Genomic DNA, 232227 nt, shown 5'->3' on the forward strand with positions numbered 1-232227 from the left:
CCTTAATTCCTCTTCCCATAGTTGGGGAACCGTTTGAGAGGATAGCTGTTGATATTGTGGGACCCCTTGCTATTCCCAGTAGTTCAGGCAAGCAGTATATTCTAACCGTAGTAGATTATGCCACTCGCTACCCAGAGGCTGTAGCGCTGTCGTCTATCAGGGCTGACAAGGTGGCCGATGCTCTGTTAGGCATATTCTCCCGTGTGGGATTTCCCAGAGAAATGCTGACCGATCAGGGCCCCCAGTTCACCTCTGATCTGATGCAGTCTCTCTGTAAGAGGGTGCAAGTAGAGCATTTAATGACCAGCCCCTACCACCCCCAGACGAATGGCTTGTGTGAAAGGTTTAATGGGACCCTAAAACAGATGCTGAGGACATTTGTAGAGTCACAGGGGAGGGATTGGGAGCGATACCTGCCACATCTCCTGTTTGCTTATAGGGAGGTGCCGCAGGAATCCACAGGCTTTTCCCCATTTGAGCTCCTCTATGGACGTAGAGTGCGCGGTCCCCTAGCTCTGATTCGCGAGGGATGGGAAGGAGACTTGGGGGCCCCAACGACGTCTGTTGTGGACTACGTAATGCGGTTTAGGGAAAAAATGCAGACCTTAATGGGGGAGGTGTGTGAGAATCTGAGGGTTGCCCAATCCAAGCAGAAGCACTGGTATGATCGTAATGCCAGAGAAAGAGCGTATGAAGTGGGGCAAAAGGTGCTTGTGTTGATACCCACGAGGCAGAACAAGTTGCAGGCGGCATGGGAAGGTCCGTTTACTGTGCTACAGCGGGTCAATGATGTAAACTATGTGGTGTCTTTGGATGAGAGGGGGAAAAGGAAAAAGGTATACCACGTAAACATGATGAAAGCATATTATGACCGGGAGCCTACTGTGTTAACTGTATGTAGTTTGCCTGCGGATGAGCAAGAACCTGACCCCCTTGTGGATTTGTTGGCTTCAACCAGGGATTTAGAGGGCATTGAGATAGCCAAGGTTAATACCCACTTAACAGAGACTCAGAGAGGTCAGCTACATGAGGCACTTAGACCTTACCATAAGGTCTTCACGGGGAAGCCTGGCAGGACACACCTAGTGACACATCATGTTGACACTGGGGATCACAACCCCCTCAGACAGGCTGCCTACAGAGTATCCTTGGAGGTGAAGGCTGACATTAGGAGGGAGATCGAGGAAATGCTGGAGCTGGGTGTAATTCGGAAGTCTCACAGCCCCTGGGCGTCCCCAGTAGTATTAGTCCCCAAGAAGGATAAGACCACAAGATTCTGTGTGGACTACCGGCGGTTGAATCTGGTAACTGCCTTTGATGCTTATCCTATGCCTCGCATTGATGCGTTATTAGACCAACTAGCTGGGGCCAAATTCCTGAGTATTATGGATCTCAGCCGCGGGTACTGGCAGATCCCGCTGACCCCTGAAGCCAAAGAGAGGTCTGCCTTTATCACCCCTTTCGGGTTATATGAGTTCCAGGTGATGCCCTTTGGGATGAAAAATGCCCCTGCCACATTTCAGCGGCTCGTTAATCACCTGCTAGAGGGGCAGGAGGGGCATGCGGTAGCATATCTGGATGATATTGCGGTGTTCAGTGATACTTGGGAGGAACATTTGATTCATTTAACAAAGGTTCTAGACCACATAGCAGTGGCTGGGCTCACTATAAAACCAGATAAGTGCCAGCTGGGCATGGCAGAAGTTCAGTACCTGGGGCACAGAGTAGGAGGAGGGACCCTACGCCCGGAGCCCAGTAAAATAGAGGCTATAATGGCCTGGCCTGTCCCACAGACTAAAAAGCAGGTGATGTCATTCCTGGGTACTGCAGGATATTACAGGAAATTCGTACCACATTATAGTACCCTGGCCAAACCCCTAACTGATCTCACTAAGAAGGCACCTCCTCGAGTGATTAAGTGGACCCCGGAGTGTGAAGGGGCCTTCAATGCCTTAAAACAGGTCCTTACCGACTCCCCTATACTACAGGCCCCTAATTTTCACAGACGGTTCCTAGTACAGACGGATGCCTCTAATTATGGGCTGGGAGCTGTGTTGAGTCAGGTAGATGAGAAGGGGGATGAGCACCCTGTGGTTTATCTCAGTAGGAAGCTGCTGCCAAGGGAAGTGGCCTATGCCACCGTAGAAAAGGAGTGTCTTGCTATCGTTTGGGCCTTGCAAAAACTACAGCCATACCTATATGGACGCCAGTTTACTGTGATTACTGATCATAACCCCCTACACTGGTTACACAGGGTGGCTGGGACAAATGGGAAACTTCTCAGATGGAGTCTAGTTCTCCAGCAATATGAGTTTACAATACAGCACAAAAAGGGGAGTACACATGGCAACGCCGATGGTCTGTCACGCCAAGGAGAGGATCCCACCTAATACGCAAGGTAGAGGCATGTGAGCCTCCTCCCACTGCGTCTCTTATTTGGGGGAGGTGTCACACCAACCGGTGTAGTACGTACATGGACTGGCTACCCGGTAGAGATGGCACAGCCAATTTCAGTATGTGAGGGGTTAATTCGATTGTATAGGCATATGGCGCCAAAAGGTCTTTTTAGATAAATTGGTCTTTTGAAGCTGGGACTCCAACCAAGGCCCTCTGCAAGGTGTGAAATTTCACGGGGAGGCGGTGCCTTTAAGTCTGCTAGCCGAGTCATTCACCATATGCCTGTATCCCCTCATATATAATGGATTCTTTGATATGCTAAGTGACCACTAGCAGTCAGGAAAACCATTTTATATCCAGGTCATATCCAACACATATCAATAATAACTCATATATTCATTATCATACCTCCTTGTGTGCATACCTAGAACGGGGAAAGCGCACCCTACAAAAAGAGTACAAACATGGTGGCGCCACTTAACCAGTTTGGAAGGAATTGTGAAGTCTATGATGTCTAGTCATAAGTAGCAAGTGTGACATATCTATGGACTTCACAATTTACAGGAAATTCATAAATGCACGAATTATGGCTGTGGCGAGCACAGGAGGGACGGTAAAATGAAAATAAGTTATTTGGACTGATATGTTTCCACCACACAAGGGGGAGGTCACTTATGGTACCCCTTCCCCTCCGCTTATACCACCTCTGGGCCGGCTTGGAAACTCGAGATGAACTGGGAAAGAGTATAAAGTTAGTGAAAGAAGATTGGTCAGTGTGCTTACTAGGGGCCAAGATCTAATTTTGAGTAAGTCGCCATCTTTCCTTGCCGGAGCCCTACGGACAGAAAAACTGTTACTTGACCATTCAGTGAGTAGTTAGGTTTTCTGCAATTTTCTCCTTTTTATTTTATCTGTTGGTGTAAATAATCTGTTTATCATCTTTTTTGTATGCACTGTGATTTTTTTATTCATAATAAATATTCGTTTATTAAGTTCTGCCTTTGTCTGGTAAAGACTCACGTTACCTGAAGAGACCGTTTTATTGGTAATTTTAAATCACATAATTATTGTGTTAAAATATACTGTGTGGGTTTTTTTAGTCTGATTCGTTTGGGGTACCAAGGCACCCCATTTCTAAATTGTCTTGGTGGTGGCAGCGTTATTTTGATATTTGTTATATCATTATAGTTAATTGCGGGTGGTATTAAGGGTGGATATTTGTATTTTTATCACTATTTTCGGTCTAGGGCAGACAGATAGTGAATTTTAACCCTTTTACCACCAGAACCAAGTCACGCGCACGCTTGGAGTAGAGTGCGTTCGTGACACTGAGGACCAGTTCTTTGTTTGGCCTTGCTTTCTTTATGGAGAATAGACTCAAGCCAATCCATGCTAAATATAAAATGTAAGAGGGATAAGGCCATTAGTAATAACGGTGGCAGTGGAGATATCCACTGCGACAATATTGTTCGCTTATCTACAGCTGAGAGAATGAGTAGAAGGGTTCTCCTGCCGTGTTGTAAATAGACCAAAAATTGCCCACTCCACTGTGATACGGAAATGTATACCCAGAGTGTTGGAGATATATATTTTAATGTGTGTTTTGCTGGATATATCCAGTCGTCTGTATCTAAAATAAATCAGTTCTCCTCTTGTATCTAAAGACTAGTCTTGCCTGGTTATTTAGGTACTGGATAGCGATATCCCTTTACTTTGCTTGGGGATATTGCAGACGTATTGTGGTGGTTTGTCATCCTAGCGGGAAAAGTCGCTCTTGGTGGAGAGGGACAACCTGAGATCCCTGGTCGGTCCATCACACCGTGCAAGAGCGGAGACACAGGACCAGATGCAGGGTAACCACACTTCCCTGAGTGTTGGGCCATCAGGATTGTGTGGCTACATACCAGGATGCTGAAATAGCAGCGGGAGGTATCCTGTACAGATAACAGGATATAGAGATATCTTGCAGCTAAGGACAGAAAAGGCAGAACAGAGCCAAAGGAGTAGAAGCAGGTTGCAGAATCAGGAATACAGGTTACAGGGACAGGCTACACACAAGATGTGACATAAATAGGACAGGAAACCCCTCTACCGGGGCACAGGACACCCTCGACCAGGGCACAAGACAGGACTACAGAGTACAGGGCTGACAAGACTGACCAGGTTATACATGACAAGACTATACATAAATAACAGGACTAAACAGGATAGACTAGGCATGAACATGAATAGAACCCCTTTCTTAGATAATAAGATTGGAGATTCCATCACATATGGCCATAGCATGCTTAGCCCACCACTACTCCTAACACTAAACCCTGCCTACTGAATTACTAATAAACTGAAACTAAACATTAAATCTAAAAACATATCAGAAAGACATACCTTTAGACTGCTGGAAAATCAGTTTTCCAAGATGTGACACCGGCTACCTATTTATCCCATTCCAGAGTGAGCCTAGCAAGATTATAAATTGTGGCCATTTTAAGCGTTTTAGATGGAGATAACACCATCAATCAAATGGATTATTGATGTTAAATCCAGAAAGGCTATGAAGGATTTAATTGTCATAATTATGAAGTTGAAGAAAATGAATAGGGTGTATAACAATGGGGGAATACTTAGACTGTATTTGTGCAAAAGTTAACAATTTGCCCCAATTTTGGTCTATTAAATCATTGATCATACGACCACCACCCTGGGCCAAACGTCTGAAGACAACATCCTCCCTGCCATGCTGGAACTGCGGGTTACGAACCAGGGGGAGGAACCTAGAACAGTGAACTTCCAGGCCCAAACGGCGTCTGTTATGCTCCCACGCCATTGAAGTATGATATAGCAATGGGTTAGAAGTAAGATCGGTTCTAGAGAGATGCAGGAGAAGGCCAAAAGAAGTTCTCCATTTGATGCAATAATGGAGTAACATTTCATTTATAAAGTTGAGCTAAATTCGTTGAAGTTGTGAGGCCCAGAAGTAGGAGAGTGGGTTCACTTAAAACGGGAACATCCCCTTCCAATCTTGTTTTGCTTGTGGAAAAAGTGCTTAGATTTTAAGTTGGTTAATTAAGATCCCCTGTGATTTGTGAAATTGGTTGAATAAATGAAGAAGATGGGGCATCGCTACCTTGAGGTTGAAAAAGAATAACAAAAGGTCATCTGCAAAGGCAGCAATTTTAAGATCAACATCTCCCACCTTTATTCCCTCAAATTCAACAGAGTGTTCAATAATACGTATTAGAGGCTCAATTAGAGGCTCAATAGCTAAATTGAAAAGTAAAGAAGACAGTGGACCTCCCTGGAGTGCACCCCTACCCAAAGAAAACCAGTTGGAATTCACATTATTCACAGTGACTTGCGCCATAGGGGAATGTATAGCGCTCTAAATATATGTATAAAAGGTAGACCAAAATGATGGAACTTAAAAAAATGTAATAAGATAAGACAAGGAGATTCTATCAAAGGCTTTATCGGCATCACAGCAACTACGATAGAGTCCCTGCTGTCTGCTAGCTTGGAAGTGATAATAGCTAAGATCAGATTCCTAATATTTTGCGAGGAATGGCGTCCCTTGACGAAGCCTGTTTGAGAAGGGGAAGTGAGTTTCATCTGGATAGGCTGCAACCGAAAAGCCATAAACTTAGCAGATAATTTTAGATCTTGGTGTAACAGGGAAATAGGACGATAAGAAAAGAGCATGGTATGGTCCCTGTGTGGTTTGGGAAGGACTATGTTACACAAGAGGCTGTAAACTCTTTAGGGGGAACCCCTCCAGTCAAGAAACCATTATAGACGTCAGCAAGGCGCGCCGGTAAATACATAGAGGGGAGTTTGTAGAACTCAGCTCTTAGCCCATCTGGGCCTGGAGCCTTACCATTCGGGAGAGATTTAACGGTAAAGGAAATTCCTAAAGGCGTTATTGGTGCAGCAAGTTGCTCACAATCCTCAGGGGAAAGTTTAGGATGTTAGCTTTTAAAAAAAAATCTGAAGCATTATGTCTGGGTCAGTTGATTCCGTTGAATAGAAGTTTTCAAAATATTTAGCAAAAAGCTAATACTATTGGGTTCGGATATCACAGACTGACAGGTATCCTTGTCTTGGACTACGTTATACCGCTTGGCCTTGGAGTGCTTAATTAAATTGGCTAAGAGCTTACCAGAACGGTTCCTCCATCTAAAAAAAATTGCATTTTGCGCATAATTATAAGAAAGCTGTGCTTTCTCAGTAACCCAAGCATCATAGCAGGATTTGATTTCTTTGTAGGTTTTCACCGTATGCGGCCTGTTGAAGGTTTTATGATTTATTATGCGTGAGGTCTTCTTATACGCTTCCAGGATCTTGACCTTGTCGTTGTAGTTTAAGACTCGAAAGATCACCGCTGAGTAGGGCTCCTGCCCTACTCGATGTACTCTTTCAATCACCAGCTCTGGATATCCCTGTTTCAAGGACTTAGGAAGCCATTCTGTGACCAGATTGTGTAACGCTGCAGCTTTGACCCCCTCAGGCAGTCCGATTTAAGATTATTACGTCTACTGCAGTTTTCGAGATCGTCTACGTGTTCCTGCAAGGTCACAATCAACATTTCTTGATATCAAATTGACGCAGCCGTAGAAAAATTTCCAACTTCAATATCACTCTTTATTCTAGGGTATTAATCCTCTGCCCCTGTGAAACGAGTTCAGTGAGGACAGTATTAATGGATTCAGATAGTGTTTCCAACTTAGAATCTAATAGTGGAGAGATGATATTGATGAGGTCTTGAGCTGTCAGTGGGTATTTTGAAGAAGCATCTGGTGTAGAGATTACGTCTCCCACAGTAGATGGAGTAGAGCTGGGAAGAGGAACAGAAGAGCCACTGCGGACTTATCCCTGGCTTTGCCCTGTCTAGTGGATGCTTTAGCCAGGGGGTCCATGTATTTTCTATGCGTAGGCGGCCTCTCCCCCAAAAGTAGTGAAGAAAAGGGCACCTCAAGAAGGTATAGGGTGGAAAAAGAAAAGGCAAGAAGAAGCTGTACCAAGACCTTGCACCCTCTGACAGGATATGACACCGATGTGCATAGACAGTTACAATTACACCTTCCAAGTATTAAGGCATATGATACGTCAGGAGAGTAATATGAATGATAAAAATATAATGCAATACCCAAGAAAGAAAATTAAAAAGCAAACCCGCACCCCCTCCCCACCTGACTAGAGCCCACTCCCCCACCTACTACCTAATCCATGACACTAGATGAATCAGTAGTTAGAACACGTGGAAAGTCAGTATCCAATGGCCTGGAGTTCCTCAAAATATGGTAAGACAAGGTATTTTTCTCTCTTTTCTTTTTTTCCTCCCTTCCTTCTTTTTTATTCGTTTTTTCCCTTAAAACCCTTACCCGGTCCCGCACCAAAACCACCCAACCTGACTACAGTCCACCCGTAATCTAACTAATAGCTCATAGTAAGGACTGAAATGAGATCAACTTAATAAGCAAGCGTTACAGCCAAAAGCTCAGGTTCATGTGTGTAAGAAAAAAAAACAAGTGTATGTAGCAAGTTCCCTGTTGGTCTTGTTGAACGCAGAGGGGAAAGGTGGGAGGATATTTTGCCCCTGTGGAAATAATCCAGTGGATGCCCTGGTATTTTAACACTTTCTATGCACTAATTCCATCACCGGCCTTTTCAAAGATTGTGGTAGTAATTTAATAACACAGAAAGATGTGCATGACTTGTGCACGGAAACCAAATGTATTATGTATTTTCTTTTTGCATTTATGGCATTCATGGTCATAACAATCTACTTTTGCTCAGATAATAGTAGGCAAGGCAAAAATCAGAATGCTTTGTAGTTAAAAAGGATTTCTTGCACCCCTTTGAGCAAATCCTGCATAAAAGTCACTTAGCAGGTTTGGCATAAGGCATTGTCACCAAATTTCCATACCTGGGAACGTCCTAAATATAGTGGTTTGTAAGTTTATCCCTTTGTTATTTATGATGCTAACAAAATTTGGAAATGAAGAGTTATTTTGGCTAACATAGAAAATGAAGAATAGGTTGCCAATAAGAACAGATAATCTATCAAAAATATAAATACATTAATGGCAAAACAAATTTACATTTTTTATCATCCGTATATACCAATGAAGAACTGATACTTGCATGTTTGCTAATGAACTTTATAAAGAGTTTACAGAATATGTGATTGGCTGACACAGGACAAAGTTCTAAAATGATTAAAGTAAAGCTAGATAAAGCACTAGCGGCAGAACGTATATATATCCTCCGCTACTTAATGAATTTAGAATAGGAATAACCAGACTAGTGTTTTGGATCTTCAAAGATAATCTCATTTGACATAATGCCAAGAGATTAAAGTAAATCAGAAGTAGCCCCTACATCCAAGGAGGGATCATAATCTGTTAGCTCATTACTGATTTGTGTGTTTGACAACTACTATGGTAAAATTATTTGGATGTTCATTAAGAACAATATCATTTTAGCATTAGGAGACAGCATGGCTTTATAAGCAACGCAACTCCCCCGCAACCTTTCCTGCCAAATCTCCCTTTTACGGAATAGACCCTTGTATATCTTCCGGTCCAATGTGACAGGACTGGAAAATGCTAACATTTTCACATCAAATATCAAATCACCTATTCACATCAAATATTTGGCATGCTACAATATTGTGGCACACAAAATTATCATCCACCAACATGGTTTCAAGAGATATCTTGCTAAAAAAAAATAGATATAGACTATTTATAGTCTGATAACATATTTTATACAGTATCCCAGGAACGGCTACCCTTGAAACTTAAAGCTAATAACAGTTTTAGATTCATGGAAACTTGGTTAAAATATCAGAAGCTGAGAGATGTTACAAAAAAGGATATAATTGGTGCTTGAAATAATTTTTGGTGAAAACAGCTTCAACATTGATGAATGTAAAATAATGGATTTAGAAGGACTCACTCTAATTATGAGGTAAGTTAGGTCACATTTAATCAGTATTATTGTATGTCAAGTACCATGTAGTATTAACACTTTCAGTGGCAGGGTCAGGGCACATTCTTCCTCTTGGGAGACACAGACAATTTTTGCAGTTAGCACAAGATAATGCATATGATAGCTGTGTGACCCCTTTCAATATTCATGCTGTCCCATCTGGCGAACCCCCTATATTCATTTGACCTTTTCCTCACCTACCCCAGCTATATGCCGTGCTGTCACTTTATGCCAACCGCTAGCATAATTTTCCATGGTAGAAAGCAGCCATATCTGGCTGTCTGTTCAATGGGCGGATTGTGGCTTTTTGGTTAATTTTTCTCTTTATTTGTTTTGGAGAATGGGTATATGGGTCTATAAGTAATATGCATCTTTCAAGAGGAAACCACCACGTTTAACTTTAAAACACTAACCCGGAGTTCACCCCCGGGTTGCGTAATCCTCTTGTACGATCCCTGCTCCCGGCTGGGTCTGGAGTGCTCCGGATGGCTCACGTGCTGACTAATGGAGGTGTTAGGCCTCTCGCCGATATATTACGCACTCAAACCCCCCCGACACTCCTGTTTTTTTTTACCGTCAGATGCAACACTTCCTCGCTAAACGTGTCTCTAATCCTCTTTTCCATAGACCGCTCATGGCCCTCGAGCAGCTATGCGACACTGGTTCGGAGCCGGCCCACCTCCTCTCCAGACTGTATGCCATAGTGGTTTCGTCACGCCTTCCTGATAAGCCGTATTATTTCAAGCTTTGGGAACACGATCTGGGCAGGTCATTCTCGTCAGAGGACTGGGACTCCATGGTCCTTCTGACTCACAGGGGTTCCATCTCAAGTAAAACGCAGGAAACTGCTTTTAAGCTCTTGTCTAGATGGTACAGGCTCCCCGTGGATTTGTTTCGCTTCATCCCCCAAGTATCCCCATTGTGTTGGAGATGTGGTTTAGATCGTGGCACATATCTCCACATCTGGTGGGCCTGCACACTATTGCGTCCTTTTTGGGGTAAGATAGGGGAGGTCATTGGGGAGATCGTAGACCCGGAGTTCCGCCTCACCCCTGAACTAATCCTGCTACATCACACCCCCATGTCCTTTGGCACATATAAACGAACACTTACCTTTCAATTCCTTAATGCGGCTAGAACTGTTATCCCTAGATTTTGGCGCTCTGACAAGCCTCCGTCTCTCGACGCTTGGTTGAAACAGGTTATGTACATATGTAATATGGAAGATTTAATCGCGACCGCCCACGGTCGGGGCTATAAGAATGATCTTAAATGGCTACCTTGGCACCAATTTCTCTCCTCTCCTAGGTTCACAGCCATTTTTCAGTCTCCACCCCCATCCACCTGTTGATCCCCATGCTCGGCCTCCACGCACGTACAGCCTCCGAGCCGGAGGGGTCCTTTGTTACCCGGACTCACCTTATTCAGTTTAGGCCACTGTCGTTCTTTTTACGTGTTGCCTCGTCAAACATCTCTCATGCCACTTTGTGTCTGTCCGTGTCGCCTGCCAGGTGGGGGAGACCTCATCTTTTCTTCCCTCCTTTCCTTTGTTTTTTGTTTACTATATCCAGCGTATGTTTGGGATCCCCGCTTCGTCGCTCTGTTGTCCGGCGTTGCGGTGGTGCCTACAACTGTTATTTGGACTCCTACCGCTCCATGGGAATTTTTCTCTTCCTCCGTTATTTCATTGATACGGGGTCCTGTTTGTTTTACTGTGTCGTTGTTATTTCTGATTGTACGGTTCATTTTGTCACTTTTATTCGAGCAATGTCATACTTTATTTTGGGATAACGGAGTTATTCTGCTGCAGTATGTATCCTTTTCCTGTACATTTCTCCCCTCGCTCAGAGGTGTTGTACGTTGGAATTTCACTGACACTTACCTGTATGTCTATCTTATACTGCTGTGATTACACTTCGCTGCTCTTTTTTTTTATAAATAAAGGTGACTTGATTATAACTTTAAAACACTTTCTTCTGAAACAGAACTAGTGCAAGTCTTCCTGTGGAGGTAAGATGGCTGCCATTTGATTTAGAAGCTGAAAAGCAGCCTCCACAACGCCATAGAAATGGCTTCTCCGAAATAACTAGGAGCGACAAGTAGACCCTAGACTCTAGGGCCTACAGCAACACCGTGTATACAATATGGTTGGCTCCCAAGATCCACTTTGGAAACTATGTATCACAAATGTAGTTGGCATTGAACGGGTACATTTAATTTTTGCCAATGTACAAAGTATTAGTAAGATCTCAGTTAAAATAAGCAACTAAGATTAGTTCACCATTTTCAAAAGAAAAAAATAAATAATAAGGGAAAAAGAGGATTTCAGTTATGTAGAAGGTTTAGGTATAAAAATAAAAATGTACTTACACCAGAAAAAAGGAACCTAACAGGTGACCCCATCACAATACACACATATATGTAAAGTCTACATACAGAGGAGAAAGTCTGGGACCCATGGCCAAAGATGTTTAGGGTTGCTTTACATTACGATGTAGACACATAGAGGTGACAAGGCTGCTTGGGGAAGAGTATTTACTATTTTTTTTTTGTTATTATTTTAGCATTTCTGTCAATGTTTAGAAATGATTTGTAACATGCACAGGGTGGAGTGCACTGAAACAATGCAATGTAACTGTATAGGGTCAATACTAGAATGACGCTCTGCTGTTACCAAAAAACAAAAGCAAACAAAGTTATATAAAATGTGTATGTTATATAAAATGGGTATGCATTTGAATGTAAAAAATTAACGGAAAACAATTCAAACTTCCTTTAAGGTCAAACTAATTTAGGCTAAAATTATTTTCTACTCATTGAAAATATATTGACTCCCCCTCCTCAAACATACTATGTAATTATAACTAGGGAGCATGGGGTTAAAAAAAAAATCAGTTGAGTGTGTAATGTATGGAATACTTATGCCCCCCCCCAGCGTCCGAACGAAACTCTATAGGGACCACACAGCTATCATATGCATTAATGTACTGGATGTCATTGTATTCTATTAGTAGACCCCGAAAATTTAACGAATCTTATCGTGATAATCTTTTCCTCCTCAAAAGTAATGGTTTTCATGATGATCGTTATTGGAACGACTGTATATTTCGTTGCCCATGATTATCAAGCCAGTAGCACAGAACCTCTGTGGTAGTCTATGAAAGGGTTAATATTTGTTTTTAAGCAATGTACAGGGTGAGCAGCGATCTGTAATTATATAACATCCATATATCACAATATATATAACAATTAATAATGGCCCTTCTATAAAGCGGCGCAGTTACCAAACCGGCTCCACAACATTCATTCAGCAGGCAGTTTATCGTTATTCATGTGGCGTGAGTGAGGTACTATCTGATAACCAATCAACACGCGCTACACAACGGCCAATCCAGGAACAAAAACAAACCCTCCAATCCGAAAGATGCTTTTATCTGACAGGAAGTACAGAGTTAGTTGAGAGTGCCTTATCTTCCTTCTACTGCAAGTAGCGGTACTCAGGACAGGTGGAGCGGGGAGTGTTTGCAGATAATAGGGTTTTTATATCAGAGGTTATTTCTTTATTTTGTATTTGTAATTATATAAGAGTTATATTCCAAGCCAAGAAATGGACTTATTCTACGCAACATTGAATGCTTGTCTATTGCTGCTGGTTGGGCTGGGGGTTATACAGGTAGGGTTCATATATGAATCAAACAGGTGCAGCATGACATACATGTTTGAATATCCAGAATTTCAGGTAAGAGATTTTTTTTCTTTCTTTGCTTGAACGTATCTGGACTCTAAAGTGTGAATTTGCTATCTTTACAGCTTTAAAAGAGTTAATTAGGAATTCTGCTAATATTAAAATGAAGCTGAAGACACTAATGTATTTCGTTTTTCTATTTATAATACTGGAGAGTAGCTGCAGCGATGCATTAGTATAAATTTAGGGTACATTATTAAAAAAAAATAGTCCCCATCATGTTCTGTAGTGCTGTATAATGGTAGACAACTTAGAAACAGGTGAAGAGGGCCCTGCTCAAGAGAGCGTACAATCTATAGGGAGTAAAAGGTTTTGTTTTTTTTTTGTTTTTTTTTTTTATTGTTTGTTTTACATACACGTTTACTGTAATATTTATTTATATGTATTTTTGTGTGTGATGTAGTTAGTCATGCCCCCCTCCCCTGTGGTTTTGGATTGTTTCAGTCTTATGTGCAGGTACAATCACTAGATGCGTTTAAAAATACATATTTGTAGTACCATTTTAATAAATACTAATGTCAGGGAGCCAACCAGGTCTGATTGGATGACACCTTGTTATATCTCCTGTTGTTTTCTCAGTCAAACTTGTCATTGCAGACATTCTAAGAGACTTTGAGATCATAACAATTACTTTACCCCCCTTGAGTCTTTCATCTTATGCCAGGCTAGTGCAATATCTGCAATTAAGTTGTATACACCTCCTATACTAAAGATATACTTATGATAAATGTTTGATCCTCATTCTATTACAAAGATGCAACTACCTCTTTAAAGCACCCACCTGCCATTTGTTCATAAGTACTATCTATGCAGTACCCATTGTTCATTCTACAGCATGCTTTACATTGGCTTTTATTAAAAAAACAAAAATAGCTTTATCTGTAATGTGCAATTAGATGCAGCATCCTAAGCATTGGTCTTTTTTTTTTTTTTTTTTTACTACATAGAAAATAAAGCTTCCAAAGAAAGTGTCCAGGCTTTTCCCAGCATATGAGCTCTACCTGTACGGAGAAGGCGTGTATGCTGAAGCAAACAAAAATCTCACGTTAAGTGGAATCCCGGTTTTGTTCCTCCCTGGAAACGCTGGAAGTTACAAACAAGGTATGTGATGAAAAATATTTGTAAGCGCCTGCTTTCTTTTTTTTTTTTTTCTTTCTGTTTTTTAGGGATGAGTCATTTTTCTTCACAATTATCCAGTGGGAGCATACATTATATTATCTTTCATTGCTCTGCGTTTCTAGTATCATTGTGTCGGTAAACGGGATTAAGCAGGACACAAGGTCCGGATGTCCAAGCCAAAGGATCATACCAAAACAGACAATCTAGTAGGCATAGGATAAGCTACTGATAAAGTTCAAGGATCAGGTGCAGGTTCAAGTAACTGATGACAAGTCATGGCAGGGTATGCTAAGGCAACTGAGCACCTCAAGGAATGTGCACGTTTAAATAGACAAAGTACAATCCTTTGTAGACGCTGAAATAATTTGTAGTAGTGAAAGCTGATTGCATGGATGCTAGATGAATGCTACCGTTTAATGCATAATTCAATGTGTCAGGAGACTTTGGAGTAGTCACACTGATTTAAATATGCATTATACAGAGCAAACACAACTTCTCCTGCAGCAGAAGCTCACTGAGGTATGAACTGTATGATGTATAGTGGAATTAAGGAGTTGAAAGCATTTACCCACAAACTCTCTTGACTGATCTTACTTTAGTAAATGGATGCCAAAGTGTAGATAAAGGCTAATAATTCAGCTTGGCATAAGAGACTGAATGCAAAATGTAAATGCAAGTATATGTTAGAAGTCCCCATGCTATGAATACAATCACAGCAACCATGTTAACACATCATCTATAAGGGCATCATGAGGCATCTATTATCTTTTCCTTTGTTTGAATACGTCTTCTCTTTGTTGAAAGCTTGCTTTGGATGAGGAGAAGGGACAGAGTTTGATTTGTCAACTTTAGCCAAATATCGCGATACCGGTAAAGATGGCTTTTAAAATAGAGGACTATTCTATCTATAGTTATTCTTTTTATTATGTCTCTATCTATGAATAGCTGCTTTTTTAATAATGTGAAATTATCCATATGTTATGAACATTTTTGTTTTTGTTAGAAAATCTGTGATTACCCTGACAACACTTTAGTTTTTGTTTTCTTGGGGAACCTGAAAAACGTATTCTATTTGTGTGTATGGAACGGCATTTGATTTAAATGAATTGGATGATTTTTTATTGTTTCATTTTCAAAAGTATGCATGTGTTAATAACTAGGAAAAACAGCTCATAAATGACAGCTATTATACTTTGTGAGGAAATATATATGTGTGTGTGTGTGTGTGTATATATATATATATATATATATATATATATATATATATACACAATATATATCTCACACAAACCTACATTGTGATTTTTTGGAATTTTTTTTTTCTCGTTTATTTTTAGCTCGCTCTATTGGTTCTATTGCTCTTCGAAAAGCAGAGAATATTGAGAATGTATATCACTTTAATGTATTCACTGTCAATTTCAATGAGGAATTAGTAGCACTTTATGGAGGCAGTTTACGAAGACAGACCAAGTTTGTACATGTTTGCATTAAAGCAATACTACAGATTTATAAGGTAAGAGCTAAAATGTATTGTTTATCAAATTAGTGCTTTTTTTTTAAATTTATTTATAAATTTAAATAAATACTTTCTTACTCTTTATTTGAACAATCTTTTAAAACATATTGGGAATGAACTCTAAAATATTTTGTCTTTGTTTTTATTATGGGTGTATGTTCATTATATGTTGTCCATATAGTTGTTCTCTCCTTTATGGTGCATATTTGGAAACAGTTCTCTGGCAAAATAGTACTTTGGCCTCTCTTTGTAGAGATTGCAGTGTCTACACATTTCTATACTGACATTCAGGCTATGGGGTTCTGCCCTCCAAGGATGTGTCAAAACCAGGGTAACCTCAGTTTGAAGATGTCGGCACTAATAGCCGGGAGGCCTGTGAGTGCTTAATACGATAGGTGTTGGTTAACCTTTGGAACTTTGCCTTACTGTTTTTATGGTTGTTACGGCTAACAATGCTCCTTCCCTTTACTAGTATCTTAAACTCTCATGAACAATGCTAACTGAAAACTAAGATGACCTACACTACAGCTTATAAGTGTTTACTGCCCCCCCTCCCTTGGTTCAGCACTTTGTTTGTAACTAATTTTGTTGAGCTTTTTCCATTGCAAACTAAAATATCAACATATTTAAAAGCAGGACAAAATCCAATGCAAAAGTGCAAAAAAAACATAGCAATATGTCGATAATAGAAATTTGTATATCAAGGAAAAGTAATAGATGCATTATGTCTTGTACAGAGTAACATATGTAATTTAGTCTGAGCATTTAGTTGAGCCAATTGAAATGAACAAGCAAGCACTATGCTCATGAAGTATACGAAAAGGCAAGAAGAGTTAAAAGTATTCACCAATTTTGAGGCAAGACTCCTAAATATCCTTTGGTGCAAACAACTGCTGACTCAAATTTAGTGAAATAGAGGCAACCAATGTGTAATTAAATTGAGACAACAATCATACCCAGATGCTCGGCAAATCACTTGGGTAGAGTCTTTTACTGAAAAGTATAATCTTATAGATTTTGCAAAGTGTAAAAACGCTGGAGGACTTGCCCGAGTGACTCACAGTTCTATTGTTTGTCAGAGGCGTTTCAACCAGCTATTGATCTTGTTGGGTGAAGGGGTCAATACTGAGTTTTTGGTTTCTTTTTAACTTGCAATGGAAAAAAAATCTTGTTCCATCATTATTTGCCTCCTTATTATATATTGTATAACTTTTGTTTTTGTGCCTTCTATTTATTTAAGTGACAATGTCTAATCCCCAAATTGTTTTTAATGCATTTTGGAATCAATCTTACATGGTCTGTGGTGTATTCTTTAGTTATTGGAGTTAAAGGAAACGGAAGTCTAATTTTCTAACACCTCTTCCTGGGCATGCTCTGTAGTGTCCCACTGAAAATGATGGGAGTAGCTGCAGCCAGTATGTATAATAACTTCAGTGCTTTGCTAGCATACGTGCAATCAGTTACTGCTACTCTTGTCGACTAAAATGTGACTGCTGAAGAGCAAGTGCAAGAAGCCAACAAATAGGCTCCGTTCTTTCAGTAGATAAAAGGTTTTAAGCAGACCTGTCGGCCACAAGCACGTTGATGACAATAAACTATGTACAGCAGGCATATTATGTATACATTTTGTTAACTCAAATATAAAAATATAGTTATCCCTACCAAAATGATGGCAGTGCTGGTCCCAGATATGACTGTTTGGGTACTGTGTGCTCCCCTATGCTACCTTCTGTTCAATCTCGGAAAGCTTTACACCTAATGGAGCATGTCGATGGTTTAAACGTTATATCTTTTCACCTCTACATTTCCTAGTTAATTGGCTAGCACAATGTATAGGTGAAAAGTTACCCCCTACAATGACAGGTGTTTTTTCAACCTGCTTAGCCTACAGTAAGAACTAACTGAAATGAAAGCAACAGTCGATTCTTTTAACGGTTATTAATTAAATAATTATTTTTATTATAGAATAGTTCTTTAAATAAACTTTTTTTTTTGTTTGTTTCTTAGAACCAAATATTCTCTCCACAAAACGTTCTGATTATTGGACATTCTATGGGAGGCCTTGTTGCTAGAGCCTTACTCACGCTAAAGAATTTTAACCCTGAACTTATAAACCTCATCATTACACAAGCCACACCTCATGTATTACCAGTTTTGCCTGTAGATAGCTATCTCACAGGTAAGTATCTTGTTCTGTACATTTTGTAGATAAACATTTTTATGCTTAGTTTGTTTTGCTTTTGCCACGATGTGATTGAAAGAAAAGTAAAGAAGCTAGCATTGCTAAATACTGCCCTAAAATATTTGTAATTTTAGCGGCAGTTATGTCCAACGTGTCATGGAGCAGTAAAATGAACTGTCTGCTTCGCTGCTCTTGTGTTTCAGCAAGATGAGCAGCACTTTAACCCCTTATCGACCATTGATGTGCTACACATATTAACAAATGCTTTCTTCTCTCAAACAGTGTTGCTGCAATGCCTCCGTATTGAGGCACTCAGCGCCCCCCCCCAAAAAAAAGTTGCAGGGGCCCGGTGTGATTGCTCTCAGGAACGATCACATTCACTAGTCCTAAAACTGGCACGGCTTCTTCCCAAAAATGTTGGCGTGGAAAGTTTTACAATGCCAGCATTTGAAATACTCGTTTTGAAAAATATACGGTTTAATGAAGTAAATTGGATTGGCCACTTTTAATGGTGTCCCAAAGAGAACATAGGAACGGAATAACCCGATGTCAAAATTCCAAGTTGAAAACCTGAATTGCACATGTCCCAAATGTGGCCTTTACCCCCCCCCCCCCAAAAAAAACAACCTGACAAACGGTGCATGGGTGGTATCAATGTACTTGGGACTTGTTGCTGAACACATGTTGGGATGTTATTTGGAACTGGCGTATACCACTAAACCCAGGACAGATAGAATCTATTTAGCATGACTTTACACTAGGTTTGGTAGATGAATAATTTTCAAATAAAAGTTAGAAAAGGTGTTTGTTTGTTTTTTTTGTTTTTTGTCATGAAATTTTTCTCCATATTTTTTTTTTATTATAATTAGATAATATAATCGAAATCATGGTATCTAAAGAAAGCCCTTCATCAATGTATAACTTGTGTAAATATACACTAAATGAGACAGAAGAAAATTATAGACAAACACCACAGAAAAGTTGAAACAGCCTTGGTCAAGAAGGGTGTAAAGTTTAAAAAACAAACAAAAAAAAAAAACCAGCAGAGTCTTTAAGTGGTTTAATTGTTAGCTTGGTTTTCTGGCTGTAAATAGCTTTGAACTGTTTTATGTTGGGAATTTTATTTTTTATGTTGCGCTTTAATGCATGAGATTGTTCCTTTTAAAGTTTCGTGTTGTCCATTTTGCAAATGCATGGGGGGAGCTTTTTGCAGAATTCCCCCAACTATTTGGGAGATGTGTTCTACCTCCAGATCTGGCTTTGGTGAGATCTGTGTACAGGAGTAAATTCAGACATCTGTGTACATATGTGGAAGGTCTTCCTATTGAAGGCAGGAATGTCTAGCTCAAATGCTGTACATCCTATGGTTTTTGCACGGACAGGGCCCAGGAGATCGGCGAACTTTGTGATCACCAGCAATAAGGATCTAAGTGAAAAGAGGGTAAAACAGTGTTTCTTAAAAAAAAAAAAAATATTCAAAAATTAAATATTTTAAAAATGGCAAAAAGTAAAAAATATAAAAAAAATTAACTGCAGTGGTGTCACCATGACATCATAATGTGTACCATACAGTTCCGAGAGAGATCATTGGGATCACAGCCCAAAAAAATAAGAAATGGAGAAATAGGTAGCCAAACACCTTGTCCCCCCCACCAGAAATAGACATTTAAAAAAATCCTTTTTTGCCCCAATATTTAAAATAAGAAAAACAGTGTAAGGACACATGAGGTATTCTATTTAGGGGATGTTGTTGAACATAAATCGGGGTGGATGTAATCTGCAAAATCTGAAGTAAAATTGCCAAAAATGTCGTAATTTTTACTGTTTTTGACATTATTTATTACAAATGACATGCTATACAGAAAGTATAAAGAGAGAGCCCTCACTTTACAATTTTATTGTTTGGGTAAACTAAACATGGAAAAAGGCAATCCTGGTTGAAGACTATTTATCTCATACATTGTATTTGAAACCTTATTTTCCAGATTTTTATGCCATGGTTAACAACTACTGGATCTTGAATGCTCGTGAACTCCAAAATATAACTACCCTTTCTGTGGCCGGTGGATTTAGGGATTACCAGGTTCGTTCTGGATTAGCCTTCCTGTCGGGCTCAGACCTTGAAAAAAGTGCCTTATCTGTTGTGGTAAGATATTTGAATTTTTATTATCGAAAGTATTTATTAATATCAGATATTTTGTGTTAATATACAGTTTATACTGTATATTACTATGTTGGCCCACTTAAAGGGAAACGCCAACCATCATACAGTATGCATTTTAATGCATATAAAAACTGAGTTGCCTTTAAAATTTCCGTTCTGTCCATTTCGTGGAAGGTTATTGCAGAATCCCCCATTTTGCTCCTTTGCCCGTCAACGGCTATTTTCCATGGAGTAGATTTGTTCATCCTTAACATATCAAACTTACTGCCAGCAGTTCTAGCACTGGCTCAGTGAATGCTACAGATGGGTGGCCCTTGAGACCCCCATGAGCATGTGTGAAAAGCACAAGAGTTATTGATCAGTCAGCTATTTATTAGGTTAAAATCTGTAATAAAATAAATATTCTAAGTTCCGTAAGTGACCAGATCAAGAATCGGTGATCTAAAATGTCATTAATACATAGACTTCTGCATTAGGATTCAGATGAATTTACGTTTTAATGAAATTTGCCAAATTCATATTTCCAAAATTGGGACCCTCAATGGGAAAAAACCAATGAATTTCATTGTTTTTTTTCCCCCCTCACTCTCTGATGCTCTCACACTTCATTACTCACAAATTACCACAGTGTGCATGAACATGAGATATCAGCCAAGAGATAAGATTACCATATTTGCTCCATTATATTTTATTTTCTCAGAGCTGCTCCTCTCTGGCAGCCGGTGAACATCCGTGTGGGGCATATAGGGGGGTATAGGGCATATCAGGGGGAGGCAAATGTGCATAACTGGGGGAATAAAAGGAAATAAAAACAAAACATGCATTTTTCTCAATCATAGTTTTCTATTTTTTTTAAATATAAAACAGTTTACGTGTGAATTAATTTTTACTAATAACTTATTTTCTTATCGGGTATATTCAGGCTTTTTTTTTCTTTTTTTTTTTCTTTTTCTAAACTGATATTCAAATTTTGGGGGGTAGTCTTAGAATCAAGCAAATACGGTACCTTTTTCTTTAAGGTCTGTGCTGTTGAAGACATATTGTACTTGGGTATAACATACACCCTCCCTTTCAGGATTCTTGAAAAAGGGATAAATTGTGTGTATTATACCTGAGCTTATAGGGTTGTACTGATTAATTTATATTTATAGGAGTTATTTGTATATTTTTCAGTATCATCCATCTTCCTAATCTTCAACACTATCTCTCTGTAGAGTTCAGCAGTTCCATTGGCGTGGGCTTCAACAGACCATCTTTCTATAGTATGGTATGTGTTTGTTCAGTGTTTGTTTCTCTATTATCATGGTGCCATAATATTCCGCAGCACTGTACAAAGTTGACAAAAAATCATAATTGTTAGGTTAATACAGCTATGAATGTGTTATATCATACAAAACAAATTTGAGGCACGTAACTAAGATCGGACGGTCATTTACGTATCGGTCTGATCCTGCCCCAAAGGGAAGTCCAGAAATTAACCCCTTCATTCCCCTATGGACGTCCCGGTACGTCCAGCCCTTCGTGCAGCGTCAGGGACACATCCCTGCCGCTGCACGGGAGACCAGGCTGACAGCCTGGCAGCAGAAGCCGGCATCGCCCGATCTCCCGTAACAGCTTCCCTTCCGGGTTGCGTCACTGCTGACGTAACCCGGAAGGTCATCGGAGGACAGGATATCCCCTGCGGGGATATCCTGCCCTCCGATGAGGCACAGAGACGCTGCGATCTGAGATGCAGGGGGATCGCGGGGAGGGCAGTGAGAAACCATCTCTCTCACTCCCCCTCCCGTCCTGAAAGAGAAAAGCAGAAAAAAAAAGTTAATTCATTTAAAAAATATTAAATAAATCATTAAAATAATATAAATAATACAAAATAAATTATGTGAGCTGTGATGTCAAAAAAATGTAAATAAAAAAAAATATATATATAAAAAAAGATGATAAAAAAATTATTAAAAAAAACCTTACTTCCCATTGCCCTAGCATAACATCTAGCCAGTATAACCCTCCTGCCCCCGTTCACAACCCCCAAACCCGTTAAGCCATAGGCATAAAAATTATATAAAATTGTACACCTAATAGTATGCTCCCTGGTGCTGGAAAAGTCTGGAAAATCTATATAAATTAGGTATTTCTGAAATCAGGACACCTGAATTGATAAACTTGGAGGGGATTTTCCATCACTTTACTTAATTTTGTGAAAATTCAGAGGGAAAATGTAAAAAAAAAATGTTTCTTTTTCTAATCTTCGCTAGTTTTTACTAAATTTCTCATTCTAAATTTTCAGCTAATCATCCAACTATGGTATCAAACGAAAGCTCTATCTCTCCTTGAAAAAACAATATATAGTTTACATGGGTACACTATTCACAGGAAAAGAGAATCATCGCTAAACCGACATACCCCAAAAATGGCAAAATTGCTCTGGGCTTTGAGGTACCAAAAACCCCTGGGATTGAAGGGGTTAAATGTTAGGCAAATTTTCCCAACATGAGGGAAACGACAATCACAGTTTTCGTTTGCACACGTTTCGGCCTTCATTGGCCTTGCCAGTGAATGTGTTAGCACTTAATCCCCAAGGTGGTTTTCCAATTGAAATTTTTATTATTATAACTAAACAAGACATTGTTCCCAGTACTGTTGAATACCCTGGATTTCCATAGAAATAATTACTGAAATAATTTAATCACGTAAAAATGTTCCTCTTTCAAACTTTTACTGACTAAAGTAATTTATAGAAAATGAACACCAGTGTTTGTGTCGAAGTGAAGGTGGAGAAAAATATAGAGAATCAAAACAATAATAATACTCTCCTTTCTTTATTGGTATGTACAGCAGCAGCCCTACACAACACTCTCCAAACTGTTGAAATACAAAACACGCAATCAACTTAGGGGCGCTCCCCTAAGTAGATTGTGTGTTTTTAAACTTTTACTAACAGTTAATGATCACATACATGCAAGCACTAGTTGAAGTCATATAATCTGTAAAATGCTTCTAAAGTTTTTATTGTTTTAAAGTGATTAAACCTTCAGTGGAAAGATCAGAATGATAACTATGCCAAGGTTTATTTACTTAGCATACTAGAGAGGTAATTTAATGTTTTTTCGCGTGAAACACTTGACCTAAAAGCAGTCAGTTTTGTAATTCATTTTGAACATATTCAGTTGAATGTCTTTTGTATTTTATTTACTGTAGGTGTAAAGAGTTAATTTTAGCTACAACAAGAGCTTTGCTTGATCTTATCGATGAAGATACAAGACAGGTTTGTTAGTCTGTTTCCTGCAATTGTTTGTGTGAGGAGAAAACTAGTTCTGTTTGAATTAATAATCTTAGATATACACTTTATGCATAAAAGTATTGGGGCATCTGACCATTACAACAACAGGGACTTGCATAATGACATTGCATTCTAAATACATAGATATTAATGTGTAGTCCCCTTTTGCAACTATAACCGCTTTCACTCTTCTGGGAAGGCTTTCCATTTCCACAGTATTTTGGAGTATTTCTGGGGGAATTGTTGCCCATTCATCCAGTATAGCATTTGTGAGGTCAGGCACTGAAGTTGGACAAGAAGGCCTGGCTCTCAATCTCCATTCCCGTTCCTCCCAAAGGTGTTTGATGGGGTTGAGGTCAGGGATCTGCGCGGGCCAGATGCATCCAACAATGTCTTTGTGGCCCTTGCTTTGTACACTGGGGCATAGTTATGCTGGAATAGAAAAGGGCCTTCCTCAAGCTCTTCCTACAAAGTTGGAAGCGTAGCATTGTTCAAAGTAAATCTTATCTCTTGTATAATATAATATTTACCTGGCCCCAGTTTTATATTTTTGTTTTATATTGATATTGTATGTTAACAAAATATTATGCTTTTTAATATGCAGTGACGGCTGGGGAGATTTGTGGCAGTTTTTGTGATGTACCACACATTTGTGTATTTTACTTAGATCTCTCTGACTCTGTCCTTTTCTTTATAGATCACTAGCAATGTAAAAAAAAAAATATCTGTTTTGAGACATCACTTTGTAAAACATCCAGGAAAATCATTTGAATTCAATTATGAAACGACTTTCAGTGTGCAAGGTGTGTAAGTCATTCCATTATTTTATTCCTAATGAAAGAAAGGTCCACACCAAATATCAGCAGTACCAGCCTAGCCAATATAATGTTGGACTACTGATTCCATGGCAGTTGTGTGATTAGCCAGCTTGCAGAAGATAAAAATAATTGAACCAGCCTGAGTGTACTTTGCTGAACTCTGGAACAAATTGGGCATGCATGGCTATTTAAAATATGATTTTAAATAGCAAAATATGAGTTGAATATTCCTTGCTTGTGTGTGTGTGTAAAAAATAAAAAAGGTAATAATGTGCATTTAATATCTGGGTTTCATTTGATTTTAGGCTTTGCCTTAAGGTCTTTAGTTGAAGGCTCAACATGGCAACATAGAGTTATAAACGTAAGTTGTTGGGTTTTTTTTTCTGTGCATATTAAAAATCTTCAGACGAAAAAACTTTTGGAATTATATATTTTGCCACAGACAAATCTATGTAGCACTTAGAACCCAGACAAGAAATGTTAATTTGGGCATTTGTGTTTGCCTATTTTGTGAGTTCATACGAATCAACGATAACAAGGGAAATCTCCGACGAAACTGACAAAATTTCTGACAATTTGTCATGATTCATCCATTTGTCAAAACGTGTAGCCACCATTACAAGCCATGTTGGTGCCCCTTGCTGAGGTAAAGTGGGAGGGACAGTTTGTAGCACAGTACATATCAATGACTGATAGGTGTAGATGTAGCCAAAAATTGGGGGAGGGGTTGGTTTCATTGGTGGTATTAGTTGTAATGCTCTACTACTGCTGCTCCACCACCTCTTTGGCTGTCCTTAATCTAGGGGGACCTTTTAATAAAAAAAAATGAATAAAAAAAAATCTATAATATTGTGTTGGAAAATCAATCCTGCCAGTATCTGCCTGCCCAGGCCTAGTGTCCTGCTGCAGCTCTTGGAAGTTTTTATTTTACATTTCGACAATGAAAAGTGAGTCCAGAAGGTGTCCTTTGGAAATGCCCCTGAATGTCATTCTGGATAAAAAGAGGCCCCAGAATTTCATCCCAGCCGAGTGGCTGGGAAACTGCATTTGTTGCCAGAAAACGAATGCGATTAAAACAAAACGAAAACTTCAGTGATTTTGCTCACCGTGTACATGTCTGTAAAATAGCATAAAAAGTTAGGCACCGGAAGTAGACATTTAGGAGCCGCTTCTGCAGTTTTTATATACATCCTTTAATATATTTTATTTAACCCCTAATGTCGATGCACTTAAACCATTTCTGTTAAGTAAAATATAAGCATTGTATTTTGTTAGTCTTAGAACAATTAAATAACAGTTTCCTTACAATTAATGATTTAAGTTAATTGTTAAAATATTATATGGGTACCCTTTCCAGATGCTCCAATGTATATTTGTTCTAATATTAACAGGAATCCAACCAAAAACTATTTGAGTTTCCGCTTACAGAAAAAAGAAACTTGTATAGCCATTTCCACTGTTTGAGCACATCCCTGGTAAGGCTGTCTTAATGTTTTGTTAATTTCATAAGACTTTTGTCATTTTCTATTTTATGTGGTTTAATAATTTTTTTATTTTTTTTCTCGTATTGAAATGTTTTTTTGACAAAAAACTTAAGAGGATCGTAAATACAAAATAGTGGCATAGACTGCACAGATAAGGCTAGAGGGGTGGAGAGAAAGGCAACGGGTAAGCATGTAGACTAACTGAACCAATATTTTAAAACCCTTTTTGTTAAAAACACTAAGAGCTTCATACAAGACACCACTGACTTTCTTCACAAACTCAGTCAAATTACAAACTTGCCTGCTAATTCCATACTTTTAACAATGGATGTGGACTCTCTATATACTAACATCCCACACAAAGATGGAATTGAGGCCTCAAACCATTACTAAACTCATAGTACTCAGTGTTTTAACACTGTATATCTACAAACCATGGGGACAAGGATGGCACCACAATATGCCAATCTATTTATGGCTGTCCTAGAACAACGATTCTTGGACATACAACTTCACAAACCCTACAAATATCGCTACATTGATGATATTTTCATTGTTTGGACAGAAGGAAAAGAAAACCTAAGAAAGTTCCGTAATGCACTTAATACATTTCACCCATCTATCAAACTCAAAATGGACATCTCCACAGAAAGTGTAAACTTCTTGGACACAACTGTCACAATAAACAGACATACATCTCTATACAGAAAACCCACAGACCGATCCAACTATCTGCACAAATTCAGCTTCCATCCATCCCTCTGCAATCTGCACAGATACTCCATCAACCATCATGATGAAGAAAACTATTGCACTCCAGTTGGACACCATTTTACCCAAACCGGTCACTCCATACATGACCTTAAAATCAAAACATTTGAAGCCAATTTTTTTATGATTGCAATAACAGAGGACTTAATGTGGATTTGAGCTTCTTAGCACATTATCAAAGCTTCCTATAACCTGTACCTATTACAAGATTATGCAACATCCTGTTATTTTGCATTCTTATACGTTGAACTAATACGGCTACTCCAAACTACAGTAGACTTCTATCAGAAATACTCCAAACACATAACCCATTACCACTAGTAACTTTTTCTGGATTGTTCATTATTTCAGGACAGTAATCCGGATGCTGAAAACATTAACTATGTTATTCACCTATCCATACTGAACAAGGTGAAATATACGTAGCAAGATGGAGTATTGTGAGCAGTCAGTTGCCATTGAATGGATTAGTGGGAGTGCACCTGACTTCTTCTGGAACCAATATGTAGACATGCCATTGGAGAGCAATATTATTTTTAATGATCCATAAATATGTTAATTTGTGTTGATAAGGCTAAGCATTTATTGGGGAAAAACAGATGTCACCACTGAGTATTAATCTGGATCATCCAGGGTTATAACCAGAGATTGTCTATGAACATACGGTCAATAAGTAGTTGCCAAAAGATATTTCATCTTGCATTTGCCCAGAAGATATACGTGTCCAAATATGATAAAAACCTTTCTAGACTATGTTGGAGATGCGGAAAGTAAGAAGGTACAATTTATCACATGTGGTGGAAATGTGAGGGAGTGAGGACAATATTAAAGACTATTTTTAAAGTGATCAATGAGTTAGTTGGATGTAATATTGAGCCATCTCCCCAAGTATTTTTCATATGGGGCTTTCTAAATTCCATAAAATACAGAGAAGTCTGGTAGTTCAATTAATATTAGCTTGTAAACTTGTTATAGCAAGAAATTTGGAAAAAGACAGGTAAAATATCCTGGGATGAGATATATGCTCAAACCCAATTTCAATATAAAATGGAAAAAGGTTATTATGCAAGTATAGCTAAATGTAAAAAACATAAGGACATCTGGAAACCATGGATAACCCATGCACACTTAGAGACTGAGACAACAAAGGAATAAATTGATAAAGTCCCATAACAATTCAGGAGACACCTATTCACCATTATTATAGAGATAAATGACTGTTTAAGTGTAGGAATGGCAAAGTGTTTAGTCATGATCTTGTATATCTCCCTCGTAAATAAATCTTAATAATTCATTTTGGAGGATTATGAAGAAAGGGAATTAATATAAATAATATACCATTCCTTTGAATGTTTGTATTTGTATTATATATGTAATTTTCTATGTATAAGTACGTATGTATGTATATTTATGTGTTTCTATATCTATTTATGTTTATACAAAAAAAATGTGCTGTCAAGACAAAAAATTTAAAGTTTCTACTATAATTTATGTATTGAAATTTTTTGTTGATATAGCATTTATTAGATAATTGTTAAAATATTTCCATGTCCATTATTTTCATATTCCAGTTAAGTAGCAGTTGGATTTTTGGATGCAATAAGACTGTTTCGCCTGGCTGGTAAGTATTTTAATGACTTATAGGCTTTTAGTTTTAAATTGTATTGATGTATACATAAGCTGCTTTAAATTTGTCTACAGACATGATGCAGGTATTTTAGTCAGGCCCAGAGGCTTGATATCTGACAAAATTGTGTAAAGAGATATTTCTTTGATAACTTTGTTATCCAGTATGACTTCAGAGATAATTTGGTGTATTCTGCTTTGTTAAAAGCGTTATTTCTCATTGATGCTAAAATATGTTTATCGAGGAACTGTCATAAACTTATACCCCTTCACGATGAGGGTTTATCATAACCTAGTGACCAGAGATTTTAGTTTTTGCCAGATATTTGTTCAACTATAACTTCCACTTTTTCCTTTAGTGTACTAGCACAAGTTATATATTGCCTTCTTGAGGACAGATAGGGCTTGGTTTTAATGTGTATATTCGTCCTAACACAGTTGACCACCTGCGCAAAATCCTTAGGATTTACCATTACGACCTACTGGTCATTTGGGACATTTTGGTTTTTAAAATGTAAATATTACATCTTGAGATCATTAAAGGGACAGCTGCACCAAAAATGGATATTTAAAAATAAAAATACCTAAAGACGAAGCTGCAAGAATAGGACCCTCCTCCTCTGTGGTCCTATTCTTTGATGAAAGGGAGTGCTTTTCCTTCATGTGCACTATGGGCCTTTTAGACCCCACCCCACACAATGTTCTGCGAGGCCTGCACTGGGGCTGCCTGGCAATAAGTATATCATATGGCGGGATTTATGTGTGGCCGAAACACCTCTACTGAAAATATCATGGGTGAGGTGGGCAAAATGGCAAATACCTATGAGAGGTTTTTATACAACCCACCATGCATTTGTATTTAAAGGGCCCTTTAGTTAGAATATTCATTAGAGTACTGTCCCTGCTTCTCAAAATACATAAAAATGTAAAATTGTGATAAAATATATATTTCTCAAAAACCCACCTTATGTGTATACCATCTGAATATTGGGATATGCATGATTATTTCTTGCCATTTTGTTATCTCTTACCTATTTGCTAATTGTTGGGTTCCCCTAGCTGTTGTAAAGGTACACTTGTAGAAGGGAGAGGACTTCGGAACAGGAAACTGATTAGATAATGTTGGTCTTGCCTCTGACACACAGCTTCCTAAAAGCAAACTTTTTAGTTAACTATCTACACTGATGGCTCACAGATTATAGGTAGTTTTTCATTAATGTGTTTAGGTATGATAAAAATTGTGGCAGGGACATTCCCTGGAATCAGCCAATATTTTAAAGAAAAGAGCTTGAGTAAAATACAGAGGGACAACAGAGTTCCTAGATAGTTCTAGTATGGTGGTATCCTTATAGTGAAGTGACCATCCACTGCCTTATGTCCTGTGGTCTCCACATCTTCAGGCAACTAGTAAATGTAACTAGAGCTAAAATATTTCCTTAAGACCTTTCACCCCTCTTAATAAAATTATTTAATATATGCTTTCGCACATAGAGGTAGGTTGAGCGTGCACACAGCCCATGTAGATTGTAGGTTAAGCACATACACAAAGGTGTTATAGTCTATAATTGTGCTAAATATACAAAATGTAGAACAGAAATACACATGGCACCCATTTTGGCATTGATATTCTGGTTGAGAGCAATGAGAGCTATAGTTCACCTCTGTGGGTAAGGGTCAGGAGTTTACAAGGTATTCAGAATGGATGTTAAAAGGCGGAAGAGAGGTGACAACCTAAAATCTGTTGTAGTAAGATACTTTTCAACTGAAGGTGGTAGGATTTGATGAGTGACTTCATGAGGGGTGAAAGAGAGAGTGGAGTCAAGTGTCTAAATGTATGGAACTGCAAAATGTAGATTTTGGGGCACACGAGCGTGAATTCCGTGCCTTCTAAATATGGAAAAGCTTTATTCTATCCACCATTAAAGGCATGTTCACAAATCTACCCATTTTATTTTTTGTAACAATAGCAATGAGATTGAAGATTTATCATGGAAAGCAGAGTTGCTGCCTGGAGCAAAGGTAAGACCATTTTTATACTTAGTGAGTGTGGGTACATATTGTGTAGCACTTTTGTATTCAGCGAGCTACAGACTTTTCATTTTAGGGTGTGGGAGTTGCCTAAGAAAATAAGAGGTTTAAACTTTACTAGGCAGAAGTAATTTATTCCACCCCCTAAGTGGAAATGTCCAAATTGGGCCCAATTAGCCATTTCCCCTCCCCAGTGTCATGTGACTTATTAGTGTTACAAGGTCTCAGGCGTGAATGGGGAGCAGGTATGTTAAATTTGGTGTTATCGCTCTCACACTCTCTCATACTGGTCACTGTAAATTCAACATGGCACTTCATGGCAAAGAACTCTCTGAGGATCTGAAAAAAAAGAATTGTTCCTCTACAAAATTGTTGCCCTGAAACTGAGCTGCAGCACGGTGGCCAAGACCATACAGCAGTTTCACAGGACAGGTTCCACTTAGAACAGGCCTTGCCATGGTCGACCAAAGAAGTTGAGTGCACATGCTCGGCGTCATATCCAGAGGTTGTCTTTGAGAAATAGACGTATGAGTGCTGCCAGCATTGTTGCAGAGGTTGAAGGGGTGAGGGGTCAGCCTATCAGTGCTCAGACTGTAAGCCGCACACTGCATATGCATGGCTGTCATCCCAGAAGGAAGCCTCTTCTAAAGATGATACACAAGAAAGCCCGCAAACAGTTTGCTGAAGACAAGCAAACTAAGGACATGGATTACTGGAACCATGTCCTGTGGTCCGATGAGACCAAGATAAACTTATTTGGTTCAGATGGTGTCAAGTGTGTGTGGCGGCCACCAGGTGAGGAGTACAATGACAAGGGTGTCTTGCCTACAGTCAAGCATGGTGGTGGGAGTGTCATGGTCTGGGCCTGCATGAATGCTGCCGGTACTGGGGAGCTACAGTTCATTGAGGGAGCCAACATGTACCGTGACATACTGAAGCAGAGCATGATCCCCTCCCTTCAGAGACTGGGCCGCAGGGCAGAATTCCAATATGATAACGACCCCAAACATACCAAGATGACCACTGCCTTGCTAAAGAAGCTGAGGGTAAAGGTGATGGACTGGCCAAGCATGTCTCCAGACCTAAACCCTATTGAGCATCTGTGGGGCATCCTCAAACGGAAGGTGGGGTAGCGCAAGGTCTCTAACATCCACCAGCTCCGTGATATCATGGAGAAGAGGAAGAGTGGCAACCTGTGAAACTCCATGCCCAAGAGGGTTAAGGCAGTGCTGGAGAATAATGATGGCCACACAAAATATTGACACTTTGGGCCCAATTTGGACATTTCCACTTAGGGGTGTACTCACTTTTGTTGCCAAGGTGTTCGACATTAATGGCTGTGTTGAGTTATTTTGAGGGGACAGCAAATTTACTGTTATACAGGCTGTACACTCACTACTTAACACTGAAGAAATGACACTCTGCTACAATGTGATCACATGGAAAGATAAAATATTTACAAAAATGTGAGGGGTGTACTCGCATTTGAGATACTGTATATGTGTCTTCAAAATAAGGACTGATACAGTCACCTTGGTTGCCACACATAGACATGCCTGCGAATTATAGGCATGTCTGCTCAAAAACAATGTTGTACAAGTATTTTGTTTAACCTTTCTGCTAAGAATTATAACTGATAAGAATGGGAATTAAAAACAAAAAAAACAAACAAAAAACCGGCACAGCTTTTGGGCCAGTTCCCAAAAAGCAGTGTATATATTAAGGACAAAAACAACGTGCGCTATTAAACAGCAAATAAAATAAGGCAATGATGATTGTATTTTAATTCTGGAATTGTGAGATAACCTTCAAGAATATTGGTGAGCAATCAGCCATGTCTAGCCCCCTTCTAATTAATTGATTGAAGGAAAAGGAGAGCTAAACAAGTCAATCGATTAATTATTTACCCACTTGGTAGCCTCATAATCTGAGACATATAGCTGTGCACTGTATAACTATAATGTTGTAATGGTATTCTTACAGTAGTTCCCTTTTCAATATTTTCCCTGAGATGCAAAATGTAACTTCGATAGAGCAGCAGATCTCATTTTTTTTTTGCGACCACATTTCTTGGTTAATGTATTCAAACAGGATTATACCAAAACAAATAAAACCATCTGATTTTTACTTACTGAGAATTAAAAATGGAAACTTAATTAAAATATTTCCTTGTGTGCTTTCCTTAATGTTTGTCCTTTAATATATTTACAATGATGCTGCATTTTCACAATCCTAAATATTTACTGTTGTAAATACGCATCTACTACGTGATGGTGATGTAGATATAGCTTTTGTTTGCTTATGTTTTGCTTTCTAGGCTAGAACCTAGAATTGTATTTTTATTTTGAATGCATGTTGGAAGACATTGTACTTTTTCTTGTGTGCTAATTAGAACACACATGGTTTAGTTATTGGAGTTGACAAGTTAGACTTCTGTCTCATCTTCTGCCATCGCTAGCTGCCTGTACAGGAACCAGGGAAGAGTATGAACGCTTTAAGTCACCAATGCAGCGGCCAGTTACATGTATATAGCACACATGTGATTGGCTGCTGCTACTAGTTAATGTTAATGGAGTCTGAGCACCTATTGACTAGAGTAGTAGTTCTACTGAACATGCATACTGAGGTACTCATCGTGTTTTCGTTAGACGCGACTGTAGGAGGGGTTAAATAGGACAGAAGTTTTGTTTTCCAACTGTAGTAACTAAGGAATATCTGCATTGATTTGCATACCCAAAAATGCATTAGCACCCATGCAAAATGAACCTCTGTAGGCGTTTAAGGTAAATACTGGGCTGGAGGGTGCTTTAAAGCCTGTACATGTACGGGCTCAAAATGCATTGTTTTCAATGGGTTTTGGGACCACCCATTGTCCTTAAGGGATTAAATAGACTTAAAATCGCATTTTGAAAATGCTGTTTAATTTGGTTTTGTACACATTTAACAAAAGTATTGCTTCCACTTAGACTTCTTCTTTTTAATTTAGGTTGTTACATTAAAACTGCAGGACCATCCTAATTTATCACATTTTATACTGTTTATTCCGAAGACAAACAACACTAAGGTAATCTGTTTTGTACAAGAAGTTTTTTTTTGTTTTGTTTTGTTTTTATCATGTCAGTACCTACTAAACATGTGTTGGATATGTTTAAGGAAGTGGGCTGAACTTCAAAAATAAGTGTTCCTTATTCATGGAAAAGTGAGTTTTCTGGAGAGTTCCTGTGCAGATTGAACTGTTTTATGAACAATAAAAACCGGTACTGAGTTTGTTATACAGTGTGCCAGCCGGCCCTGCATAATTAAATTAACTTCTGTCACTTCAAGACAGGTCAGACTACAAAGACAATTGCAGTGACTGATTTTATTCTTAGCAGCAATTGCTGGCAAGTTAAGTGCTTTGTAAATTGGAACATTGTTTCAATGAGCAAATTTCAGCTTGTCATTTTGAGGCCAGAGACCAATAGACCTTCCCAAAACTAAAATATGTACTGTATAGTTTGGGAAAAAAATATCCATGCCAGCAGCACCATCTGCAGTACCATCTGTGGCATAATTAATCAAGGCTTTTGAATCCTCAACATTGTCAAGTGGAAAGTACTGCCTGGTATATTAACATCCAACTCATTAGAGAGATAAAGTGGAAGTGAGCGTTGCTTTATCTTTAATACTGGTTTGTTGCAATTACTGGTGTGAAGGGGGGGGTTATTACCACTTTTCACTGACAAGAGCCATGAAGGCCAAACTTCCATCTGTGGCTCTTGGTTCCCTCAAAATGTGCCTCTTTTTGTTTTAGCCTTGCTTATAGGTGGGATTTCTTATACTGATTGCATAATAAGAGTTAAAATGTGATGGTCAAAAGCAGCGTCATAGAGCTGTGCAAGCTATTTCATCTTCTACGCTCTCATCTGAGCTTGTCTCACAGTTATTTCTATTTTAACTTACATTTAGGTGTTCTGATGTTTAAACACTTCATGCAGGGGCTGATATAACAAGACCAAAAAAATCTTAATTTTTGTTGCGTTTAAAAAAAAAAATTGTTGTTCCAAAATGTTGTTTTACAGTATTCATTGGCATGTGAATTCTTAAATATGGAGTCAAGAACTGTACAACAAGCGGTTCCACATGTATTATCATTTGGTATGTATAATTCTGAATAACGTTAGTCTTTTTACATATAAACTTGACAAGATTTTCCGTTAAGCTTGTAAAACAATCCGATACCTAGACACAGCAAACTGACGTTACAGTTTTGGAAAATATATATGACTGGGAACGCGGCTTGTCAAATTGTGGCTTTTTTTTGTTTATGCATTCATTTTTTTTTTAAAATATGATGTCTAACACCTAAACAAAACATTTTAGATTACTAATATGATGGTATGCCCTGTACCCCAACTGGGTACACCCGTCAGCTGTTAGTTGCTTCCTCCCGGAACCGCAAGGGTTAATCGCTTCCAGCGCCAGGCGATACTGCGAGGAAGGGATCAGTAACCGGCTCTGTATCCTCGCTGTAGTAGCACCGTAGCCCGCCGAAATGTAGCAAAAATACGGTGCTCTAGTTGTCCTGAAAAGGACAATGAGTGATATAGCGGGTCCCTGAAGCATTAGATGAGACTAATGTCCAGGTGAACAAGAACAACAGTTTATTGAGAAACACACACCCTTTTATACACCACTCTAACAATGAAAGGGACATAATCACATTAGCACAACAATACCCTGCCCAGACAGCCTGGTGCTATACTCAGGCCACCAAGCTCCGAAATGTCCGTATAACCCCAACTGCTGTTTTCGGGGTGATCCTGAGGGAGCGGTGGCAATCCCAGGGTACCGATGGATAGCTTGGGATCCCTAGAATATTCTTTCCAAAAAGCGACAGGATCCGCTGTTGGGACCCCAAGCGGTAGCAGTTTAACGTTTCCTCAGGAAGGACCACCATACAGCCGTGCATGCGCTCCTTGACCGCGCCGGCTGAACCCCGCTCTCCTGGAAGTCAAAGAAACTGGCTACATAGGAGGTTCCCCTCTCCAAACCACCCCTTGTCTGTACTCCACCACCTGTGGGTTAACTCTACAAAAGAGCTCCCTGGTGGTGTCGATGGAACCACATAACCAGGGCCGGCCTTAGGGGTGTGCGACCGCACAGGGCGGCATGGTTGCAGGGGCGCCTGACCGGGACTTAGATTAAAGCATTGTTTCATTTTTTGTTTGGGTGTGTAGTTTGAAGGGGCAGAGGGGGGGGGTGTAGTTTGAAGGGGCAGAGGGGGGGGGTGTAGTTTGGAGGGGCAGAGGGGGGGGGTGTAGTTTGGAGGGGCAGAGGGGGGGTGTGTAGTTTGAAGGGGCAGAGGGGGGGTGTGTAGTTTGAAGGGGCAGAGGGGGGGTGTGTAGTTTGAAGGGGCAGAGGGGGGGGTGTGTAGTTTGAAGGGGCAGAGGGGGGGGTGTGTAGTTTGAAGGGGCAGAGGGGGGGTGTAGTTTGAAGGGGCAGAGGGGGGGGTGTAGTTTGAAGGGGCAGAGAGGGGGGGCACCAGAGGAGGAGTCCGCACAGGGCGCCACAATGCCTAAGGCCGGCTCTGCACATAACAATAAGTAAAAGCAAACGGATCTTGGCAACCCAGGGTTGTGACATCTAAGATAAAGGAAAATTTACATCAATGGGAATGCTTTCTACACATGCGTGTTGGGGGTCCGAACAGACCCCCTGCCTGCAGTGATTAGCAAGCCAGTGCTGGATTTGACTGTCGGTAAGTATGTTACATGCAGTGAAATGTATTCAGGGAAATACATCTCCTGCATGGCATTTGGCTTGATCGGTTGGAATGGGGCAAGTGGATATGGGGGGGGGGGATCCTGTGTTAGATTATCATGTGCCTTTTAAGCACATGGTAATCTAACGCCTGTCTTCTGCATTTCAGTATTGCAAATGGCCAGAAAAGGACACTTTGTTTTTAGTGGAGGTCAATGATTTACTGAGAGGACTTTGTTGATAACCGTTATGTAACCGAGATTAATAGTATTTTGGCATATACTGATACACTTCAGAATCTGGGGATAGCCTTCCCAGAAGAGTGGAGGTTGTTATAAATGCATGGTTTTGGAATATGATATCCATGAAGATCATATAGGTATGATGGTCAGGTGTCCACATACTTTCTTATATAGTGTATATTCTCAGTGGGGAGCACCATTGGATTTTTAAAATGTGCCAGAATAGACAGACCTGATGTGCACTTTTCCATCTTAAAACCAAGCTCAAAGTGTTACTAGCTGCTGTTTACATAGGTGAATGCCCTGTTTACAGCTGAATTATAGGCTGATTTATTTCGGCACTTAAACACATGTACTAATGTACTGCAGCTTCTTTGCAGGATTGTCATCAAGTATTATAAAGCTAAATTCTACTGGACTTCTTCATTTTGTGCAGCTTGAGGAATTCAATAGAGTAAGTATTCACAGTTGATAACAATGGGTAAGGATTTGTTGAGCTTTCATTATGTAATTGCTATAATTTTGTTTTCACACAGATATACCAAGCATATGACATTGTTGTTAAGAGGAACTGTACAGGATCTTCTGGTAAAGTATATTGGATATAATCAGAGCCCTAACAGTGTATTCAGATGGAACCCACTCCATATCTTCCACTCCCTATCTAAAACCCAGCAATGTAGCCGTATCTGGGAATTCCCATGGTGGGCTACCTGGAGTTCCCCCTTTCTTGAGTGGTTCATACAAGGATAGCTTTAAGTACACGGCAGTAGGAAGGGGAATGGGAGTGCTCAAACACAGCTTCACTGCTTTAAGAATGAATAATTGTCACCTTGCATACATAAGTAACTGGCTGATGTAATGACCTTCAACCTCTCTCATTATAAGTGGTAAAGACACAACCAGAAACAGTGGACTAGTATGAGATCCATGAGATCTTCTACTGGGCTAAATGGGCAGTTGCCAATGTCTTACCAGATTTAGTGCGCTCAGAAAGCTCTGTTAGGTCTTAGTGCTATTTTAGGGGCTTAAGGGGTATATGTTTTATCCATAAGTGTTATAGAAGCTGTTGCAGTATAGTTGGCATGGATTTTCTTAGGTTTAGACATTTAACATTATCTTCTTTTTACAGAAAAAGAATTCAGTATTTACAGGTTTCATGTGCCTTGGTCATATGAGGATTTTTATAGAATATCCAGGTACTGTATCCTATTTTCTCATATAACAAGTTGTTTAGTGTATATCATTTGTCTAGCCAATGCTAGTGGATAGGAAACTCCAATGGTACATGTTCATAAATTGGAACAGTTAAGATTTTTAATGTATTTCCAAAAGGTGTGAGATTATTCTGAATCCTTTGCTATTATTCTTAGAGTGATGTTAAGGCTTTATTGTATATTCTCTTAATGACCATTGTGAACATGGTTTAACAATTCTGTACAGTAAAGCTTATATAGAGTTTTCATACATTGTGTGGGGTTTTTTTTCCCCATGGCTAAATCATATTTGGCCAGCATTTGTGAAGAACCAAGGTGTTGCATTTTTAAAAGATCAGATATTTAAAACATGTTTTTTTTCTTTATAGTAATAACAGTCCTTTAGTAATCTCTGCCAAGCTCCATACTGTGCAACCACAAAGTAATCATAATGCAGCAGTGTTACTACTCTACGCAACAGCGGGGTGCCCTCATGAGGTAAGAAAAATATGTACATATTAGCATTATATACACTGTAGTTTACATGTTTGTGCCAAATAAAAATGTAATGTTGCTAGGACAAAGGCTTTGGAGATTTTTTATAAAAGCTGTTTGCTCCTTGTATCGGGGCTACAAAGTCTCAACAGCGATGTACGTGGGAGAAACAGGCCAAGCATTACACAAACAGTTTAATTCCCACAGACATACCATCAAACAGAAAAAAAAAAATAGATACTCCTGTTGCAGAACATTTCTATCAGCCTGGACACAGCATTCTGAATGTGAAGCTGTCAGTACTGATGGGATTGTTCCACACCCAGAGAGAGAGAAAAATAATATACCTATAACTAATATACCCTACTCACTGGCCTCAATAGAGACAGATAATTAACCCCTTAAGGACCGGGCTCTTTTTTCTTTTTGTACCCTGTGGGACCGAGGCTGTTTTAATACTTTTGTGGTGCTTGTGTTCAGCTGTAATTTTCTCCTCACCCATTTAGTGTACCCACATAAGTTATATATTGTTTTTTTCAGGACAAGATGGGCTTTCTTCAGATACCATTATTTTGATCGTATCATCTTATTTACTATAAAAAAAAAAATGGTGAAAAATTGAAAAAAAACAAACATTTTATGACTTTTATGACTCACCTAAAAAAGCAAGTAAAAAAACTAGCTAAATAGATTCTACTACTTGTCCTGAGTTTAGAAATACCCAATGTTTTTATGTTTTTTTGCTGTTTTTTGTAAGTTATAGGGCAATAAGTACAAGCAGCGTTTTATGATTTCCAAATCTTTTTTAACAAATCTGGTCAGTCTGCCTCCATCTCCTCTTTGGAACATCTTTGAAGCCGGTTAACTCAATTTAACCCATTCAAACCATATATTTTTGAAAACTAGACACCCCAGGGTATTCCAAATGCTGTTATTTTAACCCTTTCCATGCACCAATTATACAACTACACTTTGTCAAACTTTGTAATAGTAATTTTTTTTTTTTTTTTTCCACACAAATTGTACTTTAGTTATAGATATACAGGTCCTGGTATATGCCACTGTCAAACAACACCCCAATGTGTGTGCAGGAACATCTCCTGAGTGCAGTGATACCCCACATGCATGGGTTTGTCAGATTGTTTGGCTGGTAAAGGGCTACTTTTGGGGCATGCGTAATTCAGGTAGTCATTTGGTCATTCTGCCTCCATCTCCTCTTTGGAATATCTTTGAAGCCGGTTAACTCAATTTAACCCCGTCAAACCATATATTTTTGAAAACTAGACACCCCAGGGTATTCAAATTGCTGTTATTTTAACCCTTTCCATGCACCAATTATACAACTACACTTTGTCAAACTTTGTAATAGTAATTTGTTTTATTTATTTTTTTCACACAAATTGTCCTTTAGTTATAGATATACAGGTTCTGGTATATGTCACTGTCAAACAACCCCCCAATGTGTGTTCAGGAACATCTCCTGAGTGCAGTGATACCCGACATGCATGGATTTGTCGTGTTGTTTGAGATTTAAAATGCCACATTTGGGAAGTGCGCTTTTTTCTCCATTTTGGTCAGTCTGTACCTATGCCCTATCTTTGAGCTCGGCCACTCCAATTTACCCCATCAGCCATTTTTTTTTTATATTAGACACCCCTTGGGTATTTGAAGTGCTTTTATTTTAACTCTTTGTTGATATTTTTGAGAAATCTTAGCACTTGCTCAAAATAATAAACTTTATTTTTTTATTTTTTTAATACTTTTTTTTTATATTTTTTTTACACATTTTGCTGGTACTGGATGGTTCATCTAGTGACATCACTGCATAATTATTTTTAAATGTTAGCACCTTTTTTTTTTTTCCCCATTTTTTTTTCCCATTTTTTTAATATTTTACTAATCACATTGTGATTAGAAAGCTGGGCTCCATTGACTTGCATGGTTGAATGCAGTACCTGTATTCAACCTGCAAGTGGAGCCAGAGTTCTCTAGAGGGTCAGGAGACCGTCTAGCGAACTCTTTCATCTTTATTGTTTTTTTTCCCGGGCCGCCGCCATCTTGCTGATGGCAAAGATCACCGGCAGCTGCGGATGTGACCGCTCTCCGGAGCGGTCACAGCCCATCCAGAGGTAAGTGTTTGGTGTCGCTGGATGCCTCCTGATCGAGGCATTCCAGCGACACCATTTAAGTTTAGGAGGCGATCGTTGATCTTAAAACTGTTGACGCCCCGGGGAGGGGCCAGACATGGCCCCCGATGCCGATCTCGGCCTTGCTGAATGCCTCGACATCGAGGCATTACAGTAACGCCGTTTAAGCGAAGAAAGTGATCGTTGATCACTTTCTAAGCTTATTTAATTTTTTGACGGTTCAGGACCGTCAAAGGTCGTTAAGCGACCGTTTTTCCATGACGGTCCTGAACCGGCAAAGGTCATTAAGGGGTTAATATCCCATTATAACATTACAAACCATTAATCCTCTCACAATTCGAATTAACTACAAACTACTTATTTCTGGGAACATTTGACACCTTCATGGATCTGGCATCTGTCAAATGGTTTTATGGCCCCTCTAACCAGGGAGTAAACTGACCAAGGATGCTTTGATTGAACCATATCTGTCCATTGGACCTCTGCCAGTCCAGCTAATTTACTGCTGAACAAATTCCCCAATACCTCTGTGTTTATCATTTTGATATTTTTTATAAGCACCCCAACACTGAGCTTGAAATGAGCTCCTCCCTTCAATCCTGTGAATACACAGTAGAAAAGAAAAAAAATCTGAAGCAGCGACATAAAGAGTGTACTTAAACCTAGTTTGAAAAAGAGCAGGAGTGAGATAGTGTGAGTAAGAATGTGAGAGAACATGAATGAGAGAGACAGAATGAAAGTAATGGAACGTGAGAGTGTAAGACAGTGTGAGTGAATGTGTGAACGAGAGAGTGTGAGAGTATGAATAAATGAGTGAGTGATTGTGTGTGAGAGGACAGCGTGAATAACAGTGAGTGAGACTGTTGGCATGCTAGCATGAGTGACAGTGTGAGAGTGCAGTTAAAGACCATGAATACGAGTGAGAGAATGTGAGAGAGCCTGAATAAGAGTAAGAGTACGTGTGAGAGAACAGCATGAAAAAGGAACAAAATGCAAACGAAAATGCACCGCTGTCAATGGATGGCTCGGTATATAGCGATGGGAGTTATGGTGTACCACCATCTGTCTGGCTTGTTATATAATAGAAGTTGTACTGTACCACCATCTGTGTCTGACTCCATAGATAGTGATGGGAGTTATGGCGTACCACCATCCGTACCTGGCTCCGTGTATAGTGATGGGAGATATGCTGTACCACCGTCTGTGTCTGGCTCACTCTATAGTGATGTGAGTTGTGGTATACCACCTGCTGGCTCAGTATATAATGATAGGCGTTATGCTGTACCATTGTCTGTGTGGCTTACTATACACCGATCAGCTGTAATATTATGACCACCTGCAGGTGTGCTGTGGTATCTGGCACCAAGACCAGACATAGACCTAGATACCAAGGGCCTTCATGGATCCGACTTGTTTGTCTAGCACATCCCACAAATGCTCAATTGGATTGAAATCTGGGAACTTGGAGGCCAAGACAACACCTGTCAGGACTCGGGTGATCAGGTCAGGTAGGAGCCCATGCGCAGGGGATACTTGGGGTTCAGTATGTAACCCACCGTGCATGATTATGCAAACAAAGACACCACAAACAGAAATCCAGGTAATGCAGTGTATTTCATGTATCTAAACAGGACCAGCAAATAAGGGTAATATAGTCTAAGCAAGTAACCGGACGTATGGCAAAATAAAATACAGGTAATAAGTCTTTTGGCAGGGAGCCCGCTTGGAAGGGCACGACAGGCAGGGAGCCCACTTGGAAGGGCACGACAGACAGAGAGCCCGCTTGGAAGGGCACGACAGACAGAGAGCCCGCTTGGAAGGGCACGACAGACAGAGAGCCCGCTTGGAAGGGCACGACAGACAGAGAGCCCGCTTGGAAGGGCACGACAGACAGAGAGCCCGCTTGGAAGGGCACGACAGACAGAGAGCCCGCTTGGAAGGGCGCAAAAGGCACACAGCCCGCTTGGAAGGACGCAAAGCAGGGAGTCCACTTGGAAGGACGCAAAGCAGGGAGTCCACTTGGAAGGACGCAAAGCAGGGAGTCCACTTGGAAGGACGCAAAGCAGGGAGTCCACTTGGAAGGACGCAAAGCAGGGAGTCCACTTGGAAGGACGCAAAGCAGGGAGTCCACTTGGAAGTACGCAAAGCAGGGAGTCCACTTGGAAGGACGCAAAGCAGGGAGTCCACTTGGAAGGACGCAAAGCAGGGAGTCCACTTGGAAGGACGCAAAGCAGGGAGTCCACTTGGAAGGACACAAAGCAGGGAGTCCACTTGGAAGGACACAAAGCAGGGAGTCCACTTGGAAGGACACAAAGCAGGGAATCCGGAACAATACAGGTGCAGAGCCACAGCAGGAAGGTCCATAGACTTCAATACAAAGGCCCTGACTGAAGGGCAGGGCAGGTTCATAAAGGCAGGGTAATCCAGATAACAAGGCCCAGCTGGATGTAGACTAGGGCTCAACCCAGGTAACAAGGCACACCTGAGTTCTGAGTGTTCCAGAGGGCAGAGGGTGGCCACTAGTGGTCGCAGATGTAAACGCCACAGGTATAAAAAAGCCATGGTTCAGGTAGCGAAAAATTGGTTCCTGACAACACCTTAAATTTGTTCCTCAAACCATTCCTGAACCGTTTTTGCTTTGTGGCATGGCACATTATCCTGCTTATGCCACCACGGAATACCCTGTCCATGAAAGGGTATACATGGTCTGTAACAATGCTTGCGTGGGACGTGTCAACATTCACATAAATGGCAGGACCCAAGGATTCTAAGCAGGACATTGCCCACAGCATCACACTCCCTGCTTGCCTTCTTCCAATATTGCATCCTGGTGCCATGTCTTGAGTGTGTCGGTTGAGCAGAGTGGGCAGAGCTTTTATGTAGTGGCTGTGGTAAATTTTCAAGCTGTGCTGCAGTGTCCCTGCCCTTTCTTTCCTCTCTCCTTACCTCTCATGTCTTTAGCTTCCTCCCCTGTATTTCTCTCTTGTAGTGCATTATCATCAGACTGAGCTACCAATAGTTTCCAGGGAACATTCCCTAGGGGCTTTGGAATTTCTGCCTTTGGTCCTTTGGGAGACTTTCGAATGTACATGTTGCATTTTGTGTAGCCGCATTTGCTTCCGTTAAGTCGAGGAGCAACATGTTGCTGTTTGGTTGTATAAATATGGAAATATTTCCAAGATCTAATGTAATGTTAAACTTTTTAATGTATAAGTTTGGTGAGTTGAAATTCACCTGCATTCTCCCACTTTAGGCTTTTATTTCTGATTCCTGTATTTCACCATGGCTTTTTTTCCATCTCATTCTGCTGTTTCCAGGAATAGTCACTACTTAAAACATTTTACCAATTTATTTACACACAGGTGACAATTTCTGCTTCAGTCTTGCAACATATTGGACAGGTGAGTACATATTTTTTTGTCTATTTTATACCTTGTGTTTTATTTGATAAGCATCAGAATTAATTCAATATAAAACATTGCAAAGCTTATGGGCACAAAGAAAAAAAGATATTTGATTTTCTTATTTCTTATCTAAATGTGACTATTTTTTGAAACCGGTAGCTTGTGAAATATTTGAAATACTTTTCATAAATAAGAATACCACTATGCAATTGTACATTTGTTTTTTGAGCCTTATAAATGTGAAATGGTAACATAACATAGTTCATAAGGTTGAAAAAAGACCAGTCCATCAAGTTCAACCTATATACATATTGTGTCCCTACTGTGTTGATCCAGAGGAAGGCAAAAAACCCTTATGAAGCAGATGCCAATTGCCCCATACCAGGGGGAAAATTCCTTCCCGACTCCAATCGGGAATCTGGCAATCGGAATAAATCCCTGGATCAACGTTCTGTCCCTATTAATCTAATATCCATAACTTGTAATATTATTGCTTTCAAGAAACACGTCCAGGCTCCTTTTGAACTCTTTTACCATTACCACTTCCTCTGGCAGAGAGTTCCATAATCTCACCGCTCTTACTGTAAAGAATCTGTGCTGGTGTAGAAAACTTCTTTCCTCCAGCTGTAGAGGATGTCCCCTTGTTATAGATACAGTCCTGGGTATAAATAGGTCCTGGGAATGATCTCTGTACTGCCCCCTTATATATTTATACATAGTTATTAAGTCCCCCCTAAGCTGTCTTTTTTCCAAACTAAATAACCCTAATTCTGATAATCTTTCTGGGTACTGTAGTCCTCCCATTCCCCTTATTACTCTGGTTGCCCGTTTTTGAACCCTCTCCAGCTCCACCATATCTTTCTTGTACACTGGTGCCCAGTACTGTACACAGTATTCCATGTGTGGTCTGACTAGTGACTTGTACAGTGGTAGAATTATTTCCTTGTCGTGGGCATCTATGCCACTTTTGATGCACCCCATGATTTTATTTGCTTTAGCAGCAGCTGCCTGACACTGGTCGCTACAGGTAAATTTACTGTTAACTAAAACTCCTAAGTCCTTTTCCATGTCAGTCGTCCCCAGTGTTTTCCCATTTAATACATATTCGCAGCCTGGATTTTTCTTCCCCATTTGCATAACCTTACATTTATCTGTGTTGAACCTCATCTGCCACATTCCAGCCCAAGCCTCCAACCTATGCAGATCCATTTGTAATCGTGAACTGTCCTCTATTGTGTTAACCACGTTACAGAGCTTAGTATCGTCTGCAAAGATTGATACTTTACTATACAATCCCTCTACAAGGTCATTAATTAATATATTAAAAAGAATAGGACCCAAAACTGACCCCTGTGGTACCCCACTAGCAACAGTCACCCACTCAGAGTATGTACCATTAATAACCACCCTCTGTTTCCTATCACTGAGCCAGTTACTTACCCACATACACACATTCTCCCCCAGCCCAAGCATTCTCATTTTATGTACCAGCCTTTTATGTGGCACCGTATCAAATATACCGTATCAAGAGATACAACATCCAGCGATTCACCCCGATCCAGTCTTGAGCTCACCTCCTCATAAAAGCTGATCAGGTTAGTTTGACAGGACCGATCCCTTGTAAACCCATGCTGATATGGAGTCATACATTTATTTTCATTGAGATACTCCAAAATAGCATCTCTTAGGAAACCCTCAAACAGTTTACACACAACAGAAGTTAAACTAACAGGCCTATAATTCCCCGGGTCACTTTTTGTCCCCTTTTTGAATATTGGCACAACATTTGCTATGCGCCAGTCCTGGGGAACAGACACTGTCACTATAGAGTCCTTGAATATTAGAAATAGGGGTCTGTCTATTACATTACTTAACTCCCTTGGAACGCGGGGGTGAATGCCATCTGGACCTGGTGATTTGTCTATTTTGATTTTTTTTTTAGGCGGCACTGCACTTCTTCCTGGGTTAGACAGGCGACATGTACTGGGGCATTTATCTCATCCTGCTGTATATTACCTGGCATTTCATTTTCCTCTGTGAATACAGCAGAGAAGAATATATTTAATAGATTAGCTTTTTCCTGATCCCCGTCTATTACTTCTCCCTCATTATTTTTAAGGGGCCAACGCTTTCATTTTTAACCTTTTTACTATTTATATAGTTAAAGAACATTTTGGGGTTTGTTTTACTCTCTTTGGCAATGAGTCTTTCTGTCTCCAATTTTGCTGCTTTTATCTGATTTTTACATATTTTATTTTTTTCCCTATAGCTTTTTAGTGCTTCCTCACTGCCTTCCTGTTTTAGTAGCTTAAATGCCTTTTTTTTGCCATTTATTGCCCGCTTTACATTTTTATTTATCCACATTGGTTTTCTCTTGTTCCTGACTCTTTTATTCCCATACGGTATGTACCTTTCACAGTGAGAATTTAAGATATTCTTAAAAATCTCCCATTGAGTGTCTGTACTCTTGTTTTTGAGGACATTTTTCCAATTTACAGTGTTAAGGGCTTCTCTTAGTTGATCAAACTTTGCCTTCTTAAAGTTCATAGTTCTTGTGGCTCCTCTAAGAGTTCCCTTATTGAAGGACAAGTTATAATGTATCACATTGTGATCACTAATTTCCTAGATGCCCCCTGTTCCTGCACATTAGTTAGTCTGTCAGGTCTGTTGGTTAATATTAAGTCCAGTAGGGCGCCCCCTCTGGTCGGGTCCTATACCATTTGGGACAGATAATTATCCTTACTTATAGTCAGGAACCGATTTCCTTTATGAGATTCACAGGTCTCTGTTTCCCAGTTTATGTCGGGATAGTTAAAGTCCCCCATAATAACCACCTCATTGTGATTTGCTGCCTTGTTTATTTGCTTTAATAATTGATCTTCTGCTGCTTCCATTATATTTGGTGGCTTATAGCAAACCCCGATCAGCATTTTATTATTTTTCTTTCCATATATTTCTACCCATAATGACTCCACATTATCATTTCCCTCACATATATTCTCCCGCAGTGTGGCATTTAGGCTGGACTTCACATAAAGGCAAACTCCTCCCCCTTTTTGTTTTTTCCGATCCTTCCTGAATAGACTATACCCCTGTATGTTAACCGCCCAGTCATAGCTATCATCCAACCATGTCTCTGTCATACCCACTATGTCATAATTTTCTTCAGACATTATTAACTCCAGTTCGTCAGTTTTATTGGTCAGACTTCTGGCATTAGTAAGCATACAATTTAGAGGTGTATGGTTTTTTTTTTTTCCCTATGAAGCCTATCCCTATTAACTATTCTAACCCCTCCCTCCGCTCCACCCCCAGGTACATTTATAAGCCCCAGCTCTCTATCTACACTATCTTCCCCTTCTATATTGTAGTTTCCCTCCCCCCCCTTTCCCTAGTTTAAACACTCCTCCACCCTTCTGGCCATCTTCTCCCCTAGCACAGCTGCACCCTCCCCATTGAGGTGCAGCCCGTCCCTACCGTAGAGCCTGTATCCGACCGAGAAGTCGGCCCAGTTCTCCATGAACCCAAACCCCTCCTTCCTACACCAGCTTCTGAGACACTTTTTTAGCTCCCTAATATCCCGCTGCCTCTCTGGTGTGGCACGTGGTACAGGTAATATTTCAGAAAATACTACCTTGGAGGTCCTTGCCTTAAGCTTGCTACCTAAGTCCCTGAAATCATTTTTAAGGACACTCCGCCTATCTCTCACTTTGTCATTGGTGCCAATGTGCACCATGACTGCTGGGTCTTCCCCAGCCCCTCCCAGTAATCTGTCAACCCGATCCGCGATGTGCCGAACTTGAGCGCCAGGCAGATAACACACTGTTCGGCAATCCCGGTCTTTGTGACAGATCGCCCTGTCTGTCCCTCTAATAATTGAGTCCCCCACTACCAGCACCTGTCTGGCCTGCCCTGCGCTCCTCCTTCCCTCCTTACTGGAGCAGACACCCCTCTGGTGGTCAGAGGCAGTGACTTGCTGCAGTACTGCTAACTCTGAACTAACATCCCCCTCATCTGCCAACCGGGCAAACTTGTTGGGGTGTGCTAGATCAGGACTAGCCTCCCTGGCGCTTTTCCCCCTACCCCGCCTTCTAACTGTAACCCAGCTAGCTGCCTGACTGTCCTGTACCTCCATCCCACTATCCTCCCCCACCTCTACCCGCGAGAGAGCTTGCTCAGTGAGCAGCAGACTCCTCTCCAAGTTGTCAATAGATCTCAGTGTTGCCATTTGCTCCTCTAGACTCAGGATTTGTGCTTCCAAATGAGCAACCCGCACACATCTCGCACAGCAATATCAGCGCTGATCAAGGATTGCATACATTGAGCAAGATGTACACCTGACCGCATTGTCAAACATGGAGGACATCTTGGCAATGGGGATAGCTCAAATAACTGGCAAAAACAGACAGTAAGGCGCAAAATATATATAAATATATTATATGGAATCACAAGGATTTATACTTTACCCTCCTTCTTGCTTTTTAACTCCTTCTTTGCTTGTAACTCCTCACTTAGAGATGTCACTTAGGAGATTCGCCCCAGCTCAGGATTCGCTTGTGTGTCCAAGCTAAATGCAACTGCAAACTGGTTTGTTATTGTGGCGTTTTTGGAATATGCTAGCTCTGTTTAAAAACTTGGAGCTGTACGTAGGTACTCTGGGGCCTCCTCTCCTGAATCGCAGAAGTAACATTTCTTTAGTGTAGGGGAGGTTGAAATAAAGAAGGTTGTGTACTATTGGATCTTCCGTTTGTTTTGCGATACTCCAATGGGAGATACAAACAAATGAAAGATCTTGTATGTAATGTTTCTGGAAAACTTACTGTGAAATCAACTGGAACCAACTGAGTTTATTTGATTTTAGTTTTTTATGTAATTATACATCAGAGGTCGACAAATTTGGTTTGGATCTAGGAGCTAGCCATAAAAGTTAGGACCCAGCTTTTTTTCCTCAATCATATTTTTATTTTCCTGGTGCCCAGGGTTTGTCGAGTCCTGCCATATGCCGTGTGACATTTACACACTTTTAACACCGTACAGTAACAAATGCTAACATCTTATCCTCCCAAACACGAACACCATACAGTAACATACATGCTAACACTATACACTAATACACTCTAACACTATATGTTGACATACACACTTATACCATACTGTAACAAACAGCACCACACTCTTATACACATGCGAGCCCATACATACTGGCTAACACTACACATATATAAATTTAGACACTAACATTATAGACACAAACACACCGAATAAGGCACTACAATACAGTAGACATACTGACTCTACCACTATACGTTGACACACACTGATTATAGTTCTATAGATATACACAGTATACGCACACAATACATATACATGCTGACTGATACTACGGTATAGACGCACTCACATTCACTACTCCCCCTCTCATCTTGTTGAGATTAGCCATGTTGCTGCTTATCTTCAGCCATCATGAATCCAGCACCCTATGTTTTCCTGTGAGGGGCACGGTGAGGCGTGTGCTGGGAGACACCCAGTATGGTCGCGTGACACGCATTACAGGACCACTCTGGGTGCTAGCATCTGGGGGTTTGTCGAACCCTGTTATACATCATACTAATTCTCTACTTCAATAATTAATCCAACAAAAGAAAATCATGAGCAAACTGTATTAAACATATACTGTCAAAAAAACCGGTGGATCAGTTCAACAGAAGCTAGTTTAGATTAGTGAGGAAGGCCTGAAAACTTTTAATTCTAACAGCGCAGGTTTCTATACAATTCTAGCACTTTTGGTTATTTTGATGAATTATTACTTTGTGATAACATCTTATTTAAACTATAGGGGTCTGATACAATGTTCAGTAATTCCAAACAACATAGTCATTCTAATACTAACCAAAGTTGTCACTGTTGTGTGTCTGTCTGGTTTTCTCCCCTTTCTTTCAGATTTTGCGATTCTATGGTCCTTGTCTTCCAGTGTATAGCATGTCGTATTTACTCTTTGCCTATAGGGTGCAACTGTATAATCTTCTTAGGACTGGTATGTCACATTGTGGTCGTGTGTGTATATGTGTATGATATATATATATATATATAATATGTATGTATATAATTATGTAGTGTGTGAGTAAATTGTGAACTTGGAACTTTTTATTTTTTTTTTTTTTGCTGCTCTGTTATTGTATTGATTTAAATATCAGATTTTTTCAGGGAATTATTTTCTATTACAAATTTCTCTTTCATTGTGTAATGAATTGAAAGCTGCACAAAAAGTCTATAGGGGAATACATTATAGTCTTATAAGTATGAGCCACTGTTCCCAACTAACTTTTTCCACTTAACAATACTCCTAGTTTAGAGTGTGAACATTGTGTCACTAGTCATGGTGGGAATTGGCTTGCCGTATCAGCGACTTAAATGAGGACACCTATGAATTCTGTGTGCTCCAGGTCAGTCTTTGGCAAGCAGCAACCTGGCGCCTGTGCAATTCATACACTGGTAATATTATGTAAATGTACATTGAATTCTACACCGTTCTGGGAAATGCTTGTTCTGTAGTATGAATTATTTAATAGGGTCCTCTTAAATGAACAGTATTGCAACTCAGGAAAGTATTATTCTATTAATGTTAATTAAACATTATTAGTGATCCCCACTGCGGCAGAACACTGCAAGGCAAAACCCATTCATTTTGGTAGCCTGAAGAGATAACTGTAAATTGCTAGTGTCATGGTAAGATTTCTTTTAGAAACACAAGATAATTGTATACATGTTTTACAGGACACTGTTTAGAGTTTTATTCAGCATTGGATGAAGCAGTAAACCCGTTTAGCGTGTATCCCTTTTTATATATATGCAGATTTCTACTGAGGTAAGCTCAGATTGAGTGTGTTCTTACATTTAAATCTAGTCTCTTATGGCTATAATAGTTTTATTTCAGCATATACCTGAAAAAGTGCTACAAATTGTAAAACCGTAATGTAAGAAAAATACACATGTACTCTGGTCCCATAATGGTTAAGCCCTATTCTTCGGTCTGCCTTACTGTTAAGCTATGCTGTGCAGCTAGATTTAAGACTTATGATAAACTAATTTATAGATCTAACAAGGTCGAAGTTAGGTCTAACAGAACTCTGTACAAATTATACATTTTTAATTACAGCAAAGTGTAAATCTGATGTTTAAAACCTTTTTGGGTCTATACAAAGAATGTGCAATGTATATTTGTATGTATTTATTCTTCATTCTTTTATAAGAAACATCAATAAAATATTTATAACAAAGACTAATGTGAAGAGTAAAAAATTTTACCGTTTTGGACATTGTTGATTCAATTATTGAAAAACTGTTAAGGCCAGAATATGCAGATGGAGAACCAAGCAGTATTCATGCAGTGGTTTCCTCCCATGTTGTGACCCTGCAGTTCTAATAACAGTATGTCTATAGAAAAACCAAATAAACGCTTGCGTCGCACAAACGGGAAATGGGTTACTATACAAATCATTTGAGAAAAAAGTGGAAATCTTGTTGTACCCATCCTTTCCAAGCCCATTGAGTTGGTTTATGCTTGTTTTGTTGACACTCCATTAGTCATAAAATAAGTCCTCGATAATGGCGTCATATAACGCTTCTGCTTTTTTTTTTTTTTTATATATATATACAGATATGAATGGTTTGAATATGTATGGGATGGATTACTCCTGCCAGAACTGGATGCCATCCGGTTAGAGTCTATGGGATTATCCTTTGTTCTGGATCATCTGATTCTCTTCATGCTTGGTACCTGTATAGCATACTGGAGTGGAATATTTTTTAAATTCTCACTTAGAATATTGTCATCACTCTGGATGAAATTGAAAAGGTTTGGATATGATTGAAAAACGTTTGTAACTAGATCATCACTTGATGCCTTAGCTCTTTTATTTCATATACTGTCTTTACATATTGTGATTTTGGCCTGGTTTTTTTTTTATCCTACTTTATGTAAAACTCTAATTTAAAAGAGTGCCAGCTGTACCCATATACCACTCTCTCCCTGTAACAAATCTTATTGGGAGAACCCTTTGTTTTACAGGCAAAGACCTAATTTTATTTTTTTCATGATTAGGGACATTTCATGTAGTCCTTGCAGTGCATTATTTTTTTCTCTATATCCATCTCTCCCTGAAGTATATCGCCAAACAAAAATAAGCAAAAGTATTTGGTTTTCTTGCAGACCCTTAGAATCCTTTGATGAAAGCAGATTAATAACATGCAGGTTATTTGCGAATGCGATATTTTTTGCCATAATTGGTTGGTGGACATGTGGAGCCTTTTCAATTTTACTTGTTTTCCTCCGGTACTTGTTCAAGGTAAGAAACACAAAAAGATGGAAAATCTGTACACAATACTCAAGTGAGGTCTCACCAGTGCTCTATACAATGGCATGAGCACTTCCCTCTTTCTACTGCTAATACCTCTCCCTATACAACCAACCATTCTGCTAGCATTACCTGCTGCTCGCATTGTCTACCTACCTTTAAATCCTCTGACATAATTACCCCTAAATCCTTTTTCCTTAGGCTTATGGCTGTATCAAATTGTATATACTCTGCCCTTGGGTTTTTATGCTCTAGGGTCATTATCTTGCACCTATCCACAGTAAACGTCAGTTGCCACAGCTCTGATAGTTTTTCCAGTTTACCTTTATTATTTACCATTTGGCTTATCCCTCGAGGAATATCAACCCTATTCCAAATATTTGTTTCATCAGCAAAAATACAAACCTTACCATCAAGACCTTCTGCAATATCACTTGCATGTAAACATTAAAAAATAATGGGTCCTGAGGTACCCCACTGGTTGCCGCGAATATACTCCATTGACTACCCTGAAGTAAACCCATGTTTCTGATCTTGAAATTAATGAAATGTTAGTCCTATCCTTTAACATAGTTACCGTTAATTTCCCCATTACTGATTGTCTCAGATGCACCCTACTTCAAGCATGTTCTGTCTACCCTAGACCGGAAATAATGATTTAATGCCCCCCGTGATACTACCCACACTTGATTATAATGGCATAATCAAAATCATAACACAGCCACCAGAGGATTTAGAAATGGAGTGCCTTGGTCCCCCAAGCAAATTAGACTAACACCACAAAATATGCTTTAACTACTCACTTGGAGGGTGAAGTCAGTTTTTCTGTCCGTAGGGCTCGGGCAAGGAAAGATGTCGACTTACTCAGTTAGATCTTGCCCCCCCCCGACCAAGCACACCTGACCATTTCCTATCATTAAATTTATACTTTTTCAGTTCATCTAGAGTTTCTAAGTCAGCCCAGAGGTGGTATAGGCAGAGGTAAGGCATACCTACAGGAACTATAAGTGACCTCCACCTTGTGTTGTGGAACCATACCAGTCCAAATAGAGAATTTTGGTTTTATTCTCTCTCCTGTGCTCGACACAGAGATAATTCTAGCATCTATTTTTTTTTTGCAATTTATGAAGTCCATATATATGTCAAACTTGCTGCTTATGACTCAGTATCTCGGACTTCACAATTCTTTCCAAATGGTTTAGGTTGTGCTATATATATATATATATATATATATATATATATATATATATATATATATATATATATATATATATATATATATATATATATAATTTATTTATTTCTTTTTTTAAACCACTGACTGATTATTAGATCCCAAACTCTCACCTACAGTAATATCTTACACCAAATCTGTTTAACACTAAATCCTATATGACCGCCCTACACATTGGCTCCTCAACCATTTTTAACCCCTTCTTTACCAATGGATGTACATCTATGTTCTAAAAAGCTCTGCTTAGCAGCCATTTAGGATGTTCTTGTACAGCTTCAGGGTCATCATTTGACAGCCTGGACTCCTTTTTGTCAGCAAAAGATAATTTGTAATGGGTGCTGGTGCAAGCACCTGTAAGTTGTTGCCTAAATGTCCGATCGTTCGATTGGAGACTTGCTTGGTGATATCACAGCTCCATAGGTTCAAAACTTGGCTTGCTTGCCATCAAGCACTGCTTACTAATATTCTGATCTGTAATACTAGAGGGAAATATTTCAGATCAATGTGTATTTTATACTGTATATTTTTTTCGTTACAGGTTGTGAAGTTATATTCTTTAGTAAGGGAATCTTCAAGTCTCAAAGTAAGTGATGTTGGTAAATGAAGTCTTGAAAGTTCTGAGTATCTAAGATTACAAAATAGCCATTGAGGCTGAGACTGTAAATACAATGTACATAAATGAGATAGAATGACATGAAGACAAGAAGGAGCTGGAACTATACAAGGTTTCATTTACTGGGTCATTATCTCTTTTCCAAATTTGCTTCCAATTATATAATGGAGATGGAGAACGTAATATTTAGAGCTTTTAAAGACGGCATTCACTAATGCATATTAGACATAGAATCTAAAAGGCAAACCTTTTGCATATTGGGAGTTTTTTGTCTGCAGATGAATACATAAATGATTAACTTTGGCAACATTGGATTCGATGTCTGTAATGAATAGTTAAAGGGACAGTATACCACTCACCATACATGAATGCGTAATAAAGAAAAAAAACAAATAGACAAAAAAGACTTGGTGAGCAGGATATGTATTCAGTTAAAGGGATACATTATAAGGCCTCCATTCTTGTTGACTCCTCTACAAATTGTTTAAAAGGACACTTCAGCCATCATATACACTTTAATGTGTGTAATAGTTGCTTGGTCCCTTTACATGCATGGAATGATTCTGCAGAGTAATTTAATATGCATTCTGGGTCATTAAACTGCCCCTTTAAAATAAAATTTCTGAAAAGAACTTAGGTTCTCTGTGCTACTGGCTGAACCAGCTACTTTGGTGTTCCAGTACACATCAGGTAGATTAACCCCTTCGTGACAATGGCCGTTTTAACATTTCTGCGCTGCTCGTGTTTAGCTGTAATTTTCTTCTTCCCCCGTTTACTGAACCCACACACATTAGATACTGTTTTTTTCAGGATGACATTTGTTTCTAACTTTTAGTTGAAAAATCTTTTACTCATCTATAAAAGGTAATGAAAAAACCTGCTAAATAGATTCTACTATTTGTTCTGAGTTTAGAAATACCCAATGTTTTTATGTTTTTTTGCTTTTTTCTACACATTATGGGGCAATAAGTACAGGTAGCGTTTTGCTATTTCAAAGCCATTTTTTCCAAATCTGGTAATTCTTCCCCCCATGTGCCATTTCGGGTATATTTGAAGCCGGCCCACGCAATTTACCCCATCAAATCATATATTTTTGAAAACTAGACAGCCCAGGGTATTCCAAATGCTAGTATTTTAACCCTTTCCAAGCACTAATTCTACCATCAGCCTTTGTCAAACTTTATTGTAGTAATTTTTTTTGCATTTGTTTTTTCACACACATTTTACTTCAGGTATGAATAAACAGGTTCTGGTATATGTCACAATCATAAAACACCCCAATATGTGTTTAGCAACATCTCCTGGGTACAGCGATACCCCACATGAATAATTTTGCCTGGCTGTTTGGGGGCAAAAGGGCCACATTTGGGGCATGCGCATTTTTCAATGTTGAATTTTGGCATTTGGGGATCCACTGCCCATGCCCTATTTGGTACATCTTTGAGCCGGGCCATTTCAGTGTGCCCAACAAATATTTTTGAAAACTAGACACCCCAGGGTATTTTAAGTGCTGGTATTTTAACTCTTTGCATGCACACATTTTACCACCAGAATTTTTTCAAAGTTTGCAGTAGTATTTTTTTGTGTGTATTTTTCCCCCACACACCTACTTTATGTATAAATTTACAGCTCCTGGTTTATGTCACATGAGACCCCAATATGTGTTCAGCAACATCTCCTGAGTACAGTGATACCCCACATGCATGGGTTTGTCATTTTTTGGGGGAACTAAAAGGCCACATTTGGTATGTGTGCATTTTTCTAATTGGAAATTAGATGTGTGGCCATCCTTCCCCCCGTGTTATTTGGGACATTGTTGAACCCGGCCAATTCATTTTACCCCATCAAATCATACATTTTTTTTAAGTAGACACCCCATGGGCATTTAATATGCCAGTATTTTAACTCTTTCCATGCGAGAATTGTTTTAAGCTAAAATGCTAATTTTAGGACTTGCTCACAAAAATATATTTTTTATATATATATTTTATTTTTTTTGCCTTTTTTAAGAACATTTACATTTTTTTTTCAATTTGAAGGTTCCCCTGATAGTGACATCATTTTTTTACAATTTTTTTCTAATTATTATTAATTTTTTATTTTTTAATTTATTTTTACTAATCACACTGTGATTAGAAAGCTGGGCTCCATTGACTTGCATGGTTGCAAGTGGAGCCAGAGTTCTCTAGAGGGTCTGGAGACCATCTAGCGAACTTTTTCGTCTTTGTTTTTTTTCCCGGGCCGCCGCCATCTTGCGGATGGTGAAGCTCTCCGGAGCGGTCACAGTCCATCCAGAGGTAAGTGTTTGGTGTCGCTGGATGCCTCCTGTTCGAGGCATTCCAGCGACACCATTTAAGTTTAGGAGGTGATCGTTGATCGTCTCCTAAACGCTTTTAAAACGGGCGTCCGCCACCATACAATGTATGGTTGATGTTGACGCCCCGGGGAGGGGCCAGAGATGGCCCCGAGTGCCGATCGTGGCGTTGCTGAATGCCTCGAGGTCGAGGCATTACAGCAACGCCGTTTGGGTGCAGAAAGCAAAAGTAGATCGCTTTCTGCACCCGTTTAAAGACGTGCTGGTCCTGGCACGTCAATTGTCGTTAACGACTTGATTTTCCGTGACGTGCCCGGACCGGCAATTGTCATCAAGGGGTTAAAGTCCTCCATACTGACCTCACCTTTCATTAGTTACCATGTTTCTTCAGCCAGAAATCAAGTTCCTGAGGCATATGGTTTCATGCCAGAACTGGATACTTATTACATTTTCAACTGCATAAAATTCAGTCTGTAGTAAAAAGGGGGGGTATTTTTGTTTGGTCTTTGGCTTCTGCTACATCGGTATTCAAAGCAGCTCATCCTTCACTCCAAATGCTCCACCTCAGGTACCCAAAATACACAATGTATTAACCCCTTTGTGACTGACGTCGCAAAATATAGTAAAAGATCTTAGCTGTGTGCTTGTTTCCGCAAACCTGAATTTAATTAAAGATAGCTACACACCACAACAAATAGAGCAAATTTGAAAATTGAAAATATACAATAAACAAACAAAACGGCTTTCACCTGTACATAGATCTTAACAAAAGCCCAAATTATTAGTGAAGAATAATTCCTACAGTTATCCCCGTAAGAGGCTTCCTTTGCCTCGCATTTCAGTTCTGGACTGTCCTTTTGTGACAGGATCAGACTTGATTTTTTAAAGGAGATTTTTCCCCTGTAATGAAACTTTAGATGCTTCCAAGAGGAACGCACTGTAGGACAGCTTATGAAGCAGCTGTCCGTTCATGGTGGGCATCTCAAACTTGTTTTGTGTGGTATAAATAAGTGTTGGGAACCTCAGCTAAATGGGGTTTGTCACAATATAATATACACAGGCTTTTAATCACTGTTTGTTATAACCACCTGTCAAGCTAGTACATGTTCAAGATCAGGACACACTGCCCTTCTTGGTGTCCATTGTATATTGATAACGTATTATTCATGTTTTATATATACCGTATTTGCTCGATTTATAAGACGACCCCCCCCAATTTGAATATTAATTTAGAAAAAAAAAGAAAAAGCCTGACTATAAGACTACCCTATAAGAAAAGTTGTATTAGTAAATATGAATTCACATGTAAACTGTTTTCATATTTAATAAAATCTAGTTTTAACCCTTTTTTCACAGATAACAAAAGATAATGCTGATAATAAAGCAAAATATGTTCCTTCACATAAGAACCCTACTTTGACTGCAAATTCTTCTGACTTAAGTACATCAAAGCATTTAACGGCTGGCAAGCTAATTTCTAATTTAAGAATTGATCCTGCAGCGGACAACCTCGAAATGCATATAACAGTTGTGAACTTACTTCTGTGGGTTACTCTGCTAACCATGCCTTCCTTTTTTTACTGGTTACATAATCTCAGGTATGTTTGGTTTTATCATTATTATCATTAAGTACATGCATGACGTTCAAAGATTTAATTACACATTCTTAATCCACCGTACCCTGAAGGCTCAGCACTTATGCAACCAGGTTATTGTGAGTTGTTTTTTTTTTAAATTGTTGTTTTTTCCCCTCAAAGATTTCAGCTTGTTTTGCAATTGAATTGTTCACGTTATAGGTCACATAAAAGGTGGAAAAAGTTCTGACAGGATTTATCTTTGTCTCATTCTTTAACATCACAAGAACCTGATGTTTCAACAGGGCTGTGTATACTTTTTGTATTATATAGGCACGCACGCACCGGACTATTGGGTACACCTTGCTAGTGTACTAGGTTGGACCCTCTTTTTGCCTTGAAATACTGGCACATGGGATGTCTAGTTTTACATAATTTGACAGTGACATATACCAGGAGTGGTAAATTCATACCTGAATATGTGTGAAAAAAACATGCAAAATAATGCTATCACAAAATTTCACAATGGCTTGTTGTAGAATGCGCATGGAAAGAGTTGAATCACCATCATTTAAAATACCTAGTCTTCAAACATATATGGTTTGATGGGGGTAAGAACTCACTGGCATCAAAGATGTCCCAAATAGGATATGGGGGCTGTATGACCAGATTGGGAAAATAGCAATTTTCTACTTCTAGTATTTACTGCCCCATAACGTATATATAATATATATTATATATGTGTGTGTGTGTGTGTAGTGTAGTGTGTATTATATATATTAGTAAATTATGTGATCAAAATAATGGTATCTAAAGAAAGCACTGGAAAAAAAGACTATATACAACTTGTATGGGTTCAGTAAATGAGAGAAGAAAATTACAGCTAAGCATGATCCCCTGCTAAGAAGGGGTACAAAAAATAAAAAGCAGCTCTGTCCTTAAAGGGTTAATATTTGTTCAGCAAACATAATCCGGTAGTATGCATGCATATTGATGTCATCGCTTTTTTCCTTTAAATATTTTAGGTATGCCATACAACTGGATCTTGACCCATATAGGTCACTGGCTGTAATACTTGTTTTTACACTGGAAATTCTGATGAACTCAAGTACATCCATGATAAGATCCAGGTATGTAAAGTTTAATAGTATATACATATGAAGGCTATCTTTAATGAGATATGAGACCAGAAGCATTCAAAAATGTTTTAGACTGTGCATTGCTGGATGAAAGGCTTGCCCTAGACTATCCGTTGCCACCTTTTACATGCGCTTGCTTACATAAGAAGAATCTTGCGGTTGTGCCCCAGGCAGCTGCCTAGTTTGCTTATATTGTAGTAGTAGGGCAGCCCTGACAGTGTCCAATAAAATAAAATATAGCATTCTGGACGTAAAAGCAAGAAAACTGCAACAGTAATTTCAGTTTCAGTCATGTATATATTTAATGGTCCTAATTGACTTTTGGTAATGGTCTTCTAATTATTTATTTGTTTATTGCAGTTCATGGTTGAAAACAGCAGCTCAAATTCAACATCCTTTTTCGTTTCTGATTGTGGCCTTTGGAGCTTTACATTTATACAGAGCACCTTATTTTATTACCTTTTCTCTTTTTATACATGTACTGTGCTGTTTTATATAGCAATATACATTATAGGGTAAAATGTGTAAATATGCAGCTCATGGTTAACCTTAACTTTGTCTTGTAAGCTCCAGCGTTAAACAAGAACAATAGAACATAGTTAACTGAAGAAATCTAATTCATTTTGAATTTCTACATGTATACGACTAATGTTAAGTATTGTTCTCAAATTTGGGACCTTACTGTAACAGAAATGGCTTATTCAATGCCATAAAACCACTATGGGTTATTTTTACATTATATTATGACAAAGTGATTTCCATGACGTGTATTAAAAAGGAGAATATATGCAAGCTTGCCAGATTTTTCTCCTAGGAGCCATGGCTGATTATATAGGTAGCTGCTCACTCAATTAAAGCCGCTCATTCTTTAGTCCACCATAATCTATCAGTCTGTATTTCTCAGATCCAAACATGAGGGAGATCTAATTCTGCTGTAATTGGTTCAAATGAAAACTGTTTTGTGTTGTAGTATTACATACAGACTGTATCCAAGCTAAATATTCAAAGATGGAAGGGGCTACTGTACAGCGCTACAAACTATGAAGTCACTATATAAATAATAATTGGTATACAAATACCCAATTAATAGAGCTTAATGATTCATCAGGACATACCTTTCAAAATGTGTGACTAAAGGTAACAGAACAATAAGTGTACAGTATGAGTATAAGGTTTGACGGCCTTGAAGCTGCCAAACAATTGCTCTGTGATTAAGCATCCTCTTTCTAGAAAGCTGCAAAAGCCGGAATATCTGCAAGACCTGAGCAGAGACAGTAGTGTGACAAGGATAAGTATGATTGTATGAGATTTGTATTATTTTCAGACAATGTGTTCACAAAGGCTTGCTTGAAAAATTGATAGTTCATCATCTTAGGATATTTACTAACTAAAGTTACTACCATTTTTAACCACATAACAGTATTGGCCATTAAATAACTTGGTCAACAAGCATAGCTTCTGTGACCGTTGATGCATACCTGGACCATGTGAGCTAGCCATCCTGAAGTTCCATTGACATTCGTATTTGAAGAAGAAACCAGAATTATGACACCTTCTGTATAATACCTCTAGTGGTATTGGAGCCTAAGAGAAAATGTATTAAAAGCTTTCCCTACCACTGGATTAACATTTCAGCTTTCTTGACACATCGTCTGGTCTTAGCTTGAGGTACATTTTTGTGGGAAAACAACTTCGGAACTACCTTATTAAACTGATGCATTTTACTCTGGTCCTTTGGACCTTGTCTATAAATAAGTGATCGTTGAAGGTTCTTCATCCTTTTGTTTGCAAATTTTTCAACTAGGAGAAATGTAAAAAAAAAAAAATATATAATAATAAAAAAAAAAAAAACACATCAGAGCACAAAACCAATGCACAATGTAGTTGATCCCTTCGAGTCGCTGAGAATAACTATTGTTTAGAAAACATCACTGCTGGTCTTTTAAAATAAATACTGTGGACAATCTTGCTGCTCTGAGCTGGATCTATATGCCTGCTGCTTTGCTGTTAAGATTCTGAACATGAACTTTGATCAGTAACAGACGGTGCTACCTAAAGGATTCAGTCTCAAACTTTGCTCTGAAAGGGCTTGTATGAGATTTAAGTGTTCATTGCTCCATCAACCACAGAGTGCATCAATTATAGTGGAATAAAGCGATAGTGGAAAGTGCCCATGATGACCTTTTATCAGAAATGCTAGTCACATGGCGAAACACAAACACATACACAACCATCAAATGGTCTGTTCAGTAAAAAGACTGATGGCTGCAAAGAGGAGGTATTTGATACAGCCTTTGTTTTAGTTTTGTTTGGATAATATCCCAACTTAAACATGCAGACATCCTAAAGAAGTGTTCCCATACAAATTCATGCGTTTGAGAGAATAATAAAAAGAAAATCCTCCCTATCGTGTAACGATGCTTTTGTTCAGTTTTTGGCTAAATTGAGGCTCTATCCTCTAGTTTTAAATCCTTTCAAACAGAAAATGTATCAAGGGGGAGGGGGGAGAGATGCTTATTTCCCCATAAAGCCCTTTGGGCAAGCTGCTGTAGGCTGAACCCAAGTTGCTTTGGAGCTTGCCAATTCTTTCCCATTTTTTTTTATCCTCACCTGTGTCCAAGAGAAGATTCTTCTGCATAACGAAGTCCCTGTGTATTCTGGTGTGTGGACAATCTGACCTATGCGATCCACACTATAAGCTTGAATCCTTGTGTCACGGTCAGGACTACTTGCCAAGCCGTGACTGTGTGGAGGGCGTGGGCATGAAGGGGTTAATAGCACCAGGCCTCTGGATTTACTAACTTGACCCCTTAACAAGGCATAAGCTATACCAAATTAACCCCCAAATCCTGCCTGTATCCCCCCAGGTAGTCTGCCACCACTCACGATTTTGATACCGGATTCGTGAGAAATCCGAATTAGAACCTTTATCTCTATATATATATATATCAACCCACCCCAGGCAACTAACATATATATATATATCCTGTAAAACTTAATAACAATATGGTAACGTGTTATCCTCTCTTAGGGTTTGTGGATATCGATACTAGAGCCCAAAGACAGACTTGGATTATGAATATTTTAATAACAAAAAGACAAAGATTACACAGTGCCAGAATTACAAAAACAAGACATACAAAAGAAAAATAAAACAGCAAACAGTTCTTAAAAACAAAGGACTTAAACACAGGACCCTCACTCACGAGTTTCTCCAATAAGTAGGCCTGTGGGAACTCCTTAAGTCCAGATGGTTTCTTACGATGTTGTTCCGATCAGAGTATATCATGGAGTTCTCTTTTGAGGTCGCTGCATTGTCCCTAAATCAGACTTTTGCAAGCAAAACGCCCCTCTGACCACATGACTGATTATATGACACCATCCCCAAGAATCGGGTCCCATCTTTGATGTGCCAATAAGTTATGGTGGGGTATAGGTGATGGAAACCCCTCCACTTAAGATAGGAATGGAATTCCTATAACTCAGGGTCCTTATCAGTTAGGCCATGAATCACCACAGGGGTCCTTTGGGAAGATGACACCTCTAGCCAGAACAGATACAGAGGGCATTCACAAAAACACATTTACATCAACCTCAGATTAACTCATTGAATGCCTAAACAAAGAAACTAACCACCTCTGCTGGGTTACCCTTCCATGCATCCACTACGTTATATGAGTTCATCATGACACCTTCCCCCCTTTAAGATGGTGGACAGAGGAGGTCAGCACACGCTGATCTACTATGTCTGCCTAAATCCTAGTCTCCCCCTGACAAGACAAACTGTCAGCACGGGACTCCATCTGAGCAACTTGCTAAACTTCCCATCTACTCTATCTGCCTGAAGAGAAGGGTTGTGATAGATTATAACAGTGAAGTCACAACCATACAAGCATGGCCGTAACTCCTGCAAAGCACACACCATAGCTAAGCACTCTCTGCCAACCCTTGAATAAGCCTCTTCCTTTGGCGATAACTTACTCGGATGTTTTAAGGCCTCATCCATTTGTTTCTCTGCCCTGCTTAGGATAGCTAAACGCTGCCCATTCCCAAGCAAGACAGCAAACGGGTGTCCATTGTCCTGGGCTTCCTGTGTGGATCCCAGGCTCTGCGCTTCACCTACACTCACAGGGCTAAGGGTTTCTTGCTGACTGGTCAATGTAGCTGTCTTTTCATCAACCTTTACTATATTATCCTCTGTAGCTGTTGCCCCAGCATCTTGCTGGTATGCCACTACAGCTACAGGGGAAATATTCTGCCCCTCACACTGCCCACTCAGTGAACACACAAAAGGGATATCAAGATGTGAATTTTCCTCCCCCTCCTCCTTATCTCCAGACTGTACAGCTTTAGGGGTCTTAGGCACCGTGGAGAAACTACCCCCTTCCTGCTTCTTAACCTCCAGCACTTTAAGAGTTAAATGAAGCATTTCCTCTGGAGCATGAAAGCAGGGTTTTGGCTGTTGACACACAGATACATCACATTCCATATATCTCTTGTTTTCCCTTTGAGGAAAGTCAGTAACATGAATATCCGCAGACACCCCTATATCATGTATACTTTCTCCTGCACCCAAACCTAAATACTCAGGTGCTGTAGGCACGGTTGGCCACACATCCCCAGTCCCCTTTAGTTTTTCAGGGATAATACCTTCTGGGCATACAACTTCTGAAGACACTTTGGCCGAAGTATCCCCAGCATGCCCGAATCCCTTGGCTACCTGATCACCCATAGTAACACTATGCTTTTCCGTATCAGGGGGCATTGAACCAGAAGAGCCACTACAGACTCCCTGTTCCTGAAACTCTGCCCCTCCAAAGGTCAAACCACACTTTTCCCCTAGAGCTTGCTCGCTAGGTGTGGTCCCTTGGTGCACATCCCCCTTCATCCCTTCAGGAGACAGGATCCTGGGTGCTGGTTCAGACAGGCATACCTCTACCTTCTGGGCTCCCTCCCAGCTACCCACTACTCCCAAAGTTTCAGACAGTACCTTAGGTTGGACAGGGCTCTCTACCAGCCCTCCAGGTTTGCAGGTTTCCTCAACTGGTGCATACTGGCAAACAAGTCGACCCAGATCCTTGCCCAGCAAAACATTAACAGGAATATCCTCGGATATCCCCACCTCCCGCAAACCCTTGCCCACACCCCAATCAAGGTACACACATGCCACTGGCACTGCAGGGCGCACCCCGCCAATTCCATGGATGGACATGGTCTTCCCAGGGATAAGATCCTCCAACTTTACCATCTCAGGCCGCACCAGAGTGCAAGCAGCCCCCGTATCCCTGAGTCCCATAGTCACAAGGCCACCTACAGTTACTCTTTGTAGGTTCTCTTCTTCATTCCCCTGAAACCTGGAAACAAACAAGACAGCTGGGTGTTCCCCAACTGTTACACACTGCAAATTGTCTCCTTGTGCCTCCTTTGGTCTAGCCACAAATAAAACAAGTGCAGCTCCCCCAGCTGTACCTCCATTTCCATTTGTCCATGGAGATGGTCTCTTAGAAGGGCAGGTGGCACTCAAGTGCCCAATCTGGTTACACCGATAATACTGGCGGGTATCCCCCTGGCCCGATGTGGCCCCTGCTCTGTTGGCTAGAAAAGGTGTGGGTGATGGTCTCCCTGCTGGCTTAGGAGTTGGTGGCTGGTAGGCTGCTCCTTTCCAGGTAGATGGTCCTTGTGATGCTTGTACCCGCTTGGTTGTTGGAGTACGGTTGTTGGCATAATCGTTAGCCAGATCTGCCGCCTCTGCCGTGGTTTTAGGTTTTCTGTCCAGAATCCACTCTCGGGCCTCCGGACTTCGTGTCCTCAAGAACTGCTCCAAAATCATCAGATCCTCCAGGGCCTCATATGTAGTAACTTGTAGGCCTCCAGTCCATTGCCGGAAAATAGTCCGAAGCTGTCCCGCATATTCGGTGCAACTGTCCGATGTAGCTTGCTGCATCTCTCGAAACTTTTTTCTGTAGAATTCAGGGGTGATTTTAAAACTTTTTAACAAGGCAGATTTTATGGCCTCATAGTCCTGATCAACTTCCATTGGTAAGGAAGCAAACACATCCAGGGCTTTCCCCTTCAGACGTGGGGTTAAATACTTTCCCCACTCTTCCTTGGGCAGCTGGTACTGCCGGCACACTTTCTCAAATCCTCTCAAAAACACATCCAAGTCAGTGTCCTTTTCCAGCATTGGAAAGTGTTCCAGGCGAGGTCGGTTAGCATATCCATCTCCGTTAACTATGCTTTGGGGAGACGGACTATATTGCTTTAACCGTAGAAGTTCCAGCTGGTACCTCCGCTCAGCTTCTCGTTCAGCAGCTGCCCGCTCCGCAGCTCTCTCAGCAGCCTCCCTCTCTCTCTCTCTTTCCACAGCCTCCCTCTCTCTCTCTCTTTCCGCAGCCTCCCTCTCTCTCTCCTTGTACTGCAGAATCAGGTTGAACTTTAGCTGAGGATCCACGCTCCCCAGATCTTTTAGTGCCACTTGTAACTCAGAGTCCATTACACTCAAGGCGTTAACTTTATCAGGAAAACATCCTTGATCCACAGGCTCTTCCAAAATCACATCTGCTCCAATGGCCTGCTCTGCACAGAGTTTATCATATTCCAGGAGATCCAAAATCAGCTGCTCTTTGCTTTTGCCAAAAATTTGTATATTCCTTTCTTGACAAACCAGCTCCAGAGATTCTTTTGGCTGTCGTCGATATGCCTCCATAATGCAGTATGGTAGAGAAAAATAAAAGGGAGAGGAACGAACTGTTTTGAACTGTATGTCTGTAATTAGGCACTGAGTAATGTCTTTGGGAAATTACACAAAACCCATGTAATTTCTTCTGGTACTAAAATCACCAAACCGGGCAATATAAATAGCACTAAAAAACTCTAGATATCCCACCTAGCTGCCACCAAGTTTGTCACGGTCAGGACTACTTGCCAAGCCGTGACTGTGTGGAGGGCGTGGGCATGAAGGGGTTAATAGCACCAGGCCTCTGGATTTACTAACTTGACCCCTTAACAAGGCATAAGCTATACCAAATTAACCCCCAAATCCTGCCTGTATCCCCCCAGGTAGTCTGCCACCACTCACGATTTTGATACCGGATTCGTGAGAAATCCGAATTAGAACCTTTATCTCTATATATATATATCAACCCACCCCAGGCAACTAACATATATATATATATCCTGTAAAACTTAATAACAATATGGTAACGTGTTATCCTCTCTTAGGGTTTGTGGATATCGATACTAGAGCCCAAAGACAGACTTGGATTATGAATATTTTAATAACAAAAAGACAAAGATTACACAGTGCCAGAATTACAAAAACAAGACATACAAAAGAAAAATAAAACAGCAAACAGTTCTTAAAAACAAAGGACTTAAACACAGGACCCTCACTCACGAGTTTCTCCAATAAGTAGGCCTGTGGGAACTCCTTAAGTCCAGATGGTTTCTTACGATGTTGTTCCGATCAGAGTATATCATGGAGTTCTCTTTTGAGGTCGCTGCATTGTCCCTAAATCAGACTTTTGCAAGCAAAACGCCCCTCTGACCACATGACTGATTATATGACACCATCCCCAAGAATCGGGTCCCATCTTTGATGTGCCAATAAGTTATGGTGGGGTAAAGGTGATGGAAACCCCTCCACTTAAGATAGGAATGGAATTCCTATAACTCAGGGTCCTTATCAGTTAGGCCATGAATCACCACAGGGGTCCTTTGGGAAGATGACACCTCTAGCCAGAACAGATACAGAGGGCATTCACAAAAACACATTTACATCAACCTCAGATTAACTCATTGAATGCCTAAACAAAGAAACTAACCACCTCTGCTGGGTTACCCTTCCATGCATCCACTACGTTATATGAGTTAATCATGACACCTTGTTGGTCTCTTCTGGGCTACTCCCTCACCTAATCTTGAAAAAAAATCACCTTGGGAAGGGGTGAATAACACAACCCATTTTCAGCTTGATTACAGCCATCTTAATTAAGATACAAAAAAAACTACTTGTCTCGAGGCAAAAATATAAATAATTCCTGAAAATTGACATAATGTCCTAAGGTTCATCATTCAAATAAATGGACAAAACCAAGCTCTGTCAAACAAGACAAAATGCTTGTGTTTGATGTATTAACCTGTAAGTGTTTAATTTTCAAGAACAGCCTATATTTTATAAGTAAATAAACTAAGAAAAAAAAAACAACAATTTTACATTTAAGTAGACGACTTCAAAGTCATGTATTTTGTATTGCTTTCTGTAATCTATACAATTCTAAAATGAATGCCTTTATGGAGGTGGCTCTAGATATCGTTTTACAGTACTACAGGTTCACTATTCCCTAGGTCAGAACCAGAATTTTTGTAATCACTGATTGTAATAAGTTAGTAAAGTAACTGGGAACTTGGGGTGTAATGTGAATTTTACATAGTGGTGTTTTTTATGCTGGCTTTTTTATGCTTTTTGTGCCTTATTTGTACCTTTTTATTTTATGATGTCACTGCATTCATGTGCTAGTGTTTACAGATTGAGCCATAGACAGTGGAGAGTTGAAACACAGCTTTAGGAGCAAGGTGTATACAAATACTGTATAAATTTTAAATTGAAAATATATATTTTTTAAAATATTTCTTATCCCTAAAATCACCATTATGTTTTTTATGGTTTTACTGTGTTCTTTTTAGTTGTGCTATGTTCTGTAAATCTATAGAACGGCAATGATTTTTTAATAACTATTCAGTTTTATGTGTCCACAGATGGTGAGGTTATATGATCTGTACATTGCATATTTCTTATGTTAGGTGCGGTGATCAGTTCTGGATTACACCATATGACGGGCATGTGATAGATGACATGAATTCTAACACTTTTAGGACGACACAAGTTCACATGTGTTTTGCAGTGACACCTGTTGGTATAATTGGTTTATATCTATGCTGCTAGACATATTTGTTTACACTGCGTTTTGTGGATTGATGTTATTGTAAAGCCTATGGTGCAGGACAATCTGAAAATAGACATGCAATAGAAAAACATTAGTTGCATATCCAAAATATCTATTTTTCTTATGTGTAATGATTTCCATACTGGAGCAGAGAAGTTTGTTTTTGATGCATTCTGAATCGTGTTAAAAAATAATAAAGAAAATACTAATTTTGCATTGGGTCTGCTTTTCTTTTCATAGCTTTCCACTGCATTGGTTCACAAAAAAAAAAAAAGTACCCAAGACCTTGCAAATCTTTCTACTAAAAATTAAAAAAAAAACGCTGTACAAAGAGTCTGTTAAAGGGACACTTTTACTCCCAAAAACTAGCAAAAATTTTTTTTTCCCCTCCAAGTATCAATTCAGGTGATCTGATTTCAGAAATACCTCTTTATATATAATTTTCATACTTTCCCAGCACTCATAGGGAACATACTATAAGGTGTACATTATTCTTTACAAAGGCATAGAATTTTTACATTGGATATGATGGGATTTTAACTCTAATTTTAAACAAATAAACCAAAAATACCTGCAAAAGTACATAGTCTGAGTTGTCTGCTTTACAGAAATATCATATCAAGTATTAGATGTTAGGTCAATGGGATAAGGGTTTTTTTCTCTTTTTATTTAATTTGTATTTTAAGACTTTTTTTTTTTTTTTTTTGGTTTTGTGTTTAAGCTTTTGAGAAGAGTGAGAAACATGGTTCCTCACTCTCCTCCCTGCGATCCCCCTGCACCATCGACTTGCATAGAGATCAGTGTCTGTGATCAGTGCCTTATCGGAGCGATCAGATAGGGGATATCCTGTCCTCAGGTGACCTTCCAAAGGGTTGTCAGCAGTGACGCGACCCAGAAGGGAATGTGATTGGGCATTTAAAACTGCAACAGTTTTCCGGCGCTCGCGCCAGCAGCTATTACAGGAGACCAAGAAGCAGAAAGCCAGCGATGCTAGCTTCTGCTAACAGAGGGGAACCCAGGCTGCCAAACGACAGCCTTATCTCCCATGTAGCTGCAGGGATGTGTCCCTGCTGCTGCAAGGTCAGGATGTATTGGTACGTCCAGAAGGGTTTCTTGAGATGCGTTTTATGGATGTACCGGTATATCCATAAGGGACTGAAGGGGTTAAATTACTCTAATACGTGACCATGTCATCTGACATTCTTTAGAAATAGGATAAAAACAAACTTACATGTGGTAGAACCTGCTGCATTGCAGCTGTCCTGGTCGGACGATTCTGCTTTAAGAATCTGATCAAAGACAGGAAAGCGTTCCCAGTGAAAATAATTGGAGTGCTTTCCACACAGGTAGCAGACTAGAAGTGAGTATAGCACGTGCAGGGATATGTTCAGCTGAACACGCCTGATGCACAGCAAATAGCTATAGAAAAGATAAATGCACGTTGGGGACTTGGCCTTGCCGAATACATAGTGTGAGATAGTAACTTCAGTTTTCCTTTCATAATGTCTTGAAACATCACACAGTTGAAATGTTTAATTGTTCTGCAAGCTTCCTCTTTATTAAAAAGGCCCATCTGTGACTATTTAAATGACAATGAAATAATCTGCCAGCCTTTGAAATAAACAGATTGCCTTTCACAAAGAGTAAAAAAAATCATGAAATAATTTGCATTAAAGAAGATTGCCTGAAATAAGCATGGGTTTATCTCATAATAGGTGTTTATTTTCAAACCGTTCCTGAAAATAATAAAATTAGTAATAAATCCGAAACATATGTTGTTTTTTTTTAAGTATTATACATTTAACCAGCAGAAACAAAACTATACAAATAATAATGGATTTTTATTTCTTCAAAATCACTGCTTTAGCTCGGTATAGCTTCTCTGTTGTCGACGTATCAGTTGCTGTGCATTTGGATAGCACCATATTCATTTCATTCTCATTTTTATGCTCAATTGCAGCTTCTGCAGCTTGGTCCAGCTCTCTGAATACAATATATAACTATTATTAGTAAAGACTGCATTGGCAGAATTATATCATAGATAAAATAATTATAATCCAATTAGACTGACAAAACGCAACACAAATAATCCAGTCACATCATTGGTTAAGGGCATCACCTTAAAATATTTAGCGCACATTTGCTGTTGAGTTGACTATTTTTCAGTACCATGATCCTATCATAGCAAGCTTCTCCTGGTGGTGCCAAGGGCAGGTTAACTGGGCGTATAGTTTATAAACATGCTTTTATTAATGATGTACGATTGATTGCCTCTTACCCAATTAAAAGCAAAGCTTTCACCCTCTGCTCAGGGCTCACACGTGCAATGTACTTTTTTGCTTCAAATTTATTTTGATGTTTCATGCAGATCTCAACAAATGGCTGCAAAAAATGTAAGACACATTCCATATTAGGATGCTAAATATAATAATGGATAATGATTCGGTTCATTAATATTTTCTTACATTTTTGCCAATTACTTTTGCTACATTTATTTCACCATAATCTGAGAAACTCCAAAATGAAGTTTCCCGTACCATTCCTCATCAATACCTAGAAAAAAACAGATCCTTTAAAACCTCCCCAAGGAAAACCCTGCCCCAGCAATTCTAACCGCTTCTCCAATATTCCAAATGTGGCTCATCATTGCAGACTGTATTTCAATACAATCCACTGTAACCCTAAATTAGACGTGTATACTATATGGTAAGCATATTTTCTATGCATCATTATGTGTTCTTACCTGGGAATTCCTTTTCCTTGTCCATTTCCAAGGTGGCACATGAGAAGAGAAGGCTCCGCCTACCAGGTAGGGCAGGAAACACTATAAAAAAAGGAGACCTCCCCCTTCCTCCCCAGTGTGGTTAAAAAGAAAGACTCAGACAAATAATAGCCAAACAAAAGTAAATTAAATGGGTGGGAGAAAAAGTGTGCCACCTTGGAAATGGACAAGGAAAAGGAATTCCCAGGTAAGAATTCTTTCTTTCCTTGCCATTCCAGGTGGCACATGAGAAGAATTAGCAAGATGGGGAGGGAAGGATTCCAGTCTGCAGGACACGACGACCAAATTGAGACTCGTCTGAGAGATGAAGATTCAGCCTGTAGTGCCTTACGAACGTATGAATCGACCTCCAGGTTGCTGCCTTGCAAATGAGAGATGGAGTCACCCCGGAGAGTTCAGATCCGTCTCGACTTCCTGGGCTGGTCGAGTGTGCCTTCAGGCCGGAGGGAGGTACTCTTCCCGCGGAGATGTAACATAAAGAGATTGCGTCCTTAAGCCACCGGCCCACGGAAGCCCTGGATACTGATCTGCCCTTGCGGGTCCCCGCAAAGGACAGAAAGAGCGAATTGGATTTCTTCCAGGCAGACGTACGTGAGAGATAAGACAGGATACACCTCCGCAGGTCTAGCGAGTGGAGTTCCAGCTCTTTGGGATTCTTGGGATCCGGACAGAAAGTAGGCAGGACGATCTCCTGATCCGAGTGGAAAGGAGAGACGACTTTAGGGAGAAACTCTGGTGGCAAACGAAGGATAATGCAGTCCGGCAGGATCCTGAGAAAAGGTTCCACTCTGGAGAGAGCCTGGAGCTCGCTCACCCTCCTAGCGGAGGTGAGGGCTACTAGGAGGACAACCTTGTAGGTGAGCAGCTTTAGAGAGGTATCCTCTAGAGGCTCAAAAGGAGACGTGGTGAGTTGGTGCAACACGAGGTTAAGGTCCCAAGGAGGAACCGACGGACGGAGCCTAGGGCGAAGTCTACACATCCCCTTAGAAAATCTGGAGATCCAGGGATGGGAAGCCAGATTGGAGTCCAAGAAGTTGCTCAGTGCCGAAATCTGGACCTTGATAGTAGCAGGTTGTAATCCTTTATCAAAGCCGTCTTGAAAAAAATGCAGCACCTCACGGATGGATGGAGAGGATACTTCGTGCACATTGCACCAGGTGATGAACGTTTCCCAAACCTTCTGGTACTTAGCAGCCGTAGTATTTTTGCGGCTGGAGAGAATAGTGTTCACCACTGATGAAGCTAATCCTTTAGAGGTCAGGATCTCCCTTTCAGAAGCCATGCTGAGAGGTTGAACCGGGAGGGATCTGGGTGGAGAACAGGACCTTGAACGAGAATATCCTTCACCTGAGGAAGAAGCATGGGCTTGTCTATGGACAAGTTGGTAAGGTCCGAGAACCAGATTCTTCGAGGCCAGAAAGGAACCACCAGGATGACTTTTTGAGGGTTTTCCCGAATTTTCCGGAGCACTCTGGAGATAAGGGGAAGCGGAGGAAAAACCTATGCGAGATCGAAATCCCAGGTCTGCGAGAGTGCTTCCAGGGCTCGGGGACGGCCGACTGGTGAAAGAGAAAAAAACTCCTTTACCTGTGTGTTCAGATGCGTGGCCATCAGGTCTATCTGAGGAGTACCCCATTTGCTCGTGATGAAGGCGAAGACCCTTTTGTTTAAGGACCATTCTCCCGGAGATACCGAGTTCCTGCTGAGGTAATCCGCCTCCTGATTCAGTGAACCCTTGATATGAACCGCGGAGAGAGTGCAGTGACTGAACTCCGCCCATCGGCAGATCTGAGCAATCAGGGTCTGCAGGCATCTGCTTCTGGTGCCACCTTGCTTGGAAAGGTAGGCCACCACGGTAACATTGTCCGAAAGGATCCTGATGGACTTGTGCCGCAGGATTGGAGACCAGAACCTTAGAGCCCTCCAGACCGCTAGCAGTTCTAGAAGATTGACGTGCAGGCGTGATTCTTGAGGAGACCAGGTTCCCTGGGTAATATAGCTTCCCATGACAGCACCCCAGCCTGTCAAACTGGCGTCGGTGGAGATTACCACCCAATCTTTTGTCTGCCAAGAGAGTCCCTGTGAAAGATTCTTGGCTGACAGCCACCAACGGAGAGACTCCCGAACGAAGGGAGAAAGCCGGACCTTCTTGTGTAGGGACGTCCTGGAGCGATCCCAGTGATCCAGTAAGAACTGTTGGAGAGGTCTTGCGTGAGCCAGTGCCCAGGGAACCGCCGAGATAGAGGAGGTCATTAGACCGAGCAATGACATGATGGATCTGAGGGACACTGACTTGTCCTGTAGGACCGTGTGCGTGAATTCCCTTAATCTTAGGATCTTGTCCCGCGGGAGAAAAGTCTTCTGTAGTTGTGAATCGAGGATCATTCCCAGAAAGGTCCGACGTCTGTTTGGAAGTAACTGTGACTTTAGTAAGTTTACTAGCCATCCTAGGTTGTGGAGGGTCCTGAGGGAAAACTCTAGATGGGATTGGAGCAATGATGCCGAGGCCGCTATCAGGAGCCAATCGTCGAGATATGGGACCACCTTTATGCCTTTTTGCCTCAGGAAGGCCACGACCACTGACATGAGCTTCGTGAAGATCCGTGGTGCCGAAGCAATTCCAAAGGGAAGAGCCCGAAACTGAAGATGCCGAACACCTTGAGGCAATGGAACGGCCAGACGGAGGAATCTTTGGTGGTCCTCCCTGACGAGGACATGTAGATAGGCATCCCGCAGGTCTATAGTGACCATGAAGTCCCCCGATGAAATAATCTCTGTGGCGGACTTCAGGGATTCCATCCGGAACCTGTTGTATCTTATACAGGCGTTTACCAACTGTAGGTTGCTGCCGAAGAGGTGGTTCCCCTGGAACGGAATGCTGCACAGCTTGTGTTTTGAGGCATTATCTGCAGACCACGACTTAAGCCAGAGAGCTCGTCTAGAAACCGCTGAAAGCGCCGTAGCTTTAGCAGATGCACGGACAGATTCAAAGGAGGCATCGGAGATGAAGTCAATTGCTAAGCAGGTGTCGGACAGGTTTCTTGCGACCTGCTCAGTCCCTGGAATAGCTGCAAGGTCTTCCACCGCCTGTTGGAGCCAGATTTTAATGGCTCTAGAAGTTGACGCCATCGCAATAGCTGGACGAAAGTTCGCCGCTGCTGCTTCAAAAGCCCTTTTGGCGGCATTCTCAGCCCGCCGGTCCATGGGGTCTTTGAAATGGGACGCGTCCTCCAACGGAATGGCTGTTTTTTTCGTAGCCTTGGCTACTGCGGTGTCCACTTTCGGGACTTCCCAGGCATCAGAATTCTTACTATCGAAAGGAAACAGTTTTTTGATTCTGGAAGACGTGAAGAATCTCCGGTCAGGATATCTCCACTGCTCCGTGATCATGGCAGAAAGTGAATCGTGAACTGGAAAAGTCTGCGGTTTCCTAGAGTGACCCTGAAAAGGATCTGGTTTTGAGACTGGTATGTCATCCTGTAGATTCAAAGTAGATCTGACTGCAGAGATGAGCTTCCCTGTTTCTTCGATTGGGAAGAAAAAGGTTTCCTCTTTAATTTCCCCGTCCTCATCCGAAGACTGGGGGTCATTCGACTGGTAGTCGTATTCAGAAAAAGGAGCCGAATAATCTTCCAGGGTATCTGGAAGAACATTTGGTGGACCCTGCTGGTAAGGTTGATGCTGAGGCACCGGCGCCTGAGTGGAGCTTGCCATGGCTCGAAAACAGTCAAAGGTAGAATGAAGTTCCCCCTTCAACCAGGAGGTAAATTCTGTTGTGGAAACTTCTTTAGGCCGAGAGCAGGAGCTGCACATTTTGGCCGTAGGGTCGTGTAGGGTCTTTTTACAGGATGAGCAGGCTTTGTGTTTCGTTTTTCCCACAGACTTCCTATGTGGGGAGGCCTCAGGAGCGATGTCTGGATTTTTGTCTGACATGACTGAGGAGAAAAAACACAAAGATGTAACCACAGACAGAAATGGAATAGGAAATCGAAATCTCCCTTCAAACCAAGAGGGAAACACCTACTTGAAACAGCAATATACAAACCTCAGGCACAGGCAGGCACAATAGAGGAGTAGAAAATCCAATAATATAGCACAGGAACGAAGAGCAAGGAAAGATCTTACCCATTCTGGCGTTTTTATAGAGGCATTTAGGCGCCCAGGCCCGGAAACATCATATCCGGAAATTCCCCGTCAATTGACCTCTCGTGACCCCGGACGCAGTGCCGGAAGTGATACGGAGAGGAGATTATGAAAACGGCTACCGTGAAACCGGCACAGCCGGCTATGGAATCCTGCTCATAGCGCCTGTTATCCGGAGCACTCTCCTGCCATGCCTCACGCTGAGGAATCCCCGGGACGGAGAGAACCGGAGCCCGGGGACGCACATCCCAGTGGGCAGCGTTTAACGAGGGCTGAGCCTCGTGTTGCCGCGATGACCGCGGAGTTACAGCCTCCGAGGCTGCCGCATAACCCTGGATCCACCGGGACCACTACCGGGTATCGGAGAGAGGACGCCCCCCCGGGGCTCCGAGAAAACAAAAAAGAAAGAGAAGGTAAGCTTCAGCCTAACCGCTACCTGAGTAGGGCAGGAAACAACACTGGGGAGGAAGGGGGAGGTCTCCTTTTTTTATAGTGTTTCCTGCCCTACCTGGTAGGCGGAGCCTTCTCTTCTCATGTGCCACCTGGAATGGCAAGGAAATTAGAACTACTACTTTAGAGTATTCACAGAAATATCACAGTACATGTAATATTTACTGTATTTTTTAGGTTACACTGGAATAACACTACACTCTAGTTTTAGGTATAATTATTTTTTCAAGCCTAGAGTCTTATAAGGGGTAGTATTTATAATGTACATTTAGGAAACCAAAAATAAAACCATCTAAAAAATAATTACCAAGTAGCCAATTGCAGATTTTTTACTTTTAGAAATTTTTTCCAACTCCTCCCAGTCTTCTTTTTCTGCCAAAGCCGAAATCTTTAGCCACCAGTACCTAAAAAAGAAAGTGTTTGGTGTTTCTTTTATTTCAGTACTAGTATCTATCTACCTTCTATAATCTTTAACAGATCATACATGGGGTGTATATATATATATATATATATATATATATTTATTTATTTATTAAGCCCAAACTAGACTATTTTATAGTGAGAAAACACTGTTGCCATAGTACTTTTCATTTTAAAAACACAATAAATTGCCCCATTACCTTTTCTCTGGAATTTTAAACTCTTTATAAAGCTGCTCTGCCCTCTTATGCATTCCATCAAGTAGTAGGTTGTAAACCGTATCATGTAAGGAGTAATCTAGATAAGGTTTATCCAATTTGTCTTGCAATACGCGCTGTGCTCTTAGTAATTTAATCTGATCCTCTGTAGCCTATAAAACACAACCAAATTTCAAGAAATGAAGAAACTTTTCAGTTCTCTGAGTAGGACAGAGTATAATGGAAAAAGATACGCCCAGCACACTGTAAGAGAGAATAAAAAAAAAATAGCACAAATAATAAAAACACTCACCTTAGCAGCCAGCTCGTTTTTGGATTTGCTGTATTCATCTACAGCATTCTGAAGCTCAGCAACTCTGCCTTCAACACTCTAATAATAAAAATGGGACATTTTTAATTTTCAAAAATACATAGAAATTATATGTAAAACTATACATTATATTATATATATAATCTTACAATTAAAACAATGCCTGTGTGGGGGCGGTGACTTGAAAAGAAAATGCTTTAAAGCAAGTCTTTTTTAAACACCATATTGGTATGCATAAACAAGATGGAAATGTCTATGCTCACCCTATCCTCATGGTTTGAGACTGTTACAGTTACTATCACTTTATTTTTTAGTTTACAGAAGTACAAAAATACATAACACTAATTGCACTACCACTTTAACCATCCATAACCAGGTGATTATGCAGTGTCTTATAGAAATTGGGGATTTGGGCTGAATAAACGTTTTATGGGATCTTTCAATTAAAAACTTATTGTAAGTACATTAATTCAACTTTTCTGCAGCAAAATTGTATACTCATATTACCTTTTCTGTAGAATAACTGGAGCGAACATGAAAGTTCCCAAGTTCCTGGTGATTGTCATCTTGGTTGTACAGATCTTTCAGAGTCTCAGGTTCTTGATGTTTGCAATACTGATAAAGAATACACTTATTTTCATACACAGATACAAAGAAATAATTTTATTTTTATTTCTTTGGCACAGATATTTTAATGCACCAACCAAAGCAGATTTGTAATTTCAGCATTTTTTAACATCATGCATTTAAAAAAGTGTCAAATACTATGTAATTTTAAAAAAAACATAATACGGGGGGGAAAGTGAAATATACCCCCCTTTAAATGGACATGGCACAAAACACCGGCTGCCACTTTACTCGCCTCTAGAACTATATGCACAGAGCTGTCTAAATAAACTTCTATACAATTATAGGATCTATGCCAGTTAGATAACCATGTGACTGCTGGAAAGCCACGGTTTGGTTGGGGTTTTCTCTTTTTATGACAAATTTTAACACCCTATAGCACTGGACAGGTGTGGAGGGGACATGAATTGTAATTATTTTCAATACTAACAATATTTGACCATTACAGGTTAAAATATGCTTTGTTGATATAATTTTACCTGGCGATACAGGCTCAATGCTACAGGATGACTCTGTAACGTCATGAAGAAGTCTCCCCGATTATATTCATGTTTCATATAGGAAACCACAGTATACACTGGAAAGAAAAGAAAATCTGTAGCTGGATTTCTATAATTGTCTGAGAATATAGTTCGTAATGGTGTACAATACAGATGGCATTAGATCCATTATTATAAACTGCAGTTAAACAGATACTTTTTGCTAGCTGTAGTCACAGCATTGCATTTACTATCCTATTGTCTGACGGTCATTATATTTGTAGACTAGTCTATGTCATGTATACAGTGGCATAGTCTAGCCTAGACCTGGGGTGTCAAGGGTGGCCACTACCTGTCTGCTGCATAACTGGGAGCCATTCACTCTACTGGGTGATCAAGGGTTCATGTAGCATCACTGCTCAGTGGACTGGTTAAAAGGGAGATCATGGATTTTCCCAGATGGCCCATTAACAGTCCCAAGGGCAGTGCCAAGTTGACAGAATCTATAGTTTCTGTCCAAAAAATAGTTGAACAGTAAGGATGGTAGCAGCTGGTAGTGCTGGCCTGGGTTAGGCTGAATATAAATACACCATTGTTTGTCTAAGCACACACAGGGTTATTGATAAAGTTTTAAGCCTACAGTAGCATAAGTCTAGCCATCACATCTCAATGTAAAGGGCCAACTGTGAGGAGTGGCATACTGTACAAGTAGTACAGTTCTACCCTTGCTTTACCTCACCGAAATGTACGTGCTGTACCATATTTAAGCGAATAGGCCTGAACGGAAAAAATAAAATAAAAAGACCCTTACCAAGATCAGTATCTCCACTGTCAATAGCTTTGCTGAGGGCAAGATTGCTTCTCTTCATCTTTAGCAGCAAAGGCACTTGGTCCTCTGACTTTGGCTCATATTCTAAGAGCTGAAATTGTAAATTATGGAGTGGGAAAATATTAAGCAAAATGATAGGCCAATATTGTATCACTAATCAACTTACTTGAACGTCACTTAATTTGATCATAAAAAAAAAAAATAGAGCACGTGGACACCATAATCACATCAAACTTACACACCAAGAACTGACGTGAGGGCTTCGTATTTACCCGGTCAGATGCAACATAATGACTCTTATCTAACCCTTTTCTAATTGTATTTTATATTCCTACAAGGTGAGTTATCTCACTTTATTATTATTAAAAGTGCCACAGTAGGCCCAGATCCCAGAAGCATGAAACACGTAAGGTGTGTTGAAGAAAGCACCACCACAGACCGCAGTCCTCCCCCCACACGCCCTTCTAAAGGCACAAGGTCCAATTAAACAGACTACAGTACCCAAATACCGGCCCTGAGGATACACGTATACACCCCAGAAACAAACACACTTACTTTTATTGCCAACTCTGTTCTCCCACAATCACAGGCTTTAGCAGCTATTTCTGAATAGGAAATTCCAGGAGTGTCACCAAGTTTTTGGTTAATGGCCTGAGCTACTTCTTCATCTGATTTTTCTTTCTGTTGAACCTGTAAATAAACTTATTTATGTTAGTTATACGGAAAAAAGACAACTATTGTAAAAAAAAGGGTAAACAACTTTTTTTTACCTTGTAACAAGCCCAATGAGCTAAAATCCGGCTCACACCTTGAATGTCTGACAGCTTTAGGTACTCGCAGATTTTAACAGCAAGAGGATAAAGCCTTCTTAAAACTAACCTACGGAAAAAAAAAAAAAAAAAAAAAAAAAAAAGTCACAAAAAGAATGAGGCTTTTATATCAGACTGACAGAACCAAAATCCTATATTCCCACAGGATATGTGAAAATAAGAGGGACATTACCAACTATTTCATTAAAAAAAGAATGTACTTTTATAGATTAGGAAATGAGTTCTCAGCTTCTTCATCTCACATCCCCTTTAGATAAAAAAAAATGCAACACCCAGGGTCCTCCAGACCAATTGCCCCTGAATATTTTAATATACCATTGTTTGTACTTGTTCTGGGAAAGATTTACATTCAGGGTACTAGGCTAATAGCATTGGTAGCAAAAGGTATTAGGCCTGAAAGGTATAGACATACTGGACTTAAAGATTTAATTCAGGAAATATACTGTTGAGACTGGATACACCTTAGAACCTAAATCCAATCTTTTCCAAATAAGATGGCGTAAGTGACGTATCACTTACACCAAAAATATAGAAGACTGAGGATTAAGATCAGTTTTGTGTTGATGGTGCCAAGCAGCTATGATCAATGTTAGTCTCAGCACGCACCACTGCAGTACTAAAGGATAGGCCATGCAGCTAAAAGATACGCCATACGGCAGATACCTGGTAAGGTACCTAGTTTTAGGCAAAGAGGTAGGACAGGGGTCCAGTTTCCTTAAGAGCTCTAGAAGTTTTAGTCAGGAGGGTATGTGGAGCTGAAGGAAGGTCTAGTAGAGAAGGACAGCAGATGACGAACAATAGAAGACTACTCCGGCAAAGGTAAAGAATAAACTAAAATAAACTTTACCTATCCAAAAGAACTTTAATGGTGAGTTGTTTGTATCTTGATTACAGTCAAGGACACAACTGAATTTTGGGAAAGATTTACCATACCTCATCCTGTATAAGTCATGTTAAAGCCCCTCACATTATTGTACATTTGTATGAAGCCCCTCAAACTTCTATTAATTCATATTTCTTATATGGAAAGGAACGCCTCGCTATAAACACAATATATATCCAAAAATATGCAGTGATGCCAGTGTGTCCTTAACAACCAAAAATATGCAAAATTCTAGATTAAGGCATAAAATAGTACTCAAATATACTAGTCACAGACATTCAGGATGGCCATGAGGCCAAAATATGTACTTATTTTATATTCAAACATTATACAGGCATCAATAGCCGACGCGTAGCGATTAGGGAGCACGGAAGCCGAGGTCTGAAGTGCCAGACCTCGAGCTCCCTAATGTTGGGCTAGTTAGAGGGAGGTCATGATCTCCCCAACCAGCCCTGCTCATCGGGCGCCCGCTGATCAGGGCTAGTTGGGGAGATCACGATCTTGCACCTACCTCGGCGCGACCCTGAAGACCGGCCCAGGGGAGGCGGCTTCTCCGCTCACCCCTCCCCTAGAGATACGTGGCTTCGTGGGGAATCGTGATTCTCCGGCTCGGTAAGTTTCAGTACCCGGCGTGTAAGACGACCCCCGACTTTTGAGAAGATTTTCACGGGTTAAAAAGTCGTCTTATATGTCGGAAAATACAGTATATGTTCATAAAATGGGATTTATACATTATACAGGTTGCAGATACTACAAGTTACTTTCCATTTCCATATTAGAATTACTACAGTGAGGAAAGTTGTATGTGACAAACCAATTTACAAGGTAGCCAGCGCTAAACAACATAACCAGTCATCTGTGTTATCTTTTAATCTGTTTTTTTTACTTTATGGAAAGTTGATAAACTATCATCAACTTGAAAGAGAATAAAAAAAAAAAAAAAAAGCTAAATACATAGTAAAAAGTGACAAATTTATGGGCAAACAATTAGGCTGATGCATGAACATTATTTAAAAGGATACTGGGTGATACTTAATGGGATTCCAATTTGGTAATCATGAATAGCGTTCAGGACACGAAGATCATGACACATCTTTACAAAGTCTGAAGGAGAATATTTGTCAAGAAAACATTTTCCAAAAGAAGCAGCCTGCAATAAAAACACAAAAATGACAATTTTCCATCCACCAACATTGTTAACATGAATTATAAAATTAATAGAGGCTCTTACGCAACTAGCAGATATCAACGTGGTTTCAAAGACTAACCATACACGCGTTACAAAATCACAAAGAACAAAGTATATCAAAGAATATGTTTTTTAACATTAATAGGGCTAGAAAGTCCCACTGTTTCAACACAGCGAGAAGAAATAAAGATACATTTGGTTTGCACCCAGTGGCGGAACTAACGGGGTCGCAGCGGTCGCGACTGCGACCGGGCCCTGGAGTTCTGCCAGTCAGGGGGGCCCAAGGGGTGCCGAGCGGTTGCTGAAAACGACCGCTTGGCACCTCTTGGGCCCCCCTGACTGACAGAAATCCAGGACTCCTCTGCTCCCCGCCGCCTGCCTCAGCGCTGCCCAGAGTGCAGTGTTGGGAGTGTGAGGCGTTTGTCTCGGGTGCCGGCGCTTCACGCTTCAGCAGTGAAGCGCCGGCACCCGAGACAAACGCCTCACGTTCCCAACACAAGAGTTGACGGTAAGTCACCTACAAAGGGGGGTAGGGAGGGAGTGGGTAGATAGTTGAGAAAGGGATAGATGGGTTGGGGTTGGGGTTGGGCCTTAACAGATTCTCGCACCGGGGCCATGAGGTTTCTAGTTACGCCCCTGTTTGCACCTACAATTGCAGGGACTAGAAACGTTTTCTCCTAATCAGCGAAACCTTCTGAGAAAGATACATACATTGGTAGACATATTTTCCTGACATTATTTACATTAATTAATACGGCAGTATAATGATACATCGAACAGGAAGGTTTTTTTGTCAACCAGATATAGTGAGTAGAAAGTTATAGGAGAGTAGTACCCTTTTCCCACACACGCTTTATAAAAAAAAGTGTAATAAAGGAGAGAAGATTTACCAGCACAACTATTACAAGTAGGACAAGTATCACTAATCATCTTCTCCCAACTCACTGCACATCATTCTGGGGCCACTGAATGCCAGAGGCAGTGGCTTACTGCTATTTATTATTTCATATGGCCTGTATCAGTGCATTTGAATTACAATGAACAAAACACAAAGGAACACGGGCGCAACTGGAAACAACAGGGTCCTGGTGCGCAATTTTTCCTGGGCCACCCTCCCAACATGTCCCACAGTGTCACCATTGCCCTAAATAGCTGTGAGCGCCAACTTTGCCCCAAACGCATTGCAAGTCCCATCCATGCTCTCTCACACACACATCCACCCACCCATCCATGCTCTCTCACACACACTAGGAATTTGTCTGCAAATAAAAAAAAAAATATATATATTTCACTTAAACCAGGACTGGGCCAGTTTAAGCCTGAAGGGCTGGAGCCGGCTCAGTCCAGGTTATCCAGATGCTCAGCAATGGAACTTACCCTTAGCAATGATTTCTGCATTTCTGGTGCATGCTCATAACCTGCTGCCTCTATGCATTTCTCCACTGCAATGGAAAGTAGGTTCTGATCCTTTATCTCACGGAGATAGTCATCAGCTTTCTGGCTTTCTTTCTGCACAGGAAATAATAAGCCGACAGAAAACCCAGTTATCACATTCTTTTAGGGCTCCACTGCAAAAGATGGCCAGTTAAATTTGGATGTTGTCTGTGGTACAAAGCATAGTAGCCAGGACCTGTGATGCTATAAGCAGATGGAGAAGTTACCTTTATGTACATTGATTGATGTTTTACTGAAGGCCTCTTACACAAGTTACTTTGCTTAGAAGCTGGAAACCAATTGTTAATAGTATAGTTTGTATGCATATGAATCAATACAAAAAAGTGTAGCAGTTTATAATCTATAAATGTACAGTACATACATATTAGAGATTAACAAATATGTTTTAATTGTAAAGAGAAAAAATATATTACTAATCTGTTTTGGAAAGAGCAAAAGGTACAATAGGATTCAAGACAACAACCCTTGTACAAACCTTCTGAATGGAGACAGAAAGCATGTATGCTTCACCTTAAATATTATTTAAGTCAATATTGTGAGTTTAAAATTAATTTGTGATTAACCTAAAATACTTTTCTAAAGATTGAGAAATCTAATAGCAATGACAATGAGCCCAAAGCCACCAGGTTTATTTTAGACACGTTATACCAGTATATGTCTACAAGTACATTTAACACAGATCATGACATTTTGGAGAAAAGCTACACAACAAAGTGTGTTTTGTTGTTACCACATTTGCATGCATATAAGCAAATCCTCTAAAGTAACCCCCATTATTTTTGAGGTCTGACTATAAGACTAAGATCCCCTGCAGTGCTTCCGCCAAGGCTTCTATGACAGAGTGCTGGCGTGACATGACCTTGCGGCACCCCATCATAGAATCCCTGGCGGAAGTGCCGGACATAAGGTGTGCATAACTGGGGTCAGATGTGCATAACTTGGGGGTAGGTTGGCAAATAAAAGGGAAATAAAAACAAGAAATGCATTTTCTCATAGTTTTTATTAAATATGAAAAAAATAGTTCACATGTGAATATTTACTAGTAAAACTTTTTTCCCAAACCAATATTCAAATTTATGGGGGTCGTCTTATAATTGAGCAAATACGGTATTTCTCACACTTACCTCATATTCTTTCTGTGCCACCAGCAGCAAGGCTCCAGGGGCCATAGACGCAATCTTAAAAATCTCTTCAGTTGCCTCTATAGAAATGCAGACAGAGAACAAGCAGGTATCTGTTTAGATGTATTTTATTGCATAACACATTGGTACCATGTTATATACAATTCATTAACCTAGAACCACGTTGAAATTTTAAAATATGTTTTGGATACAGCACATCTTTTTCAAATAAACAGGATTCCCTTCCCACTGCTAATGTTTTTCTCTACTCAGTACTACAAAGCCATTGGTAACTAGTATCACGTAGGAGACATAAATAGAATACATACGGAAGCTTTCATTGCGCAAAGTACAAACCAAATAAATCTGACAACGCACATTAAAAATATATAATACTTACTTGGAATTTCGTGTAGAAATTCATGTGTGGATTGAGAGAATATTCTGACTCCATCAAGTTCTGACACCATAAAAGAGTCCTCATCCAAATGGAATTTGCATAAATGTCAAGGACTTTCAGTGATTAGAGAAGTTTGAAAAATGAAAAAAAAACTAATATAAACGGCTCATACACGAGTGTTTTGAAGTAGTTTACCCCATATGTTTCTCTCTCTTTGGCAAAGATAAAGATGCTGTTCCACCTACATTGTTGAATTTAACACTTCTTTAACTATATCCATTAAAAGGGACACTTCAGCCATTATATGCACTTAAATGCATATGAAATCTATGTGTTTCCTTTAATTATCATGGCACTGATTTGGCAAATGCTTGGTGTGGGGGGGGGTTCTATTCAGACCCATGAGCAGTGGCGTCTCCAGGTTTCATATACACACACACGTTAGACGTGCATTTTTAACTACATAATATGTACTTATCTCTTTGAAGTAAAGACCGTGATTAAAATATGATTTCAAAATAACAGCTAAAGTGACAGTTATTTTTCATTATTTAATATTATCCCCTGCTGACAATATATATAAATATTAGACCCTGCTGCAGATATATAGAAATATTACATCCTGCTTCCGATATATATTAATATTAACCCCTGCTGCGGATATATATTAATATTAGCCCCTGCTGCGGATACATACTTATATTATACCCTGCTGCCGATATACATAGAAATTATACCCTGCTGCCAACATATATTAATATTAGCCCCTACTGCCGATATATAGTATTAGTCCCTGCAGCCAATATATATAAATATTAGCCCCTGCAGCCAATATTTATTGATAATAGGCCCTGCAGCCAATATATATTAATATTAGCCCCTGTTGCCGATATATATAAACATTAGTCCCAGCTTCCGATATATATTAATATTAGCCCCTGCAGCCAATATATTTGCCACACTGACTGCAGATCAGGGGAAGACAGTGAGAGTCAGTGCAGTGTTCCCTCCTTCTGACTGCACCGTGACATTGAGAGGTCCTCTCCCCTGTAATCATCCCCAGAGTCCCTTTGTCCCCTCATTCACTAAACCATAGCGCTCTTTTACTTACACCCTGTAGTTCAGGTATAGATCAAATAAACAACACATGGAAACAGCACATGCAACTGAATGAGATTAAAAAAAAACTTGTATTTGCAGGTATACATAAATAATGTATGGAAACATAGCATTGCAGGTATAAACCAACAGAACACACAAACCCAGCATTGCAGGTATAGATCAACTGGAAATCACATGAACACTCAGCACTGAAGGTTTAGATCAAATAATCAACACATGGAAACAGCACTCCAGGTATTGATCAGCTGAATAAGACCTGCAAATCCTATATTTGCAGGTAAACATTAATAATGTATGGAAATATAGCCGATACAGATGAACAGAATGACACAAAACCCAGCTTTGCAGATATAAATCAATTGGAAATTACATATAAACTCTGCATTAAAGGTATAGATAAAACCCCCTAAATTACAGGCATAGATCACTGGTCACACACCCCAAAGCCAACCCTGGTGTCCACACTGCCCACATAGAACCTGACCAGCACCTAAGTTACACATTATGTCAACTTTGTCCCCAAACAGCTGAACGTACACCGTTTTTGTCCCATAAAGACCTCTCCCTCCCAATCTATCCTATCTACCCCCTCTCCCTCCCAATCTATCCTATCTACCCCCTCTCCCTCCCTATCTACCACAACTGCCTCTCTATCTACCACATCTGCCTCCCAATCTATCCTATGTACCCCCCTCTCCCTCCCAATCTATCCTATGTACCCCCCTCTCCCTCCCAATCTATCCTATCTACCCCCTCTCCCTCCCAATCAATCCTAACTATCCCCTCTCCCTCCCAATGTATCCCATCCACCCCCATCTCCCTCCCAATCTACCCCCTCTCCCTCCCAATCTATCCTATCTACCCCCTCTCCCTCCCAATCTATCCTTATCTACCCCTTCTCACTTCTTATCTACCTCTTCTGACTCTCTAACCCCCTCCTAACTTTCTAACCCCCCCTTTGAAGTTCACTTACCTTGGGCTTGTCCAGCGGTGAGATCGCGAGGTCTCTGTATCCCTGGTTCTGCCGGCTTCACTGCTGGGCGCCGGATATGACGACATATACCGGCGCTCGGCTTGAAATGCCGGCACTGTGAACCAGGAAGAGGCCTCGCGGTCGCGGAGAAGAGTGAGAGGCGCCGAACGGTTGCTGAGAACTTATTCCTCAGCAACCGCTCGGCGCCTCTCACTCTCTCCTCCGGGTCTATTAAAAAAACAAAAGCCGGCGTTTCAATTGGGGGGGCACACCGGGGGGCACAGCATGATGTAGGGGGGGCCATGGCCCCCTCTGGCCCCCCCCTGCCGACGCCACTGCCCATGAGTGCATCCGTGAGAAGGTTCAATGGGAGCACTTTCCTGCCACTGACTGGATGCTTAAAACAGCCAATCAGCAGCAAGAAATGATGGACTACACAAAGGAGGACAGTTGCAGTAACATGGCTGCGGCTACTTTTTTGTTTGTTTTGAAGAGTGTATATTATAGTACACAGAGTACTTTTAACACACATGCGTCTTTAATGTGTGTATCAGGGACATTAAACTGTCCCTTTGATCATGTAATACTTTGTCTCACTTATCTTAGCTAGGGACACTTACTTACTATATCTCATGAAAGCACCGATTTTTGCCCTTAAAACGGATAAAGCTTCTTTGTCTAGAATCATGCTCAAAAATGTTGTCTTGTGTAGAAAAGAGTAGCTACAGAGCTTCTAATTCCCTCTTTTTCTTGCCTTGATACCCTGGTCTGGGTACCAGCATCCCATGCCAGCAGCATGAAGAGCGCTATAGGACTCAGGCTTGCCGTGAGCCAAAAAGGAATATTTTAACATGTGCCCTGTGTCACAAACAGGAATAGGTAAGTGAGCATGTTCAATAGCCTTACTAAAGACCGATAAACTGTCAGGAAGCACTTGGGGAGTAAACCAACAAGCAGTGTTTTTTCTTTTCTTCCTATGAATTTTAAGGGCCCAAGGATTGATAATCAGCTTTGCTGATCTCTTAACGAAATAAGAAAGACTAAACTTTTTTTCTCTTCAGAAAACAATCTACTTACATTAAAAGAGGTTTGATTCAGTAAATTGTACTACTATGTAATGCTTCTGATAATAATTGTTTAGGGCCTACTTTTAAAATAAGTAAGGTTTGCTTAAGTGTTTTCTCAAGAGTTGGGGAGGGCAGGTTTACAGGTTTTTTTATACCATATTTGCTCGATTATAAAAGACAAGGTTTTGTTTTCCAGAGTAAATGCTGTTAAAAATAACCAATGTCTTATATTCAAGGTCATCTTCTAATCAGACCTCAAATAGAGGTCTGACTACAAGACTAAGATCCAGATCCCCTGCAGCGCTGCAAGGGACCCAGATCCTCCTCTCTGGCAGCCAGTTAATGTCTGCGCAATGAGCGCAGACAACCTCCGCTGCTGGCGGCACTTCCGCTGGGGCTTCTATGACGGAATGCCAGCATCACATGACCTTCCGGTGCTCATTTATAGAAGCCCCGGCAGAAGCGCCGGCAGCAGCAGACTTCCACCGGCTGCCCCACTAGACACCGAGGAATGTGAAGCACAAGTCTAGGGAAGCACTGGTATGTCAGGGGAGGGTAAGAGTGGCATATAGGGGGGTCGAGAAGCATATCAGGGAGGCAGAGTGGCATATAAGGGGGTATAAGGCATTTCTGTGGGGGCAGGTTGGCAAATAAAAGGAAATAAAAACAAAAAAATGCATTTTTCTCAATCATAGGTTTTTATTAAATAAAAAAAAAAGGTAGTCTTATATTCAGGATTTTTCGTTTTTTTCCTAAAATTAATATTCAAATTTTGGGTGGGTTGTCTTATAATCGAGCAAATACGGTATGTATCCCTTCCTTTATATAGTTTTTTCACTCCTTGGCAATTAATGAAATTACTCACATTTACATAAAGGATATTGAATGCCTTCTTTTGCGTTCCCAGCCACAAGTAGTAGTCTGTCCCACATTATAGCAACTGCAATCTGCTTACTGCGTGGCCGTGTGCACCTAACACATACAACATACTAATTAATAAATCCTTATTGAGGTAGATATCATTAAATTAGATCACTATGTAACTTGATTACTTACATATTGGATAATGTTGTGTATAACATTTATTACACAATCTAGAATGTTTTAAATCTACAATAGAAGTAACAAGCATAATTTACATTTTAAGAGATTCAAGGTTTGGGTGTCAAAAGAATCATGCAACACACCACAAAGCAATAAACACACTTTTGGTACATACAGTGTTCACCTGGGTTCCTTTTATTGCCACAAAGAGAATGTCGTCAAATACAGGCAACTGATGTTAAACAAACTAATTATTTATACTCTATACCATATAGTGGTACAGCGCTACAGAATTTTATGGCGCTATATAAAGCAATAAATAATAATAAATAAGATTTTTTTAAGAATCAAAATCAAATGTTTTGTTAAATGGAATCACCAAAAGTAAAAGTTAAATATCACACAATGTAGATAATGGTATTCTATTGTTACTGAGTGAACTGGTAATGAGTAATAAGACTGGCATCTTATCAGAACTGAAGGAACCTTACAGTTCTTACAGTCATAAGATACAGTTATGGACCATTTACTATAGTGATTTGACTGACATAGCCTTGAATTATTACACTCTACACACAAAAAAATATAAATAAATAAATAAATAATATAATAAATAAATAAATAAGAGACATGCATGTTTACCAGGCCATTTGTTTTGGAACTATCCGAATATCTGAAGTAAAATCACCTAGTTTCTCCTAAAAAAGATAAAAAAATACATTTGTTTATTGTATTAATTAATACAGATATCAAATGGAAACTATACAGATTGCCCACACTACAGGCCGGGTTGACTGCACTAACCGGAACGCAAGTAAACTAAGAAAATGTATATGTTAACCTTCTTTAAAATAAATAAATGGTCCACAGAGGAGGAGCGTGCCTGTAGCTTCAGAGCCGCAGCCTCTGTCTAAACATATTAAAAAAAAACAAAAAACAATAATATATATGGAAGTACTCAGAGTACTTTACTAGGTATGGAACTCTCATCTTTGGATTTTAAATTTAGTGACATTTATGTAAATTATATCTATGATATTATGAAATATCAATTAGCCTATCAGAATTTAGTTTTCCTGTCAAATGTGAAAGGTTTTTTTTTCTTCTGCGCTCCCTTCCACTCAGTTGCTTTCTCTAAAAAAGCAGAACAATCAAGTCTCAAAACCATTACATATGGATCTGAACATTTCAATATGGGTATTGTACATCTAGGATGCTTTAGTCTCTTTACTAATAATAGTTCTCTGCATATAGACATACCTTTAGTGAAGATTTACCCATCCACATATACCCAGTGTCTGTGAAGAGTGAAATGTATTTATAATGAAAAGACACTGACATCTGCAGATAGGCTCCCGCCATGGGGCTCATTCCAGGAAGGGTCTGGAAGAAAATGATTAAGATTATGTCAAATTGTTAAAAAGTAAACAAAAAATTTTTCTATTTAAAATTATCTGTAGATTGTACTTTTGCTTGGCAGTCAGTTTAGTTTATGTTTTGCTATAGAGTTTTACATTTTATCTCATGGAAGTAGACTTCTGTGTCTCGGTGTGACAGAACTTGGTGAGGACAGGACGTTAGGAGGTCTGCTCCCATGGGATGGGATTCCCCAAGGTGGAATTACAAAAACACATTGCCAATTTTTATCAAACACAATTACCTAGGTTTATTTATTTTTTATGTTTCATTGACTTGTGCATATTTATTCATTTATCATGTACAGAGCTGAAACACAAAATTGTAAACTTCCAGATAGTTACCTTTCTGTGTTCACATTAGGCCACTGCTAATCTCATCTAAAACCATACAATTAATCATAACCTGCATATACCACTGTTCACAAGGTTTGAATATTGAGAAAAGGGGCACACGGTAAAGGTGTTTGATTTAATAGTTTGAAATAAACTCTCCGTTATCATAAAGTTTATACCAGTACCCTTATATTTGCCATATCTGGCATTTGTATTAATTCTACCTGTTGAAACAAATAGTAGTGTTAGACCTGATTAATCTTGTTTTTTGGTTTTGTTTTTTTTACTCACCAATGGAGAGCAAGATGTAGTGTCTAGGAGGTACAAGTCTTTGCCAACAGCAACTAAAACTAGAGCTGTTCTATCCTGAAAAAGAACAGTCCAACACGAAGGTGGAATTTTGGGACCTGAAATGGAAAGAAGCAAATGAATAAAAAAAATGAAACATAACACTATAGCATAAGGATATTCCACTTCATGTTGACATAATACCTGGGATTTCTGGCATTCTGCGTAGTTTGAAGTCATCAAGGTTTGATGCAAGTGTAAATTTTAATGCACCAGTTAATACGGCAACACCAGTTCTATATTCAGAGTGAAAAATCTTTGCTTCCAGAACCTGGTTCTGCTTTAATTCCTGGGATAAACAGTTGTTATAGTTATTTACACAAGTTCCAATAATTACAAGTTCTAAGATCCTACAAACAGCTTGGTATACAATAATGTACACTACATCTGTTAATGGGGCAGATAAAAGCATTGAAATATTTCTGCAAGCTGATCACAGAGGGACTATTTACCCATGTGCTAGACAGGCTTCTGTCAGGTAATGGAAAGGGAAAGGCTTACCTGCTGATAGCATGTACCCCACAAGCACCACTTAAGGCACAGTGGATTTTAGTTTATTAATATATCGTAAATCAGTCAGATAATACAAATGTTAAACGTTTAATATTACTCCTAATTTATCTACAACAAATGAAAATTAGTGTTTGAATACATCTGTACTTACACTCCCCATGCTGAAATGACGTTTAAATATACAAAAGATGTCATATATTAACACAGTTCCATCTTCCTGGATGCAGATAAGGTCCTCAGTGACTGTCCATCCTAAATGAACCACTTGTCCACTTTTCCACTTAATAGAAAAAAAACATGTTTATATGCTCTTGCAAATTATTACATTTTACACACTAAAATTACACATACTGTTTAAAAAAAGTAATCCAAAACACAGAGAGCTGAACATGACATCCCTAGATGCAATTATTTTAACACAGAAGCACTTGAACACACATTCTCTGTTACATTTCTATAGTAAGGGGCACTATCATAGCAAAAGTAGCAGTCTCAATTCTTTCACATTGTTGCAAGTCTGTACAAATCAAAATGCTTACATACTTCAGAACAGCCTTATAATAGTGATTAAATAGTAATTTGAGCAAGACCCATTTATTGTTAACACACTTTTGCCATTCAAACCAAGGGTATTTTGATTTGTATCCCTATATCTCAACAAGTAACCACAAGTCTTCTCCATCTGACCTTTTTCACTTCTCAGTGGGTTCCCTGTACTTCAAGAAGTGCGAAGGAGGATTACACAAACAGCCTTCCAATGTTTCAAAAGGCCAAAGAGGAACATTTGTTTTAGAGGGAATGGTGTGAGTATGGTACCCATTTATATCTATTGATTTGAAGAGGCCATTTAGAACAGCATATTTTATTTACTCAATGTAATTTATAAACACATTTTCAGCTGATTTAATATACATTATTGTGGCTTTCTTGGGTATAGTTCACTGTGGATTTTATATACAGGCGAATACTGTATATTTTACATTGTATATATATACTGTATTTAATACATTGTAAGTACTACCTAAGCTGTTCTAGTCCACAGAACCAGGTGGCACAGTGTTATGCATTATGTGTAATTTCGAAGGCTCTCAATGGAGCTTAACTCTCTCCACAATTCTCTTTCTGCATTCCTTATTATTCAATTTAACAATTGAGTATGGATACACATTCTGGGTACTAAAAATACCACATTGTTTTGATATTATTAACACTTACTGGAATAGAAGATAAAAGCATGCCAGAAGCAGAATAAACCTCCAAAATGGGTCGTGAGACGCTAGACTTCTCCTTTGTCAAATAGTTCTTCATTAATGCTGTAAAAAAGGTAACAAAGCAAAGAGAAATGTATCTAGTGGAGCACTAGAGATGAAAAAGATAATCGGACTTACAAAAAACTGCTGCTTTCTAAAGAGTATTTGTTAAACAGAAAGAAAACCTTGTACCGTATTTGCTCGATTATAAGACGAGGTTTTTTCCAGAGCCAATGCTCTGAAAAATACCCCTCGTCTTATAATCGGGGTCGTCTTATACACGCTGCCCGGACTGATGCAGGGGACCTGGATCCTCCTGTGTTATTCTCCCCCCCCCCCCAACTTACCGGGGACTCAGAAGCACTGGTAAGTTTGGAGGAGGGAGGGGGAGGAAGTGTTAAATGGGGGGGGGGCATAAGGCATTTCTGGAGGCAGAGTGCTCTGTGAAATGCCTTTTAACCCCCTTAATGCCACTCTGCCTCCTACCTCCCTATATGCCACTCTGCCCCATAATATGCCTTTTAACCCCCTAAATGCCAAAGTGGCATATAGGGGTATAAGGCAATTCTGGAGGCAGAGGGGCACATATGGGGTCAAAAGGCATATCATGGGGCATAGTGGCATATAGAGGGTTAAAAGGCGTATCATGGGGCACAGTGGCATATAGGGGGTATAAGGCATTTCTGGGGGAGAGTGGCAAGCGTGGGGGCAGGTGTGCATAACTGTGGGGGCAGGTTGTAAAAAAAAAGGAAATAAAAACAAAATATTTTTCTCAATCATAGCTTTTATTAACAAACAATTGTTCACATAGTTTACATGAATTAACATTTACTGTTTTTTTTTTCCTATAGGGTCCTCTTATATTCAAGCTTTTTCTTTTTTTCCTAAATTAATATTCAGATTTTGGGAGGTCGTCTTATAATTGAGCAAATACGGTATTAGGGTATTTTAGTTTTGCTAAGGAATCAAGGATGTGATGCATTTAGTAAGGAGTAATAATTGTGCTTAATAGCACCAAAAACATTAGCAAATATGGTTAGAAGTCCTTAACACACATTTTGTTCAGGAGAAGCTCAGTGGTGTTGACATTCATAATGTACAATTCAGTTGTTGAGTTTAAACTGGAACCTACTGAAAACTATTTGTTTATGTATAAATTTGTTCAACTCGAGCGGGAGTCTTACCTGGAAGATGAGCCCATGATGCATTGTTAAAAAAGTGATGTTTACTTTCCCGGAAAGCACACTAGGGGCTGCTTTTTCTAAAGCATGGCGAGGTAAAGGCGGTGAACTCACTTGCAACTTCAGCCTTGGAGTGTTAGCTAGTCTGAAATAAGATGTTGCTGGAACGTGTACATACTGAATGGATACACAGCAGATGGATCCGTATACAGCATTTAGGACCAAAAGGAATATTGCCTGATTTACTGGAGATTTTTGTTTCTGGCACAAGATGTTGTAGAGCTACAACCCAAATTATATTTAGCAAGTCAAAAGGTTAGAAGAGCCTCAATGCAGCTGTACTTTAACAACAACTAAATTGGGATTTGTTACCTAGCCCTGTTGTCACAGACTAGTTCTCCATGTTTTGCATTGTCTTGTACATAACCGTTAATTTATTGAAAAAGGGACACTGGAGTCCCCATTTTTATTGCATAGTGGAGCCTACTTTGCAGACTCAAATGCATACAAAATAAGTGCATCCATTATCTTTAGAAAGTCAGAAGACAAGACTTGCATCTTCCGAAACAAGAAGAGAGCCTATGTGAAATCATTGGTAATTCTAGTTGAAACACGTTGTGCAGCAATGAATTGCACTTGTTCCACCTGCATACATGTAATGCATACATGTATGCTGAACTGCCGTTCATTTCAGTGCATGTGCTAAAAGTGTACTTAAGTATGCTGCCTGCTTCAGTTGAAGGGGCAGGAAAGGAGAAGACCGAAGTCTGATTTTCTAACTCCTAAAAAAAGGTAGTAAAATGGAAAAGTGACTGCAATATAAATTCTATATTGGGCTGGGATGTTTCTTTAAACAAAAAAAAAAAAAGAAGTATTATGTCTGGCCTTTATTAAAGTTTTACTAACATTACTATAAAAAGAAAAACAAATTAAATTACACACCTATTGATCCTCCATATGGCCCAACAGCCACCAGGCAATCTTTAAGATCTTCTTTAAAGTTCCATTCCATTCGGTAAAAATCAAATTTCCTGTAAGTTAAAATTTGTATTTTTAAATGTTAAAGCATACAGTTTTAACATTACCTAATGTTTTATACTATTTATCAAACATGCTTGGCATAGAACTTGTGGGAAGACATTAAAAAGCAAGGTTTTTGACGCTGGACGTGAATTAGTGTACATGGCTCCCTTCTGTAGTCTGAAATGCTGTGATGATGGGAGCTGCATTATTTGAGGCATATTTTATAAGATATCAACTGACATATTTCCCATATGGCATTTAATATATATGATCATTAATTCTCAGACACTTATGGATTTGCAGATATGTTTATGCATGCAGACATAAAGGGACACCCCCTAAACAACTTTGCAAGTACTTTTATAAGCACTGTTTAATGCTAAAATAATAATTGCCAATCAGGGGCAGGAGAGCACTCCTACTGAATAAATAGGAGCACTTGAAGTAGCACCCCAACAGACTTTCAACCAAAGCATTCATTGAGCCAGCTCTGTAACTGATGGCAGAAAGCGAATTATATCCAAAGAGATCTCCTGCGCAGAAAATAGCGGGGGCCAGCAACGAGACAAATGCATTGGCAAGGGGGACACAACCTCTAAGCTATAATATGCATACAATGGCTGGAGAGTTCCTTACAAAAGGCTGGAGAGTTCCTTACAAAAGGAAATAAATACAGAGTATAAATCTGTAACCATTCTGTGACATCCCACATATCACAGATTTTCTACAGCCCAAAATCTATTAAAGCCACACAAGAAAGTGGCAACAGAGGAACCAAATACCCTACAGGTGCGATATAAAATTTTAGCCATCAGTTATGAAAGCAGGCAAGTCTATTTGATTACTAGTCATGCATGACTCCTGATTATTGTGTAATTTAACGTGACCAGTGATCACCCGTTTGGTGCTTAAATATTCTAAATACTGCAGATTAATGACAACAAAGCAGCTGTCACAGTCATAATGATAGCAATTATCGTAGCTAATTAAACATGAGAGGGCGACAAGATATATAAATCTAAAGTTTTCATTGCAAGCGGGTGATGGACTCACCTGTAATAAACATTCCCTAAAGGATACCAGTTAGCGGTGTAAAAATCCATGTCGGTTGCCGATGCTGTCACTGTATCCACCAATCTTCCGTACAAAACACAAGCGAAGACGTCTAGGCTTCAGGTATCACATGACACAAACATGTCATTCATAACACTTCCGCCAGAAGCAGACAATATAATGTACTTCCGCTACTCAAAGGTCGTATTCCAGCGATTTAAACTCACGCATTTACTACCCTGCTGCAGTACGACAACAATAGGTCACGTGATTCGTAAGCGAGAGAGAGCGTGTAGGGAAAATGTGGCTAAGCGCGGGAAGCAGTGGTACTAGGGTGGGATTTATGAGGGGATATGCTGTCTGAGGTAGTGCCATTTCAGCGCCCTGGGCGGGGGCATGCATTTTTAACCCCTTCAATCCCAGGGGTTTTTGGTACCTCAAGTCCTGGAGCAATTTTGCCATTTTTGCGCGGTTCAGCGATTATTCTCTTTTCTTGTGAATAGTGTACCCATGTAAACTATATATTGTTTTTTCAAGGAGAGATAGAGCTTTCTTTTGATACCATAGTTAGACGATTAGCTGAACATTTAGAATGAGAAATTTAGTAAAAACTGGCGAAAATTAGAAAAAACACCTATTTTTTTTTAATTTTCCCTCTGAATCCTCACAAAATTAGTGATGGAAAATCCCCTCCAAGTTTATCAATTTCGGATGTCCTGATTTCAGAAATACCATAAATTATATAGATTTTCCATACTTTTCCAGTACTTATAGGGAACATACTATAAGGTGTATATTATTCGTAGAATTTTTATGCTTATGGGTTTGGGGGTTGTGAACGGGGGCAGGAGGGTTATACCAGGTAGATGTTGTATTAGGGCAGTGGGATGTAAGGGTTTTTTCTTCTTTTTTTATATATTTTTATTTTTTGCATTTTTTTACATATCTATATTTTTTTAAATGGTTAGAGGTCCTCTTAGGGACCTCTTGAACATGTTATTAATGCCAGTGATGTCACAATGACATCACTTAGCTCACTTTTTTTAATTATTTATTTCAAGATCTTTTTTATTGTCAAAAAATCCACATATCAAATAACATAGGCATATATGTCATGAAATGCATGTTGCAACATAGGTATATCACTCTGTAAAGTATACAGAAAAGCAAAAACATTGATCAAAGTGCCGTACATCCCTTGGTGATGTACCTTTAAATTATTATTTATTGTATTATTTTAGTGAATTTTTTTTTTCTCCGTTTAGTTTTTCAGCATGGTTTCTCACTCTCCTCCCTGTGATCCCCCTGCACTAATCACACTGTGATCTCTATCAAGTCCCCGCAGACTTACATAGAGATCACAGTGTCTGTGCCTCATTGGAACGACCGGATATCCCTGCAGGTCCTCCAATGACCTTCCGGGGGACGTCAGCAGTGACGCAACCTGGAAGGGAATGCGCGAACGGCATTTAAAAATGTAAGTTTTCTGGCTTTCGTTCCCGGAAGCTGTTACATCAGATTGGGCAGCAGAAAGTCGGCGAGGGGGGAGTCCAGGCTGTCAAGCGACAGACTGATCTGTGCAGCAGCAGGGGCCCATGATGCCAATCTCAGTGTTGCTGAATGCCTCGACATCAAGGCATTACAGCAACACCGTTTAAGCGAAGAAAGTGATCGTCAGTGGCGGAACTACAGGGGTCGCAACTGCGACCGGGCCCTGGAGTTCTGCCACTCAGGGGGGCCCAAGCAGGGCCAGACTGGCCCACCGGGAAATTTCCCGGCGGCTGGCTGAGCGGGATTGGAAGGAGCGGGCCGGGCAGGGGGACAATTGCCGAAATCTAATCTAAACGACCACTGCGTGCCGATGCGGCCGAATCGGCTTGCCATATTAAACTTAAACAAAAGAAAGTATTAAAGTAGCGCCGGCCGCATCAGCACCCAGCGGCCGTGTGCGATGGCCGCCTAGTGATGGGAGCAGCGTGAGGGGTGAAAGCTCCGCCCCCTCGCACGGACCTTTCACCCCTCACGCTGCTCCCATCACTATGCGGCCATCAGATTGCTGGAAATCTAATCTAAACGGCCGACGCGTGCTGGTGCCGCTGGCCGGAGCTACTCTAATACTTTATTTATTTATTTTTAATATGGCAAGCCTATCCGGCATATTAAATAAATAAAAAAAGGATTAAAGTAGCTCTGGCCGGCGGCATCAGCACGCATCGGCCATTTAGATTTACATTTCCAGCAATCTGATGACCGCCTAGTGATGATGAGAGTGAGACTGAGAGCAAGGTGAGGGGTGAAAGCTCTGTCATGTCAGCGACATCCTGTCAGCAGAGAGAACAGTGTGCAGCTACCAGAGGACGGAGGACAAGATGAAAAAGCCCCAAAGTGGAAGAAGTAGAAGGTCAGTAAACTGTATAATATTTTTTGTATTTTTTAAAAACAAAAACAATCAGTATGTGTGTGTATGTAAGTGTGTTCGTGGGGGACAAACAACATAATGCTTTTTTAAATTATTATTTTTAAATGATTAAACAAAAAAAAATCTCTGTGCCTGTATGTGTTCACAAGTTCTGCTCCCCAGTGCCACCTCTGTCCCCTTTCAGCCCCCCATGTAATCTCTGTCCCCAATGCGCCCCTCCCAGTGTCCCCATTCAGCTCCCCAGTGTCACCCTGTCCCCATTCAGCTCCCCAGTGTCACCTCTGTCCCCATTCAGGTGGCAGAGTGCCCCATGATATGCCTTTTAACCCCCTTTATGCCACTCTGTCTCCAGAAATGCCTTTTAACCCCCTATATGCCAGAGTGGCGTATAGGGGTATAAGGCATTTCTGGAGGCAGAGGGGCATATAGGGGGTTAAAAGGCATATCAGGGGGCAGAGTGGCAAGCCTGGGGCAGATGTGCATAACTGGGGGGGCAGGTTGGCAAATAAAAGGAAATAAAACCAAAAATGTAGCCTGAGAAGGGGGGGAGGGGGTAGATGGTGTGAGAGGAGGGTAGATTGTGTTAGGGGGGCCCTTAACAGATTCTCGCACCGGGGCCCTGAGGCTTCTAGTTACGCCCCTGGTGATCATAGATCACTTTCTAAGCTTGTTTAATGAAATGAGGTGTCAGGAACGTCATAGGTCGTTAAGTGACCGTATTTTCGTGAGGTGCCTGACCTGTCAATGGACGTTAGGGGTTAAAAATCTGGCTTGTTTACTTTTGGAAATACATACATAGCTGGCCATGGTCCTTAACTTACCAGGACTGGCATCGGCTTTTTACCAGCACATAGAGCAGGGGTGGAGAACCTTTTTTCTGCCAAGGGCAATTTGGATATTTATAACATCATTTGTGGGCCATACAAAATTATCAACTAATAAATTAGCCTCTCTTTGTATATTTATTCCACAGACAGCTGTTGATATTGATTTGTGTGGTGCCTCCAGCAAGTCCTCCTTGTGAATTAATGCTCCATTGACCCCCACAACCTTGTGTATTGCCCCCAGCCAGCTCCAAATTGTATGTGTATCCTACCACCCAGCCTCCTTTTAGTATTGATTTATGTGGTGACCCCAGCCAGCACCCCCTTGTAAATTAATGCCCCACACCCTTGCATGTTGCCTCCACCCAGACAGGAAGCATAGGACTAGCCATCTTTAACCCCAAACAATTTAACTCTTTCCATGCACTTATTCTACCACCAGTCATTGTCAAATGTTGTGGTAGTAATTTGTTTGTGTTTTTTCCACGCACATTGTACTACGTGTGAGTTTACAGCTCCTGGTATATGTAACAACATCCCAATATGTGTTCAAAAAGACCTCCTGAATACTCAGATACCACCCATGCATTGGTTTGTTGGGTTGTTTAGGGGCTAAAAGGCCATATCTGGGAGATGAGCAATTCAGTTTTCCAACATGGAATTTTGACATGTGGTTATCCTACCCCCAAGTCCTATTTGAGACATCTTTGGACCCGGCCAAACCATATATTTTGAAAACTATTCACCCCAGGGTATTTAAAATATTAGTATTGTAATTGTTTCCGTGTACTAATTCTACCACAAGCCTTTGTCAAATTTTTGTGGTAGTCATTTTCTGTCTGTGCGCTGTTAAAAAATAAATAGTTGTGTGTGTGTGTGCGCTTTTAACACACATTGTAATTGAATTTATGACTCCTGGTAAATGTCACAGCCAAACAATACCAGAATATGTTGTCGGCAACATCTTTTGAGTACACTGATGCCACCCATGTATAGGTTTGTTGGGTTGTTTGAGGGCGACATTTGGGAGGTGTTAATTTGGGGGGGGGGGGGCTGTTGACAGCTGGTGAGCATGCTCCCATGTCCTATAGTACATCAAACCATATACTTTTGAAAACTAGACAACACAGGGTATTTTAACTCTTTCCATGCTGTGATTTTGGGAAGATACAGCACCAATTTAAGGATTTGTTTAATAAAATAAACATTTATTTTTTAAAAGAAATTTCTTTTTTTTAACATTTTGTTTAGAACTGGATGGTTCCCCCTATGGTGACATCATTAGAAAATGATTTTTACATGTTACTACGTTTTTATGTATTCATTATTTTTATTTTCTTATTCTGATACATATATTTTACTAATCACATAGTGATTAGTTGTAACCAGCTGTAGATAGGCTGGACCGGCAGCAAGGTAGATCCACGGTGCAGAGCCAGGACACGACCCAGACACAGGCAACAGAGGTAGGACAAACTCCAAAACAGGTAGTGTAGTCAGAGACGAGCGGAGGTCAGGAGCAGGCTGGATAAACATAAACAAGCCGAAGATCAAAACCACAGAATCAAATACAACGGATAACCGAGCCCAGAGTACTAAGAAAGAACTCTTTGATAGGCAATGGGAGGTAAGCTAATGTGTCCTTAAATAGCCCCAGAATAAAAAAAAAAACAACACTTTCAGGTAATCACTAGGGTGGGCAGAATTAAAGCAGAATCTCTTTAATTCGCGGAGTACGCATGTGCAGTCCACCGCATGTTGTACTGGTCAGCCATCTTAACTGAGGTTTGCTCATACACAATCCGTGGTTTGTTTCCGATCGGCCATTCTAGATGTGGCGTGCGCATGTGTAGTGGATAGCAAAAGATGGCGGTCGTGGCTCGGCAAGAAGTGGAGCCTCTGATCTGACAGTCATCTTTGTGGTGCCAAAGAAGAGACTGCTACATCTGTAGCAGCAGCAAGAAAGCGGGTTACATTAATAAGCTGGACTCCATTGATTGCATGTTGAATGCAGCGTTCTCAGGATTATGTAATATTGGGTGATATATAAAGGATCCATGTGACACTCTATTAAAATATATACCATATTTGCTCGATTATAAGACGACCCTGATTATAAGACGACCCCCCAAATCTTAATATTAATTTAGGAAAAAAAGAAAAAGCCTGAATATAAGAAGACCCTATATGAAAAAAGTTTTACCAGTAAATGTTAATTCATTTAAACAATTTTTTTAATAAAAGCTATGATTGAGAAAAATATTTTGGTTTTATTTCCTTTTTTTCTCAACCTGCCCCCCAGTTATCCACATCTGCCCCAGAAATGCCTTATACCCCCAATATGCCACTGTGCCCCATGATATGCCTTTTAACCCTCTAAATGCTACTGTGCCCCATGATATGCCTTTTAACCCTATATGCCACTGTGCCCCATGATATGCCTTTTAACCCTATATGCCACTCTGGCACTTAGAGGGTTAAAAGGCATATTATGGGGAAGAGTGGCATATAGGGAGGTTTAAGGCATTTCAGGAGGCAGAGTGGCATATAGAGGGTTAAAAAGGCATTTCTGGAGGCAGAGTGGCATTAAGGGGGTTAAAAGGCATTTCACAGAGCACCCTGCCTCCAGAAATGCCTTATGCCCCCATTTAACACTCCCCCCCCCACCCCACTTACCGGTACTTCTGAGTCTCCTGCCATGTAGCTGGGGCAGCGTGTAGACTCACGCTGCAGCTGGAAGGAGGTGTGGCTAGCAGCGGGGGTTGTCTGCGTGCATCGCGTAGACATTCCCCGGCTGTCAGAGATCAGAGTTCTCGGCACCGGCACCGGTGCGGGGAACTCTGATCTTTGACAGCCAGGGAATGTCTGCGCGATGCACGCAGACAACCCCCGCTGCTAGCCACGCCTCCTTCCGGCTGCAGCTTGAGTCTACATGCTGCCCCAGCTACATGACAGCTGCACACCAGGGACTCTGAAGTACCGGTAAGTGGGGCGGGGGGGTTGAGACAGGAGGATCCAGATCCCCTGCAGCTGCGGGGGATCTGGATCTTAGTCGTCTCATAGTCAGACTTTGAGGTCTGATTATAAGACGACCCCGATTATAAGACGAGGGGTATTTTTCAGAGCATTTGCTCTGAAAAAAACCTTGTCTTATAATCAAGCAAATACGGTATATGGTGTATGACTGCAATCAGATTGAAAGTAAAGAAGCAGAGACTCAGCACTCAAATGGTAAAGGGTAAAATAAACTCACCTTACCATTTGCGTTCTGAGCCTCTGCTTCTTTATTTTGGATTTATTGAAGTACTTGGTGGTACCCTAGCTCGTTCATCATCTCACAACTGAGTGCTGTATTCCAACCTTTGTTTCTGTGTATACAATCAGATTGGGTCATTGTTTAGCTGTGACACCTACAGTATAGAAGAAATTTGCAAAAAGCTTTATTTTCTTATCTATTTTAGTAAAGGTTTTTATCTATTATCACTAATAATTATTGTGTTTTATGTATTTATCTAATTTTAATTGAAGGACCTACTTATCTTGAATCAAACAAGGTTTAATTTGCAGTTTCATCAAATATCTAAAAAAGGGAAATCATGGTTTAACAAACATAGAGTAAAAACATCTGGTCCTTAGGTTATGAAAATCCCTGGGCCTGGAGGGGATAATTCTGAGGAAAGGAAGTTAAGAGTTCCCCAAAGGCATGTAAATCCTTGTGTGGAAGAAGTTAAAATACTAGCATTTGAAAGATGGGCGCAAACAGATCAGATGTCAAAATGAAAAGAAAGAAATGTGCACCTCCCGATGTGAACTTTTAGCCCCCAAAAAACCCAACAAACCTATGAATGGGTGGCATCATTGTACTCGGGAGATGTTGGTGAACACATATGTTGTTTGATAGTTATATATACCAGGAGCTATAAATCCATACCTAAGTACAATGTGTGTGGGAAAAACAACACACAAAAAATGAAATTTGACAGGCTGGTGGTAGAATTAGTACATGTAAAAAGTTAAAATACCATCATTTGCAATACCCTTGGGATTTTAGTTTTCAAAAATATGTGGTTTCATTTGGGTAAACTGAATTGGCTGGGTTCAAAGATGTCCCAATTAGGGCAGGCACAGGATCACCAAATGTGCGTGTTCCACATTGAAAAATGTGCACCTCCCAAATGTGGCCCTTTGGCCCCGAAACAGCCAGGCAAACCTCACTGTATGTTGCTAAACATATATTAGAGCGTTGTTTGACAGTGACGCATATCAGAAGCTATAAATTTATACCTGAACTACATTGTGTGTTAAATAAAACACACAAAAAAAATACTACCACAAAATTTGACAAAGGCTGGTTGTAGAATTAGTGCATAGAAAGAATTAAAATACCACCATTTGAAATACCCTGGGGTGTCTAGTTTTGAAAAAGATATGTTTTAATGGGGTAAATGGATTTGGACGGCTTCAAAGATGTCCCAAGTAGGACTCAGGGGGCAGGATGACCAGATGGTAAAATTCTAAATTGAAAAATGCTCACCTCCAAATGTGGCCTTTTAGCCCCTAAACAACACAACAAACCTATGCATGGGTGGTATCACTGTACTCAGGAGATGTTGCTGAACACATATTGTGGTGTTGTTTGACATTGACATATACCTGGAGCTATACATTTATACCTAAAGTACAATTTGTGTGAAAAAAACACAAAACAATACTACCACAAACTTGACAAAGGCTGGTGATAGAATCAGTGCATGGAAGTAAAAAAACCAAAAAAACTAGCATTTGAAATATCCTGGGGTAAATTGAAGTGGCCAGCTGCAAAGATGTCCCAAATAGGATGTATGGATAGGATTACCAGACTTGAGGAAAAAAAGTGGTTTTGAAATAACAAAACAAAAGCTACTTGTACTTGTTGACCCATAACTTGCAAAAAAAACATAAAAAGACTGGGTATTTTCTAAATTTAAACTTTTCTTCCAAAAAAAACCAATGACAATGGGTGCAAAAAGCAATCTACGTCCAAACGACGTTGAGGCATTCAGCAACACCGCAATCGGCATCAGGGGGTGTGTCTGGCGGCGGACGCCCATTTTAAGAGCGTTTAGGAGGCGATCAACCCCAGGACGCGCTGTGACCGCTCCGGAGAGCCCTCATTTCCCAGTTTGCTGCCACCTGCCTGTTTCTCCCTTTGTCTGCTGTATTCCTTTGTAGAGGCAGAGTAGGCTAATATAAGTATGTTATTTTTTTTCAGATTTCTAGTTTTTTTCCCCCCAGTTGACATACAGTGTATAGATTTGTGAAATAAATATTCTTGCCAACATTTTTTTCTTTTTGGGGGGGGGTGGGGGGTTAGCAAAATATTGCGTTGTCCACAAACTAGAGGTTTGGCTAGTAGTGTAAATAGACAACTGTCATAATCAACTAAACTCTACTCAGGAACAGAACAGTGTCTTACAGTCAAATGCCTAATTTTGTCACAAATATTTTTTTTGTGTTGAGCATTAAAATAAATTGGGGGGAAATGTCTGATGCAGACCCTGTACGTAGTATACACTACAGCCACCCAACACCAGTACATTTTCTACACTAAAATAAACCATTACTTTACTTTATAAGTAATGAGCATCAATCTCGGCATCTGCTAAGCTAACTGTCCCTGTCTCACACACCAACTCTCATCACTCTGTAACTGCTGCTACTGACAAGTTAAAATAGTGTCAACACACTTATATTTTTGGCACTTTAGCAATTCGTTTTCGGCAGTTTCATCAGGCATCCCACTTGTTTTTGGAGATTTGTACGAATGCAATTTTCTCTTTAAAAAAAGTTTGTACAAATCCGAATCCACTCTACTACCCTATTGAAGCCTGCCTATCACTACCAATATGTTGTCACCTGCTTGTTCCCCGTCTGCTATCTGCCTCTTCTCCTGCCCAGTCTGCTACCGCTTTCCTGTTCTCCCCAAGTCTACTGCCTGCCTTTTTCCTCCCTATATGCTCCCTGCCTATTCCCTAGTCTGCTTTTGCTTGACTGTTCTACCAAGTCTGTTGCAGACTGCCAGTTCTCTGTGCCTCTTTACTATGCTGCCTACCTGCCCCCCCCTAGTCTGCTACCTGTCACCCCCTCCAGTTTGCTGCCTGCCTATTCCTGCCTTCCTTTGCCCCTCCTAGTCTGCTGCTGTATGCCTCTCCCCTCCCAGTTCACTTTGCTGCCTGTTTTCTGCCTGCTTATTCCTTCTTGTATGTCCACCCCCAGTCTGTTGCCTGCCTCCCATTTTCCATCTTTGTTGGCTACTCTCTATTCCTATTCCTCTCAGTCTGTTGTTACTGGCTTGTTTCCCCCATCTACGCTGCCTCACTATTCTGTTCTGCATTTCCCATCCAGTTTGCTGTCTGCCTATTTCCACTTTTCTGTTCCTCTCCTAGTCTGCTGCCTCATGCCTTCCCCTCCCATTCTGCTGCTATCTCTTACCTCATCTTCCCATTCACCCCCAAGGCTCCTGCCACAAGCCTTGTCCTCAATTCTCAGCTGCCATTGCCTGCCTTTTACCACTTTTCTGTTGCCCTCAGTATGATGCCGCCTTCTTAATCCACTTCCCATCTGCTGCATTTCTGTTTTGTCCTTCTTCCACTTCTGACTCTTCCCACCTGCCTGGCACACCAGTCTGCTGCCGTCTTTTCTGTTCCTCCCACAGTCTGCTGTCTCCCGCCTGCACCCCCCAAGTCTTCTGACACCTGCCTGTTCTCCCCTAGTCTGCTTTTGCATGCTTGTTCCTCCAATCTATTGCCACCTGCAAACACCTGCCTGTTCTCCTTCCCAGTCTGCTGCAGCCTGCCTGTTTCACCCTCCCAGTGTGCTGCCTTTTCTCCTCCCTTTACTCTCTTGCCTGTCTGTTACTTCCTGTATGTTCCTCCATAGTCTGCGTTCTGCCTATTCTCACCTTCCTTTTGCCCAACTAGTCCTCCACACAGTCTGCTGTTGCCTGCTTGTTCTCCTAGAATGATCCTGGATGCCAGTTGACCCTTAGTCTGCTGAAGCCTGTCTGTGCCCCCATACCTAGTATGTTGCCACTTGCATATTCCCCTACTAAGTCTGCTGCTGGCTGCATCCCCTCCGCCCAGTGTGCTTGTTCTCCCTCAATCTGCTGCCAGCCTGTTTCCACCTAGCTGTTCCCCCTAGTATACTACCACCTGCCCGCTCCCTCCCTTCCTGCTGCTACTCCCTGACTGTTCCCCTCAGATCTGTTACCATCTTTTTCTTCATGCCTGTTCTTCATTTGACTGCCTGTCCCACATCTGATCCCACCTGCCTGTTTCTGCCTGTCTCCCCCACAGCTGCTGCTTGCTTTTTTACCCTCCCAGTCTATGCCTGCCTGTTTATCTACCTGTATGCTTCCTTCCTATTCCCACCATCCATTTCTCCTCTTAATCTGCTGCTGCCTGGCTGTTGAAGTGAAGCGTGAAGTGAGAACAAAGTCAGTAGACTGGGGTAAAGAACAGGCAGGCGGAAGACTGTGAGGCTGAAGAGGCAGGTGGCAGTAGATGAGTGGAACAGTTAGGCAGCAGAGGAGGTAAGTGGCAGCAGAGTGGAGAAGAAACAAGCAAGCGACAGCAGAATAAGTAGAGGAAAAGGCAGGTGGCAACAGACTCGAAGGAAAGGCAGGAGTCAGCAAATTGGAAAGGAGAACAAATAGTCGATACCGCCAGAAAGAGATGGTACAGACAGAAGGCGGTACACTATGGGGGGGAAAAAGAGGGGCTAAAACAGATATTGGGGAAGTATACCGGGTGGGGAACAGGCAGACAGCAGCAGACTAGGAGGGGAAAAGAAAGATTAGGCAGTCAGGCAGGTAGCAGGAGACGAGAAGAGAACAGGCAGGTGGCAAAATGGTGGTGGGCAGGGGCAGGCCCCAGACTGGGAGGGAAACAGAGGAATAGATAGTCAACCAGCAGACCAGGGGAAATAAGCAGACAGCCCAGTAAATGGAGTATATGCAGCTGGCACCAGACTGTGGGAAGAGGCAGACAGGGTAGAAGAGTCAGGTGGCAGCAGATTGAAAAGGACAACAGGCAGGCAGTAACAGCAGACAAGTAGGGAACAGGCAGGAGTCAGTACACTGACAGCAGAGTGGAAGGAACAGGAAGTAAGCAGCAATGATTGGAAAAGGATGGCAAGAACAGGCAGGCAGCTTAGTGGAAAGGAAAAGGCCAGGAGACAACAGGGGTGTTTGATGGGGTTGAGGTAAAGGCTCTGTGTGGGCCAGTCAACTTCTTCCACACCATACAGACCATGTCTTTATCGACCTTGCTTTGTGCACTGGGACACAGTCATGCTGGAATAGAAAGGGCCTTCCCCAAACTGTTGCCACAAAGTTGGAAGCATAGCGTTGTCCAAAATGTTTTGGTATGTCCTCTTCAACATACCTCAGCAGACCTCACAATTGCTCTACTGGATGAATAGGCAGAAATTCCCACAAACAGTCCAACATTTTGTGGAAAGCCTGCCGACGAGAGTGGAAGCCGTTGTAGCTGCAAAGAAGGTGGTGGCAGGAGAGTGTTAAAAACTCCACTAGAACCTCACAGCCATAGCTATTTACAAGCAATGTTGAACAGTTCCTGTGACAGAATTACATTGCTGGCCAGACAGACCCTCCCCCCCCCCCAGAACTATGCAATCTCGTGGGCACTTGACCACATTCAGCCTGGGCATTTGAGCCATGGTTCCTCCTGTGGGGGAAGTGCGGGGGGTCACTGGAATAATGCAGGTTGAAATGTACAAAGACTATCTGCCCACACCATGGGAATCCCTTTTCATAATCATTGTTTCCTTGCACCTTAAGTTAGTTTTTAAATTGTTCTGGGTAAGTCTTGTTAATCTTGTGTGATGTAATTCAATTATGTTCTTATGTAATTGAGCCCTTTTGTTCCGTTGTTTAAAACCTGGTTGTTGTCTTTATGTTTCTGTGGATAAATATGCTATATTCTGTTCAATAAAATGTTCATTCTTGCTGTACTCAATTGAAGGTACTTATTGGGTACACATGGCAGGGTTCCAAGGTGTGCATGCTGACTGGTGCTGGAAGTGATTTTGAGGACAACAGGAGGATACATCTGGGTCATCTCAGTTACTTTTTAGGATAACAAATATTTTTCTTACAATATTTCTTATTTCAAAATCTGTGTCCTAAAACTTGGTTTCCTGAGTATATAAACTATATATTAGTGTACATTTATTTATTTTATTTATTATTACATTTAATTCAGTTTGATTCTATTAGCTCTTACCAAGTCTATTCATTGAAACAGTGACCTGTGAAAAATCCTTTTTAGAGCTCAATGAAACAAAAAAAAATTGTTAGAATGAAAAAATATGGTGAAGTCTTACAAATTGAATTTGTCTTCCATCATTGTATGCGAAGTTACCGAATAAGTCTGTATCATGGCTGAGGCTCTTTTTTAATGAACGTATTTCGCCTATAAGAAAATATACAACATAAAAATCTTAGTCTTTGAGAGGGGTTAATACAACATAACATTTAACTCATGTTTAATACTACATTTCATGTTGGTCTCGTTAATGCTGACATCACTAACGTTCAAGCTCTTTGAAGACACACCCACAACTCGCTTCCTTTTTTGCAACCTACATGTAGTTTTCTAAACTCAGCTGTAGAATTATCAGAATGACTTAAAATATACAATCCTATATGCACTACGTGCAAATAATTGAATGCAATTCTTTCATAAAGATGTGTTTAATTTTTTTTAAAATAAAGAAAAAAAAGTGCAAACAATTAAAAGTAAACGATGTCGCCAATTTGTAACCTCAATCGAGGAAAAATAAAACTTCACAGTTATTACGCCACATTTTCATTTGTAATATGCCAAACTATTTTGCATATTTTATTTAAAGTGTACAAAATGCAGACAGTAAGTATATAATTTTCTTTAGTGTTTATACTTTGACCTTCAAAATGTTTAAAAAATGTTTTTGTACCAATTTGCTGTATCATTTATAAACAAATTATATAAAAAAAAAAATAGGAAAAATATTTCATTTTGTAGCATCCCTTCTTAATGTGAATTAACCCCAGCACTAAGGGCGCTTGCTCTACGTAACATTATAGGGAAGCTGGTGGTAGTGACTCCCCTAACCTTAATTTTAGTCTTAAGGTGAAGGACCTGCTGAAAAAGAATGATCACAGACCATAGTTCACAAAAACATGGAGCTATATTAGAGCAGATTTATATAGGGGCCATGTAACAGACAAAGGAACTTGTCCCCTTTGACAAATCATTGGTTTACAAATGCGTACATAAAATTGGTCTAGATTATCCAGCAATCTGTTTAGCAATATCAGATGGTTGAACAAGGCTGTCCAGTTGATGTCTGTTTTCGGTGTTCTTTAACCATTCATTGAACTCATGTTCGACAAGAGCCTGGAACTGTCTCCTCTGTTCTCTGTAATTTAAAGAGAGTCGTTTCAATGTTCAAGTCATATGATTCCTTAGAAGTGGTTAATCTCAAATATTACATTTGGGAGTTTAATACAATAACCATACCTGTGTAATGTTTTTTACAGATTAAAATGCAAATACAAACTGTTATTTGAATTTGCACAATCACTGCTCTACTTTAAGATATTTCTCTTTCTGAATATTGCCGCTCCTCAAATTATTACTAATATCAATTCGTTTTTACATAACATTTTAGACAAGTGCACAGTAGTAATTTTTATGTGTTCTAACCCTGAACCTAATCTACTAGACAAAACACCCCAATTGCATATCATAAGACCTTGTGGGATGCAATGGCATGGCTTAGTCTTAATCACCCAGACACTGACTAATGAAAGTCTATGGAGGAAATGATTTCATTAGACATCTTTACCAGCATGAATCAACTCAATAGGGTGCCTGATCATGGAAGGTAAACCAAAACATCACACATATTAACTTCCAATAAGATCAAACCTTGTTTTTTCGTACTAAACTTCATAATTGTACATAGCACTGTATTTTCATGTTTTTCTCTTTTTTTGTGTGCCTACTTAACCAAAAACAAGAAGGGCTTTCTTAAGATATCAACTTTTTATCATATCACCTAATTTCCTATAAAAAAAAAAAGTGTTGGATTAAAAAACCCTCACTTTTATTTGAAAAAAATGTTACTCGTCTACAAAAGCAAATGAAAAAAGCTGCTAAATAGTTTCTACTATTTGTCATGAGTTTAGAAATATCCAATGTTTTTATGCTTTTTTGCATGTTATAGGGCAAAAAGTAGTGTTTTGCTACTTCAAAAGAGTTTTCCCCAAATCTGGTAATTGTGTCCCTGTGTCCTATCTGGGACATCTTTGAACCCAGCCAATTCAATTTAGTCCCATGAAATCATATATTTTTTTAAACTAGACCCCCAGAGGAATTTCAAATGCTGGTATTTTAACTCTTTTCATGAACTAACTACTACCATCCTTTCTCAAACTTTGTGTAATGTACTTTGTGGGTTTTTCCCCCACACAAATTGTACTTCAGGTTTTAAATTGGCAGCTCTTGGTATATGTGACTTCATAACACCTCAATATGCGTTCAGCAACATCTCCTCAGTACAGGGATACCACCCATGCACAGGTTTGTCAGGTAACAATTGGAATTTTCACATCTGGTCCTTCAGCCAGCCGATTTACCATCAAACCCATACATTTCTTTAATGGGCGACACCATCTTGCGAGAGGCAAATGCTGAATGCCTCGCTATCAAGGCATTTCAGCGACACCATTTGAAGTGGAGTGTTGAACTCCTCCTAAGCCCTGTTAAATCAGGCCTCCGCCCCCATATTATATATGGCAGATGTTGATGACTGGGGGAGGGGCCACTGCTGCAGATTACGGCTTTTTAATACTTCTGGAATAAAGGGTTTGGGGGATAGTAAACGGGGGGAGGGGTTATAATTTTTACATGTGGTGGTAGGGACAGGGGATGCAAGGACTTTCCTTTTTCTTAACTTTCTATCAATACAATTTGAATAGAGATCCCTTTACAGGATCTCTCTCAAGTGTATACCAGTAATCTCACAATGGCATCACTTAGCTCACTGTATTGGTTATGTTTATTTTTAATACTTTGAAGAAGAAACTGATCATTAAGCAAGTCTACATACACCTGCATGTGATCGGCCAGCATAGGAAAGGGGGGTTCAATCAGATATGCCAGCAGGATCTAAACAGACCCTGCAAGGAATTTCCTTTGCTTCAGTGACCTTCTGCTTGAGGCCAGCACCGACATCTCTCAGTAGGGAATGCAAGATCACGCAAGCACTGTTACAAAATGATCGGCAGGCATGCAAGCAGGCTTCTGCTGACATGGGGAATGCAGGCTGTCAACCGAGGAAAACACAGGATGTACAAGTATTTCCTAAGGGTAATCTTGACACACTTTTTTGAGGACTTAGCTGTACGTCCATAGGGTAAGGTAGGAGTTAAATGTGCATGCAGTCCATTTTGCTAGTGCATGTATTTAGTTCAGGAACATAATTTAGATGAATTCTGAATTTACTAAAATATCTATTTCAGACAGTGGCAGACTTGAGTGCAGTGAGTTAATCTTTGATATATTTTCATATTTTTTTGAAAAGCGTTCTCAGGAGGGTCTGGTGAGACCACTTGCAGGTTGCATACAGGTACTGCATTCAACCATCAATGGAGCCGAGCTTTCTAATCACAATGTGATTAGTAAAATAAAATAGTAAAATGTAAAGTAATTTCCCACTGATGTTAGGGGAACCCTCAAGTTCCAAATTAAAAAAAAAAAAAATAGGCAAAAAAAAAATAATTATATAATATAGAATTTTATGAGCAAGTCCTAAAATTAGCTCTTTAGCTTAAAACAATTCTCGCATGGAAAGAGTTAAAATTCTGGCACGTTAAATGCCATTGGGGTGTCTACTTTTTAAAAAAAATGTATGATTTGATGGGGTAAATTAAATTGGCCAGGTTCAACAATGTCCCATATAACACCGGGGGAAGGATGACCAGGAGCTGTAAATTCATACCTAGAGTACCGTGTGTGTGGGGGGGAATACACACCAAAAAATAGCACATGGGGGGAAAATTACCAGATTTGGAAAAAATTGCAAAACGCTACAAGTAAGTGCAGAACAAAGCAAAAAAAAACACATGAAAACATAGTTTTCTCAGAACTCAGAACAAATAGTAGAATCTATTTAGCAGGTTTTTTCCATTAACTTTTATAGACGAGTAAAAGATTTTTTCGAGTAAAAATAAAATTTCTACATTTTTCACATGCATGCCTCTAATTGTTAACCATATTTGCATGCGCCTACCCAGAATCCCTTGTGGTTGTCAAAGCATCATGAGATTTCTGAGGGAAAAACAAGCCTTCTGGCTTGTCTGGTGTCTGTAGATGAGTGTTTAATAATACTTCTACTACCCCTTAAATTTAATTGGAAGGGTTTCCATCACCTTTTACCCACCATAACTTATATAATGGTAAATTTTTCACTATATTTTATACTTATTTTTATAGTAAATAATATGATAAACAAAACAACGACATCTAAAGAAAGCCCTTCTTGTCCTGAAAACAATATAACACCTGTGTGGGTTCAGTAAACGGGATATAGAATAAAATTGCAGCTCAACACGAGCAGCACAGAAATGTTAACGAAGGGTACAAAAAATGAAATCAGCCATTGTCACGAAGGGGTTAAATATAGGAGGCAGCGCTGAAAGAAAGCATAGAAGGCAGCAGCAGAAAATTAGCCGGGGCTCTGAAAACTACAATAATGTGCATTGAAAACATAACATGTTATGTTCTAAAATCAATGGTACATTTTCAGCTTGGGGTTTATCCTGGTGAAGTAATTAAGTAACACTCAATCTTCACTCACACTAAACAAAGGCTACAGACTCAATGACAGCATCAAACATTAAGACTATTATACCTCGGTAGCAATTGGGGTAAAATTTCAGTACTGCAGTAGAAGTTCAACAACATTTGAGGTGCAATGTTTTGCCCTGTCCTGTACTAGACTAGGCTCCTTTTTAATTACATTTTCATATGAAAGAATACATTTTGTAGACCAGGAGCTGATATCTAAACCACTAACCAATCATATCTTCTCACCAACATGGCCCCCTTCTGGTGTAATCATGACGTGTTGTCCTCCCTTTGCACCTCCTGCCTTACAAGTTTTTTCCTCCCTATTTTACACACAAACTGGATGGATCTTAATTACCAAGTGGGCACATATACCAAACAGCCAGTCTCCTAGAATCCTTTTCACCTTTTTTGTATCTTGTGCGTCACCTGTTATTCTTCTAGATGGGTACTGGCATGGAAATCTATGCCTGCTGTATTAGGTTGTCAGTATCTGACTTGAGTTTCTTAAACATATTACACACATTTTACTTAGTTTAAAGGAACCCCTTTAAAACAAGGACTTAATTTACCTTGTTAATCCAGCTTCTTTAACAGCTTTCTGCCACATGTGCACCTTTTGTTCTCTTTGCAGAATAGATTTAAGAAAAGCTGGAGGGAGGCCTCCAGGAATTTCAGTTGTGTCACCTTCCATTTCAAAAGGTACAACAAACGTATAAAATTCTCGTGATGAAAGCAGTCTCCAGGTTTTTTCGTCACTGTTATCCGCACAAAGGCAAAGAGGCCTGTCCCAATAATTAGGCAATGTAGCTAACCCGGTCTGTCCCATATGATCTTCAAGCATTGGATAATGTGTATGATATGGAGCAAATATCACACCCTGATTGCCAGAGAAGATTAGAGGTCTAGTGGGAGTCAGTATATGAAAAGTACAATTGGTGGTGGACAAGAGAGACAGACGGTGACAAACGGCAATGACCTTCAAATTTTCACACATTTGTACATGAAGAGAGCACTGAACTGGGCCCAAGATGATCGTACTGTTATGGCATTTCTCAATTGTTACCGATCTGCAAAAATTTAAAACAAGATGCAAAATGTTAAAAACAGAGTTCTGTCGAGCCTTGTTACCCAATTTCATTAGGGATTATTCCACAAACAATACGCAAAATGAAGTGTTGCACATGCCTATAGAATCTTCAAAAGTGTTGGATATTTTCAAGTGACTGTTATAAAACGAGTACAGGATTCATGGAAGACACACAGTATAAAATATTAAAGTATCACTGCTTGGTCTTAAGAATGCTGCGTTACCTAACAAACATCTCAGTAATCAAAACTGTTATATTATGCATAATACATCTGATGGCAGTTTTGAATATATTTGCAGTAAGTTATTTCAGTCTACCTGATGTGAGCCTCTGTTCACTTACTCAGATGTATCATATTCCCTCACATTCCCTGTATTCTGCAGCAGTGAAAGCATTGTTTATAAAAGGTGTTATATGAGCGGCAAACCAGGGGGTAGCTAGGAAAGAGGAGACAGTATATAGAGGTGTAAATCTAATAGTTGAGATCTTGCAAGCTTGTCATAGTGTGTATATGGCAAGCTTTCAAGATCTCAACTGGAAGAGATTTACACCTCTATATACTGTGTCTATCCTATGTCGTAGCTAAACCCTTCCTTTTTATGCTCAGGTACGCCCTGGCCAAAACATAGCTTGCTCATTCAAAATTTTAAAACTGGCATATTTCCATTGCCTAGAAACAATCTGCTGGGTAGGCAGATGTTTGGAGCGGACAGTATTCAACTAAAGCTACAGAGGGACAATATTGTTTCAGAAACAACATTCTTAATGGGTTATTTTGACATTGTCAGCATTAATAGTAAACGCTTATCTTCATAGACTACCTGCAGTGTACATTATTAGCTTTTACTAGTACATCTTTTTATGTGTGTATGTATATGACGTTTAGAAATGAAATGAACAGGCTTACCTCAGTGGAGAAAGTAGGTATATGTAGGATTCATTGCAGCGGTGAATTTTAACACGAGAATCCACTAGCGTTTCTGAACTTTTAGCCAAGGTTTGTTTATAGATCTGACTCATAATAACCATACGATAGCTATGAGGAACCTTGTATGTGTTGCAGGCGACTTTTACCCTTTTATTTGATCCTTCAACTGAAATATAATAAATATGGTATAGTTTACAACATCTTATTTTACTTCCTCTACAACAAAAACGTATGCAGTTTCTTGAAAGTCTACCAGACCCCAACAGTGATGGATTTATATTTAATTTTATATTTATAGTAGAATACGCTAATAGAGATTGTATTTAATACATGTAAATACAATGTTCTAGAATCCCACCCAATCTAGAAAGAAGACAATCACCCAAGGGCTTCAGATCTATAAAAAATATAAGTTAATCACAAACACTAATCAAAAAAAATATAATATTTATTAAACCACAGAAGACAGCTTTTAAAGGTAAGTACTGTTTTAAGTGGTCTATATAATGTATGTGTGCGTACATATTTATATGTATATGCTTTTAGGCAAGGATAGCACTTTTACTTCTAGTAGAGATATTCCTGTGAGCTACCTACGATCTTAAGAATACGGCTGCTGAGTATACTCCAAACAATCTCCGTCAGCAGGGGAAATATGTTAATTGCTCTTACCTTGATATGCCCATGCCAGCTTTCTTCCAGATTTGATACATGCCGACATCCCAAATGGGTTCACTATAAGACACTCCTTTATCCATGCTTGCAGTTTTTGCAGTAAAAAGGTATTGGAGGTCCGTGAGTATCCACTTCTATGTTGCATTGGTTGCCAGATAGCCAAATCCAGAAAAGGATGGATAGTTCTGTTCTTATCCACTGTTCCCTCAATAAGGAAGCCTATGGCTTGGACAGCTTCAAGGGACACCAAGCTACAATGGCTGGACTGGGATGATTTAGTAAGTTGCTCAGGTTCCAAGAGTAACTCAAGGAGACTGGATATATGATTTTGCATGAACGTATGGTGACTATAATCATCCCAGTTCTGTTAAAAGAAAGTAAACAAAACAAACAAAAAAACCTATTAGCTCACCCCTCCGAAGTAGACACATCGTGAATAATGAAGAAAAATTTTTTTTTTCATGTTAAAACAAAAGCATATGTCCCCAAAATTCTTGAATAATCTTGTTTGGTCATTAAATGGGCCATTTCCCAGTTTCACAGAAACCTAAGATAGTACCTTGTTGTGGAAACCTGACTGACCAGCAAAATCAGGAGCTGGGGATCGGGGTCTCGGGCTGGGCCATTCCTCTCCAATTAATGAAGTTCGCAAAGAGACTTTATTTATCTGCTGAATGTACAGGAAAAGCAGAAACTGCAAAGTATCAACGGAGAGCTGTTAAAAAAAAAGAAAGAAAAACAAGGGTTTTCATGAAGTAGTTGCTTACAAAAACCCAGAGCAATATTTAGTACATATTTTGTATAACTTCCTACTAGAATTCAAGGGAATATTTACAATATAGCAAAAGGGGCTTCACTTGCAGCCTACTTGCTGTTTCATGTATACATCTGCATGCACTGTACATCAGGAACACAATGTTTACAATGATAGGTGAGGAACCCTACACTACAGCTAAAGTATTTGCATAGACACAAATGATGTATGAACATTGATGTGTAATTTTACAGAATCAGCAAGAAGCTTATTTTATAGAAGCTGTGTGGCTCTCCACTTGTATATAAAAGAGGAGGGTCAGAGTTCTTTGCCAACAGCCTACTATCATAGTAGCTAAGAAACTTTGTACAGGTAGGCACTGTGATGCTCGTGCATATATGGACAATATGTTTAACCCCTTCGCGACCTTTGCCGGTTCAGGACCGTCATGACATGAAGGTCACTAAATGACCTTTGACGGTCCTGAACCGTCAAAAAGTAAAATAAGCTTAGAAAGTGATCAACGATCACTTTCTTCGCTTAAACGGCGTTACTGTAATGCCTCGATGTCGAGGCATTCAGTAACGCCGAGATCGGCATCGGGGGCCATGTCTGGCCCCTCCCCGAGGCGTCAACAGCCGCCATACATTGTATGGCGGCGGACGCCCGTTTTAAAAGCGTTTAGGAGGCGATCAACGATCGCCTCTTAAACTTAAATGGTGTCGCTGGAATGCCTCGATCAGGAGGCATCCAGCGACACCAAACACTTACCTCTGGGTGGGCTGTGACCACTCCGGAGAGCGGTCACAGCCGCAGCTGCCGGTGTTCTTCGCCATCAACAAGATGGCGGCCGCCCTGTAAAAGAAACAACCAAGTTTTTAAAGTTCGCTAGATGGTCTAGAGAACTCTGGCTCCACTTGCAGGTTGAATACAGGTACTGCATTCAACCATGCAAGTCAATGGAGCCCAGCTTTCTAATCACAATGTGATTAGTAAAATATTAAAAAAAAAAAAAAAAAAAATATGGAAAAAATTAAAAGTGCTAACATTTAAAAATAATTATGCAGTGATGTCACTAGATGAACCATCCAGCAAAATGTGTAAAAAAATATATAAAAAAAAAAAAAGTATTAAAAAAATAAAATAAAAAAAATAAAGTTTATTATTTTGAGCAAGTGCTAAAATTTCTCAAAAATCTCAACAAAGAGTTAAAATAAAAGCACTTCAAATACCCAAGGGGTGTCTAATATATAAAAAAATGGCTGATGGGGTAAATTGGAGTGGCTGAGCTCAAAGATAGGGCATAGGTACAGACTTTCCAAAATGGACAAAAAAAGCGCACTTCCCAAATGTGGCATTTTAAATCTCAAACAACCCGACAAACCCATGCATGTCGGGTATCACTGCACTCAGGAGATGTTCCTGAACACATATTGGGGGGTTGTTTGACAGTGGCATATACCAGGACCTGTATATCTATAACTAAAGTACAATTTGTGTGAAAAAAAAAATTACCATTACAAAGTTTGACAAAGTGTAGTTGTATAATTGGTGCATGGAAAGGGTTAAAATAACAGCATTTGGAATACCCTGGGGTGTCTAGTTTTCAAAAATATATGGTTTGAATGGGTTAAATTGAGTTAACCGGCTTCAAAGATGTTCCAAAGAGGAGATGGAGGCAGAATGACCAGATTTGTTAAAAAAGATTTGGAAATCATAAAACGCTGCTTGTACTTATTGCCCTATAACTTACAAAAAACAGCAAAAAAACATAAAAACATTGGGTATTTCTAAACTCAGGACAAGTAGTAGAATCTATTTAGCTAGTTTTTTTACTTGCTTTTTTAGGTGAGTAAAAGATTTTTCAAATAAAAGTCATAACGTGGTTTTTTTCAATTTTTCACCATGTTTTTTTTATAGTAAATAAGATGATACGATCAAAATAATATCTGAAGAAAGTCCATCTTGTCCTGAAAAAAACAATATATAACTTATGTGGGTACACTAAATGGGTGAGGAGAAAATTACAGCTGAACACAAGCACCACAAAAGTGTCAAAACAGCCTCGGTCCCACAGGGTACAAAATGAAAAATGAGCCCGGTCCTTAAGGGGTTAAATATATGTAGCTGCCGTCCCCCCCCCCCCCCCCCCCCCCCCCGCAGCTATAATAGCTTTCACTCTTCTCTTCTGGGAAGCCTTTCCAAAAGATTATGGAGCGTTTCTGTGGGAATTTTTGCCCATTCATCCAGTAGAGCATTTGTGAGGTCCAAAGGTGGGGACCAATGACATATCAATGTCTTTGTATTTAGAATGCAATGTAAATATAAAAGAATAAAAGTCAGTGTTGGTGTCCCAATATTTTTGTCCATATAGTGCATGTGGGAATGTCTCTGATTTTTTTGTGGTTGTGCCTCTAAACCCTTTAAGTTGTGATAGTCAGGGCATAACTTCCCATCCACGGACCGGGCCAATTTCCTGAGTTTTGCTACATTTTCATTTAGGTGAAAAACCTATACACAGTTTACACTTTAACTAAGGAGACCTATACAATGTTTTTCTCCCAGACATGTGAATATATTTTGATAGCTAGTTTAGGGTAATCCATCCACCCTATCACATGATATAGAACTAAAAAAACAGGGGAGGGGGGACAGCTTTCCCCCCCATTATCATTAAACCGTAAATTTCACTTAAACTGATTAAGAGCCACCACCCCTGTAGTGAACACATCTAAACTGCATATGCAGCCCTCAGTAGCCAATCAACAGCCTCCAATATCAGAGAAATATATTGCAACTGTAGCATGTAGTTGCCAATCAAGCCCATTTGGAGTAACTATGTACCCCATAAGTAACTGGCTTTATCTGATAAATACTAGGTTATTTCCGGACAGTCAGCTAGATAACTTTTATTTAGCTTTGCGGGAGCAAAAGCTTTCTTTCCGTAACAGTTTCCCTAGATTTGTATATGTTCCCCTTCAATATGATGCCTTGGATTGCAACAGACCGGATTTTAAGGCTAAATTGAGGTTTGACTGTCTCTTCTGTGTTCCAGACTTTTAGAAATGAAGTCATCCCACCGAGTGGCCAAGAGCTTCCTAATGTGCTCCAGCACTAAAATTTACATTAGATCTTCTTCTGTTAAGCAGGGCAATTATCATTGGGTCCAACATCCAGATACTGCAAGTACAATACTCAGATACAACAGGTCCCATCCCAATATCCTGCTATCATAATACACTCTGCATACCTTCCATCGGCTTCTTCTTGATGCAGACATAATGGTATCTCCAGTAGATATTCCACATCACTTGCATTCTCTACATGCCATTTCTGGCTTTTAAATTAAAGGATCACTTGGAAAGATAGAGGTTTTACTACATTATTGCTGTTCTAAGTGTTCCCTAAGATTATTTATTAATGGAATTGCCCATTTTACAAACTCACAATGATTCCTTCCTGAAGATTTAATAATGTAAAACAACAATCAAAGCTTTTTTCATTTCTGTGGAATTATTTCCACTAGCCAGAGCTGCACCATTTGAAGCATAATGTAACTTATAGAGATCATTGAAATATAGCACATATAATGGGTACGTGCAATAAACTTTTACAAGCCTTGTTTACACGGTTCCTTGGATCAATCCTGCTTGGTAGATTTTAAGCGTACAGAATTATAATACGTTAAAAAAACGTAGTGAAATCAAATTAGCAGTGTGCTGCGGACACTGAGTTCCCAGCCAAGTACAGGGGCTAAATAACATTGACTACTACATGGTATGACTAGCTGCTACAATCTGGTCCTTGTACTGGTCTCTATTATTATTATTATTATTATTATATTATTCTTGCCTCCTAGCCAAATAAATGATGCTGGTCCCTAAAATGTTATTTTTGGCTCCTAAGCAGTACCCAGGTCTAGCCAGCACTGTGCATATCACCTTGCTCCTTGCTTTCTCATACTCTTCCACAGAGGTGCAGCTGGAGGCGACTTCAGCCCACTCCAGACTCTTAGGTGCACTGCGCTCCGACAAGTTATGAAACACCTCAAAGTAAAGCCAGGCCGTCTCTTCCACCAGCTGCAGTTTGCCACACGCAATATGTCGCCACATACTCCAGCAAAGCCTGGGATAGCATCCTTCTCCGGACCGGGTACGAACATAGGTAGCCATCTTCCGTAGGTAATGCATGCTAAACTTAGCAGGGGGAGGATGAGGTAATGCACCTACAAGAAACGGGTCAGTCTTCGCCCACAAGTGTACTCTATATTTCTCCATCTTCGAAACAACAAGTCTTCTAAAGCTTAACTCGGTATAAAATGTCTTCACTACTTCTGCGCTTGGCATTCGATACCGAGTCTCGCACTTCACTACGTCACATCTCGCGCCCCATCAATCGGAATAACCGCTAGCAGCAAAGAAAAGCGGTACTAAGGAAACCCAAGCGAGTGGGCGGGCTCAGGGACTAGGACATCCTGGACAAGACGATAAGGAAATGGCAATTTTTTGAAGCAAACTGTCAGCCATCTTGCATATGGAATAAGTGGGGCGGGAAGATCATACGGTAGCAACCAGTAACCTATACGCTTCAAGTGATACGTTGATTTCAGAGGCTATCGTGAATCCAGGATTTTTTTTAAAATAACTTTATTTCTACTCCGCTTTGACAGAATTAGCAACCTGCGGGTTAACTAGAATCTGGGGGTTGTAGTCTTGCACTTATTGTAATATTTGCCAACAAGGGAGTAACAAATCTGTCAGCTTCTTCTACAGTAGCTTTTATTCTTACATCCCAGTTCGCTGAGAGTATTGTTACCTAAGGCCCACTTACTTTCTGTTCAATTTGTTAAAATGTATTTGCTTCTGTCTGTATTGCCATAATATACTTATTATTTGTCCCAACTAATAGAACATGGTTACAGCTAGAGATGATCACTGTAATAATAAAAACAATGCTTTGTCTCTACTACTAATGTCATCTTGTGATACACACGGCTAGCACACGTGTGTGTGGTATTTTTCCAGGTAAATTAGAAGATGTTGGTTAAACCCTTGTTTATATAACAAAAATAACTATATTCAAAAATGTACTTGCATGTGTTTGATTGACAGGTAAAACAGGGGACGTTATATTCTCATATTTTCCTCCCCGGGTGTCCCTCAGAATGTTAGCGGGGTATGAGTGTATTACAATAATACCTGAAACAGCCGCGAGCTCCACTGTATGAGCTCCACAGTGGTAAGCTGCAGGCCAGCACTAGGCGGACCTTTCTTTTCCATATCATATATTTACTATTCCCTGGTTACTGGAGCGGTTTCCAATGTCCAAATGTCAAAGGCCACCCTACTGTATCACCCACCATTAAAATCCTTAAAAGACTCTTTACTAAACAACTGCATGCAACCTCTCTCTGCCCTTTATTTCCACTTTCACATAACCCAGAATTTCCCAGGGTTGGAGAGGAGTTGCATCAAGATATTTATTCCCAAACATCACCATAGTTTGAATACTTATCAGGTCCTTCAGGGATCTGCTCTAAAGCCGCTTTTAGAACTAGTGCAAGAACCACACACACGCCCATGCTCAATTTTTCTACTCTCAGCTTGAACACTTTGTGTCATTGCTGGTTGGAGATCCACAGGTAACGAGACCTACCACTCCCTTGGAGTCCTTATGTGTTCGGGGTGCTGATGCCACTCATCTTTTGTCCAGGCTATATTCCATACTGCTAGATGCAGAATCTGTCACCAAGCCCTTCTAAGTGGGACTATGGGAGAGAGATCTGGGAAGGAATTTCAATGCAGAGGAATATGACAAAATCTTATTGTTAACTCATAAGGGCTCCGTATCAAGTAATATACAAGAATCTACATACAAATCCTTAAGCCATTGGTATAAGGTCCCAATTGATTTTTACTGCTTTGTGCCTCAGGTTCCTCTGAATTATTGGAGATGTAGTGAAGAGGAGGGCTCATATATTCACATATGGTGGAGGTGTCCACTTATCCACCCTTTCTTGGACACAATTGGGGCCATTATACATGAGGTAGATGATCCAAGTTTCCAGGGCTCCCCTGAATCTATTTTATTGCCCTTTGGCAAATATAAACATTCCCTAACATCCATCTAATCAATGCAGCCAAATCAACAATGCACAATTATTTTGTACTCTCTGTTATTTTGATGATAATTTAAAAGATGCTCCAGCGATATGCTCCTCTGTAGACAAATGTACTATATCTGTGTGTGCAATATGTCAGATCGGAAAATTTTGAACGTCTTTCATCATATATTATATCACCTTTCCCAACTGCGTTTATGCTATATATTTATAAATTATTATTATTTAATGTTTTATATAGCGCCATCAGATTCTGTAGCACTGTACAACGGGTAGACAGGACATAACAAGTAGTATGTAATGTAACATACCAATATGACTTACAGAAACAAGAGGTGAGGAGTGCCCTATATATATAATCATGATATTGAACATGCAAAATAAATAAAAAGAGCTTGCAATTAAATTTGACCTTATTTAAAATTCTTTTTTCTTTTCACTACATACAGCGCTCTTTTCTCTATAATTTGTTGGAATTGTATAAATGAGAAAAACATGTCCGAATTTTATTTTTAAACTCTGATAATGTTATATCTATAAATATATCTATTATATAGCTAGCTGTTCTAACCAAAAAGGTGGATGCATACATTCTTTTCGGCGACACACTTAGAAGACAGCGAAGGGCGGTGGCAAACGCCTTCATAGAGTGCCCTGATTGGCTGTGTATGTAGAAACCTTAGTTTGCCATGTCTTTGTTTTTGATTGGATAAGCACACCCGGAAATGCACAGTAACAAAGTGACGAAAGGCGAATTGCTGCCTGGCTGAATGTTGACGTTTTAACTTTTCATTGGCTGCCTCGGTTCCAATGCAGACCATCCAAGTGTAATTGCAAATTCTGTCATTGGTGAAGTGAATAGGAAACGCGGTTGCTGAGGGCTGGAAACCGGTTTCATGCGGTGAAGGATCTACATTCAAACGGATCAGCGGCATTAGGTTTCCGAACACCGGGCAGCTTTGAGCCATGAGGTTCAACTATGTATCAGTGAGCAGCTTGTGCCTCCTTGTCGTGTATCTGGCCGACATTGCTACTGCTGGGTAAGGATGTGAGGAATGATCTGATCAGTTTCTGCTGTGGCAGGTTATTGATAATCAGGGTCATCTCTCTTATAATACAATTCAAAAATTAATAATCAGACACAGCCTTATATAAACCTTATATCCAAACCGAAATATAAAAGATTGCAACCTGTCAGCTATTACTTTCAAATCTACCATCCCATTGTCTGCTCTTAATGAATCAATGTAGCTGTAAGTGATTATTTTAAATTCTGAAAATGTTTCTTTGGGTGTAAAACATTTGAAGATTGGCATGTGAAGATGTTTATTCAATCTATGATATGAAGCAGTGGATGTAGATACAAAGGATTCCCAGTTCTCCTGGTGGGGTTACATACAAAGATTAGTTCTGGTGTACAGTGTGTAGTATTCAGCCGCAACATTGTTTTGTTGCTGTGGAAACTGTGGGTTTTCTACATTTTCGAACCAGAGTAGTCCTCTTTATGTAACACCATTAAATGTACCCGGTAGAAAAAATAGATGTGCTTCATCGTTACCCATAACAAGTCAAAGGTCACTCAGGAGGGACTACTTTACTGTATTTGGATGATTGAAATTGCTGGTGGGATAAGAGATGGAGCCCAAGAACACTTAAGTCTCTTAATCAGCAGATTGATCTGTCCAAATAACTTATACACAGTGTAAAAAATGCACATTTGTATGATCAATAAGGACTGGCTGTTGTGTTGCTGGTTGTGTCTCCGTTTGGGATTGTTTTGTCCTGAAGGTGGTCATTTCAGCGACGCGTTGGTTGTTGCTAATGCCGTATATGACCTCTATTCTTCCAGCGAGTGTCAACAGTAACAAGAAATGTGGGTTCCGCAGAGGTAGATCTTTTGGGCTGGGTCAGGCCTAGATCAGGGCCCCACCAAATCACCTCCCAGCCGGTACATTTGTATAAAGCTTCCTTTAAGTTTGAGCCCTTCATTCCCATCAAGGAAATGACGGGAAACATCAAACGGTAGTCACAGGTGCAAAAGCGTAACATCAACAATTTGTAGGAGTTTGACAAGTCACGTCACAAAGTAGATCTGTGAATGTGAAGGAGCCATAATTATACCATGGTCATACCGTAATCACATTTGGGAACTCCATTTATACATATCCTTATTTCACAAACTCGGTCTCTGGTATTATGCCTGCTGTATATTTACACATAACCGCTATAGAATCTGTTCTCTGATAATTGGCAGGATCTTAACAAATAGGGACAAAGCATTGAACCAATGTTTCAATTCAATGTTTTGACGCTTCATCATTATAAACCCTTTTTATCCAGTGACACTTGGTAAAAACAAGCAACCTTATATAATCATAAATATTCCTTGGCTATTTGATCAATACGAGATTGTTCTGTTATGGATTTATCTTTTCTTCTTTCTAGCCGTGACTTTTATAAGATCCTGGGGGTGTCTCGAGGAGCTACTGTAAAAGAAATAAAAAAGGCATATCGTAAGTTGGCATTGCAGCTACATCCTGATCGAAATCCAGACGATCCTCAAGCACAAGAAAAATTCCAGGATCTGGGTGCTGCCTATGAGGTATTAAAATATATATGGCGTCCAAAACGGCTAAAAGAGAAGTGAAACTTGGTGCTGATATTTTTAAATGTTGCTGCGGATTAGTCTGTCACCTGCTATTTTTGGTGTGACAAGGCAATGAATCTTTTTTTAAACATCACTTTATTGGCATGCAGAAAATATGGTGACATAAAAAGATGTCTTATTGACCAAGATGCTGTTGGTAAAAACCTTTTTGAAAATATCATAACCATTTATTGTTCTGTTCCATTTACACTTTAGCATATTTTTTATTGATTTTATCCCCCCTATTCACTATGGATCTTTGTCAGTTGAGTGCATTGTAGAATAACTGAGTCCCTGAGAAAATGTTAAAGGGATGTGATGTAAATTGTTGAAAGAACTATCTTGGAAGGGATTAGGTATTAGTACATTAGAGAAATCATGGTTATTTTGCAAAATTGGTAGAGAAGCTGCCTTTACATTTTAAAATCTCTATCTGCAAAATTGCTCCGATAAGCTGCAAACATATTACGTACCGTATTCAGTGACCTTTTTCGTACATTTTTACGTTTGCCCTCTGATTTAGTGCTTTGCAGAAGAACTGCTAATAAGAGGACAATGTACCTGATGCTGATTTTCAATCTGAATTATTAAAGGAATAATCAAATATTTTAATCTTGGTATTTCAAAATAATTAGAATAATTAGTAAATAAATAGTAAGTAATTCCTTTTTTAAGGATCGACTGCAGTTTAGGTATGAAACTGGGGCCTTGTATATTGGATGGCTTTGAAGACCATAACATTTAACGGTCAGCATTTCTTACAGTTCCTGCTCCTCTGAAATCAAAATACTGCTTGACACTAGGATTCAGTTATAAACAGACCTGTTTCTCTGGGTTTCACAGTTTATCAGCAGCCATCTTCACGATGGTTCCAGCATATGTCACATTCCCACCCCAGGCTCTTGAGAAAACAAAACTTAGCATTTCAAAAGACACAGACAATTTCATGGCCATGATCCGAGCCAGCAATGTTTTTCTGGTTCAATGATCTGTTTTTATGGCCTCTTACTGTCACAGTTATGAGACACTTTGAGACATTTTCACTGTTCGCTCATCTGAAACTACAAAGTAAATAATTACTAAAATTCATGTAATTTGCTCTTTTTTTTATCCTATTTAATCTTTCTCCAATATTTGCTAGCAAATAATAAGTGCTAGTTTCTGGGTTTGTTTTCTTTTTTTTCTTGACTTTATATTTTCCTGGACATTTGCCATCAGCAGAGTTGGTCAAGTATTTATTTATTTTGGCATCTTGTATTTAAAAACGAAATCACTGCATTTTTTTTAATTTAATAGTTTTCTTTCCTTTTTTAACTTTGTATTTATTTTCATGTTCTGCACATGACAGATAATAAGTTCGTTAGTGATTAAACATCCTTGTGTTTTGACGTATTCCAGAATATTGCACTCTTATATTTGAGCAAGCAAGAATGTTTACTGGATGTTATTTTCCTTTTTTTCAGGTGCTTTCTGATGAAGAAAAAAGGAAACAGTATGATGCGTATGGAGAAGAAGGTCTTAAAGATGGCCACCAAAGCTCCCATGGGGATATTTTCTCCCAGTGAGTCGACTTATCAGTACTAGGCTAACATTTTAATACAGTAATCCCATTTATGTAACTGCGGAGATTAGTTGGGACAGTCCTGATTTTCTTTATGTGAGTGATATATATCGAGAAAAGGAAATTCTTGTTTAAGGGTTTGAAAAAGAATTCTATGGAAAGCTTGTAGTTTTTATTGGATGACATTGATATTTTTATACAGATAATTTTCTACTTTATCAGGGACTACAAGATATTGCTATAGATTATACAAAGACGTTGTGTCTCTCACTGGATTTTGTACGATATGTATATCGTTAGTTGAGTTTATTAGTGTATTGCAGCTATGGCTACATTTTGCAGTTGGAAATTAATATTTGTAACTATCTGTATTTTCTTGCTTTGCTTAGCTTCTTTGGAGACTTTGGTTTCATGTTTGGAGGTAATCCACGACAGCAGGACAGGAATATTCCACGAGGCAGTGACATCATCATTGATTTAGAAGTTACATTAGAAGAAGTGTATTCGGGGAACTTTGTAGAAGTAAGTAAATGTTGTGGCTACATCTTATTCTATATGCAGTTGTGTTTTTTATTTCATCTTACATGTGTTTGTTATGTAAGGCTAGGCTTATCTTCCTTGCACGCCGCTCGTCTTCTGCTTCCCCACTCTATGTAATCCTCCACTGGCTCCCTTTTACCTTTTTAGATTTAAATTTAAAATCCTGATCCTAGCATATAAGGCCCTCCATAACACTGCTCCTTCATACATTTCATAAGCAAATACTCCCCCACTCGAGCTTTGCATTCTTACCATGGGCTAAGGCTCTCCTCCTCACTTATCACCTCTTCCTTTTCCCATGTATAAGACTTCACTCGTGCTGCCCCGTATTACTGGAACCTACTTCCACCGAACCTTCAGCTTTCACCCTCCCTCCCAACATTCAAGAAACATCTCGAAAGCCACTCCTTCAGAGAAGCATACCATCTTAGCTGCTAGAACTTCCTTGTTACAACCAGCACACTGCCTGTCCCCCTTTCTCTGTGCCTTATGTTTGTCACCCCATTCCCTCAAGATTGTAAGCTTGCGAGCAGGGCTCTCACCACCTAATGTATCGGTTTGTCTTAGTCTGTCAATTCTCGCCTTGTCATACCCCTTGAATATATGTATTATATGAAGGGCTGCGTAAATTGTTGGCACTTTATAAATAAAAGATAATATAATAGGGTATGCTTAAATATGAACCTATTCTTTTATCCTTCACACTTTCGCTAAGGAAGAATGCATATTAAAGTACTCTGTAGGAAACTTAAAAATAAAGTATCCACTTGATGTGGAAACTGCAGCCCTGCGGTAGCCCTCCTCCTTCTCTGGCCTGATGATTATTGCTACTGCTTGGATGGAGTTAAGTATATGATGAGCAGCTGAATATATCTCCTGCGTGGAACAAAGGCTAGAATACCCTCATGTATTTGCAAAAGGGACCACACTGTTGTCATATGTATTGAAGCTTGATATAATGCCCATTTGATGAAGAGAGGTTTTACCTCCGTCCCACAAAGAGCATATGTAAATGGCAAAATGTAGCACATGTATAAGCAATTAATCTGTTTAAATATCGTAGTCAAAATTAATCTTTATATGTTTTCTCTCCTACATAGGTAGTAAGAAATAAGCCTGTAGCTCGTCAGGCACCAGGCAAGCGTAAATGTAACTGTCGTCAAGAGATGAGAACAACACAACTTGGTCCAGGACGCTTTCAGATGACACAGGAGGTTGTCTGTGATGAGTGTCCCAACGTCAAGTAAGTCGTTTGCATTCAAAGTAGTCGGTCTATGTCTTCTTGCTAAACCATTACCGCCATAAACAACCTATTGGATTCCTGTCATTATTTTATTAATTCCGCAGGTAGCACAGTCTAGATCTGAACAAGATATTTCTACCATGTCCAGATGAATATTTAACTGAAACCAGTTTGCATTAAATATCTCTATGATGGGGAAAAAAAGGGCAATTGTGAAAATTGTATGCAAACTTAAAAAAAATTGTCTAACAGTCCAAAGACAAAAATGCAGCTGTTTAAAACACAATAGGAGCAGCTCCATTGTTACCCCATGTTGTGGGGATACATTTATTTTCCAATTACTTCTAGGGCTTAGCAGTAAGAAACTGTAACAAATATAATTCGGGGCTTTTCTACAGAAACTAGGACTGTTTTCTTTGTAACATGTTGGTATGGTAGCTTAGTGTCCCCTGTAAGTTATCCTGTTACAAATGCATGGAGGGATTCATCAGAATCCTAACTATGCAGTTGCAATTTTTTCCCACTGCCCAGGTTGCGTGCGTGTTATCCTCACAGCCAGACAGCTTTTGCTCATCACCTGGAGGTGCTGTAACAGAGACCTTTTGCATGCATGTACAGAAAGCCCCCCCCCCCCCAAATAAAATCTTTTTCACAGTTCAATCTGTAAAAAATGTACTTAGCTTGTGCTAATGTCCAAATAAATAAATATATATATGTATATGTATTTGTACTGATTTTGAAAATGCCTTCTATCTGGGCCATACTAGTGATCACGCTAAAAGTAGTAATGAGAGTTGGCTATTAGCAACAGAACCTAAGCCTGTCCACTGCATACACGCACCGCTTGGCAATAAGTACCACTAATTAAAATGTGTTACACTCCAACATATTATCTTTCCTGTTTCTTATCTTACAACATACCCCAATTTTTATTGTCAAATCTGACTTCAATTGCTTATTTTTCTCCCACCAGACTTGTAAATGAAGAGCGGACTCTAGAAGTAGAAATTGAACCAGGAGTGCGAGATGGCATGGAGTATCCCTTCATCGGAGAAGGTAAGTACAGAGTATAATTTCCCTTGTACCTGTAGAACATTACCATATTGTTATTTATCTTTCCTCGTTTATTTATGAATGTATTATTTATTAGGTGAACCACATATTGACGGAGAACCTGGAGACTTGCGTTTTAAAATTAAAGTTCTTAAGTAAGTAAATGCAGTTGTAGGTTTTTAGATTTTTCTTTCTATGGAGACATTAATATCTCTTCTTTGTCCCTTACATCTGACCTGATAGTTTGTTGATCACAGATTAATGAAGTAACAGTAAAGGTTTGGGAAGCCGCAATGATTTCTTAAAGTAGAAAATCCACTGTTTTTATGTAAAACGCTGATGGCCCAAATTCTACTTTCAATAGCAATGGGGGTTTTCACACATACCATTGTCAGTCTGCTCTAAGCCCTGCTGCATCGAAGGTGGCGGCTTTCTGGGTTGAAGTAAAATTTAAAATATTGCTAAACAACAATATTTTTGCAGGCAGCTCATTTAACTTTTCCCTATGTTATCTCATCACGTTATCCACGAGTCAACATTCAAAACTATGATCTAGAGCTAAGGAAACTGGCCTTCTTTTTTCAAGGCAAAATGCAAAATATATTAGAATATGCAACAGCAAACTTGGGATCTGATATTTTATGTTCCTAACAGACACCCAATATTTGAAAGAAGAGGAGATGATCTTTATACAAATGTAACTATATCTTTAGTTGAAGCACTTACTGGATTTGAAATGGATGTTACCCATTTGGATGGCCACAAGGTAAAAAAAAAAAAATCTGTAAATTAGAAATATTGAGTGTTTTTTGTACAATTTTATTCCTTTTCATCATCAGAGCTTGGGCAGCCTTAGAAACCAAAAGGGTTTTTTTTTGTTTTAATCTGATTAATTCATCAATTTGCAACTCTGCAAAGCCTTAAAGGATTTCTTCCTAATATAAATAGCATAATCTGTCAGACACTAGTGTTTGTTAGTTTATTGATTTTGCATAAATTAACAAATATTGATGGTTGTGTTTACAGACTGATGTTATATCACTAAACTCCATGCTTGTTTTATTGTATAATAGTGCTGTATGTCACATATGTGTCACACACATCCCAATTTTAATTCTACTTACAGGTTCACGTAGTGCGTGACAAGATAACCAGACCTGGAGCAAAACTTTGGAAAAAAGGAGAAGGTCTGCCAAATTTTGACAATAACAATATCAAGGGTTCTCTGATTATCACTTTTGATGTTGAATTCCCCAAAGAACAGTTAACAGATGAACAGCGGAATGGTATGCTATACCTCCTTCTCCCTGTCTGCAAAAATCTAGTGAGAGTTTCTGACTCCTATATAGTAAATTATCAAAAATATCTATTTTTCTCTCTGTTACATGTATGCCCTAGATTGTAAGCATGAGAGTAGGACCCTCTTTACTTAAAATATTGGTTTGTCTTAGTCTATCAGTTCTAGTTTTGTCATACCCTTTCAATGAGGGGACATTTGTGTGTGTGTGTGTATATATATGTGTGTGTGTGTGTGTGTGTGTGTGTGTGTGTGTGTGTGTGTGTATATATATATATATATATATATATATATATATTTATACACACATGTATATGTCACTATATGCCACCATTTTTCAGTGAACACTAATGATCTCTATAGACATGCCCTCTTTGAAGCATTACTTAATCAACCTTCTGTATTTTAGGTGTGAAACAGCTGCTGAAGCAAGGATCAGTACAGAAGATTTATAATGGGCTTCAAGGATATTAAAAGGCGTTTACAGATGGACTTTTTTTGTTGTTCGATTATTATATTATTAAATAACTTGTTACGGTGACTTGTTAGTCAAAATCATTTTTGTACCTTTACTGCTCCTGGTAAATCCTGAGTCTGATTTCCATCAAAGATTCCTGTTGTAAACTAGATAAGATATTTCAGAAATGTACCCAGTATCTTAGACAAGGCATAAAAACTATCGGACATAACATTTAATGTTTTCTTAAAATTTTAAAGAATGGTCCCTTACGAAAAAATTACTGCAGTTTTTCTGAAGTAATACTGCAGTTTTTTGGACATGAAAAAACTGCAATACTGCAGTTTTACTGCATTTGTACTTCACTGTACTGCAGTTTTACTGCATTTGTACTTCACTGTACTGCAGTTTTACTGCAGTTATTTTTGTACGGAAGTACAAATGCAATAAAGCTGCAGTACATTGAAGTACAACTGTAGGTTTGCAATATAAAAAAAAAGTGCAGTAAAACTGCAGTACAGTGAAGTACAAATGCAGTAAAAGTGCAGTATTGCAGTTTTTTCATGTCCAAAAAACTGCAGTATTACTTCAGAAAAACTGCAGTAATTTTTTGTAAGGGGTATTTAATCAAAAATTAGAAATGACTCTGAAGTCCCTTCCCGGTACATAATGTTTATACAAAGAAACATTTACAATGTGTTCTTTAGGCCTTTGCCTCGAAGTGCACTGGTGCCGTGGTCTGTTTTTATAGGCTTCTATGGTATTTGAGGCTCACCAAGTTCATTGTTGAACCCAGACTTAATAAATGTGTTCGCAGATGGCCGCTTGTGTGACAGACAAGCGTTCAGGGATCAGTTCCATGTTTTGAATTCCATGCCGCTCAGAATATAGCAGTAAGGTAAGGTGTTACACTAATGCCTGAAAATAGCAATAGGCATGATTTAAGAGACACAGCATCATGTTTGCTGTCGCTTTTAACTAGAACAGGATATTGAGTTCCAAAACATTGAGGCTCCCAATAACCACTTTACATAAATCACAAAAAGTGCATGTTCATGCCACCATGCCTATAAAGGGAAGCAGGTGAGTATTAGAGTGACATTATAGGAACAAAATGGCATAAGATGGGTGACATGTTAAAACATTGTATACAAAGACAAAAAAAGCCACCTAACATTTTACAAGTTGCTTAATCTGACTCGTCTTCAGTTTGTTATTTTCTCGAGCCGTTTTTCCCCGGGCTAAGCCTCCTTGCAGGGGGATGCCTCTGCACCATAGCCGGATGGCTGGTGTCGCGCCGCCCAGCGCATTCTTACCTTGCCAGCTGAGTTATCGCGGGAGGGCTTGGACGCCGCTGTTCGCGGCTGCATCCCTCAGCTGATGATCGGCCGTGTTCCTGTGACTTCAGGGCGGCTTCTGTGCCGCTGTTCGGCATCCCGGCATCGTCCAAGATGGCGTCTGACTCTCTTCCGGTTCGGGGCATTACGCGCTTCCGGTAGTGCGTTTCAAGCCTTGTTTTCGTCCGGATTTGAAAATTTTGGCGCCATAATCTGCCACTGTTGCAGCTGACAGCCTGATTGCAGTCTGATTACTTGATATTTAAAGGGTAAGGTAAGTAGGTGATTGCATTGTCGGCTTGCTGTGTATGCTATTATTGTATGTGTATTATCCTGATAACCCTGAGCCGCCCTCTGCTGAGGACAAGCCTAAAAAGGCTGTTATGAAGTCCAAACATGCGCAGTGCTCCGGGTGTCACAAAGCTTTGCAGGATTCAAGGAAGAAACTTTGTTCTGCTTGCCTAAAATCAGTTGCAGATTCGGAAACTGGTGGAAGAGAATTTTTGGCCTGGCTTAAAGAGGAGATGCAGTCTACCTTCTCTGCTTTTCATCAGGCTGTTCCTGCTTACCCTCACCTTCCGGCAGTGCAAGATCCCTTGCTCCTGTAGCGTCAGCCATTATTATCTGACTCAGAATTTGATTATCCAGAAATGGAGGAGTGTTCTTCTGAGGAAGGAGAGATCCGGGAGGAGAGTTCTTTTTTGTTCCCCGTAGATCACATTGAGACTCTTATCTCCGCTGTGAGATCTGCGATGCATCTGGAAGAGACGGCTTCCCTAAAGAAGGACCCCTTCTTTGCCAGTTTCTCTAAACATTCAGCCTCTTCTCCTGTGCATCCTGCTTTATCAGATATTATTAAACAAGAATGGCACCACCCGGAAAGAAGGGTTAACCTGTCCAGGCGGGTGAGACGTTTTGTGCTACCCCTCTAGTCGATACCGCTGTTATGAGGGTCTCCAGAAAGATTACTTTGCCACTTGAAGATGGTTCTCACTTCTTTGACCTCATGGAAAAGAAAGCTGAAACAGCGGTTAAAAAGTCTTTTGAAGCCTCTGCTGCTGTTTTCAAGCCAGGAATCGCTTCTGCCTCAGTATCCAGAGCAGTTAAGATCTGGCTCTCGCAGATTGAAGAGGATATTGCCGCCAAGACCTCTAGAGAGACTATCCTCAAGAATGTCGCCGCTGTTAAGATGGCCGTGGACTTTCTATGCGATGCCTCCATTGAGAACATCAGAATGACAGCCAGGGCTTCTGCACTCTCTATCGCGGCTAGACGAGCCTTATGGCTGAAAGCCTGGGCTGCGGATAATGCCCATTAAAGGCAAGACTCTGTTTGGTGAAGAGCTGGAGTCCCTCCTTGAAAAGACTACTGGGGATAAGCATTGGATGCCTCAGCGGAAACCGGCTTCAAAGAGACGGCAGTCCTTTCAGCCGTACTTCACAGGCCAGTCAAGAGACTACGGTTCCAGATTTGCTCGCTCTTCCAGGGATCAAGGCTTCCGAGGCAGATTCCCTCGGGGAAGGGGGACACTTGACAGATTATCCTTCCCCAAAGCGCCCCAGGACCCCAAGAGCTTCACATGATGCCACCCCCATTCCTGTGGGAGGGAGGCTCCGGTTTTTCAGAGATGGTTGGTTCTCCATCACTCGGGACCCCTGGGTAAGAACCATCCTATCCCAGGGTTACCGGCTTCACTTTCTTCGCAGACCACCGGAACGTTTCTTGATTTCCCACCTTCCTCGGGATCGGGCGAAACAGACTTGCCTATTGTCTACCATACAGCAATTTGTAAAGCTACAGGCCCTGTTTCCCGTGCCTCAGTTGGAGCAAGGTCGGGGGATCTATTCTCCTGTCTTTCTGGTTCCCAAAGCAACAGAAGGTTTTCGTCTGATCATAGACTTACGTTTCCTGAACAGTCACCTCAGGTACGTCCGTTTCAAGGTGGAAACAATAAGATCCACTCTAGACACCTTATGTCTCCACGACTTCATGGTCTCTATAGACCTCAAGGATGCCTATCTGCATGTTCCTGTTCATCCATCTCATCAGCAGTTCCTACGCATTGCTGTTTCTCTGGGTTCGTGTATCAGACATTTCCAGGCTCTCCCGTTTGGCTTATCAGTAGCCCCCAGAGTCTTCACAAAACTCCTGGCAGTGGTGGCAGCTCATTTCAGACTTCAAGGGATTTCGTTCGTTCCTTACCTGGACGACTGGCTTATTCACGCCCGTTCAGCCCCGGTTCTACGTTCTCACCTTTCCACAGTAGTGAGCACCTTGCAAGAGCTAGGCTGGATGCTGAATTGGGAGAAGTCCAGCCCTGTTCCATCCCAACAGATTGTGTTCCTGGACCTCCGCCTAGATTCCCGCTCGGGGAAGGCCTTCCTTCCTCCTTCCAAGATCTACAGGATTTGTCTTCTGGTCCGAAAGGTTCTCTCTGCCCCCAGAAGCTCTATAAGAACGTGCATGTCTCTACTAGGCAGTATGGCTTCCACAAGATACGCAGTCCCTTGGGCCTTGGCCCACATGAGGATTCTGCAGAACTTTATCCTCCATCTTCCCGAAGGAAGTCTATTCACCTTGGACAAGCTCGTCGTTCTCCCGTCCCAGGTCAGAGCATCCCTCACCTGGTGGCTTCGGAGGGACATCCTAGCAGCAGGAAGGAGCTGGTCAGTTTCAGCCAAAGAGCTCCTCACCACCTACGCGAGTACCAGAGGTTGGGGAGCTACGTATCTAGACAGATTCGTTCAGGGTCTCTGGTCTCCAGCTGTTCGACTTCTTCCTTCCAACTGCCTGGAGTTGCTTGCAGTGGAAAAAGCTCTGTATCATTGGGAACATTGGCTGCTTCACAAGAACATTCTATTGTGCTCCGACAACCGAGCAGTCGTGGCATACATCAACAAGCAAGGGGGCACCAGAAGCCCTCGGCTTCTCCGTATAGCTCTGAGGATCTCCTTCTGGGCGGAGGCACGTTCTATCTCCCTAACCGCGTTTCACCTCAAGGGCTCTTTGAACTCTCAAGCAGACTTCCTGAGCAGAACTCCTGTTCTGAGCGGCGAGTGGGCTCTACATCCTGCAGCCTTTGGGCTTGTTGTCCAGCAGTGGGGTTTACCCGAAATCGACCTTATGGCCTCCAGGGTCAATGCTCAGGTGCCGGCCTTCTTCTCCCTCAATCCTCAGCATCATCCTTTGGCGGTAGATGCCTTCGCCCAGGCCTGGAATTTCCATCTCGCTTATGTTTTTCCGCCCATCTTGTTGATTTCCAAGGTTCTTCAGAAGATCAAGAACGACAGCGCCTCTGTTATCCTTATCGCTCCAGACTGGCCGAGGCGAGTATGGTATTCGGACTTAATCAACCTCAGTGTCGACAGCCCTGTGAGGCTCCCGGCTTGGAAAGACCTTCTTCGTCAGGGCCAGTTTCTTCACCCTCATCCGGAGATCTTCCAGCTGACGGCCTGGAGGTTGAGCGGAAGATCCTGAAGGCTCGGGGTTTTCTGCTTCAGTGACTGAGACTCTTCTTCACAGTAGGAAGAGGGTTACCTCCCTCAGATATATTAAGGTCTGGAGAAAATTTTGCAGTTGGTGCGATTCCAGACGGATTCTACCGGCCTCCTGTTCCCCAGGATCGGTTCTGGATTTTTTGCAAGAAGGATTCGACCTTGGGCTTCAACCTTCTACGGTCAAGGTCCAGATTTCTGCCCTCAGTGCCTTGCTGGGAGTTGACCTGGTCTCTCTGCCGGTCGTCAGAAGATTTTCTAAAGCCATTGTTCGAATGCGTCCTCGGCCAGTAACCAAGATGGTTCCTAGGGACCTTAATCTCGTCCTTCGTAGACTCATGTTGCCACCTTTTGAGCCTCTTCAATCAGTGTCGCTTCATCTACTATCATTGAAGACTGCCTTCTTGGTGGCCATTACCTCGGCTAGGCGTATCAGCGAGCTCCAGGCCCTGTCTATGCAGGATCCTTTTCTGCATTTCTTTCCGGAGAAGGTCGTCTTATCTCCGCCTCCAGAATTTTCTCCTAAGGTTCAGTCGGCGTTTCACAGAAACCAAGAGATCGTTTTGCCCACCTTTTTTCCATCTCCACGGTCTCCTGAAGAAGAGGCTCTGCATACTCTGGATCTTAAGAGATGCCTTACTATTTATCTGGAGCGGACTTGTCCGCTACGTAAATCTTCTCAGCTGTTTATGGCAGTTTCCGGTCCCAGCAGAGGTTCGAACATCTCCAAGCGCTCCATTGCTAGGTGGATTGTGTCAGCCATCAGCTTGGCATACTCTGCGGCTGGTCAATCTTCGCCTACGGGGATCAGAGCTCACTCTACTCGAGCAGTCTCGACTTCATGGGCAGAACAGTGTCGCATTTCTCCTGAGCAGATTTGTAAGACAGCGACTTGGAAGACCTTTGCCCGGCATTATAGACTCAATCAGATGGCGCATGAGGACTCTCTCTTCGGGCATAAGGTCCTAGAGGCTGTGTTGTCTTAAGGTTGTTTTTTGCCCACCCTTTGTCTTGGGTATATCTATCTAGTGTCACCAGGGATGGCAGGGAAACAGTAAGTTCTACTTACCGAGAGCTTCTTTTCCCTGCCGATCCCTGGTGAGACGTTTGTTCCCTCCCTTCCTTTTTTCAATAAAGTATTTTTTGCATCATGGTTGGTTTTCCCTGTGTGGTCTTTGGTATTTACTGAGGATAGCAGGTGGGGAGGGGCTTTTAAGTGTTTTGGAGTCCTGCCCTATCTCAGGTACAGAGGAGGAGTCTATCTAGTGTCACCAGGGATCGGCAGGGAAAAGAAGTTCTCGGTAAGTAGAACTTACTGTTTCTGATTTACATAAATACAGACACATGTATTTCATTTAATTTTGGGTTGCCTTTAATATGATTTGCAAGTCAATCCCCGTCTGTGTGTGCATTTTTATATACTTGTGTTAAGGGATATGCTTTAGTTGCCTTGCACCTATTATAATTTGGCTACATGTATGCTCTTCTTTAAATCATCCAAAATGACTACTCACAAGTCTTTCTCCTGATGTAATTGTAAACAATCAGTTCACCAAATTGATGGAACAAAAATTAAATGTGGTTTATCAACACAAACCTTAATATAGATTTTTGTGATCAGAAGTCAATAAAATCAAATTTCAGGCAGGACATTTTCTAAGACAACTGGCAAAGTAGCCACACAGTAGACCTTATGGTGACAAGAAATATACACATATGTTTCTATTGTATCTCGTCTAGGTATTACTAAGTATTCTTAGATTGTTATGGTAAGTTTACACATAAATCTCCATTTAATAAATAAATATAACATATATAACTCCACACTGAAGTAGATAGCATACCAATTATAACAGAACAAAATTATTGGCTTTATTAAAAAAAAAAACATCTCAATTTCCACTATGGAAATATTTTTTGTTAAAATATATAATGAAAATGTTACATTTCATCATCATGTTAAGCTACAACTAGCTATATTCATATTTAACATCGTACTGCTTCAAGCAAAGGTATAGCCTGCCGCTCCATCAAACTCCATTAACCACAAGTCAAGAACAATATACTCTCACTGGCCACTTTATCATGTGTACCTGTTCTATTGCTTGTTAACACAAATAGCTAATCGGCCAATCACATGGCAGCAACTCAATGCATTTAGGCACGTAAATGTGGTCAAGACAACTTGCTGAAGTTCGAACCGAGCATCAGAATGGAGAAGAAAGGGGATTTAAGTGACTGAATGTGGCATGGTTGTTGGTGCTGATCTACTGGGATTTTCATGCACAGTAATCTCTAGGCTTTACAGAGAGTGGTGCGAAAAAGAGAAAATATGCAGTGAGCGGCAGTTGTGTGGATGAAAATGCCTTGTTAATGTCAGGGGTCAGAGGAGAATGGGCAGACTCGTTTGAGATGACAGGCAACAGTAACTCAAATAACCACTCATTACAACCAAGGTATGCAGAATACCATCTCTGAACGCATAGCCCATCGAGCCTTGAAGCAGATGGGCTACAGCAGCACTCCTGTTAGCTAAGAACAGAAAACTGAGGCTACAATTTGCACAGGCTCACCAAAATTAAACAATGGAAGACTGGAAGAACATTGCCTTTGACGCAAACAACATGAAAGCATGGATCTATCCTGCCTTGTATCAACGGTTCAGGCTATTGGTGGTGGTGTAATGGTGTGGAGGACATTTTCTTGGCGATGCCTCAGCAGGTGCTTACTGCAGCTCCCACGTGATTACGCTGTGTGACCCCCTAGGCCCCGCCTCCTCCAGAAAATTGAAGAGGTGAGTCTACCGGATCCCGCCGGAGTCCCGGTCTTACTTCTGGAGCAATCTCCCCAACCGGCTCTGCTTCCCCACAGTGGCCGGGCTATCCTGGCAGTCAGAACGTACTCGTGTATGCATCCTCGGCTGCTGCCAGCACTTAGTATAAGTGCCGACAGCAGCTGAGGTTACCAGACAGGATGATCCATCGATTACAAGAGCATTTGCTCTGGAAAAAACCTTGTCTTATAATCGAGCAAATACGGTATTCCACGAAGAATGAAGGCAGTTCTGAAGGCAAAATGGGGTCCAACCCAGTACTAGCAAGGTGTACCTAATAAAGTGGCCAATGAGTGTATTTTACATAAGGTGAAAACAACCTACCCAAAAAAAAAAAGACTGCACTGAGCCATATTGTACTCGCTACTACATGCAGACGTGGTGCAGTTATATTCCCGTGCATGCATGAGCTGCCAGAGACACAACTATTTTAGCCAGACAGGGACAGTGCTGAGGGGGTATGAACCCTTTGCTTTCTCCTCCTTCTTCTGCAAGCATGGGCTCTAATCAACTGAGCAGCAAGTCCAATTTATGGGCAGTTTTTGCTCCTGTGGCAGGAGGTGGGATTTATGGACATGTTAAAAAGTCTGACTGCAATCCTTAGTCTGCAGTCTTTGAGCCTTTTTTTGGGGGGGGGGGTAATTGTGCCTCATGTGGTCGACGGATATACCCGTACCTACTTTAATACAATTGCAAACCTGGGTATCAATATAACACATGTGGTGCCATTGAGGTGCATGATATATCCTTAACAGCTATTATTTTCATAGCATTTTGTTCAAAGCTGGTTTTAAACACCATTGTATTTTTTTCCCTTTCGACTAGCCATTGCCATTCTTGGTGAAGAGCTGATTCCCAGGGTCTCTGGGTCACTCTCTCTCTCTCTGCCTCTTGGTCAAGTGAATGGTTACTCTCACACACCTGCTCAGCTAGTCCGGCCACCTCATTAAGCCAAAAGAATCCATTCTGTCATTGGAGGTGAAGTTTTTCTTTATATTAGTTTTGTAAACATGTTATGTGTATATTCACCCATTGTAGGGACTGAAGAAACTCTGGGATAGTCCTTCCATCTGGTGATAGATATTAATGATAATATTCTCTGTCACACTTTTCTATCTATAATAATATCTAATATGTTCATACCTGGAAACTTCCCTTGCGGGATGCGGCCAGGACTGCGCACTGACGTCAGCGGGCGGTCCTGGTGACTTCGGGGGAGTTTCCGCTGATGTCGTTGGCGTTCCCGCTGACGGCAGCGGGAAACACCCCTATTTAAAGGAAAAAATGGGCAGGGAGTGGGGCGTGTCAAGCCCCTGCTCCCGCAACCCAGAGTATTCGGGTCTTGATGCTGAGAACCGGAGGAGCGGCGCTCAGCCGGCAATCTCCAGGTCAAACCCTGAGAGTTCCCAGGTATGCATATATTACATTAACATCTACACTATATTACAAAAGTATGTGGACACCTGACCATCACATCCATATACACTTGTTTGACATCTAAATTCCAAAACCATGCCCCTTTGTGGTTATAAGTACCTCAAGATTTGGTAGTGTGTCTGTGGGAATTTGTGTCCATTCAGCCAAAGGTTTATGTGTAAGTCATGCATTGATGTTAAACTAGAAGGCCTGGCTCGCAATTTATCGCAAAGTTATTCAATGGGGTCAAGATCAGGGTTCTGTGGAGGCCATTTGAGTTCCTTTACACCAGACTCATCAAATCAATTATCTTATGGAACTTGCTTTGTGTGCTGGAGCCTTCTCCAAACTGACGCCACAAAGTTGGAAGCATACAAATGTCTAAAATGTATTTTTATGCTGTATTATTAACATAACCTTCACTAGAATTAAATGCCCTAGCTAGCACAAACCCAGAAAAGCACCCTAAGACCATTTTCCTTCCTCCACCAAACTGTACAGTAGGCAGAGCCGGCCTTAAGTGTTCTGGTGCCCTGTGCGGACTACTCCTGTGGCGCCCCCCCATCCCAAAAAAGGAAAGGGGAAAAAAATCTTGTCACAAAACTCCCCTTTCTCACTATCTACCACCTCTACCCCTTCTCACTGCCCCATCTCACTGCCTCCCCCCTGCCCCTTCTCACTGTCTCCCCCCTGCCCCTTCTCACTGCCTCCCCCCGCCCCTTCTCACTGCCTTCCCCCCTCTGCCACTTCTCACTGCCTTCCCCCCTCTGCCACTTCTCACTGCCTTCCCCCCTCTCCCTACTTCTCATTATCCTTACTTACCTTGTTGAGTCCTGCGGTGGGAGCAGGAGGGATCCGTCTTCTCGCTCTGCCGCTCTGGATGTTAAATAAAGTTAAAACAAAAAAAAAAACAGATGCTTTAATTTAAGTCCCGGGCAGGGGTCCCGAGCGGTTGCACATGAACTTTTCACTCTCCGTGACTCCATCGCGGTGCCAGTGTTTACAGCTGAGCACCGGAATATGACATCATATTTCGGTGCTCAGCATGAAACGCCGGCACCGCGTCGGAGTCATGGAGAGTGAGGGGCGCCTAGCGGTTGCTGAAAACTTCACGAGCAACCGCTCGCCGCCCCTGCACGGGACTTAAATTAAAGCATCTGTTTTTTGTTGTTGTTTTAACTTTATTTAACCCCTTCAATCCCAGGGGTTTTTGGTACCTCAAAGCCCAGAGCAATTTTGCCATTTTTGGGGTATGTCGGTTTAGCGATGATTCTCTTTTCCTGTGAATAGTGTACCCATATAAACTATATATTGTTTTTTCAAGGAGAGATAGAGCTTTCGTTTGATACCATAGTTGGATGATTAGCTGAAAATTTAGAATGAGAAATTTAGTAAAAACTAGCGAATTTTAGAAAATTAAACTAATTTTTTTTTACATTTTCCCTCTGAATCCTCACAAAATTAGGTAAAGTGATGGAAAATCCCCTCCAAGTTTATCAATTCAGGTGTCCTGATTTCAGAAATACCTAATTTATATAGATTTTCCAGACTTTCCCAGCACCAGGGAGCATACTATAAGGTGTACAATTTTGTATAATTTTTATGCCTATGGCTTAACGGGTTTGGGGGTTGTGAACGGGGGCAGAAGGGTTATACTGGCTAGATGTTATGCTAGGGCAATGGGAAGTAAGGTTTTTTAATAATTTTTTTATTATCTTTTTTTTATATATTTTTTTTTAATTAAATTTTTTTTACATTTTTTTATTTTTTATATATTATTTTTACACAGAAATGGTTAGAGGTCCTCCTAGGGACCTCCTGAACATGCCAGTGATGTCACAATGACATCACAGCTCACATTATAATTTTTTTTGTATTATATATATTATTATTTTAATGATTTATTTAATATTATTTTTTAAATGAATTAACTTTTTTTTTTCTGTTTTTCTCTTTCAGGACGGGAGGGGGAGTGAGAGAGATGGTTTCTCACTCCCCTCCCCGCGATCCCCCTGCACCGATCACACTGTGATCTCTATGCAGGTCCTCACAGACCTGCATAGAGATCGCAGCGTCTCTGTGCCTCATCGGAGTGCAGGATATCCCCGCAGAGGATATCCTGTCCTCCGATGACCTTCCGGGTTACGTCAGCAGTGACGTAACCCGGAAGGGAATGCCCGATCGCGCATTTTGCAACTTTCAACCGTAACAGCTTACCGGCTTTCATGCCGGAAGCTGTTACGGGAGATCGGGCAGCAGAAAGCCGGCGATGCCGGCTTCTGCTGCCAGGGGGGAGTCCAGGCTGTCAAACGGATGTGTCCCTGGCGCTGCACGAAGGGCTGGACATACCGGGACGTCCATAGGGGTTTCTTTGTGGGCGTTTTTTGGACGTCCCGGTACGTCTATAGGGGATTGAAGGGGTTAACATCCAGAGCGAGAAGACGGACGCCTCTCGCTCCCACCGCAGGACTGTTGTTTTAACTTTATTTAACATGCTCCATGTTAAATAAAGTAAAAAAACAACTTTATTTACCATGGAGGATTTAAATAAAGTGAAAAAACACAAAACAAAAAAAACCCCAATGTTTTAATTTAAGTGTCAGGCAGGCGCCCCTGTTGCCATTGTGCCCTGTGCGGCCACACAAGTCGCACACCCCTAAGGCCGGCCCTGACAGTAGGCATTCCAGTAGGTACCATTCACTTAGCGTCCATCAAACCCTGATTTGACCACCAGATAGCGATCGTCATCACTCCAGAGAACACTTTACCACTGCTCCAGAGTCCAGTGGCTTCATCCTACTCCATTGTGCATAATGATCTTTGGCTTATGTGCAGCCAGGGCCGGCCCGAGAATGGAGCCGAGTGGGGCAGCCCCTTTTTTTTTTATTTATAAAGCCGAGAAGAGAGAGAGAGAGAGAGCGCCGAGTGGTTTCATCTTACCAAGTTGTCAGTACCCGCTCGGCGCCTCTCTCTCTCTGTCTCTCTCTCTCGGTCTCGGTACCGGCTTGTAATGTTGAGCGCCGGAAGATGACGTCATTTCCGGCACTCAGCATTACAAGCTGGCAACGAGACCGAGCAGGGAGACTCACCGCAGGACTGCTGAAAGGTAAATATGGGGATGGGGGGAGGGTAGATAATGGGGGGGCGGCAGGGAAGATAATGATGGGGGGGCGGCCTTGTGTGAATTTTAAACTTCGCCCCAGGTGGCGTTTTGTCTTGGGCCGGCCCTGTGTGCAGTTGCTTGTCCATGGAAACCCTTTTCATGAAGCTCCTGACACACAGCGCTTATGCTGATGTTGCATCCAGAGGCAGTTTGGAATTCTGTAATGAGTGATGCTATAAAGGACAGAATATTTTTACTGTCAAACTGCTTCAGCACTCTCCGGCTGCTGGTCTAGTGTTAGCATTATCATGTATATGTGTGTGGTAGCATGAGCATGCATGAGTTAGAATGAGCGTGCATTAGTGTATGTTAAAGGGACTGTATGTAAGCATGTGTGTTACCATTATTTGTTACTGTGAGTGTGTAAATATGTGTGCCAGTGTGCATGTTAGTTACTGTGAGGGGGTCAATGAGGCTTCTTGGCTTTGCTTGCTTCCAGAAAGTGCCAGACCTCCCATGATTTTGACATCAGATAAGAACCATTCAGCCCTTCTAACATTTGGAATGTGCTGTTGAAGGGTTAATGCCGACATTACTTTATTAACATGTTCTCTTTGCCCCCAATCCCCAAATGTCAGGGTGAATGATCTACCTGGACTCCTCAAGTAAGGTGACTGAGATTGAGTACCGTATATATAGTCATTATACATATATATTCCATCATTCCATATATATATTGTGTTTAATGCCCCACTGTGATTTTGTGTGCTCAATTGTTTTCACAAATGATAACACACACTGCACAATAAAGAATCATTGTCACGGGCAGCCCTCAGCTAGAGACAGTGTGGGGTGCGGAAGCCGAATGGCGCTTGTGCCCTCCCCCCCAGGCCAGTCTTTGAGGAGGTACCGAAGGACGCAGGAAGTAGCACGTTTAACACGGATTCTACTGAACACATTGGCAGGCGGTGAGCGCTTCAATACAGCGGGGGCTCCATTCACATTCCTGGGTCCGAGAGTCCGGAAAATTCGCCAAAATGTCAGCTGTCGATCTGGAGAAGCTGCGGATGGCAGGAGCCGGGAAAGCAATCGCTGTGCTGACCAGCGGCGGGGATGCACAAGGTGAATCTCTCATTATCCTCTTAGGGAGAGTCTGGAAGCGTGTAATCGGCGGCAGATACTGCCCGCTTCCTGGGCATCCGGAGGGGCACGATCCCTGACACAGGCCCTGTCACGGCTCGGGGCATACACTTAGCAATGGTTAAGTCTTACAGGTGCTGTTACTGTTTTTAAACAATATACTTCTGTACTGGGTTCTGTAATGTACTTTGGAGCTTTGTTGGTCGGTGTAAAGTCCGTCTTTAAACAATTAGCTGCTTTTCTTTATGGTTTCAGACACAACAGTGTTTAGTTTGTCATGAACGTGTATACATGAAGTGTATGTGTAAACAAGTACTCTATTACCTGAAGACATTTCGAGGTCATGACATTCTTCATATACATTACTGAGGGCAGCATGTGCTGTTTAGGCTGCCCAATGTATTGAAAGCACATTTATTTAATGGCTGTCAGATATGTTTTGATCCCCAACATTTCAGGGGTTAATTGGATAAAGAAGGAATCTTTTGATTTATATATAATATATATATATATAACAGTTTCTCTGGAGTGATTTTATTGAAGGTTGGCTTTGTCACCCCCTACCCTCGACTATTATTATTGTTTTAAATAGCACCATCATATTCCGTAGCGCTGTACAGTGGGTAGACAGGACATAACTAGTATATAATAATTACAGAACAGATGAGAAGAGCCCTGCACAAACGAGCTTACAATCTAAAGGGAGTCGGGGGGATTACACCAATTTGGTGAAAGTGCCTTTGTTACAGAATGGAACAGGCACACTAGTTTAAGTATTGCAGGAGAGCGACTAGGAAAGGTGACGTAAAGGAATATGGGAAGGCGTTAATGTCTATATGGCTATATTAAATGGGTATTGCCACCGTTCATCTTCATTCTTTTTATTAATATGCGGTAATCTATACCTGATATATCTGTATGAATGAGAGTTACAAAATACAACTGTGCATGCAATATGTTATAAATATCATGACACAATACATCTTCAGGTGATGTCACACTGGCAAAAAAATCTGACACCGCTATTGACGCAAATCAAAGCATAGTTGTGATTCTCATACTTAAAATATGTGCTAGTTAAAAAGCCTAAGCCTAACCACAAAGAAAGTGGCAATAATAGAGGTCACTCAGCAATTTTATGATGGAAAAGAGCAAGGGACATGGTATTAGACCACAGTAAGTGGTTGTGATAAACAGAATTGTACCACTTCTTGTTAATGCAGCTTTAGAGAACCATCTCAAGGATGCCTTGTATTTGTTTACCAATAATGCGATTATACAATATAAATTTTTAGTAGCCAATTGCAATTCTGTTTTTTTGGTTTTACAGATTTACTGATTTGTAAACGTAGGTCAACACTACCTTATTTATATTACATGGCCCTGTTGTGAGTAAATAGAACATGCAAGGCCAACGGGGATGTCCGTTAACATAATTTATACAGATTTTGCCATTTTTCATCTTAAAATAAATAAAAGGTATTATAAATAGTCAGGTTTCGCAGTACAAAAAGTGTTTTATTGTGCAATAAAGTGAAAGTATACGTGCATATAGGTGGGAGTGGATAGCACAAACCTTAACGTTTTCATTCCTTAGACGCAGCTCGCGCAAAAACTCTTCCTTCAGCAGAATTTCACTTTGGATGACCCTTCAAATGTATAGTGGAATCTCAAACACAACTTTTCTGTAAGCTCTTGTGGCAACTCTTCATATCAACCCCTGTTCTAGATTTTTGGATGGAGGCTCTGCTGCACTTCAAACTGCTGCAGACCCAATCAGGAACAGGCTGCTCATTATGACAGCTTCTTGATGACCTCTCACTAGTGACAGCTGTCATTAAAAAGAGAGATAAATATCATCCAAGGTAACTCCCCCACACATTTTATCAATAGAAAATAGTTTTTTTTATTTTTCTTAATTCATAATTCATTATTACAACCCTATAACTTATCAGAATGGGGTATTGCTGTACTCAGAGTGGGCTGTTGAATACAACCCTGGGAAAGAAATCTAGTGAAATACTGAGTTTGTATATAATGTGTTAAACATTTGGACACCCGACCTTTACACCAACAGGGACCTTTGTGGCATTGCATTCTAAATACAGAGACATTAATATGTAGCCCCCCCCCCCCTTTGCATAACAGCTTCCAATCTTCTGGCTTTCCACAAGATTGTGGAGCGTTTCTGTGGGATTTTTTGCCCGTTCATACAGTAGAGCATTTGTGAGGTAAGGCACTGATGTTGGGCAAGAAGGTCTGGCATGCAATCTCCGTTATTCCAAAGGTGTTTGATGGGTTTACGGTCAGGGTTGTGTTTAGGCCGGTCAAGTTCTTCTACACCAAACTCCTCCAACCATGTCTTTATGGACCTTGCTTTGTGCACTTGGACACAGTCATGCTAATTGAAACCATAGCTTTGTCCAAATTGTCTTGATATGCTGAAACTTTAAGATTTCCACTGGAAGTAAGGGACCTAACCCCTGAAGAATAACCCATACCCATATCTGGGAACTGCTGGGCTCCGGCTACGCGGAGCCTTCCCTTGCAGGACACGGCCAGGACTGCACACTGATATATATATATATATATATATATATATATCAAGAAAATTGTTCTGGTTGTTTTTGGAAACCACTATGAAGTAACTCTAAGGGATCAATCCCATAAAAAAGACAATCTTTGACAAAACCTTGCCAGTTTTCATAGCAACAGCTTATAGGGTCTGCATGTCTTAACCTGGCTCTGCCTTGTTACTACTTGAAAAATGTAATCTTGGACAGCAGAAATAATTATTATTCTTTTTATAAACGTATTGTTCCACCGGTTTTGTGACGTGCAATGAGCAGATTGCTCAGTGTGTGTGGAATAAATGGTATTCACGTGGCCTCTTAATACATTTTTTCCCTTTGAAACTATAGGAATGAATGCTGCGGTTCGTGCTGTGACACGCATGGGTATTTATGTTGGAGCAAAAGTTTTTCTCATATACGAGGTAGGTTTATTAACTCAGTTGCAAAACAAATTAAAACCGAAAAATATCTATACAACTAAAGGAGAAATACTGCCATTTTAAAAACATATTTCTTTTCAGTTATCAGCAATGGTGATTTTAGCAAAAAGTGCAGTTATTAGTCACCAGAAGCCATCATTATGATCATACATGATCAGCAGGCCTTGTGAAATGGGCCCTCTTCTTGTGCGTGGGCTGCATAGTTTTCTGCACAAACAGAAATGTCACCGGTCCTTGCAAAGCTTAGTCCAAGCATTCTGTGACATTAGTTCTGGCGCATAAAGGCTCAAAGGGACACTCCGGCTATCATATACATCTTAATATATGTATGATAGCTAAGAGGTCCTTTTTCAATTAACACTTAAATTGTCCATTCTGCAACACCCCCCCCATGCATTTGCACTTTCCACCACCCTCCGCTCTTTTCTGGCCGAAGGCATTTCCAAACACATGACGACATAGTTACCTCTAGCCAGCTCCAGCCCTGGCTCGGTTAACATTGCTGGTGGGGGTCTGTTCACAATTGTTGTTTCAATTGGAACATTTTCCTGCAACTGATTGGCTGCTTGAAGGAGCCAATCAGTGGCAAGAAATGTGTGACCATGGAGAAGGAGGGCAGGTGCACCTGCACAGCTGCAGCTTCTACCTCCAGGGTAAGTATTTTTTTTGTAGAATAAATATTAAAATACTCACTGAGTACACAGAGCGTCTGTATTTGTTTTTTTTATTATTTTGAAAAGGAGAGTAAATGCGCTGAAAAAATGTATTAAAGTGCTTGCGCATTTCCTTGACCAATGTAGTTAGTGATTTAGTTTCTTGGCTGTATAAACTGTTTGTATATTTAAACAGTTTATCCCCCCCGAGAACAATGTGTTAAATGAGCTTTTGTTTAATAATTTATAGGTTTTGGCTTGACAAGCATCTACAAAGCCATTATATGTTTGTAGAAATTATAGTATGTAGCTCTCTCTAGTTGACACTATAATAGTTAGCAGAAAACCTGAATATTACAGAATATTTTTTTATGACAGATATCAGAATATTGTGTTTGCTTCATCTTGAGTATATATTTTATTACAGGGTTATGAAGGACTAGTTGAAGGAGGAGAGTGTATTAAACAAGCCAATTGGCTTAGCGTGTCAAATATAATTCAGATGGTAAGTTTAACAACTGCAAGTGACACACATTTTATGTTATTTCATAGTATGAACTGCTCTATTGGGGTGATGTTGCAGCTAATCGTGTTGACTTTGTAACTTACTACAAAATGTGCCTATTGAGTAAAAATTATTTTTGAGCTCCCGAAAAGACTTTGTAATGCACACTTGTGTGCTCATTGCTATTTACCCACCTGCATCCTTTTTTATGATAACAAAAAATGAATCCTGTCATTTTTGATTGTTAGATTTCCATGCCGGAGGAAAATATTGGAGAAAAAATCTTGTTACAAACAACTAGTTTCAATTAGAGATTATTTATGTGCAAGTGCAAACTAGTACAATAAAATTTAACTAGAAACAATGGTAATGATAATGTACCTTAAATACATTACAATACAATACATTACATTACAATATAGAAAAGAAAACAGCTAACAGTACAATCTTTGTAACCAAAACATCTTTCCTTTAAATATTGCAGATTAGGGGAAGACTGTCAGTCAGTGCAGTCTTCCCTCTTTCTGACCCTTCCGTGACTTTGAAAGGTCCTCTCCCCGTAATCATCCCCAGAGTCCCTTTGTCCCCTCATTCACTAAGCCACACCTCTTTTCCTTCCTCTCTGTAGTTCAGGTATAGATCAAATAAACAACACGTGTGTATAGCATTGCAGGTATAGTCCAACAGAATAACACACAAACCCAGCTTTGCAGGTATAGATCACCTGGTCGGTCACATGTAAACTTAGCACTGAAGGTATAGATCCTCCCTCATCAGCAAATATACTCCAGCCCGCCCTCTAAGATCCAACACTGACCTGCTCCTTGCATCTTCACTTATCACCTCCTCCCGTGGCTGCCTACAGGACTTCTCTCGCGCAGCACCAACCCTCTGGAACTCTCTTCCCCATCCTGTCCGTCTCTCCCCAACTCTACCCTCCTTCAAACGCTCGCTAAAAACTTTTCTCTTCAGAGAAGCCTACCACTGACATAAACATCAAAATTCACTCACCCACCTACAACCCTTATCTTGCCCTACATTAACATCATTCACTGCCGCGCAGTCCTCGCCTCCTTTTTTTCTCACCCCCTTATCCAGCTAGATTGTAAGTTCCTGCGAGAACAGAGCCCTTCATTCCTCTTCTATCTCTATATTAATTGCTGTATTGTACTTGTCGTTCTCTGTAACATTTCATCTTTGTACAGAGCTGCAGAATCCGTAGGCGCTTTATAAAGTATAATAATAGATCAGATAAACACATGGAAACGGCACTACAGGTATAGATCAACTAAATAAGATATACAAATCCTGTATTTGCAGGTATACATAACTAATGTATGGAAACATTTCATAGCAGATATAGATCAACAGAAAAACACACAAATCCGGCTTTGCAGGTATAGATCAACTGGAAACCACATATAAACTCGGCATTAAAGGTATAGATAAAAAAAAAACAATTACAGGCATAGATTACAGGGTGCACACCCCAAAGGCCAGCCCTGGTGTCCACATAGAACTTGACCAGCACTCAGATTACAGACACTAATTACAGCCCAGTCTGAGCCATCTTTGTCCCCAAACAGCCCAGCATAAGACATCTTTGTCCCCAAACAGTCCGTCCTGTGCCATCTTTGTCCCATAAACGCCCTGCCCATGCCATCATGGTCCCCAAAGCTCAAACACCCTGCTTGTGCCATCATTGCTTTTCCCCAAATCACTTATACATCTATGATACACAAAACACTTATACAGTAACTCACTCATTTACAAAATTCCTTCACACAATTATTCATTCTCTCACTCATTCACACAAATCATTTACACATTAATGCATTCTCGCAATTCATTCTCACAATTTATCTTCATTCATTCTCACTCATTCACGCAGTTCATTCATTCATTCTCACTCATTTACACAATTCATCCACACATTAATTCATTAATTCTCTCACGCATTCACACATTTCATCCACACATGAATTCATTCATTCTCTCACCCATTCACACAATTCATCCACACATTACTTAATTCATTATCTTACTCATTCTCACTCTTTATTTACTGTATTTTCTTGATTATAAGATGACCTCAAAGGTTTGACTATGAGACTAAGATTCAGATCTCCCGCAGCACTGCAGAGGACCTGGATTCTCCTGTCTGGTAACCTCCGGTGCTTCTGACTCCCTGGTGTGTAGTCAGGGCAGCGGGTAGACGTCTATGCGATTTGCGTAGGCAACTTCCGCTGCAGCCGGAAGGAGGTGCCATTAGTAGCTGGGGTTGTCTGCGTCCATCGCGCAGACCTTCCCCGGCTGTCAGAGAGGAGAGTACCCCGCACTCCTGCGGGGAATTCTCTCTGACAGCCGGAGGGTGTATGCACGATGGACGCAGACAACCCCTGCTGCTAACGGCACCTCCTTCCGGCTGCAGCGGAAGTTGCCTACGCAGATCGCGTAGACGTCTACCCGCTGCCCCGACTACACACCAGGGAGTCGGAAGCACCGGTAAGTTTGGGGGAGGGGAGTGTTTAATGGGGGGCATAAGGCCTTTCTGTAGGCAGAGTGCTCTGTGAAATGCCTTTTAACCCCCTTAATGCCACTCTGCCTCCAGTTATGCGTTTTAACCCCTTTTATGCCACTCTGCCTCCAGAAATGCCTTTTAACCATCTATAGGCCACTCTGCCTCCTGAAATGCCTTATACCTCCCTATATGCCACTCTGCCCCATAATATGCCAGATTGGCATATAGGGGTATAAGGCATTTCTGGAGGCAGAGTGGCATATAGGAGGTCAAAAGGCATATCATGGGGCACAGTGGCATATAGAGGGTTAAAAGGCATATCATGGGGCACAGTGGCATATAGAGGGTTAAATAGCATATCATGGGGCATAGTGCCATATAGGGGTATAAGGCATTCAGAGTGGCAAGCCTGGGGGCAGATGTGCATAACTGGGGGGCAGGTTGGAAAATAAAATAAAAAAAAATAAAATATATATTTTCCTCAATCATAGCTTTTATTAAAAAAAAACCTCAAAAACCAACTAGTAAATTAACAAATTAACTAGTAAATAAACTTTTTTCCTATAGGGTCATCTTATATTCAAGCTTTTTATTAATATTCATATTTTGGGGAGTTGTGTTTTATAATCGAGCAAATATTCTCACTATCTACTCCCCTCACTGTCTACCCCCTCTCCTCCCCCTACTCGCTATTTAACCCCCCCCCTTTCCAGTTCACTTACCCTGGTACAATGAATGGCTACATTCAGTATTATTAGACACTGTTTGAGGGGTATACAGGAGAAGTTGGAGGATGTGGAATAGGCCTTACTCGCTAAACTGTTGATTGTCTGCTTGCCCCTTTTTAATTTTTTTTATTATTTTTTTTATTTTTTAGCACGTTCACAATAAGAACACCCTAAGCATACTTTTATTTGCTATTTGTGAAGGGTGTTTGTGGCACCATAGTTTCTCTTCAGTACTCATTTAATTATTTTATAAGTGATCTTTATTTTTATGGAGCTACACAAAAATATCCCCAGGGCTAACTTAAATACTCCCTTGAATAGTATTGATCATTTTTTTGTTTTCTTTAAATCATCAGTAAGTGGGTTGCTTATTTGATTAGTTGCTCTTTTGCACATGCAGATTTATCTTTTAATTTAATATCAACAAACCCTGCACTTCTGCCTGATCTCTACAAACCACATTTCCATTTTCTTTAATCTCGCATATAGGCAATAGTTTGTACAGCTAGATTAATAATTGATCAGTGATATAGATTTTTACCATCAATTCACCAAGGAATATTCAAAGTAGGTCGGAAAGTAGTGCGAGACTGCCTTTGTTGCTGCTTAAACAATTATTCATTTATCCCCTTGATGACAATTGCCGGTCCGGGCACGTCACGGAAATTCAAGTCGATAACGACAAATGACGTGACAGGACCAGCACGTCTTTAAACGGGTGCAGAAAGCGATCTATTTCCGCTTTCTGCACCGAAACGGCGTTGCTGTAATGCCTTATCGGCACAAAGGGGCCATCTCTGGCCCCTCCCCAGGGCGTCAACATCCGCCATACTTTGTATGGCGGCGGACGCCCGTTTTAAAAGCGTTTAGGAGGCGATCAACGATCGCCTCCTAAACTTAAATGGTGTCGCTGGAATGCCTCGATCAGGAGGCATCCAGCGACACCAAACACTTACCTGGGGATGGGCTGTGACCGCTCCGGAGAGCGGTCACAGCCGCAGCTGCCGGTGATCTTCGCCATCAGCAACATGGCGGCGGCACGGGAAAAAAACCAATAAAGACTAAGAATTTCGCTAGACGGTCTCCTGAGAACTCTGGCTCCACTTGCAGGTTGAATATAGGTACTGCATTCAACCATGCAAGTCAATGGAGCTCAGCTTTCTAATCACAGTGTGATTAGAAAAAATAAATTAAAAATAAAATAAAATTAATAATAATTAGAAAAAAATAGTAAAAAGCCAGTAAAATGTACAAATAATTTCCCACTGATGTCACTATCAGGGGAACCTTCAAGTTGAAAAATAAAATAAAATATATATATATATATATATATATATATATATATAAAAAATATATTTTTGTGAGCAAGTCCTAAAATTAGCATATTAGTAGGGCTGCAACTAACGATTATTTTAATAATCGATTAGTTGGCCGATTATTTTTTCGATTAATCGGATAAAAAAAACCAATATGCAAATTTTTAGTTTATTTAAAATAATTTAATGAACTGGATGTTAAAAAACAACTTAAAATTTACATTAACATTCTTATTTTGTTATGATGTAATAAAAAAACAATATTTTCAAAGTACAAAAACCCAAACACAATATTTATGAAACAAAATAACCCCAAACATTCTGAAAAGAGGTGGACTATTACTATTCAAGAAACTTTGCCCCAGCCCTGGTACTTTGCACCCAGCACTTTGCACTTTGCACCCAGCACTTTGCACCCAGCCCTGGCACTTTGCACCCAGCACTTTGCCCCACCCCTGGCACTTTGCACCCGGCACTTTGCACCCGGCACTTTGCACCCAGCACTCAGCACTTTGCCCCACCCCTGGCACTTTGCACCGAGCCCTGGCACTTTGCACCCAGCACTCAGCACTTTGCCCCAGCCCTGGCACTTTGCACCCAGCACTTTGCACTCAGCACTTTGCACCCAGCCCTGGCACTTTGCACCCAGCCCTGGCACTTTGCACCCAGCCCTGGCACTTTGCACTCAGCACTTTGCCCCACCCCTGGCACTTTGCACTCAGCACTTTGCCCCACCCCTGGCACTTTGCACCCAGCACTTTGCACCCGGCACTTTGCACCCAGCCCTGGCACTTTGCACCCAGCACTCAGCACTTTGCCCCAGCCCTGGCACTTTGCACCCAGCACTTTGCACTCAGCACTTTGCACCCAGCCCTGGCACTTTGCACCCAGAACTTTGCACCCAGCCCTGGCACTTTGCACCCAGCCCTGGCACTTTGCACCCAGCCCTGGCACTTTGCACCCAGCACTTTGCACTGTGCCCCTGCACCCAGTCTCCAACTCTGCCCTGCACCCAGCCCTGCCCCCACACTCACACCCTGCCCCCACACTCACACCCTGCCCCCACACTCACACCCTGCCCCCACACTCACACCCTGCACCCACACTCACACCCTGCACCCACTCTGCCCTGCACCCACACTCACACCCTGCCCTGCATCCACACCCCCACTCTGCCCTGCACCCAGTCTCCCACTCTGCCCTGCACCCCCACCCCCACTCTGCCCTGCACCCAGTCTCCTGCCCTGCCCCCACACTCACACCCTGCCCTGCACCCCCACCCCCACTCTGCCCTGCATCCACACCCCCACTCTGCCCTGCACCCAGTCTCCTACCCTGGCCTGCCCCCCCACCCCCACTCTGCCCTGCATCCCCTGAAACCCCACCCCCACCCCCGCGAATCGCTCTGTGCGAATGGAGCCACTCGCACAGAGCGAACCGCTCTGTGCGAACGGAGCCACTCGCACAGAGCGAACCGCTCTGTGCGAACGGAGCCACTCGCACAGAGCGATTCGCACAGACATGAAGAATACTTACCTCCGGAACGCGTCACATCCGTCACGCAGTGCAGAGCGTGTAGCGGAAGCAGGGAACGCTCGCGGAGGTAAGTAAAAGGAGCCAACAACGAATCGATCACTCGATTAATCGATAACGGAAATCGTCGACAACGATTTCCGTTATCGATTATTATCGATTTTATCGATTCGTTGTTTCAGCCCTACATATTAGCTTAAAACAATTCTCGCATGGAAAGAGTTAAAATACTGGCATATTAAATGCCCATGGGGTGTCTACTTTTAAAAAATGTATGATTTGATGGGGTAAATTGAATTGGCCAGGTTCAACAAGGTCCCAATTAACACGTAGGGAAGGATGGCCACACATCTAATTTCCAATTAGAAAAATGCACACGTACCAAATGTGGCCTTTTAGTCCCCCCCCAAAAATGACAAACCCATGCATGTGGGGTATCACTGTACTCAGGAGATGTTGCTGAACACATATTGGGGTGTTGTGTGACAGCGGCATATACCAGGAGCTGTAAATTCATACATAAAGTAGGTGTGTGTGGGAAAAATACACACACAAAAATACCACTGCAAACTTTGAAAAAATGCTGGTGGTAAAATGTGTGCATGCAAAGAGTTAAAATACCAGCATTTAAAATACCCTATGGTGTCTAGTTTTCAAAAATATATGGTTTTGTTGGGCACATTGAAATGACCCGGCTCAAAGATGTACCAAATAGGGCATGGGCAGTGGATCCCCAAATGCCAAAGTTCAACATTGAAAAATGTGCATGCCCCAAATGTGGCCCTTTTGCCCCCGAACAGCCAGGCAAAATCATTCATGTGGGGTATCACTGCACTCAGGAGATGTTGCTGAACACATATTGGGGTGTTTTGTGATAGTGACATATACGAGAAAGTTTTAATTCATACCTGAAGTAAAATGTGTGTGACAAAACAAATGCAAAAAAATGACTACCACAAAGTTTGACAAAGACTGGTGGTAGATATGGTGCATGGAAAGAGTTAAAATACTAGCATTTGAAATACCCTGGAGTGTCTAGTTTTCAAAAATATATGGCTTTATTGGGCACACTGAAATGGCCCGGCTCAAAGATGTACCAAATAGGGCATGGGCAGTGGATCCCCAAATGCCAAAGTTCAACATTGAAAAATGTGCATGCCCCAAATGTGGCCCTTTTGCCCCCAAACAGCCAGGCAAAATCATTCATGTGAGGTATCGCTGCACTCAGGAGATGTTGCTAAACACATATTGTTTTATGATAGTGACATATACCAGAACCTGTTTATTCATACCGGAAGTAAAATGTGTGTGAAAAAAACAAATGCAAAAAAATTACTACCATAAAGTTTGACAAAGACTGATGGTAGAATAAGTGCTTGGAAAGGGTTAAAATACTAGCATTTGGAATACCCTGGGTTGTCTAGTTTTCAAAAATATATGATTTGATGGGGTAAATTGCATTGGCCGGGTTCAAAGATACCCGAAATGGCACATGGGGGGAAGAATTACCAGATTTGGAAAAAATGGCTTTGAAATAGCAAAACGCTACCTGTACTTATTGCTCCATAACATGCAGAAAAAAGCAAAAAAACATAAAAACATTGGGTATTTCTAAACTCAGGACAAATAGTAGAATCTATTTAGCAGGTTTTTTTATTACCTTTTATAGATGAGTAAAAGATTTTTCAACTAAAAGTTAGAAACAGTCATTTTTTTCAAAATTTTTCACCATATTTTATACTTTTTTTAATAGTAAATAATATGATACAATCAAAACAATGTCATCTAAAGAAAGCCCTTCTTGTCCTGAAAAAAACAATATATAATGTGTGTGGGTTCAGTAAACGGGAAAGAAGAAAATTACAGCTAAACACGAGCAGCGCAGAAATGTTAAAACGGCCATTGTCACGAAGGGTACAAAAAGTTAAATCAGCCTTTGTCACGAAGGGGTTAATAAGCCACATTTAGCACCCATTTCAATTGATAAATGAGAGAAACTAGGAGATATATATTTTTTTCACTGCAGGGAGGAACAATTATTGGAAGCGCCAGGTGCAAGGCATTCACTACTAGAGAAGGACGATTATCTGCGGCTTATAATCTTGTCCAACATGGGATAACCAACCTTTGTGTCATTGGTGGTGATGGCAGCTTAACTGGAGCAAACATCTTCCGTAAAGAGTGGGGTGGCCTGCTGGAAGACTTGGTAAAGGATGGTAAGATTTATTATTATTCAAGACACAGATGGTGTTGGTCTTGGAAACTTGTTAAGTGTTTAAATACCATTGTTTAATCTCATCATTATGATTTTCAGTTTTTTGTTCCGAAATGCTTGGAAAGCCTTTAGAGTTACAGTGGTGCTACCATTGATCTTAAGTATGACTGATCATGCAAAAAAAATCCAGGCTATTATTTATGGCTGCTGATCATATGAAGTCATTTATTATCTCATAGTTGTTTGGCTCCATTTTAAATCCTAATGTTAACAGATATCACCTGGCCCTTATCTAAAGTTTACATACTCTTGAATGTTTGGCCTTGTTACAGACACATAAGGTGACACACACAGGTTAAAATGACAACGGTTAAAATTGTAACCTTTGGTTTTTAAATTGCAATTAGTGTCTGTTTATAATTAGTCAATGAGTTAACCTCATATCGGTGCACTGAGCAGGCTAGATACTGAGCCATGGGGAGCAGAAAGGGACTGTTGAAATACCTGTGTAACAAGGTAATGGGACTTTTATAAAGATTGAAAAAGGATACAAAAAGATATACAAAACCATAATACTGCCAGTCAGTACTGTTCAATCCCTTATTAAGAAGTGGGAAATTTGAGGATCTCTTGATACAAAGCCAAGGTCAGCCACAACTGCCAGAAGGATTGTGTGGGACAAGAAATACCCACAGGTAACCTCAGGAGAAATACAATCTGCTCTGGAAAAAGATGGTGTGGTTGTTTCAAGTAGCGCAGTACGATGATACTTGAACAAATATGAGCTGCATGGTCGAGTTGTCCGAAAGAAGCCTTTACTGCGCCAATGCCACAAAAAGGCCTGGTTACAATATGCCCGAAAACACCTTGACCAAAATAGAGCATTATGGTCACAACCATAAGTGCAATGTTTGGAGAGGGGTCAACAAGGCGTATAGCGAAAAGAATACAATCCCCGCTGTAAAGCATGGCAGTGGCTCACTGATGTTTTGGAGGTGTGTGTGAGCTCTAAAGGCACAGAGAATATTGTCAAAATTGATGGCAAGTTGAATGCAGCATGTTATCGGAAAATACGGGCAGACAATTTGCATTCTTCTGCACGAACGCTGCGCATGGGATGCTCTTGGACTTTCCAACACGACAATGACCCTAAGCACAAGGCCAAGTTGACCCTCCGGTGGGTGCGTCAGAAAAACATGAAGGTTCTGGAGTGACCTGACCTTAATATCATCGAGCCACTCTGGGGAGATCTGAAACGTGCGGTTCATGCAAGACAACCAAAGACTTTGCATGACCTGAAGGCATTTTGCCATGGCGAATGGGCAGCTATACCACCTGCAAGAATTTGGGGCCTCATAGACAACTATTAAAAAATACTGTGCGCTGTCATTGATGCTAAAGGGGGCAATACACAGTATAAAGAACTAAGGGTATACAGACTTTTTAACAGGGGTCATTTATTTATTTTTTTAGATTGTGCCATTCTCTTATAACCCGTCGTTGAATGTTAACCCCATGAGAAATAAAATAAATGTTTTTGGGATGTTGGTTACTTGTTAGCTTCTCCTGTGGTTCTGATTGGCTAGGTATGATGGCCACCTAGTACTGCTTTAAAAAACAAAATACCCTATTGATAACCCTACGTGGTGACTAAACCAGCAATGTAAAAAAAAATTATTCAGGTTATGACCTAAACCATATTTTTTTTAAAAGGGTTGTACATTTTGCTTCAGCGACTATCTATTATAAAGTGTCAGGAAGGAAGAGTTGTCCCAGTGTAATGCATGGTTCAAGTAGGATGATTTCTTGGGCATTACCAATTCTGCATTAGTATGGGGCACCTCAACTTGCAGATGATTATCACAGGGGTTGGCTCTGAATAATTCAGAATTAAGTCAGATAATCAAAGTTAAACCCTCCTAATATTTACATGACAGTTTGTGACCCTAAGAGATGCTTTGATGAATACAACATTAAGAAGTTACTCCAATAAGCTTCTCTTGCAAGAAGACATGAGTCACCTTATCAATTGAAGTAAGCCTGTCAGGCTAGCACTTCATAATTAAGTCATTGAAATGGTGACTCATCTGCAACTCCTGTTTTGGTGACCAGCTAGATGGTGACATTTGTTTTACATGTTAAAAAAATTACATCTATCTTTACAACAGAGAAAATTACTGAAGAGGTTGCTCAGAAGTATTCTCACTTAAACATCGTGGGGCTGGTGGGGTCTATTGACAATGACTTCTGCGGCACTGATATGACAATTGGAACAGATTCTGCGCTACATCGAATCATGGAAGTTATTGATGCAATTACTACGACTGCCCAGAGGTAAGGAACAAAGCATTTCTTTTGATTAGCTTGTTGTAATTGAATGGTGAAATCAGTAAGGAAAGTGTCATTACTTTCTTTGTAACTATTGTTTTTCCCTTTTTAACATGAAAAAAACATTTTTATATGTTGTATATTCCTGACATTGTGTGGTTTTGTTTTGTTCTAGCCATCAACGAACATTTGTGCTTGAGGTTATGGGAAGGCATTGTGGGTAAGAATTAATATAAAAATTTATTTTACCAATATCAAAACTTTTATTAAGCATAAAGCCATACCTATTAATAATAAAAAAAACTGTTCAGTCAAAAAATAAGAGTTTAAGCAGTCCAGCATTTTATATTTTTAGTAATGTATACAGCCTAGCAGCCGCTGAGTCGAAATTATCAAATAAGACTCCCAAGTAAGATGTAGGAATCTGTGCAGCGGAGACCCCTGTCAAATTGGTACATGATGAATCGCTGTGGCTTCAAATTTTGAAAATCTTCAGAAGACCAAGGGTGTCAGAACCTGTTATTCAAATTTTACAGTCTGATGATTTGAACAAGAACAGTGTTTGGTGATGCCAGGAAAGGATTTGTTCATTATTGTGAAGCAAAATCCCACAGTACTGTGCCATTTTGGATTACATGCATAGCGTAATTCATAGTGGAGTGACAGGATATGAATATATTATAAACTTCAAGGATCTGCTGTGTAGCCAAAAGCATTGATTTTGTCTGAACAATCACAGCTCTTTCAGATTTAAGTATAAAGTATGTGGAGTGCAGTGTATTCATATGGAAATGTATTTCATGTATTTTTACAAAATAATCGGTAACACTGGTTAAGAAAAACCCAGTGAGTTAGAAAGAATAGTTGATTGTGGAGTGGGTAGAATAGTGGTTTCCCATAATGCTGTGATATGACTCTTTATCATACTGCCTATGGTAACCAATAGAGTGGGTCAGTGTTTAATCACTCCATTGCCATAAAGAATCGGTAAAATAAAACAATAACTAAAGAATGCATGATTTACATATATTAAAATCCGTTTGAGTCCATGCAAAGTGAGTTTCACCTGAAAATGAGGCTGAAGTGTACTTTTTACCCATATAGTCTAATTATTTTTACTGCAGGTATTTAGCGTTGGTGTCTGCCTTGGCATCTGGTGCCGACTGGCTCTTTATTCCAGAGTGTCCTCCTGAAGAAGGCTGGGAAGACTTTATGTGTGCACGACTTGGAGAGGTATTTACATCATTTTATCCCCTCTTTTCAAAAGGTTTGTTTCTAAAATAGTAATGTAATTTGATCAGTGTGTCATATATTATTGCACTTTTAAATTGGTATTTCAAAATGACGGTGCTGTTTCGTATACTGTTTTATATAGTATATGCATGTTGTTCCAACGAAGAGCTGATTTCAATAATCAGAGTAGCTCAGTCTTAAAGGGGAATTCCAACTTTTTATTATTAGTTTGAAAAGATTTTTAATGGTGCACTCTAAGTGTTTGTGTGTTGTGCTGTTTGGGTGTCCTGTCCGTGGATTTTGTAGGTTTTTGAGTTCTGCGAGCTGTGTTCTTGTGCGAGTGCCTGTTAAGTGTATGTCTGAATGCTGTGAGTTTCTGGGGACAATGTGAAATATGTCTTATTGTATTGTACAGGTCTGTTACTTTCAACCTCTGTTGTATTGTGTGGGTGTGTATGTCTGTGAAAGCTGTGAGTTGTTTTGGTGTGTATCAGATTTGTGAGTGCCATCATATTTAAGACTGCCTGCCTCTAGGACTGAAAATGTATTTTTATTCATTTATGCCTCATAAGTAAACGTAACTGTGAATTACGTTTTCTTATGCACTTGCATTTACATATGTGCAGCCTAAACCACATCCTTCCCTTCTATCTCACTCTGGGATTGTGTCACATAGTTCTAGTCTGTCCATTTTTCCTAATGCAAAGACTCTGACCTTAATCAGCATATATATATATTCTCCTTATTTATTTAAATCACTTGCCATTTGCCTTGTTCCATAGAAATGTCTACCCTGGAAAAATCAAGGAAGACCATTTATAATATAGCTAACAAAGATATTAAAAACTATGGGTCCCAATGCTGATCCTCAAATTACCCATCCAGTAAGAACACCTGAATCTATACTATTAACCTTCTGTCACTCAACCGTTGCCTTATCCATCAAACTATTTTCACATCTAAACAGTATAACTTATATATCAGTCATCTATGAGGGACAGTGGCAAATGCCTTTCTGAAGTCTAGATAGGCTATATATGCTACTCCTTTTTGGTCTATTATTTTAGTTACCCAGTCAAACAAATAAATTAAGTTAATTTGACAAAATCTCCTTGCAGTAAACCCATTCTGTTTCTGATTATGCAAACTATTTACATCCCAATATGTATAGCATGGTTTCCATTAATTTCCTAACTACTGACAAAAGACTTACTGGTCTTTCTTTCTAACCTTACTGAGGCTTTTTTCCCCAGACTCGAAGCAGGGGTTCCCGACTGAACATAATTATCATTGCTGAAGGTGCAATTGACCGAAATGGACAGTTGATCTCATCTAACTATGTAAAAGATGTATGTAAATATTTACACATTGCACTGTTTTTGTTGGGGCTCTTTTTCTAAACTTAATTAAGAGGCTTATGTATATTTTCATCTTTTTCTGGTGGAAACCCCTTACCGAAATGTCCTTTGGAAGTAACTACATAGTAGTTAAAAGGGAAAAATATATATTTGCACTGCACACCAAGAAATGTTTTGTGAGTACTCTATGGCAGTAGATGCATTATTCTGTATACTGGACAATACTGTTCTCTATATTTCTTAAGTGAATAGTGAAACATATATTCTTTTCATGCACATCTGGTCTAAAACTTCAAATGTGAATAAGATGAGTCTGCAGCAATACAACATAGTTGATGGAACTGATCTAATATAAGTTATAAATGTTACTCTGGGCTTCTACTATTAAACATAAAATGTATTATGATTCTTTTTTATTTAAAGCTTCAAAAAGATCAAATTACTTAAGCATGTGTCATGTAGTCTTTATTTCATGTTATTTGTATGAGGAATTGCTCTTTTTAAATGTTAATTTGGTAATTTTGAATTTTTCCTTTTAAACAGCTAGTGGTCCAGCGTTTGGGCTTTGATACACGTGTAACTGTTCTTGGTCATGTACAGCGAGGAGGAACACCATCAGCATTTGACCGTGTGTTGGTAAGTTCTGTTTCCATTTTTTTTTTTTTTTTTTTTCCCTCCGGGACCTCAATATAACGTAAACAAAAATTCTGTTGTAACTCAACATATGGGGTTTCTTTCTTTGTATTTTTTTTGTCGTTAATAAATGTTTTCAAATTGGCTTTTTGTTGGGATATGCTATGCTTAGTCATAATTGTAATTCCATAAATAAATACATGCCACTTATTGCAGGAATCCAAAAGTAGAATTAGATTCCAAAATAAATTATCACTGAAACCAAAGATCAAAAGTTACCTCTGAAAATATTAATCACTATGAATATAGACAGCGATGCTTTAGGGTAATGATGGTAAAAACTCTGGGGAGTCCCCGTTTGACTGTCCAATCAGGTACGCTGATGGAGTATTTCATTTTGGGACCTGATTCCATTGGTCTCTACACCCCCGATGAAGCTGAGATTTCTCAACGTCTTTTTTTATTATTATTATTTTTTTTCCATTTTATTATTTGTTTTTCTCCAATTCTTTAGAGCTGCAAATAAGCATTGGATGGTTCCATAGACAATCAGAAGAGCAAGTCTCTGTAGCATTAGTTCCAGGGAAAGTTGATTTATGTTCAGGTTAGATGGGCTGGGAATTCGAGCAATAATGTTATAGTTATACATTATATAGTCCAGGGCTTGGACTACAAATTTGTTTTGAATCTAGGAGCCAGCTAAAAAAGTTAGGAGCCAAGATTTTTTTTTAAACTAACAAAGTTTTATTTTCAACAACAAAAATAACAGATCTTAAATTTACATGTAAAATTTACACGTAACCCTCTATATGCCAATCTGCCTCCAGAAATGCCTTATACCCTTATACCTTATGCCCTTATACTCCCCTATATGCCACTCTTCCCCATGATATGCCTTTTAATCCCCTTAATGCACACCCCAAAGCCAGCCCTGGCGTCCACACTGCCCACATAGAACCTGACCAGCACCCTGGTCCCCAAATAACCCAGCACAAGTCAACCTTGTCCCCAAACAGTCTGGCATGTGCCATCTTTGTCCCATATACACCCTGCCTGTGCCATCTTGGTCCCCAAGGCTCAAACATCCTACTAGTGCCATCTTTGCCCTTCCACAATTATACATCTATAATGCACACAAACATTTTTACAGTCACTCACTAATTCACACTTTAATTCAGACAATTCATCCACACATTAACTCATGCTCTCCCTCATTCAGACAATTCATCCACACATTAACCCCTTAAGGACCAGGCTGTGTTTTACCTTTTGTACCATTGGGACCGAGGCTGTTTTAACACTTTTGCGGCGCTCGTGTTTAGATGCAATTTTCTCCTTGCTCATTTAGTGAACCCACACAAATTATATATTGGTTTTTTCAGGGCAAGAAGGGCTTTCTTCAGATACCATAGTTTTGATCATATTATCTAATTTCCCATAAGAAAATAATAAAATATGATGAAAAATGTAAAAAAACCTGACTTTTACCAAAAAAATCTTTTACTCATCCAAAAAAGCTAATGAAAAAAACTACTAAATACATTCTACTATTTGTCCTTAGCTTAGAAATACCCAATGTTTTTATGTTTTTTTGCTTTTTTCTGCAAAAGTACAAGTAGCGTTTTGCTATTTCAAAACCATTTTTTTCCAAATCTGGTAATTCTTCCCCCCCATGTGCCATTTTGGGTATCTTTGAAGCCGGCCAACGCAATTTACCCCATCAAATCATATATTTTTGAAAACTAGACACCCCAGGGTATTTCAAATGCTAGAATTTTAACTCTTTCCATGCACTAATTCTACAACCAGTCTTTGTCAAACTTTGTGGATAGTAATTTATTTTGTGTTTTTTATCAGTAAAATTGAGCTTCAGGTATGGATTTACAGCTCCAGGTATACATCACTATCAAACAACACGCCAATATGCGTTCAACAACATCTCTTGAGTACAGTGATACCTCAAATGCATGGGTTTGTCTGGTGTTTGGGGTTAAAATGCCACATTTTGGACGTGCGCTTTTCCCCCCATTTTGGTCAGTCTGTGCCCATGCCCTATCATGGGTATTTGAAATGCTTTTATTTACTTTTTCCTGACATACAGTGGCAGTACGACTGGGTAGTGTTCTCTCCTGTGGACAAGATGCTTAAAAGAATTTGAGAGAGAGAGAGAGAATATAAAAAAAACCATCCCAGGAAGGATTGCAAGTCCTTATATATATAATCTATAGATATATAAAGGACTTGCAATCCTTCCTGGGATGGTTTCAGGAAAACCTAGCACAGACCTTTGAGGCATTCCAGGTCTCTGCGGCTCAAGCTCAGTCGAAGGTTCCGGGTAAATCTGCCCATAAACGCAGGAGGTGGTCTTCCTCCAGATCAGATCTTTTTCGGTTCTACCTCGTTCAGTTCTGAGGACGAAGCGGTTTTTCTCCCCAGAAGCTTTGCAGATTCACTAAGGAGGTGACTTGCATGTTATCAGACAAAGAGGTGGATAAAATCAAGGGTTTTCCTATACTTCCCAAGTTGAGACAGCTAATGGAAAGAGAATGGAAATACCCAGGGAAGAGGGCTTTTCCCTCCAGGCATTTTAAGCATCTATTCCGGCTTCAAAGTGAAGAGCATTGGGATGAACTCCCCAAGGTGGATGTCCACATAGCCCAGCTGTTGAAAAAGACTACCATTCCCATTGGAGGTGTCTCAGGTCTGAAGGACTCTACGGATAGAAGAGTCGAGACTTCTTGCCGGCGCATATTTCAGGCAGCAGGTGCGCAATGCAGAGCGGCAGTGGCCAGTACAGTAGTGTCTAGAGCACAGAGTTGTTGGATACAGGCCCTGGAGGACTGTTTTCCGGATGATCAAGATTCTGAAATCTCCAGACTACTAAAAAATTTGCGATTATCCAACAGTTTTCTTACAGATTCCTTTCAAGAGTTGGTGAAGATATCCGCCAAGAATATGGGGTTATCGTCTGTGGCTCGTAGAGCCTTATGGTTGAGATCCTGGACGGCGGATTCAGCCTCCAAAGCATCTCTATGTGACTTACCTTTTGAGGGGAGTAAATTGTTCAGAGCACCATTGGAAGATTTAATTAAACAAATGTCGGAGACCAAGAGGGCTCTTCCTCAGGATAGACGTCCTAGATGGAATAGGAGATATCCTTACAAGACAACCAGGCCTTTCCAGACGTCTTCCAAATCGCAGAATTTTCGTACAGAAAGTTCCAGAACCGCCCCAAAACACAAGAGAAAAGAAAGTTCTGACAAAGTGGGAGGAAGGTTGCAGCAGTTCAAGCATATTTGGGAACAGACTACACACAACAGTTGGTTTCGGAAAATCGTTTCAGAGGGGTACAGGATTGGTTTCTTCTCCCTTCCCAGAAGTCAGTTCCTGATCTCTTCATATCCTTCCTCGGTGAAAAATTTTGCTCTACATTCGGCGAGCCTATCTCTCCTATCAAAAGGGGTTATAGAGAGAGTTCCGATTTCTCAACGCTTCCAAGGAGTCTATTCCAGACTGTTTCTAGTCCCAAAGCCGGACGGATCCTTTCGACCCGTTTTGGATCTAAAAAGAGTCAACAGCTGCATCCAGTATCGCCACTTTCGTATGGAGATCATTTCTTCAGTCACCCACCTTCAGTAGGGAGACGTCATGGCAACTTTGGACCTGAAGGACGCTTACCTTCACGTCCCAATTGCGGAGATTTCCAGGAAGCTTCTCAGGTTTGCAATCCGTATAAAGGAAAAATTCATCAGTTCCAGTTCAAGGCCCTTCCGTTCGGTCTGTCGTCGGCCCCAAGAATCTTCACAAAGATTTTGTGTCCCTTGACGGCTTCTGTAAGAGAAAAAGGGATTTCCATCGTTCCTTACCTGGACCACTGGCTCATCAAGGGCGAATCTTCAAGGGAGCTCTGGGCGGATCTAGTCTCTCCAATGAGATTTCTGGAAGTGCACGGCTGGATTATCAACCACAGCAAATCCAACCTCATACCTTCCACCAGGATCCAATTCCTAGGCCTAGAGGTGGATTCGATTTCCCAACATATATTTCTACCTTCCGAAAAGATCAGGAATATCATGAAAAAAGTCAGATCGCTTCAATTACATCCAACTTGCTCTATCAGGAAAGCCATGAGCGTCTTAGGTCTACTGACAGCCTCCATCCCAGCAGTCAGGTGGGCAAGATGTCAACTTCGTCCCCTTCAGTGGGATATTCTTCGGGGTTGGTCCAGGCGAGAGGACGACCTAGACCGGGACATAACTATCCCGAGTCAGGTCTTATCCCATCTGTCCTGGTGGAGGACCTCTTCTCATCTTTCAGAAGGCCTTTCTTTTCGTCCTCGCAATTGGATAACGCTTACCACGGATGCTTCCGGTATCGGTTGGGGCGCCCATTTAAGTGATCACTTCAGGCAAGGCATCTAGTCTCCGGAAGATTCACTTCGTTCGTCCAACTACCGGGAACTAAAAGCGCTAGTAGCCTTCAGGCCCCGATTAGAAGGTCGTTCCGTGAAGATTCAGTCAGACAACGCTACAACAGTCGCGTATGTAAACAAACAAGTTTGAGTAGGAGCCTGCAAGTTCTTTGTTCGACCATAATGAGTTGGGCCCAGCTTCATCTGGAAGACTTATCGGCTACCCACATAAGAGGCTGCGACAATGGTATTGCAGACGATCTAAGCAGGCTAAGATAGTCTCAAGCAGAGTGGTCCTTGATCGAAAGAACCTTCACCTCCCTGGTGTCAAGATTTGGCCTTCCGGATATAGATTTGATGGCCTCCAGGCGAAACAGGAAGGTATCAATGTTTGCCACAATCAACAGGCAGGATTTGCCCGACTTCCTGGACGGTCTGTCCGTCAGGTGGAACTTCCATCTGGGATACGTGTTTCCGCCTGTCGCATTAATTCCCCGTGTCCTCCAGAAGATTCGTTCGGACAGGGCTCGGGTATTAGCCGTTATCCCATACTGGCCGAACCGCAGTTGGTTCTCCTTCCTCAGTCAACTGAGTCTAATGTATTGGGAACTACCTCCATCAGATCAATTGTTGGACAGCAGCAATCTTCCTCCAGATCATCACCAGATGTTCAAGTTGACGGCCTGGCTACTGCAAGGATGATTCTTCGTGATCAGGGTGTTACGGAGGATCTTTCTGACTTGCTGTTACGATCTGTCAGGGGCTCTACTTCAAGAATTTATTTTCGGGTCTGGAAGAAGTTCCTGCTCTGGTGTCCCGCTAGGGATGTTTCGGTTTTTCCTCCTTCCATCAGCTCCATTTTGATGTTTTTAAAAGATGGTTTTTCTACGGGCCTTCGTATCTCGACTCTAAAGGGTCAGATATCGGCTCTAAGTCATTTTTTTCTTTATGACGTGGCTTCTCATGTACTGGTTAGACGTTTTTTTTTTAAGGCCATCACTATTTAACGTCCTCCGAGAAAAACTCACTTCCCGTCCTGGGATCTTACCGTAGTTCTTAACGCCCTATGTTCTGCTCCGTTTGAACCTCTGGAAGAAGTGTCGTTTAAATTCCTCTCGTTAAAGACTGTGTTCTTAGTGGCGATTACATCCGCCAAACGTGTAGGTAAAATACAAGCCCTCTCATCCTCGGACAAGTTTACCATCTTCCATCAGGATAAGGTTGTTCTCCACCTGCAGCCCTCCTTTCTTCCGAAGGTTTTGTCAAAGTCCACTATTAATCAGCCCTTGGTGCTTCCATCATTTTTTCCGTCTCCTTCCTCTCCAGATGAAGCTAAGTGGCACATGTTGGATGTTAAGAGAACCCTGGAGTTGTATGTTGCTAGGACTTCCTCCATCCGTTCCACCGACCAGCTTTTCATTTCTTGGTCTGGTCGTTTGGCAGGTAAGGCTGCCACTAAGACTACCTTGTCAAGCTGGATCACGGAAACGATTCATATGGGCTACCATGTCTCTGACCTACCTTTGTTATTTCCGATAATGGCCGGCTCAACCAGGGCCGTGTCTGCTTCTTGGGCTGAGAAGGCTTCCGCTTCACCAGAAGATATTTGCAGAGCAGCTACGTGGTCGTCTTTCAATACATTCGTTCGTCGCTACCGACTAGACGTCTTCTCATCCTCAGCAGCGGATTTTGGGCGTAAGGTGCTCCAAGCTGTTGTTTCCTAAGGAATTTATTGCCCTCCCCTTTTTTGGGGGATCTTGTTACATCCCAGTCGTACTGCCACTGTATGGCAGGAAAAATTTTATTTTTTTTACTCACCGTAAATTCCTTTTTCCTTAATACAGTGGCAGTATGGATTTCCCTCCCTTTGTTTCTAATCAATTATTTTTGCAAGCAGTTTGTGTTCTTGTTACTTACTGGTGTTGTTCAGGGGAAGCCGGGTTTTATGGGTAAGTAGGAGGAGTTCTCCGTGACTTAACCCTTTCTATTCTTTTAAGAACCTTGTCCACAGGAGAGAACACTACCCAGTCGTACTGCCACTGTATTAAGGAAAAAGGAATTTACGGTGAGTAAAAAATTTCCATTTTTCCATGTCAGGATTTTTGGGAAGATACAGCGCTAATTTTTTTTATAGGGCGGCCGCCATCTTGCGGTTGGCGAAGTCACACACAGTGGCGGTTGTGACCGCTCTCTGGAGCGGTCACAGCGCGTCCTGGGGTAAGTGTTTGGTGTCACTGAATGCCTTGTGATCGAGGCATTTCAGCAACACCATTGAAGTTTAGGAGGTGATCATTGATCGGCTCCTAAAATTTTAAAACGGACGTCCGCTGCCATACAGTGTTTGGCGGATGTTGACGCCCACAGGAAGCCGATCTCGGTGATGCTGAATGCCTCGACATTGAGGCATTACAGCAACACCGTTTTAAGCGAAGACTCTTTAAGCTTGTTTAAGACTCATGATGTGTCAGGCACGTCATAGGTCGTTAAGTGACCGTTTTGCATGACGTGCCTGACCCGGCAATGGACGTTAAGAGGTTAACTCATGCTCTCCCTCATTCAGACAATTCATCCACACATTTACTCATGCTTTCCCCCATTCAGACAATTTATCCACATATTAACTGATGCTGTCCCTCATTCAGACAATTCATCCACATATTAACTCATGCTCTCCCTCATTCACTCAATTCATCCACATGTTAATTCACACTCTTTACTTATGTCAATATTCTTACTACCCTCTCCCCCTTTCTCACTATCTACCCCCTCTCCCTCTCATCACTTTCTACCCTCTCTCCCCCCTTTCTCACTGTCTACCCTCTCCTTCTTTGTAGTTCTCTCACCGAAATAAGACGTTATATTCCGGCGCTCAACATGAAATGACGGAGGTAGAGGCCTCGTGGAGTAGAATCCAAAAAAAAAAAGCGTTTAAAAGCCGTATCTTAGATACGCTTCTGTCCTAGGTGCCAGGACAAAAATCTCAGTCGACCTGGCGCCTGGGATTTGTCGAGCCCTGATATAGTCCATATAGACCCCTATAGCGGCTGAGTGAGCATCTTAGACTCAGCAAAAGACATAGTTTTTAGGAACTGGTACTAAGCAAACGTGAGTGCAAAATGCGTTAATCTTTTATACGGTTGGGGTCTTTCCTCTTTCCTGTTATGCGGAATTTCATGACATTAAATAATTGAAGCCAAGCGAGTGGAGAGTTTTTCTCATTTATTACCAGGATTAGTCTAAGATACAGTGGATACATTTTACACATACTTCTCTTTTTTTGAGATACAATTGTGGCAGCCCTTTGCGATACTGTATTTTAGGACTTCCTCTCTATAGTTTTTAGGTTATCTTTAGTAAAACTAATATTTTAAACTTATTGAGATTTAGTTTCAGTGATCATTCCATAAAGAAACTTTCCTTGTGATTTGTATATTTTGTTCTCCAGTCACACTTAAGCCTGTCTTTGTTTTGCAAGACCTAAATATCTATCTATTCAGTTCTTCTGTGCAACTCTTGCGTTTTTTGTTTGTTTTTAGCAATGTATATTTAAGAACTATGTAAAATAAAACTAAAGTTGGAACATTTAAAAATAGTATTGCAATGTGCCTTGGAATCCTAACAGAGTAGTAAAATGGGAATGGAGGCTGTTATAGCATTGCTGGAGGCCACTCCCGACACACCAGCTTGTGTAGTGAGCCTGTCTGGAAACCAGTCTGTACGCCTGCCTTTGATGGAATGTGTTCAAGTGGTAAGCATCTTTCATTGACCCTTGTGTATACACACGTATAATAAAAGTAGACACACATTGTTAACGATAACAAAGGCTGGTGCATTTACAAGAAAAAAGTCATCCAATTGCTAATTTTTGAGATGTAAAACAGAAAATGTTGTTTTCATGTGCTTTTGGAAACATATTCATTTTGGTCATATAAAAAAAATATAAAGCCAGCTATTGCTATAGATTTTTAGTGAGCGTCAGAAAGGCCTGTACCTGATCATTGGCATGTTGCAGACAAGCTAACAGATTAAAAGGTCTTGCGGAGAATATATGATTGGGAACAAATTCCTTTTTTTAGTACTTCTAGTCTTCCTTAAAGATCTTTGCAACCACTTTGGGCAGATCAGGATTCATTTTAAATGCACCTTCAGTAGTTAATTATTGGATGTTAGGTCCAACTTATTGATGAGTTTTACAGTAAATGTACTGTAATTAACTACTGTTCACTTTGTTGGACATTTGGGCTCCTGAAGTATTCTTTCATAGGGCCCCTAAAACCCTAGAGTGGCCCTAAGTGTGAAAATGTTTCTCCTTAGACAAAAGATGTGCAAAAAGCTATGGATGAAATGAGATTTGAAGAAGCAATTCAGCTTAGAGGAAGGTAAGCGCTTATAAAAGAACCTCGGAATCCAACTTTTTCCAAGGATTATGAATATATATATATATGTAATAAAAAATAGATCCATAAGAGAATGACCACTACAATTACTACTCAAATATTAAATAATTGTGTTAGCTAATCATATCTGTGTCAGAAATTTTGAGGGGGTGTGCTGTGAAATGGATTATTAAAGTGCCAGATAAAAATGTGTTAATTTTATGCTCTACTGATTCTTCTGTAAGTACAGGACAGTAAGGAGAATAGATTTGTACTTACATTTTCTATCGCTTCTTCTGCTAAGAGTTGTATATATTTACAGCATATATTTACATTGGCTACTCATTTTCAATCTTTTTAGCCCTTTCTTAATTTGTATTACATGGTTCACAACTGCTATCAGAAGCCGGGGCTATGAAACTGCAGGGCATTGTGTTAAAATATGTTATTAACTTCTGTTCTGCTATTAAAATGTTATGCTTACTTTCCAGTGGCAGGTCCATTTTAAGTTATTTTTGCTGTTCCCTTGTACAACCCAGACACAGACTTCTCTTTCTATTTTTCATTTACGTCATAATTACCAAATAGCACCTGAATCAGTTCACATCAGGTATAAATCTGTTTTATATATATTTTTTTTTTTAAAGGAGTTTTGAAAATAATTTGAATATATACAAACTTCTTGCACATCAGAAGCCCTCAGAAGTAAAGGTATGTACATGCATTGTTTTTTTGTTTAGCGATAATATTCTATGACACATTTATATGTTCTAATAGTATGTATAGCGCATGAAATGGTTTGCTATACATGCAGCAGAGCTAGGGAACTTTCCTATGGAACCCGCAAGTCTTTTGTACAAGGCTTTGGTTGCTATCATGTAAGGTAGTATCTCCAAGTGTGCAATGTTCATAACGGAGTGGATGTAAGTCATTTTTGGACTTAACATTTTTCTTAGCTATGGAGATAGTGTTTCATAGGAAAAGCAATAGTATTCTCCTTTATAAACATATATGTATGATACTTAATGAATGAAGCAATAGGGCTTTTGGTGTTGATTTTTATTCCATAAAAAATGTAACCCTTTTTATTATTATTTTTATAAACTATAGAGTAACTTTAGCTTGGCGATTTTAAATGTTGGTGCACCAGCTGCTGGAATGAATGCCGCTGTTCGATCTGCTGTGCGAATTGGAATTTCTCAGGGACACACTGTGTACATAGTGAATGATGGCTTTGAAGGCTTGTCGAAAGGACAGGTAACATATCAGTTTCCTGAATAATGAGCACTGCTGATTTAATAGGAAAAACGTTAAATGTAGTTTTAGAAAAAAAATATTTTGCCTCTTTGGCACCATAGAAATAGTAACTTACTTTATAGACTTTTATTTGTAGATCCGTACCGCTGTTACAAAAAACTCTAACATCATTAACATAGTAAGCTATAAGAATGGACAATACCACAGCATACTGGTACATTTGGAGAAGAGGGTCCTATCCTTGCAATCTTACTATCTATTGAATTGTAATCTGCGATGATAGAGCCCTTTTAATGTCTATTACTAATGGCGACAGAACATTCCAACATTTCGGTTACCTTCATGAACAGCGGTTATGCTTATGCAGGCCTAGTATAAAATAGAACAAAATCTAATATAAAAATATTTCTGGGTGTGGATTAGATATTTAAAAACAATGAGATTGTGTTCCTTGTGGTATATTTAATTATCTGTCAGTTGAACAATGGTGCTGCAATGCAGTCTTTGTTTTAATGTAAATATTAGTATTTGTGAACTTTAAGATTGCAGCAAAATGTTTACAAGAAACTGTATAATATATGCACATGGAGGTAAAGTAGCCATTGGTCCCCTCATTTAAAACATGTTTTACTTCAGTGAAAGGGTGGCAGATAAGTGAAATAGCCTTCCAGGGGAATTAAATGGGTTCGTACCTGCAGTCCGTCTCTGTTTCTATGTAGGTTTAGAAGTTTTCTCCACTGTCTATAACCTTCATTGGTCAGACCATCCTTTTGATTAATCTTTTCTTAGGTTGTAAACTCAATAAATCAGAAAATTCCTATGCTAATGTATACGGATTCACCATTTTTCATAAAGTTTGCACAATTATTGCATGTATTGTACCCTCAATTGTAACACTTGTTTGTTTGACAGATTAAAGAAGTAGGGTGGCATGATGTTGCTGGTTGGCTTGGACGTGGTGGTTCAATGTTAGGGACAAAGCGGTATGTACCATTCTCATTAGTTATTTAGTATGTATTACTATTATAGAAGCACAACCCATTGTAAGAACCATAAAGCATGAAGAAGTGTGTATGTGTGTGCTAACATTGTAGACATACAGTCCTGCAGTTTTTTATTTGTTACCCATATTCAAGAGAGATTATTTTAAATAGTACTTACTGGTTAGCACTAGGTGGCATCCATGACCCAACTATAACTTTCCCAACATTCTCAGCCGAAGTTGTACTTGAAGCAAGTACAGTTTCCTGCAGTAGGCACAATGCTATAATGTTTTCAGGCAGCTGCATATGAGCCATTTGTATGTGTTCTGCCTGACCACTTATCATACTGCCAGTGGATAAGCAATAGAATGGCTCAGTCTTAATCACCTAGCAGGATTAATGAGAGTATTTCATTTGGATAAAAAGAACTCCATTATCATTGTTCTAAAGAATCAACTTTTTTGACTTGGTCAATGCTATCTTATATTACTATATACAGCAGTGTGTGTCATAACTTAGACTTCTTAATTATTGAATTCAAGCGTTTCACTCAGACCCATTGCCACGTGTATAAAATCAAGCACCTAGCAATGCGGTCTGCAATTACAAACATTTGTGAAAAAAAATGGGTCACAGAGCGATGAGGCTTGTGGTGCATAAAAGTCGCTAATGCCATAGCTGAAGAGTTTCAAACTTCCATTGGCATTATTAGCAGCCCAAAAACTGTGCAGTGGGAGCTTCATGAAATGGGTTTGCATTGCCAAGCAGCTCAGCCCCATCGAACGCCTTTGGAATGGACTGGAATGGAGATTGTGAGCCAGGCCTTCTCATCCAACATCACTGCCTGACCTCACAAATGCTCTACGAGATGAATGGCATACATTTTCCACAAAAACACTCCAAAATACTGTGAAAAGTCTTCACAGAAGTGTGGAAGCTGTTATAGCTACAAGGAGGGGGAACTACATATCAATGTCTATGTAATTAAAATGCAATGTGATAAAAGCCCCTGTTGGTGTAATGGTCAGGTGTCCCAATACTTTTGTCCATATAGCATAGCTCACATCCAATATGCAATTTATCAAAGTGCAATCGAAACAATTGTGGGCAAATAAATCAAGTAATCAGTTGAAGCATTGATTGCTTTGATTATACCAATTGCTTCTGTTGCATTTTTTTTCTTTATAAATATTATACCCTCTGTTGTAGAATGTAGAATTTAATGAGTCTTTCTATGTTATTGTTTAGTACACTTCCCAAGACATGCATGTTGAAGATTGTGGAAAACATAAGAAAATTTAACATTCATTCCCTTCTTGTTGTTGGTGGATTTGAGGTGAGTTTTTAAAAAAATGTAAACATTTTTTGTGAAAACCTTTTATGGCAAAATGGGTATATAATTGTATTTCTTGTAAAACGTGCAGTAGAGCAAGAAAGGTGTCTGAATGAGATGTTTTGTGCTTAAAGTCCCGCTAGTCATCTAGTTTTTACTCTAGTTTTATCTCTGTCCACAATTAAACTGCTATGAAAGGGAAGAATAAAGCCAAAAGGTACATAGTGTTTTGTTAATTGTGTAGCGAATGTGATTTTTGTCTGTTGAGTAACTTGTAGCCGCATATCTGTAATCTTACAGGCTTATGAAGGCGTTTTGCAGCTTGTTGAGGCCAGGGGACAATACGAGGAGCTCTGCATTGTAATGTGCGTTATTCCAGCAACAATCAGTAACAACGTGCCTGGGACTGATTTCAGCATTGGTTCAGATACTGCTGTTAATGCAGCTATGGAGGTATGCTGGGAAATATAGTAAAAACATATTTAAATAATATACTAAAACACTAATTTTGCTATGCTGCTTTTTGTCATTTCTGGTTTTCTAGAAAGCCCATGGTGTGATATCAGAGATTTATCATATCTTTAGTGCTGTACAAGACCTCCAGTGTTCTCGAGTTTCTTTGCCAACCCATCTTAGCAAAGTTATAAGATGTAGACTAGGTGAGCATGATATATACGGATGCAACCCTGCAATAGTGGCACTCAGTGCTGCCGTGCAGATCAGGCTGCCTACTGGCTGTAGAGCCTATTTAAGAGGGATATCAGTGGTACGCTCCAGTTAAAGAGAGATCTCTGGGGTAAATAAAGACCGCACTTTCAGTACAAAAAAAGTACATTTAATGCAATACAAATTTTAAAATGGGCAGGGCATTACTGCATGAAAGTTAGTAAGATGAATTGTTTCAATTCGGCTTACCTGCATCTGAGTTTAGAGCATTAACCCATATATTATCAGGGGCTGCAAAGGAAAGCTTTAGCCTACTACACGTGAAAAGGTGACCAAATGCTCCGCAAACCTGCAGTGTGTGAATTAAAATAAACAGGCCAAACATGGTAGAAAATCGTAATTAATATTGATATGTTTTGTACTTTTCTAAATCACCCTATACTTTTTATTAACAGAGCTGTGACCGCATTAAGCAGTCTGCATCAGGGACAAAGCGGCGTGTGTTCGTAGTGGAAACTATGGGTGGTTACTGTGGCTACCTTGCCACTGTGACAGCAATTGCAGTGGGTGCAGATGCTGCATACATCTTTGAGGATCCATTTAGCATTCATGATCTGAAGGTATGTGAGTGCCACAAAACTGGGTGGTATTAAAGCAATTGACCTGAAGTACTTTTATGGGGGGGGGGGTTTATCCCCACTGTAACGGATTTACAGAGTGATTTGCAAGCAGGCACCTATAACCTCCTGCATTACTAATCTGAGTACCTGCTTCTGATAAGTTACCTTTTCTGTTTCTATGGTAACAACCTATCACACCTTGCGTTTGTGTCACATGACAAGTATTCCCTGAAAACCTATGAAATCTGTGTTTTGTACTTGTGTCTGTACACTGGCACATTCCTATATGGGGTACAGTATTCTAAAGTATTAGTCTATTTTGGCAATATTTACACTTACACCTGTAGCTCTGACTACATGCAGTTATGCATATATAATAACTACAAGACCCAGGACCCAAGTACTTCAGTAACCTGAATTTGAGAATACAATGTAATCATGGTTTGTGTCATTAGTTTTTATTTTGCTTACATTGCATAGTTACCAAAAAGTAACTAACTGTAAAATATTATCTCTAACAACAAAATCAGGTATAGTTCAAGTGTAATCAGTCACATTCTCAGAAGTATTGTTCTCTTGAATGTTTTAAAGAAAACTACAAATGTGTATGTGATTTATTTTTTTGTCCTGGATATTTAATAGGAATTACCTCTCTTACTTTCAGTCAAATGTGGAGCACTTGCGAGACAAAATGAAGACTGATATTCAAAGAGGTCTTGTGCTAAGGTAATGACTTTACCAGTTACAATACCACCGAGGTGATTTTGGTGAAAAATATCTATTTCCAAAGCAAAGATGCAGCTTGGGAGTGATCATTAGCCACCTCAGATTATAACATCTGTATCTCTCCCTTGATGAGTTTGAAAAGGCAAGCAGTGCTGTGAAGTTTATAAAGGTCCTTTGCCTGTAGCATTTTCAGACCATAGTCAACTTTGGATAGTTAGATGTCCTGACTCACCATTGTATTCTGTTAATAGTTATTTAAATAAAGTCAAAATGATATTGAATAAAATGTAAATTTACCTTATATTAATGCTGTGTATGAATCATAGGTTTTACAGCATCTTAAAGATAATAATTTTCTGGGGTGTCCCCAGCTCCTTCAATAGTGCTCACTCACAAATACACTTTAGAAAAAGCTTCTGTAAACAGAGGTCATGATTGTCTACCAGTTTTGTATGTTTTAAACAAAGCAAACCTTTCTGCCTAAAGAAAATAGGAAATGATTTGTAAACTACAGGAACCAATGGTTTGGGAAATGGCACCCATTTACATTGTTGAGCAAAGTTGCCTTTGCTGTATGGTGGTGGTAGGTAAGTGGAACAGCCTTGTAGCAGAAGTTGTACAGGCTAATACAGTGAGGGGATTTTAACATACATGGGATAGGAATATGGCTTTCCTGAATCTGAGATGAGACTAAGGACTGATCAGATTAGGTGGGTCGAATGATTCTTATTCTTGTAGGCCAAGAATATTTAATTAACTCATGCAGGACTTCTTGGAGACCTTTTTATAACATTAACACACACACCCACATAGTTTGGTACTTAAAGGTATATGCCAGCCCTTATGGCTCTCTCCACCTAATGTATCAGTTTGTCTTAGTCTGTCAATTCTCGTCTTGTCATATCCTTTAACCCCTTCAGGACCGGGATTTTGATACTAACGTGTCGCTAAAGGACCGGAGCCGTTTTTGTGTTTTTGCCATGTCTTTCTTCAACTGTAATTTCTCTCTTATCAATTGGTGCACCCACACAAATCATATATTGTTTTTTTCAGCACAAGTAGGGCTTTCATTTGAAACCATATTAAGCTGGGTAGTACATTGTTTTGTTTGAAATAAACTGGAAAAAGTGGGGAAAAAATGAAAAAAACGCATTTTTTTACAGTTTTGTATACATACAAATTGTACACACATTGAACCAATGGGAAAAAATTATCCCAAATATATTCATTAAGTTGTCCTGATTTGGAAACCACCCAACATGGCCAGGATTTTTATCTATTTTGACCAGTATAGGGCAAATATTGCAAGGCATGCATCACGTTTTTGAAATGTAATTTTTTTCAAATTTGGCATGGTAGTCTAATAACTGCAATAGTTGTCACAGATACTGATTATCCCCCCAAAATTATATGTTTATGAAAAGTAGATAAGTCAAGGTGTACAACTAGGGTCATTTTGACACTTTTCAAACAGGGATTTTATCGCCAATTGCTGCCAAATTTTGAGGTATTTTTATATTTTTTTGTTTTTTTTTGCATATGTTGCAATGTTGCTTTAGATTTCATATTAAATTTTGTATAGAATATGTGCAACTGCAGAAAAAAACACCAAATTGTGTTCACCAACATCCCCCGGTTCCAACAAGGCCTCACATGCATGGTTCATGCATTTTTTGAGGAAGCTATGAGGGCAAAACTGGAACATGCGCATTTTCGTTTTCACATTTGGAATTTTCAGAAATTGGTTTCCTGGGCCCATATCCCATTTGGGACATTTTGGAAGCCCCCCACTGTAAATTACCCCATAAAAGTATATATTTATGAACAGTAGACAAGTCAAGGTGTTCAACTATGGTAGTTTTGACAGTTTTCAGCTAGCCATTTCTTCACTTATGTCTGCCAAACTTCACAGGGAAATTATTTTACTGCTTTTTTAACGCATACATTTCAATGTTGCACTGAATTTCTTGCACACCATAAGTGCAACAGTGGAAGAAAACACCACATTTTGTTCACCAAGATCCCCTGATTCCAACAAGACCTCACATGCATGGTTCATGCACTTTTTGAGGAAGCTATCAGGGCAAAACTGGAACATGTGCATTTACATTTTTTTAAATATTTTTTTTCATCAGATTACTTGTAAGTGACAGGTTTAGGCCGCTGACATCAATCAGGGAGACCAATCAATAATCAGCGACTTAAAATGTCACCGACAAGTGATCAGGTAATAATTATGATTATTTCATTTATTAATAATTTGTGTTTTTTCATTATTACCCTAGATGACCCCTCTCTCTTTGTAGAGCAGGGTCATCCGTGGGCTGCCATAATGATCCGATCACTCCTATTGGCCAGGAGCGATCTGATCAGCCCAGCCCAGCATTTGACCTGGAAGCACCCTGGACTTTCAGGTCAGTGCTGTTATTTTTTTTTATTATTATTATTATTATTATTATTATTTTATAAATTTTTTTAATTTATTTTTTTAATTATTATTATAAAAAAATGTTTTACATTTTTTTTTAACTCTTTCAATGCTGATGCTCCATTGAAGCACAGCATTGACTGATATTTAGTCCCCACAAGCTTGTGGGGACTAATATTAACCCCTGCAATGCTGCGATGGGGGTCATACACAATCGCAGCATTGAAGGGGTTAATTGAGGAAGAGGTGGGGTAGGGGTTAACTGAGGAAGGGTGGGGGGGTCTGGTCTCCACATGAGACCAAAGAACCCTGTCTCCCTGTCCCTGAAGCTGCCTCTGGCAGCTGGGACACAATCTCCAATAGACTGGAGATTGTAGGGGAGGAGTCTCTCTGATCAGTCCTACACTTCTGGGGGGTCGTTTTTGCTGTTGCTGGTCTGCCTGGGCTTCCAGGCAGACCACCAGCAGCAGAGCCCCCTACAAAATGGGAATTAACCCCTTCAATGCCGCCATTGCGGCATTGAAGGGGTTAACGCTGCACTGACGCTCTCATGGAGCGATCAGGCAGCAGGGGGGTGTTGGATCAGGTCCCCACACTTGTGTGGTGACCCATTCAACACCCCCCCCCCTTCCCTGAAGCTGCCTGTGGCAGCTGAAACCGCGATTGCAGATTTTTCTGCAATCGCTGTCTCTGCCTACAAAATCACTCCGTGGGAGCGATCGTAGGCTTGGGGGCGGTCTTAGACAGGCTGTGCTGTCTGCCCAGGAGTCCTGGGCAGACAGCAGCAGCAGCGCCCCCGCGATTGTGGTGATGTGGGGGCGTTTTTTGGAGGAGACGTACCTGGTACGTCCCGGTCTACCAGTGACTGTTAACCAGGAAGTACCAGGTACGTCCCGGTACTGAAGGGGTTAAATAAGTATTGTATTAAACGCTGCATAAATTGTTGGCTCTATATATATATGAAAGATAAAAATAATAACAACACTCAGTTGCCATATACATTATTATCTGCCAATTGCCTTTTTGTATGCAAATGCATAGAGGAATCCCTTTTGTAGCCATTTAGCATATTTTCCCATTTCTAGCTCGAGTCCTTTACAGGGGATGCATTTGGCTGAGTCCATCTTCTACTCAGGTCTTTGCAAGTGTGTACAGCACTGAAGATCTTCAACCAGGATCAGCCTGCACTTGCACAAGATTTTGAGGATGTTTACTGAGACCCCTTGTGCATATGCATTTGGTGCTCCCATTGATTTTTATAGGAATGATTTCATGCACAATGAGGGGTCTTTCTAATGCAGCTCTGCCGTTTGAACTATTGAAGTAAATGCTAGTTTTCTTTTCTGTTTTTGCACAATGTTAAAAATGTATATTAATGTTAATTTAAACATTTGATGAAATATAAGAGGTTAAATATTTTAATTTAATTTTTTCTTTCCTTTTTTTAAATAGTGAATATTGTCATTTAGCACAATAAATCAGTACGTTTCTCCAGACTAATCTAAACGTATTAGTTACCTCAGTGTCTAGCCTTTATTATAGTTCTGTAATACTTTACTGCACAATTATAGGATATGGCAAAAGTAGTCTACTAATCGGGAAATCAGTCCAGTAACTGGTGTTTTGACATTTTCAGAGATGGTGGATTTTTTACTTTGTTTTATTATTATTATTATTATTATTATTATCGCTGTCATCCTTTTCAGGAATGAAAAATGTAATGAAAACTATACCACAGAGTTTCTACATAACCTCTACTCTGCAGAAGGCAAGGGGATTTTTGACTGTCGGACTAATGTTCTTGGTCACTTACAGCAGGTACATTAAATTACTTCTCACTGCTAAGAAACCCTTGCTTGTACATTTTCTCTGTTTTTATATAGCAGCATTAAAGGACCTAACACCAATGTCGACCCAACGGTGTTTAAATGAAACCCCTTGATCATGATTGGTTTTATCTGTTTTAATAAGGGTGGGGCACCTACTCCTTTTGATCGAAATTATGGAACAAAGCTTGGTGTAAAGGCAGTTCAGTGGATCACTGAAAAACTGCAAGAGTCGTACCGCAGGGGTAAGTGAAGATTGAAATCTCTTTTGCTCTTTCTTGTCCTCTCCCACATAGTTGATATATAAAGTCTGGAGCTGGCAGTCCTTAACGCTAACTCTATCACTTTCCAGTTATGATTGTCAGATAATTATCTCAGCACTAAAAGGGTCACTGGTCATAAAAACTTGAGTTGCTCTAAATCTTACTCTGCAAACAGCAGTCCACTAAAAGAAATCTCAAGCTTCCTTGGATGACCCTCAGCGGTGGCTACAAAAGAGCAAGCACCACCTCTCCATCCAACTCTTCCATCAAAGAACCTTTATGTGTAATGACCACAAACGTCTTCTTTTTGGTAATATTTTTGTGATTTTACTGTTTTAAGGTCGCGTATTTGCTAATTCTGAAGATACTGCCAGCGTCATAGGACTGAAGAAGAAAGTTGTGGCTTTTACATCTGTCAGTGATTTAAGAAAAGTGACTGATTTTGAGTAAGTAAATCTATTTTTTTAAGGAACCATGTACCTGGTGGTGCTTTTCTTAGATGTGCAGTAATATTTGCATTGTTCTTGAAATGACAATTGTAGATTAGCTGTACAAAAAATGGGTATATAAATGTCAAACACGTGCCCCACAACTGACTTATTGTGGTTTGTAACAGTAAGTCGAGGTCCAATTAAACATTTCCCCAACTCAATATATTATGAAAGGGCAATCCTAGGAGCTTCCGCTGTGGAAAAGGGAAAGTTGGGCGTGCACCCTGCATAGGATAAATCAGAAAAGTGACGTAAAAAAAAAATATTGGTAATTCAGCCATTAATTTGTACAGGGCCCTCGACTTCCAAAATAAGATCATTGGTGTTGGGCTCTCTTGCTTCCTGCGAAGCTCTTCAACATTTGGCTTGTCATTATGACATGGTTGAAAGCCCCAAAATCTATATTTATGGTAAAAATGATGGAATACGATGGCGCTATACAAAATAATTACATAAACCGCCACCAAAAGCAGGCAGATGCACAGTGTAGAGCCCTGCGCGGGACACCTTTTTTAATCCCGCTCCCGCCCACTCCCGCTGATTTTTTTGCCCGCTCCTGCAATGTGGGTGTTCCACTCCGACCCGCTCCGCCACATTTGTGGACAATCACGCCCGCCTCCTTACCTGAACTGCAGAGTTCCCACGCAGTCCCTCAAAGCTGCCTTCTCGCTGTTCCCTTACAGTGTCTCTTCTCTTGCTCCACCCAGGAACAAGGTGGAGTCACGGGAAGTGACGTCACATCACGTGACTCCGTTTTGTTCCTGGGCAGAGCAAGAGAGGAGACACTGTAAGGGAGCAGCAAGAAGGCAGCCTTGCGGGACTGCACGTGATTACCGGGACCCGCCGGTACAGTGCCTGACCGCCCGCAGCACCAGCAAGACCGCCTGCGCCCGCGGACCCGCCTCCCAATGCAGTCCTCTAGCACAGTGTATTAGAAGGCTTTTACGTAGGGAAAAAAAAAACCTCTGAAGCAAGAAACTAGTGTGTGCATTTCCTATTGCTGTGTGAAGGGCTCAACAAAAATCTGTATATTTAGATATCTACATTTTCTAAAATAAGACCCTTTATAGGGGGGCACTTGTCTGGGGCATTGTCACATAATGCCTACAAACTGCACTTTCATGCAAGGACACTAGAGTGATTCCTACAAAATGAATGTACTTTCTAGCATTCCCGCTTAATAAACTTTATAAGCAGAATTAACTCGTTCAGGTGCAGTATGGAATTCATGTAGGGATCTTCCAAGTATTTGTCTAAGAGAGATTCTAATGTATATGTTAAAATAATATATATCCACTTGTATCCTTCTGTAAGCACACCTTTGTACATGAGTCTCTATACAATAATAAATGCATGTTTTACATTTTCTTCATCCTTAGACACAGAATGCCCCAAGAGCAGTGGTGGTTTAACTTGCGCCTGATGCTGAAGATGTTGGCCAACTATCAAATTAGCATGACCGAATACGTTTCAGGAAAGATTGAACATGTTACACGCCGGACACTAAGCATAGAAAAGGGGTTTTAGTTTGGAACGTAACAGTCCATTCATCTCAATGTGTAAAGGCTATGAAAAATATCTAACATTGCTCTGTATGTCTGACATATAACCTGAAATAACTTAATAGCCAACAACATATACATTCTGTGCCAGAAAATGGCTAACCATTTCACATCATCAAGTGAAGTTACCTGTAAATTGTGTTTGTGATCTCATTTGTAATTTGGGTGCAAAGATGTGTAATTTTGATTATTTATAATAGATTCCAATCAAAACACATTTTTTGTGTTACAAGAAATAACAGGATATACATGCCAGATCATTTACAATATATCTAGGTCCATAAGAATTATCTTGGCTTGTTTTATAGAGCAGAGTGGACCTTTATTGATTCCGTTTCAGATGATAAAATTAGACTGGATAGAAAAGAATATCTTAGAATGTATTGTCAATTTGGATTCCTTAACTTTATTGCGGTTTTTAATGTGTCAATTTGTAAGGCAGAAAACAGGAGGAATTCCTTATGATGGTATATACTATACAAAACGCTTCATGTTTAAACACAGTCTTGATAATTTTGTGATTTAAAAAATAAGAATCGCTTGCACATTTGCATGACACCACATATTGGATTTACATAATGTGTGCCATTAAACTATGGCTTGCAAATATATACATTCCCTTCCTATACAGGATTTGTACCTGCCCCTTTCTTTGTAATTATTAATAGTGATAGGGGGGTACCTATCCCAGCTAACTAGTACCTTTTCAGTGTTTAGTTTAATATGATCCCTTGTTAGAGGAATCTATCATTTCATTAAAGCACAGTTAAGCACAAGTGTATTTTGGTAAATCAGACATGGTGTTGAAATATTGATTACAGAAGAAAACCATTTCAAAGTGTTAATGTTGCAAATAGTTTTTCAATAATAAAGTGCCCCTGAAAACGATTTATTTTTTTTTTAAAAACTTGGTTCTCATGACAGTTTTGAAAACACAACCCTCTACTGACACCCTATTATATAGTGTATAGTTACAGTAGTAACTAATGGCTTTCTTAACATACTATAACCACATTTCAAAGGCATTATCTACAGCTATAACAGCACTTAATACGATCATTTACAGTATTGCACATTTGCTAACCTTGTCATTTATGAATTTCTTTATCTTCCCCAAAAAATGTCTAGGCCTTTACACTCAAAGGGTTTGGTTTTCTTATTAATGCCTTAAATGCTAAAGGATACAGTTTTGTAAATATTGTCTAGTATACAGAAGCGTATGTGGCTATGAGGTTGTACCCTGCAAAACAATTTTCAGATACATTGGGTAAGTTTGTAGAACTCTCTTTTTGAACATGTTAATGTCCTAATGTAAATCAGAAAAACCGGGTCCAAACATTTAGATTAACAAGTTTTATTTTGGAATACACATGAAAGCAAATAAAACTGGTGCACAGCAATTTTGGATGCATGAGAAAAAAAATTCTGGTCTTGTACCAGGTACACATTTTCCTCTGGTTATAATTACATGTATATATGTGCATTATGTCGCAAACATTTCTTTAATGAACTGTATTACAATCATGCAGATGTTTAAACTGTATCACTAACTAAAACAGAGAGAAAAAAACAGATTATATTCAAGGGACTACTCACCCCTCAAATACATTATACATCACTTTGCAGTAAATCTAGAGGCACACAAGTGTTGCTATGTACAAGACATTTGAAATGTTATATTAAAAAACTGTGCTTTCATGTTAGCCAGTCTGAAATGTGATTAGGGACCACCCCCTCCCAAAGAAAGCCAAACAAATTGAGTACGGCATATTACCAAGAACTCGCAAAAGGCAACAACTACCTTTAGGCCACTACAATCCATAAAGGCAGACTCCATTAGGTTTATACCTCCCGTTTACCTGAAAGCCCAGGAGATGGTTAGGCTCTAAGCATTGTCCGCCATCCACAGATACGACATTACCCAGTAGAGCCTTGTTAAATTCAGATTATGGTTAGCAACGTGAAATGTCTACTTCTAATCACTGAAAACAGGTTGTTATTCACATGAACCCTTAACTTCAGTTTTAGAAAATATGGCAGCTTGCCAGACAGTCTCCAAGCAGAATTTAATTAGAAACAAATAGTTCTTAATGTTTTCTAAACACTACCGTATGAAAAATATTGAGTAATCCATGCGTTGAGAAAACAGTATGACGTTTTAATAAATTGGTTTGGCAAAATGATCAAACAAGGGGAGAGATGGTTGGCTAAAGCCAGTGGTCACTGGTCATATATATATTTCACATATATACATATATGTATATACACATGCACAAACAAATACAGCGCATTAACCACTTCATCCCTCCTTCCACTATACGTTTGCTGGCCCTACCATGTGTGAATTTATATGTATATAAATGAGCAGGTAGTTCTTCTCCAGGTCTTTAAAAAAAATAAAAAAATAAAAACCCTCTTAGCAAGCTTTTGTGGTGATGTAGGTGAAAAACATTATCCTAAGCACACACACCTGTAAAGTCTCCGAGCATGGTTTCAATAACAGATTAGATTTAAAGGCTGTATAAATGTTCAATTTGTTTCTTTCAAAAACTAATAATGGCTCCAGTGTAATGTAAGCTTGCCAATAAAGTTGTCCAAAATTCTTTAAAACATCAATTTAAGAGATTCAACCGTTGCCATTTGTAGAAAAAAATAAAATAAAAAAAAAAGCAGAGCAGAACCAAAATCGCTAAGGTTTTAATGTACTAGTCATTAAAGCTCACTAAACCATTTTGAACAGTTATTCATGTCTTAATGCCATTTTTTTGAAGTATTGTGCAAAACATGTCCATGCAGTTTGATGGTAATCATACATGTAAAAATAAATTGAATATGCAGAGATAACTTGGAAACAATGTTCAGGAGCCTGGATGTTCATAAATCATTTTATCAATATCTCAATTTCAGGCATAAAAAAAGTGCAGAAAGGAGTGGGTCTTGTCCTGAACACAAAATGGTCAACTGTATGAAAACCTGATTTCATTTGAGCAAAATTTGGCTAACTCCTAATTTAATGTAGGTCATTAGCCATTCTTGGCATTAAGGTATTGTAATAAACCTTTCAATCTGAACATACAAATTTTTTTTCCATCCTTAATAGAATGCCCTTTATTTTGTTTAGGAGATATTTCATATTCTATTGTGTTATATACAGCAGATATTCCAAAAGTATTAAATTGTACTACAAAACCTATTTTATTTACTTACATACTTACTGTCCCTTTTAAAGCAGTTGTGCATAATAATTTCCCTTTTCAGGGTAAAAGGCATCTACGCATACAGTTATTACATAGATTGTCATAATATTGGAGTGTCAGTCTATCAGGTTCTGTAAGAATTATACTCTTCAAAATAGAAAACGTAGGTCTTTTGCAGAACACCGTAAAACTCCTTACAAGCGAATTAATAATGTCCCATAAAATACACTCCTAGATGCTATTCTTGAAACTATATCAATATAGGAAATTAAAAAAAAAAAAAATACATGTTCAGCTTCAATTTATCAAGCACTCCATCTTTTAATGTTGAGATGATGTAGTCCTGCTTTACAAAGCTTATTTAGGTTTAGCGTGTTGTTCCTTGCTCCTTCAGTCAATCTGGATGACCCATCCATTTTAGTAGGGTGTGTCCTCTGAATAAAATGGGTTTTTGACCAGTTCTAAATCCAGCAAATAACCATTGTTATCTTCATAGTGGGTTAGAGGTACAGTGCCATCTTCAGGAGCATGGCAGTCAGGTTCAATCTTTACTTGAGAGCGTTGATAGTCTGGAAAAGCCATAGTAAAGAGAGCTTCTGGATCACATACAAACTTATACACGTATCGTTCACCAGCCACCTGAAATAAAAAGTGAGAACTTTTTTTACAGACTAAACACTGTAGAAACTATAGACAATAGCGACAATTCACCTTCACCTGCAAGCATCCCAGGTTTAAAGAATTAACTCTACAGTGCTTACAAAGTACTTTAATATTCATTCTGTGGGACTCCTGAGTGCTTTTAGGTGTTTGAATTCGGACACCACTGGAAACATCAGCTAGAATCATGGACAGATCCTGCTGGCTGATTATACATACTGTGTGATCACAATGAGAAGAGAGGTTTCTTCCTAAATAAAAGTATTATATGGAGTGCAGTGGTGCAACCAGGCTGCACCTCTGATGAAGTCAGCCATCAAAACAGATAAATTGAAGGTATTACTTCATTACTGCTGACCTTCCCCCCCCCCAAGCAGTGTCAACTATATTAAGAAATAAAGAATATCCCCCCACTTTTTACAATTATATATTGTTACAAAAGTTTCCCTTAATAGTTTAGTTGCCACTTGACCACACAAAGATGGTTTGTTTATTGTGACCACATGCAAATTTCAGGAGATCAAAGCTATGACCCAGCAGGGTGACAACTGTTCACACTTACACCCAATTATCCCTTTGGGTCCAGCCATGTGCATCTTAATTTGCATAACGGGACAAAAGGCCTTTGGGATTGTTAAAGTGTCAAACTGCAGATGAAAGGTAAGCTCTAAAACCATTTCAATACTAAACTGCCAGCCTTACAGAGATCAGATATCTTGTTCAAATACAAAATAGTAATTAATTACCAATAACTATCTATATATCAGATGCAACACAAGTATCCTAATAATCCATATACCGTATTAAATGAATGAATAACAAACATAAGAGGATTCTTCCATAACCCATTGATAACCCATACAAAAGTGGTTTCATTATAAGAATATACAATACAGAAAAGAGGCAAATAATTTTATTAGAAGTTTATTTTTTTTTTTATATGAAATATTTATTTATGCAGATATGCTATTATATTGTTATTTATGACTAGTGATGTGAATGTATACTATGGTTTTGGAATAATATACTATAACATTGTGCCATTTTTGGTTCATTGAATGTATTATTGTGAGGACAACTTTTAGGTTACGACACACCTTTTACTCTGCTCTGTGCATATACTTGTGCTTTGCACTCGTGATTCTTTTAGACTGAATTGATAACAAAAAGTTGTACCCCTATGTTGGTTTATTCCACACAGGTAATTAAGATCTGCTCTCTTTACCGAAAGACACATTTGGGTAGGGTACAACCACAAACGTACCAAACAAGATTGTTTTTGGAGGTAAGAGCTATAAAAGTAATGGGACAGATGTGACGCAACCATAATAAAAACCAATTGGGTGTTTCTTCTGAATGATGACTCCTAGGACATCCCGAGAGCCAAATTCTCTTATGAGGAATGCACATCATGTCTACATGGTGCACACACTACTAGCCTGCTAGTAACATAGATGTCTTATGTACTCCACTCATATGGTTACCCAACATAATTTCACATCACCCCTCAACATACACTGAGATAAGAATCAGACAAAAACATAATAGAATAAAATAAAAGAAAGCATAATAGAAAATATATATACCTTCTGCATAATGCCTTTTTCATAGTAATAGCGAAGAGATCTGCTTAATTTGTCATAATTCATAGCTGGTCGGTTCTTCTGAATACCCCATCGCCTTGCAACCTAAAAATAAAAACATTGGTTACAGCTTTGCTTATAACTCTACTGGTAAAACAGGGATTTTCAGATGTGCACTTGGCGCTATCACATCATCTCTCTTTCCACAACAGTTTGTCACAGCAACACCACGTAAGTCACATGCCTTGCCCCAAAACTCTGGGGCTGGTGACCAACTGCTTGGCAAACATCAAGTATTTAAATAAAATACCTCTGGTAGAACCTGCAGCCCAAAAGATGCCCTTTTCCTCTCAGGTCTGAAGATTCCTGCTGCCAATTGGCTGCTTGAAGCAGCCAATCAACAAAAAGGGCAAATGCACATGGGAAGGTTCTGCAAACCCCCCTCTATGCCGTGAAAGACACACAATGGCAGGAGCATCCCTTTAAATGACATTCCTATTTATTACCATAAATGTAACAAGATCACAGTACTTGGACATAACCATCACCCACCTCTTCAGGCTCAATAAGTTTAAATTCCATTCCTCTTCCAGTCCATGCAATGAAATGAGCATTCCCTGGGTCATCGAGGAGTGTCACCAGAAATTGCCAGAGCTGAAGGGACCCTCTGCGTTGATACGGTGGGCCTTCCTTATAGAAGTTGGCCTCCTGTTTTACTTTACCACCTTAAGAAAAAAAAATGATAGACTTAAATCACTAATTATAAAACTTTCAAATAAGCATTACAATTACACTGCAGTATTGCAATGAAGTGTGTACATAAAAAAACCCAAAAAACTGCATTAATAGTGTGTAGGGCTGAAACAACGAATCGATAAAATCGATAATAATCGATAACGGAAATCGTTGTCGACGATTTCCGTTATCGATTAATCGAGTGATCGATTCGTTGTTGGCTCCTTTTACTTACCTCCGCGAGCGTTCCCTGCTTCCGCTGCACTGCGTGACGGATGTGACGCGTTCCGGAGGTAAGTGTTCTTCATGTCTGTGGGAATCGCTCTGTGCGAGTGGCTCCGTTCGCACAGAGCGATTCGCGGGGGTGGGGTTTCAGGGGATGCAGGGCAGAGTGGTGGGGGGGGCAGGCCAGGGTAGGAGACTGAGTGCAGGGCAGAGTGGGGGTGGGGATGCAGGGCAGGGTGTGAGTGTGGGGGCAGGGCAGGAGACTGGGTGCAGGGCAGAGTGGGGGTGGGGGTGCAGGGCAGAGTGGGAGACTGGGTGCAGGGCAGAGTGGGGGTGTGGATGCAGGGCAGGGTATGAGTGTGGGTGCAGGGTGTAAGTGTGGGGGCAGGGTGTGAGTGTGGGGGCAGGGCTGGGTGCAGGGCAGAGTTGGAGACTGGGTGCAGGGGCACAGTGCAAAGTGCTGGGTGCAAAGTGCCAGGGCTGGGTGCAAAGTGCCAGGGCTGGGTGCAAAGTGCCAGGGCTGGGTGCAAAGTGCTGAGTGCAAAGGGCTGGGTGCAAAGTGCCAGGGCTGGGTGCAAAGTGCCAGGGCTGGGTGCAAAGTTCTGGGTGCAAAGTGCCAGGGCTGGGTGCAAAGTGCTGAGTGCAAAGTGCTGGGTGCAAAGTGCCAGGGCTGGGGCAAAGTGCTGAGTGCTGGGTGCAAAGTGCCAGGGCTGGGTGCAAAGTGCTGGGTGCAAAGTGCCAGGGGTGGGGCTGAGTGCCGGGTGCAAAGTGCCGGGTGCAAAGTGCAAAGTGCTGGGTGCAAAGTACCAGGGCTGGGGAAAAGTTTCTTGAACAGTAATAGTCCACCTCTTTTCAGAATGTTTGGGGTTATTTTGTTTCATAAATATTGTGTTTGGGTTTTTGTACTTCGAAAATATTGTTTTTTTATTACATCATAACAAAATAAGAATGTTAATGTAAATTAAGTTGTTTTTTAACATCCAGTTCATTAAATTATTTTAAATAAACTAAAAATTTGCATATTGTTTTTTTTATCCGATTAATCGATTAATCGAAAAAATAATCGGCCAACTAATCGATTATTAAAATAATCGTTAGTTGCAGCCCTAATAGTGTGCACTGAGGCCGTCAACAAAAAAGGTCACTTTAATATTGTGTTTATGCCTAGGTGATCGCAATAAACTATACACAGTGGTATCCGAGTCACAGTTCTGTTTCTACATTGTAGGGGTCTCCACAGAAATTGCCAACAGTCTTTTTTACTTCTTTAAATGAAGTAAAAACTTCATTTAAATGAAGTAAAGCATGCAAGGGCATTGGATATTAAATTGCATTCTTGTGCAACCTTTAAAGTTTAAACAACTATACTATCAATACAATGTGAATATACATATCACTGGGTGATCAATTAGGATTATATTCTTAAATTTACTGAAGTGATCATAGTTTGTATGCAAGGCCCAAGTACAAGAAGACAGCGAAGACACCTTTAAAGAAAAGGTGTCACAAATCCCATATTGAGGAGTAAAAAACATCCCTGGAATTGCGGGTTATGAGCGACCACATGCTGCACTCTTACACTCTCATAATGCGCAGTCACAATCTGAAGGACCAATTGTTTCAAACAGTAAGTACATGTGGTCCCATCAGCCATTGGCCAAAAAATAAAAAACACCCCAAAAAAAACAATGTTCTATATAGGCTCTTGAGCGTGCAATAGCATTCACTTGCATTTACCAATCAGAAGATTGGATGGATCTGAAAGCCTAAACCTGCAAATTCAAACATTACACAACAAATTGAAAGGTTATTCCTCTGATAAGCTCTTACCTTCCAGCCTCTCAGGCACAACACACGTGTCATCATAGTATAATCTGGCATTTTGGTCATAAGGAAAACCTTGTAAAGAAAAAGAAAGAAAAAAAACCCTTTACATTTTATGTTTTAATATAAAAAGCACAATTAAGATAAAAAAAAAAACTTTTAGTTTAATTTCTGGTTATACATACAAACAAAATCAGACTCACCTGAATTATCATTTTGGAAATAGTTTCCTGTCCCATAACAAGAGGACTGACAGTTAGGCACTTCTGAATTTGTAAATAAAAACAAAAAAGCATAAGAAATCAGATTTAAATACTGGAAACTAGGCAGAAAAAAAATACAAATACATGAAATTCCGAGTTCTCTATATACCGTACTCTACATATACCTAGTCAGAGGCATATGTAAATACAATGTTAAGAATCACTTACATAAGACAATCACTTGACATGCAAAATAAATTCATCTATTTGTAGAAATAGACAGCAGTGCCAACCCACCTAACTGATGGCAGAGTCAATTTACTCATTTGATGGCAAACTTCCAGATTTGATTAAGTCTGCACATCATACAAAAAAGTAAACCTTGTATTATCTGGCAGATGATGGGGGTCGCTACAACTGAAGGCAGAATTATAGCAGTAATTATTAGTTAACTAGTGCTCCACACTTAAGGATACAGTATTTAATGAAACAATGAACCTTAATCAAAATGTGTAAACATGTTTGCTCATTTCTGTAAGTTGATCTGGAGCAAAGATTGCCACATTTACCAATGAAAACAGAGCAATTCTGGGACTAGCGTCCCAACGTCTGAGCAACTGGCCATACGGATCCAATTGTAGGATTCTGTCAATTGCTCCTAACATTGATTTGTATTTTTAAATCATCTTGGTTTACCTTAATAAGAAGAAATGTATATAAAAGTACAGCTTTATTAAGGGCTTCAACATTTAGGATAATGAAGAAAGATTGCTCATTAAGGCACGCTTAATCATTTGGTAGATGTAAGCTAGTCCAAGACTCCCATGTATTCTGCGATGAGAGACTTGGTGTTATTAGATGACTTTGTAAATATGAGTATGTGTTAAGGGGATTGCAGACCGGAGTAGTTATTTGCACTTTAAAACAGATTACCAGTTCACAAATATAGAGAATGGTCTCTTATAAGATGCCATTATGTAGCTCAGAGCATTATATTACACATTTCTACAAAAAGTGTGTGCCCCCCCCAAAGAAAGATACTTGGGCAAGAAGGAATATACGCGATGTTATGAACCACGGTAGTCCAATTACAATATAGAAATTACATAAATAAAACAGTTTAGTGCTTTCATTTCTGTTTACCAAATCATTTCTCCTACACGTTCTGCTTAGAGCAGTATTCATGAGCAAATATAGCTGGCCGTTTCCAAAGCACTTGGAATGCTGGCCTTCTTCCATTTTCTTTCAAGAGCTGAAGGAAACATTTGGCATTGTGGAAAATGAATCTCAGTCTGCCTACACCGACATATGCCAGGCAAGGCAAAGGAACATACCAGCTTAAAGAACGTGTTTATTTTACAAAATACCTAATAAAATGTAAGCCTAAAGAAACCTTGTTCACTACAAAAAACTACTTTAGGGCAACCCCTACACAACACATCCTCTCTACTATTGCAATGCAAACCTGTAGCAACCCATTTAGAGGTTTCAAATTATGCCATCTTATAGTATCTGTCAAAAAGTAACTTTACCCAGAGCCAAAAATTACGAGACACTCCACAAAATGTTCCAGGAATAAGGACCGCTTCTCTTTAGAACAGAATGTAATAATATAGCCTCCTGATAATCACTTTTGTTAGATCTAATGGCAAGAAATTCTTCCATATCAACTACTAAAGCAATCCCTAAACGGAAAGCATCAGGGTCCAGCATTTCACAATGACCTATGACGCAATGACCTATTTAAACCCATCTCAAACTTTAAAGACAAAAAGTAGACATTTTAAACCAAATTGAAATCATGCAATGGGTTTTAAAGCATATGATAATTTATATAAAGAGTTTCTTCTCTTTAAGTCACATGTTAATTCCATACCTCCCTCATATTGTGTAAACTGTTTAACAGTCCTCATGGAGTTTAATCACGGTTGTACGAGGATTGCTCTACTAATACAGACCCAAAATAACTGAACACTCATAACAAACACATATTATATATTATACACATACAAAACAAAATAAATGTCATTTGCAAATAGCCACAAGATAATATCTACGGTCCAAAATATGCCTGCTGGACAGAACATGAATGGAAATGCTGAATAGCTTATGTTGGCTTAGGGAAGTTAACATCTGCTCTGAGCCTGATTTAAAAAAAGAAATATAATCTCCAATACTAACTAGGTCGAATACCATCAAAGGACAAGTACTCTGCTGAGACTAGCCTTTAATTTGAAGCCTTTAGCGTATGTGACAGGGTACAAGGTGTACATTGCCCCTAACCTGATACACAGTGACTGTTTATATTTCAGGGACTATTCTTAATATAGTCTAGGAAGAAACTTACATTTTTCCAAAAAGGGATTTGCAGATAGGGGACATTAAACAATTACAGCACGAACCCAACAATTTAATACCATGTATGGACTGAGCCATACAAGCAAACAGTATGCAAGCACTGCAAAGGGTGCAATTTTAAACATTGCCCTGACAAGTGCAAATTGCAAAGGGGGCTTTTCCTTTGCCAAGTTAACAAAAAATTATGCTTAATCTATACACTGTTCAGCCAATTAGGCTACAATATCTATGCATTAGCTAGGTACTTTGATTATACAATCTATATTGTTTCTTCGTGTAAACGATATCAAAGTTATTTTTTTCAAGTACAAGTTAACAAGAAAATAGAGCCCTGGAAGCAAATCAGATGAGAATGGCTTGTGCTAGGTAGATAAATGTAATCTGCTGTTCATTAGCAATATGATTTGATATATGATGCATTATTAACCAGCAATTATTTCCACCACAGATTATGGTTTTGTTGGAACTCCAACCCAGAATCATGAAGATTTTCCATATGAGAATTACACACCTGATTCAATACTGTAATCCTGAGGTTCTTGCTTAATTCCCAAGGAACTATGGAAATTACGCCTGGATGGACCATTCATGTCTTGATCGTAGAGGGGATTGTGATATTCCTGTTTGAATCCTTGATGAGGTGATGGAGGTGGCAGTGGTGGTGCAGAAACAGCAGGATCAGACATCTGCCTGTGATAAATTGGGCGAGACTGTCCTGCGACACCAGGAAAGCGAGGGAAAGACTGGCAAGGTTCTGACATTTGCCTCTGAAATCTGGAAGAGACAATAAAATTATGAAATGACAGTGGAGACACTGCAATACGATCAACTCATTGGAGGAAACTATGCCACTAAGAGCAATGTACCTGAAAACACTTGCCGGCTTTAGCAAATATGAATAAATTTTTTTCAGGATCCTCATATAATAAGGGTTATATCATACAATGACCGCTTAAGTACCCAAGCTTAGAAACAAACCAAAAAAAAAAACTCCAACCAGGATTGCTTACACGAACTCCTTCCATACAAACAGCCAGTGCATTTATTAGAATACAATTTGTAGATTAACAAGAAGAAGAAAAAAAACAAAAAACAAAAAAACAAAAAAAAAAACCACGCACTTTTCTTCAAAAGACATTTGAGAGAAACAAAAATATATATTGCTGCATTCTAGCTATAAGAACCAATAATAATACTTAACAGAAGGTTAATAAAGCTTGCATTTGGAAGTTTGAACAAGACAATTCAAGACATATTGTATCACGCATTTGGACATGAAAATTGATCTCCCACATGCCTGAATTATATCACTTCCATGCTGAGGATCTTTCTGCCACTGTACATGAAAAACAAGACCACGGCTGGTATGCCATTGCAGGAAATGACACTTCCAGATGGGCCTAAGCCAATGCCTCATGCATAATTTGGAGGTCATCCAAAACACATGCCTGACAAAAGCAGGTATCTGTGTGGGGCAAAAACACAGTCCTACAGATACCATGAAAAACAAAGATCTACACTCACAAAACAGACAAATTCAGCAGCTCTGTAAATTATGATTTACATTGTCATGCATTCATTTTGGTAGATTTCACACTTAACTGTAAAGTTTATTTTTCGTCGCCGGTGTATACATATATAAAATCAGAAGATACTAACTTGTAATCCGCAGGATATGCCTTCTCTTGAATGTTCTTCTGGAGGTGGGTAATTTGGTGAAGAGGCTGTGGGACAGCAAATTCTTGTTTTTGCTCATGGTGCACAGACACAGAGGTATTTTGAACTGAAATTTCCAATGGTTGTGCAGAAATGGACTGTGGTGGTGGGGCAGATGAGGTGGTACATGTAGGGGTCAATGGCTTGACCCCAACAGGGTGTTTTCTTACATAGGCACTATAAGAAAATAAAAATGGGGAAACACCCTCATGAAGTGACCTTAACTAAAAGCTAGTCTACTATGGCCCATTTCCCCCAACCACCAATATTTATACCAGCATGCGATCTGAGCTAAACGCAGCACCTCATTTTTCAATCATGCAGTAAGAAAACAAATATAGCATTTCATGAAGAAAAAAACAAAAAACAAAAACTTCTAAAACAAAAAAAAAAAGGTTTTATGGAGATACCTGGAGTTATAGAGGCACTTTTCACCATAATTACCAGGAACATTATGGCTGCATGATGCTATCTCGGAGGATGGACTGTGAATTTCTCGTTTAATCTTTGCTGGTGGAGGACCATGAAGAATTACTGAGAAGAAAATGGTAATAAATTTCCGTTAAATGTGACGTTCCAGCAAAGCATGTGCAATATAAATGCATGCAAACCAAAAATGATTCTAGTGTATAGAGCTAGCAATATAGTAGACATGTTCAGATAAAATGGAAGCTGTGCAGCAGGGTTATCGACAGACCACTGCAGACTCCAGCGTGTCCTTCCACATCACTTTTTTTTTTTTGAACACTGTTCCATTGACTATGTTGTATGTCCCCCCCAAAAAAATAAAATCTTATATCATGCCACATTTTGCCTCATTCAACATTTTTCTGTATTGTGACAAGCTTACTTTATGTGATTAATCCTTTAGAGAAAAGAAACTGACAGATCTGCCAACACCTATGTGTTCAAGAACCCAGTTAATGTACTGGGTGGAACAGCAACCTTAAAAGTTCACATTACAATACAACAAGCTGGTTAAGGCAGGCAAGGTCTGAAGAGGGTAGATCTTCCTAACCAGGCTCCCACTCCTAAATGCGAGGTTCATTCACGAGGTCAACCGCTTTGGATGTAGGTCCTGAGCAGAGGGGTTTTTTTTGTTTGTTTGTTTTTTTTTTTAAATACAAAAATGAAGCCGGAACCAGCAGTCAGATATATTATACACACACTCAATTTTTTTACTTTCTATTACTTACAATTATCAGACTGAAAATCTGGAACATACTGTTCATCGTCTGGGACGTGTGCTGAAGGGTGGAAAAAAAAAAACCACAGAAAATATGTAGTTATACATATAAATAAATAGTATGACAAAGCCAAACCTTCCAGTACCAATTCTTCTTATGCACACACACACCCCTGCAAAATGCATTAATGACTTAAAAACTCAGGCTGCGGTTTTGTGAAAATAATAATTAAAATACTAAATAGGAGGCGGTACTGTGTGGAGTCATAGTGGAAGAAAAAAAAGGCCATTTTGGTACTTAATAACCAATTAAACGAAAGTTTTAGCAAAATAGCCCTTAATATAAATATACCTGCTGTTGGATACTAGAGACTTTAAGGTGCAAGAGTTCAGAGTTAGAGACGTTAGACATATCATGAAACAGAGCTTTAGGCGTACAATAAAACCTACCTTCAATTAGCCATCCCTCTTGTAGCTGACTAAGATCTTGGAACAACTCTGGAACCAAGAAGAGGAACAAATAAGAAAAGCTGGTTATAGAACATCCTCAATTTTAAGCCACCATTAACACGATATCTGGAAGGTGTCCAACAGTACTATGGTTCATGCTGCTGGCGGGGACATTGCACTTCACAAACAAACACAAGGGGCTGGAAAAGTATTGGGGGCTAAATGAAACCGTAAAAATAAAAAATAAATGAACTTTAAATAAAGTTTTACAGTTCTAATTTCCCCCCAAAATGCATTATCTTGTGTTAATTGTAGCTCATCTGTTTCCAGTACTGACTTAAGAACTTTAATTAGTATGACCCATTACTCCACTGAGAAATTCACCATTATCTCAGGGGAACACTATCATACATCAACCATCAATTAAACATTTCCATCAGAATCTGAATCATCAGAAAATCACATCAGATTCCTGGAAGTCTGCCTTTTAGTCCAAGTCTAAACAGAACTTAGGGCAGCAGTACGAAAATCATAAAATGTTTGCATCTTACCAACACATGAATTATTTACATTTACAGAGACATTTTCTGCTAAGATCTATCTTTCATTAATTGATTCTTTGATTTGTACATCAGTTATGTTTGTAAAGCTCTTAGCGATGGACTAAAGTATCTTGGTGGGTAAGATCAGTTATATACGCTACACTGTATAAAGTGCAAACAGACTGCAAAGCACTTTGCCAAGTATGGTAGCCAAGGCCTCATTTTATGGACGTGGCCTGTGATACATCGGTAGCTTACCAAGCTTTCCCCAAAATATTACACACGGTATCCAGTGCTTTCCATGTGTAAGAACTACATATTTGGATGCATTTTGCCGATTTCCTAATAGTGCCTTTGCAATTGACGTAACTTTATGAAAAAACAAACCCACATGAGTTCACAGGCAGGATTCACAAGTGAGCTTCCACTAAACATAAAAATTAAACTATATGGAAGTGGGACTGGCGTTAATTTGGTGACTCAATGGGGTTAAGTGGCCAGAGTGGACAAAGCTTTGTCAAAAGTGATTACTAAAACTAACCATAACCCCAATGTGAAAAGGTGGACTTCAAAACAGCTTCACGACCATCCACCAATATTTAAAAAAAAATAAAAAATAGTTTGGGTATGGCGTGACTCCGTGGTATGTGGTTTCTACTTAATGAACAGCTCTCTCGTACTCTATGTGTTGGTTCATTGCAAAAAAAACAAAAAAACTGGAATAATGATATACACCTTCAGAATCATGTGCCAAGTCTGTGTCCAGAAATCTTCTTTTCCGGTCGGTAACTATTCGATTTCTACATTCTTCAGCAGGCCTCTACAAATTAAAAAAAAAAATTAAATAAGTAAATAAAATTAAAACAGAACCCAAGTAACGTGGCAAAAAAGGACAATTAACACTTCAGAAACACCTACCAACAAAATATATTAAATGGACATTCTTTTAGACCTCTCACAGCATTACGGGAATTTTGTCAAACAAACACTTAATAATCGAAAATCTTTTTTGGGTTTGACAACACTGTCAATGGTCCAACTTTTTTTTTTTTTTTTTTTTTTTAATTCTCTGATACAAATTACTCAAAATTATGCCAGAACGCAGTGCTACACTGGTTCTAATTTGCTAACTAGTTTCTTAATGTTGCCAGCAGAATAAACTGGACCCTAAGGATGGTAGGTGACAAATGCACCAGAAGAAATAAAGAAGGCAGACTTGGGATGGCTGTATGAGGATCTGGAACGAGAACAGCAGCTGCAGTCTGACAACTAAGGAAAAATACATTTTATTGACACAAAAGCGCTAAATGTGTCACAATGCATTTCCTTTTTTGTGGTACAGTGACTTTTATAATGAAGACACCATAGCAATCAATTAAATGTTCCTCCCAAATGCTTTTACACCAGAATTATTCTATATACACAAATTCCCTTTGTCACTGGCACTTCGCAGAGTCAGGATTTTAAGAAATGTCTGCTTTAGAAACCCAGTGTTATTACTATATAAGCAAAACAATAAAATATAAGCATGCATATTTACAAGGTCTTTGAAACAATCAGCTTTGAAAGTAAAATCAGATTTAATTTTGCCTAAAGGCTAACACACACACACTTCATGTCACTTACCCCTGGGGCCACAAAAGGAACTTGTTGGTCATAAAAGCAATCCATTGTGCATCAGAAGTTCTATTTTAAGCATCCAGAGCACACAAAACCTGTAAATTCTCTCTTCAATCTTATAAAATAAAAAAAAACAACACAGGATTAGGATGTGGCTATAACTTTCAGCCATTTTCACATGTTATAAATGTCCTCCAGATATAATCTCAACAGTTGATGAGAGTATTTAAAAACATGGTGTTTTAAGGGTAGTGTAATCAAAATTAACCCTTTTCAAATGCACAGAGGGATTCAGCAGCATTTCCCCTTATCCGTTTGCCTCTTTCCCTGCACCCCAAGATCCTGCCTGCCACCGTGAATACATGGTTTACTCACCACCAGCCCAAAAGATGGCTTCCTTGAGAGTTACAAGGAGTCTAATCAGAGCTCCTTTAAATCAGTGCAATTAATTTAGCTATATTAGGTTTAAAATAAAGCCTGATTTAGATAAATAAAATCCAGTTCAATAGCACGTAGGACAAAACCTACATCACATATAAAATTACCCGTTCTGGACATCCCTCTCTTCTACTGACTCCTTTAGCTTCTGCTAATGGTAGGCATAATTTTTTATCACATAGTTTGCATGGCCATTGAGTTTTATTGATTTGAATAACCCTATTGAAGGCACTCAGAGATTTACCTATACCACACCACTGCACATTGCAAATAAGGGATCCCTAAATTATATTGTTGCTTGATATTTCAAATTGTGATATTTTGTTACGTTAATTTAAAGCATTTTCATGGAATTTATATCCGAAATACATGTCTAATAAAACAAACATAGTATTCCTAATGACTGAAAAACAGACCCAATCAGCACAAGTTTGAAATAAGAGGTTATACTAAACAACAAGAGCTGTGTTTTTTAACCAATGTTGTTGGTAGACTGATTTCTCGACTTACTGTCCAAGAGGGAAAAAATAAAACCATGGAAATGCCACTCTATGAGCTACACAAATAATTTAATGTAGCAACCTTAATGAAACACAATAGTATGCTACGTACAAAGTAATCCCTTAGAGACGCAAAGAAGAATGGACTGCATCATTTTGATATTATCAATATATACCTTACTTCCAGACGAAATTTATTTCTGAGCTGAGGTCTCTATTGTTGGTGGGATCACATAAAACAAAATATGCAAAAATTTGACAAACTAGACAGCCCCATAATTGCAGAATTTGCCCAGACAATCATATCAAGTACTGCAGACCTCATCCAAGAGAAAGGTTACTGTGGCTAAACATTTCCACCAAAACAGAACTTTTTTTTTTTAACCAATGTTTTTTATTTTTTCTTTCTGACGGTTTTCTATTGAGCTGACAGCAATCACACCACGGTTTAAACTAAACATCAAAAATAGCGCATACATAGGAACTGCAAAATATTAAATTATCTCTAGTACAAATGACATTGTACCATAACATTCTATTTAGGGTGAGGGTAGGCTTTCAACGTAGTATGATGCAAGTTGAAATTATATATGGTTGTCTTTTTTCCCTCCCTATTAAATTTTAATGGTTATATTCTTGATCTGTGATCTGAAACTTGACCTGCATTCTTACCGACATTCCTATGCATATAAGGTTTGACCAGCCATAGTAACAGCATAAAGGCTATATGGAACACACAATATACAGTTATCTATCTATAGTGCACTGCAGCATTTTTAATTTTTTTTTTTTTTTTTTTTAACAGAACATATGGAGCTCAAAATTAACAAAGTGATACTTTAAGTGATAATTAACGCTGTGATCAGGTTCATTTTTAGGGGACCACGGCGCACTAACTTTTAGTGGTCAAGAAACACAATGATGAGAAGGCAATCCGATGCATGCCCAGGTCTGCCATGATGTCTCCAGAGATCGGGATTAAAAATGGAGGCATGATGCAAGTGTGAAGTGTCATGGATAAAATACAAAGACAGCCTGTAATCATAAAGTGATTAAAGTAAAATCAAAAGAATTTCTTTCTTGAATTGCCCATTCTATACTTTTGATAAAGACAAATATGATTTAGTTGATGAGTGATGAGTGCCGGGTTATGCCTCAGCACAGTGAAGTAAATTATGGAAAAACACCACCATCAGGGATATTGTAATAAAATGGCGTCACATGCTAGCTCTACACATAAAAAATTTGCCCCGTATGATTGGACTAAATACAAAAAGGAACTTGCTCACACAAGTGTGTCAATATGCAATACTTCAGCAAATCATAACTTCACAGCATCCAAGATTATTTAACAGAATTTACATACATAGTAAGCAGCGAGCATTGGGGAGAAATGCACTTGTGTTAGCGAGGTGCTCTCCCACTTAAGCAAAACATTGATTTGATCTCTAGCATGTTAGTTAAACAAATAAACCTTCACGGATCATTTTTAAAGCATTTTAGTTTCTATGGCAAACACCCATCAGTGTCTACTTGTGTTACATGGCATTTAAGTGCTCCTGGCAAAAATTTAATAATATTTTAGGAATGATTTCTAGGAAAGGTTTAGGTGTTTGTTAGTGTAGCTCGGGTTAGTATAGTCTTATTTATTGTTATTATTTAACAGTGTAGGTGGAACAGTATCTTTTGCACTTTGCAACAGTTGCCTGAAACTAGAAGGGGGGGTAAAGACGATTCAACAATCTGTGCAGAGGGGGGTATTAAAACAGCATGGCTTGTGTTTGGACTAGCCAGGTATATATAACAGACAGACTTGGGGCACCAAGCACCTGGAAGGGGAGGTAAGGGACACAGAGAGAGCCGTCTGTCCAGCCCCTTGTTTTATTACTGCCCACTCAAACTTACATTGTAACTCTTAAGCCCCCTTAGCCTTGAGGAATAGACAATTATTTTCTGATAATAGGGGTCCTATATTATAAAATTAATTTTACAGAGTGGGTGCTTTAAACCCAAGATGAAAGAACCTGAAAGAATTAATGTGAACAGAAACGCCACCTGACATACAGCATGTGCGCAACTTTAACTCACCAGGGAATACTTGCGCTGCATCAACCAAGTGATTTAACATATGCCCTACACTTTAGCTGGGACGGAGATATGTACCTAAAAGCTTATAGACAAAGGCAACTTGCTAAACTTTGTTGCAAATGTCATTAATGCAGCACATAAATAACACCTTGCAATAATAACAACATTAAAGATAAAACATATCTGCTCAAATACAGTATAGGAAACTGGCAGTGATTGTTAAATGATAAATAAAATTTAAAAAAAAAAAAAAAAAAAAAAAGTACAAAACTGCCTAAAATGTATTCAGCACATTATGCATAGTAAAAAATGAAGTAATGGAAAAAAGGCACACAAGCTACAAAACACAGTTTGTCTCACAACCAGCGAATGCTTTTTAAATCAAACATTTAAAAATGAGACTATTCATCTATAACACATACATCTAGCATTGCTTAACTTTCATACCCCCCCCACAAAAAAAAAAAAATTAAAAAAAAAAGCGCACACGCAAATGCAGCCACTGCCATGACTTGAGTAATGGCATATCCCATTCAGACAAAAAAACATGTAGAACTGTACGGAATACCCCTCCCTCTCTCTGCAAACATTTTTTTTTCTTGTGGGCTGAGGGAGAAATCAGGTATGCATGTAAATGATTCAACACAAGGCCCCATTCACAAAACCACGCTCAAGTCAGCCAGGTTTTTCTTAGCTTTTCCATTCATAAAAAAATTCCTGCACATGTGCTCTTGCCCTATTCCATTTCATGAACAAACATGCAACATGTAACCTCCCAAGGCACTAAAACAGGAAAAGAGGAAAGATTTACAGCTGCATTAACAAAAAACAGACTCCATTCATAAAAAAAAAAAAAAAAAAAAAAAAGAAGTACAGCTGAAGCCACTGAATAGTGTTCTAAACAAAATAGAGTTTAAAAACCAAATAGTGAGATATAGCCCAAGCTCAATTCAACAAAAATGTACTTGTTAGGAAGAGGATGAGAATAATGAAGTTACAAAAAATACAAAAAACAAACAAAAAAAAAGCGTGAAAGACTTTGGTAAAACCAAAATGAAAGGGGACATGGCAAAAGCACCATGAATACAAGGAGAGTTTGATAAAGTAGTATAAAACTGCACTAAAAAATATCTAGAAAAGAAAAAAAACAATTTTTTTTTTTTTAAACATTCATAGAGAATTTTGTAGCAGGGTAGAAGATTAGAATGTGAGATCAAGTTGATGTAAGCTCTTAAATACAAAAAGTTGAGTAAGACTTTAGATTGTCTCTAAATTATGTTTTATGAGTGGAAATAGAACTGGGCGGAGGCATTTTTATGGATCTGATAAGCAAATCACCTCTTTGTAAAAAAAAAAAAAAAAAAGTAGTACTAAAAGATTATAAAGTAGCATATTTTCAAACTTCAGATAAAGAGATGAATAATGACAACATATAAAGACAAGCATCATTATGAGCAGCCTGGTATTTCTATAGGTCTTATAATGTATAGATTGTCTTCTATATGACATAAAAGTATGGGCAGCAAGCCTATATATGCCACTTATATTTGTACATAACAAAAAATAAGTGTTTAATCAAATCAAATGCAAGAGTTGCAGGACATATAAAATGATTAAATGTATGCAGAAGCTATTCCATCCTATACATCTGACATACAATGTACATTCCATATACAGAGACAAATGAAATCCAACTTCATCTGACAACCAAAAATAAAGCTTAATGTATGCTGGAGAAGAATAGAAACGGACAAGTGATATGTCATCTCTTTTGAGATGGGCCCTGAAATATTTTTAGTGAAGTCCACATAGGATACAGGAAATGCCTTCACAGAAATGGGGGCAGCACTTTAGCACTCAATGGTCCCAACAAGAATTATATCTGGCATTGAGGGTTCAGCAGTGCCGAGAAGAAATACACGCTAGCAAAAGTTACAAAACAGCAGATTATTAATACCAACGTATGCAATATATTCAATGACAAATGCAGAACACAGATCCTAAAATCCAAAACCAAGATGCGGACCAGCCAGTCTGCAGAAGGCACAGACAAAATTAAATAAAGAGCGGAATTCCTATAGTTAGAACAGACCAACAGAAGACGCCGAATGACTGTTATATTAGATGACCCACATTCCTGGTAGCTACACGGAGGCCGCGGTTACAATGTCACCCAGGACATCACAGCAATATCCTTCAGGAAGATTCTAGTCAATTGAAGTTAAGTCACAGAATAAAGCGAAGACTGAAATAATAAACTAACTCGCCAACTAAGAACTCACCATTTTAGGTTATGTGATATTGAGAAGCTGCCAAACACCACTAGATGGCTGCTTTCTGGCAGTGCTTATGAAACCATTGCCAAGTTCTTTCCTCTGCACCTTTCCTATCCTTATGATCCCCCTGGAGATTAACGCACAGACTTTTCATTGTTTAAGAAGTGCGATAAGTACTTTTAAGTCTTATCTAGCTAGCCAAAGATAGTGCTTTACAAACAAGGAAAAAGGCAGAAGTCGTGCATATAATCAAAGACCCTTTTTCACCTGGATGCATGCAGCACTGACGAGTTTATTCAGCGGTGCCAACAAAAAAAAGAAATCTGTGCAGTAATGCAGCCACCTCATTACTTCAGAAAGCGAAATGTTGATGGGCTAGTAAATGAGGCATTTTCCTACTATGCTGGGCCAGTTTGAATAATTTGATTGAAGCACAGAAACGCCAGCACTACAATGTGATCTCCAAAGCAGCGGCGTTGGGTTTCTAGTAAGGTCTTATTGTAATGTCTATAAAGCAGCCATTGGCCATTTGTAAAGCGCAGGCAGCTCCATCATGTTATAAAAGGTGAAGACATAGTAGCTTTTTCAAAGTATCACTGCTAGTTCTTTAGTGACTTACAACACACTAACCAAAGATAGTGTGTCTTATCCAACGGACGGCGGACAATATTCATATTCTGTTGTGCATCACTAACGTTATTACTATCAAGGGACTACAAAGCAGACAGAAGCTTCTCTGTACTACACATGAAACATAAAGGAGAGTTACGCCATTACTATATTTATCAAAGGTACCTCCCCCTCTCCAGTGGGCCTAAAAACATTACACGGCGAGTGCAAATCATAAAGCAGCCTCCTATGGTGTGTGATATAGATTATATACCCATCCCCTCGTCCATGTATACCGGTTTGCAATGCTAATAAACGAGTATGTTTAGGTTTTGTTTTGTTTAGTTTTTTTGTTAATAATTACTACAACAATAACATGTCACTTGGTTCAAAAATCCACACCGGTCATCAAAGCACCGAATAAAATGAATCCAGATCCCAAACATCTGCAAATGCTACAGGGACGGAGAATCGCTTTAACTCTTAGAAGAGCAAATAGGTTGCCCCAATTGTGTGACACGGGGGATGGGAATCCTTTCATGCATACACAGTAGGCTAAAAGATACGCTCACAGATACTCAATGCAGAAACCACAAGCACTGTCATTATCGAACTTTTGGTCTGGTGATATACGTTCACATAACACTGTTAACCCTCAGAGTGGATTGTAGTGTTTTTGAAACAGCATTCTTAATCTTTAATGAGCACTACTGCATAGTTAGATTTTTTTTTTACCGTAGCCAAAAATTACACTAAAAACTAAGCTAAGATTATTTTTGAAAAGGCAGCACAAAAAACTCGGTTTTGCTCTTAGAAGAATTATACCAAAAGTCCATAGGCTGGGTCACTTAATTAAAAAGTTCTATTAAGAAATGTATTTAGAAAATGCGGGTCTAGTCTTCAACCCGAAAAGAAATAGGTCTTAGTTATCCAACAAAGTTCCAGTCTGGGAACATTTTACAACATCAAGCAGTCTGTAAGATCAGGATGGAAAAGTTACAAAACAAAAGTAATAAATAAATAAAAAAAAACACAGAGTAACTTATTTTTAATTACATCTGAAGGTAACACATCAGCGGAGAGAGCCCTGTGTCTTTCATCCTACACATTCGGTAATTGTTTGCCTCTAGGTGAGTTAATCACTGGCTCCCTTTTATGGTGTGCAATAGCCCAGAAGGCTGGCCTGTTGGCAGCATATTACTAACTTGAAAATAATAGGGCCCAGTTTAGCCTGAATGCAGCCGATCTATCCGTTACAGGACATGCTCAATCTGTCTTTGGAAGCAAATCAAACAGCAATTTTATAGATATGTGATAATTAATAGAATGCTCTTCCACATACATCAAAGGACTCAAATACAGCACTTTCTTGCAAAATAATATATATATATAAAAAAAAACAAAAAAATTTCCACCCTGGAGGCAGCATAAAGATTAACACTAGGTCTCTCTAGTTAAAATGAGCATTCACAATTACAAGAAGGTGACTTTTAGAATGAGGCCATATGCAAAGCTTTATATTCAGCTTCTGGGGTCTAAGGTTGCAAAGACAAATGCTTTTGCTTGTGGTTTGATTTTGGAAGGGAGATTATATGAAGCATCCGATCCCATGCTGGGCAGGGAAGGTGAGAGGTGTCAAGTAATCTGCATATTAGCTTCTCTTTGCTATTTAAAGCATGTTCTCGCAGCAAATCCCACTTAAACTCTGCAAAAAAAAAGGGGTTCTGCACGAGCCCTAAATGATGTAATTCTCACTGAACCACTTAACCGGACCACTTGGCTGCAGCAGAATGTAGGCGAGGCCTCGCACACCTGATACATCAGACCCCGCGGACGACACGATATACGCAGCCATCCCATATGCACTAACGCGTTAAGGCCGCTCTCTCGCCATCTATACACAGCCACTTACCGCGCTCCAATGCGAAACGTATGCGATTCAAGAGGAATAACCCACGGGTTGGAAAAGGTGGGGGAGGAATACGGCAGAACCTTCGGTGCGACTCATAAAGAGAACTAAAGCTCCATCCATAAACAGGACAAAAAAAGGGACCGCAAACGGCACACCAGCACAATCCGTCTTTCTCAATGAATCCGATCCTTTCTCCCCACCCATTAATAATAATAGAACTCTACCATTGGCCAACGTCAACCCGGAGACAAGTCAGTCACGACTTGTTTATCCGCAGGCTGCCCAATGACACGTCGTTCAGCAGATACCACCTTTTTCTGATTGGGCCAATAATAACAGTGGGCGGGTCTAATGTGCTTAATCTCATTCATGGTTTTGCTGAAAGCGGAGCTGAGAGAAGGCGTATCCCCAGTGAACTCCAGCTGACTGAGCCATGCATAATTTATTCAAGGATGTGTCCCATTCATAAAATGGAAATCTGTTGTGCGCAACGGCAACCATGCTAGTATCGGACATGAATAGTTCCCATTCATGAGCGCGCCTATTTCCTATACGCTCTGGCCGTCTTTGACAAGACCTTGTTTTTCGTCGAAGATTAATAGTTAAAAGCACAAAATAATAACTTTTATGAACATTGCGAGTAAATCAAAATACTTTACAATAAAAATATTTATATTGCGTCCATTTTGAAGCTGACAGTGAAGGTGTGTATTATTAACCGCGATTATGTACGGATAAACTTATTTCTAATAAAACACCCCTGCAGGTAACACATTCCCGCTAATACTCTTCATATCCCTAAAAACGTTGTAGAACTGTACGATCTAAATGAGTAAATCTGCGGCACTTTCCTTGTACCTTATGCGCCACCCGGCACTGTACTGAAAATAAATACTATGTAGCATAGATTTCTAAAACACAATACTATTTAAAGCCTTGCAGTCGCATGTGCACGAAAGTGACGTCACACGTACAATTCCCAGGCAAAACAATTTGCTTGAAACTCTACCAGAAGTGCCTGGAAAGGAGGAGCATTAAGACCAATATCCTTTCTACCAAGCAGAGAAAGATCAGTTGTGGGGGTGGAGGGGATCGCAATGGGCCCGTCTGGGCATTTGACTTCAAAAAGCTGCATCCTTAATTATTAGATTAGATTGGGAAGTAAGAAAGTTGTTTACATATACAATATATATATATATATATAAAACAAACACACACACACACACAATTTTACAATATGATATTTCCCTGTATTTCTAGGAAACCAGTTGTTTTGTGTTATGAATAATTCTACATTTTGCTTGTGCATTTTTTTGTAATTATTTAACTGACATGTAACGAATTATACATAAAACTTCTAACTTACATATAATGAATTGCAAGCTTATATATATATAGGTTATAAGTTAGCCAATAAAGGCATCATCTTTACCAAATGTTTTCTCTCTTTCTATGGCTGACATGATACTACTCTATACATTGTTTTAAGAAACAGATTCCCACTCTGTGGTGTATGTAGTTCTGTATAGTGTCCCTAAAACTAGACTATACTATTTTTGGAGCACAATCATCATGGCTTGGCATGTACTGGCCATGGCAGCCATTAGAAATGATGGGGCTCAGTGAAAACAAAGATCATGTTCCTGTTCTTTAGATTGCTTGTTTTTGGTTTCCTCTTTCCCTTTCAATTGCATTTTATATTGCAAATAGTGCCGTGGCTCCTTGACTGTTTTGATCCCTCTTTTTTGCTCAGTCACCCCCTACCCCCGCTACCCTCTCTTGTTTACTTTAAGCCGCTCTCCCCTTGTGCTTTTTCTCAGATCTTTCACCTTAATTTCTTTTGATCCCCCTTTTGCATCTCTATTACTCTGTTTGCTCTTTTAATGCCATGCAGCTGTTTGGGTTGTGAGCCCAGAATCTGCATCATCCCAGTGTTATGTCATAAGCCATACCAAAACGTTGTAAAGTGACGCAGTGACGTGGGTACAGCACAGACGCTGACATTGATGTAGCGATCACCCTATACAGCTGGTTAATCCAATAAATACGGTATATATCGTAAGCATTTCACCCAGCATTTGAATGGCTAAAGATGGACAATTTATTTAAGGGATGTGGCTAGAAGTATGGCTAGTGAGCAGGGCCTTTAACTGAATATGTGACTTATTGATGCAATATGAGTAAAGCATTTGGAAGTATAATGTAGTTTTATATACTGTATATCCAAGTAAATTTATAGAAAGGTTGCTGCTGTTTATATACACATTATTGTAATATCTAGAGTCGTAGCACATGCAGTGTGACATTAACAAGTGTTAATGTCCATCTCCATCTTCTGGCAGTCCCAGTAAACAAGACAAATGCCACGACTGCCAACATCCGTTGGCTGTTACTTGTCTCTGACACCTCACTCCTGCTTGCATTAGTTTTCTAATATAGAAGAAAACTTCACAACAGTGTACTCTAAGTAGCCACTTCTCTTATGGTAGGGCTGGCGCTGATTCCAAAGAGAGACTATCCTTCCTAAAAAGGGAAAGTATGGGTAAGTAAATGACCATTAGGATTCTTGAAAAAAAAATATCTGCATTGTTTAGTGGACCGCTCAAGTTGCCTGGAAGTTCTTATGAGAAGGGACATGTCTCTGAAATTTAAGATATTTGGACACATGAATTTAATTAATCTTGTGACAACTGTAATTCTATACATGTTCAAGAAACAATGTTTAAATATAAGTCTAGAACATACGTACTAATTTATGATAAAAAATTCAAGCAGTAGAACAAAAGTACTGTATGTCAGATACGGTCATATATGGATGGCCCTAAAAACCTCCCTTTGTCTGTCCTTTTTGGCAATGCCGCCCGACTGCGCTTCAGACTCTTCAATATCTGCAGTTGAGGGGTTTCATTGAGTCCATTCCACAACAACATAATCTCGCCCGGGAGCTCACTTCTTTTGAATCGTTACATATGAGAGATGCTCTCCCATCGCATGGTATCTCTCTGTTGTACAAGGTCCTTATTCATGATTCGGAAGATCCCCTGCCCGCATATGTGGGTAAGTGGGAACAGGCACTTAATGGATCACTGTCTAGAGCGGAAATATCTTTTTGCTGACACATGGGTACTCTATTAGCACTAAAACTCAGGAGTTGTCATACAAGCTCCTCTCAATGTGGTATCATACGCCTTCACGCCTTCATGTCATGTTCCCTGATTATCCTGATGTCTGTTGGCGATGTGGGTTGCATCATATTTGGTGGGACTCTTATGATCCCATTTTGGAAGGCTGTACATGGTACTTTGCAATATTTCACTGATTCTCCTCCTCCTTTTCACCCTGTTAATTGCTTGCTTCATCACACTTCTCTATCGGTATCTGCCTAGAAGAAATCGGTGTTTCGGCATTTGTTGAATGAGGCTAAGGGGAGAATGTGCGGTCTCTATTGGATCTGGTGGCCAGGTCTGCTATCTGGAATGACAAACATAGGCGAACTTGGTTTTACTGGTCGCGTTATTTGGCGGACCCTTCGACGCAAGCCCTGATGAGTTGAGTTCATTTTGAATTATGTTGTATTATTGCCCATGTTTTTTGTAACAGGTATTGTCCTGCTGCGACAGTAATTTACTGTATATTTTATTTTTTCTCCCGTCCTTTTGTTTTCTTGGCTGATTCCTTTCTTTACCTTTCCCCTTTGTTCCCCCCTTTTCTCGTATGTATTTTTATTTTGTGAAAATAATAATAAAAACTTTGATTTATTAAAAAAAAACTGTTTGTCACCAAACATATATAGCATATATTTTGAATTTCAGTTTTAAGAGTAACACATTATAATATTATTTTAAATGATAAACATCATTATGTGTTTGATAACAAGCAGAACTATTTAACATGATTGACGAGACTTTTGAATAGTGGGATAATTAGCTTCTAAAGCAGGGGCGTCCAAGTTTTTTCTGCAGTGGGCCACTTCATCAGAATTGTATCCGTGCGCGGGCCACACTCATTTTTCACTGTGAGAAAATATGGCCTTTAATAAAATATGCAGATTAAAATAAAGTAAATGACACAAAACTTTTACTTTTCCTCGCACTGATTTCTGGGCCTAGAAAGTTTTGTGACTACAAATTCAGGATTCTGGATAAGTAAAAATAAAATAGTTCTATTTATTTTAGTGATGCACTAAAATGAAAATCTGGACCAAAACCGAAAATTCAGGGTTCACTTAGCCGAAACTGAAAGTGACCCCCCACACACTTTTAATAAAAGTAAGTTACACACCAAAATTGTACAAAAAATTATATATTATGATTGTTAACAGCAATCTCAGGCATACCCAGATTCCAGCATGTACTGGTTGGCTGGGCATTGTATTTTTTGTCCAATTTTAGTGTGTAACCACACTTTTATTAAAAGTAACACACCACAATTGGACAAAGAAAATCAACAATATGACTTGGCATGATAGGTAACTGCAAACACACTCTTTTTATACCCAGGCAACCAGTAAATGCTGGAACCTAGGCATGATGGGACTGTGATTGCTGTTAGCAGATTGCTGTTAGCTGTTAGCAATCACACTCCTATCATCCCAAGTCAGCCAGTACATGCTGGTACAGGGTGGCTGCAAGTGCAGACCCCATACTGCTGGCAGCATCAATACACAAGGGGGCAGCTAGCTAGGTTTCAGCATGTACTGGCTGACTTGGCATGATAGGAGTGGGATTGTTAACAGCAATCACAGTCCCATCATGCCTAGGTTCCAGCACTTACACATCCATGCTATCACACACACACACAAATTCATTTATTCACAGATTCATTCCCTCAATCAGACATACTCATTCAAACACCCTCCCCACCCCCTTACCTGCACTACAGCTCTCTCAATGCCGCTCACAGACTTCAGCAGGGGGCGTGGCCTCCCTCGTTCTCCCCACAGAGGAGGCAGGACTGGAGCAGAGAATAGACCCTCCCACAAGTAAGCAGCAGGGCTCTTGTGATCCTGGCTGCCGATCTCACGCGGGCCGCACCTCGAGGTCCCGCGGGCCGCATTTGGCCCGCGGCCGCATGTTGGACGCCCCTGTTCTAAAGCCTCTAAAGATACCTGTCTCCTACTTTCTACTTAAAGTTCATTAGTTGGTCACTGATCTACTTGGCTGACCAATTCTATCAGGAAGAGGATCACACAGAGAACACATAAGCTGTTATCATGATTAATAGTTTCAAACCTTTGTGTCCATTTTATGTTCCTGAACCACAAATGGATATTTGGATGATGTCATCTGGCTTTCTGGTTTGGATGTTAAAACCTTCCATTCCAGTATACAACCAATATAGACACGCCTCATTAAGTTTCTCTATCTCAGATCTCTCGAAAATGTTTCCCTTTTTTATTTTATACTGTCTTCTCCAGATTACTGCAACAGGGTTGACATTATCTTTTTTGCCAAATTGTATTGGGGTTATGTATGCTTATTTTAGCATTAATGAATATCATCACACATTTATGCAATTTGTTAAAATAGGGACACATTATATCACCTATCGATCCCAATTTACTGTGCTGCAGCAATGACATGAGGTGCAACCTTACTTAACAAAGAGGAACGCATTATCAGCACTCAAATCCAAACCTGCACATATATACACATTAAATAAACATGAGGCTTTGGTACCGTATTTTGGCTAAAACACGCTAGCTTACCTACTACATTAAGGCACCCCATGGGAGGTGAGAAAAAGCCTCTATAACCAAAGGTTGATAAAGGAAACATAGAATCATAGATCAAGACATACAGAAGTCAAACAGGGTCAAAGGTACATATACAGTCAAATAACAGTAAATAAATAACTATCTACAACACAGCCTAGATAAGGGCAGGCCAAGTTCAATGAATGAGGAATAAGCGACTGAAAGGACTAAGTTTATATACGATAGAGCAGGAGTGAAAGTATTATATGTTTATCACTTGAAATGTAATAAGTGTATGCATGCAATTATGCCACTAGTAGTCACACAACTAGAGCTCACTGTGATCGCAGCATGTGTGCACAAAGCAAGACCATCACAGAAAACACAATACGGGGTGATGCCTGTACATGCCCCTACACTAAACCTGGACAAATTGCTGAGAAAGGAATGTATTGGAAATAACACACAATGGGAGAGGCAAGCCAAGATAAGCGGGTGATATAAACAAACTTTAAAAAGAATAAAAATCCTTTGGAACCTTAATGGAAAGTATTGCAGGGCAATGGAAAAAGATGAATGGCTTTACAGTCTAAATTATTCTCTGATAAACCCAAAATGAGGATTTAAATTTCCACATCTTTCAGATTACAACATGTTGGTTTGTATGTGCTCACATTTTGTGCATATACTTATATGCTGTGATATTTCTCAACGCAACTCATTGTCATTTGACTGTACGTCACAATATATAGCCTTAGTTTTTTATACTTCTCGTCTTGAATTCCTTTTTAACATTCAAACAATACTTCAATGCTGGAACCTTTCAATGAGGTTTAATGATACTTATTGTATCATTATTAACTAAGAATGCTAGAACTGGCAGGTTATCAAGCTGGATGCACTTCATTAGACAAAATGAAATCCTGGTACAGCTTTCTAGATAATGAATTCATCTTGAGTGCTATAGATTTCTTCATATTCCTTTATACCGCTATATCAGCCCTTTTTCTTGCCCTTTCTCATGGAGCAAAATGGACAATGCTGTTGTCTTACAGCCTGAAACTTTACTTTTATTCAAGCTCCAGGTGCATGATTCCAATCAGTGAGGGACTGTAATTGTGATCTGCCAGCTTTGGCAAAGAAGAAAGCTACAGTAGACACCCAGATCCCATTCTTCCTCCTTATTTTCTCTGCACAAGAGAAGATACAATTTGGTGGACCTTAGTCAATTTGTAGGTCCAGGCATCTTTTGACTAATTACGCAGGAGTTGTATATACTATGGGCAGCTTTTTTATTTCGAGCCAGTTCAGCATTACTTTTTTTTAATGAAGCAGAACATAGAGGGCTATGTATGATATTATAGGTAATAATATTTATTTAGTGCTTGTTGATCCAAGGAGAAATCAGATTTTTTCCCCATTGAAAGCACAATTCGAAATTGCTGACATAAGGGGTTTTTGCCTTCTTTTGGATCAACAGCACTTAACAAGGAATAGGAAAAGGGTTGAGCTTGATGAACGCAACTCTTTTCTCAACCTTTACTACTGTAACTACTATAACTTTAAGAAGCATGTTCTGCACATTCTTTTAAGTCACTGTTTAAGTATTCCTGACCAAAATGACAACATTTTATATAAATATAAAACATTTTTGGAAGTGTTTTGGGCATTTAATAATCGTACTTGGAATGCAGTTTCTAATGCCGGGCTTAGTTACAAAAGTTAAATTCAGCAGGGCAAGTAGAATTGCATCTTTAATGACAATAAATCTTAAGCATGCTTGTATTCATGCTGTAAATGTAATAATAATGACCAGGGGGGCACTTTACAATAATATATAGCCCTGTGCTATAGAAGATGCCGCCTTACCCTGCAGGCTTGCGAATATGAGAGTTACACCTAAAATCTTAAATGGGCTAGATGAAACAACAAAATAGATTGTGTTGCATTTCATTACAATTCATTAAAGGTACAGTTTGTAATGGACAAGTCTCCATACTCAAGTCCTGTTCCTTTGCAGCCAAACATGCAGCCCTCAGAAAGACCTTGAGACTGCAGCATTCGATGTAGGTGGAGTAGGAAGGGTAGCATGCACATTAATAATTTACAGCTACAATTACATAGGCGTAACATTTTCTGCTGATACAGCTTAGAGCAACATTTTCTTCTGTGCTTTTTAGTGAGCTGTGCTTAAATTTTACTGAGAAGTTTATTTCGATTTATAAATATTGCACGTGGGTCATTTTGCTGCTTTTACAAAAGCACAGGGATCAATCACACAAAATAGATATCATTGTCTCCTATGGGATCAGCTGAATGTCAAATGGCTGCACTGCTAGTTGCTGTTAGTCTGAAAGAAAATAGGAATATATTGATTAATGTGGAGTTGGTTTTAATTGTTGTAATCCAATTAGATTTTTCTGCAGCATTTGATACAGTGCCATATTGGTTACCACACACATTAGGGGAGATAGGCTTAATGGAAATCATCTTTACTTGGTTTGAAATTTGAGTAACGTGCAGAAAACTGAAAGTCGAGGAGTAGTCAACATAAATGAAATTATTCTGCTTGGGTTTTTTTCAGCTTTTATCAGTCAATCCTTCTATGACCTGGGCTAATCCCAGTATCACAGTGTCATTACAGAAATGTTCCCTCATAACCAGGCCCGGACTGGCCATCGGGCAAGCCGGGTGTTTGCCGGGTGGGCTGGGCCGCGGCAGGGCCGGATTGATTTAGGGGCTGATAGAGCTGCAGCTCCAGGCTCCTACCTTAAAATAGGCCCAGTCAGGACCGAACTGACTGGGCCTATGCGGCCTCTACGGCCGCATTAACACAGGGCATAAGGGGCACCTGCCCTTAAGCCCGCACAGGGTTTAAATTAAAACATCGAGGGTTTTTTTACTTTATTTAACATCCTCCATGTTAAATAAAGTTTTTGTTAACTTTATTTAACATGGAGGATGTTAAATAAAGTAAAAAAAAAAAACCCCAATGTTTTAATGTAAGCCCTGTGCGGCCGCAGACCCCTAAGGCCGGCCCTGGTGGGGGCTTCCCGGCCCCTTAGAGTGGCGGACCCGGTCACAGGTGCGGCGGGTTTAAGGGGCAGGTGCGTTAATGCGGCCGTAGAGGCCGCATAGGCCCAGTCAGTCCGGTCCTGCCGCGGGCAGTAGGGTGAGGGCGGGGGGTGCAGTGAGAAGGGGCAGAGAGGGGTTAGATAGTGAGAAATGGGGAGAGGGGATAGATAGTGAGAGGGGGTACATAGTGAAAAGGGGGAACATAGTGAGAAGGGGCAGATAAGATGGGGAGAGGGGGTAGTGTGAATGCGTATGAGAATGAATGAATAAATGTGTGGATGAATTGTGTGAATGCGTATGACAATTAATGAATTCATGTGTGGATGAATTGCTTGAATGATTTGTGAGGCTGCATTAATGAATGTGTTTTGTGTGAATGAGTAAATGCAAAGATGGTACATGAAGGGTGGGCTTTAACAATAAATAAATAAAAATGGGCTGCTCGGGCTTAAATGCCCGGGCCTATTTTTTGTCCCAGTCCGGGCCTGCTCATAACCATACAGTGGTCCCTGCTAATATTGACACCATTGGTAAATATTAACAAAGAAAGATGTGAACAATTGGGTTTTCTTCAAAAAATTTGATAATTTCTATAAAAAATACATAAAAATACTCTGTTCCCGTGGATATCAAACAAGTGGAGGGCCATTCTACCTGTGAACGCTCCGTGTTTGATCCGGACTCTCCAGGGTACTTCCCTCTTTCTCTGGGCAGGGGGCCCACTTCACGCCCTACTTCATACCCACGCCCACTTCATACCCACTTTCTCTCCTACTCATTGCTGTTTGGGAGTAACTGGATCCTATATCCAGTTCTGCGCCATGCACACTCACAGAACCAACTAGCCCTATCCCCACAAAGCCACTCCTCCAAAAAACAACTAACCCAGGTATGCTTGTGACTGCCTCAGAATGTTTCCAGGTCAGGGCTGACAAAAGAACCGCTCAATGCCCTACTGGATTTAGAGATTTATGGTTACTACCCAAAACCTTTTGTGTGTTTTAAGAGCTATGTAACAAGGGTTTTCACCACTATTTGCTTCACAATGTTAAGAACTGAATGTAAGAAAATACACTTTGAAGCTTCTGTTACAAAATAAGCTGTACCTTGGCTCCTGGATCCTTTATATGGTCAGTGGTTCCCCATTAGGGTGACCACACGTCTCAGATTGCCCGGGACAGTCCCGCAATGGGACTTTAAGTCCCAGGTCCCCGACAGCCTCAATCAACAGAAACACCTTTTTTTTTCTACGCGGAGGAGAGAGAGGGGTGCCGAGTGGTTTTCGCTCATGAAGTTTTCAGCAACCGCTCGGGTCCCCTCAGTCTCCTATGTGCTCCAACCACAGGACCTCTACAAGGTAAGTGAACTTCAAAGGGGGAGAGGGGTAGATAGTGAGAAGGGAGGGAGAGGGGTAGATAGTGAGAAGGGAGGGAGAGGGGTAGAGAGTGAGAAGGGAGGGAGAGGGGTAGGTAGTGAGAAGGGAGGGGGAGAGGGGTAGATAGTGAGGAAAGAATATTGAAATAAAGAATGAGAATGAGTGAGAGAATGAATGTGTGGATGAATTGTCTGAATGAGTGAGATAATGAAAGAATGTGTGGATGAATTGTCTAAATGAGTGAGAGTATGAATTAACAAATTTGTGAGATTGCATTAATGAATATGTGTAAATGATGTGTGTGAATGAGAATAAATTATTGTGAATGAATTATGTGAATGAAAGTGAATTAGTGATTGTAAAATTGTTTGTGTGTATCATAGATGTATAATTGATCTGTGGTAAGGCAAAGATGGCACAAGCAGAGTTTTTGAGCTCTGGGGACCAAGATGGCACAGGCAGGGTGTTTATGGGACAAAGATGGCATAGGACCGGCTGTTTGGGGACAAAGTTGACTCATGGCGGGCTGTTTGGGGACAAAGATGGCAAGCCCTATGTGTGTACTTTGGGTGCTGGTTGGGTTCTATGTGGGCAGTGTGGACGCTGGCTTTGGGTTGTGCAACCTGTGATCTGTGCCTGTAATTTATGGGGTTTTATCTATAACTTTAATGCTGGGTTTGTGTGTTACTCGGTAGATCCATATCTGATATGCTGTTTCCATACATTATTTATGTATACCTGCAAGTACGGGGGTTTTATGTTTTATTCAGTTGATCAATATCTGCAGTGCTGTTTCCATGTGTTTATTTGATCTATACCCTCAGTGCTGAGTTTACATGTGATTTCCAGTTGATCTATACCTGCAATGCTGGGCTTGTGTTTTCTGCTGATCTATACCTGCAATTCTGTTTCCAAACATTATTATTGTATACCTGCAAATACAGGATTTATATGTCTGATTCTATGCCTTCACTGCTGAGTTCACATGTGAATTCACATGCAAAGCTGGGTTTGTGTGTTAACGTGTTGATCTATCCCTGCTATGCTATGTTTCCATACATTATTTATGTATGTAGTTATTACATACATATTGGCAGCAGGGTCTAATATTTATATATATAAATATATATACCGTATTGGCTCGGATATAGGCCGCCCCCGTATATAGGCCGCACCCTAAAAGTTTGGTGCTTTTCTAAAGAAAAAGTTTTTTTCTTTAAAAAAGCACCAAAAAAACATGCTGCCACTCTGCCCCCCCCGAGATATGCTGTCACTGTCCTCCCTCCCCGAGATATGCTACCACTGTCCCCCCCCCGAGATATGCTGCCACTGTCCCCCCCCCGAGATATGCTGCCACTGTCCTCCTCCCTCCCCGAGATATGCTGCCACTGTCCTCCTCTGCCCCCCGACTTACCGGAGCTGACTCCCGGGTGTCTTGCGAGGCCGGCGGGGGACATCTACGCAATACGCGTATACAACTTCCGGTGCCGGATGTGCCGGCACCGGAAGTTGCATACGCGTATTGCGTAGATTTCCCCCGCCGGCCCCGCAAGACACCCGGGAGTCTGCTCCGGTAAGTCAGGCAGGGGTCCAGAGGTAAAACGCATCGTGCGGTTAGACAACCGCACGATGCGCTTAGACAACCTCCCGTGCCGGCACCCCCCCCGTGGGAAGTGCTGGCAGGGGAGGCTGTCTGAGCGTATCGGGGAGTAGGATGCAGGTCCCCTGCACCGCTGCGGGGGATCTGTATCCTAACCCCGCTGCCTGCCCGGCGCCCGGGACTGCATGTCCCGGGCGTCGGGCGCTAGACCCCGAATATAGGCCGCACCCCCACTTTAAAGACTTAAAGTGGGGGAAAAAAGTGCGGCCTATATCCGAGCCAATACGGTATATGGGCAGCAGGGGCTAATATTAAAGAAACTGAGCAGTTAAGCTGTTATTTTGAAATCTTATTTCAATCATAGTCTTTACTTCAAAGAGATAAGTACATATTATGTAGTAACAAATGCACATCTAATGCATATATACCGTATTTGCTCGATTATAAGACGACCCTGATTATAAGACGACCCCCCAAAATCTGAATATTAACTTAGGAAAAAAAGAAAAAGCCTGAATATAAGACGACCCTAAAGGAAAAAAGTTTTACCAGTAAATGTTAATTCATGTAAACTATTTTTTTTAATAAAAGCTATGATTGAGAAAAATATTTTTTTTGTTTTTATTTCTTGTATTTTCCAACCTGTCCCCCAGTTACGCACATCTGCCCCCAGGCTTGCCACTCCAATATGGCACTGTGGCCCATGATATGCCTTTTAACCCTCTATATGCCACTGTGCCCCATGGTATGCCTTTTGACCCCCTATGTGCCACTCTGCCTCCAGAAATGCCTTATACCCCTATATGCCACTCTGCCTCCAGAAATGCCTTATACCCCTATATCCCATTCTGGCATTTAGGGGGTTAAAATGCATATTATGGGGCAGAGTGGCATATAGGGAGGTATAAGGCATTTCAGGAGGCAGAGTGGCATTAAGGGAGTTAAAAGGCATTGTATAGAGCACTCTGCCTCCAGAAATGCCTTATACCCCTATATGCCACTCTGGCATTTAGGGGGTTAAAATGCATATTATGGGGCAGAGTGGCATATAGGTGTATAAGGCATTTCAGGAGGCAGAGTGCTCTATTAAATGCCCCCTTAACGCCACTCCAGAAATGCCCTATGCCCCCATTTAACACACACACACACACACACACACACCCTATACCCCCATTTAACTAACACACACACACACACACTCTCCCCTCCCCTCCCCTCTCAGCCCTCTCTTACCGGTGCTTCCAGCCGGGGCAGCGGGTTGACGTCGCCTTCTGCTGCAGCCGGAAGGAGGTGGAGTTGGCAGCGGGGGTTTGTCTGCGTCCGTCGCGTATACTTTCCCCGGCTGTCAGAGATCAGAGTTCCCCGCACCGGTGCGGGGAACTCTGATCTCTGACAGTCGGGGAAGGTTTGCGCGACGGACGCAGACAACCCCCACTGCTAGCCACACCTCCTTCCGGCTGCAGCGGACGTTGTCTACGCGGATCGCGTAGACGTCAACCCGCTGCCCCGGCAATACAGCAGGAAGCACCGGTAAGTGTGTGTATGATGGGGGGGGGGGTGAGACAGGAGGATCCAGGTCCCCTGCAGCGGTGCGGGGGATCTGGATCTTAGTCTCCTAATCAGACTCTATTTGAGGTCTGATTAGAAGACGACCCCGATTAGAAGACGAGGGGTATTTTTCAGAGCATTTGCTCTGAAAAAAACCTCGTCTTATAATCGAGCAAATACGGTATATATATATATATATATATATATATATATATATATATATATATATATATATATATATATATATACACCTGTGTGTGTGATCTCATGGGCTTCTCAGTATGTCCCTGAATGGTAGAAATAAAATGTGGTCACCCTATTCTCCATACATTTCTCTCGGAGAATGTGTGTTGGACAGGCCTTGATTGTGACCATTGAAAAGGTTGTCTGCTAAATGTGTTTTTGGGTGACCATATTCAGCAATTTTTCCAGAACACATATCCATTTCAAATGTTACCGACCAGTACATGCTGTACGTAGGATTAGAGCTTACAGAATGGCAACAATTATTGCTACAGATCCTACAGGGCAGCTCTTTACAATGATTGGTCTGCAGAATGTGAAATGTACTGTATACGTTTCCTGGAAAATGGTCAAACATGGTCACGTTAGGAGGAGGGCTGCTTACTCTTTCCAAGTGTTTATCCTTTGAGAACCTGGATATAGTTTCTACAAGACCAGGAAGCTAAAGAGTTGTGTAGCTTAGGGAAGTTTAAGCACACATTAACTCTTTAGTTTAAACAAGTCTATCAATAATTGTGAAAAAAAATGTTGGTATAAATTTAGTATACATGATCCATATAGATGCCACAGTGGGCCCCATGCCCTAAACTATTTGGGATATGCCTTCAATCACTCTCATGTACATAATATGTTAATAGGATGTCTGGGGCTGATCAGCTAGTGGGGTATTGCAGAGCAGGGGATCTATGCCATGTGCAGAGATACGTTAATAAAAATGTATTCTATTGGAAACAGTGGTGTCGCTACAGGGGGGCAAGGGGAGGGGAATTGTCCCCCTAGGTTATTCCTTGTCCCCCCCTGTTGCCCCCCCACTGAATTTGGAACCACCCATCCAGGGCCGGACTGGTCAGTCCAAGGGCCAGCACAGCGAGTTTTAAAGCGGCCTCCGCCGGCCGCTTAATTATTTTAATAATAAGTGTGCCTATTCCATGCCGCAGGACTGGACGAAATTTCCTTTAATTTCATTAGGTGCCGGCGGAGGCCTGAATGCCGCACGACGGGCGCTTTCAATCCTGCTCGCAGCCGCTCAGCTCAACTGTCTAAAGTTCTTCGTCACGTCGGAGGAGAGCAGGAAAAAAAAACACAAAAATTTAAGTATTACCAAAAAACAGAAGGTTAAAGGAAAGCAGACCCATATTCAAGGGAGGGGGATTGCCTTGGGACATCATTCAAAATTAAATAATAGAAAAGGGGGGTGGCTGGGTTGTGGCATCACAAAATCAATATAAACAGGGGGGGGTGGCTGGGGGCATCAACAATAGACCTGGGCATCACATTAACCAATACAAAAGTGAGGGAGGGGGTTAGTTGGGGCATCACATAAATCAATGCTGAGGGGGGCAATACACAAGGGTGTGGAGGAATAAATGCACAAAGGGGGCAATACACAAGGTTGTGTTGTGGGGGGAAGACAGTAATCAATACTAAAGGGGGACCTGGCTGGGACATCAATACACAAGGGGACAAAAATACAATAGGGGGAGTTAATGACAAAGCAGTGTAGAAAATAAATTTTTATGCTTCAGTGTGGCAGAGCCTGTCTGTAAGGGCCGCTCAGGACAGGTCCCATTCAGGCTGTGGAGCTGCTCATCTCTAGTTTCCTTGCATTGCCTCAGTTTCCTTGCCTTGCCTCAGTTCCCTTGCCTTGCCTCAGTTCCCATGTTTTGCTTTAATCCATTCCTGGATTTCCATATGCTCTGTTCTGTGCTTCTGATTCCTTTATTCCAGTTCTGCTCTTTGCTTCAGCTCTATTCCCTTTAAAAGGTGTGCCCCACCCGTTATGTTTGTCTCAGTCTACAGGTATGTCTCTCTGATGTGTGTTTGGATTTCATGTTTGGTTTGTTTAGTACCTCTGTAGGCAGGGTTTTAGTGATAGGACCCACTGAATATTGGAGTATTTTGGCGTAGTGGTGGGCTAAGCATACTATGGCTATATGATGTGATGGAATCTCCAATTGTTATCTTATAGTCCTAGGCTAGTCCTGTATCCATGTGTGTCAGTATTTTGTGTACCTATGCCCTCCTACCCTGAATCATCTGAGGATTTCGGTTCCTCTCTCCTATCCCCATGTCCCAGTTAAGTTGTGCTATCCTTGCTTAAAGGAGAAGCGTCCGAGGATTCCAGCTCCTCACTCCTTCCCCTGTGTTCTTTGCCTTATTCCCTGTCCTTTGTTGTTCCCTGTATCATGTATGTCTTGTCTGGTTATGTTCTTTGCTAGGTCTCCCTGTTCCTTGCTCTGTCCTCCTTGCTTGCTACGTTTCTCTATGTTCCATTATGTCTCATGCCTGCTCCAGGGTGTCTGCTGTACATCTCCAAGTTGGTGTGGCAGAGCCTGTCCTGGTGAGTTTGTGTGTTTGGGTGTTGGTGTGGCAGAGCCTGTCCTGGTGTGTGTGTGTGTGTTTGGGTGTCGTTGTGGCAGAGCCTTTCCTGGTGTGTGTGTTTGGTCATCTATTTCCTGGCACTTAACTTACAGTAAGAACTATTTCATTTTTTACTTATCCAGAGATAAAATGCCCTCCAGAATTTGTATTAATCATTTAGTGAAAAAGTTAAGGTATTGTGTTATTTACTCTATAATATTTATTTCAAGGATAAGCACTAAATTGTGGCTTCAGGCTTCCCATGTTGAATGACCAAGTATTATGTTAGTCCAAAAACAAAAGCATTCCATAGCACATTACTTTTGACAATATATATATACTGTATATGTATGTGTGTATGTATGTATATATATATATATATATATATATATTGTGACAGTGTAAACCCCAGGGAGATGCTTAGTGTGACATTTGGGTACAGGTCGTAAATATGGGTCCCTGGGGTGGAGCAATTGCAGAGCAGAGTGGGCCAATGCTCCGTTCCCCCATTCTGTGGAAAATCCATGCCTGCTTTTCCAAGTGGCTAGAAGGTGCTGGTCATTAAAAAACCCTGGAGCTTAATATTCAGAGAGACTGTTGGGGGAAGAGGAAGTTTCCCCTGAGCTCCCAGGGCAAGGAGAGGCCCTGAAGACTACCATCCCTGAGCCAAGTGAGGCAATACCTGCCTGGACCTGTGTGTGCTGTCTGGGGGAGGTTTTCCAGAGCATGGCTTAGCTGGGTCTGGCTGGGAGGGTCAAGTTAGTGGGTGACTCGGCTGGTCAGTCTGGACCAGCATAGATTAGTTAGAGAGGGCTCCAATTGGGAGCTAGGTTTTCTTTTTATGATTTGGTTTTTGGGGTGTTGCATTTCAATGATTTAATGGTAGAAATTATTAATGCCCCCCCCCAGTTTTGACTATGGTATGACTGTGGCCCCCCCCTATATTGTTTCTAGAGTCGCCACTGATTGGAAAGTTTGATTTTATCACTACAGTAACCAGTGGAACGAACAACAGACAGTACATAACCCCAATCAGCCCTGGGGTCACATGTCAAATAACATGCCCTTCAGTCCCTAGCAATGCCTGGTCTGTTCAGATTACTTAAGGAGCGAGGCTCAGATCTCCTTGTACCACACTACTACTTCACATGCCCCAGCAAATGGGTAAAATATGGCAAATACTGAACCTTTGACTGAAGTGAGAAGTAACACAAAGAATAAATGTAGGGTAGGTAGAGCCTGGAGTCATGACAGATGGTGTTCTAATAATGGTGAGACATACACACCCTAGAGAGCATTGCCAATAACTAAAGGTGAACAAAGAGCATAAGGCAGAGGGTAAGTAATGTTCCAGCTCACACGTGCTTTCTCTCAAAGCTAGAATATATGTGGATCAGCTTTACATAGTGTCAAGAAGGTACGTATTACAGAAAGAGATGAGACAGTCACCATAGTGACAAAGATAAATATAATACAAACACTAGATTGCAGGTAGATTTTTCTCTCCACTTAGAATTTGCTTCCTTCGGTAAGTCTTCTCTATTCTTTGTAGCAGGATAATTACAACAATAAGCTAGTCACCCAAACTACTAGAATATGTGTTTTTAAATTAAAATTTTAAAAGATCAGTTCTTAGTGCATGCATATAAGAGTTTTAAATATTTTATTCTTAAGTTATATAACTCATTATTGATTTTCAAAATATGGGTTTTGTGAGAAAGGAAGTTCTATTTTTTGAAGGTTAAAGCAGCATCCAGGGGCACACTGCAGCGGATGCCACATGTACATGGCGTACTTGTAACCAAGGCACCCAGCAGGGTCACATAAATGTGTTTATTCAAGCAAACCGTAGCGACACTGAATGTATGTTGTGAAGGAATACTTAGCAGTGCCTGATGTCACACACTGGTCACACTGCATTTTCTATGATGTTACAAGGAGTTCTGCACACAGTGTGTCCCATCTGTGCCTTTTTATATGCCTGTAGTGAATGCTGTCAAAGGTATCTTATCTCCCAGCCATAATTTGGGCTGCCATACCAGATAGGACAATATAAAACAAACAAAAGACCTAGTAAAGGGGTGGGCATTATCAAGCATATTTAGAAATTTAGAAAAGTTATTAATTGCCTTCAGTATCATGTTTACATTGTTCCAGTAGATATATGCTGACTCTTAATACTTAGGAGCACAGTGAGGTAAATGCCTTATGTTCCCTCACCCCTTTCAGACAGTTTTAATTGTTTATGATTGTGTTAAGGTAGAGTGACCATTACAGTGGAGATTATATTAAAATACTACTTAATACTTAATATGTACTTTGAGAAAGGAATAATTCTAGTCCATCCTTGTGATTAACATTTCTGCATTTCCACCCAAATAGGGTGGAAATCATCTTACCCAATGCTAAGACATGGCCCCAAACAATGGATCAAAACTAGTTGCAATGTGATCCCAAAATTATTGACTCAGTCCCTTAATTGAATTTGGTTGATTTGGATGCAGTGGCGTCGGCAGAGGGGGCCATGGCCCACCCTACATCATGCTGTGGACCCCCCCGTGTGCCCCCCAACTGAAATTGATAGACGCGGAGGAGAGAGAGAATACGTTTTCAGCAACCGCTCTGCGCCTCTCACTCTCCTCTGCGAGGCCTCTGTCTTGGTCGCGGTGCGGGCATTTCATGCTGAGTGCCGGAATGACATCATATTCCGGTGCTCAGCAGTGAAGCAGCACGCACCGTGGCAGAGCAGTGAGACAGAGGCCTCGCGCTTCCACCGCAGGACTTCTACAAGGTAAGTGAACTTCAAAAGGGGGAGAGGGTAGCTAGTGAGGAGGGGGTAGATAGGGAGAATGTAGTGAGACGGGGGAGAGGGAGTAGATAGGAAGAAGGGAGTGAGAAGGGGTAGATAGGGAGTAGATAGGGAGAAGGAAGTGAGAAGGGGTAGATATAAGCATTGGGGACCAAGATGGCACAGGCAGCGTGTTTATGGGACAATGATGGCACAGGTAGCGTGTTTATGGGACAAAGATGGTGTACGCTCGGCTGTTTGGGGACAATGTTGACTCATGCTGGGCTGTTTGGGGGCAAAGATGGCACGTCGTATGTGCGTGTAATTTGGGTTCTGGTCAGGTTCTATGTGGCAATGGGGATGCCAGGGCTGGCTTTGGGGTGAGCAACCTGTGATCTATGCCTGTAATTTAGGGGGTTTTACCTTTACCTTTAGTATTTACCTTTAATGCTGAGTTCTTATGTGAATTCCAATTGATCTATACCTGCAAAGCTGGGTTTTTGTGTTATTCTGTTGATCTATATCTGCTATGCTATGTTTCCATACATTATTTATGTTTACCTGCAAATACATGCTTTGTATGTCTGATTCAGTTGATCAATACCTGGAGTGCTGTTTCCATGTGTTGTTTATTTAATCTATACCTTCAGTGCTGAGTTTACATGTGATTTCCAGTGGATCTATACCTGCAATGCTGGGTTTGTGTGCTCTGTTGATCTATACCTGCAATGCTATGTTTCCATACATTATTTATGTTTACCTGCAAATACAGGGTTTTCATGTCTTATTCAGTTGTGCATGCCGTTTCCATGTGTTGTTTATTTGATCCATACCTGAACTACAGGGAGTAAGTAAAAGAGAGGTATGGTTTAGTGAATGAGGAGACAAAGGGACTCTAGGGATGATTACTGGGGAGAGGGCCTCTCAATGTCACGGTGCAGTAAGAAGGAGGGAAGACGGAACTGACTCTCAGTCTTCCCCTGATCTGCAGTTAGTGTGGCAAATGTTTGTTTGTTTTGGTGTGGTAGTGGAGGGAGTGATTGCATGATAGGGAGCGTGGAGCGGGACCCAAGGAAATGCTTGGGTTGGGTCCAATTTTTTCACTATTAAATATATTGGCAGCAGGGGCAAATATTTATATATATATATATATATTTTTATTTTATATTTATATATATATTGGCTGCAGGGGCTAATATTAATATATATCGACAGAAGCAGGGTCTAATATTAAAGAATGAAAAATAACTGCTATTTTTAAATCATATTTCAATCAAGGTCTTTACTTCAAAGAGATAAGTACATATCATGTAGTTAAAAATGCATGTCTAACGCATATATAGTGTATATGTAGCGTTTTATAATTGCCCCCCCTACTTTGGTCCCTTTCGCCCCATGTGCCCCCACAAATATGAAACCTGGAGACGCCACTGTTTGGATGGTGCTTGTAACAGGATGCAGGTGTGGCTAGTCTATTATTGGAAAAAAAGAAACTAGCTTCATTACTCCAGCATTTCCACTAGGCCTTTCCAGGAACTGTTGTGAAAAAGAGGGTCTTTTTCACTAAAAATGAAAGGTCATAGGCTTCTGTGCAGATTATGATTGTGTTCTTTAGGATCTAGGCTTGCCATTATTTACAATTGTTTCCAGGACACATATTAATTTTGCATGTAACAGATAAGATTGTTAAAATGCTGTTCTGTAGTAGGTGGGAAATATAACTGATTCCTCTCTGTAAATGGATACATCTCACTGCAGGGGAGCCCTTTATATGTGCTGTTCAGCAACAGTGACATCAAGTGACAATAAATATCTGCTATATGTCTCAATCTCTTTTATTATTATTATTAATACATCTTATCTATTAAGTGCTAAAAAAAAAAATACACAGCACTGTACTATGTAAGTAGGGGGGTTAACACGTACATAACAGAAATACACTAACACATGTGACAAAAGAGGAATTAGGAACCCTGCACGTGTGCTTGCCATTGAGCCATATGGTAATTTTTCACAAAGTTCCTGGCAAGAATGGTGGGCTTTTGGGGGCCCTGCTCATGATCTTGCAATCTAACAACTTTCTTCATCTTTTCTTCTGTTGTATCTAATCCAGTATTTCCTGTAAACACTCTAGTAGTGAGCAGCCCAGTACTCCAAAATTTAAGAAAGGCCTGGGTCTCTCATTGGAAAACTCCCTACAGTTCCCATATGAACAACTGCACGTGCACCGTTAGCAGGTCTCTTTTAACTGTTTCCATGCTGGACTGCTCAGTCCTACATTGCCTAGAGAGAATGCTGGTTTGTACTTGGTATGCCATCAAATAGTTTTATGTTGTGGCTGTCCAGCAAATGTGTAGGTAGCCAATTTTCAGTTTCTATCTTTGCAAAACAAATAAATTGTATAGGCTAGTTGTACCACACAAACCTCATTCCAGTAACACAGAATACAATGCATGTTAGTGTGTGCGCATAACATTCTATCATGCAGCCGACTTAACACTTGTACTGGCAGTTAGAGGCATAACAAAACGTGCTATGACCCTCTCCACCTTTATCCATCTGTTTCTGTAACCTTGTATTCTTTGAATTAAACACTGAGACAAGTGAGTGAGGAGTCTTTGGGTTATTTATTTGCACACAAGAAGAGAAAAAAACACAACAAAGGGAGAGGATAGAAAAAATAGAGGAAAGAGGGAGAGAGAGAAGAGAAGAGAGAGGAAAGGATGGAAAAAGAGGGAAAATAAAACTAGATAAGAGCAAAATCAGAAAAGAAGAAAAGCAAAACAGTTTAATTGGATTTCAAATTGTATCTTAAAAAAAGACAAAATTGTTCTTAACAGTATCAGTTGCCAAAGAGATAAAGAATATGCACAGGACTGTGAGCTACCTCCACACACATACATATCTCCAGCATATGTACATGTATACTGTAGCTTAACTTTCTCCAGCATGTCAGTTCTCTCCCCCACCCAAACTTCATCTCTCCACATGTGCATTCCACATGCATTCCGTGTGTTCCAGGGCCATGCTTATAGCAACAAACACCCAGGGCCGGATTAAAGTAGGGGCTGATGGATCTGCAGCTTCACTTCCGCAGGGGCCTGCTACTTACCTGTGTTGCTCACACACTGTGCGAGCAACGGCTCTTGTACCACCAAGGAGATGCAGGAACCCAGCAAAGTCATGTCACATACATCACATGACCCTGCTGCGCGTCTGCTTACCCTGGGAGGTAAAACAGAGGTTGTTCGCACAGGGTGGGCGTGCAAGAAAGATAAGCCTAGCAGCAACATTCAGGACAGACTACAGAGGAGAGAGTCGAGACAGTGGAATGCCAACCAGAGTAGTCAAGACGGGAAATGATAAGTGAATGAACCCGAGTTTTTGTGGATTCTTGAGTGAGAAATGGATTTTTAGGGGCAAGCGGCAGGCTCTTGCGAGGGACTAAGTGTGAGGGATGAAGAAGAGGTCAAGGATGACACCAAGGCATTGGGCATGGTTAGTAGGAGAGATAGTTGTATTGTTAATGGTGATAGAGAATTCTGATAGTGGAGTGGAGATGGAAAGAGGGAAGATAATGAGTTCAGTTTTAGAAAGATTAAGTTTCAGGTAGCATTGTGACATCCATGAAGAAATAGCAGACAAGCAATTGGTAATACGGGACATGAGAGATGGAGAGAGATCAGGAGAAGACATGTAAATTTGGTTATCATCTGCATATAGATGATACTGAAGCTGACAGAGAAGGAACAGTTAGACAGATATCAGGAGATCCAGGAGAGAGCTATATCTCGAATGCCTATAGAAGCAAATGAGTTAAGAAGAAGGTGGTGTTCAACAGTATCAAAAGAAGCAGAGCGATCCAGTAGTATTACAATGGAGAAGTAATCTTTTGCTTTGGCAGAGAGCAAGTCATTGGAGACTTTTATTAGAGCTGTTTCAGTAGAGTGAAGGGGTTTGAAACCAGACTGTATAGGATCAAGGAGGGAATTAGAGGGGAGGAAGTTATTAAGGCGATTGTACACAATCCGTTCAAGCAACTTAGAGGTAAAAGGAAGCAGAGAGATAGGGTAGTTAGTCAGACAGATGGGATCTGAGGAAGGATTTTTTAGAATGGGTGTAATTTGGCGCATACTTAAAGGCTGTTCTACAGTTCCAGGTTGAATGCTGAAGATTCCGTGGAAGTAGATTCCAGAGATATGGGGCAGCCCAAGTGAAATCTTGTAGATAAGAAAAGGAAGAGGTGATTTCTGTGAATGAGTGAATGGATATCTGAATGATTATCTGTGAATGTTATGAATGAGTGAATGAATATTTGTCCTGGTGTGTTTGGGTGTGGATGTGGCAGAGCCTGTCCTGGTGTGTGTGTTTGGGTGTAGGTGTGGCAGAGCCTGTCCTGGTGTGTGTGTTTGGGTGTAGGTGTGGCAGAGCCTGTCCTGGTCTGTGTGTGTTTGGGTGTCGGTGTGGCAGAGCCTGTCCTGGTGTGTGTGTTTGGGTGTAGGTGTGGCAGAGCCTGTCCTGGTCTGTGTGTGTTTGGGTGTCGGTGTGGCAGAGCCTGTCCTGGTGTGTGTTTGGTCATCTGTTTTCTGGCACTTTACAATTAACTACTGCATATAATTTTTACTTATCTAGAGATAAAACAGACTCTTGAATTTGTAGTCACTTCAGAGGACAAAACTTTCTAGGCTCAGAATCAGTGAGAGGACAGGCCCATGATGCTCTTAATCCAGCCCTGCAAACAGCCACTTTCATTTGTCTAAAGGATGCCCAGTTCCACTCAGAATGTGGACATACATAACCACTCTCCCAGCACGTCCTGGGACATAAAGAAGTAAATCCAGGAGCCTTTCCTCTTCGTGTGTCAGCTGGTCCGCTGACATCGGTGGGTAGTCTGCTAACTTCACTTTGCGGTTCACTGATGTTGCATTTGGGGCAACACAGAAAACATTTAAGTGGTAGAAGGAGAAGTAGGCAGGGAATGAGGCTTGCCTCCATGCTGCACCTGCAACTGGAAAATTATCTGCAGAGTCTCTGAGCGAAAACCAGAGTTCCCAGGTATGCGTACCTCTTTATTACGGTGCAGTCCAGGTAAAACCTGGACAGGTGGCAACCCTATGCACACCACACTCAGCCTGATAAGGAAATACTAAACTTCCATGTCACAGCATGACCTTGCACATTCTTTTTGTGAAAATCACCTTACTCAGAGGTATAACATCACATATCTGAATGCATACATAAAATGCCTTATTTTACCTTCGAGCTGTCCAAGACCTAGCCCAGCACAATATCACCAGCTGCCCATTCTGCTCCACAACTTCTTAACTGCTGAAGTTCTTGGTACGTCTTTTAAGGATGCGTGGCCCTGAGTGGAAGTAAACAATGGAGGCTCTGCTGACATGGTACAGTCATCCATAGTGTTAGTGAACTGGTTGGGTAAGGGTTTTTTATATTTATGACATGATATTTAGTATAGATAAATATAAAACTTGGGTTAAAAAAAACCCCAAAAAAACAAATATGTCATTTTACTATTCCTTCCACAGGATAGATGCTACTGCTAGAAGGGAACACTATTATTTTTAACACCAATTCCTTTGCTGAGTAACGCCACAAACACATTGATTTACAAAGCTCGAACACTCACTTCCACACTGATTTACGAAGATCAAACACTCACTTCCAAACTTTTTTTTTTATTTTAATCAATTTTAATATCTCTGGGTTGGTGGTCATCAAAAGTTTTTTTTTTTACTATTCTTTTCTAATGGGAGTGGTAAAACATGTTTGAAATATTTTGAAAAGGTTTTTATCATTTCTCCCACTTCTTATTTGTTTATTTTTCGATTACTTTTCCATTTTTTTCCACTGATAGTCCATTTGCTTTCTCCTCATAGTATAGCTGAACCAAAATTCCTTATCCTAATTTACAGGTCCTTTAACAAACACTAAACCTCCTATATCTCTGTTCTTATCTTCAAATATGCTCCCAACAGCACTCTCTATACTTGATTATGAATATGATTTATGCCTCTGTTGTCACCCTTTCCAAATGATGGCTCCTTGGCTTCTTCTGTGTTATGGAATTTATTACCTTGTTCTGTCAGTTTTCCCCAACTTTTCTGCTTTGAAAACTCAATGAAAAACAATTTGTTAAGAGAAGTGTATATCCTTTACCTAATATTTTGCAATTCACCTTACAATAGCATATTAACTGTTTCCCTAAGGTTTCATATCTCTCTGTGAGTCTGGGCCACAGTCTTCGGTATCTGATCATCTCTATAGTCATTTGATACACAATATATCCCAAACACAAATAATCTCAATTATTTAAGTCTAAAATGATGGACTTTGGTTACAACAAAAAAAGACAGGTAAAAAGCCCTGTAGAGATGTATTCAGAAGAACACATTGATGTATTTACCCTTGGTGCCACCCTAGGAAGCTATGGAGGACTGTGCAAACTCTGCACAGCCCCCTATAGTGTTGATGGTTCAGTTAGGGTGGTCAGTGATATCCCTTTCAACCGGCCTATTGAGTAGTGGCATTACAGGGAGCCTGAGTCTCCCTTCTGACATGGGACAGAATACTTCACTGGACTAACACATCTCCCTACAGATGACATACTTACCTCCAGTCA

At 40.2% G+C, this 232227-nt stretch overlaps 6 protein-coding genes across 9 annotated transcripts; 3 read left to right on the top strand and 3 right to left on the bottom strand.

Moving 5' to 3' along the window:
- Nucleotides 1-13021: 13021 nt before the first annotated feature.
- LOC149290655 (GPI inositol-deacylase-like) lies at nucleotides 13022-24198 on the top strand. Its single transcript, XM_089488447.1, has 8 exons — nucleotides 13022-13123; nucleotides 14077-14230; nucleotides 15586-15761; nucleotides 17772-17943; nucleotides 19932-20092; nucleotides 21325-21377; nucleotides 23306-23372; nucleotides 24085-24198. The coding sequence occupies exons 1-8, from the start codon at nucleotides 13091-13093 to the stop codon at nucleotides 24196-24198; spliced, it is 930 nt and encodes a 309-aa protein (XP_089344573.1). The 5' UTR covers nucleotides 13022-13090.
- A 45156-nt stretch (nucleotides 24199-69354) lies between these two features.
- Nucleotides 69355-95024, bottom strand: LOC149290656 (vacuolar protein sorting-associated protein 16 homolog). Of its 4 annotated transcripts, XM_089488512.1 has the most exons (25): nucleotides 94975-95024; nucleotides 93841-93929; nucleotides 91683-91780; nucleotides 90619-90747; nucleotides 90099-90243; nucleotides 89898-90013; nucleotides 89116-89238; nucleotides 88498-88553; nucleotides 87683-87783; nucleotides 87198-87202; nucleotides 83650-83728; nucleotides 83253-83329; nucleotides 82051-82182; nucleotides 80507-80634; nucleotides 79449-79484; nucleotides 78542-78650; nucleotides 78327-78461; nucleotides 77754-77862; nucleotides 76943-77040; nucleotides 76344-76451; nucleotides 75819-75896; nucleotides 75509-75678; nucleotides 75196-75292; nucleotides 69792-69895; nucleotides 69355-69496 (listed from the first exon to the last, which is right to left on the bottom strand). In XM_089488512.1, the coding sequence occupies exons 1-25, from the start codon at nucleotides 95022-95024 to the stop codon at nucleotides 69355-69357; spliced, it is 2514 nt and encodes an 837-aa protein (XP_089344638.1). The 4 variants fall into 4 exon arrangements, with proteins under 4 accessions (XP_089344638.1, XP_089344639.1, XP_089344640.1 ...); XM_089488513.1 differs by lacking the exon at nucleotides 87198-87202 and having other exon boundaries at nucleotides 83650-83745; nucleotides 87695-87783; XM_089488514.1 differs by lacking the exon at nucleotides 87198-87202 and having other exon boundaries at nucleotides 83650-83741; nucleotides 87691-87783.
- A 13524-nt stretch (nucleotides 95025-108548) lies between these two features.
- Nucleotides 108549-119840, bottom strand: LOC149290657 (TBCC domain-containing protein 1-like). The gene is made up of 6 exons (XM_089488559.1): nucleotides 119502-119840; nucleotides 115366-115521; nucleotides 114804-115170; nucleotides 114111-114297; nucleotides 112685-113182; nucleotides 108549-108678 (listed from the first exon to the last, which is right to left on the bottom strand). The coding sequence occupies exons 1-6, from the start codon at nucleotides 119835-119837 to the stop codon at nucleotides 108549-108551; spliced, it is 1674 nt and encodes a 557-aa protein (XP_089344685.1). The 5' UTR covers nucleotides 119838-119840.
- A 2807-nt stretch (nucleotides 119841-122647) lies between these two features.
- Nucleotides 122648-130496, top strand: LOC149290658 (dnaJ homolog subfamily B member 11-like). Its single transcript, XM_089488448.1, has 10 exons — nucleotides 122648-122721; nucleotides 124127-124283; nucleotides 125792-125889; nucleotides 126279-126411; nucleotides 127530-127672; nucleotides 128646-128728; nucleotides 128823-128880; nucleotides 129380-129491; nucleotides 129852-130011; nucleotides 130432-130496. The coding sequence occupies exons 1-10, from the start codon at nucleotides 122648-122650 to the stop codon at nucleotides 130494-130496; spliced, it is 1083 nt and encodes a 360-aa protein (XP_089344574.1).
- A 13203-nt stretch (nucleotides 130497-143699) lies between these two features.
- Nucleotides 143700-182745, top strand: LOC149290659 (ATP-dependent 6-phosphofructokinase, liver type-like). The gene is made up of 22 exons (XM_089488561.1): nucleotides 143700-143784; nucleotides 146724-146797; nucleotides 147896-147973; nucleotides 156098-156287; nucleotides 158455-158620; nucleotides 158790-158834; nucleotides 159739-159847; nucleotides 161101-161196; nucleotides 161749-161841; nucleotides 169872-169997; nucleotides 170564-170628; nucleotides 171273-171336; nucleotides 171736-171882; nucleotides 172795-172865; nucleotides 174114-174201; nucleotides 174499-174651; nucleotides 175320-175484; nucleotides 176149-176210; nucleotides 180345-180456; nucleotides 180610-180709; nucleotides 181068-181173; nucleotides 182598-182745. Exons 1-22 carry the CDS (start codon nucleotides 143700-143702, stop codon nucleotides 182743-182745), a joined length of 2343 nt encoding a protein of 780 aa, XP_089344687.1.
- Nucleotides 182746-186394: 3649 nt separating this feature from the next.
- LOC149290660 (ETS translocation variant 5-like) lies at nucleotides 186395-199130 on the bottom strand. Its single transcript, XM_089488449.1, has 12 exons — nucleotides 199086-199130; nucleotides 198195-198279; nucleotides 196918-196965; nucleotides 196478-196528; nucleotides 195692-195815; nucleotides 195225-195458; nucleotides 194077-194339; nucleotides 191208-191270; nucleotides 191005-191079; nucleotides 188773-188936; nucleotides 188224-188325; nucleotides 186395-186616 (listed from the first exon to the last, which is right to left on the bottom strand). The coding sequence occupies exons 1-12, from the start codon at nucleotides 199128-199130 to the stop codon at nucleotides 186395-186397; spliced, it is 1476 nt and encodes a 491-aa protein (XP_089344575.1).
- Between the last annotated feature and the right edge of the window lie 33097 nt (nucleotides 199131-232227).

This window comes from Sceloporus occidentalis, unplaced genomic scaffold, assembly GCF_023333645.1.
Source record: "Sceloporus occidentalis isolate IW3139 unplaced genomic scaffold, rSceOcc1.0.p SCAF_38, whole genome shotgun sequence".
NCBI classification, from domain to species: Eukaryota; Metazoa; Chordata; class Lepidosauria; order Squamata; family Phrynosomatidae; genus Sceloporus; species Sceloporus occidentalis.

Coding starts and splice junctions, on each gene's coding strand:
- LOC149290658 (XM_089488448.1), top strand. CDS start 122,648: ATGAGGTTCAACTATGTATCAGTGAGCAGCTTGTGCCTCCTTGTCGTG. Junction 124,284..125,791: donor ATCTGGGTGCTGCCTATGAG/GTATTAAAATAT, acceptor CCTTTTTTTCAG/GTGCTTTCTGATGAAGAAAA. Junction 128,729..128,822: donor GTATCCCTTCATCGGAGAAG/GTAAGTACAGAG, acceptor ATTATTTATTAG/GTGAACCACATATTGACGGA.
- LOC149290656 (XM_089488513.1), bottom strand. CDS start 95,024: ATGGATTTTTACACCGCTAACTGGTATCCTTTAGGGAATGTTTATTAC. Junction 78,462..78,541: donor CTCATTGGGCTTGTTACAAG/GTAAAAAAAAGT, acceptor GTTTATTTACAG/GTTCAACAGAAAGAAAAATC. Junction 77,041..77,753: donor CAGTGGAGATACTGATCTTG/GTAAGGGTCTTT, acceptor TTTTCTTTCCAG/TGTATACTGTGGTTTCCTAT.
- LOC149290659 (XM_089488561.1), top strand. CDS start 143,700: ATGTCAGCTGTCGATCTGGAGAAGCTGCGGATGGCAGGAGCCGGGAAA. Junction 169,998..170,563: donor TGATGGAATGTGTTCAAGTG/GTAAGCATCTTT, acceptor GTTTCTCCTTAG/ACAAAAGATGTGCAAAAAGC. Junction 171,883..172,794: donor AAGGCTTGTCGAAAGGACAG/GTAACATATCAG, acceptor TTTGTTTGACAG/ATTAAAGAAGTAGGGTGGCA.
- LOC149290657 (XM_089488559.1), bottom strand. CDS start 119,837: ATGGAGAAATATAGAGTACACTTGTGGGCGAAGACTGACCCGTTTCTT. Junction 115,171..115,365: donor AGTCAGGTTTCCACAACAAG/GTACTATCTTAG, acceptor TTCTTTTAACAG/AACTGGGATGATTATAGTCA. Junction 114,298..114,803: donor GCTGGCATGGGCATATCAAG/GTAAGAGCAATT, acceptor ATTATATTTCAG/TTGAAGGATCAAATAAAAGG.
- LOC149290655 (XM_089488447.1), top strand. CDS start 13,091: ATGACATACATGTTTGAATATCCAGAATTTCAG. Junction 13,124..14,076: donor TTGAATATCCAGAATTTCAG/GTAAGAGATTTT, acceptor TTTACTACATAG/AAAATAAAGCTTCCAAAGAA. Junction 17,944..19,931: donor TGTAGATAGCTATCTCACAG/GTAAGTATCTTG, acceptor CTTATTTTCCAG/ATTTTTATGCCATGGTTAAC.
- LOC149290660 (XM_089488449.1), bottom strand. CDS start 199,130: ATGGATTGCTTTTATGACCAACAAGTTCCTTTTGTGGCCCCAGGG. Junction 195,816..196,477: donor AGATTTTCAGTCTGATAATT/GTAAGTAATAGA, acceptor TTTTCTTCTCAG/TAATTCTTCATGGTCCTCCA. Junction 191,080..191,207: donor TTTCCAAAATGATAATTCAG/GTGAGTCTGATT, acceptor TTTCTTTACAAG/GTTTTCCTTATGACCAAAAT.